The 288,358-nt window shown below is 37.7% G+C and overlaps 4 protein-coding genes across 21 annotated transcripts; 3 read left to right on the forward strand and 1 right to left on the reverse strand.

The window, feature by feature from the left end:
* Positions 1-682: 682 nt before the first annotated feature.
* Positions 683-15,118, forward strand: drc1 (dynein regulatory complex subunit 1 homolog (Chlamydomonas)). The gene is made up of 17 exons (XM_041253446.1): positions 683-974; positions 1,748-1,832; positions 3,646-3,758; positions 4,022-4,205; positions 8,451-8,588; positions 8,941-9,027; positions 9,661-9,783; positions 10,608-10,747; positions 11,335-11,469; positions 11,654-11,892; positions 12,360-12,541; positions 12,730-12,819; positions 13,243-13,329; positions 13,414-13,571; positions 13,955-14,095; positions 14,355-14,457; positions 14,823-15,118. The coding sequence occupies exons 1-17, from the start codon at positions 841-843 to the stop codon at positions 14,883-14,885; spliced, it is 2,202 nt and encodes a 733-aa protein (XP_041109380.1). The 5' UTR covers positions 683-840; the 3' UTR covers positions 14,886-15,118.
* Positions 15,119-16,761: 1,643 nt separating this feature from the next.
* LOC121317477 (otoferlin) lies at positions 16,762-147,562 on the reverse strand. Of its 17 annotated transcripts, none has more exons than XM_041253452.1 (48): positions 147,227-147,562; positions 135,188-135,246; positions 106,808-106,896; positions 82,575-82,674; positions 81,511-81,725; positions 61,625-61,698; positions 60,180-60,306; positions 58,851-58,905; positions 57,227-57,358; positions 56,650-56,712; positions 56,472-56,556; positions 55,886-56,045; positions 55,472-55,658; positions 51,669-51,855; positions 51,276-51,499; positions 50,647-50,755; positions 50,152-50,338; positions 49,644-49,764; positions 49,328-49,428; positions 48,052-48,142; positions 47,428-47,544; positions 46,919-47,071; positions 46,497-46,686; positions 45,966-46,090; positions 45,704-45,838; positions 40,616-40,777; positions 39,886-39,957; positions 39,012-39,131; positions 38,497-38,658; positions 37,808-37,970; positions 36,895-37,025; positions 34,925-34,954; positions 34,248-34,379; positions 33,974-34,049; positions 32,584-32,735; positions 31,876-32,010; positions 31,116-31,253; positions 30,880-31,007; positions 30,457-30,627; positions 29,895-30,055; positions 29,510-29,652; positions 28,567-28,655; positions 27,269-27,367; positions 22,633-22,874; positions 21,920-22,098; positions 21,468-21,568; positions 20,666-20,866; positions 19,618-19,703 (listed from the first exon to the last, which is right to left on the reverse strand). In XM_041253452.1, exons 1-47 carry the CDS (start codon positions 147,303-147,305, stop codon positions 20,686-20,688), a joined length of 6,132 nt encoding a protein of 2,043 aa, XP_041109386.1. In that variant the 5' UTR covers positions 147,306-147,562; the 3' UTR covers positions 19,618-19,703; positions 20,666-20,685. The 17 variants fall into 17 exon arrangements, with proteins under 17 accessions (XP_041109383.1, XP_041109388.1, XP_041109387.1 ...); XM_041253450.1 differs by lacking the exon at positions 27,269-27,367 and adding an exon at positions 27,485-27,583; XM_041253449.1 differs by lacking the exons at positions 19,618-19,703; positions 20,666-20,866; positions 27,269-27,367 and adding exons at positions 16,762-18,269; positions 27,485-27,583 and having other exon boundaries at positions 45,707-45,838.
* Positions 147,563-151,269: 3,707 nt separating this feature from the next.
* fam166c (family with sequence similarity 166 member C) lies at positions 151,270-158,996 on the forward strand. 2 transcript variants are annotated; one of them, XM_041251634.1, is made up of 4 exons: positions 151,270-151,479; positions 155,063-155,336; positions 155,855-155,967; positions 158,722-158,996. In XM_041251634.1, the coding sequence occupies exons 1-4, from the start codon at positions 151,406-151,408 to the stop codon at positions 158,855-158,857; spliced, it is 597 nt and encodes a 198-aa protein (XP_041107568.1). In that variant the 5' UTR covers positions 151,270-151,405; the 3' UTR covers positions 158,858-158,996. The 2 variants fall into 2 exon arrangements, with proteins under 2 accessions (XP_041107568.1, XP_041107569.1); XM_041251635.1 differs by lacking the exon at positions 158,722-158,996 and adding an exon at positions 156,248-156,375.
* A 46,750-nt stretch (positions 158,997-205,746) lies between these two features.
* On the forward strand, positions 205,747-246,345 carry LOC121317479 (potassium channel subfamily K member 3-like). Its single transcript, XM_041253465.1, has 2 exons — positions 205,747-206,193; positions 245,086-246,345. Exons 1-2 carry the CDS (start codon positions 205,911-205,913, stop codon positions 245,958-245,960), a joined length of 1,158 nt encoding a protein of 385 aa, XP_041109399.1. The 5' UTR covers positions 205,747-205,910; the 3' UTR covers positions 245,961-246,345.
* Positions 246,346-288,358: the final 42,013 nt, after the last annotated feature.

The raw sequence follows: 288,358 nt of genomic DNA on the forward strand, positions 1-288,358 counted from the left end.
GAAATTTAGGCATAAATGGGCATATGAATCAAAAACTGCCAATTTATAAAGAAATTACCCTAATTATATTATATGATAATTTTATATATATATATATTCATTACTAGACATATAAATATATATATATATATATATATATATATATATAATATATATAAATTATATATATATATATATATATATATATATTATATATATATATATATATATATATATATATATATATATAGAAATATATATATTTATATAAAAAACGCTATGATCATAAAGTAGAGTCACACCACCTAATATGTTCATCAATTATTTGCCCTGCTGGGTAGCAAATCTGTTTAAAAAAAAATCTTCTGAATGTGTGCGGCGACGATGATCACATCCTGATGAAAAATGAATACGTTTTGTAATGATCTTATATCTTATTTTAATCATGGTCTTTTAATTCAAATTATAAAGTCTGATTCTGCAAAACAACAATGCATTACAGGTTATAACCCTTTTGTACAAAAGCGTAGCTAGCTATACGCTTACTTTTGCCAAACCTGCACTCAAAACATGTAGGAATCCGGACGCACAAAAGTGGCACAAACCTCTTAACATGCACCTCACAAAAGCCTTGCTGTTTCCGTCACGTGTGCGTCTGTCTCTTGGCAACAGCTGTATCCTAGCAACCAAAATGTAACAAAAGTGGAGACTGCCTCCATTCACAGTCACATACCTTTTGTTATGTTCAAAGTCAGTGAAGGCTAAACGCTGGTTATTTCATTCTTGCATGAAGCTTTGATTGTGTGAATTTTCTATCGGTGGTTTTCAGTGGATTAGCATCAAAACTGTAATCTTGCTGACATGAACCCAGCCGAGAATGGAAGCAAAGAGCCCGAGCCTGTGGAGAGCGTCCCGTCAGTGGAGTCTGATATCCCGGAGGAGAGGATCGCCGCACGCCGCCTCCGGATAGCAGCCAGAATCGAGGCCAAAAAACGGTGATTAGAAAAGTAAAAAAAAATACTGACAGAAGTAGACAAAGAAAAAATGTGCTACCTTTTATTGGACTAACTACAGAATAATTCATCACAAGCTTTCAAGACCTCAAAGGTCTCTTCTTCAGGTGAATGCAGGAAAGAGAGATGATGTTTACCATTTCATATATTACCAGTAGAAATTCTTATACCAGTAAGAAACCCCCAAAAGACTGCTGCCAGTAGTTTAACAGCAGGGCCGAAGAAAGAGACACACTTTTTAGAACCAGCTGCCTTAGTGCCAGTACAAGTACTACTGGCAGTGGTAGTAAAACATCTGCCTTTTTTTCTTTAACTCGCTTGTTTTTATTTTAATTTGTGCATTGCAAGTGCTTTCATTGAAGCCCAACAGCAGGTGTATTATATTACGAACACGCCTGCTCAAAATGGGCTGTACCGTTTTTTAAAAGGGGTTTAAAGGGACTATTCTTAAATCTCAAACAATTGTAAAAGAACTGTAGGGATTATAGTATTTAACGGTATGTTTTTTTTTTTTTTTTCAAGAGCAATAACAATACATGTTTGTGAGTCATTCACTCATTCTAAATATAACGTCCACTTATTAAAAATGCACATAAAATCGACAGTAATCATATTGTGTATTAATAACTGTCTTTTATTTCTATCGCATGTTGTGATTACACTTTATCTTTGAGGGTATGCACCATTTTTGTTGTTGCCAGCTTCTGAAATACATTATTACCAGAATGCTAGATGTCTTTTTGTTTAATTCACAGTGAGGCACTGGGGGATGATCCCGATCCTAAGAAGGAAGTAAAGCAGGAGCTTAAAAGTGAAAAGCAGGTGGAGCAGAGCAGGCAGGTCTGTGCTACTTGTGGGGAGGGGATGGAATGGGTTACCTTGTCAGGGTTTGAGGCAGAATCACTCAGATACTTTAAGACCCAATTTGACAAACTTTTTAGATCAGTCAGTTTAGCTTCTAGGAACTGGATGAATTGCCTCCTCTCGTTCGCAGATTTTCTTGTGTTCTTATGTCCTTTTATCCCATTCACACCCACTCACACCCCATTCACACGTAGGAGATAGGAGGCTCAGTACAGGCACTACAGCTTTATCTTTGTATGTGTGAATTACCTATGCCCACTCTAAGCAGACATATTAGGTTCAATTGCAATGAACCAAATGTAGTCCGCTTGATGTGCCCAACTGGTGGATATAGTAAGTTTGATTCACTTGCTTGGATGTTAGGAAAGATGTTAGATGTTTGCAAATCCAAATTGCAGCATACCAAAGTTTCTAGACCACTGGGCACATCAGTTAAACTACATACAGTGTCGTACTGATTTCTGCATACTAAACCAGACCCCCTTGGTCACAAAAAATATCTATATTCAGTGTATTGTGTTAGTCCTGTGAAGTAAGAGACTCTGCTAGCCAGCTTGCTCTGATTTGTCTCCCTTTTCTGAACACTTGCTTGCAAAACTGTTTAATATGTGTTATACACATGAAAACTTTGTTCTTTACATTCCTCTTGTCTGTATTACACGTGTTATACACATGAAAACTTTGTTCTTTACATTCCTCGTGTCTGTATTACACCCCCCAGGAATAATGTATATTTTTAATAAACTTAATTGTTTTAAACTTCTAATACAATCATGCAGCCCTTATAAAAACTGTGTACATTTTACACTGTAAGATTACACTTTCAAATATTTTTCCAGTATTAATGTTGTGTATGCATAGTGTTTTTTTTCAATTATTATTACTGTTATACTTACTCTGCTTACCATAGCTCCTCTTACATTGTGATTTACAATAATTTCACTTATTGCATTGTGTTATGTTACATTTTTTTTCAACTTGAACTTTTATTTTTTCTCCTTGTGTTTCTCTTGGTTGACTGTGGAGGGAGTTTATTTTAAAGAATATGTATGTTGTTTCAGCTTTGTACCTTTATGATACAATACAGCTAACCTGTAACAATAATAATAAACCACATTGAGCCTATGAATATTAAGAACAGATTTCATAGTATATTTTATTATCGAAATTCCACATGCAAATTATGCATATCATCAAACTTCAGTTTGGATGGGATTTCTTGCATGTTAAAATACCAAACAAATGTGCTTTGAATATTGAAAGTATAAATACCAAACAGCCTTTATTAAGAAGGCTATATAAATCATTACATGCACGCAGACCACAATGATGGTGTGTACATTGTCCTGCAAATGTATGCTATTTTACAGCATACTGATTGTGTAGATTGATGGATTCCACTTACTTTTTATATGACAGAATATTAGTTTGTGTTCTGTCGATGTTAGAGGTGAATACAGGGAAAAGACGATGAGATAATGTAAACAATATATATTAAATTGGGGGGGGGGGGGATTTGGTCTAATTACATTTGCACTGCAGCACACAGAACATGTTTCTTCAAATCATCTAATATCCTGGTTTATATTTTCCATGATCAGTTTAACTTGGTCCACTTGACCAGATCAGCTTAACTAATTAACTGGATATTCTGATTAGTATGCTTCAATTGGAACAAAATGTGTTCAGTTAATGGGGATCAGTTAGTCCTGAAGTTAGTCTGCGTGAAGTGGACTAAACCACTGGTACACTGCAATTGACCCGTCTGTGATTTCTTAATTTATTTTAGAGATTGACTAAACTCAAGAGTGATGGGACAGAGTTGGTCACAAACATCCAGGTAGCGGCAGACTCAAGAGAGTCCCAGAGGAGAACTGATGAAGCAGAGGCAAGGAGGCAGAGGTAAGAGCACAAAGAGTATCTGATAAACATGTTTATAAAAAAAAAAAAAAAAAGATCCATACAATAACTTATTTACAAATTGATGTACAAAAATTCTGTTTTAGCTGCTTGCGAAGGTACACCAGAATCTCAAAAACTCTAAACTACTAGATCTTACTGGTTCTCAACATAATACTACAATATACAGTGTGCTAATGTGCTGTAGAAAATATATTGTCCTCAAGGTGCTGCAGTGCATACCTAACACCACCTGCTTTGTAAAGAACAGAGAGGCTGGAGAGTGAAGCCAAGATGAGCCTGGAAAAGTTTGAGGACATCACAAAAAAGTGGACAATGGCCAGGTCAAAGGAAGTCCCTCAGGACTTGTGGGAGATGCTCAACGTGCAGCAGCAGCAGTGCGCTCTCCTCATTGAGGACAAGAACAAGCTCATCAATGACTTGCAGCAGGTAATGGGGGTGCTTGGATTGTCAGTTAGCAGTGTGTCAGATATTTTTTTTTTGAATGAATTTATTTAATCTAGTGGCAAGCAGGTTTCAGGAGGGAAGGGTCATGCGTCTTTGTTGCTGAAACTTCATTTAGACAATAGTCGGTTATGTTCCTTGTTAATACTGTAAATTACTCAAATAAAATGAAGAAAACGTTACATCCACCATTTAGCAGTTTGTTCTTGTCTCTTGTCTTTCTTGAAGGGAATGCTATTTAAAAGTTTTTTTTTTTAGACGATTCTAGCAGTTGCAATCTGCAGCTTTGAATAGATACATTCGTGCACCTACATTCCACCTAGCTTTGATTAACTTAGTTATTGTGGTGAGATGAGCAAAATAAGTTTAACTCTAGGCAGCAATGTTTTATATCTTATAGGGCCATCTGTGGGAGTTGTTAGACAAGAATTGTAAAGCATAAAAGAGGTTTTTGAAGTTGCTCTTTTAAACTTCTTGGCACTAGGTCAGCTCTTTTTCTGCCACAAAGAAAAAACATTTCATATGGTTAAAGCATTACAGAACATTCTGTTTTATTTTTTAAATAATACAGTATTATTATTATTATTATTATTATTATTATTATGCTGACTATTACTACAAAACCTTAACAATAAAAATACCCACCAAGAAACGTTTTATATAAGATTGGGTTTATTATATTATAAAAGAAGCTGTACTGTAATATTTACATTGTATGCAGTATCCACTATTCAGAAACCAGTTTTCTTTTAAAATTGAAATACCATTTTTATTTATTTCTATATTGTAACTTAAAAGTCTGCTTATTGCGCTGTTCTGTGTCTCTCACTTTGATCCGCTTTCCTGTTCTGCACTTTTTCGCAAATCTGCGCCACACACCCCGCTCGGCCTCTGTGCGTCACTGCTATGACTGGCAGGTGGGTCAAGACAGGGCTATCTACTCCCCCCTGCAGGATCATGCATGTGCCCCATAGCCAGCACAGGTCTCCCCTGTTACATATTCTTCCCCCTCAGAGTGGCTCCACCGGTCCATTCGAAAATCCTACATCCCCATGCCTTCCCGAGACAGAAAATTTCCTGCTTGGAGGACTACCCTGAAGACATCTGGCTGCAGCGCCAAGTACCACCGTGTGACCCTGGCATTGTTGTCCTTCATACGGTGAAGCCATGCTAAGTGGGCATGATTTGTGATCAGAGTGAATTGTCACCCATGCAGGTAGTACCAGAGTGCCTCGACTGTCCATTTTATCACCAGTCACTCCTTCTCAATGGTGTTATAATGTTTTTGCGGGGAAGGAGCTTCCTGCTGATATACAGGACTGGGTGCCAGTATCCCTTCATTAAATCTGGTGTTGTCATAAAGTGAGCCGTGCCTAGACGCTTCAGCAACTCATTGACTCTCCTAAAATGCAAAACCGAGTTGACCCTTCTGGCTTATCCACTAACACAATTGGACTGCTCCAGTCACTTTGGGACTCCTCTGTTACCCCCAGCTTGAGCATTTCGTCAATCTCCACTTTTACTACGTGTTGTTTGCATTCAGCTATACGATACGGCCACTGGCAAACTCGCGCCTCCGGCTCAACTTCAATGTGATGGTGGGCTACTCGTCTGCTCCCGGACAGGAGAAAACATCCACAAACTCTGCCACCATGCCCGAGCCTGACATTTCTGTTTTGGTGTTAGATTGTCCCCAATCTACCGACCCCGTTTTTTCCAAAACAAAAAGATCAGATCCCAGGTCTGTGACGTCATCTGCTTGCTCCAATAACAACGCCTCTTGTTGCAACCAGGGCTTCAGGAAGTTTATGTGATCAATGTGATTTTCTCTCTGCCGCCTGACTAGCAGATCTCATAGTCCAACGTCCCAACCCAGCGCTAACCTCAAAAGGTGCTTGTCATTTTGGCAGAAGTTTTGACCCCATCCTGTGTAATAATAGAAGCACTTTATCCCCCAGCTGAAACGTGTGCAGCCAAGCCTCCCTATTATATTGTGTCTCCCGTCTGTGTTGAACCTGCTGCAAATTGTCGTGCACCCACCGATCCACAGGTCTAACACATACTGGACCGTATTGGTTGAATTATTGTGCTGTTCCTCCCACGTCTCTGACCAGATCGAGCACGCCCTGGGTTCTCCACCCATACAGTAGCTTGAATGGAGAAAAACAAGTAGAAGCCTGGGGAATCTCTGTGATAGCAAAGATAAGATATGGAAACAGCTGGTCCCAGTGACACATGCCGCTTTCAATTAATCTGTGCAACATGCTTTTTAGGGTTTTATTAAAACACTCCACAAGTCTATCGGTCTGGGGGTGGTAAACCAAGGTCTTAATCCCCAAAAGTTTACATATTTCGCGGACCAGCTGTGACATGAAATCGTTACCTTGTTCTGTCAGCATTTCCTGGGGAATCCCTACCCAGGAGAAAACCTTCACAAGCTCATTGGCGACAGACTTAGCAGACGCAGAGTGGCCTCTGCATAAATCAGAATGACCAATAGGTTAGTGTATCCCACCACACTCTAACAGTCCAACTATGTCTACCCAGATATGCTCAAAAGGAGCTTCCACCAGGGGCAATGGCACCAGTGGGGCTCATGGGATGGTTCTAGGGCCGGCATGTTGGCATGGATGAGGTCACATTCCATTGCTGGGCAATCCTGAGCAATGTGGCCCACCTCCTGGCATGTCCAACACTTAACCGAACCTGGTTCTCTCAATGAAGCTTCCTGTGGAGGCCTGAACACTGGAGCCATCAATGGGGCTCGATGGTAGGGTGGCCACGCAAGTCCAAGGTCCCCGCTTGGTAGCCCCTGGTTCTCGGGCCGCGAACGCCTGCCACCACGCTCCATGCAAATAGGTAGTTCCCTTTTCCCCCCAGTCCCTTCACCCTCCCTTGGGCAACTTGCTGGGGTGATGCTGGAAGACAGGGCTTTTTCAGCGGCCTGGTGGACGTTGGTTCTATGGCCCGGTGTCGTTCCGCCAACTGGACTGCACACTCCAGAATTTTTATCTCCTGGTGCTGAACCCACAGAAAAGGTCCCGAAGCCAGGTATTCCAGGAACCACTCCACCAGGATGACCTCCACCATCTGGTCCCTGGTCGTGCCAACCCATCTTGTAGTCCCGGAGTTGATGGGCGAACACCCAGGGATGTTCGTCATCAGCAAACACTCTCTGAATTTGTTTTATGAATCTCTCTGGCGTGGCCCCCACTGTATTTAGGATGGCAGCCTTAAGAGTGGGGCAGTCCATCATGGCTGTGGGGTACAGGGTTCTTGCTATAGCCTGTGCCTCATCTGTTAGCTGCAGCAGGAGGTAACTGGCCCACTGTGCTGCGGGCCATTGGCCTGCTATCGCCATGGCTTTGAACACATTTAGCTAGGCCGCTGCATTCTCCTATCCAGGCCCGCATCCCCCATTCCTCCCTGCACTGCCGCCGTCAAAGTTTGGCGTTAGAGGTTCATCATTGCGGCAAACTGGGTGGCATCCATGCTGCTCCCGATGTATCGCAATGCAGTGACTCCCACTTTTCTGCCACCACGTGTGAGTGGGTGTGTGGATTAGTCATTGATGGTATCCTCCAGAGGTACTGAGTGTGAAGAAATTATAATCCATAAGCAAAAGGAGAAAGCAAAACAGAAAACAAAACACTATAAACAAAACTGCAAAAGAAAGTGCTGCTATTAATCAGGGTCTCCCTGTCTCCACTAATCTGCAAGGCAGGAGAGTAACTTAACGTTCTCCTACTCCCTCATTACTTTCGTGGGGTTGCCCAGATCCCCCTGAGCTAAAACAGTGTAACGTCCCAGTTTCTGGGATGGACCCCCAGATCTGCCCCCAACCAATCACAGGTTTGAACGCCACACATCCCACTCACCCTCTGTTTGTCACTGCTATGGCTGGCAGACTGGTCAAGATGGGGCTTCCAACTCTCCCCTGCAGGATCATGCATGAGCCTGATAGCCAGCACAGATCTCCCCTGATACAGACTGTTTCTATGTAATGGTTTAATTGTTCATTGTGTGTGTGTGTGTGTGTGTGTGTAGCGCTTTGCGATAAAAGACTCTATAAAAATGTAAATTGTTGTTGATGTTGTTATTTAAATATACATGAAATGCATTATCTAAATATAAAAACGATATAGTAGAAATACCAGCTGCATTAGACTGTGTATTAATGTTATGGGTTATATATATATACAATGATCTTATGAAGTACTTTCTCAACAGGAGCTGAAAGCAAGTGATGATCGCTATGTAAAAGACTTGAAGAAGCAAGCCGAAGACATTGACCTGATGATTGAGAGAATGGAGGAGCAGATAAAGAACCTAATGAAATCCTACCGGGAAGAACTAAACCAGATTGAGGTACAGTACAACACACAGTGGTGGGGAGAATTACTGTATTACAATGGTGTCTGTTAAAAACTGTAAATACCAGTACTTCAAATAGGTTGGAAAAAAATATTGGAAAAAAAAAAATGTAGTGTTCATTTTCCCTGATAATTGTAAAAGGTACAGGATTGTCTTACTTGAGGAATATGGGTTAAGAATTTTTTTCTTTTTATAATTTTAACTTAGCATTTTTCTAAGAAACTCTTAAGTAGGTTCCTCTACTTCATTCATATAGATTTACTTGTGCTATCTTATGGTAAGGTTTATATATGTTAAACAGGACATTTTGAAATGTTGGATTTGATGTTGTTATATATTTTTGCAGAAATCCTTTGAGCTGGAGCGCAGGGAGTTGCTGGACAGTAACCATAATAAATGGGAGCAAATGATGCAATATCGCCGGGATAAGGAGGTGAAATGTCTTTTGATCACTGTTTTTTAAGTATAAAAAAAACATGTAAGGGACACTTGTTTAAGCTAGAGGTTCTAAGCTTGGTAAGGGATCTACTTAAAAAAATACCCAAATTAGGCTGCTGCATTTACTACCCCAATTAACCTGCTCCACTAAATGTAACATATATCAATAAATGTATATAAACAAATTCTACATCTGTTCTGAAGATTTGAATATTGCTTATTCTAAAATGAATTGCATTTAGGTATTTTTTTATATTGTCAGATGTTTTTATTGCATTGTATTAAGGGTAAGCAATAATGTGTTGAATTTAAGTGCCGTTAGTTAGGCATGATTGTATGTAGGAATTGTGTTATTGGAACGCCAGTTCAACAGTTTGAGTTGCTAATCCCGCTTAAAACATTTCTAATTCAACTGATAATCATTTGATATGTCCTTTCCAAATTCAAAAACACAATTTTTTGCCTGCCACGTCTTAGCGGTTTTAGTTGACTTTCAGATAGGAAAAGGAGAAGCTGGAAGTTTCTTTTCAGCTGAATTAACAAATTCAGAGATCATAAAGAGGACTTTATAAACTAATGTGTTGCCAGTATTTCTTGTATGCTATGTTTGGGTGCCTTGCTTGCTCAGCTGCAGTTCCTGATGATGAGGATGAAGCGAGTGGAAGAACAGGAGCGGCAGCTGCAGCAGCTGAGAGTGCAGGATGCAGAGGAATACAACATGATCAAGATCAAGCTGGAGACTGACGTGCAGGTGAGACTCAACTGCATTGAACTTACTGGATATTGCAGGAGAAGAAGACCATCATGATCGTACTGTAGTTTACTTGAATGATGAAAAATAAATAAATGCTGACCCTCATCGAGGATTAAAGTCAACCTATTCTATTTTTAACAATCAAACAATATGTTTTTTTTTGTTTTAAATGTATTTGAAAAGTACAGTTTTAAAGTCATGAAATGTGATGCAACTTTCAGGCATTCATTTCTGGCAACATTTTTCATGGAAATCAAGATTGCTTAGGTTTTGTTGCTTGATCTTTGCACATGGTGGAACATTTTAAAATGTCAACAAGAGTCAGGTGCCAGTTTCCTGAAAGTTAGCTAGTGTTTTTAGTATATTGGATGTGGGGGAACTCGTACTAATGGATGACAGAGTAGTATTCGGTTAGTAAATGATTGTTTGTAGAGCTCTGTTCATCATGGTAAATTGTATGCTTGTATAACATCCTATTTGCAGGTATATTCTTTAAGGCTACAGCATAGTATATTACCCATAACTATTAAACACTCAATAGTGGTGAATTAGAAATACCAAAAGAAACTAACATTTAATGACAAACATTTTGACTAGGAAGTGTTTTTCAGTATATTTAAACATTTGAAGACATTGGGGGGGAAAAACTTCCTGTTGAAACGTTTGTCACTGAATTTTAGTTTGTTTTAGTATTTCTTAAGAATACAGTATAGAAAAAATAAAGCATTTTCAAGACCATGGAAAAAACACGTGTGAATGTTGAGATCACTTGGCCACCAGGAGAATGCTTTAGGTGTCTGAAATAAAATGTATTTTCTCAGATTCTGGAGCAACAGCTACAACAGATGAAAGCTACCTATCAGCTGAACCAGGAGAAGCTGGAATATAACTTTCAGGTGCTGAAAAAACGAGATGAGGAGAACACTATCACCAAGTCCCAGCAGAAGAGAAAGATCACCAGGTACCAGGCAGAAACATGTCCTGCTTAGCTACTGCTGGGCATTAATAAATTGCAGTGCAGCATAACATCTCAAGTCAAATCATTTTTGGAACCTACATTACTTTGTAAAATTACTGAAAGTCATCGACACAGGTGATGACTTAAAATGTTCATAATGATTTTCTACTTTCTCGAGAATATCTAAACTACTCAAAGTGTTTAAATAGTGTTGTCCCATTTCAGGATTAATATGGTAGCATAAATAAATGCTAACAGCAGACAGCAGAGAACACCCTGCTGACCCTTGTGAAAAACTGCAGGGTTTAAAGCAAGACTGTAACAATCCGCTGCTAGGTTTATTATCCTGTTGACAACGGAGATATAGTTCAGGCGTTTATGAATCTCTTTAGAGCTTTACATACATTAAGAGAACCGCATAGCTAGTTGTCATGAGCCTTGATTTTTACTATGAAAATGTAGATCACCTTAGTATTGGTCATGGTGATCTACATATTCAAAATACTAGTGGCTCTAGTGTTGTATTTACAGCTGTGAAGGAGGATGTGTGTTGCTAACATACCTGGTCCTTCTCCATATACCCTTCACAGGCTGCAGGATATTTTAAATAATGTCCGGATTAAACTTACGAAGCAGGATAAGCAGTTCAGGGAGGAAAACCATGGACTAACTGAGGACTACAAGAGGATTATGGAGCAATACAAAGAGATGCAGAAGAAAATGAAGTGAGTGCTGTAAAATCTGTTCGATCACATTTTGTTCACCTCAAAATCCTAATTGTTTTTTTTAAACTCTGTTGCTTTATTATGAATCCTGCTGGCAGAGCAGCTGCCAGGTTACCTACATCCTCAGCCTGTCTCAGATCCTGGTGCTCGGATGCTGGTCTAATTGTTATTGTTTTATATTCAGGCATTTTGCTAATGTTGATGCTAAGAAGTTCCAGGAGATCTGGCTGATGAACGAGGAGGAGATAAAGGAGCTGGTTCAGAGAGCTTTGGAGACGGACCGCATCATTCATGAGCAGCAGCTGGGTCTGACTTGGGAGAAACCGCACCTCCCTTTCATGGAGCGCTCTGGACCCATCGTCCCAGAGCATAAGAAGAAGAAACTGGCACTGCAGCTTGCAGAGGAGGTGATCAGATCAAAAGGTGAGCGAATGAGTGATCATTTTATTTACCTCTTTAGCTCTGTAATCATTGTTCTAATACCTCTATGTGCATAAGATTGTATCCTTTATCCTATAAACCATAGTAATGTGTGCATATCATCATTTATGTCATTGTTTTTGGTTCTGAACAATGCTAATAGTAGACCTACACTGTAATGGGGTTTATTTTAGAGATCTAAATAGGTGGTTTACACAAAAAATGTACCATTTCACTGCCACGTTAACCTCTGGACATATCAGTGATACAGATCTTTTTCACATTTCTGTGTTGCAAACCATTCAATCTGTTATGATATACCCTTTTTTTTTGTATTGGGGATTATTTGTTTTTGTTTTGTCTTAATTCTTGAGCTGTTGCCATAATTTAGTGGATGAGTGGGTTTCACTGGGTACTGTGTTCATTAAAGGCACTGTAATAAATACCTTTCTTTTTTTTCTTTTTTGCAGGAAACACGGATGCAGCTGAAGAGTGGGAAGCAGTGTGTGCGCCGGGCACCCTAAGTGACTCGCTCCCTTTCCAGGAACAGGACAGATTGGACACTGGTGATACAGAGATCTCAGCTGATCAGTCCTTAAAGATCTCAGTGAAGACAATCAAAAGACTCTTGGAGATCCTGTGTGATGAAACAGTAAGTCAGGCTCGCTGCCTTTTCACTTAGTTTTAATGTGATTGCTCCTCTGGTCGAATCAGAAGGGCTTTAATCTTGATTCAGATCCAGCCACAGTTTCTAAGAATGCAATGTAATTTACACGGTGGTATATCAGTGTGTTTTTATTAGATTTTTGTAACAGCCTGAGCTTTTCTGTCCCCTCTCAGGGCTTCTTGATTGAAAGTAAGCTGCTTAAGTTGCTTTCCCCGCTGGAGAAAGATGAGCAGTCCCTCATGAAGCTGGATGCCATATTCATGGTAGGTAGGGTGAGAGTCATAGTCTGATAAGTTTTAGATTTAAAATTAATTTCATTTTGTGTGCAGTCCAAATGGATTTCAGTGTTATCTTTCTGTTATGTTTCACCCACTTTCTCCCAAATACAGCAGTGGTATAATTTAAGAAGGAACATGTACACATCTGTTACCAACTGTATAAAAACACACATAAGAGACCAAAACAAGAATGGATACTGTGACCTACATTCTGATACCCTGAAGAAGTTTTGCTAGGAAATACACATATGAAGTTTCACCAGAATTGCCCTCAACAGTTAGTGTGAATTCCTTTCAAACCTCTGAAAGGCTGGTTGCTGCCACTACACTGTATTCTGTAGCAAATAATAAATAAATGTTACGTTCATTAGAGTTAACGGAAAATATATATTTTGTTCTTCAATGAAGGCCCTGGGAATTGAGAATGAAGAGGATGTGCATAAGCTGGCTGATTTCTTTATCAGATATAGACAGCAGCAGACTGTAGACGGCAAGGTAAGATGTCTACTTAATATACTACCATTCTGTTTTGAAAGACTGGTATTTTGAGCCATGTTAACCATTTTAAAAAAAATGCAGGATGCAGATGAAGATGAGTCCCCAGGAAAGAGCGAGAGTCATGCTCAGAAAGAGATTGGAGATGGCTCCTCACACAGGTCCTCATCCTCTGATCTCATTCACCCCAACAATGTCCTGCAGGCCCTCCGAGATTTTACAAAAGAGCACTGCAAACCCAGGTGGGTGCTCTGGGCATTTGTTTACTTCAACACAGGCATTTCACTACAGTAGACAATGGTGTCAAAGTGGGCCTGTGGTAGGAAAATAATATTTTCCTTTTGTATAAGTGAATCCTTCTGTGGCCAGTTGCATAAATAAAAAAAAAAAAAGGTACATTGCCATTTATACTATCTCATGATGTGTTTCTTGAGTTTCTTGTCTTGAGGAATTGCTGTTACAGTACATGATAGAAGTTTGTGATATTCTTTTACCACAATAAATTGACAACATGTTTTCCGTTTATTACTTTGTTTTATATTATATTTTACATGGCATATTGTGTTTACAGTGTCTATAAAATAAAGAATAAAGCCTGGTTTTATGGGGTTTTTTTTGTATGCAGGGACAAATCTCAGAAGCTTTTTAACTTGAATGAAAGAGATGACTCAAAAGATGCTGCTTACTGGGAGGACATGGTCAATGTGATCCCGGAGTCCAAGCTAAAGGTGTGGGATGCCCTGTATAATGCTTTGGAGAAGTATCAGTAAGTATCTCAGCATTTACCTTTTTGATACAACAGTGTACATTAAAACCCCAAAGTTACAAGCACATTGGGAATGGAGAGATCATGTCTCAGAAACCTTTTATTTTCAACGATTTGATGTATCTGTATTCATTTCATGTCAAGGAAGTCATTGAAATAGACTTCATCAAAATATCTGACATGTTTATACATAGGCTCGAATTATTCCAGAGAAACTTTTGTTGTCAGTTTCAGCTTATTGTTTCCTTCTTTTTGACAGCCATGTACTGACTGAGAGGATGAAGCTTATCAATGAAACGGATGGCATGAAACAGCAGAACTCTGAACTCAGAATGTTACTGCATCAGTATGTGAACTCCAGGGTGAGTGCTAGTCTGAGATGCACAAGATCTGATTGTTCATCTTATTTGGGTAAATACTTTTTAATTAAGACCACCAGAGTACCTCTCACCAGGGACTTGCATTGTTCCATGTATCTGGAAACCACTTTTCTAGTTGTCATGAATCCTGGTATAAACATGTGCTATGTGTTGAGAGTATCAGATTATTTAGCCATCACGCTTATGTTGCTTGTGTCTGGAAACCACTTTTCCAGTTGTGATTATGCACTACATTGCTAATTCTTGTTCTATACTATGCATGTGTTTTCATGTCTTCATTTTCATGATTGTTTTAAATGTATTAGATGTGTTGAGTCTCTAATTGGTTTTTTGCTTTTCATTCACAGGTAAATGCTGAATTAGAGATTCCACCAACACAAGTCATGCAGATTGAGTCTTCTTGGAACTAGAAACTTGGCTAATTATAGAGACACTCTTCGTTATTTATTGAGAGTTCCTAACCCTTGGGAGGTGGGGGGACTCTGTGGTTTTATGTACATGAATGTCACATGTATCTCAAATGCATTTTATACCCCATTCATACATTTAATAAACTCTGTAAGGTTTGTTGCAAGTTTGTTGCAATTTGTTGCAAGTGCTTGAAGTAATCTCCACTAAAAGGCACTTTTACTGTTAAAAGTATGTTATTTTTTGTAAAATAGGATATTATTTGGCAGTTTTCTTACTGTTTTTTTTTTTTACAGTTAATTAAATATTTCATATTTGTCTCAATTTGATAATGAGATCATTTGTATTTATTGATTCATATCATGATTGGATTTGGCATATTGTGTCCAGTGATCAACTCTGTCTTAAAGAACACTTTGGCTATAGTCAAACCCGCTTATTATTATCATCATCAGACACAGTTATCCAGGACGACTTACAATTGTATAGTAATTAATAGCACTTCAAAGAGACTAAGCATAAATTGTGACAATAAGCAGAGTGACATTATCAGGAGTTTAGCAATAACTAGGGTTACCAGATTTCCAGAGTGAAAAACTGGGACGATTTTTCTTTTTCAATTTACTGACGCCTTAGCAAACCTGAAGCGATTAATAGCATATAATAACACATTCATAATTTAAAAAAAAATAAACATTGGATGTATTTATTACATATGATAACAATTAATTGTTTTCTTTCTATTTTCATCTAATTAAAACATGTTAGAGGTTACAAAAAGCCAGATTCAAAAAGATAGATCAGCTATACCATTTAAACATGTGATGTACACATAGTGTCCAGAAGATTGTTTATTTTATTTTTGAATGATGTTAACACAACCTAATAGATTACTCTGCTGTTCACCTTGTTGAACACACCGATAGCTTTGTGAATACAATAGCAAAACCTGGATAATTTAACAGTTTTACTGTTTCCGACTGATCTCCACGAGTCAAGCTCGGTGATCTTGTGACCACAAGGCTGTCGAGTACAGAATGTGTCAAAATACAGTATAGTGGATGCAGACATTTTGAAGTGATATTAAGTGGGGTGGAAATCACTGTGTGAGGGTGATATTATCAGGGGCTTGTTTCCATTGATTCCCATTATACATTTCAATTTGATGATAATAAGTGTGACATTAAGCAGGTTTGATTGTACGTGTAATTGGTATGTAAGCTTCAGAGTGATATCATCAACAAATCAGATGTGGCGCCTATACTCTCTATCTCCTGTGAGGGAGGATTGGGGGGGGGGGTTCTGTATCCCAAATGGCCTCTTGTGGTCGAATATATAGATTGATTGCGATTGAGATTCACATGAGCGCAACAGTAATCCGTCACATATCCACCCTAACCAATTATCCACCATGATCAACCAGCAACGTGTTTATTACTGAACAGAGAGATTGTAGATTCTACCAAAGTGTCCTCCGTGCGCCGCCATTGTTGGTAGTGTCACATGAACTGTTCAGTGTGTTGAACTTCACCCGATCTCCTGCCTGTCACTCAGCAGCAAATGCATGCAACCATGCGGCAGACGGCTAACCTGTCACAAGCTAATAAAAGCTGAATCTCAAAACAATAATTGTGAGAAATTAGCAACTGTTACAGCTGTGTATAATGGTTTTTAAAACAGGACTAATTCACCCGACTTTTTACATATCTGTCCTTACTCTGGTCCCACTGCAGACGGATATGCAACGGATTAGTGTACTTTAAAATGTTAAAGTGCAACATTGTTAACTAGTTTTGATTTTAGTTAGGTCTCGCCTCAAAAAAAAAAAAAAAAAAAAGACACTCAGCCAGCCCACACTAAGAACATTTCAACATTTTTATTACTATATATTGTAAACAACTGACAGATCATTCCAGACACTTTTACAGAACAAGCAGGTTTCATTCCAAAAATATATCCATCATCTTAACAATATACAAATGTCATTGTTAAACAATAATGGCCACACACCTTGATGGTCTCTACCTCCTAGCTTGGACCACACAGAACTGAAAGAGGGGGGTAGCATGCATAAAATTACAACGAGAAACATTGTTCAGATTAACCCTGCTGCTGTCAACACACTAAATTACATTTTTATTTGCATCTTTAGCAGATACAAGCAGAACTTCAGAATACGATCCAGTATCTATTAACTTAAGAAGGTGCAATAGATGATTGAAAGGCGTTACACAAATCAGAGTTTGTTTTTCTTGTACTACTTAACATAAAACGCAACCAAAATATTTCCGATCCTTTAGAAACCAGGGAAGTCAATGATGACTTTTATGTCCCCAGGAAATCATTCATAAGAGCCAGGCTGCACTACCCAATTGTATATGAGACACATATTTCGCAATATTGTGACTAAAGTCTGAATTCCATACACGCCATTCAAAATGAAGATTTGAATTAACAAAACAGATTTCAGCAAAGATACTATGAAGGTGCATTGAATTACACCAAATAACTGCAGATTGTACTTATTTTGTAAGTGCAACTGCGGCAAAATCTATACAGTTATGCTGTAGGTTCAACTGAAGTAAAATGTGTTTGGATGGTTTTAGACTACAATAAGATTCACAGATCAACACTTGCACTGGAAATGGCTGATAGATCCATTTGACATTTTTCTCTATATGTCAAGAACTATACACTGGTCTTATATTAGCATAAACACACCTTTCAGTATAGGAGCAAGCACTTATATCAATGATACTATGGTAAGAAATGGTTTTTCAGCAGCTGTTTCAGTGGTCATGAGAGTTTTACAACCAAAAAATGGGACATCTCATACATGAACTCAAATGCCAACCAACTGTTTGAGACTCCTTTTACCCACACTGTTCAGCGCTGTAATAATTACATTTGCAAACAATGGTAAAGGTAGTAGGACTTCAGTTCCTGAGTTGACATAACAATAAAGGCCTTTCTGTATGTTCTGCTGTAGTGGTCATCTACTTAATTTGTGCCTGAAAAAGCTTTCTGAATGGTGGATATGCCTTTTGTAGCTTTACTCTATACCACTGGTGTGTAAGTCTTCCACCAGTGTATTTGACCTTGTCAGAAAGTCTGACCAGTAGTAAAGGTTATTTAGTTGTATTGATACTATTGAGCTGGCATCCCAAGCTTTGCATACCCTTGAGTGAGGACCATTTGTTTACCTGCCAGCATTAAAGATTTTCTCACTGATTACCCCAGGCATGGAGTAAATCATCAGTACAATAAACAGAAGTAGTAGCAGGGCAGCCAGGAATCCCAATAAGGGCCACTTGTAGTTTCTCCAGACTAGAATACAGATGATTCGCAAGGGATTCAGCATCCAGGACAGACTGGTATTGGGGCGACTGGTGAGACAGGTCAAGCATTTATTTATCATGATATCATCATTTAACATAGACAAACAACAAACACAGAACACCAAATATTGCACGCTGTAAAACCGATAATTCTAAATACAGAAAAAAGTGCAAACCAATTATTTGAAGTAAACACAAATCCAATCAAATAAATAAATAAATAAATAAAAACAAAATAAAGGCTTAAAATACTAATCGTAGATAACTACAAACAACAGCACACTAAGGAACCGCACACTGCAAATCAAGACAGATTAACATGACATGGGAGTTTTACACTGCCGGTTTTCCTTACTCTGCCTGAAATGGTCATTAAGGTTTACCAAGATAATAAATGTTTTTTTTTTTTGTTTGATTTCTCCCGTTTTTGTGTATGCTTTAAAAACAAAAGATGATGACGCTTAGTGAACACAAGGTCATTGTAGAATGAATGCCGAAGTTCTACACTGCAATCGGGAGAACCGGATTTTTCCACTATGACTTTCTTTCCACAATAACTTCTGTCATGTTGTGTTTACATTCAGATGACAACTATGATGAGAAAGAAAACCCCAATCAAAATAATATTGTCTACAAGACAAGCAAAACTTAAAATACAGTAAGTGGCCTATCCATGATTAATCACGCTTGGTGTTGGGAGAAACACATTGGAAAGTATCACATTTCATCTAGTCATTTGTATTTAATTGTATGTTTGTTCATTAATGATAAGCACTGACCAAGTGAAATTATGTCTTAATATGTAAATAGCGACAATATCTTGAAATCAAAAGGACACCTTGCATTTAACATACTAAAATAGACCTTGTAAACAGGTTTTTTTTTTTAAGTGCATGACATTCTTTGAAACTTTTACCTTCATTTAAATATTTGTCCATATTTAAACATGCATAAGAACCCCACACCTCCACCCCAAGTACTATAAATGGTAAGCATGTCAAGTTGTGCAAGAGCTGAAGAGAGTAGGTTTGTGCAACAAGTCTGGGCTGCTTTCCGTGAAATGGTAGATAGGTCTGCGAAATGCATTTTGTAAAGCATATAGGAAGTTAATGCAGGGAAAGCAGTGTTAGTGCCTTGTATGAAATCTATTCAGGGCATAGGCGTTATATGTTTTTGGTTATGAAAATGAGAAAAACTAAAATTCCAGCCACAGGGAGTGTCCATGGTGAGCAAGACTGGACTGCAGGGACGGACACAGGGTGGTGAGAGGTGCCACCCAGCAAGCCATCGCTGCTGCCCGTTCACGCTCCCAGCAATTTCTTGACCATGTAGCCTGGCATGCTGTAGAGGAAGAGACCCAGCATAGCCAGCAGCAACAAAGCAAGCACTATCTTAATGATGAGCCACTTGTAGCGGGTGCAGATGAGGTACTTGATGGACTTAAGCGGGCTGAGGAACCAGATGAAAGAGGTGTCAGGTCGGCTGTCCAGTGAAGCAGTTAAAGGAAAAAGAAAAAAAAAATTGAGCAACTGTTATTGGTTACAAAACAGAAAATGCTTAGGGTTAGGGTTAGTATTGAAGGCCACATTTTATACCCCCTTCCTTTAGGCTTTTGAAAACCAGCTATACGATAGCTATGAGATTGGGGTTGTGTGGATGAGAAACTCTGCCACAAACTCACTTCCACACAACACTGACTGGTAAAACAATTCAAGAATGTAAGTGAAAAGCCTAATGTATGCACATTTTTGTGGTCACCTGACATATAATTTGGCCCAATAGACCTACTGTATTTAAGCTGTGCGAGAGCAGTGTGCAACTATTCAGCAACAAATGACATCAAGCAGAAAGATCCTCTTGACTTAAAGGGCATAAAAATGGGTGCAACCGGCTTGACCCTCAATGTAATGGCTGACCAACATCTCTGTTCCTGGAATGGCAATATTTGCAGAAAACCTCCTGGACAACTTCGGTTTTGAATAATCTCCCCCCCCCCCCACCCCCAATTATTATATGAAAACACGTAAACGCAAAACTGAGCAATTGGCCACTATAAAGAGCCACTAAATGCAAACAAAACTATAATGATAAAACAGGCCGCACAATGGAGTAACAGCAAATATCATTTTATCATTAAAAATGGGGCAGATTCACAAAGCTGTTTAAGGAAAGGAAAAAACACAAATAAGAAACAATTCAGCCTCTAAATTAAATGTTTGTATTGTTAGGTGTGTTTTTCTTTTCTGAAATTAATTTAAATAAACAACTTTGAGAATCCAGCTCCGTGTTCTATAATGCTTTCCCCTTTTCAATGTTTTTAAACTTTTGTGTTACTGCAAAAAACAAGCAAAAGCATGATACAGCAGGGTCAACAGAACCACAACACAGGGAGAGACACGTGAGAGACAAGAGATAAAGAGAGATCGAGGGGGAGAAAGGGCTACCCTTTGAATTTCTGCAAGATTCAGGCTCCGAGCAGCTTCTTGACCAGATAGCCAGGCATGGAGTAAAGGAAGAGGCCCACCATGAGAAGCAGGAGGACCAGGGCTAGGATTTTCAGGATAAGCCAGCGGTAGTTGTGCCAGATGAAGTACCGGATGGACTTCAGAGGGTTCATGAACCAGATGAAACTGGTATCCGGTCGACTTTTTTTTAAGGAGGAGAAGAAAGGAGAGACAGAAAGAAAGATGGAAGGGAGGGTGGAAGGGGTGAAATGGGAAACAGAAAGGAAAGGGGTTAAAATATACAAGGAAAGAAATGTGGAGGAAAAAGAATACCAAGAAGAAAATAAAATGATATTATTAATAATGAATGGAAATAAAAGTGAGGAATCTCGAACATCACAAGAAAACTATGACTGTACTTATCATGTGTCTATACATAAACCCTCAACAACTTGGAACTTGGGTGTTCAGTCGTATGCAATGTAGTTAACAGAGACGCTGGTCAAAGGCTTCCCATAGGGAAGCTATTGGACTGAGTTTTGGATGACTAGGGAAGTCAAACCTCCCTGCCATGAATTAATCTCTTCTTTCCTGGCAGAGAACATAATGGAAGTTCACATATTACAGGACCTAAATCCCAAAGTGACTCTTGATGAATGTCAAGGCAACCCCAAACTCCTTTCATTTGCAAACAGTATACCTTTCCACAATGGGTTTGTGGTAAGGCAAACATTAATTATCTACAATGTTGGAGGGAAAACCAAGTGGCTCAGAGCTGCAGTATAAATATAACATGACTTACTTTGGTTTCTCCAAGGGCTCTGGCTCGTTACGGGCTAGACCGGCGGGGCTCTTCTCAGCTTCTTCTGCAGTTAAGAGTTGCAGCTCTGCCTCCACTTTACCCTGAAATAACCACCCGCATTCATAGAGTATACTATAGGGAAAGGAGCCATTGTGCATAAAATGTTAAATTAGGAGGCAATGGTTATAAATGTGGATCCCAAGCTCAACTAAGGATGATGACAAAAGTCACTTTGCGATAATGTCCTGTTTACTGTTAGCGCTTAATCACCTTATTTAAAGTTGGGATTAACACTTAGGGAAGGAAACCTCTTCATTCACAATAGTAATAGACAGCAGAATTTGTATTTTTTGTCTCAGAATTTCTTGTTCAATTCTTTTGAGAAAAAGGCTAGATTACAACTTAGCTTGCATATCTATTCAGAGATTGAGAATTCCTATGTGTTCAATTACCGTGAGTTCCATTTCATCATTCTCATTCCGGGCTACAAAGGGCCACCAGCCCTTGACCCTTTTCTGTTTGAAGATGGAAATAGTAGGCAGTTCCTGCTCATTCAGCACCATGTCTATAGAGCACTGCTTTGCTGTTTTAGCCCCCCGAGGAAATCGGTTCAGGTCCAGTTCGATCGCCCCTGCAAGGAGAAAAGAGATCACTTAAAATAAGAAATACTATTATACAAGTATATTCTGGATAGACTGACTTTGCAAAAGCCAAACAGTATTCTCTTCATGAAGTCTCCCTCTTTCCTTTTCTTAAAAAGATTTATTTTGCTTCCTCATTTTACAGTATTGGGCCAGGCAGTGAAATATCATACCACCAATACAAACTCCCAACCTGCTTCGCCAGCTGAAACAAAATCTGTCTGCTATCCAGAGATGTAATCTTTGAAATCTCCAGCAGGTGGTGTATATACTTAGATAATTCTGGGTGACAAAAAAAGAAAGGACTATGCAGAGGCAAGCCTACTCTTGAATTATAATCTTAAAAAGCATTTACATCTTTCTTGGTTTGAAAATTACCTGCACAATTCCTAAATTAAACAGGGGAACTTTCTCCCTGCTATCTCTAGTCAAAGTGCCTGGTAACCTGGACTGTAAGCACCTTCCCTATGTTGTGAGATGAAGTCCCTCTAACATGTTACTTAACTAGAAGAGCCGAGTCGTACCTAGGAAGTCGTCAGCAGAGAAATGATCCGCGTCCCACACTTGCAGGGTGAGCCGGGCGGGAATCTTATACTCAGTCTCATCCCAGGAGAACATGGACTCTTTCTTGGAGATGACAATCTTCTCCTCAGCAAGCAGATAGTCAAAGGGAAAGATATAACGCCAGTTGAAGTTTCCTTCGCCGGTCAGTGAGTGATAGTGGACGTCAGTGTCCTGTTTGTCCTCCTGCTGTCCTTTCAACCAGCTGGGGGAGAGGATCGATAATAACAAACAAAATCAGGGCAGTTTTCCACAACAGTATTCATTGTAGGAAGGTGATGATACTCGTATTTTCCGAGTAATTGCCTTTAAGAAGATTTGCCGGCACGTTTTAAGTAAATCAAAACTTATTAACATGTTGATTTCATAACAAGAAAAGCTGCCCTTCCCTCACCTTTACAACTGAGTGCCAATCAATGGCCATTAATTTCCGCATTGAATGTTTTAAAAGCTGACTGAAAACAAATTTTCTGTTTTTACTGTCGTACTGCCATACTGAGGCCGTAAACAGACAATGAAAATATGTCGCAAAACTAGCACATGCAACTTTATCATGTAAACGTGACCCTTCCTTTCCTTAAACCACTCTGGAAACCGGGATATCATTTAATTAACCAACAACTTCAAATTTCTTAAAGGCAATTACTCAGAAAGTATGAGTATCATCACATCCCTAATTCATTGGCCTGGCTTATTGCAACCTGACATGGGTGTGAAGCAATATTTTTGGAAACTGTAGCATTTTTAAATGCAGGGTTCCATATGGCTGTATTTTTTTTAATGAGGCCAGTGAGGTATGTGAGCAGTATTGCTGGCTCTTATTTCATTATAGCATCCACTCTGGATATGCTGAGCATTTTTTTGGCATGTATTTAATTTTCTTTGGAAATGTTTTCATTTACATTGACCGACAGATGTTTTGTTGTTCTCTGACTTGGAATATGTATTGAACATGAATTGACTTACACAGACAGCTGACAAACTTCCTGTTATTCTGTTAAAGTAAAATTCACATGCAATAGAAATCAATGTTTATCCTCTTCAGTCCCTCACACAGTAAGCAATGCATTCCATAGGTACCCAAAGAAGTCCGAAGGATATTAGTTACTGTGTCCTTTGTCAATTAGTTACACTAGGCATATTTGCTGACCCATAAACTAAAGCATATAGGTACAGCAAAAAGCAGTTTACTCAAGCAGTTTACTGTACTTTAAACAATATGAACAAAAAAAAAATAGCATTCATCGTGGTTTGGTAAACTAAATATTTGCAGAAATAGTTATATGCAATTGCACTTTAATTATAATATGCATAAGCTTAAAGGGTTAATATCAATATCAAATCATGTTAAAAACAGTGGACAAAGAAAACCTGTGCAGTGGTATAACTTGCGTAGTAAAGTTTCTAAATTTCAACTAGTATTTTTTCTACCATGTTTAAATTGGCCAACTGTTGGTTATATGCCAATTAGACCACCACAAAACCAATACCCAATCTATATATATAATATATATACTATATATTATATATATATATATATATATATATATATATATATATACACACACACACACACACACATATATATATATATATATATATATATATATATATATATATATATATATATAAATAAATGCATATATATATATATGCATTTATATATATATATATATATATATATATATATATATATATATATATATATATATATATATATATATATATACAGTCGTATATTATATATAAAGGAAAAACATTGAGTGAAATAGCTCGCATCACCCGATTTTCAAGGTGTGATATCTGAAGCATAATCAACATAATCAAGTACAGAGAAACATCACCTGTAATTGACAAATCCAGGACTGGACAACCCAAAAAGCTGTCTACAAGGATGAGCAATACGTGAAGATAATATCCCTAAGGAATAGAAAGACGACAAGCATTGAACTGACAACACAACTGGCAGAAGGTACAGGTGTCATTATCCATCCATCAACAGTTCAAAGCACCTTTGACCATTGTTCCATAGTCCAATTTCTGTAATCTTGTGCATATTTTAGCCTTTTAATCTTGTTCCCCTTTCTAACAGAGGTATTCTTACTGCAACACATCCTTTAAGTCTTGATTTCAAGAGTGACCTTTGTACTGTTGATCTGATGGACAACGACACCTGTACCTTCTAGCAGTTGTGTTGTCAGTTCAACGCTTGTCGTCTTTCTATTCCTAAGGGATATTATCTTCACGTATTGCTCATCCTTGTTAGACAGCTTTTTGGGTTGTCCAGTCCTGGATTTGTCAATTACAGGTGATATTTCTCTGTACTTGATTATGTTGATTATGCTTCAGATATCACACCTTGAAAATCGGGTGATGCGAGCTATTTCACTCAATGTTTTTCCTTATATAATATATATATATGTATATATATATATATATATATATATATATATATATATATATATATATATATATATATATATATATATGTAATATGTTTCTATTATCAAGAAGTACAAGACTCATGGTACTGTCACAATGCTCCCTCAGTCTGGAAGAAAGGAGGTTCTTTCACCAAGAACAAGTAGTAGAATTGTGAGGAAGGGTAATAACAATCTGAAATTGACTGCCAAAGATATTCAAAGTGAAATGGTTGCAGTGGGACTGGGGTTTCCATTTCAACCATAGGTCGAGTACTGCATGATGAGGGAAACGTCACAAGGACAATCACTTAAAGTTCGCAAAATAGCAATGGTTCTGGTCAATGGTTTTGTGGAGTGATGGTAAAAAATCACCAAAAAATCATGCCAAAAGCTCATTGACAAATATCCTAATCATTAAAATAGGTTATTATTGCTAAAGGTGCATCAACTAGCTATTAATTTTTTTTTTCTTGTCAGGGTATGAATACTTTTGAATTAGCATTTTTGGAGTTTTGCAAAAAAAATAAAAATTGCTGAAATCAATAACTGACATCTATTTCCTCATCCACAATAGCAAAACTTTTGCTAAAAAAGATTTTTCCTATAATTATTTGTTTTTGAGGTTTCTAGAAATTATACATTTTCATTGGGGTATGCAAACTTTTGACTGCAACTGTATATATATTACACACACAAACACACACAACACACACACACAAGAATTCAATGCAAACAGGCCAAACATGCTGTTATTTTATGTTTTCGATGACTCTTAGTCACAGCCTTCATGAGAAGCTGGCTTTGAGTGGTGAAATTATTCAAAAATGGAAACTGCATATGCCTGTCAAAATGCATTTTCAGCTTTTAGGTTGGGAAAACTCTATGTAGGCAGTCAGAATGTTCCAGCAATTATCAGCTAACCAGTTTACTGGTTTGCTTTATACTTACATGTTTGCATGAATACTACTTCCAGGAATCAACAACCAACAAATAATAAAAATACAACCATATACACAGCATTTGTAAATACGTTTTCAAAGACTGAAATACATTTTAGAACAAACATTTTACTGTAACAGAATTTTATTAATGACTTAAGCAAAGTTTGACCAGAGCAGATGGCTGTATGATAATGCACAGTAAAACAAGAATGAGGTGCTCTTACTGTCACACTATTGCTAAAATTCACACAGATTAAAGCTAAGTAACTAAATGCATGTATGCTGGAATGTGTGTTCTGAATATGGAGCAAATAACCCAGTAAAACGACTGTACATGCTCTATAGGTGCCAGTTTGATTAATCATCTATAGTTTAATTAAAAGTACATGCAAAACATCCCTGCTTGTAGATTTTTCTATGTCAAGCAAGATGAATGACAAGCAAATAAGACCACACCCATTAAACCTATGCTGTTTCCTTCTCCAAGAAAACTATGTAGATGTATGGATCTTATATTAGTGCTGCACTATTGAGATGTACCTGTTCTGGCCCTGCAGGTACAAAGTGAATAAACTAAACAAAAAAATGAAAATGTAGTATATATTTTGTACATAAAACTGGTGCTGGTTTTTGGTTATTATGCTTGTAGTTGTTATAGTTATATAGTTGTTCCTATAGCTCTGTCATTCTATATTTTAGCTAAATTCAATTCTGGCTATGGAACCCTAACTGATTGGGAAAAAGCACTACAAATCCACAAAGGACAAAGTTCAAAATCAATCAATCTATCTATTTCTCTAATATCAAAATGATAACCTAATCAATTACCTTCCAGCTAAAATGTTAATTGAATATGTTGTTATGGGCCCTGCTAAAAAAGTGGAACATACAGTATTTAAAGATTACTTTGTTTAATTAAATACGGTTATTCATGAAGCCAACAATAATCTGTAAGGTTTTCATGAATACCAAACTTCATCAGTGAAAAGGACCCTACAGTACCTGTATAAACTTAACACAATATTTTTTTGGGGGGTGGAAATATCTACCATTTTTAGAATGGGGAGAACCTCATGTAGACTGCACATTTAATTGGCATGGCCTGAATTGTCTGGTGCAGCGTGCAGGTGACAGAGTGAAAGGGCGGGAATGCATGCTGCTGGTCCCTATGTCCCAGGATGTGAGGAACTAAAGGGGAGAAGGGAGAAAGAGCCATGCAATGGAGTCATCATTACCCCCTGACATAGATGTCAGACATCTTCTCTCCTGTCATGAAAGCATCATCTTCTAGTACTACTTCATCAGTGTTCCAAATAATAACACGCAGCTCATAACTAGACCACAGCACAGCAACAAAACAGAAAAAACAAAAACAAAAGGGAAAGAAAACAGGGTTATTCACACCGACACACACTTCAGGCACACCGAAGGGCTGCTGTGCCCGTACATACCCCCGTACAAAAATGTCACTGGATTTTTCTCCAGTGAAGTAATCATCGTCTTCGAGAATGACCTCGTCCGTATTCCAGATAATGACTCTGAGTTCATATCTGGCAAGGATGAAGGGACACAAGGTCAGAGCACAGGCCATCTCTCCAACATGAGGAATTACTTTGTTCCATATCTCAGGTATTCGTCACTAATTCAATAAGCCCTGTCATCAACATACACAGCATCTCAACAGAACAAAGCCCACATCTCTGATAAAATGTTAAATACATTTAAAGAACTGTTAGAAACTACACAGTACAATAACTTTACAAACATTTAACACTTACCAGCCAGGTGGAATTTTATAAAATTACATCTCTTTAGAATAATGGGTCCAACCTTACATATCAATAAATTATACCTACAAACAGGTTGAAGGTAACTTGCCCCCCCCCCCCATTCATAAGCTATCAACTTGAATGAGAATTTTGTAACTTAGCTGTGAAAGATGATTGGTAGAATTACACATTTCAGTTATTTAGTTATTTAACACAGTGAACTCATAAAAGGAAGAAAAAAGATCTGTTCTCAATTAATTCCAGACAAAACCAAGGGTTGCCAAGAAGACCAGTGAGCTGGCATCTCAAAGTATGTGCAGGGCGGTAGCGGGTCTCAGCTGTATATTGCCCTGTAAGGATTGTGCTCTTTGGTATTAGGGTCCAATGAGAATTTTAAATATTCTAAGAATATTGGGATGGACAAAGATTGGAAATCTGAAAAAATAGGTAACCAAGGTCACGCAGAAAAGGGAAGATTTGGGATAACAAAAACACTGCAAAATGTAGCATTTCCTGGATGAAATACTAGAGTGGCAAAAATGGTAAATCCTAGACTTTTAAAATACACAACATAGATCCTTAGTCATAAACCCTGTATATCCGCTGAGACATGGCTACAATGTTACATCTAGGAAGACAATACTGATTTCCCTGTGATCAAACGTCATATTTTTAATAAGATCTGAACACGTCCACCCTCCTGGGTACAATCCGGCAATCCTGCACCACCTCTATTCCTACTCCATTGCTTTCATGAAACCTACTTCTTTGGTTTCCTGGGTGAAATGTCAATGGCAGGCCCTGGTGCTGGCATATCCATGGGGAACATGTCCACCCACATCTCAACACGCCCCTGCGGAACAATCAGAAAAAACATTCAGATACTTCAGAGATTCAAATCAGCTCACGTAAGCTTTACATACACTAAGGGGAGAATCAATATTTTTTAGTATTCTGTTTAGGATTATTAAACGTAGACAGTTAACAATAGGACTGTCAGGATTCACATGTGGAAAATATATAAGAACACAAGAAAGTTTATGAATGAGAGGAGGCCATTTGGCCCACCTAAGCTATTCCGGTTGCTAGTAGCAGATTGTTCTCAAAACTTGGGTTTTAAAAACATGACTAGGCAACCCATTCCATACCCTCACCACTCTCTGTGTGAAGGTGTGTCTCCTTCCCTCTGTTTGTCTCTACTTAATTTCTAACTGTCTCCTCTGGTCCTGGTTTCTGTACTGCGCTTAAAGTATTGGTTAGGGTTAACTAGGTCAACTCCTTTTAAGATTTTAAATACTTGAATCATGTCCCCTTTAATTCTTCTTTGTTCTAGGCCAGTGTTCTTCACTAATTTTCAGAAGGGGTCCACTGAGACATCGGTGTGAGGGCCGCCACTCCGCCTTTTTCACATTTGTGTATTGTCGGGGGCCGCATGTCAGGGGCTGCACTAAAGTTCACCAGAAGCCGCCAGTGGCCCGCAGGCCTTGCAGTGAAGAACACTGTTCTAGGCTGAGCAGATGCAGTTCATTCAGCCTCTACCACATGTGCACTATGAACACCAGAAACACACACCTTGCCCCACCCTTTTTCGTTTATAAACCCACCTCAACTAAATGCTTCTTCACAATTAAATTTCAATGTGTTTTTTTACTCAGGAAGGTTCAGGAATGCAAACAGTCCTGATTCCTTAGGTTGAGGGTACTCCACCTGCTCGATCCCTGGCTTGTCAGGGTTGAGGAGAGGCCTGGTCTCCACATGCTCTGGAATGAGTTTACAGCCGACGCGAGGGATGTCCTCCCAGTGCTGGAGGGCAATCAGGGCCAGGTGCTCATCTGTGTGCTTCTTCAGCCCTGCAGAGATAGAATCGATACTGTGTGAGGAGGCACCAACAGTGTATCTACCTCATACTCTGATATGTGAAAGGCACAGTAATAAAAACAAATATTATTATTATTATTATTATTATTATTATTATTATTATTATTATTATTATTATTATTAACTTTCGTTTCCAGACTAAAAGAATTTTTTTAAATGTGCTCCTATAAGAAAAAAACAAAGTTAACTAAGGAGATTAAACTACATTTTGTACCGTTTTCATCTTCCAGCTCAGTTGGTCCCAGGAACACTCTGTTTGCCACTTTAACTCTCCCTCCTGGTCCAAAGTGAGGTCCGTCCACCTTGCCCTCTTTACAGAGCTTCGTCAGGATCTGGGTGGGCTTCATGGGGTCCCTCCAGGCATTGTATCCATGGCTAGGAACAAAACATGTAAGTGGGGACAATAGCAAAGGCTAACAGAACGTTTGCCCCAAACTCAGTTGAGCACTGCATGTTACATTGCCTTCTCAAAATTAGCAATTTACTGGCATACATATTTTTACAACAATTTACTGGCATACGTATCATTTTAACCTATTCGGGAAGCCAAACTGGTTATTATTTTTGGCTTCTCCACTTCAACAAGTCATTTTCTAGCAAACTGAAATGCATCACAAATTGATTTCACCACCAAGCCACCACCTAAGAGCTGTGAAAAATAATATACATTTTTTATGATGCTTTGCCACTAGGGATGCTCTGGAGTAAGAGGTTGAAAGCTGTCAGTATGGAAAGGCATGTGCACAAATAAAAGGTCTTTGTGACGCATCCCTCACATGGAATAACTCTGTGCGATGCCACAGGTTGCCCTTTGCTTGCTGTAGTATCGATTCTCCAGGTCAATTTTTGATTCCCCAATGAGATCGTCAGATCCAACTAAATCCCAGTCATAGATAGAGACTGTTAGCATGGACTCCATCGGGAAGGTGGCTTCAATATCAAAGGACCTAAAAGAGAAGAAAACAAAATGCAAGAACAAAAACAAGAAATAATTACATATGAAAGCTACTTAATTCATTTGATATTAAAGCATGCTGATACACACAGACTATTTATGGCTAGCCTTTGACCTAGGGTCTAAATTAGGTTCTTTAGTACTTTGAATCTTTCACCCCAGACCACTCAACAGAACCAAGACTTATCAAGTCCAGTAGTTGTACAGTTTTACCTCTTTCTGTATTTAGCTGAACAATACTTACTTTCCAAAAATGGGGTTTAGCTGTTTAGAAATGTAGTTTTCTTTGTCTTTGATTTCAGTTTTCCCTAGTTTGATAACAACATAGGGGTCAGCTTTTCCATTGATGTCAGCAGGGTGCAAATCTGTGGCCTGTAAATGAAAGTGGAAAGTATTAATTTTTTATTTAAATGTATTCTACCACACAGAGACATATTTTTACGCCTATATTTGTGTTAATAAAAAAAAAGTAGCACGTACCCTGACCACATACACTCTGACTAGTACGTTGACTGGATCGTTGTTTGGGATTCCTTGGAACATGCCAAAGTTGGGGTCAAAGCCAACCTCCTTGGTCACATCCTCTGGAAGCGGGACTTTATATACACACAGAGAGCCCTGCATTAAAGATACACCACAGGTCAATATTCAGTGGCTTTGCCTATTCCTAGCCATTCCTAGTTACCTGCTGAAGTAACACAAGTAAATGCCATTTGTTTAAAACGTTATGAATCCTTCATGTAAGCATTGGCTAAGTTCACTAAACAACTCAGAATACACTTTAACACTGATGCTGCGGTATCTAAACTGGTCTACAGGACGTACATAATGGGATCAAATTATTACTGGATTCTATTGGACCCTGGGTTGCAAGAGGATAGCACCCAAATTGAATGTTATGTTTTTTTATAGTGTTCTTGTTCGGTGATACAGGGTGAGGTCAATTATTTTGAATTTTATTCAAAGGATTTGAACCACTGGATGTGTCTTGCAACCAGTGCAGTATATAAGGCCTATACCATAGTTATGGGCAGAAACAGAATTTGAAAGGGGCACGACTGAGATCATGTCAGATCATCCACAGTACATCCAGGAAATCAAGGACCTCCGTGCCACGGCAAACCTCCTTAAGAACATCTGCTGATGAGTATTAAAGCAGTGCGAAGCACAGCATAGTGTAGTATAACGGTAATGGTAAATCACAGATCAGGTTTGGTAAAACAACGTAAATAAAACTTGCCTTGTATCTTCCAACAATCCTTTCCTCGTCTGTCACGTTGTCATCATCATCTCCGATCTTTCCTCTGTACAGGTTAAAAGCGTGCAGCCAGTCCTCAAAGTTATCACATTCATGTTCCAGTTCTTTGTTGTACACCTGGGACGATGCAGACACAAGCAAGTGGCTCTTACTCTTCTTATGAACTTCTATGATTCCGATAACCCATTAAATACCAAATACATTTTTCTTTGGAAAAATCAGAACACAAGCTGTATTCATTTGATGCATTCTAAATCAATACTTATTCACAAAAAAAAAAAAAACATTTAACAATCCTTTGGCTCAAACTGCTGCATCCTATTTTGAGGACAGTCAAGTTAGAGGCACCTGTAATCAGAACAGTGAAGCTCAACGCGTAGAAAATGGAGCTTTATTATCACTGTTGGTAAGAAAACACTTTCAGTCTTCAGTTGCTTATTTTATATTGATGCATATAAAACCATCTAAAGGACTACATTTGCAGAATTAACAGTTACATTTAGAAAACTATTGCGGTTAACAATATTAGAATAAGTTACTAGAACAATATACTGTAGGAAATGAGAAAATTAAAACAACTGGTAGATGTCAGTTAAAAATGCTCCAAAAAATAACAAAGTAGCCTGTCCTCAAATGACGATAATGGCACTTAATGGGTTTTTATCATAATTATGGCCTAAAAGTACTCACATGTAGCTCATCGATCTTCTGCTTGTTGCTCTTCTCCAACATATCACCATGTTGCTGCTTCTTCTTCTTGTCCTCCTTGGGGCCTTTGCCCTTATCCTTGCTCTTCTCCTTTCCCTTCGAGCCTTTCACATGAGATTCATCAGGTTTGATCTCTGAACACAAAGATGGGGGCAGGGGGCAGGCACAAAGCACTCAAAGCATGAATTCCACATGAAAGTTGACATCATGTATTCGGTCAACAAGCCAGAATTATACTGTACAAGTGAGGTATTACAATAGCTGCTGCATAACTTGGCACATTGTTTGCTTGTTTATTTTATTTGAAAGCATTTTATATGCTTTACAAGGACATGTGGTCTACTGAGATAGTAGAGAGTAAAATCTCTTTGTCCGTGAAACATGATGCTGAGTTTATATTTTTTTATACATATTTGACACATTACTAATTTAGATATAGCTTCAGCTTTGAATTGCTATGTTTTTCTGATGCTGAATGTTATTCCCAACAACGGCTCAGGAGAACTGAAAGTCAGTGGGTACCCCTGATCCCACGACTAAGCCAATTGTCTCTTTACTCTCAGGATGACAAAGGCCAACCCTGCAGGTGTCTAGTTGAGCTCACGGGGCACCTGACCAGCAGGGGGTCAGTCTAGCAAGGTGAGGAGAAACAGTCCCAGTTGATTCTACCTCCCACACATGTGGGAGAGTCATATCCAGTGTGACACCCCCCTGTAGAATCTCCAGAGATGATCATTTTGTAAATTTAGTGTTATCTTTATCCAGCACAAACTTTTGCTATTATTTCTCCTATTTTTAAATGTGCCGTTAAATTCCATCTTGGCATATACAATAGCTTTCTCGTTATCTTTTAATTGTAGTTACAGTTTTATAGAATAACATATAGAATAAAATGTTATTTGGCACCGTCAAATGTCTCTATTTTTAAATCTATATCCAAAAGTAACTTGTTTTTCAGCCAACTTTCATGGTAGTTAATAGCCATGCTAATTACATATGACATCAAGAAACAGAATGTACGAACAATAGCAATGCGTGCCCACCAACAAAAGCAACACATGCTCAGAGACAGCACTAGTCTTAAGCAGATGAAATGCAGACACATAGATGCTAAATAAACACTGCAACAGGCAGTCTTTTTAAAGGAGGTTGTGACAAGAGGTTTTGACATACATACTTATAACCATATCATTCCCATGCAGTAAAGTCTAATTAAACCACAGCCAGCAATAGATAGATAAGCTAGCAGCTTGACAGCCGTTGTTTCAGTCTCTTCCACCACTGCAAAATAACTCTCTTAAAAGTTGATTGTGAAGCTAAAAGAGCAGGGGGGGATGACTCTTCTTCTTCTTCTCTTTTTCAAATGAATTACCTGTGCCCTCTGCTGCTATCTCCATGTCTTCCTTCTCTTCTGCTTCAGCAGCAGCTGCTTCTTGTGCTCTCAGTTGCTGTAAAATATTTGAAATTGTAACAGATGTAATTAATGCGCTGGTACAGTGAACTGTTTACCTCCTGCTTCTCCTGGTGAGGTGATACTGTCCTGAAAATCTACTTTTCAGAAGTTTCTGTGGGATAGCTGAGCTTGAGAGAGACCTGTTTTTAGGAGCATTGGTACACTAGCAGCTGGTCTGAAGTAAAAGACTCACTTCTTTCAAGGTCTCAATGGAGGCAAAGTATTTGGACCACCAGTCCAGCATGCTGTCATCAGGCTCTTCCTCCTCAATCTCGTCGCCTTTCTTCTTCTTCTTTTTCTTTTCCTTCTCCTTGTCTTCTTCAGGCTAGAGGTAAAAACCGAAAGAAACAGTGGAAACGCAAGGCCGAGAACTAGTATGAGAGGCTATGGATACAATAAAATCACCAGAGCATATTCTATAAAAGCACACACATTTTATCTAAACTTTTTTTTTCCTTTTAAAGAGAGTAGCGACATTCCTGGTTATTCTTACTCCTGCTACACATCTCTCATTGTTTACGACTTTAATCGGTAAAGTCACCTGTCAATCTAATTTGGTAGACGTGGCACCATCAACCAGTAGCTTTTCATTGTTAAAACCCTGACAAATTTTTACACTTACAACTTAAAGCTTTGAAACAGTGTAAAAAGTTGTCAGGATTCTAACAATGAAAATAAATGACAGGTACGTTATTTAAACAGGTGTAGAAACATGTGGGGATGAGCAGCGCTATAAGAACCCCACTACTTTAAATGGAGATCAGTAAACCATATTTTTGCATCATTTGAGGCAGACATACTTGGTACTTTCAGTGGCAGTGAAATGGTTATACTTCATGATATTTAAATTTAAACCTGGTTAAAACTTACCACATCAACTTTAACAACAGCATCAGAGCTCTGAGGTTAGAAGCACACAAAAAACAAAATTAAATTCAATTAAGTGCTGCAAAATAATAATAATTACACAAACACAAATCACACAAGACATTGTAACATAAAAAATGTGTAAGAATATTGCATGCTTTTATAAATAAAGAAAGAAAACTGCACACACTATAGTTAGGGGTCTGCTTAAATCACGGTAAATTTAGGTATTTTTCGCGAGTAGGTTATGGAATAAAATTAGGGTTTTGCTGACATTTCGCAGACCTGTTTAAGCATTAAATAAACGAGTAGACAATATTTCAGAGCACTATAAAAGCCTAAAAATAGTGGTACTTGCTTCCTTACTAAAACACAGTGCTGTCATTTGTTAAAGGCAAGCATGCAACATCCCCCTGCAGTTGCTGCCTACATTCTCTGGGGTGAAGACTCGCCCATACATTGAGACTGCACGCCTGCATCCACTGAATTGGTTGGAAGTGTAAGGCAAAGTTTTTCCAAGTTTATACAGATGTGAAAATTGATTAGAAACAGTCCCAAACTCGGTTACTCGAGGGCATCTGGCATACTTTAATATATGCAGCATGTTTGTTGTCATGTTATTTGTACCATGCAATAATGAATTTTATTAGTACCGAGTCAAAACAAAGAAAAGGTGCCTATACAGGTCTAAAATTCTAACTGCGTTTAATAAGCAAGCAGCAGGTTGTTTGAAGCGAGGTGGCTGTGCTAGATTGTACCTGTAGTACTGATTTAACTTAGCTACAGCCGACAGCAATACTTTTTGTCTGCACTGACTTTCCAGTTTGCTTTCTGAAAACTGTTTGTTTTACGTTCTGTTTAGCAGCCTCTGTAGTACCCTTTAATTTAATGTGTGATTCTGGAGCGAAACAGCGATCCAAAGACACATTACAAGATGTGCAAAACAATTACCTCCATCTGCATGTAAAATTTCTTTGGGAAATATCTTGACACGATCATCAGCAGAAATATACTTAATTTTTTTTTGCTTTGTCGTCCATTTCTGGTATTTTACCTCCGATGCTCAAAACTAGATTTTAGCAACCTAAATCAAAACAATGCAGCACTGACTTTGTCCCACCCCCTACTGTACGGTACAGGTCACAGAAAAGCAGTACAGATGCACTGATAGGCTGATTAAAACACCATTGTCATTTGAACAATAAAGAAGAACGTCAATCGCTTTGGAGTATTTTGTAAATGTTATTTGTCTAAGGACTTTTTTTTTTTGCCTAATTGCAATGCACACAGGACGGTGAAGGAATAAAAAAAAAAGCCTATCTACCGAAGGAAGATATGTAGTTTGCATCGCTTCCATAGTGCAGTAGCTCATTTAAATGAGGTTTCTTTTTTTCTCTCTCTCTCCGTACTTGTTCGGTATTCATGGTGACCCCTCAATTTCCAGATTTCCCCAAATTGCGATTTAGGTCGACCCCTAATTATAGTAAATTATCTATATATATATATTATTATATATATATATTATATATATATATTAATCTATATATACATATATATATATATATATATATATACACACACACACTCACACAATACATTATTTCAAATTTTAAGAAATTAATCATTATAATTCATTCAGAGTTAAGTTTCATTATTTCCTATAGCTTGTCTCCAGCTAGTGTTCAGATAGATTTACTGCAACATTACTGTAAGTGAACCTTGATTTCTTGAAATTTAGCTGAAAACTGGTTACAGACAGTTATGAGTATAAACATATTTTATAAAGGCATATTTGAAGTGATGGATGAGGAAAAATGAATACGACTCAGTAGTGGAGCAACAGAATTCAGTACCACTCACAATGATTGCTAGCTTCCTAAGTAAATTAAACGTCACTTGAAACTATTTCCTGTTATTTTATGAAAAACAACAGAAGAAAAGCCACACTGTGAACCAAAGCTCTGAGGTCTTACAGAGTCCAGCTTGACACATGTTTCCATCTTCTTGATACGAGGCTCGGGTTCCATGTTCACTATTATTTCACCTGTGGGACGAGAGTATGGGCCCCCGTTTGTCAGTGCCAGGCAGCCACTCATCAGCTTAGCTTGATAAGCCAGGACAGGAGGCCACAAGGACAGGATAGTGGGAGGGGAGAGAGGAGAGAAGGGAAAAGGAACAGACAAGTCTGAACAGAACTGTCAAAGAGTGACGGAAAATCTGGACTGCACAAAAGTTAAAATTGAGCATTGAAATTTGGAACAATTTCCTATAGCTGTCTCACACGGACAGTATAAAAAAAAGAAGGATTACCTTTTCATAATTGAAAATAGTTGCACATTGTCAATTACTTTTTGCTTAGTTTGTTTTTAGTATTTCTGGTGCTGTACACTATATGATGGAGTGCATGGATGTTACAAGGAATGTCAACTCTCAAGACCCACCTGTTCTCCCTTGCTTTCATGCTCTTTAAGCCTGATATCTGCTATTAGCTGCTGTGACTACTATTTCACGTATTATGTTACCATCATGTATTGTGCACTTTGCACTGTATTTAATGTACTATTTCATGTATAATGCTATTATCATGTATTGTACACTTTCAATTGTATTTAATGTACTATTTCATGTATTATGCTACAAACATATATTCTGCACTTTCCAGTGTATTTAATGTATTATGCATTTATCAGTATTTGAAGTATTATAGATTTTCTTCTTGTTACTGCATCTTGTAAAGTGCTTTGTGATGGTGGTCCACTATGAAAGGCGCTATATCAAATAAAGACTGATTGATTGACTGATTGATTGATGTGTGTTAGGGACTCACAAAGCTACTCCAGAAAAGATGCCTCCTTCTGTACTGCACACATTGCTCTTAAAGCATACCTGCAGTGGACCAGTTGCTCGCCGTCTTGTCTGGAGGCCTGTAGATGAATTTGCGGAGTGAACTAACCGCGTGTGATCCCACCAAGGTGTACCTCCCAAAGGCACGGCAGTCCACCACTCGAATGTTCAGAGGAGGGTGAAGAAGCTCATTCTCTGGGAGGTCCTGTGTTGATTTAAACAGAAAGGGAGAATATGAATACAGAGCAGCACATCAGAGAGGAGCACTGGTCTGCAAGTCACGACACTGGTTACATTATTCACTTGCAGACAGGTGTGGAGTGTGACATGGAGTTGCCTATCACTTCTTTTGTACAGAGGGAACAGATATAATCATTATGACGAAGCTGGTTTCCAAAGTGCTTTGCACTATAAAAACTTAGTTACAAAGAATAGTTTTTTTGACTAAACCACTGCTAGAGATAACATTGACATTTCAGCATTCTGATTGATGCTCCAAAAGGTCTGGCACTCCATTACTGGAACATAAGGGGAGCTTTATAACTGGCACTATACTTCCTGGGTAGGGGTACATGTACAGTATACACTGGTGGCCATCCATTACTGCACAGTATATTTAATCTGGGACTAGATTTTATATACAGAGAACCCAGACTAGATTTTCTTCCCAGTACTCGTACTAGCTATGTTCACATGCTTAGGTTTTACACTAAGAAATTAAAGACACTCACAACTTCAAACCACTTGACAAGAGTGCTGAAGTTGGGGTTTTTCTTGTAGTTCTGGATGAGAGCTGACTGGACCCCTTTCCCTGCACACTCAATGTCCACTCGGGGTCTGTCCACCTGGGCCAGGTTCACTCTCTTCAGGTCTCTCAGACCCCAGAACAACACCTGTCGATAACAGAATGGTTTTAGTTAAGCTTCACCCATGGAACTCAATTTTTCCTTTCTTAATATAAAATCACCTCAGTGTTAAAACTACTCTCCAAATCTTATGTGTCCCTTATGAAAGACCATTTACGGTACAATTTGCCTTATGGAGTATTTATTCATTATTTTATAAAAAAAATAAATACTGAGAAGTATGTTAGTTATTAATATTGTTTTTGTCTTTTTTTATTATAATGTCTAACGACTGAAAACTGGACTCAATCTGGCTTTAGGTTCTTCTGCTAAAACATCTCGTGTGTAAATATAATTGCACAACCCATTCAGCGACGTAGTCGTTAAGAAACCATTCGCACCTCAATCCTGTACTTGCTCAGGACCGGCCGGATGCCCATAGGAACAGGAAGAATGGGACCTCTCTCCGAATCAGTGGGGCCGTCAATGGGAGGGAGGTCAGCCTTTCCAGCAGGCCCAATCTAAAAAAGTAATTGGAAAGTTTGTGATTGTCTTGTTTTTAGAGCTTATTTCTAAGTCTGCCAATCGTGATGTCGGCTCTAATGAGCAGATAGCTACGAATGAGCATCCTCAAAGAAAGAAACAAACCACAGTTCTAAAAAATAAATAACCAGAACTGATCCTCCTGTGAATCTACTGCATTTAATTTAAGGCTCTATCCACGTGTAATAGAAGAGAACGTTTGGAAGTGATAATAGCTGACTGAAATGTAATATAATATACCCTACAACATTCTTATGTACAGCTTGCACATTATCAGTTGCTTTGGTAGACACACCAAACGAAATCTCTGTTACACATGGAGACACTAGAAAAGTTGCATAGCTTTTCGTTTTAAGAGGAAAAAAGAAAAGGTTACATTTTAACCCTGAACCAAGGTTGTTATATACATTTTAATACAATTCACACTATAAAAGAGGATTCCTTTCTGATTTTTGTGACGTATTTGTGGTAGAGATTACACCTGTAGATTTGTTCATGGTTTCAATAGATTCTTATAGGAAACTATATTGTTGTTTTTTTTTAAAAAAAAGTGCCCAAGTGTGTGCTATATTCTAAGAATATGGTAAACGACAAATCTTTCAAGCCTATAGTAGCCCTGTTAAAGTCATGCAATCAAGCTAGGCGTCTCTGCATTAGAACAGAATCTCCCACAGTGCCCAGGTGAACTAGCTGTAGTGCAAAAACTAGAGTGACAGATGAAATGTAAAGCACCTTAATCTCTGGCACAGCAAAATCATTGACAGCCAGTAAAGCTCTTCTAATCTCCTCTTCATTATAAGGAACCTTTGAAGGTGATGAGATGTGCAAATGGGACACAAGAAAACAAGACAGAAATCACAGGAGAGGAGAAGCTTTGAGGAAGAATGTAGAAGCTGGAGACGAGAGAAGAAGAAAGATGAGCCTGCCTTTTCCTTCTAGTCATTAAACACAACCATCATGGCCAACAAAGTCCAAAAATATATATGAATACATTTCCCTATATAATTTACTAATATTAAACAAGGTTTGTTTAGTTTACACCAATGCAATCCCCCCCCCCCCCATTTTTCCTGCACAAAATGTTTAACCTTACAAAACTAGGTAACTACAGCTAGACTGATTCACAAACCTCTCATGTCTTCTACAGCTGCAGGCCTGGGTTTGAATCCAGCTCTGGTCACTAGTGAAATGCATCCAATGGACATTTTATTTGTCTTGGGAGAGGCCGAGGATTAAAAGACGCAGTAGGTCAGGATTGAAGTGCATTTGCACAGTATGAGGGGAGAACCTGTCCCTGACTAGCTAGTGCCCTCAAAAAAAAAAAGATATATTACAGAGAAAACACATACTGTAAGGATGGGTTGTTTCTTAATAGTTTCAAAACATTCTTGTTGAAATAGCAGCACATTGTACACTGAGATAAAAGCAGTGGGCCCGTGGTGCAGCATAGAGAGCGGGTTACCTGGAGGAGCTCGAATGCTGCTAGCAGGTCTCCAGCGATGCAGTTCCCCCGGTAGATCTGGTAGTATTCTAGCTGAGGGGGGAAGCGTGGAGGTCCGTAGTGCTCGTCAGACATCTTTGTGATGGGCTTGGCAAATGTTCTGCCAATGAATTCAGCTTTTCCCTAAAATAAGATACAGTGCAGTTGATAATTATGCTTAGCAGTACTGAAAAATAAAATGTCAAAATAAAATAAATAAATAATTCTGTACCAACTGGCAAGTCCATGGCAAGTGGCAATCCATTATATTTAGTTGATAAATATAATGAGACGGAGACATGGGATCATTAAGGGTAAGTATACCCTTTATATAAAGGATTACTTGAAATTATGAATTCAGAGGTGTTTGAAAATAAACCTGAAGAGTGTAATACTATCCTTCTACACTTTCACTTTCACAAATGAATGACGTTTCCCCATTCCACATCCAAAGTAAAAAAATTCAAATAAAGGCCACCAGGTAGCAGTGTGCAGCTCCGGGTTAAAATTAGACTGTAAACCAACCAGAACTAAGGAACTGTACTGTATATTGCCTTGAGGGCCAATTGATTTTCAAATACTAGGTAAAGAGCTACAAATGACAGTCTTCTGTTTTTGGAAAATAACACTGTGGTGGATTCTTTAACATTGGTTATAGATGTTTAATAAGAAAACAAACAAACTAGACTGTCAGCTTGGAGTTCTAGAACTAAACACTAAACTCTACTACTACCTCTATTCTATATTTAAAACACCCGTAAACAGGTTCAAATAAAAAAATCTTACCGGATGTTTACTTGACGCCACAAAATGGGTGTAAAATTCATGGTCAAAAAAATTAAAGCAGTTAGTGTAAATCTAGACTTTCATAAAGACATTATGCACAGCACTGCTGATTAAAAAGGAGACTGCAATGCTGGTTCAAGAGTTGATAATGCTGGATCAAGAAAGAACAATCAATTTAAAGCACAATTTGCTTTAAAATCCAAATTATAACTGGAAAGTAACCAATATCCAATAGATGCTATAAACATGTGCCCCCACTTAAAAAAAATCAAAGGTTAAAACAAGAGGAGAAGGTAAATGTAATCAAGCAGTCACATGTACTGCTTCTGAAGGCTCCAGGAAGCAGCACACATAGCTGCTTTAGATTTAAAACAATTAAAAACAAATGCAGTACATCAAATAAAACATGAAAATCAGATAAGCATGCTTTAAAAAATAATATTAAAAATAAAACAAAACTAGTAACAACTACGATACTTAAAAAAAGAGGTTTAACAACTTTACTGCATGAGTTTACTGTCTTTAATTTTGCTTTTTGATATGTGTTGCTTTATTTAATTGAAAACATGTTCCCAACAGTTTCATAGCTAATAATGTGGCTATAGAGGTTACTGCTTTGGCATGTACCTTTTGTCAACTATATTGAGATCTAGCAGCACTTTGTTGTGCAAATCTTTTAAGGTTGCCATGGCATATCTATTGATTATCACACTTGATGAGACTATTGGCGCCCAGTTGAAGATCTCCGAGCAAGGAAACATTGGCCCTGCTGTGGGCAAAATCAATACCATGAATGCTGATATGTGAAGACTCACCCTTTCAACTCCTTTTAAAAGGGTATTTCACACATAATTCCTGTATGTACAGGATGTCGACAGATGCTAATTGTGGTAGCAAGTTTTTTTTTTTTTTTTTTTTTAACACCTGGCTGCGAGTCACATGAAATAGTACTCCTTCGTAACTGCTTTAGTGAATGTAATTTCAGATAATGCCATGGCAGCTCTCACAATGGAAAGGCAGTTTTAGAATGGAGGGATAGTGAGATCAATCCTTTTCATTCTTTTTGGTTTTGGAATAAAATAGACTCTTGCACAAATCTTCACCAAGTCACCATGGTTCCTGAAGTACACACAGCTCCACATGGGTACTGTTGTACAGCCACTCCTGCAGTCAAGTGGTTATGCAAAGTAAAAGCAGAGCTAATGATCTACTAGCTAACACATCACAAAAGCAATATCAGCAACAGGGATGCAACAGCAATATGATGAGACAATTTCATTTACCTATACTCAGACGCACTGTATGATCTTTATTTTGACCCAAAAACTTGCTTTATTTTTTATTTTTTTAAAACAATCAGTGTAAAGTCGGGTTAGGACTGTATTTGGATGGAATTGGATTTCATACGAACTGTATACAACTCAGGTTACCTATACTAAGTATTTAAGATCTGGGTGTACGTAAATAGTTGAGTGCAATTATTCAGATTGTAATACAGTGAATTCTTTTATGATCACGCAAAGCGGTCGATTTAAAACAGTGGTACGTTTCAGACCTGGTTACTAAGGAATGGAATGATTGAAAATGTGTTTATATTAGCCACAGAGCTTGGGCCAGTGCTTATTATAACATGTAATTATGAAAGGGACTCTAAACGCTAATCCTGTAATGATAAGTAATATAACATGCCTTGAGCTGTCTGGTTAACCTGCAAGCCTACCACTCTACTTAGGTGATTATAAATTGTAAGACATTAACTGGCCAGACTCTATAATAATAACTTTTTTTAACAGGGTGTCCAGATTTGTAAACTTGGTTGCTTTTCTACAAGGAGAATCCGCCTCTAACCAGCACATCATCAGCAAGTGCATAAAGGCTCTGTGTGTTATTCTTTTATGTTGCTTCTTTTGTTTCGGCCACTCAGTCAAGCTGGGAAGCCAAAAGAGAGGCTGGGCTCTCTCCCTCGGGTCAGTTATGCTCCGGGGGATAGGCCGTGTCTCAGCTTTCATTTGCATACATTTTTCAATATTTCGGGGGTAGGTGGCATGCGCCACTGTGGGGTGAGTTAATCATTATTATTTTTCACTCATACTTTGGCACATGCTCGTCTTTTGGGGGGGGGGGGGGGGGGGGGGGGGTGGTGGCTCATAGCCACTTCCTAACTGTGGCACTGGGATGCATGTAACCGTTCATATTTTTCCAGCCGTCCTTATGCAGGTAGTCTTTGCCCACCCATGGATGAAGCCTCTGGCCAAATTTATTATTCACTTGAACCCTGAGCGCCCATCACAGTTCAAACCATCTACAACTGCAATCAATAAATCTCATCCATAGCGGATTCTCCGTGCTGAAACTGCAGTTTGCATGAAAGTAATTTTTTTATTTAGTAATTTAGTTACTTGTCCACATTCTAGATCCAGTTGCCACAGAGATGCAATAGATGCCACCCCGAGAGAGTGAACACTAAGGGAACTATTCATGTAAAGTGCTTGTGTTGGAAGAGTGGGCACTAACAGGCACCCTTGACAGGTGAGATTGTTCGATCTATCTATTTGTGAAGCATCTCTCTATATGTCTGCTGTAAAATTGTATTCAGAAGAACATGGTCAACTATCTTAGGTTATCTTATAATGCCATATGAATAACACAAATATGGTTTGTATAATAATTCAATGTGGGTTTAGAAAACAAACCAAATCATACAAATGAAATGTCAGTCTCAGCCATCATCTGTTGCATACCTTCTGTACTAAAAGCAACTGTCAGCACGACGAGACTACATCTAACTTAAAAGAATACACACTCTACTTAGCCCAATGCCAGTGACATCCAGAATTAGTGTGAATTTAAATAAGAATAAATATACAGTCAGAAAATACAAATGAACATTTTTTTTTTATTTCTATATAGATAAACTGAAATCACTGCATTGTTTAATGTGTATGGTTTTACATGGAAAGAAAATGAATACTACACATTTAGAACTATATTAATGTTTTGCTTAGAATTACAATTTAATTAAAACATGAATATGAGTCATTCTGCAGTAGAGAGACAATATGTTTAGTTTCCTTGTAACAATCAAAACTTTCCACATAGAAAAGACCACTTTCTAGCTTTTAAAAGCATAATCCTTCATTAGCTTAAGTTCTTCTCCCCCGGTCACTGTGGAGTAAGGCTGACAGTCGTATCGTTTGACAGCTATCGATAGTCAAGCCTGTGCATCGTTTTTGTGTAAAGGGTTTAAGCAAAGAAAAGCTTTTATTTTTTATTCAATTTGGAATCAGACATTATTTTTTTGCATTAAGCACAGAGCTTCTCTGCTCCTCTCAGGTCTGACTCACTGAATCTGCATGCGATTGAGCTCCCCTTTCCCCAAGAATCCCAAAATACATTTTAAAATAGTCCTTTAATCCTTTTTCAGTGGGATGCTCCCTCAGGACCAGTCATTTTTTGGCTGTAGTTGACTCTCTTCCTATAAAAATTCAGTAAAAATCTATTTATTTATAGAGCATCTTGCTAATCATTTCCTTTTTTCAGAACACTCGGGGGAACATTATAAAGTACTTCAGAAATCATGTTTGTTTGTTTTTTAAGTATTTTTTATTATGTATTCTGCTTAGAGATACATGGATAAAAACATGTTATTATATGACATGACGGACCTTACAAAAGTTCTGGTGAAAAATATTGATGTTTGGGCAGATTACAAGACATTGTTTCACTTGAGTGATTGCAATGACATAATACATGTTTATTCTCAGGGTCTTTACAAGCAATAATGGAAAATATTCTAGATTTATTTTTGACAAATAAATATTTATAAATAAAATAAGTTATTCATTTCATTATCATCAGTAATAAGGAGAACAAATATACACCTGATACATTTAGTTCATGAAATAGTATGTGCCTATACCCACTAATTTCTTGATATTTATAAATGTTGTAAAAACATGTTAACACAATCCCGTTCCTTAAAGGGTTAAGCTCTTGTCTGTTACACAAGGACCATATCACAACTTCATACTTCTCTATTTGCTCTCTGTGAAACTTGGAAACAATACAAAAATCTGTCACTTTACTGCAGAATGGCTAATATTCAAACATTGGGTGTTTTAGTCCCTAACTTTATCCTAAGCAACATAACCACCTTATTTTGAAATGCATAAATATTAAAGAAGCATCATTAAGATGTTTGAGCTATTCCTTGTAAATACTAAACAGTACTTTTGATTTTACTGAATGAAGACTATTTTGATTACTTGTCCCTTAAATACTTACCACAGTGTCCTGGTCATAGATCTCAATGACAATGATCGGAGGGTCATCTCTTAGTTCACAGGCCTCCCCGTACAGTTCTACATTATCGAACACCAGGAGCTGGTCCCAAGTGGGACATAGAGTCTCATTTAAGACCTGTCAAAATGAAAACAAAGTTGAACTAAACAACGATTTATTATTTGATTTAATACAGTAAGCCCTGTGTTGTTACACTACCACATTATCACCAGCATTGTATATAAAGCTCATGTTCCTCTCTTACCTCAGTGCACTGGCTGTGTGTGGAAAAGAAGACCCTGGCGAAGGGGTCCGACAGGCCACTGCTGTCTGCTGCAAAAAGGCTGCGGGCCTGGTACATGTGCACTCTTAGCTGGAACTCCTGCTTCACTGTGGAGCCAAAGACAATGTGAACACAAAGCCTGGAATGTCAATATACTGTACTGTATAGAAAATCTTCCCTAAAGGAGGTTCAGCAGTGTATTTACCTAAACTCTTAACAATCAACAAGCATGGATTATATTTAGAATTTATCTACACCCCCTTACATCAGAAATGCAGGGGGTGGAAACTTTTGAGATCAGATCTACACTGCCCTCCAACATGTTTTGAGACACGCAAGGTGCTAGTGCAGGCACATGCCATTATACAGGTTGGACTGTACTGCACAACACTTGGAGCATGTATTTGATTTCTAGGTGCACTGACACTGAATAATTAACACATTAGACAGTATCTTTACAATAAATGTCTGGTAGAAGCCTTTTGCTTGAGTTATTCAGGGAAACACACTTACTGATGTAGGTTAGGCTGATGGGTGGAAAAGACTGCAGACCAGGGCCCTTGACTGCTTTGTTCTCCTCGAAGCCATTAGGAAGGCCGCTCAGGAAATCCTTGCGCTGCTTGTTGAGGCCGAGCCAGAGGTACAGCTCTGTTTTAGCCTGCACCGTCCAGCCTGCAGGACCAAAGCCTTTCTTACCAGGCAACTGTAAAAGTTAGAAAAGTACAGATGAGATGAAAGAGAAAGCATGCAGTGTATAGCAGGAAAGCAGATAGGAAAGAGGACTGTTGCAGGGACATGCTATTAACACCCCAATCTACAGGCATTCCCAGACATCTGAAATCCCAATGCAGCTCAGAAAAGCAGCGTCATATAATGTTTTTGTATTGATAAACCAATGATGGCTGAAATATAATTTATTCACGTCAGTACAGCACCTTCAGAAAGACAGTCTTGACTTTTCCACAGTCCTTGCCACTTTCTTCATCCACAATGGAGTACAGGATGTCTTTGGATGGGACCCGAGCGTAGGCAATGCGCTTGTTGTTATTCATCATCCAGATGTAGACATCAGGGATGCTGTGTTGAGGCTGGAAGAATTAAGAAACAAAGTTAGCTCAACTCAGTTATAAAACATTTTTCTGATAAGCTAATCGGTCTTCTGAAAGGGTGCACTACTGGGGAACCCCATAATCAGCCTTATTCCAGTACAAAAACAGATCTGCAAAACAAACAGAAGCTACACATTAACAATAAGGTGACACACACACACATTTCAATCTCCTATGAGCCTAAGAAAGAACAGTCTCATTGGTCTCTATTATAGTTCTATTACAAGGCTTAAACAGGACATTGTGGTTCTACATGGGGAGTGGTTCAAAGTGATTTAAAGCCTACAATCAATACATTTTAAAATGCTGAGTTCAGAAGGAGTGTTCTCAGTCACCTCATCAGCGAGGAAGCGCAGCTTCTGCAGGAAGTTCTGGATCAGTTTCAGCTTGTCCTTCACTGTGTTCTTCTTCACTTGGGAACGGATGATCTTCGCCTGTGTGGACATGTTCTCCTACAAAAGGGAGAATATCATGTGGACTGGTAAAAACAAAAGAATTTAAATCAAATTGTATGTGTCCGTGGACATTTTTGCAGAAAACCCTCAACCAGGTCCTTATTTTCTGGTCCCTTGCACAGTCTATCACAAGCAATTTCTGAAATATGGCAAAACTTTTTTTTTTTTTTTTTAATCAATTATAAAAGCTGACCAAGAAAATAGAATACAGTTGTGTATATAACATGAAGACGACCATGTAATGTGACGAATCTCAAAATGCTTTTTACCAAATGTCCATAATATGTATTACATTTTGCTTAAGAAATGAGTTTCTTTAATAGGTTAAATATGAAATCACCATCTGAAATGGTTAATGAATTCTGAGCATTTGGAGAAGCCACATATGGTCCCTATGCAGCGATGATTAGTAAGCTGGCTTTTAATGTGACACATGTTTTGTATGGAAACACAAGGATCTTCGCCCTTTACTTCACTCTCAAGATTTAAAAGACAAACTCATACCAGCTCTCTCATGCAGGACTTAAGCCTCTCTCTGTCTAGCTTTGTCCTTCCAGTCTGGTTCTGGTCCTTGTTAGCAAGTGTCACAAAACGGCTAAAGAGAAACACAGGTACAGCTTATAAATGTTCACAGGTCAACTGCTTGCTTTAGTTTTTCATGTTCTGCTTTTTGCATTTACATAAACTAAAACATACATCAAAAACTCTTACAAATTATAGGTTCAATTTATATCAAAACCAGGATGATGTGTATCTTCTGTTCACCAGTAGTCAAAGAGCATACACTCATTCTAATTTCTGTACAAAATGTATTTCGGTAAAACGTGTTAAGTCTCAGGATAGAATGTAGGAAAGACACTAGATTTTAAAAACCACAAAAAACGACTGCCTGTAGAACCATAATATCGAAAGTTAACTGAACAACTTCTTCTTGTAAATTATGCGTGCATGTTGTGGCAAGGTGGTGGAATGGAGAGAAGTGTGTGTGTGTGTGTGTTTGTGTGTGTGTGTGCATGTACATAGATGTGAGTGGTGGTTGGCAGGAATAAAAAGAGATCCTGCCTTTGAGTCCTTGCCTGGAATGTGGCTGAGGCATAATTGGGGAATTGACAATCAATTAAGCCTCAGCCATATGGCATAAAAGCTGGTCTCAGTATGGGGTGGACTACCAGGGAGCTGTGTAAAGCGACAGGTGCTGTGTAAAGCGACCAGTGTAAAGCGACCAGTGGTAAGAAGGAAACCAGTAAAGGCTTTGCCCATCCTGGTTAAAATAAAAAGAGCAGGTTTTGTTTGGAAAATAGCTTAGCCGTCCCAACCCTTTAGTTTAGAGAAAACAAGTTTAGCTTAGCACTCCTGGAAGGAGTCAGGTGTTTTGTTTTTTTGTTTATTTTGTTTCGTTAATAATAAAATTACGCAGAAAAAAGCGCTAAAATACTGTTCTGTTTCTGGGTCACATATTTGAAGGGTACAAACCTAACCCTGGCCGAAGGCCTTTGCTACAATGTGTGTACATTATTGTTATGTAGTGAACTTCAGTTTCAAACATAGCCACTGAGATGTCCACAGCACCTGGATTGTGCTAAACACACAGAATAAACACAATGCTTTGAACCAACAGAGGATACAAAAAATGCAAGTATTGGATTCAATACTGAATTACAACAAGTTTTGCTTGAGTCTCAGTAGTACTATTGTCTTTAATACAGCCTAGTAAAAACTGTGAAGAAAGTAGGAAAAGTATGAGAAAGGCTTTATCATTAATACAATTTCCAATACTAACCTGCAGCCGTTTCCTAATTCCTCCAAAACACCCCGTAGTCTACGTTCTGGAAAGGCTTTCTCAGTTTTTATAATCTCCTGGACATCATTCAGCCCTTCCTCCTGTAACACTCAATGGAAGGATATTAATGAGTAAACATATATAGTATATTTAGATTTTAGTAACAGGTATACTTATAAAAGTTGACAGGCACTTTTGCATTGTCGTTTTCTTAACATGTCTTTACACTGTTTTTAATATGTTTTGGTTTCAAAACGCAATATTGTGTATTTTGTTCAATGTACACACACGCTAGTTTTCTGAAGAAATTACTAACCAGCTTGTCTGCGATTTTGTCCATTATATTGGCATTGTAGAGTCTTCTCCTTTGGTCCTGCCACCAACTCTTAATGTAGATACAGGGCTTATTTTCAAAATAAGGTAAATGGAAATAATTCCTAAAATTAAGAGATACTGGCATTATATATATATATATATATAAATGGATTTTTTTATTAAAAAAAAAAAAGTTAGCTTGACTTGGCATCAACCAGAAACTGAAAATGCAGAAAACTATTTCCATTATTAGGTCACCCAAAAATACCTGTGTCCAGACCGAAATACAAATACTGACTAAATACAAACGACAATGAAAAAAGGTCATCAGCAATACATAGCTTACAATGCGTCAAAACAAGAGAATGTATACACTCGGTTTGAGATCAACTCTTACTTTCGTATAGCGTACACAGTTTCGTGTGTAGCCTCATTTTCTACTGAATGAAGAAATTTTGTTCGATTACTTGTGTGTGTGTGTGTGTGTGTGTGTGTGCTAGATGACAGACCTGTCAGTGATAACAGGTTTCATTGGAGGAGTTGTGGAGACAGACACCAGGTCTCCATCATCTTCAGCCTCATCCTCACTGGAGTTCTGAAGGAGCTCAGACTCGTCCTCATCACCGTCTCCCCCATCTTTCTTCTTCCTGTGTATGGTCGGCTTGTTCACACCATCGATCTGATTTCCATAGTTACCTGCATAATGGCACAAACAATATTTCTTTTAGAGGGTAGTATTTTTTGTAGACCACAACCATCGAGTGTTCATGTTATTGGTTCTTTTTAAAACATTCAAACATCCAATTTTGAAGACGGAAACTTTTTCCAAAGATTTCAAATCAGATGTGCTGACTTATTTTGTGGCAGTGGTCCCATTGCTGGGGTGTGAAAACCTTACACAACCTTATATAATTGTCATGGATTTTTAATATTATACAGATTAGCTAAGACATCAGTTTATTACAGCAATATTACAGAAACACAAAGCTGTTTCTTAAATCTACCTATTGTAACTTCGAAACTGATCGGCTTATCTCCAATCTTTCTGTCAATCATGGTCGCTTCCAGGAAGGCTCCAAAGAGGAAGAACTCTTCAATTTTTCCGGTGACATACTAAAAACATCAACAGAAATGTTCAATTATTGTACTGGGAATAAGCAAGTACTGTAAAACGTGCAAGGCAAGGTTTAAAAAAATGGGCCCTAAAACACTCAACTATAAATAGTGGGGGCTATGAAAATGATTGTATTGAAAATCGTTTTTTTTTTTCAATTTTAAAATGGAACATTATAATGTATTCTATCATTTACGATAACTGCAGTATGGTTTTCATATATTTTGGGTTTCTGGTAGCTAATTAACTCAAATGTGAGTCAACAAATCACATCCAACTAATAATAAACATATTGTTATTTATGATTCATGACACTGGCCAGCCACAGAAACACCTTGTGTACAATAGGTCAAAGAACCAAGCTGCACTGTGCTTGCTCCAAGAATGCATTATTTGAACCAGACTGACACTTTCACAAATTAATGGTCCAAATTAGCTGTAATAAAGATATCTACCTCCCCCAGGTTTTCATTGTATACTGAGGTGCTAATGATTAAACTGTACATGTGTCAAACCCACCTCAGAGATGTTCTGGATCTGCTCCAGCTGGACCTCAGTGGTGCTCATGATCTCAGTGGAGGCGGTGTCTAGGATCTCCACAGCGATGCTGAGGAGCAGGCGGGCCCTGAAGGAGACGCCTTCCCCCAAGCCCTCGTTCAGGTCCTGGTGCTCGTCCATCAGAGTGTAGTTGCGGGTAGAACCATACATGTTCACCCAGGCTGGACCCAGTGTGGGAAGAAAACCTGCAACCGAAACACAGAAGACCACATTGCCAGATACCACCTCTACACAAAATATATATACCACTGACACATATGTGTGCATATATTATATTATATATATATATATATATATATATATATAAACAGATGGAATTCAGTTACTATATAGCATAATAATAAACCAATGTACCTTTATCTCCATCATTAGAAATCTTTCTCAGGTCAATAAAATGTGTTCCTATGGCTACATCGTTTACTTTGTCTGAATCTCGTATCTGAATTTTCATTCTCTTACAGAGAGGTGGAAACATTTCTGTAAATATGATTTGTTCATTCCATATTGGCTCATAACTGCTCTTCTGGACTGATGTCTTTCCCTGTGGAAAAAAAAAAAAAAAAAAAAACCCACAAAAAACATATATTATATATATATAGTAAATAAGCTACTCTTGAGAAAATAAGGACACATATTTCTTAAATATATTTCTTTAAATTTGGATATCATCTTTTCATAGACCTTTCTCACAGCTCTGAACAAAATCCAATGCATGACCTCATATCATTTCAATAACTTGAACCTGGTGGTCAGTGTATGGTTGTGCTCAATAAACTCTTGAAAACAAAAATGTGAAGCATCTAGAAGATATGAAATACAGTATTTATTGAGATTCATTTATACCTTGATTAACTCTGTTATTAATGTTAAATGCACATCACACTGCAGGATTCTTTGTGACATATATTGGCCCTTTTCGAAGTTCTATTTGCTTTCATCTTCTGCATACTTTCATTGCTAGTTTCTTGTAAAGACGCCAACATATCTGAATTTTGTTCATCACGGTTTCCTTTTGAAACCTCTACAATCACATGGAAAAAAAATGTTGTTTTCCTCATCGTGGTCTGACAAGTTTTCAAACTGTCTGGAAACAAGTAGCCATCACACTGATAAAGCAGTGAAATTGGCAGGGTATGGGATTTGTAGTTTTTAATGTGTGATTAACAGTGGGCAGTGGACACCAATAAACTACATTCCCAGAGTACATTACAATTCAGCTATGAGAGTTGAGATCTGAGAGATTTTTTAAAGTTTTTTAAATTAAAAAAACAAACAAACAAAAAAAAACATTCAACTATAAATAGTAGGGGCAATGAAAATGATTTTGAGGTAAATTCAGCTAAAGAAAATCATGTTAATTTTTTTTTACAGTCAACCTTTAGTAATTTCTAGTGGCACGCGCGCCTAAATTAAAATGTATGTTCACACAAGCAAATTTGTTGCATAGGCAACCAAATTAGTCGCATTGTAGAGCTCTATTGTTATGTTGTTTTGTTTCCGATTTACTAAGTAAGTTAACAGGTATTACTGTACTTGTTTTGCATGTTAAATTGGGGCTAATCTGTTGCCACGGAGATTCAATACACTGTGTCTATTGCTCTGCTTTTAAAAAGCCAATATTGAAGAAATGAGACACTGGCTATTTTGTACAGAGTTCCTGAGCCGGGAGAATGCACCTTTTTTTGTTCTTTGTGTCTCAAAACAAAGATGGTAGTCTGTATTCTTTTTTGATTATTTGTTTGTGTTTAAAGGGTGTCAGCCAACTAAGAACCTTTGCAGCAAGTCATAGTCTACATAGACAGTGAAGGTTATCAGGTTGTGTGTGATGCTGTGTAATTGACTGTACTAGTATGTAAAGTCTAGTGTTACCTCAAGTAAATTCTATCACTATTAAACATCTTACTATAAAAAAAAAAAAAAAAAAAAAAAAAAAATTAACAATAACTAAAACTTTCAGAATACTTCAGGGTCTATGTCTTGTTTTTACTGTGAACCTGAACAATAAACGCACAATTTGTTTGCAATCTGCCTCTGTTGTTTTGATACTTCCTATCAGTCACTGATGTTCTGCCCAGTTAAATACCTGTGTGGGAAATCATTAGAGGTCCCTCACCTTTACTGAGGGTGGCATAGTCGAAACATACAATTGATAATTGAACCTCTTGTTTGATTAATAACTAAATTCCAGTAACGCACATACAAGTAACAATCAAGCGATATTCTTCCAAATAAATTCACCGTCTGAATAAGGATGCTTGGCACAAGCTTTTCACAGGAGTGAAACTACTGCTATTAAACATTCAAATAAAAAAACCTGAAAATCTGCCACAAAAAAAAAAAACTGTCATGTGCTACTCTACCTTCAACAGACTACCACAAAGCACTGAAGAGAGAGAAGTGCAAATGTAAACAAGCTTTTTTTGTTTTTTTTTTACATTGTGAAGCCAATATAAATGAAGCACAAGACCAGCATTTCTGATCTGTTTGACTGAAGATGCTAAAACATCCGAACCGGTAACATCACTTTCATTTCTGTCCTCCATCTTCTGCATGTGTTTACATCAGTGGATGTGCTGGTGTGACGTCGCGCGCGCGCGCTCACCCGGGTAAAGGGCTCGAAGGTTTCTGAAAACAGTCTAACCACAAAGTTGCCTTTTTTCTACTTTATAAGTAACGAATGTCAATGAAACTTTGATGACATGTACAGAAAGTTTAGCTGCACTCAACAATGACTTTATGTCACTGCACCCCACCTTTAATGTAAAAGCTTGTTTTAACATTGTCTTTATTATGCTGGCCAGAGACCTGCTCTTACAACTGTATTGTCATATTAACTATATTTTATTTAAATTCTCAAATGAATAAATGGAAACTCGGGTACCCATCAGGTTTTAAATTAGGGTCCCTTTTTACTACCCGGGTTTCGATTTATTAACTTGAAAATTTAAAGAAAATGTAGAAACCTATCACCGGAACTGCACGGCCTGAAGTGGTTTATACTGCTTATAACGCCTGTCATTTGGGGGAAGATATAAAAAAATAAAAATAATTAAAGCATATTTTAAATTAAGACAAAACCTGAAACTTTTATTGTGTATACATCCGCAGTGTAATAGTCCCAAATTTAATTTAATGTAATTTATTGTTCACTTATTACAAATAAATTGCACAAGTCAGTTTATTGTGAATTTCTGTATCAAAAGTAGCATATCGAAACTAGATGACTGAACACAAGCTGATGATGGGCACAGTTTCAAATGACACTGAATAAGGCAGGGGAGCAGCTGCTATGGAAACTGAAGCCGGATCTTAAAGTGAGTTTGTGCAAGGCACAATTACTGAAGTCCTTTTTAATCCTTTCGGATCTCAAAAGATGTCAGGGGACAGTGCCTCAGTTTCCCGCAGATGCTTTAGATCCAGGCCGGTAATTCTGGGGGTCCTGTCTGGCCTTGTCGTTACCTGCTTTTCTAAGAGTTTTCCTGACTGACAGTTAAACATTATTGCTGGTTTTAAACTCGCTGTCAGCAGAGATGTTAAAACTTCTACTGTTAAAACATCTATTTAGTCCAGCTCAGAGTTATAAAACTGGAGACTGAATACTGAATACCCAGTTGAACATCTTGCATTGGAATAAAATTCCCTTAATGTTGTTGTATTTCCTTAAAATGTTTTTTTTTTCAATTTTTGCTTTCTTCTATTTCATTTAGCTGTTCCTCATCTACTGTTATTTGTCTGCTCTTCACAGTTGCTGGTGCACTTATTTTATATAAAAAAAATAATTCAGATAGACTGGTGTTTTCACTCGGAAAGTTAGTGTTGTACCAGCTATCTGGAGTTTCATCCCCAAGTATATTAAAGGAAATAGGTGGAATGTCACTTTTTTGGCTGTGGTTTTATAACAAATAACAAATAAAATGGCAGATTGTCATGGAATTTAGAATGTAGTGGTGTGTTGTGATTTAGTCAGTGTGAATCAGCTCATTAGTATGCAAGCCATGGTATATGCTATAGATACGCACGGTTATGGAATGCTGTTTAACCAATCAGAGGTTGCCACTTTTCAAAGCCGTGTTATAAATAGATATATACACTGGTATTTGTTTTCAGGTACTGTATTTAGATAATAACAACGTGGTTACGAGTGTGGTGAGAAATACCCTTTGTCCTGCAAACAGGACTTGCACGTATGGGTCCACCAGGTCTTTGTTTTCTCCTATAAAAGCTTTCTTCATATTAGCCATAATACTGGTGTTCATCTTTGGAAGCCCCTCAGCTCGGTAGATCTTGATGTAGTAGCGGGCCCATTGCCTCTCTGAGGGGACCCCTTCTGGCAGAAGGAGGTTCCTTTGGAGAAATGCAGACAGAAAGCTCAGATTAACACCACAGTTTAAACACTGCTTTAAACACAAAGACTGCACTTTCTAGTTAAAGAGATGTTACAGTTATTACAAAATGCTGTTCATGTATGCTTTACATTAATCAGGCATTATCCATCAGAAGATATGGAGTGTAAATATGGTTTACAGGATTCCTTTTTTTTGGGATTCCATTGGTAATTTATCTGTTCATACCCTTCTATATCATCCTCATCGGTCTCGTTGGCTTTGTGTGGGGTTTTAATGTTGTCTCCTTTTCCAACCACAGCAAGGTCACACTTTATGTAACCTTTCACCCCTGCAGTGATGTCATCAGGGTCAGAGAGGATTGCCCACTTATGGTAGAACTGGTGTTCTGTAAAAAGTAAATGATACAGAAAACAATACATCACAGTGAAGACTGGTGCATTGTGGGTACTACAGAACAGAGTTAAAGTCTACTGGATTGTCAACGAACGAGACCATTGCCTAGTCCCCCCCCCCCCCCCCCCCCCAAAAAATGTTTTCAAATATTTTCTTTGACATTACTGATGTTAATATGGGTTAATGTCAGTGTTAATGTCTTGCTCCGCTAGGTACTTCCAGTAGTTTTCAGTCTTGTACTGTATGTAATGTTTTACTGTGAGTTATCCAAACAATCTGTTTACCCCTCAACCCTATTAGACTGGTTACTTGACACTGTATGCTGTATGGTTTGTTAATTTCCACACTGACTAACATCAGGTTCAGAAGGGTCTGGTTAACAGAACCAGCTAGCCAACAGAATGAGAGCCCCTCATACCAGGCTGTGAGTAGACAGTGCCTATGTCAAGCTTGAATGTGCCAACCAAGGTACCGCTGCGCAGGAGGTTTTTGGAATGTATTACCTAAAAGAAAGAAAATGTCAAATTTATTTTATTTTACAGTAACATAAAGAATTGCTTCAATGCTTAAAACGTGATGTGACATTATATACTTACTGAGAGCTTTAGAATTTTGTCAAACATGACATCAGGAGGCACATGGAACTCAAAAACAAAGTACTGCAAATAAAAAAAAAGATACGCTGGTATTAAACACTGCAGCCCTACAGAACTTTCAATATGCAATAGCAATTGTCATTTTAAATTAAGAACATGGGTGTTATTTGCTGCCCATTATTGATTATAATTAGCTATTTAAAAGCATGGGCTAGTTCCACAGGGTTTTTGTCTATTGACACCTACGTGATCCTACATCAGATCCTTATATCTAAGAAGAATTAGATATTTCTGGATTTGGAACAGTGCAGTAAAAGTCATGCTAACAGTCACAATTGCCTTATCCAATCATGATGATGTTATCTTTGAAGGGGGCCAGCTTGAACATTAGAGTTCATTTGCTATAGATTCCAGGCACAGTTATAGAATCTGCCCATCCTTAATTCATATAAAACTTAGTGATAAGCCAGCTCTGCTTCCAACCTGCAGAAACCCTGACAACTACATACGGCACAGGAAGTGCTATGATTCTTCTTCATTTAGTAAAAAACACAAGTGACTGTAACTGATATCATACCTCATTGTAATAAGGGCAGCTTGTAGATTCCTTCATTGATGTGTATTTCTTGTCGTCACCAATCTCAACACAAACGACTGGATCCATATTCAAACCCACCAGCTGACGTGCCTCAATAATGGTAATACTAACCTAGAATGAAATTATGTCAAAACACACTTTATAGACAGACTTAAAGGGTACATCAGCACTACATGAAAAATAAAACAAACCATCCCACCTTGCTGTTTGTTTGGTCATTGTATAATAATCTGTTTGCGCCCAAACACCTGCATAATGCCACACTGCTAAATGTCCAAAATCACTGTTCTCGAGCATCTCTTCTGAGCCAAAAAACATGACTTCCGCATGTACCCTCACATGTGCTCTGAACATACTGGTGCATGCCTAATGAAGTGTTGACTGAGGTCAGTCTAATTTTCCATAAGTAAGGAACTTGTATCTGCTTTTGTTTTGTGTATTAGACATCTTTCCCACTGTACATGTTTCCTTCACATGTTGTATTTTGATGTATTATTATGATTAATGTTGTATTCAATAAAAAAAAAAAAAAAAAAATAAAAAAAACAGTCTGTGCTGTGTAAGTGGTTGCAGGGAAAGGAAACCAAGACGGAGTTGTTCTCATTTCCAGCTAATGAAGGGACCTACCCACAATTATAGCAGCACTGTGTTATTTCAATACATCCCCAAAGTCTTACATATCGCTCCAGATGATTCAGAATGCTTGCAGAATGGACACGAATCAAATAAACTAGTAAATGAGATTCGCAATATATAATCTACATACCTTAATCCAATCACCAATCTGAAAGACTAATCTTAAAACTAGTTAGGATCAATGGCTTCCACAATTTAAATATGCAGTAAAACTGAATCTGTTTGTAATCTATCATTTAGATACATTGAAAGACATGTAATAAATTCAACGATAATCGTTTAAACTAGAAGTTTTCCTCCACGTCTTCTAGTTGAAACATTTACGATTTAATTTATTAAGTATTTTATCATTTCTAAATTTAGTACTATCGAGTGTTTACTAGTTAGGACATACTTTATCATTGATACTAAAACACATTTTTTTTGGCTGGATTTTACAAAAAAAACAACAAAAAAAACAAACAAACAAACATAACATTAGAGTGTTCATGATTGTGCCTGAGAGGAGCCCCCCCCCCCCCCCCCCCCCCCCAGAAGAATTTTTGTAATCACTAATTTAAATCCTATGTCTTTGTGTATTCAAACAGGAAAATAAGTTAGCAGATTCCTCTGAATAATGCTAAATTGCAGAATAATAGAAAAAGGCTGATGCTGTGGGTTAATCACACTCCTCAGAGGAACATCAAAGGCTTGCAATCCTTGAAGTAAACTCTAATAAATAACAGCATTCTGAAGTATGGGGGAGGAATCCTTATGATGTAGATACAATTTAAAACAGACTACTGCCAATGATTTTTCAAAATAGGTCAACTTTTTAAAGCTATTTCACTATTTCTTTTAGGCAAAAATTAATTGAACATTGTATTGTCTGGTTTCACTTACTCAAAGCACCACAGGTCATGCAGTTCAGGAGTACTGTTACTCAGCCTCTGTCAAACCAGCTGTATATTATTTTAATGTTACTTACTTGGTAATCCATTGGTCTCCCAGCACTGGGCTCCATTTTAATATCAGGTTTGGATCTGAAAGTGTAAGAAAACATTGGAAATACGTGTCAGTCCCAAATTTAAATGGGAACCGTTTACAGTTAATATGTGTGTGACAGAGATTGAATGATTCTTGGTGATAGATCTTTTTCCCGACCTGTGAGGGTGCTGAGTAAAGGGAATAGAGTACCCTAGATTGGGTGGCCTGACAGTTCATTCCCAGGGTTAGGCGGAAGTTGGCCATCTAGAAGGGGGACTGAGCTACAGTACACTAAATCATTGACCCAGAAAGTTAATGGTTTGGCATCCGTGGACTGGAGGAGCGGGTGCGCTCGTTAACCAAGGGGTCATGGTTGACTGTATATAAAGGGGACGTATTGAGGTGATCTGTGAATGGTTACATTGCATGACCAAAAGGAGAATCTGCGTTGAGAATTGTGAGTGTTTTGTTTGTCTGTCATTAATAATACTGTTTGTTGTTACTGAGACAGCTAACACAATCCACAGCTGTCGTCAAAGGCCAGCACTAAACCCTGATCAACATCACACCACTTTGTTTGCACAAAAGAACTGTATTCACTACGCACACTAGAGCACGCACTGTGGACTGATGTGTTTGTATGTGTTTCATGTGGGTGAACTGAAACGGTACTGTTATTATTTTGGAGCCAACACGCGGATTACAAATAAGCAATACACGCCGCTGTATTGCTTCATTAACATTATTATTATTTACTGCTGTTTGCCATCAGGCCATTGGATGTAAAAGTTAAATCATCGTCACACCTGGATTATTATTGTCTGTCTGATTATTGATCTCCTGCACCTGCACACTGTTAACCACTTTGCCACAACGTGTAATAAAAAAAAGTAGTTTATATTGTAGATCATCAACAAATTACAGACACCTGAAGTATTACGAAAAGAAACAAAGTAAACATTTTAAATACACACATTACCATCGAGTGCTTTCCAGCTGCGGACGAATAACAGCCACCTGAACGTATCAGTATACCTACTCTGGCTAGGTAGTAATCCCCAATTAAAATCAATGACAGTATCTTCAATAAGCAGCCATCCATCTTAAACTCCCTCCAGTATTCTGACCCTTTGGTGACTGGTATATTCACATTTCACATTATTAAAATTAATTGATTAAACTGTCCTAATCTAAAACTTTTAGTTCAGACACGAGCCAGGCTTGCATCATTAATCAAATTTATTATACTTATCCATCATTGTGACAGCCTGGTTTTCATTTTTATTTTATACGAAAGCGTAAAAGCAGTGCTGGTTGTCCGAATGTTTACCTCTTATTGGAGACGTTGGTGGTGACTGCAGTGACGGAGGCCAGTGAAATGGTATCCGGATCCAGCCCTCCCCCCAAACGCATGGCCTTCCTGTCCAAGTCCTCCGTTTCCAAAATTGCGGCCTCATCTGCAAATCAGAAAATTCGGAAGCAAGTTAGTTCACAATAAAGGTTTATTCTAGGTTTAATTGTGAATTTCAATTCTAGTTAAGGTGTCAGGCTCCTTGAAGGCTTCCTACTGTAGTTAGGACAATGACAATAATGCTGTATATAATTGTAAATAAACCTAAACATTTAATTTACAAGGAGGGGGAAACGGGATTGAGATTTCAAAACAGTTTGAAACTCATTCTCTTTGACTATGAAAAACTTGTTAAGTTAACAAAATACCATTGGCTTGTGTTTACAACACAAAACAGTGGACCATACCCCGTAAAATAGTAGCCTATTATTCCTGAAAAAATCAACTTGTCCCTGTTCTTTTTAGGAGTGTACATCAAACGGTCTGCCACACTTATGGTGCCATTTTGTGGTAATTAAGCCGTGGTTGGCTTATATTTCAGTCGTCACTCATCTAAGAACCTTACCTTTTAAGTAATGTATCTGGATGAAAAAAAAGAGTAACAAGTAAAAACGTCACATTTTTCTTTGTGGCCGTCCAGGTTTACAGAGAATAATGGAGGTTTATAATTGTTATCTTTGCTATTTAATGTAATCCTTTTAAATGTTTCCATTAATATTCCCCCGCAGCACAAAAAAAAAAAAAATAATATTTAATGTAATGTCAGCTTCATTCAAGTTAAAACAAAATGTGTCTGGTAAAGGATATACGATTCTTAACTCCAAATCTATTCATTTTCAAAGAAAGGTTGTAACTACTATAATTTTTTATGGTTCATTAAAATACTTTCCAACAGTGGGACTCAATGCTATGATCTTCAGGCCTGAGGTGGTTTTATCAGCGACAGTCTGGAGGGGAGTATACCTTGACTTTATACTGTATTTACAAAAATGTACAGTACAAAACAGAGAAGCCTGTTGTGAAATAATGTACTTTTGACCATCAAGGGGAAGCACTGATGTAGCTCTGTGCTTCCCCAACACAGTGTATATATATATACACTGTGTTTCATTGGCACGGCATTATTTGTTCTGAAGTTGTAAACATTTCTTGACACAAGACTTACAACGGGATTACAGGAGATATGCAAGAGTACTTCTGTCTCAGTAAGACGATTCTTTAACTCATCTCTTGAATGTTCCGCATTTCCAAAATCTAGAAAACTATAGCGTGATGACAGTATGATAACATCAACTGTAGAAAAAAACGTTCCATTCTGGGTGCCAAACATCGCTGTAAACATAGCCATTGCTAGATCTATAATACTCACTGTACTAGTATAATGCCAATTTAATCTACACAGCAATAAACATTGCTACAATTACCTCTGTTTTTGTGGTCTTCTTTTGGTAAACGTGTCTTGCCCAGCTTCATGGCTGAAAACACTCCCTTACCTACTCTGTTTAAGAAAAAAAAAACACATTTAAATTGGTATTAGTAAAACTGAATACTTTTCCTGCCATTCCACACTGTGGACAAAGCAGCTTAATTCCATGATGATGAACCATGCTTTGGGTCTGAAGCATTTTCTATTGATTCCAAACCTCCATCAATGATTTGGGTCTAAAATAGTTGATAAACAAAATATATATATATATACTCCACCAATTGTTTTTATATATATATATATATATATATATATATATATATATATATATATATATATATATATATATATCTATATTACTAGGGGAGGGGCATTACATTTGTTAATGTATTTTACTGAAAAACATTCCTTTTTTTAAACCCATATCACTTAAAAACATAGACAAACAGAGCAACTAAATGTTATAAAATGAACACCCACTCCCCTTCACCCAGTTATACCCACTCTAAGTAATATATCTGAAAACCAATACACACAGACACAAAATGTTTGTTTAATAATTTAGGCCACTGGCATTATTAAATTAACCTTAAAATAACGTGTGTGTGAATATATAACAGTAGAATAGTATTCAAAACTTGTAATTTGCTATAAAGACCCTGTGTCTATTAAACTAAAGATGTATTTAAAATGATATCAAAGCTGTCAATATAACCACAAATGTTGTAATAATTCCTCATATTTTAAGTAATAACAAACACTTTCTTTTTTTTTCAAAGTACAAACATTAAAAGTAACAATTACCATTAAAAACATGTATTACACTATATATTGAAAACAACACACTCAAGCTTGTCAAATTTGAATTACATCACATTCTCTGCCAGTAATACTGAAACATTCCCAGGAGTTGTAATGGCAATATCCCTATAAGTGTTAGAAAGGACATCAAAGTTATAAAAAGAGCAAAAAATGAATCTTCAGTAATAAGGTAGCTTCACTCTATTATAAGAAATCCAAAATAACTACATGTAGTAAACAACCCATCTGCTTTAGATCAAAACAAAATAAGCAAAATAATATAAACAGACTAATTAGTGGGGACATGAGAAAAAACAAAACATACCCTGGTATACAGCAAAGCACTAGGTGCTGTATTTGCTACATACCATACAAGAAAATTGTCACGTTTTCTGGATCCAGTATTTCTTTCCAACCAGGCCCAAGAAAAGATCAGGTAAAAATGCACGAATTTAGCGAGCAAACCACCTACATTCCCATTTTTTGTGGTAATATCATAGAAACGGAAAGTCTACAAAAGCAAAGTTGCAAAAAAGCGCTGGTTTGGTCTGAGACTGGAATTGGGTGGAGATGTGATCTGATACACCAATGAATACTGCATGAAACAACACGAACCTGAGACACTGGTAACCATGGCTGGATCCCAGTGATACTGTCCTTTTTGAAACGTCACAATGGACAGAACAGGCTTCATTAATTTGAAAGCAAACATAATCTGGTTTTAAACTAAACATTTCCTTTCAATATAAAATGTATACATGCCCGTTTATATATAAAAGCCAATAACAGAATGCTAACAAACCAATTGGCTAAAACTTCAAATAACCTAGGTTATATGGATGGTTGCTTTTATGTTACCACATTACAAGGCACACATTAAATATGAACAACTTCAAGGTGACAGTTTTTTACATCCTTTCATATCCTTTCTCATACAGTACAGTGCTTGGAGAACATTCAGATCCTTTTAGATTTAGTCATTATAACATGTTTTATATTAAATAAATACAAAAGGCTTGACCACTTGGCAGTGTGCATGCAAACTGACAGACACAATGGTCAGTCTGAGTTACTACAAATGTTAAATATTAGAGGGGCATCCAGCTAAAGTGGCTGACAGATAAAACTAATTCTGCACAAATTCTAGGGAACATGAAGAAAATCTATTTTAAACATGAGGAATTACAACAGATACTGAGCTCGAATCCAAATCCAAATTCACATTGTTTCATTACAAATAAAAAATGTTATAATACCAAATTGATATAAATAACATTAAACTGGAAATGTACTATTTACTGTCATTTCTAAATGGTAACGTCTAAAATAAGCATAATTACTGGTTGTAAAAGTGATGATGAGAGATATTTAAGACCTTCAGTTGTTTCTAGCGATACATTAATAAAAGCAAAACAATAATACAATGTCAGTGTTTCATTTATTTCATGGATTGTAAAGAAAGACTGAAAGACGACATATCAGTTATGTATGTTTTACAACCAGGGAGTGAGGCAAAAGGCTTCTGTGTTTCCAGATGAGATCCCACACACTCATTATAAAGGATACCTACTTTTCCTTACTGCCTTTGTCTCCTTTGCTGTCCTTAGCTTCCTTTTCAGCTTTGTCCTTTCCTTTGCTGAGCAGGAGGGACACATGCAAGTGGCAAACCATTAACATCAAAAATATCTTAATTTTTAAATTTACAAGAACAGTTCTACAATGTAGAGCTTTCTCTAAATGTTGGTTGTTTACTAGTAGAAACAATGTGAAGTGTTCAAGGTTTGAATACAAATGTGCAACCCAGCATTCCATCAGTTCCAGTGAAGTATGCAAATAAAACCCAGGCAAGCAACTATAAGACAGTTACATTGGGGAATAAAGCAATAAACTCTGCTGAGTCCTTATGAAACAATTGGTGATATCTGAAAAGCTTTGGTAAATATACCAAGTCAAACAGTCTGACAGAAAGCGAATGAGATTCAGATTCTGTGCACTTGTATTTTCACACCTTATTACTTATTCACAGAAGTGGCAATTATACTAGTTATACTCAATAATGATTATATTCACACTCAGTTAGCATTCATTCACAGCAACACAATACACTTTCAAGAACTATTATTTGGACTTTTCTCATCTTGAGTCTGCACAGTACCTGAAGGCTATAATGCTATGTCTTTTCTCCTTATCCTTAGCTCTGAAATCACAAAATCATATCTTGGTTGAGATATGGTACACTCGATTATTATGAAAGAGAAGACATGTTTACACAGCAAAAATGCTCACACGAAGTCAACACAGATCAATAGGACACTGATAACCCTCATTGAAAGCGACAGGGTCAGGTTATGCAGCTTGGTATATAACTCACAATAGACACAAACACACAATGTCCATCTGGGAAGAATCACTCAATAATTTAAGAAACAGTTAGATTACTGAGTGAGACTGTAAAACAGTACTTGATGATTCCTCTTTAAGAAGACATAGACAAAAACTGAAATAGAAATGCATGTAAACATCAAGCTCAAATAACTATTATTAAACTACCAACTAGGACAGTATCAAGCCAGAATAAAGAAAGCACCTTTAATCAACAAGACTACATGTACACTTAAAATCATGTGATGCAAAGTAACTTGTGATGTCACATCTTCATTAAGATTATTTTTAACTATTTATACCTATTAAGAGAATGATTATAGGTGCTTCAATACTCCCAACTATTTACTGTGCAATCCAAAAGACTTTTGGTCACTGAAGTTCTAACATACCTGGGTTCCTCAGCCTCACTGCAGAAAAGAATATTAGACATGAGTTGGCACAATTTTCAATAGCACAATATAAGTATAGACCTATACAATATAAAAAGCTTGTGCTTTGTAATGAGTGTTACTATTTAAGATAGGCTTTATATATGGCAACCAAATCTTTATTATTTGTATCATCACAGATGCACATACAGTACACCTGTGTGGATGAAAAGTGCAAAATAAAGGTACTATCTATCTATCTATCTATCTATCTATCTATCTATCTATCTATCTATCTATCTATCTATCTATCTCTGTCTATCTATATATCTATCTATCAAACCAAAACACTGCACACAGAAAGTCTGCTGTACCTTGCAATTGCCTGGTATCCATCATTAAGTTTGTTCTTAATTTCAGAAAGCTTGCTGAATGGAAAATAAAAGACAGTATTTAACATTTTCTTTTAAACAAAGCTGCCTGTATATTTTCATACACAGTTGAAAATAGACATTTGACTCAGATTAAGCCCTGTGATGATTATGCATTTATGTGGGGTTTCTGCACAGCAAGCTTGAACATTATAATTGGAAAATTATTTCCTTCCAGTAAAAGACAGTATTTGGACAGTTAAAATAAGAAAACCCACAACGAAAGTGATTGCTATCATTTTTAATTGTTCTATTGAAAGATATACATTAACATAGAGATTCAGCTTTGTAATAAAGCAACAAAATATTACAAAACATGCATAGAATGACAAATAACATGCAAAAACTAAATTTTGTATGAAACTCACTCATTGCTAATTATTGACAATTATCATGAATGAAAACCAACACCTGATGATATTTATAGAATAAATAAATACACAATCACCAAGTGCTGAAAAATAAATTGGAAATTTGTGATTTAAAAAGGCAATACAAATGGTTAAAATTAAAGCGTAAAGCAACAATCTCAAAATGGCAGCGATACAACTGAATGAAAAAGGAGAAACTACTAGAAAAGCACTGTGTGGCTATTATTGACAAACACAGGAGAACAGGAACTACTTCAACTAGCTCCAGGTGTGGAAGACCAAGAAAGATTTTTGCAAAATCTGAAAGAAGAATCGTTTGACCAGCCCGGCAAAATCCTCAGATTACTACAAAAGATTTAACACAAGAATTGAGAGATGGCGGCCAAGAAATTCACAAGCAAAGAATTCAATGATAACTTAACAAGATGAATGTCCATGGATGAAAACCAAGATGCAAACCTTTGTTAAAAAGAATACACAAAAGAAAGTGATTGGAGTTTTCCAAAACCTGATGATTTCTTCAACCAAATTTTATGGTCAGACGAATCCAAAATATAACTTTTTTTTTCTCAGAGAAAGTAACAATATGTTTGGCAGAAGAGAAAAATTTAAAGAAAAGTTCATCATGCCCTGTGTTAAACATGATGGAAGTTGTGTGATCGCAGCAATGTCTAGTAATGTCTTTCTCATAAGAACATCTATATTAACCATGCTTTAAACCTCCTATTATGTTCAGAATTGAGGTACTGTTTTGTTTTGGGTCATACTGAGCCGATGCAATTTCAAACAACCTTAAATTGATTACATGTTTTTATTTGCAAAGGTTTTACTCTTTTATGCTCTTTTAGTCCAGGAGCTGTGATAAAACCTGTTTGACTGCCAACCTGGGAGCTCCTCATTTTGGAATGTCTTTACCAGTGAGATGCTCTTGCAATACTGACAGAGAAAATTAGCCTCTGCCTTGTAGTCATATATTGTTTTTTTTATTTATAAATTTCTCCAGACAGGTGCAGCCATTTCCAGAGGTAACAATACAAATATAATAACAATAATAATAAAATAACAAATTAAAGAAGTTTGTTTTATTCCTGCACACAAATCTACATAGATAAATGCCACGGGTCACAGTGACCCAAAATATCTTATTTGTATACATAACATGTTCTAAAAAAAACATCTCTAAGGTTCTGTTTTCTGTGTATAAGTTTATGACCCCAACTTCAAAAAATATTATACAGAAAATGAAAAGAAAAATAGCATTTAAGCTAACTGGAAACTAGAGATGGGTCAAATAGACCGAAACCTAATATGAGGGTTAAATTAAACTTATAACTCCAGAACGAATACATTGCAAACACACAGTACTTACTTTAATGTGCCTAAAGTAAAAAAATAAGTTACTGTTCATTGCAAACTAGAATGGAACATTTTTTTTATTCTCTGACTGCAAGTTCTGAGGGGGGTCTGGATTTATAGCTCTCACAGGGCGCCATTAAGGATCGGTACGGCTCTGTGTGATGGTATGGGCTTGTTTTTCTTCCTCAGGCATTGGCAATCTTTCTTCCCCTTTATATTCAACTCTTACCAATGCATTGTGACTAATACGACTAACCGAGATTCTTTAAGAGTAGTTGAGAAGAGAAGGTCACATTAAAATTAAAAAAGGCAGTCTCAATAATTCATATACTGGAGTTAAAGTTTAATTGTAATAGGCTATCGTATGGCATCACCTGGGAACCAATGATCTAGTATTGTCAGCCTATGATCAAAGCCAAGTCATTCAACTTTTACAATGGAGATGATAATCCCATTGTTCCAAATTTATTTGTGGTTTGAGGTGCCTGCAATGGAAACTATGACTTATAAATGGAGTTGGATGCTGTGTGTGACCATTATGACGTGTTTTTTTTTTTTTTGCCTGTACAGTTTATTATTATTTTATTATTCTGCAGCCCTCATGGTTTTATGCTTCTAAGACAAAGTTTATTTTTCTCATCTACAGGAAGGAACTAAAGTCATAAACAAAAACATGTCTGTTTAAGGTACCCTTTTTCTATAGTGCATGTACTGTTCCAGTAGGTTCTCTGTTTTCATTATGACACTACGCCTACAATTAGATATTTGTATTTTTGCATTTAACCTCTATTTTAAAAATCTGACAAACTGAATACTCCAAATGTTATTTATTCTTTGAAGGTCTTCCAGCTGCTGACATAGTTTGATCTCATCCCTAGTGTCTTTCTTCTATGCAACTTGCCTATTGAATCCTACTTTTTTGTGAATCGTGCTCCAGCATCTCATTATTAGAAAACCATATGAAGAATAATATTAAACTAGTACACTATATTTTTCCAATACAAATTTTATTTGATGTTGAATGCTTGGAAAAAAGGAATGCCTCTCTTGATAAACTACATGTATACATAAGTTATTGTGCTAAAGCAGTATAAATAATTGTACATTATATGTATCTACCTACTGCAGACTTCATTATACTGTATTAGTGAATTTTTTCTCTAATCATAGATAAACAGACTGGTACAAATGATAGTAAATGCTAACACTGCACTGCGCCTTTAAACTTTTTCTTAATGCAAAAACATGTCCTACCATTTGTATCAAACTTATACTCAAGGGCAAACTATAAGAACAGGTTAGCCCTTTATTGCCAGGAGAGAAACATTCATTTACTACAACTGGGTTACTTGAATGCAGTAAAAAAAAAGAAAAGAGAAATGCCATTATTTTAGGAAAATGACTATCCCTGGTCTTGGTTATAGCTCAAGCAAAATAGTTTCATTGAAATCATTGCCTAAGTTTTCTTACTAATGCAAATAAGGATTCAAACAGCAGCTTGCAGGTCGCCATGAAGTCTCTGTCGCATGTGTTAAGAACAGCAAAATGAACCTAATACCAAATCCCTTTACAACAGTTTTATTGGTCTGGCATGTGAGGAGAATTTCGGCTGTGACATTCAGTCAGTTTGGCTGCCGAGTTTTGTCAAAAAACAAAACAAACAACAAAAAAAGCTGACGCTCTCAATTTGATTAAAAATCTAAGAGCATCATCTAGCAGTATCTGATTTTCGCCACGCCATCACCATGACAACGGAACAAGAGTTAATTCTTTTGTTGGTCAGGGCTGGGTTCAGTTCTCACAGGACTGCACAAATAATTCACACCTTGCCCAGTTTGATCTTGATGGGGAATCATCGAAGCAGAGCAGGAGAGAGGGAGAGAGCTAGAGAGATCTAGAGAGACCAAGCTCGATGAATCACCATCTTCATCTCAAATAGTAACACAAGTAGGAGTATCACATTTATATATTTTAAAACTAAGCATTAGATACTTAACTCTGCTATTAAATTGTTGACTGACACTACAAACACTCTAAAAATATACACCAAAAAATTGCACCTCTCTAAAAATGATGTGGTAGTATTCCACCAATTTATTTTGAAACTCAAAAAAATGAAACTGTTGAAATGCTGCCATTAAAGTTTATCCCTTTGTTTCATATGATATTAAGTTCTCCCTCCCAATCCAAGAACAAAAAATAAATGAAACACAGAAAAGAATAATCTAGTAGCAGAGACTATGAAAAACACACATAGCTTTTACAAACTTCACACGGTATTTACCTAAGAGCACCCTCATCCTCTTCTTCATGCCCTCCTTCAAGGCTGTATCTTTAAACAGATGGAACAAATGCACATATAAATGAACAGACAATGTATTACACACTGCCACTGTCTTACACCAAAACAATGGGTTCACACACAGTTACAAAAGAGTATCAAAAAGGATCACTCAAAATACATAAAAGGAGGAACTACGGACATTAATTGGTGTCTGTGCGTGTGGAGAGGAGCACCTATCTTGTTTTATTCTTAAAATGGTTTTCAGTCTTGTTTACCCCCAAAAATATCCACAAGGACTGACTCAAACATTTTAGAAAATGGCCCCAATATATGAAAAATGGTTTACACCAACATGGTACACAACACAACTTTACATCTACATATGTAAGATGATATCAGTATTTATACTAACAGGTTTTAGAATGATTAGGTCAGCAGATTGGTCAGCAAGCCCCATGTGTTTGCTGATTATCAGTATGTGAATTCACATAAAGAGCCTGCTCAAAGAATAACCCTGTGCAACCCATGGCTAACCAGCAATGACTAACCCTCAGATTATTTTTTTTTAGATTTCGAGGTCATTGTAGCATTATCCATCAGTAACTTTTTGCAAATATGCTTCCTATGGCATACATGTATATAGTATATGGTAAGGTTGTAATGCCCATAGTTAGAGCTAAATATAGTGGACTCTCCCCACCATTGCACTGGTCCCCTGGTTCCCAGTCCTCTAACAGAGGATACTAAATCATATTTAGTCAGGTCCTTTGCAAAGTAACTCAATAATTTCAGCGTCTTTTATCATTATAAAAGAATATAATTATACTTCAGAGAATTCCTAGCATTACTTTGTAAGACTAAGATTGATCTCTTTACTACAGAACAAATATATTTTGCAATTGGTAACAACACTCAATCCAGGACACCTGAGACCCGATTACTGTACTGTATATTATCAGTCCTCCAACAGGAAACCGATGATTCTGGGTTATTACACTGATGCAGTTGGGTTATAAATGCTTACTGCAAAGATTTCAATCACCACAGTGACTCAACATAGGGTTCATTTACCGGTATATTGTCAAAGATTTTTGAAGTAATCTCTCTCCTTGAGAGATAAACAATAGGCAACTAACTGTGCCACTGCACTGGCCTTTGATTTAAAGGCAAAAACAAAACTTTTCAATTGGTCTGCCTTAGCCACATTTTAAATGGTAATTTACTGATATCACTGACTCAACACACAACCAAAACGTTGTTAGCAAAAAGAGGGTCAAAATCATTTGAAACAACCCCTTAGACATTCATCTAAAACAAAAGAACTTTTCTCATTAAGGGTCACCCGTTTATATCTACATCAAGGCAGGTCATCTTTTCTACTGTATACTGTAGTGTAGTGTACTGTAGCCTCCAAACTGTAATAAAAAAAAAAAAAAATGCATTACATTTTCTAGAATCTAAAAAGAAAGGGAATCAAACACCTAAATAAATATGATAAAATAAAAACAACATTGTTATATTTTGATAATAACTGCAGCTGAGTATATCATTTTGTTACGAGATTGCTAGAACACTTAAACATAATAACTGCACCCAAGAACATTCCCAAGATGTGACACGGTATAATTAAAGCTGTCGGATGTGTAGCATCCACATTTCTCTTTGCTCCCTTGCTCCTCTGGCATTAGACAGATAGGATTGCTGGCCTATCGCTTGGATTGCAGACAATAAACTGAAAATTAGACACATTTGTCAGTGTCACAATACACATCTGTCTAAATCTATTTCACCATCAATTAAAACCCTTCATTATACAGTCAACATGACAAAACAAAACTGGTTTGGGGTGCTATTTTTATAATAATAAGTTGGATGCAGCTAACATCTTAGAAAGATAACTCAAAGTTCTGTATTTATTACCCGTCTTTCCTTAATGACACCCTTTTTTGTTACTTGTTTATGAAAGAGATAATGGTATTGTAAACGTCATTAAACTTATTTCTGCACGCTTGAGGCAGAAATGTTTAATTGCAACTGCGGCATTAGCACAAAATCCCCAGCTGTTGTCCTGCAGACATGAGACTAACTTCATTTTTCATATACAGTATACATATTTTTAAACCTCTCTCTTAATTCCTAGATGGACTATTTGTAGCAGAATATTGTTTTTGGAACAGTGATATGCATGGCTAGTAACCAGACAAAAATAAAATCTCTTCAGCTTGAAAAAAAAAGGGAAAGTGGGGACTTGATTGAAGTCTTTAAAATCCTAAATGGTATAAAGTTAACCCAAGACACTGCTTCAAATTTAGCAGAGAGAAGAAGAGTAAAATAACGTTTACAGCAGTAGGTAGGAAGCACTTTTTTACACAGAGAGTTATAAAGGCATGGAATAGCCTACCAGGTGAAATAGTATGATCTAAAACACTGGGAACATTAAAAAAAACAAACAAAAAAAAAAAACTAGATTCTGTGCATTTAAATGAGTTCCCCCCAGTAGGGGAGAAAGATGTGCTAACAAGGGACGAGCACTGATAGGTTGAATGGCCTTTTCTCGTTCTCAAACTTTTCTTATGTTCTTTCTCTGCTCCATAATTAATTCAGTTGTTTAGGTGTCATACTGAGGGATAAATGATGCTGACAAAATGAAGAATATAATTATTTATCATCCAGTGCGTCACGTGACTGAGGACAATGCTGAGTACAGACTGGAGATACACGCTTTACCCAATTATAATAATAAGCTGGATGCAGCAACTAGGAGAAATTAAGGTCAGTGGGCATCCTCTGACCCTACAGCCAAGCCAACAGTGGATGTGGATCTAGTGGTGTCTGCTTGAGCTCACTAGGAATTAACCTCCCTATCGTGTCGGAGTGCCACCGCTAATGTGTGGAATCCCTGGCAAAGAACGGCAACTTTGCACAGCCAGGAAACAAATCTGTATGACTCGCCATGCATACCACACGGCTGTGCATCTAACAGGTGTAGCACTTAGGGAATCCTGGCGCTAACTCTTAGTTCATTAAGAATAATTAAACAGCATAGCTAATCTTAATGTGATGTATTTTTCACCTGATAAAGACACATATCAATAACAGGGTCTACTACTGTACATATTACATATACAGTGTAGTAACAGTAAAAGGAAACACAGTAGAACATACAGACAGACGTTTAAACATATTTTTCAGTGTCCTTACATGTTATACTAATGATATGACTTTACTCCTGTAAAATTATTTACTTTTTATTACAGCTTGAGTATATAATTATGTAAGTAGGTTTACATAAAACACAGGTGAAGTGCTGTATTCTTCTGGTCCAAAATTCAGACAAACCATGAAGATGTATGGATCAAACCACACACACACACACACACACACATATATATATATTTTTTTTAACACGGCAGGGAGGGGGTTAATATCCTCCCTGCCAAAAAAATGTCAGAATGCACATTTGTTGTTGAAGTGTTAATTGTTTAATTATTAGTTATCCCATGCACCCGGCTATCATTGTAAAGTAGAGCCAGGTGCAGGGGATTTAGAGGAAGGAGCCAGTGTGTTAAGGGCTGCTGTGTGAAGAGCCCGGTTGATGGTGCTTTCAACTGTAAGAAAAGGTAGTGTGTAAAAGCCTTTTTGTGTGTTATGTCGGGTAAACAGCTTAGCTGTCCTGCGCGTTAGTCAGGGTCCTGCAACGGTGTAGTTAGTGCTCGTAAGAGCTAGGTGTTTATTTGGTATTTGTTTATTTTGAGTGTTTATTAAAAATAGCATGCATGCGTTTTTGAAAACTTCCATTTCTATGTGCTGGGTCCTGTTTTATGCAGCTCGGTTACTATATATATATATATATATATACATATATATATACACACACACACACACACACACACACACACACACACACACACACACACATTAGATATTTCCCTGTCCAAGCCCCCCGTAACTTGTCTATTTGCTTGAAGCTTTCCTTGGTACTGCAGAATGATGTAATCAGAACTACCTGTCAAAACCCTAAAAACCAGTTCATCTTCCTCTTTTAATATTATGATTTTTAAAAAAAATATTTAGAATAATATTAGAAGTCATCACACTTTCCACCTGGGCCTTCAAAATATTGGTACGTGTCTAAAGAAATATAAATGCTAAATGTTAATACTTGATGCTGGCATTGGACGTGATGTTTGACAGTTTGATTATGCTGTGCCTCTTTGTATCTTTTGATCTTTGAAACCTCTCAAAACACTCCTGAAAATAGATATCTCGTATCCATAATACTTTCTCGACGATGTGATCCCACCTCCAGAAGAATGGTTGCAGTCCTGTACAGTATATTGCCCATCACTCTTAGTGCTGCATTCCCAGCTTCAGGGGAGCAATATACAAGTAATGCTTTGATGAAAACATCAAACAAACGGCAGGTCAACAAACCCCAAGCACCTGTTATGTTTTAATGAAAGTCTGATTAATTTCCTTATTCTTTCAAACCTTCAGCGGCTGGAATACTAATGGGAATTTAATGCAGTACAAATAGTTTCTTTAGGAGGCTGACATTTGCTAAATACATTTTTAGATAGAGAAACTTATTCCTCCAGTCACATTGTTTATAATTGTTCTGTTTTTCTGAGTTTTCTGTGCTATTCTGTGCATTCATATTATATATCTAATATATATTATATATATATATATATATATATATATATATATATATATATATATATATATATATATGATATCCATCATTTGTCCATTTTAATCAACCGCGGTCGCGATGCACAATCCACGTAGGACACTGCCCTCCTTTTTTTCTTGACATGGACTTGATATTGACAAAGAATTAGTGAAGCTTTAATCACTCGATCATTCATCCTTGACCATGACATGCTTGAGTGACAATGACTGAAGCATATGCACTTAATCACCTCAATAGTGAGACAGTTGATTGGACACTGGATATGGAGGGATTTCAGCTGTTGAATTGCAAGCTTGAATAAAAGCAATAAAGAAAATCACAGAAAAAAAACCAAAAACAAATATGCCTTAGTGCAATCGGCATGTTGGAGGCTGGACTAGGGCAGTGTACTGTGGCTCGCCATCTTGGGTGCTCACAGCCAGCAATTTCAAACCTGGTGAGACGGTATAACCAGACACACTCTGTCAATGACAGGCCACGAACTGGGAGACTAAGAGTCACAACACCTGCCCAAGATCGACAGATCATTTAGCAGCATCTCTGTGATGTCAATTGTTAATCAGCACAATAAAAAGTCACTGCACCTTCGCTAAAACTGAGATTGTCATTTTTTTTTTTTTTTATCACATCTAGTAAATTTTATCCAAATATAAGTGATAATACAGTGAATTGTCAGCAGAATCTACAGGCCAAGTGAATATACTGCATCAGACAAGGAGACATTGAAGAACATGGAGCATACTGATAGGGTTGGATCTTGGTTGATCAAAGAGGACCATCAGCATCTCTATGAGAGACTGGTGTGGTTGGCAACTTATCTTATAAGAAACATCCAATTCAAGTAGACAAGTGATTCAGCTAATAATTCTCATGTGTGTGTTAATCCTTCAGCGGTGGCAGTCTGAGGTTATGCCTGCAACTAACAATTTATTTTTACCCGCAGTTTGATACACTGCCTAAAACGTCTCTGTAATCTACTTGCACAATGTACATGCATTACCAAAGGGGTATCACTAATGCAGAAATCACCTAGCGAGTGCAGCCCATCACACATTTCTTTAATGTCTTCCAATTGCTAAATAATGATCATTTCACTCCTACAGGCATTTCATTACAAAGTGATTTCTTTTAATTTTAAAATGAAAGCTTAAATTTGAAATTCATTGAAAAGATAAAAATGATGCTTATACTATATCTATCTATCTATCTATCTATATATATATCTAGTATAGAAGCCATTCCCAATTTGAAACTCTTCAATCGATCAACTGCAAGGCTGCAATACTACCACATTCACTTAGGTGATGCTAAAGTTCCAAAATTAAATCTATGTCACAATCCAATATCACTTTGTGAATCTAACCCTATATAAAAAAAAAAAAAAAAAAAATGTAGGATTGAAAAAGGATTTCATGATTTATAGCATTTCTTTTAAAATTAGTTTTAAGAGACACATATTACTGTCCCTTCGTTAATGAGACAAGACTCCCATATATTTATGGCCTGGTTATAGCATGATAGCAATACGTTTGCTCCCCCCCACCGCCAGCTAGTATTTACCCTTAAGGAAGTACCCTATATGTCAAGCATTACCTTTTTTCAAACATTAAAGAGTCAAGCTGTAGATATGTGCAGAAAAAGCTGCTCTGACTTTCCATTAAGAGAAACACTGAATTCAAAGTTAAACAATAACACCTTAAATGGAAGGTCATTTTTTTCCTGCTGGGCTGTGGTTCAACTAAGCTTGTAATATACGGCCCAAACCGTCTCGTTTCGAGACCGGGAAATTTACAGGCAGTGATGGGGTTAACTTCCCCTACCTGCCTGGGTTTATTATGTTCAGGTGGCTGGGGTTGATTAGTTGATTAGGTTGATTAACGATCAATCAGCGCCCAGCCACCTGACATAAAAGGAGGCCTCTGCTTCTCATTTGGGGAGAAGGGAGCTGAGGAAGCAGGTTGGTGTTTGGTTTTGTGGTTTTTTGAATTTTCTAAATCCAGTGAAGGCATTGCCCAGCCTGGAAACTTTATTTTTGTGAGTTTTGTTTTTGCTTTATTTGTGTTTAAATATCTTTATATTTTGCCCTTGTGCACTTTTATTTTTGTTTATTTATAATAAAATTGGTATTTTTTTGAACTGCAGACTGTCTCTGGGCCTCTATCCACTCGCCAGCCTGCCACATTTGGTGTCAGAAGTGGGATAGCGCCCCCTAGAGGCTGATCTCCGAGTCTCGCATTTTTTTTTTTTTTTGGGATAATTTTTTTTTTTTTTTTTGAAAAAAAAAAAAAAATGGGAAAGAGAGCAGACAGTGGAAAAGGCAGGACAAGCAGCAGCAGCTGAAGAAATGTAAGCTGCTGCAGCCACCGCTGGAGGACCCGGCCAGCCTCTTCCCTTGGTGTTCCTGGTGTGGGAAGGAGGACCACCGTTGGAGGTCCTGCCCAGAAGTGCCACCGGCAAACTGGTGTGGCCGTTGTGAGGAGGACGGCCACAACTGGGCAGGATGCCCCTACAACCAGGCCCAGGAAGAGGTGCAGTGTTCACCCCGGGCATCAGGGGCCACCCCACTACCTCCAGCACCACCACCTTCACCACCATCCCAGGAGATCTGGGACTGGTTGATGCACCCTGAGGCAGACCTCGTCCACGATCTCCCCATAGTTATCAACACGCTGTGGCGTCGAGATGGGGAGAGGTGGGAACAGTGGGAGGAACAGCACCACCCGGCCTCCTTCCCAGAGGTTGCCCTCATGGTGGTTAATTACCTGGCGGTAGACATGGGAGATCCACCGGTCACTCCAATAAAGAGAGGTGAGCCGCCTTCCCGAGAGCCAGAGAGGGGTGAGGAGCTGCCGCCGCGTCCCCGAGAGCCAGAGAGGGGTGAGGATCTGCCGTCTCTCCCAGAGCCAGAGAGGGAGGAGAATCTGCCGTCGCTCCCAGAGCCAGAGAGGGGTGAGGAGCTGCCGTCGCTCCCAGAGCCAGAGAGGGAGGAGGAATTGCCGTCGCTCCCAGAGCCAGAGAGGGATGAGGATCTGCCGTCGCTCCCAGAGCCAGAGAGGGGTGAGGATCTGCCGTCGCTCCCAGAGCCAGAGAGGGGTGAGGAGCTGCCGTCGCTCCCAGAGCCAGAGAGGGAGGAGGAGCCTGCCGTCGCTCCCAGAGCGCGAGAGGGAGTGAGGAGCTGCCGTCGGGCCCAGAGCCAGAGAGGGAGGAGGATCTGCCGTCGCTCCCAGAGCCAGAGAGGGAGGAGGATCTGCCGTCGCTCCCAGAGCCAGAGAGGGAGGAGGATCTGCTGTCGTTCCCAGAGCCAGAGAGGGAGGAGGATCTGCTGTCGCTCCCAGAGCCAGAGAGGGAGAGGAGCTGCCGTCGCTCCCAGAGCCAGAGAGGGAGGAGGAGCTGCCGTCGCTCCCAGAGCCAGAGAGGGAGGATCATCTGCCGTCGCTCCCAGAGCCAGAGAGGGAGGGGCCGCCGCCGTCGCCTCCAGAGCCAGAGAGGGAGGAGGATCCGCCGTCGCTCCCAGAGCCAGAGAGGGAGCCGGGATCCGCCGTCGCCCCCAGAGCCAGAGAGGGAGTGAGGAGCCGCCGTCGCCTCCGCAGCCCGAGCCACCAGAGGGAGCCGGAGCCGCCGCCGCCTCCGCCACCGGAGGAGCCGGGCAGGCGGGGGCGAAGCTCCGCACAGAGGGACCGGGGCCGCCGCCGCCTCCGCCACCAGAGGGAGCCGGGCCGCCGTCGCCGCCTCCGCCACCAGAGGGAGCCGGGCCGCCGCCTCCGCCTCCGCCGCCAGAGGGAGCGGGGCCGCAGTCGCCGCCTCTGCCACCAGAGGGAGCCGGGCCTGTGTGGCAGAGCGCCTCCGCCACCAGAGGGAGCCGGGCTGTCGGATGGGCCTCCGCCACCAGAGGGAGCCGGGCCGCCGTCGTTCAGGTGGCCACCAGAGGGAGTTGATTAGCCGTCGCCGCCTCGCCACCAGAGGGAGCCGGGCCGCCGTCGCCACCTCCGCCACCAGAGGGAGCCGGCCGCCGCCACCAGAGGGAGCTCATTTGCAGTCGCCGACTCCGCCAGCAGAGGAAGCAGGGCTGGTGTTTTGGGAGTACCCTATATGTCAAGCATTACCTTTTTTCAAACATTAAAGAGTCAAGCTGTAGATATGTGCAGAAAAAGCTGCTCTGACTTTCCATTAAGAGAAACACTGAATTCAAAGTTAAACAATAACACCTTAAATGGAAGGTCATTTTTTTCCTGCTGGGCTGTGGTTCAACTAAGCTTGTAATATACGGCCCATATACAGAAAGAACAGCATATGTACGTCACACAAGACGCAGGCTAGAGGCCTTTCCCTTCTACCTTGAGTTCAGACTGTTATTGTCACCTTCCTCTTCATTGTTGTAATATTCTCCCTCTTTAGGCCTGAGACTTGTAAGTAAGCCAAACAAATTAGTGCTCAAAAAATGGTACCAGTTTATTATATTCAGTCAAGGAAAGACAGAAACACAGCACTGCCAAGAAGTATTTCAGAAACAGTACTTGTACCTCATTATCCAGTAGCCAATTACTACTACTACAAAAAAAACTGTTTGCTTGTATTGACTCAATGAAGATGGCTGTGTAACATACTGAAGTACTCTAGAAAGTATAGGAATTACTGCAGTACATGTAGATTGCTACTGTACACTTAAATGCATTGTTAGCGAAAGTGACTGCAAACTATCAATAAAATGCATAAAGCTATGTCATTTAGAAATGCATTATATAAGGGCCATTTAGATGTGAAAAATAGAAGTTTGGAACACTTAAGACATGCACATCTAAGAACGGTCGTCAATCAGGGGAAAAAACATCTTAATTCTTAATTCAGCCTATACCAGACAGAAAATGTAATTCCCTGTGTCCATCGAATGCCTAGACTTGACTGCCTTCAAAGTTTCCCTGTGTCCGTTGGGATGGATTGTGTGCTGTCTTCTGTGATGAGTCTTAGTGACTACTAAAGGTTAAAAATAACCCAGATTGAAACACAGCATTCTTATTTATATTAGTATCTCAACTACCTACATATTCAACAATTGTTGGGTGACATTTCCTGGTAGTTACAAATCAATAAGGTGGGGCTTCATTAGTTTTACATCCTTTAACAGATCTGTGTCTTTTAGATTTGGTCTAAACTGCAAATCCCAGAATTACATGCCCCTATGTATAGTATATTTGTGCTGAAAGAGTTAATGTTGATTACAATTCAGTGCCATGCACAATATATGGGTCATTGTCAGTAGTTCCTAATTAACATGAGTAGACTTCTCAGCTTGGATATAACAGGTTAGTGTTAAAAGCCTCCCTAGGCACTAGACTGTTAATTAAAAAATGTTAGGATGCAAATGCTCAGCAGTAAGAGCCAGATAACTTGTCTACGCTTCCCTAAGGTGACTTCCAATGTTATTGTGTTGACCTAGAGATGGACTGGCAAACACCCATGAATAATAAGATAAGCTTACTTTTTGGGATAAGAATCGTGGTTGTGTGGCTAGAATGTAGAAAATCAAAGAAAGTCTCCCTATACATTCTGACTTCTCACATTCCGTTTTTGCCTTTTGGCAATCCTTTGATATTAAGGAAACCTGAAGTACTGAATTTCTTTCTTTTTTTTTTTTTTAATGAATAGCCTACTGTATTTAGATTGGACTACCTATGAATCGACCAATTGGAAAGAAAGCAGTATTCCTATGCTGGTAACCACTTGTAGAAGCCCTCATTTTCTCTAAGGCAATAGTGACACCTGTCCTTAGACCTTGCATAGGAACATTTCACTGTTAACATCCCCTCATTGTCAGGACAATAAAGAAACCTCTGGGAAAAGAGAATTTAAATGCCAGATGGATTGTATTCAAGGCTACCTCTGAAGATTGTAACCAGATAAAGGTAATGATTCTTTGTTCCTGGGAATCATCATTAGTAACTGAAGCAGTCTTACGCTAAGGAACCACAATCTGTACATTTTTTTACATCTTGTTTTCTTTAGTGTTTTGGACCTTAAGTGTCAGTGTGATATGGTAATACTGACTGGGCTAACCTTTTATTTTAGCTGGTACAAAACAAGATATATGTGGTTAAAGCATGTGGTTAAAAAAGAGATTGACACTTCACAAACCCATCTGAAAATGAAATGCAGAAAACACACTGAGAAAATCACTATTATTTTAACTGAGATTAGGTACAGCGTGGTTTTCTATCTATCCATAGAGATTATCCATGCTTCCCCTCTACATGCAGCAATAACCTTCCTTGTTATACCTCCTTTGAAATCTGGGTTTCAAAAAAATGACTGACCCATAAGGTACATGTGGCCTGCACTCAGTTGAGTCTTGATTGATTCTTAAAACATAGAAAAAACACATTACAAACTAATATTCTTCACCCAGGTTCATAACATGCACCCTGTCAAAACTGAGAAATTGAAAACATGGTTTACAAGCAGGTTGATACCAGTTGAAAGATAATGTGATAAATTCTTAAGTTTATTTATTGACTAATGTGAGGGTTGTCATATTATATTTGGGTCCACAGTATAAAATAACATTTAATGTGAAACCCTTATTCTAAGGGAATGAGAAATTAGTAATCTTCTGTTTCCCCTCTGAGGCACACCGATTCAGTTAGTGTACATTGCAGCAGCAAACTATTATTAGTGATATTAGAATTAACTCATTATCTCAGAAGAGAGCTCTGATGCACAAACCAATATTAACACATTGTTTGCATGCACATTTTTTTCAAAAGAAATGTCAGTAAAGCCAACCAACTGAGCAATTAACACGTCCATACTGAGATACTGCTAGGACCTCAATAAATAAGAACTATTATGGCAGCTAATACATTTTCAGAGAAATTACCTTTGTTTTAATCTTCATTATGAAAATCCTGTATGCTAAATAACATAGTTGATTCTACACAGTATAATTAACTACCACCTTCCAAGAAACTGTTGGTCTCTTACAAATTAATGTTGGTATCTGGTGTTTCCCCTTCATTTCCTATGTACTGCTCTATGTTTTTGTAATATACAGTTAACTAGTTCCCAAAAATTTCAAATCCTCAAATGTGGCTTGTGATGAATTTGTTGAAAAAATACAGGTACCGGACAACTTTCCATGATTTACTATTTTAATGTGAATGAGTACTTTTTTTTGTAAAAACAGCAGCAATTGACTCACTTTCTGAAAGACCTCTCTCCTGAGTGAAGGCTCAGGTGGGAGCGCCCTGGAGACACTGCAGAGCCCTGGCTGTGTCCTGACAACAGGCTGTCCGTCTCAAACTGAAAGGCCCCGTCGTTTTCTGATCGATTGGGATCGTCCAGGAACTCGCTGTCGTTCCAGGCAGCCACGGTACCATCCATAGTCTGGTATTTGATCTCTATGGTAACACATGTCTAGATAAAAATTTAAGGATACAGAATAAGGCATGTTATTATAGATTGAGGAAGATTCTTGGGCAGTTCTGTATCACATATTATTTTTATTTTACCATTGACTATAAACAGTTTCCTGAATGATAAAATGATAGGTGTGAATGCATGATGGACATTTAATATAACAGTTCATCCATTAATGGGCCCTATTAATTTGATTTGGCAAAGGTGGCACTATCAACATTGAGATTAGACCGCTTTAATTCTTCACTCTGTCAATTGTTTTTTAGTGCTCTTAATAGTGACGACACTAAGTCATGTCTTTTCATCGTGTTCAATCTATTTTAGGGATTTACTATATTTACAGTACACTGGTGCAAATTAATGAATTGTCAACTAAGTTTTTTTTTTTTGTTTGTTTGTTTGCATAATGGCCATTAATAATCATTTTATCTTATTACACATCATATATAGTATTGTGATGCACATCATATCCTGGCCTGCATATCATGGCTTAACTATAGTGTTACAGCCACTAATATGGGGCCATCTGTTCTCAAATTATACATTTGATAGAATGTACATCACAAAACAAGGAGAATGTTATACAGACTTCATCACATTAGAAGGGCAAACAAATACATGGAAAATGTTCTCAAAGTTCTGTTGAGTGGTTAGGGTCTGTTTTACCAAAGAATAAATCCCTTAGTATAGCCCTTCCTTTATTAAACACAAATCAAAATGAGGTAAGGACACAAGGGATCACACTGTTGAATTCCTATTCTCATTAGAGAAGCTCTGAGAGACAGGGCTGTTTTTTAGATTTATATTGTAAGCCTCTTGCCTGGCAGGCAATAGAGACACACTCACCCGAATGGGGGTGTTGTTGTCATCTATTAATGTGTCTGACACTTCTAGCTGTGCTTCTTCCACCACCTTCTGCAACACCATCCGGAACGTCCCAATGAGCCTGCGACAACAATAGAAAGAATAAACATGCATTTTAAAGAACGACATTAAAAACATACAGAACTTTGCTCCTGCATCACCAAAATGTATTAACAATGCGATACATTCATAATTCTAACTCATATTTGGTCTATTTTTTAAATGAAGCAGCATTGGAAAAAAAAAAAAAAAAACATTACGGTTTCCTGACATTTTGGCAATCCCCCCCCCCCCCCCCCCCCCCCCCCCCCCCCAAAAAAAATAATATAAAACTCAGAGGTACAAAAGTAACATTAAATGGTACTCTTCTATATTAAATTGTGAATTCCAAACTGCTCTCTAAATTACAGGTGAAGGCACTGGCTTGGGTTTATATTATAAACAGCCAGAACAGGCGAGTTAAAGAAACTGATTCAAAGAATATGACATGGCATGGATTGCACCATTTAACTATATTCCAAATGAACTGAACTGATCAAAATCCCGGAGCAACATTAAAAAATGCTTGATTACTGTTGTATTAATCTTTCCATTATACAGGAAATAATGAACTACAAAACACTGTAGCCCTGTAGTTCAATCCGATTTCATGGTTTATGACAGCAGTTTTGAAGCAACCCACACATTTGTTATTTGTCATGAATGAAGAACATTATGCTGCTTACCAGTTGCTGATACACAGGTTAATATTAGATTAACATCAAGGGATGATGTAAAGGGCAAGGATTCTGTTTTCTGTACTTCTATTCATTTTGGCAATACAGTTGACTTGATGTTATGATAAGACTTTCCTGGTCATGGAGCAGAATATAAAAACAAGATCACTACAATGGTGATCCCACGCCTAACACCACTGTAGCGAATCTCGGCTAACGCAGGCAGGCGCATCACACAGGACGAGGCAATCCACACACAGGCGGGGGGTAGGTGTGAACCCAGTACCTCTCGCACTAAAGCATAGCGCCGATACCGCTGTACAAAAGGGCCGGTTCCTTTGCAAGGAGCGTATATCAGGCTTACGTCTCTGTGTGCGATTACGTCACCTACCAGCCCTGCTGCTGCCTTGCCCCGTGCACACTACATTACTCTAAATACACTTGCCATAGATGCAAACACAAAAATGAGATCACAGTGAGAATAAATCCATTCATGTTGTTTTAACAGCATTTAATTTTATAATGTCATTTTATAATTAAAGATATTATTCATTTAAAGACCTGAAACAAAATTCACATGCTACAAGTCTGTAGTTTCACTTGGTGTTTACCAGATCTCCCCTGCTAGTGAACTATGTTAGTGGTAAGTGAATGAGGCCCCTGAAAACCTAATCAACCCAGACCATTTTAAAAGGGTGGTTATTATAGGTACGCAGTCTGAGCGCTGCTATTATATACATTAATTCAGGCATCACGTCGGAAGCCATGCATGCTCAGGAAAGTATTTTAGTATCGGTAAAAAATAACATTACTTTCAAGCTCCACTGATCTGGAATAAAGTAAGTGGAACTTGACCAAATATGAAAAAATGCATTGCTGCTTTCAAATGTTTTGACTGCAGTGTCAGACCTTTAACCCTTTCCTTGTCATAACATATTCCAGAAATAATTTTTTTACAATGAATATTCAGTGGTAGTGCTACAGTAAATAGCTGAGGGGACACTAGTCTACATGTTGCTAGAAAAATGTAGAAAGGGATACTTTTTTTGTGGAAAGTGAGGTGCAAGCGACAAGTTTCAGGCAACTTTGTTGCAAGCAACTGTATCAAAGGACTATTGATTTTGTAGAAGCAACATTACATCATAAAATAAATCAGCCAATGAAAGTGATGTAAAAAGTCACTTCGCTGGTGAATAAAACAAGTCTGAGAAAATGAGTGCATAGCCAGTGTATTGCGAGGGAGATTCTCCTTATCGATTTTTTTTCGGGGTGATTTTTTATTTTTAATTTTTTCATAGGTGGTATAGGCAAGTAAACAAGTGTTAATTGGTCCATTGCTGGTAGTTCATGACCAATTTGTCAGTTAATACCACGAGATGTAGTGCAGCGGCATTAAAGTCGATAATTATTAATATTATATTCCTTGAACAAAACAATTTACTATTATGAACTCTTTTAAACATAATGTTGTGTTGACATTATAGTCTAATATTGGAAATTACAAAAAAAAAACGTGGTGTGGTACGGATGCTGAAGCATTACAGCGTCATTTTAAACTGGAACGGTGTGGCAACGGTATGTTAATGGTGTGTTAACTGTGTGTTAATGGTGTGTTAACGACAAATTAAGTTCCCAGGTTGTGTGGTAATTTTGTCTCAAATAAAGGCTTTCATTTGATACAACTTAACAGTAATGAATAAAGTGAGTCATACTTTTTGTTTAAAGCCGTTTGAACAGTGCAGTTCAGCAGATACAACATGCAAATATTGTCACACAGCTACACAGATTTGTAGAAGAAAAAAATTACAATTAAATAAACAAATGTTTATTTACAAAAATAAAACAGAAAAAAACATTCAAGCCAAAAATAACACTGTGTGATAATACAATCCTATATATACCTATTTAAGAATACGGTTTATTTTATTATAAAAATTTGAAGCAACAATGTAGAAGCAACAGAATGTATTCTACATTTCCTAGCAGCATGTAGATTAGTGTCTCCTTGGCTTTAGACATTAATACTAAGGGACAGAGGATAGTGGACACACTATGCTATTGCACAAATTCTGTAGAATCATTCCCACATTTTTTCGATTTCCTTTTTTTTAATTTGCTGATCTAACCCAATGTTTTTTTTGGGGGGGGAAATATATTAGGTTGTGAAAATCTGTCCTTTTTTGCATCCACACAAAACAAGAGACTCTACTACTGTACATGATTGTCTAACAAAAACCTGTAGCCAGCCACTGTTGCCCAACCGAGGGATTGTGTCTCCCGGCTTGAACAAGAATATATGAGTCTCAATGTAATGGAATAGTCCATTCTGATGAAAGAATCAGCTTTTGTTGTGGGTCTGGTTTATGGAAACATGTGGAGGCACAGCTGTTGAAAGCAATGCTATTACAAATGGGAGTGACACCAGCTTGGCAAGTAAATAAGGGGATTATATTACTGCTTAAGCCTTTTGTTTCTTTTTCAATTTGGGGTTGAAATTTAGTTGGACATCCTATGGGAAGATTTGCATATATGCATGTATGATGCTGGCTTTGCTTACTGTGTGATCAGTGTTGAGTACTGTGTTGTACTGCCATGCTGACTTAAAAAGCCAGCCAGAAGGTTTAATGTGATCGATAGTTTTGAAAGGCACTGAGGTGCTCAATGCAACAAGGCCCCAACAAACACACATTTAATCAATTTTAGCATAGTTGTTGCGTATAATTGCTTTCATTAGTGTTTGAGTCTGTTAAATAAAAAAAAAAAAAAAAAAAAAAAAACTTAAAACTTTACTTTTCACTCCTTATACATCTAGGTATAATAAAATGTTTACTGTTTCAATTATAAACAAAGGGTTCTTTGTTATTGTGAAAGCTGTCTTGCTAAAAGCCGGTAACAATCTAAAAGATTGATTCTTTAATTACGTGATTATTTTTCAGTAGTTACAAGTGCCTTTGCTTATTTATTTTTCTGCCGCACACTCATTATCTACTCGGTTGCTCTCTACCACTGTACCTCACTCGCTGACACTAGCTTAACCTTGGCCCCCAGTTATCCACCAAGACCCTTTCAGCAATCTATAATAATTGGGCTAGTTCAAGAAATTCAATTTTCTGCAAAAAAATGCCAAATCTTTAAGTTTAAAAGATTATAAATATCCTTTGATGCAATTACCTTTCCAAGTGCTTTGATAACACTGTGTAACACAATTTTTGTTCCTGGGTAGTAAGTGTTATTTCCTAATTGCTTATGCCTCAAAAGTATAGAAAATGGCTATTATTCCCCACAAACTTTGCTTTTGTAACCAGGACAGTGATATTTCAAAATATCACTATTTCCAATGGGAAAACGGGCAAATGTGTGTCTTTTCGTTCACCTAAAGTCAGAAAAAAAACAACATATGAATCCAAATTAACATTTATTTATACTAAAGTAATACAAAAATGACTACAAAAGATTTAGAAGTGAGTAGTTTTTCGAGATTTACAATTATACTGTATTTACAGTATAATCGTAAATCTCGAAAAACTACTCACTTCTAAATTTTAAGTTTTACAGGTGTTGTCTGAATAGGTAAGTCTTGAGGAGGCACTGGAAGGTGGTCAGGGAAATATATCAGTGAATATTTATTTTCATAAATAAGAAACTGCCTAAGGGGTTAGGAGGTTGAGTTAAGGTTGTCAATAAATTGCAGACATTTTTCACAATGGCTTTCATATATCCTATAGACATGTTATATATATATATATATATATATATATATATATATAAGAGCCAGCTGCCCAACGTTTCAATATGTTGTACATATCTTTCTCTATCTCAAGGGAGCATTATATATATATATATATATATATATATATATATATATATATATATATATATATATATATATATATATATATACATACAGTGCAGTGAAAAAGTATTTGCTCCCTGTCTGATTTTCTGCATTTTTGCATATTTCTGACACTGAATGTTATCAGATCTTCAACCAAAATCTAATATTAGATAAAAAGGACCTTGAGTGAACAAATAACACAACATTTTGACAATTATTTTATTTATTTATTAAAGAAAGTTATGCAACACCCAATTCCCCTGTGTGAAAAAGTAATCGCCCCCTTAGACTCAATAACTGGTTATGCTTCCTGTAGTTATTGATCAGTATCTTACAGCACCTTGGAGGAATTTTGGCCCACTCCTTCATGCAGAACTGCTTCAACTCAGTGACATTTGTGCTGCGCTTCAGCTTCAGCTCACGGATGGATGGCCTGACATTCTCCTGTAGAATTCTCTGATACAGAGCAGAATTCATGGTTCAATAATGGCAAGTCATCCAGGTCCTGATGCAGCAAAGCATTCCCAAATCATGACACTACCACCACCATGCTTGACCGTTGGTATGAGGTTCTTATTGTGGAATGCAGTGTTTGGTTTTCGCCAGACATAACGGGGCCCATGTTGGCCAAAAAGTTCCACTTTTGACTCACCTGTCCATAGAACATAGTTCCAGAACTCTTGAGGATTTTCCAGGTGATTTTTGGCAAACTTGAAATGAGCATTCATGTTCTTCTTAGTGAGCAGTGGTTTCTGCCTTGCTACTCTGCCATGAATCCCATTTTTGCCCAGTGTCTTTCTGATGGTGGAGTCATGAACACTGACCTTAGCCAAGGTGAGAGAGGCCTGCAGATCCCTTGATGTTGTTCTAGGGTTCTTTGTGACTTCCTGGATGATTTTACACTTTGCTCTTGGAGAAATTTTGGCAGGACGGCCACTCCTGGGAAGATTCAGTACCTTCCCAAACTTTCTCCATTTGGACAATATGGCTCTGACTGTGGTTTGGTGGAGCCTCAGAGCCTTAGAAATGTCTTTTTAACCCTTTCTAGACTGATAGGCATAAACTTTTTTTTCTGGAGGTCTTCAGGATTTTCTTTTACTCGTGGCATGATGTGCCTCTAGAACGTGTGTGCTGACAACTTCAATCTGATGGTAAGGGCCAAAGTTAGTCAGATTTATATTGGGCAGGGCTTGCCCAAATCAGGTCTTATTGTTAACCAAAGTATTCAAACAGTTGACCCTAATTATCCCTTTATTTGGGTTGAGTTAACTGGGTGTGGCAATAACTTTTTCACACATGAAGATTGCATGTTTGATTACCTTGCACACCAAACAAATGAAAGAAGCACCAAACTTTGGTGTCATTATTTCTCTCAGAAACCCTCTATATACTACTATAACACACACACACACACATACTTTTTCCTCCAAGATGAGTTTGGTACTGAGGCATACAAAAGAAACACTTTATTCACTTATTCTGAGAATACTTCTGGCATGGTAATGTAGGAGTACCAATTACTTCCAATTCACTGTCAACCTGCCCAGCTTGACAAGCTTCTCTTCATTTATACAGTCTGACTGGGTGATGTGGAGCAGCTCAACACTTTGGGGATTGGAATCTTACTTCTCAGCCTTGTTTTCTGCCTTCACAATGAACCAGTGCTACTGTAGATACAGTAGCAAGTATTTATTGGCAGGTATTAAAGAAATCAAACACACATATTCATTAACGTGTTTATTTCAAAACAAAAGGTGCCCTTCCCTCTCAAGTGAGTACCAATCAATGGCAAATAATGTTAACATTGAGGCCCAAATTTATAAAGGGAAAAAACTGACCGCAAAAAGACACGTAATGTGCATGTTCAGTATGGTCACACTCAGCATCAAAATAACGACCTATTTTATAAAACTAATTAGGTAAAGCAGGCAATTCCGCAATCAAACAATTTAAATACCCCTCACTGCAATTAGTGGTGGAGAATTACAGACCTCTCACAATTAATAATAGGTTTGGGTCAACCTTGCGTGTGCAGGCTACACATTCCAAAAGAATGGCACACAAAGACCTCATCCTGGTACTAGCCATGGTGATGAGGATGCTCAGAAGCGAAAACTGAAATTTACCAATATGGAACTGGAGATTTTGGTACAAGCAGTACTTCAACACATGAAGATGTTTTACAAGCTCAGAATACATCACCAGGACAAATGAATAAAATATGAAATGTGTGGTGGCTTCTTAATAAACAAATGCAATTTCAGAGTTAATAATAGGTTGCTTATACATTACGACGCATCATCCAGTTACTGTGCTTCGCATATTAGTTCAACTTCTTATTTCGTATAGAATAATTCCAGGCATATAGACTTTTCAAACTTCAGAAAAAAAAGTTTTATTTACTTACATCCATGGCAGTCAAACAGGTGGATAATCCTTCCATTTTTGTACAGCAATATGTTCAGCAACAATGCAGCTGCATACGAACAGTCTTCAGCAGTTACAACTCTCCTATTTCTTATATTTGTCTGTATTTTTTACTCTGTGTATGATTTTAAAGCATATCTGTATGGTACATATGGTCAAAAAACTGTACTTGCTCTAACTACAAACTAACTTTGTCACCTGTCCCTCTAAACTTTTTTTACCGTTTTCTTTCCAACTTGAATTTAAAAGACTGCCTGAACCAGTATTGTTAAATACCAGAATGCCATTTACAAAAAATAAATTCTGTAGGAATAACTAAAATAACGGTGGCGAATAAACCATCATTGTATATGAGACTTTTTCTGTCGTGCACCTCAGAATATCGTTCCATCTTTTTTTAATCTCCTCCACCGTTCTTTTAATAATGCCCACACTCTAAGAGGTAAAGCCTCTCGTTAGAACCTTGCTTTGCCACTGTGGGAGACCTTTTTAGGTGCTTCTAAGAACCTTTTTTAAAATGGATTCTATATTCTCTATTTGCAGACTTTTCGTTTATCATGTAAGCTATGAAACATGTATTGAACATTGGAGTTTGCAAAACAATACAATACCGGTATTATAGACTGTAATTTACAAACTGACTTGATAAGAAGGGTTAAAGAATGAGCTCTTTGCAAAAAGTTCCTTCCTTTGTCCTCGACAATGTCTTCTTCTTGCTGCCGACAAGTCTCCCACATCACCTTGCCTTTTATATAGCCTAATGTCTGACTGCGGCAAAGTAACGCCTGCTTTTCAGAGTTCTTAAAATAATCAAGCAAATACGAGGCCCGCAATTACCGACAGCTTTAATAAATTAGACAAAACATTTAATAGACCTAATTTGCAAAATCCCCTCACAATTTTAGCAGTTTCACTCAGAAACGCCCCAGAATTACATATGCATATCCATAATTACATAGGCACCAAGCGCTAAAGCGCACAGAGATGTTGCCCCCACAAATCATGTGTTAATTGCATGTTTATGCCATTGTGTGTGTTTAAGCACCGATTGAAAACAAATGTTCCTCTTATCTGGGCTGCTGGCATTATTACAGCTGTACTGCCATACCTAGGCCAATGAAAATATCTTGCAAAACTACAAAATGCAAACGAGTCATACGTAAACTTTCGTTAAACCTAACTTGAGCTACCACTGAGTAAACTGGGATATGTATTTATTTATCAAGTTTAATCAGAGATAACACTTTGCCAGGACTAAAAACCCACAATTCGCTGCAGAGATGATGCATTTCTAAGTAAGGAAACAGACAAAGAAAAAAAAAATCATATCAAAAGGATAAAAGAAAAGCAAGACAAATAATCGCTTAGAAAATATTAATTAATTTTAGTTTGAACAGGACAGGCTCTATATTAAGTAACACTGTCAGACTGTTATTATTTGACACTGCATTGTGTTGTGTTGAGCACATTTTATTCCCTTTAATTAATACCTAACAACTTCAAATGTCTTAAAGTTACAGTAAATATGAATTTCAGCACACAAACCTAGTACATACTTACTTTATACACTATAGAATATGTGGGCACAATGTAGTACACTGAATAAACTGATCTAAGAGATGCACTCAATCACACTGACAGTCCTCACACAAGTCATCCCATTAAATGCCATGGGCAGAGGAGCTAAGGAAGACAAAATCTCTTTTGCATTAGTAACAACACAGCTGGATGTCTTTTATAGAGGAAGTTGTTAAATAGCAACACAAATGAGACGAGACTTGGTAACCATGGGAACAAATAAGAATATTTTGGGTGCTAAAAGGGTATATAGCCCTGAGACAGTCACAAACACTACCTTATATATATATATATATATATATATATATATATATATATATATATATATATATATATATATATATATATATATATATATTGGTTCCCTTAGAACACATTATTACAAATGACACTTAGATGCCAGTCATACCTAAAGGGCTAAGTATCTGTGTGGCAGTACATTAATGAGGTAAATGTTTTGGCTATGTTAGTGCTAATGCATGTTGTTTCTGGTGTATTGTATTTTTTTTTGTCTCAGTTCTTTTAGTTCCTCTTTGTAGACTAATCAAGTCAGTTATTGTTTACCATTCTTTCCATTCTTGATACAATCTAACAGACAATTTTCCCTAAAGAAATAATTTACTAAAAAAAAAAAAACAAACAAACATTGTGTTGCAATTATTTTTAGGCCCTTGTCCAGAAACAATGCAATCTTTAAAAAACAAACAAACAAACAAACAAAAAAACATGCCTTGGAAAAACTTATCTTCCCTTCTCAGCTTCCTTATCCCACTTTAAATGTCATAATCTTGGCACACAAACAGCTCTATTAAATCAGGAAAACAGGCCCTGAAGGTTTGATTCACTAGCTTCTCTTGGGAGTGATTTAAAGGGTAAAACCGCTAAAGGCTCTGCTTCCAAGAATCTATCTGTAAATGGCTGGGACAATTTAAAGGTCAATAAAGATCCTAGAATATGCCCCGGCACATACAGGGGCAAATTAAATCTAGATGGATACCACTGGGGCCTGGTCATGTTAAAACTCTTGAAATCTCCTCTTTGTAGAACCAGTAGCCAGTTACAGATTGATAAAATTGGGAATTGCACGTTCACAAAAAAAGCTGGCAATATTCATTGTTTCATTTGAGTGTTACCATATGTGAGTTTCTGGGATCACAGGTCAACTTTCTGGCAGATTCTCATTTTTTTCCCCCTCAAAGGTGTGTTTTTTTTTAAAACACTTGAAGGTGGTGGTTTTCCCTTGAAGTATAATTTTTTTTGATTTTTTAAACTATAACACAAGTTATTACAACCACAACGTAGACAACTCATATCTTTTGACTACTGGCTCCTTATTTCAGTATTATCGATTTGTACAGAACACATGATTCTGCTAAACCATATGCATCTTTTGGAACCCATATGAAAGTTCTACCATATTTTCTACTGAAAGTTCTAATATATTTTCCATTGAGCACAGAATGGTTAATGCAAATGTGTGCAGGTTTAATGATTTACACTTAACATGTGTGTACCTTATGATCTTAAATATCAGCACTTCACATTAGCCTACATTCATAGACCATTTTCAGCCTTCGAATCAGAAGACTTAAAGCAGTATAATTTTCTTTAAATGAAGAATAATGTCACTTTGTGACTATGCAGTAAGTTTATATTGCTTAAATCTAAAGGCTCAGCCAGCAGACAGTTTGCTGCACACATTTCAGACGGACTATTCATCTATCACCATTTCAAACATACCAAAGAGTTTAAATTAGACCTTCTATTTTTATTCTACTACCCATTGTTTGCCTGCAGTATGCTGTCTTTTTTTCTTTTTTGACACAATTGGTTTAATTACACTTTTGTCTCCCTTGCAGTCAAATAAAATAGACTCCCTTACTGTCCATGGGATACAGTTATGAGTCAACCAATAAATATTACTATGATTACACCGTATAATTTACAGTATAATCGTAAATCTCGAAAAACTACTCACTTCTAAATCTTTTGTAGTCATTTTTGTATTACTTTAGTATAAATACATGTTAATTTGGATTCATATGTTGTTTTTTTCTGACTTTATGTGAACGAAAAGACACACATTTGCCCGTTTTCCCATTGGAAATAGTGATATTTTGAAATATCACTGTCCTGGTCACAAAAGCAAAGTTTGTGGGGAATAATAGCCATTTTCTATACTTTTGAGGCATAAGCAATTAGGAAATAACACTTACTACCCAGGAACAAAAATTGTGTTACATAGTGTTATACAACTGGAAAAGGGATTTGAGTGCTGCTTAGGGTATACAAATCAGATTTCTTTTTTAAATATAGACAGGTGATCCCCTCACTGAGCTGTGGAAATATGTTCAACGTCAGATGAGTTTTCTACTACACTCAATGAACGAACCCCCAAGGGTTCTGGTACAAATTGCTCTCAAGAGGCTTGAGAGAGAGGACCTAAAGTAAACAACAATATAACTGGAGCGATAAGAGCAATCTGCACAGACTCAAGCCAACATGTCGAGTCCCAGGCGGGGGAACAGTCACAGTCTAACAATGCAATCTTACAAGGCTCTCTGGCTTGTAGACAACACAGCCCAACTGCAAAAGTAAGAAAAACCATACAGAGCCGTTTGCCCTGTTTTTTCACCTTAAACAAGGGTGTAACAAACACATTAGCTTCTGATTACTAAGTAATAATCATGGTGGTGGTAAACCAACATTTATATCACTCTACTGGAAGACCCTCCTGGTCAACAATGACAAACTAAATAAGAGCTAATGAATTTAAAGAACATGGTACAAGTAGTAATTTATCCAATTCAAAGTCACTTTACATTTGCCATTTCCACCCATCTTGTTAATACAAAGTGAACCATGTCACGGTCAACATTGTCTGTCTGAAGAAGTTGGCAGCACTCTGCAGCTCCATATTTGCACTGTAGAAGAATATCTCTTGCCACCATAGTTGCAATTTTCCTTCTTGTTTTGTATCAGTGTGTTTTATGTCTGAATAGCTGCTATCCCACAGGTGACTGGCTACATTTGTAATTACGCTGTGCATACAAAGTCATTACAAGCGAGTACGTTGGCATGACAGGGTACTACTGCAAAATTACCAAACCCCTATGTATTAAATACATAGATCATTTACATTTATTGAGAAGATGTACTGTGTATAGACTTTGCAGCATCCATGAACAGGTTCATTTTGGATGCCATTTTTTGTAACTTTTTTGCCAACTGCGACGGTAGTTTTGTGGTGTGGGCTAATGGTTTTAAAACCTACTGGTTACACTGTTAGAAGGGAAGATGGTAGTACAGTACAGATTATGTTACGAATGCACCAGGCAGTGCACAACTGATTAATCCATTTCAGCACCAGTTTCTTTATGTCATTCCGATAACTACCATAAAACATGATAACATGCTTTGAATTGTTTTTGCTTTTGGTTCAGATGAACATTTTGTAATTGTTCTGCATAATGAGTCACATTTCAATGACTGGAATGTTTTGTTTACCAGTGTACTTCTCCAAAAAAAACCTCCAGAACACTGAAGATGAATGTGTGCTCCTCAAACTTGCTTTTATTGCACAAATTGCCAGCATGCTCTTCGCATAGCTTTTATTTTGCTATCATTAGCATTATTCCTCCCACAGCCAGAAGGAGAATAACGATTAAGTCAATGTGCTGTTAGTTGGATGCAAGGACCACACTGTTTTCTTGTTTCTTGCTGTTTTGAGTATTGAGCATTGCGTTTTCACTGAAGTGACTGAAGTGTGTATATAATGTAAAAACATGTTTTTTTTTTTCACACAGTTGTAATGGGTTATTTTTTACCCAAGTGACTTGTTCTTTACACTTTGCTTTTTTTCTATAAGAATTATAGTGTTGTGTTTGTAATAATAGTGTTTACTTGTCATTTTCTTTTGAAGCAATTTATGAAAGTCTGTTCTACTCAGTGGTCCTAAAGTATATTGTACACAGAACACACACTGGGGATTACTTTCTTTCTGGTTTTTATGGAAGGCGATTCAGGTCAAAAACAAGTTGTTTTTCCACTATTTCACACATGAAGTAACACTTACAGAAATCCTGCTAATACAAACCTCTTCAGCTCAGTGAAATTTACCCAGAGGCAAGTATAATACTCCCTATTACGAGTTCAAGAGCATTCTCATCTATTAAGAAATCCCACAGATTTTCTGTGTTGTAAATCGCTTTTCGGTAATCAAAGCACCCCACTGGGCAGGAATGTCTATGGCCACCGTTCACGATTTTTTTAAATGGATAGCTAATGTATGTGCGTCCACGCTTTCTGATTACCAAATGCCTTCTTGTTTTATTTTCGTCAACTTGTTCTTTCCTAACAGACACTAACCACACACACACACACACACACACACACACACACACACACAGACACACACACACCCTGTGTTATCTCTTTTTTAAGACATTCCAAATTAAAATGTTATGACTGCAGTGTTATGCACACATTTCCTCAGGAAACCACTAACTAAGACCTTCACTAACTTTTCAAAAAAAATCATAAATAAACACATCTTTCAGCATCAGGAGAGGCAATATGAAAATGACATCGAGAGGACGTAGAGGAAAATGAGGGGGCATCACCACCTGTCCTTCCAAACACATCTGCTGGCTCATAATAGAGGCAAAGCACTGGCATCAATGAAACAGTGAGGAGACCAAATCCCTCAAACTGTATTTGAATTTTACAATTTATATTTAAATAATAACTTTCAGTTAGGACTCATTGTTGGACGAGTTATGTCGTTATAATACAAAGCATAGCGTTAATTCAATACAATTCTCTGTTGGTATTATTGGTATCAAACAAAACTAAACTACAGATGTAGCAACCTGCCACAGGAAAATGCAGATGAATGAGTGGCCATGGGATACAGGTCCTCTAGACATTGTGACTAAAATGTTCCGTTCTTAATGTGCTGCCCTCTGTCCAGGTTGCCTGCCATTCCTTTATACAATTTTACAGTAACTAGCATTACCTTAGCATTTGAATAATTTAAAGGATGAGTATCACGTTGTGGCTTGTGATCAGGCTCTGAAAGGCCTGCATTCATTATTAATCACCTGTCAGCAAACCAATTTACTCTGAAGTGGTTCATAGATCTCCCTGTTCCAGTTAATCTTTCCAGATTATTATGATACAGTACGGTATTTCTCATATTCAAACAGCTTCTTATTTCAATGTAAAACAAAGTGATATGCTACAATATATATTTTTTATTTTTTAATTAATCTTGTACTATGATGGCATAAAATACGGTTGAAAGATGACACACATATAAACTTCCCCTTTTTAGATGTGTTCCACAGTGAGAGGTTCTTTGTTGTTTGTGTTAAATAATAAATAATACACACCTGCTCTAATGTTACCGCCTCTATTTTGGTTTCTATTTCTTTTAACGCTGGTCACACCTCAAAAGCCACAGGTTCATATCCCACTGCACTGCAGCTGCAACATCTGAAAAGACTTTCATTCAGTCACTCAGTCATCATTTATTCAGTTAAATTCAAAACCCAGATCTGTGGATTGAAAAGCCTTGAGTGTCTAAACTCTAGATGTCAGTAATAATAAAGCTACTGCACAGAGGACTCCAACAAGCCTTTGGTTCTGCAATTGATCGTTCATGTTCATTGCTTCATCTGGGTGATAGATGTGTTTGTGATGTAGGTTTGCAGAAAGAAAAGTATATGTTTGTCTATAAAAATAAACCAAATGTTTTTTTAATGCTTGTAAAATTTTCATACAACACTAAGCTGATGGGAGTGTGTGGCCAAGGTACACACACATTAAAATAAGCACTAATGTACAGTTATTTCCAGTACTAGTAATAGAAAGCTGATACCTACCTGCATAGTGAACATATTTATCTAAAAGACAACTGGTCACACAAAATCAAAAGTCTTAAAGCATATACGTGCTTTGAGAGCCCGTAGAAACTCAGTGGTTCCTAACCTCGTTGAAAAATTAAGCAGGCATTGGAAATGCATCTGAGTTTCTACACAGCTAACTGATTGCAGGAATATTCATATAGAAAATAAAGTTGAGAACAGGGGAGGGAAGAATAGCAATATCCTGGTGCCTTAACGAAGTACTGCACAATGCTCCAACCTTATTATACACAGAAAAAAATATCAACGGTACTAAATTAGAGTAGGGTCCTTTCTTACAGCTATACAAGAGAACCCTTTACAACAACGTTGATTTAATTTATTAGAAAGAACAAATGTTCATTAGGTTTAGTCGCTTTCCCCTACATAGCGATTCTGTTCAAGGTCTGTGTTAATAAGAAAGAGATTGTGTGTTTTGTTAATGCTTGCATTCTTCAATTATAAAAGAAGCTGAACATGTTGTGAGGTAAAACTATAAGGCAAGTAGACAAATGATTCAGCCAGTTCCTTTACCTGTGTTAGTACCAGAACTGGACATTTCTGTTGCTATTGCTACAGTATGTAGTCAATCCCACTCTCAAGTTCCACATCATCAAACACTATCCCAGAAGTTACTGCAATGCAGAGATATATTAAAACCACTGTAAACACATGGGAGTATGCTTTAGAAGCTACTGGCTGTGTTTTACTCTTTTCTTACTGTGATACAATACAGAAAGACTCCATTAACAACAGTGAAAGCATTGATAGGACGGGAAATTATGGAAAAGGAATTATTATATTTCTCAATTTTACATTCTTATTTATTTACATTTTTATAGCGCCCTTAACCAAAGCGCTTTACAAATTTAAACAAAATGATACAATCAAGAATACTGGTGAATAAAGAATGTACGTTTATTGGGCTAGGGTGGGGAGATACAGATATAGTTGCTTAAATGAAAGCAGAGGGCCAGAGGCTAGGTCAGGGTCAGGGAAGCAGGGTCATAACATGAGGTCAGGGGCCAGAAGTATCAGTTGGATGGGCAGGGAGAAGAGATGCATTTTGAGGCAGGAGTAGAAACTACGCAGTGTGGGTGACTGCTTCATGATAAGTGGGAGTCTATTCCAATGAAGGGAAGCAAGAAGGGAAAAGGAACGGAAACGGTGTTGGGCACAGGGCGAGAGTGGGACAGAGAGGAACAATAGTGACTTGGGAGTGTAAGGAACGTGGCAGAACATAGTAGGTGATCAGTGCAGGGAGGGATAGAATATAAATGTAGTGGCTATTATAAGGGTCAGCATTACATCTAGTTATCAGTGAAAGAACATGTATATCCCAATAATATATAATAATAATAATAATAATAATAATAATAATAATAATAATAATAATAATGGTTGTAATGTATGCATGACATCTGAGTAACAGTATGGCCCTTTTGGAACTAGATTTCAGTCCATTTCTCACTACTATAAGCCATGTTATTCTGCGCCTAATGTGCATACATTTTAAATAATTTTGATCATCATTGCCTGTGGAAGTCTTTAGAAAACGTATTTGGTATGTTACTTGCCAGAAGGTCAGCTAAGTGAGTTTATGGATTTGATTATATTCTATGATCCTAGTGCTTTCTGTAACCTTCAGTGGGCGGCTATAGAGACAGAATCCCTATAATGTGGTGGCAGTTAAGCAATTGAAAATGTTAAGATAGGAGTCTCTTTGGGTCCCCTGGTAACTCACTGTTGTCTGCAAGAAAAGCCAAAAGACTAAAATAATGAATGGTCTGAGTCTAACAGCTATATAGTACACTGCACCATTAATGCTCATGGTGGCATTGTATTATATACTGAGCTCTTAGATTCGATTATGCTGTTCTTGTTAGCTTTATCAATAGTTCTGGTAAAGTTTCTATCAAAGTAATTCAAATAAGCCATTCCCAATGTGGTGCTTGAAAGAAAAAAAACAGTTTTATTCGGTTTCCTTGCACAAACTTTCTTGGCTGCTTAATGCAGACAGGTTTTCTAAAGACCAGAATATAAAATACAAATAATGGTGTGTGTATGGTTAATCCTGCTGTAAAATTTCTTCCTTGGGCCACTGGGAATGTTTAAGGGGTTGCTGCAGAAGCTGCACCAGGCTCGAGTTTCTTCACTCCTGCAGCACTCTTAGAGCGAGCAGTTTAATTTTGAATCACCAAACAGGGCTTTTGTAGGCCGGTATATACCGAACTAAAAGCACCAGTAATTCTCAAAATTGGTGAGAATTACATTGCTGAGGTGCTATAATATAAATTATATGCAATTATATACAATGACACATTTGGATTCTTTCTTATGTTACAAAAAGTAACATAAGAAAGCAGAAAAAGCAGATATTTTGGGTCTGTATGATTGTCTTAAACTGTGACAATTCTACACATTCTCTACATGGCAGGAAAGAATAAATCACTGAGGCTCTCTTCCTGCAGTCTGGCACCCAGCGGGTGGTGCCTGCTTGTCTCAAAGTGACAAGATAAGAAACTGGTTCTTTTATGATTGAAAAGAGTAGTTATAAAAAAAACTATTGAACGTTTATTCTTTCTAATAAATTACATCAACATTGCTGTAAAGGGTTATTTTGTATTCCACAATAACTTTTAGTTTGTGTCTGGAGTTTTAAATCTAACTCAGATAGTCGGAAAGTATAAATTTCGATATTTTAGAAGTAAATCTAAATGCACAGACACTGAGCCAGTTTAGAGAAACGCATACGTTGCACCTGAGACTACTCAGGAGAACCAACCAATGGAAAGCACTTCCTGTGAGAGCAAGCTCGCAGAACTGTCTTAGACTGTACGACATCTTAACATTAGAACTGTAAACAAGTTATTGAGGAAAAGGCCACCTGGTATTTCTGTCCTACTACTGCATATTAGTTTTGTCATCCAAGCAAAGGTTGAAGGAAGTCTTAGTTGTTTTGTGAGGAAACGGCCTTTATATAGTAAGGTCATGGCAGCCTTGACTTTTAGAGCGTGACATTAAATGAAACTTGTTATTTTTTTAAAAGCATTTAATGTGTATTTAATGTACATATCTTTCAGGATCTGTTTATTAACAGTACATTTTGCCTACATGGTAATAGCTGTTTCTGCCCTCACTTGGTATGAGCCTGCTGAAAGTTTGTGACAGTACAGCATGTGAAAAAGATGTAGAAAACTAAGGAAATATCAACAGTGACTCGGGCTCAATCAAAAAAGGAGGAGCGTACTATAGGGTAAGCAAACCCGATTAAAAGTTTACCACAGTTAAAACATAATAAAGTATATCTACAGCCCAGAGAATGGCAAAGCATATAAAAAATACACATTGCAAACCAGGGTAAACGATGGTAAAAACGAAGTATAACCATGAGAAAAATCACAGGAAATCACAGAAACAATAATGCTGCTGTACTACAGCAGATTAAAAAAAAAATCTGTTTGTAAGCCTTATTGTCATGTTTCCTTTTACTTCACATGGGAAATTAGTCTCACCCCTTAATCACATTCCTTTCTGTCATTAACCAAGCAGCTGCTTCCTCTTATGAAACTACTATGGCAGAAAATACCATGTTTTTGACCCTATGAAATATAATGACAAAAAACTCATAAAATGCAATTATCTACAAGGTGCTAGAAATTTCAAAATGATAAATGCAGAACGTTAGGTTACTTACCGTAACCCTGGTTCCCTGAAAGATGACCACCAAAACATACTTTATATCAGAGCTGCCGATAGGCCCTTCCTGGGGTGACATCCTCTGTCCCACCTACAGAGGGATTAAACAGTCAGCCCACGGAAACCATGGTCTCTTTTGCATTGAACCCGTGAGGGCGACCAATGCGACCTTTCTGGTTGGTGGTCGTCTTCTTTTTCAGGGAACCAGGGTTATGGTAAGTAAACTAACGTTCCCTTTCAATTCAAAGATGACCACCAAAACATACTTATGGGAAAGTATACCGGAGCCATCGTGAGGGAGAAGGAACGGCAGCAGATGAGGGATGCATCAGAACTGCATAACTCAAAGTTAGCTGTATGAGCGTGCAACCTCAAGGACCCTCGTGCCTAACGAAGGCAAGGACGGATCTATCACATTAAGGCAATAAAATATGGAGAAAGTATGCGGCGTGGCCCAGTTAACCACAGTACAAATATCGGACAGCGAGGCCCCGCTGAAGAGCGCCCAAGATGTAGCCAACCCTCTGGTAGAGTGCGTGGCTACCCGCCTAGGTGTTGAGACTGTGTCCGCAATCCAATGCGACAGTCGCTGCTTTGAGAGGTGCTGTCCTAGGGTCTGTATACCATGACAGACAAAGAGCTTGTCAGTATTATGCAGAGCTCTTGTCCTTTCCATGTAACACCTCAATGTCCGCACCGGACAGAGGAAGTTCAATATCCTATCCTCCACCTAAGAAAACGAAGGTGGATGGAAAGACTCGAGTTCCACAGACTGGTTCATGTGGAAGGCTGAGATCACCTTAGGGAGGGAAGCAGGGTTTGTACGCAGTGACACCCTGCTGCCTTTGTCCCAAATACACATACAGGAGCTGTGCCCTGACAACACCTGTAGCTCACTGAACCGTTTTGCGGAGGGGATAGCCAAGAGGAAGGCTGTCAGAGACAGCTCATAGACAGATACTTCAAATCTATGGAGTGTATGGGCTCAATATGGGGCCTTCGTCAGAGCCTCCAGTACAATATTAAGGCTCTATTTGGGGGAGAACCACCAGGCGTAATCGCAGAGCACCCTTGAGAAAACGGGTTGACAAGAAATGCGCACCTGGAGATACGGAATCAATGGGGACATGGCACACAGACATGGCTGCCAAATACACCTTCAGTGCAGAAGGTGACCTATCGGCATCGAGCAGTTCTTGCAGAAGCGGCAAGATAACTGGCATAGGGCAACAGACTGGGTCATAACCCTTAGTCAGACACCAGTTCTGAAAATATCTCCACTTGTAGGTGTATAACGACTAGTGGAGCCTGCCCTAGCATTCTGCAACGTGCCCACGACCGCGTTAGATAGCCCTAAGGCTGACCAAATGTCCTGTTCAGGGGCCAGACCCATACTTGGCATCTGCCTGGTTCTGGATGCTAGAGAGTGCCTTTTGTCTGACTGAGGAGATCCAGGCAAAGTGGGATCTCCCAGGGCTGGCCTTGTAAGAGCTGGCACAGGGTCGAAAAGCAGATTCTCCTGGGCCACCGGGGTGCCACTAGGAGAACTGTCGCCTTTTCTAACTGGACCTTCTCTAGGAAGGCCGGGAGCAGCGGTACTGGTGGAAGCACGTAAAGGAACATCCTGGGCCAATCGAGTGCTACGGCATCGACGCCGCGTGGACCACCTAAGCAATAGAGGGAGTACCACGGGGCAGCGTGTCGTCTCTGCTGAGGCAAAGAGATCGACCTGCGCCTTCCCAAACCATTCCCAAACGCACTCCACCACCTGAGGGTGGAGCCGCCACTCCAACAGATGTGTACCCTCCCTCAAGAGGAGGTCCGCCGCCCAATTCACCATTCCAGGAAGATGCGTCACTCTTAGGGACAGCAGGTTCCTTTGAGCCCAAATCAAGAGCCGGAAGGCAATGAGATGCAACCCTGGGGACCAAAGGCCACTCTGGTGGTTGACATACACCAAAGATGTGTTGTCCATCCGTTCCTTGTAGCACCGGGAGAAGATGCTGGAGGTTAAGGAGCGCTGGCTCCTCTCCTTCCTCCATCTCAGTGGGGAAGAAGACCTCACGCCAGGAGGCCACTATCGATAGTGCTTCCCCCTCTTGCCATCGGTGATGAAACTTCCAGCTCACCCTGATCTCCCCTGCGGGAGAAAGGGGCTTGTCCTGGGGCAGGCGAAGGAGGAGCCGAGGCTGCGGCCAGAGCCACAGGTGACTGCTGCCTTGTCAAGAGCTCCAGGGCCTGAGCCATCTGTGCCTTGAGGTCCACTATGTCCCTCACCTGTTTTGAGTGCATAACCGGTCTCACTTGCGGAGATGGGGAGCAGCTATGAGGGGTCGACACCTGAGCATGTGCACAGAGAATACGCTGCATGGGGCTCTGGGACAATCGGAGGATGGGGGGGCCTGGTGCCCCAAGGGCCGCTAACGGCTAGGCCACAGGGGATGGAGCCTCCATCCCCATGGCCCTAGCCAGCCTATTGCGTAACACCCGGGGCTGAAAAGCTGCACAGATGTCTCAAAAAGCCTCATCCCCGAGAGCCAAAGTGGCGTGCTGGACTCTCAAGCATCCCGCACACAGGGTGTGCCCATCCTCCCGAGGTATGTCCAATTTTGCTGACAGAATGTTGTGAAGGAGAACCAGCGAGTTGTGTAGGAGAGGGTAGAAGGAGTGAGGGTGGCTGCTACGTATTCTTGAGCTGATGAGAGGAGACTGAGGAGGGATGAATTCAGTTGAAAATCTGGTTGCTGAATTGAGGAACAGGCAGGGGGGATAGATGAGCCATGGGAACCAACTGGCTGAATCTGGGAATCTGTAGGTGAGAAAGAGCATCGGCGGCATTATTGTTGATACCTGGGAGGTGCCGAGCTTGCAGAATGAAGTTGTTGGTAACAGATATCCATTCAAGTCGGTGGAGGAGTTGCATGATCATGTGCAAAGGCCTTCATTAAGAATGTGAACAGTGGCTTGATTGTCACAGAAGAACAAGATGGATTTTTTTTCTGCCAGTAGGAGGCCCAGAGGGAGACTGCGATGACAATAGGAAATAGCTTGAGGAGGCCTATGGATTTAGACTGAGGGGAGATTTTTTGGATTGTCTGAGGAAATGCACTGTAGAACCATCAATTCTGAAAATACCGCCAAAGCCGATGGAGGAAGCGCCAGTATGTAAAGAGAAATTGTTGGGGGCAGATGTGAAATCATCATAGAACACAGAAAGGCCATTCCAGTGCTGCAGGAGGGAAGTCCACATCTTGGTGTCTTTCCTTGCTTCCGAAGAAATATTAATGTTGGAGTTGAGATTTTTTGCTGCTGTAGAAAGAGCAAGAAGACATGGAATAAAAGTCCTCCCTCTGAAGAATGAGGGAGTCAACGATTTATGGTTCCTTTTGTGCAGATTGTAGATTTTTACATTGAAAGGAGGATGATGGAATGTACTTTAGTCCAATAGAGAATCCATTGGAAAATCCAAAGATGAGGTAGGAAATTAAATTGCAATCAGGGAGATTTTTTAGCGCCTGGGTCAAGACGGGGATGTTGATGGGAGTGGAAGCGATGAGAAGGGATGATTGCCATTTGAAGGAAAGCATGCAGATGGAAAGGGAGTGCGCGTCATTGCAGAAGCTGCATATGTGCAGGAACCGGCATGGTGGAAGTACATATGCTACTGGAGTTTGCTCTAAAGCCACTAAAAAATCTATTGAAGAGATGTAGATTGGGTCGAGACCAGTCTATGAGAACATTATCCAATGCTAGACAGGATGCTGCTTTGGCCGAGAATGCTTTGATAAAAAAAAAAAAAGTGTTCCTCCGTATCTGACTGTCGGGTCTTACAACATTTAACATGTAAGAGTCCAGTTCTTGCCGGCAGTTCTTGTAACAGACAGATCACCGCATTCAACAAAACGATGATCTAGAAATTCTGATGATGCAGTTAGAATTAGCTGATGATGCAATTAGCTGACACAAGTGTGAAGATTGGCAGGTGAACTTCGGAGGAGAGCACTGCTGGATGTGCACAGCAGTCATGGCGGATGCTTGGAGGAGGGGAGCTGATGGTTCCAGTTGAGAAATCCTGTTCTCTAGCTTATTCAGCCAGTTCGTTATGGTGGCTCCTGGGCATATTAATATACTGGTGCTATAATGTTACTCAGGTAGTGTTTTTACATTTTTCTTTATGAAGGAAGTGCCTCTTGTATACAATAGGGTGTGTGTTCAGCAGGTGTCAGTCTTGTTACATAAAGAGAATATCCTTGGATAAAATAATAGCTCACCGCTCTGTATTGTGCCGACTGCAACTTGTCACCAAACACAAAGCGGATCAGTTGCAGACCTAATTCATGTCTAAGTGATAAGACTCCTTGATAAAAAGCAGATGACACATGCAGCCCAGCTGCAGTCCTAGTTTAATTATTGACACGTTGTTAAATCTGATACAGAGTGCATTATAGAGCCATGTCTACAGTAGCTTTGAGGCCATGTGTTTTATTAATAAGCACCTCCAATATGTCTTCTACTCTATGCCAGAACACAAAACACAAAGCTGTGGACTGTGTTGTCAGGTAGAGGAGAAATCTACAGTTGTGCAGCCGGAAATGTTTTTGCATTAATTTTGGAAAGCAATGTATTAGTGTGATCTTTTTAGCTTACCTGACAATATCTGCTCAGGGTAAATCCCCAGGTACATCCTTTCTATGTATTTCATTACATTGTATTTGTTTGATCAAGATCAAAAAGATAAGTCCAGCACTAACCAATGCAGTAGTTTTTTTTTTTTTTTTTTTTTTTTCATGAAAGCACTGAAGCATTGTTACTAATTTTGTGCTCTACTGTGTTAAAAAGCTAAATGCATTTCTATTGCAATTAAATTGAAAATACACAATATCCCTTAGAACATTCCTCCATAATTATAAACAGGACCTGAACCGATGGTTCAGCAAAAAATCCTTAATGAAAATCTGGCTGGAATTCCTAGGGTTAATAACTGTGGGAGATAGAGAGCCATTAGCAATACAATCTGTAATCCACCTCCTAGAGCACATGCCAGCTGTTCTAAATGTGTTTGTTCTTCTCTACTTGCTGGCCCGCTATGTTCTTGCCCACAAACTGAGGTCCTCCGACTTATCCCCAAGCAAAAGTGAGAACGCTCGTTTAGCTTCATGGCTCCGACTCTTTGGAACTCTCTCCCAGCTTTGGTGTGTGATGCTCCCACTGTCGCTCACTTTAAATCATCTCTCAAGACCCACTTGTTCACTCTTGCTTTCCATACTCTTTAAGCATGATGTCTGTTATTAGCTGCTGTGTTGCTGCTACTATTTCACAGATTATGTCACTATCGTGTATTATGCACTTTACACTTTACTTAATGCAGTAGGCATTGTTTTCTTTAATTTTTTTTACTGTATCATGTATTATGCATTTCTCTGTATTTAAAGTATTGTGGACTTTTTTTGTTGTTACTGCATCTTGGAAAGTACTTTGTCTTTAAAGTCCTTTAATTAAAAAAAAAAAAAGACATTTGGGAGACTGAACCTAAGCATGTTCATACATCAGTAATCATAGCCAAATATTTGCATTGCTTGCCTTGCGTGATACTCCAATGAGAAGTATCTCTGAGTGGGCAGCCATGAAACTTATTAAACCTGCAGGCAGATTTCATGCTGCAGTTCTGGTACAATTAATCTAGTTCAGCCAAAATGTGTGTTATATCACAGTGCACTACAATACAGTATATTGGTTTATATATACAAATACAATAACTTTTGATAGATGATGAAGATCTGATTTCATTGTGTAGCATAATGTGCAATGTTTAAACACAAACATGATAGTTAATTGCTGCAGATTTCAACTGAAAATGTTTTATGCATAACTACAGTTACAAAAGGGTGCTATTTGTAAATTGTACCCTAAAGCCCTCTCTTTCTGATCATGTACATTTTATTGCATTCTTCCATTTGCAGTAATGGTTTGCCAAGACAGCAACGGATGGCACAAATGTTTTAAGGGGACACAAAGACAATATTGTACAGTGTATTCTCTAAAGATCAAACGTACCTATTTGTAAAAACTTTGCTGTAGTTGAACACGTGGATTTCAAGCATCTCATTCCCATCAATGTTACTGGCAACGGGCCATCGGAAAGTCTGTAACAACAAAAAGAAAAAACCCATATTGAATACAACGTTTATAACTTCTCCAGCTGCTTGGTGAACTAAAACAGCGACACCTATTTCAGTTATCTTAAAACAGTCTTTACAAAGTACATTCAAATAGCCTTCATTGAAGCATTTCAACGGTTTCTTAATTAAAGAAGTCATGTATGGTGAAGTCTACTGAATCTTCCTATGGGCTATAATCTCAGTTTAAATTTTTTTTTTGCTGTTCATTTTAGTACAGTACTGATTTCATTTATTAATTTGACCGTTCCTTTGTAATTTGTAGTAGTGTGCATTTGATAATGAGGACAAACATGTTTTAAGTAACCGCCATAGCACCTAACCAAATTGAGAAAGTAAACCCAGTCAGAGCCCAGAGGTGCCACGGTGCCAACTGACACTATGCAGGACAGTGACACACAGAGGCTCATCAGACAATTGCAGCAAGAAAACAATTAATGCTGCAGTTTTAAAAAAATGCATAGAATTGATTAAGAACTGTAGTACAGTATGCAACAGTTCTGACTGTATGTATTTTTTTCAGCTTATCAAAAACATGAAAAAAGATTGAACAGCATTGCTGGGTATTATTTGACATCACTGGGTAGCTTGGGCTGAGGACGCTCAATAGTTATGAATATTGAGCAAGAGTTTCTACACCAGCTTTTGTTTTTACTGAAATAGCATAATATGTACCCTGGTTTCGACGTAAGCGTAACCAAATAAAGACTTCTGCCACGTCCCCTATAATCCTTGTTTGTTCTAGGCTAAATAGATTCAGTTCTTTCAGCCTTCACACCTCCTTCCTTTTAGCCCTGGGATTAGTCTGGCTGCTCTTCATTGCACTTTCTCCCGGACACAATGTCCTTTTGTTACCGTGGTGACCAAAACTGGACATTGTACCCTAAGTGCGTTCTCATCAGTGCTTTATGCAACCTCCACATAACTTCCTTGGTTTTGTACTCTTCACATTTGGTTGATAACCTAGCATTGTTTTCCTTTTTGGTTGCTTCCTGCCTTCCATTTTGTTTGTTTGTTCTTAATTTATACTCACCGTAATTGGTGTTATAGCATTTCTCTATTTGCAGAAAACTGAAATGTTTCCATTAAAAAGCACTATAATTAGATTAGTGCAATGTTTTATATGTATTGTATGCAGTACTGACTCTGCTCCCTTTGCAATGTTCTTTTTTTTTTACCATCTGGTCACATGCAAACCTTCAGATTCATTCATCATCTTCATGGAAAATCAAACACTCATGTAAAATAGCTGTTGAACTGTATGTGGATGTTCTTAATTCTTGCTTCAGGGCACACTATATCACAGAGAATAGTATTGCATTAGACCCAGCAGAGCCATTCTAACACATTCCTAAGAGTGATATGATATGATATGACCTGGATCTGCTTACAGTACTAAAAGCGTTGTTGTGTGTGAAAAGAGCAAAGGCCTTTAAAGAAAAAAAAAAATAACCTAGATTTTTTCAGCATGTAAATTTAAAATATTGCCAAATAAAAAAGTGAATGGTTTCTTAAATTGAAACCCAGCTGGTTTAGGTATATCCCAATCACCTAAAACATTATGAACAGGACCCCTCCTCTAGGGCTTTATTACCTGATGATATGATTCCCCCAGTTTTGTTAAGCATAGTTCCCATGCCAAATAAAGGTTTTTTTTGGCTAGCTACAGTTTATTTGGTTTATCCCATTACAAACTGTACTACATTATTCATGCACAAATATTACTTTTTGTAACTATACTATGATAAATACACAAACTGCAAAGTATTTGTTTTTAGTTCAGAACAATGTTGTATCCAAATTCCAAGCTACAGTACTTTATATTTTGGGACTCATTATACACTCTCAGCAAAAATAGTTCCTATGCGTTCTATGTAGAGATATATGGTTCCTTTGGTCTTTTAGTAGTAGTTGTGTTTAGGTTCTATAGAAGCACTCTGGATCCATATATATATAGACCACCCAGGAACCCTCTTTTTGTAGCCAGATGCAGCAAGAATTCTATCTGTTATAGGATGACAACAACAAAGTACATGTTTTATATAAACACTGATTAAGTGTCCTGTCGCTGGCTTTTTAGACACGGATATACCTGCAGGAAGAGTAGGACGTTCCTTGTAAGGCGAACCGGCCAGCCATTTAGAGAATATTATCCAGGGTTGGCTGGCTACAGCTCTGTAACAGGCTGGTGTTCCTAGTCTGAATCAGCAGGTTCAATACAAACAGTCTTGGACGGAGAAAAGGGGAAACAGCTCCACAGTCAGATATGTTGCTTGGGGTCTTACCACTGCTGGTATTCCTGCTGGTGAGTAACAGCTCAGTAGTGGCACCTGGTAGTACAGCCAACTCCTGCAGTTGTGCATATATTGCTGAGAAATAAATCTGCTCGCCTGTGTGGCGTTTGTAACTGCATGAACCACCTCTCTCTTTTATTAGCAGACCACCCACCCCTTTTACAGACACAATTTCTTTTTAATATGAAAAAGAATGATGCTTTGAACAGTGTGCTTTGCTGTTGCATCATAAGATTGCACTTTGTATTTGGCAATTAACTCTGGACAAAAGGACAAATACAAGCACTTTCAACTTGGCTTCAGCAGTCCCTAACACCAAGGTATTAATCCAGGCAGGTCAATGTCTCAGTCCTGTCAAGATAACAAACAAAGCAAGCAGCTAGCTATTTTTCGGGCTATAACAGCCAGCTACATAGTTTCCAAACACATAAAAAATGTAGTCTGACTGAATGGTGGTCAATACAGCCAACCCTAAACTAAAGCCAAGACTGTAGTCACCCCCCCTCCCCCCCCATAGAGAGGCTTTCATTCCTGTAACAGTTGGCACTTCCAGACAATAACATCTTTTAAAACAGATTTTGTTAGTCCAAATATTTGTTCTTTAACTCCAAAGATGAAAGCTTGGGGAATCTTGTTTGTTTTCGCAAGTGTGAGAGAGCTGCTTGTGCAGTGAATGTCAACTTTGGAATTTCCTTAATACTGTACAGTACATGCACTTTTGGACTGACACATGCAAGCAACCCGATCCTCAGACACAGCAACTATATAATTTCTACCAAAACGTAATAGTTAATTAATCTAAAGAGTTTTCTAAATACTGCACTGAACAGTAAGGTGCAAGTAAAAAATTCTATATTAGCCATGTTTGTGTCATGTTCTATATAAACACTTGGTTTTAGATTGCTTTTCTATGGCACTGCAGTTTTTATAATAGAAAATAAATGAAAGCACCACCAGCCTCCTCTAAGCCATCTATGCATGCAACCCCCTTATCTCTATGTTTATTAGATTCAGTGGCCTGGGAGTTGCATTATAAGATGACAATGATATAACCTGACTGACAATGTTGAGCTGTGCATGTTTTGAACAATCAAATTGGCCCCTTACACCTTTTCTGCAGAGTGGAAGGAATATTGCATTCTCTGAGACACCCACACTATAAATTAAATTAAATCTGTTTCAAAATATAACAGTGTGACTAATGTAGTCCATGCAATAGGTATCGCATCTTAATCCTCATTTGCTTCAAGTACTTGAATATTTATACAGCCATGTTGTTTTTCAAATAAAGGAGTTCATGCTTGGTCCAGTACTGAATAAATTGCTTCACTCAGAAGGTCAAAGATCTGAAAAGCACGAAATGGAAAGAGATAGAAGAACCAAGAATACATTTACATGTACATTTCATGTAACTCCAAACAAACCGAACCGCACTTCACTCCGCATCAAACGGTCAAATGAACTAGGTGTGAAAGCACCCTAAGAGCAGCAATACCTTCAAGTAAACTCCCTGAGATTTTACATGGGCACTTCATGTCCATTTAAAACTTGTTTTGAATACATAAATAATAAATATTTTTAGAGAAGAATACTGTTCAAGTTATGTATTTCTTTTTTACTGATGCTCGGCCCCCAGTATTAGGTCCTCTGCTATTCCTAATCTACATTAATGACATAGATTCTGGTATAGTAAGCAAACTTGTTAAATTTGCAGATGATACAAAAATAGGAGGAGTGGCAAACACTGTGCAGCAGCAAAGGTCATCAAAATGATCTAGACAAGATTCAGAACTGGGCAGACACATGGCAAATGACATTTAATAGAGAAACATGTAAGGTACTGCACGGAGGCAATAAAAATGTGCATTATAAATATCATATGGGAGATACTGAAATTGAAGAAGGAATTATGAAAAAGACCTAGGAGTTTATGTTGACTCAGAAGTGTCTTCATCTAGACAATGTGGCAAAGCTATAAAAAAGGCCAACAAGATGTTGATATTTGTGAAAAGTGTTGAATTTAAATCAAGGGAAGTAATGTTAAAACTGTACAATGCATTAATAAGACCTCATCTAGAATATTGTGTTCAGTTCTGGTCACCTCGCTACAAAAAGGATATTGCTGCTCTAGAAAGAGTGCAAAGAAGAACAACCAGAATTATTTCAGGCTTAAAAAGGCATGTCATAAGCAGACAGGCAAAAAAAATTTAATCTATTCATTCTTGAACAAAGACTACGCGGCGACCTGATTCAAACATTCAAAATTCTAAAAGGTACTGACAATGTCGACCCAGGGGATTTTTTCGACCTGAAAAAAAAGAAACAAAAAGGACCAGGGGTCACAAATGGAGATTAGACAAAGGGGCATTCAGAACAGAAAATAGGAGGCACTTCTTTTACACAGAGAATTGTGAGGGTCTGAAACCAACTCCCCAGTAATATTGTTGAAGCTGACACCCTGGGATCCTTCTAGAAACTGTGTGATGAAATTCTGGGATCAATAAGCTACTAACGACTAAACGAGCAAGATGGGCCAAATGGCCTCCTCTCGTTTGTAAACTTTCTTATATTCTTATTTGCTTTTACACTATTTTATAAATAATTTCAATGTTTCATTTAAGGTAATGCCAAATTAGCATTTTCTGCACTTGCCAGTATGACTGGCAAAACGGTATGTCACTGAAGTTAAACATTTGTAGATGGGTTATGAGAATGTGGGAGTTACAGCAGGTTTTAAACAAAAATGTTTTTTTCTTAAACACTTTTCAAAGGGTATTGGGCCACCATAGGCAGTGATTATCAGATGTGATCAGCTTGCAAGGCATTTTTAAATTCTTCTGTATTGATACATGACTATGAAATATCAGTACTGTGTAAAGACTCGCATCCTGAAGTACATGCCAGCTGTGGCATCCATTAGCCCTCTTTTAAACCTGTCACATTCGCTGCCTTCTCTCCTGGGCTTAAACTGACTTCCAACATACATGATCAGTGAACACATTTCTATGTATTTATTTGGCATTTTTGATGATTGATGAAATGCTAAAATAAATGCAAGTAACATGACAGTTACTTAACAAATCTATTAAAGTAAAATGAGAGTTAAAAAAAAGGAATGCAGACTAAGGAAAAGGGGTGTGTGCGTGTGGGGGGGGGCAGTTTACTCCAGATATGTAATTACGTATGTGTGATTCACTTTTTGTAAGTTGTTGTATATGTATCACTGCAGCCCCATTATAGGAAAACAGCCTCAGAGGTGGTTCTGCTGTATGCACCACTGTATTCTCTGAACTGTGTGTGGGTGTTGGGGCAACAGATTACATTTTGTTTTTACCATAAATTTTACAGGAAGGATTACCGTAATATGAAGTATTATGATACAGTTTGTTATTACATTATTGGCAACCCACCTTTTTTTACCATAAAAATAACAGTTTTTGTTTTACAGTCTATAGCACCTTTCATCACAAGGATCCCAAAGTGCTTCACACAAACACAAAATTAATAAACCATTACATTAAAAACAGTAATACAGAATTAGACAAAACAAATCTAAAAAGAGATACAAAATTTGGTTTTAATTGTATATCATTTTAGTTTGTAGAAATAAAACAATTACGAGTCTAAAACAAAAACAATTAGAAAATTAGAAACAAAAAAGGTTTTGATTGCAAAATAGGTAAACTAATATAGAAAAGAGCACTCCATAATTTAGGAGCTTTAAATAAAAGGCCCTTCCTCCAGTATTAATTTTATTAACCCAAGGATTAACCAGCAGCCCCACATCCTGCGATCGAAGCATTGTCAGATGCTGAAAGATTTTGCTTATGTTTTTAAGATTCCATATCTGAAAACATGGCTACTGCCCCCAGTAAGCTGCCAGCTAATGGTCTAATAAAAGCAGAGTGACAGCAATCTTTCTTTTAATTGCCCAGGGTCTTGTTAAACCACAGTGAAGCAGCACAACACAGTTTAATAGCTAAGGTGGATTTAAAATTCTCCCCAGACATTTGTGTTTTCGGTGTTAGTGATTACATGTAGCAAGAGCCTGGACAACTAATCCCAGAGTTTAGAAACACATTTGGGAATGAAAACACTGACCATTTAAAAAGATGTAGTAACACTCATCTACTATATAGCTACAGCTCGTCTACCCAGCCTGCCTTGAAATAATAAAAGGAACAGCAATTCTGTACCCAATATTAGTCATTTAGAAACTAAGCTCCAATTTTCGAATGATTCTTTCAGCTGCATTTCTTTACTATTGGCCTTGGTCTCAGTTCAGTTCCTCCTACATGGCACAAGGCAGCCCCAGCTCAACAGAGGAAGCAGGTAGTCAATGAGGTGCAAAGCTGATGAAGAGGATAAGGTGTGTAAAGGCTGTTTCCCAGGACAAGCAGGGAGAATGAACGAGATGGGAGAGTGTGGAACAATGCAAGACCAGCTGACGAGATCTTTGGGCAATTGAACAGAGCAGGATCAGTTTCCTTATCAGTTCAACATATGATGTTCTTGCAACACCACAGAACCTTAATATATTGGTAGAAGAGGATCTGTGGTGTCCTTTGTGTTCATCACCAGCATCATTAAAACACAGTTTGACAGGATGTAAAATGGGTCTTAGCCAAGGACGGCTTACTTGGCATCATATCCAGGTGCTGCGATGTTTGGCCTAAGCATTGGAAGACAAATTCCAGCATTATATGACACACGAAGAACAATATTTCTCCATCCAAGGGAGCAACCACCAAGAAAAGGTATTAAAACCAAAACTTGTTTAGGACAACTGGAACTGTTGTGCAATGGCTAATTTTCCCACCTGAGATTGCCACCACTAACCTTCGACCTGATATTGTCTTGTGGTCTGGATCTGCACGCTTTGTTCACCTGGTAGAGTTAACAGTGTCATGGGATGATGCTGTGGATGAGACGTATGAAACGAAGAAACCTCGGTACGCTCAATTAGCTGCTGAAGTGGAAAAGTGAGGATGGAGAGTCCAGGTTTACCCAGTGGAAGTGGGCTGTCGAGGATTTGTGGAACACTCCACAACCCGGTTTCTCAGAGACATCTGATTCAGTGGTTAAGAGTTGCGACACATAGTGAAGAACCTACCAGAAGAAGCAACTGGCTCTGGTTGAGACAAAAAGATTCTGGTTGGGGACCTCAAGCACAGTAGAAAGAAAGCAACGGCGACGGAAAGGAAGGCAAATAAGCTGAGCTTAGCCGAGTGGGGGCGGAGGAGGGTGATGCTGGGACACCAGAAAAACTGTCAATGAAACACCAAGGATGGAAGGTACCCACTTGAAGACCTCAGAGAAGTACAATACTCAGCTCAGTCCAGACGGCTGTCATGCTGACGCGCTAGGGAGGCCACACTGTGGTTGATCCCTGGAGCCAGCATTGCAGCCATTGTGTATGTTGATGCACCAGGGAGGCAAAATAAGATACACTTCAGTCATCAACACCAGGCAGAAGGATATCTACATCAGATGGAAGGAAACGCAGATGGATCACGTTAGTTTACAGTAAAAGAAGCTATGTCTTAGTTGGTGCTTATCTTGGTAAGAACCGAGTCCAAAAGCAGCATGAAGTTTTAACACCTACTCTCATGTAATGGAAATCTTAAGACAAACTGGCTAACACAGTAGCATGTCAAATGAAAATAAAAATCATATTAAATCTATGTAATGTTTAAGACCACAGCACCTTTACTTGGATTAATTAGCTTTGATCCTAAAAAATCTTAATTGCACGTTATTTTTGATTAGCTGCTAATCATTTCTTTACTGAATATGAATTGTAGTCCATAATAGATCTTGTGTTCTTTAAGAACTTGAAATCATTTTATTATAAAGACACAAATTGATGTTACGAACTGTTGCCTGCTGTCCTCCAAGGCAAATAAGATCCTGCATCTCAATCTAATGAGTGAGTTTTAGACAATCCAAAAATGTTACCGTTATTAAAAATCTATGAAAGATTAAACTGCATTTACATTTGTCCGGGTGCCTGGGTTTGCTAGTTCTCTACTAAATACAAATAGAGTGTTAACTGTGTAATAATGCACGTATACATACGGCAAATAATCACTTGTAGACATGCATGCTTGAGCCACAATAAAAATACTGTAGCTTGTGTTGAATGTACAAATACTGTAGCATATTGTGTTGATTTTAACCCCATATGTTCCTAGACACAGGATGCCAGGTTACTTACTATTTCCAAAATTCAGAAAAAGACACAGGTGCTAAAGCATTCAGCTATAAAGCCCCTAAATTATTAAATGACCTGCCTAGCCCTGTAAAGAAAGCTCCCCACTGTTGCTGCCTTTAAAACTTGATTAAAACCACATTTTTAAAATCTAGATTATATATTTTAAAATGTTTTCTTACTCTTTCTTGCTTGTTTTACTGTTTTGTTTTTATTCTATTCAATTGTGCTGCTTATTGTTACTTTTTGTAATATTTATTAATGCTTACATCCTTGTTTGCGGCGATCTATCGTGAAAGGAGCTATATATTAAAAAAAAAAAGATTGATGGATTAGCCTATATTTGTTAATGGTGCTATTTCAGGTTTAAATAGCAGCAAATAGGACCAAAGCAGTCCCAAGAAGAAAGCTAGCAGACCATACAAAGGTATTTCAGTGCATCAGGCCGGTACACTTCTGTGCAGTTTGTTTCATTTTTAGCAGGGGATAGAATCCAGTATGGGTTAGCAGGAGTTTTTCAATGTCTATAAGACTGCAATTTACTGTATTTTGATTTGACTGTTTCACCCAAAGTGATAGGACTTCCTACAGTGGATTCTCTTTTAACCTAGTCTTGTTTCTGAGTAAAACATTTACTACAAAAATAAAAAAAAAGCTTCTGTAAAGCTACAGACAAAACAGGATGTTTCTTAAGTACTGCCATTAACTGCCAACAACAGAAAGGGACCACATTGTGAAAAACCACCAAGGTATAGTGTATATACAGTAAGTCATGTCCCCATTAGAGCTACACATAATTTGGCCGGAAATGGCATTTTACACTCAGAATGTCACAACACAGTTCAGCTGCTCATCAGAATTCCAAAGAAAAAATGGAGCCCATAAACTTCCACAAGGGTTCAAATAACTCTCAAAACTCAACTCTGTAATGTAACCAGTTTCATTCTGCTTATGAATCAGTTAATTTCCTCCTGTTGACTATGAAAATATATATATATATATATATATATATATATATATATATATATATATTTCATATGAGCTTAACACACAGCCTACAGCACTCAGTATTCCCAGGTGGTCTCCCATCCAAGTACTAACCAAGCCCAACATTGCTTTGCTTAAGCATTGCATGGTAAGTTCAATTTGAAGAGCTCTTTGCCATCAGAGACGTCGCCCAAGGGTCACTACAAGGAAGTAGCTCTTCTTGACCCCCCCTCCTGTTGACTGAACAATGTCAACAGAAGAGATGTTAATTTGAATAGAAAATGTTCCTGTTCACATGCAGGCCTGACACAAGAAAGAGTGCAAATAATTCATTATTCAGAAAACCACTTATTGTACAGGGACTGTAGGAATTCAAGCATTTCTAAATTATATCTTGGCTAACCACACAGCAGATACTCAAAAATGTATATCTTGAAAATTAATAATCTGATCCTTTATCACTTTGACCAATAAAAACGGGTCAAGTGGAATACTAAATAAAAAAAAAAATAAAAAAAAAAGACCTTTGTGTTATTCTTCTCAAGAGGAAAGATAATTTCATTTTGTTACAATACGTACATGTGCAAAGCAACACATTATGCTTTTAAATCACTGAACTGCCTTCAAATATACAAGTTAAAAAAATAAAACAACCCTGTGTTTAATTTCTTCACAGCTGTAGGGCTTTTGTCCAAAAATTCCTGAAATTAATGATTTGTTAACCATTTAAACCTTGTGTACATAAAAAAAAAGTTACATTGCAGTTACACCTCCACAAACGCACACATTATTATTATTATTATCATTAATATTATATTAATTATTATTATTATTGGTTATTATTATTATTATTGGTTTATTTAGCAGATGCCTTTATCCAAGGCGACTTAAACAGACACATGTAATATTGCAGTTAGTTGTTACTGTTATATTCTACCGCCAGATAAAAGTAGCTTTGATTTGGTATTAAACATGTTTAACAGATAAGATGCTAAGTGGTGCTGTGATTTTGTTTAGATTTATGGACTGAGCACAATACAGTTTCAGGGTTGAATAGCAAGGGGTGTAAGATACTATTGGTGTTAGATGTTGATAAGGATCTTCAAAAGGTTTAAAAAGACAGCATTGCAACGATGCAACCTCATTCCACTTATACATTTCCCCAAACCCTACCAGGCCAAATTAATATAATGGGTTATGCAATGGAAACACTGGTGTAGTGGGATGTAAACAAGTGTGTGAACTCCAGTTTGGTGCTCCAGGCCAGACAGCGGCATGGTAGGAACCTGGGTCAGACCATGGTTTACGTTTTTTTAACTGGGTTTTCATGACACTTTTTAAAAACATTGTCTGACTATACACTTGTCATCCATTCAGCGCCTTCCCATTAATTACCAAACCAAAGAATTAACATTGCACTGAGTCACACACAGTATTATCTACGGTAAAATGAAGAGAAACGTAGCAAGCACACATGTTTGCAGTTAATCAAAAAGTCTGTACTACTATATACTCTAACTTGTCCAAGATACTAAAGGCATTTTTTTTTTTTTTTACTTTACATAGTATTGTAAAGATTATGCCGTCTCTACAAGTTTTAAGACAGCAAGGTCAATTGTGTTGTAGGAATTTATGTTTTATGTACTAAAAAATTGACACATTTCCATTTATTTTTTATTAAAAAGTTCCCTTGATCCCGTTTAATTTTGCAACGGTATCTGTCTAGCTTTTCTTTGGGTTTACCAACATACAGTCAGCATTAATAACAAAAGATTTGCAAACGCCATCTTCTCATCATAATCAGTGGACGGGCACTGGATGTCTTAAAACACACTTGATTGGCTATTGCTAGTTACCTATTTACTTCTCTTAACCAATAGGATTTCCCTGCCGTCCAAACTGATGAGTGTTGTGCATGTGATTTTATGAAGTGAGTGAACAGCAACATAAGACACATCGCTGGTCACAGCAAAAGTATAGGTCTTGTCTGTCCTTTAAAGAGGAGAGGGTAAATACTATATCACCCAAATTAGAAGTAGGTAAATGCCGTTTATCTGTGTATACCCTCGACTACACCACAGATGTGAAATCACACTATAGAAACAAGGCATTGGTTTTAATATACTATAATCTAGAACAGCGTGGCAATAAAATGATATGAGACCATGCATTACACAATTAAATTGCATCCAGATGCACACCTGCTAAATAAAAATACATCTCTGTGAATAAAAACACTCCCCAGGGTAAGCAAATGGCTTGATTGAATATCTCGTTTGTCAGCACCAATGGGTTTCTCCTTTTAAGTTCTCTGTAATGGTCCTGACCATTGTTACCAGCACAGCCTTGGTGCCAATAGCATCAAATCATAACAGCATCACAGTTACAGCTTACCAGCAGATTTAAAGCACACTGTACCTGCTTGTCATCTTCATCAATTGCAAAATCATATGTATTATTGTTTGAGAGTTGTACCAATTGTATTGTCACCCAAGATGTAAGGATCACCTATGGTAATAGGTCAACTGAACAACCAAAAATCAATAAATGCAGGTTTATTGCATGGTGTGTAATACTACCCCAGGGGGATTTAAGTGTCCCCCCCCCCCCCCAACTCACTCCAGTGAACAAAATTGCACTAATAATGTATTTCCTATTTTTCATTTCCCAAAGCAGTATTACAAATCTGATAGTAAAAACAGGAGGTTGGTCAAATGTGAACATACTGTAATTCTCACTCATGGCTGGCACATGATTCTCTTTACTTTAGTCCACTGTGAAGGATTTCACCATTTTTAAGGTTTGTTCTGCCCCTTTTACACAGACCCAGACACAGAAATTTAACTTGTTAAAGCTCTTTCAAGCCGTTTTATTAATGAAAGTAACAAAAATATAAGAAAAAATCAGAACAAAAACATAGCTCCCACATGGAGTACTAACTAAACTTTTTACTTCATGGTTCTAAATAAAATCGGACAACTAGCCTGCTTACTGATTTAAAAAAAACAAAACAAAATAAAAAACTTTTACAAGCACACAGAAAAACATTTACACACTACCTTTTTCTTAAGACCCCACACTGTATCCACAATGACTGCCTCTTGCCTCTTGCCTCTTGCCTCTTGCCTCAGACTGCTGACTGCTCTGAACAAACTTTTATTCCTGTTTAAATACCTGCCTGCTTATTACAGGCAGGTAACACCAATTAAACTATAAAACTATTGAACATGTAATCAAATTAAACTAAATAATTACACCTATAGCTGTGCAAACACAGCCACTTCCCCACATTTAACTGGCCAGGGACAGAAATTAACTCTATCCATGCCAACCCCAATTAACTCTATCCATGCCAACCCCAACACATTTCTTTCAGGCAAGTATCCACCCTGCCACACCACATAAATAAATCTGTTTATTAACCTGTATACACTAGTGGAGACTTCCCTAGGGGTGAACTGAAATGTTACTTTGCTGAATGAGAAACTAAATTGTCACTTCCATGTTAAAGACCTGTTACAATAGATGCCTTATTCAGTGTACAGTAGGTTTCCTGTAAAATGTAAGATTTAAATTTTGAGATATATCCGGCTTATACTCCAAAATTCATATGAGCAGTCATCTTCCAGATTCCTAGAATATGTATACCTTTGTCAGTCACGATTAAAGAACATCTTTAGTCAGGTTATTGCTATGTAAGTACTTCAGTATTCCATTCATTTTATAACAATATTCAGAGACCCTGGTGAACGTAAATGAATTCTAAGCTCTCATACTCTCCTGACTCCGTACATTTTACAAGGATCTAGCAGCTTCTTAATTACATCTCCTTTTGGTTCTTTGTTGAGCAATAAGCTGCTCTGTGTTACCAGGACCTGACCAACTCGACAGCTTGAAATGGGACTTTAACTGGCTTGTAAATGTTCTTTCTGCTACTCTGCAGTACAGGATGTCAGCATTGGCACAGCTGATAATATTGATTGTCTTTTCTTTCGGGTGTGAAATATCTTTAAGCAAAGAGAAACAAATTCAAATAATTCTGTTGCGTGGAGCAGCTAGTCAACGGGCTGTGGCAGCCCAAATTAACAGAGAACATTATAAATGGGCATAATAGATAATATAGCCTATGATGACTGCAGGAACACCCTGTATTGGTTTGGCAATAGCTGAGAGGTTGATTAAAAAAACAGGGCAAACAAACAGGGAATAGTTTTTATTTGTGTTAGAAAGAATTACTTTAATTCAAAATTCAGTTAAAATAATTTATATAAAAAAATACAATAAACCATATTGTAAACACCATAGATCTGCTGAACCATGCTTTTCCTTGTGAAAAAAAAAACAAAACAGATTTGACATTTGATAATACCAAACATGGTAAATAACAATCCAACAATATAATTAACAACACATCAGCAAAAGCAATATGCAACTCCATACTGTGAAAGCAAATTAGAGCAACTGCAATTAATCAAACACATTTGAAAAATGAGTCAAGGAACTGTACAACACCAGTACCACATTAGGAGCTTTACATAAAATGTTATCAGTGTAACAAAAATAACATTTGAAAAATAGGAGTTCAACGCATGAGCAGTAATAGTATTCTACCTGTGTCTCTGGCACAATGCCTGTCTGGAGATTTGGCTCATTAAGGAGAAAATAAATTGCTACTACACAAAAGGCAAATGCCCTAACTATTGCAAGAGAACAATAATACACCTTCTGTTTAAATCAGTTTTATATGCAGCTGACCTAATTTAGATTCAATGTGATGTTTACATAATCAATAAACATAAGCTAGAAACTGAATTTTGCTTATTTTCCCATAATAAAGAAATCATATTTATCTTGCATCGTTTATCCCAGAAAATCTTAACCCAAAAGGACACACTGAATACTTCCATATTTTATTCTGGTTCACTTTTTAGATATTTCAGTAAACTAGCCAGAGAAGAGGCCATATACTGTAGCCCAGTGAGAGTTGTTTTGACCTGTCTTGAAACTTATTCAAGGGGGAAATGATGAGTGTAGTAAAGCATAGCACAGCACTGGCAATGAAAGAAGCAACGTTGATATGGCCATTGTTTACCATGATTAACTGTTGTTCATCTCATACAAATGCACACATTACTGACCCATGAACAATGGGTGACAATGAAACAACTCTGAACAACCTCGCTATCCCAGTTCACTGCTGCAACCCCCCAGCCACCCGGGGAACGGAGTCTGAAACATGCGTCCTCTGAATTTTTCCACTGCAGATCCACATCGAAGCCACCAGACCTATAGTGCCGGAGGACAACACAGATCTGAATGGCTCCATTGCAGACCCGCAGGCGCCCTATCAGCCACAGGGGTCGCTGGTGCGCAGTGAACCGTGGATTTCCCTGCAGAACTAAGACCTCCCTACCCGGGCGGCACTCAGCCAATTGTGCGCCGTCCCCTAGGAACCCCCAGGTCATGGTTGGCAGTGACACAGCCTGGACAAACCTGCGATCTCCAGGCTATCGGGCGGAAAAGCTATATTTGATGCTAGATACCTCAAAGCTTTATACAATTAATTGTAGATTATAAAAACTACCCAATTCTTCAACTTTGTACTACATATAATTGAATACAAAGCAGTTGATATTCAGACAACACATGTCTGTGTAAATGCACAGCTTATTATTTGGTATCCTTAACACGATTTTGTATCGGATTTGATAAAAATTAAGAATTTAATATATTTCCTTGCAAAACTATGTGACAAATTGATGCATACTTCTGACATAAGCAAGTGTACTTGAATAACTGCAGTGATGAAACCAGTTGGTGAATGATTGAATGGGATGTGTCTGATCTAAGTTAACTATCAATAGGACATGGAATCAGATTACAGCTCTGTCAACCTTATGTCAGTGTCACTGGACAAGACGAGAACTATATAACGAAGCAGAGCACAAACTGGATATAACAAACATGTTCCGAGCTACTGTCCAGGTAAACAATCAGATACAGCACTGTGCTGCAAGTGACTAACCTGTTTTCATTCAAACTATTCAAGTAAAAACATACAAGCTTTGATAAAAATTAAAAAAAAAAAATAGGTAAACAGTTAGAGTTAAACAAATTCGGTCTGGTATGTTCCTTACAAATGGTAATCAATTCTGCTTTACACTTGGGTATCATTTTCTTCAAACTATAGAATACCAGGAACTCCCTGAGAAGGCACATTCTTCTCAATGCAAACTTGCAGTTCATCAGACCCCTGATAGTCAGTTAAAACAGCATGATTATGAAAACAAATAATTCTGAAACAAATCATCTTTTAACACTCACCCATTACCTCAGTTCAGTTTTGTTAACACCAGTGTAATTGGGTTAATTTTTCTTCCTTTCACAGATTACAGTGATTACTTTCTAGTTACTTAACCTTATAACTGACCGTCTCGTCTTCCTGTGCTAGTGCCAAATAATCACTTAGATATAGATAGATATGACTGCGACACACAAAACAAATAGCTTGCGAGTTGATCGGACTACATTTGCTAATACACAGTAGTACTCCTCAGGTTGAAACAGACCAAATCAGTTCTAAGAAGAAAGCAACAGATACCTAGCAAGTTATATATATATATATATATATATATATATATATATATATATATATATATATATATATATATATATATATATATATATATACACTGCCTTCTTTTTTTCAAGAGCTTCCTGAAAGATCTCAGAAAGAATAAGATCGAGTATTAAGCAAAGTGAAAGGAAATCAAAACATGATTATCATTATTATTAGAACCCTAAATGCCATGCTCCCAGTCCCTCAGCCCTTGCCTTTGGTGCTTCTTAAATACTTGTTCGGTATGACAGATCAGGAAAGTCTTCAAATGATTTTACTTCTCTGCAGATCACACATTGAGCACAATCTCTGGCTAACAGGCAGCAATCAAGGCAAAGCACACTTGATAAATGTGAAATGCCTGAGCTGTAACAGCAGACATCAGTGCCAATCAATATTCCAAAGCAACAACCAGAGTAGAACTGATCCAGAGCAGCATTTGTCATCAAATAAGACCCACTCCTGTGAGACTTGGCTCCAGAACTAACATCTGAAATAATGATTGAGAGATGACCCTTTTATTACATTTCATTATTGTTTTCAAATCTGTCACTCCTGTTGTAGAATGATGTGTACATTCAGAACCTAGTTATAAAGACATCTTGTGGAATGGGTTGTCTAAATGTATTACTGTGGGATTCTCACTGCAGTCGACTTGAACAGTTTAACCCTTTAGCTCCTTTTTAATTCATTAAATCTGTGATGACACACACACACAGATGTGTCAGATGTACTTATTTGTGCTCTCATCAGGTGGCAGTATCAATAAATAGGGCTCTCTTTGAAGCACTAAGCGGTTGACTTGATCAATCTGTAAGAATGAGAGACATACGATTGCAAAGAAGAACATACACCGTCTTCTTTTCTTACCTCTCACCTGAATTACTACAGCTGTGGGTTTTTTTTTTATTTTTATATTGAATATGGTGCAGCCATAATTTTGCTTTAATCCAGCAGACCTAGAACAACTTTCACACAATTTCCTTGTCATTTTGCCATCTTGTTTTGCAGCCTTTACTTTTCAGGTGAACCCTATTCATCCTGCCATCACACTATAAGTTTGTTTCCTGTATTAAAGGTATCCGTATATTTCAAGTGGAGTGGTGGCGCAAACTGGCTTCAGCCAAATCAAATGTTTTGAAGATGCTTTTTAAAGCATTCCTATTCTGTTTCTTACTAGATCTTGTATTGTATAATTCCTGTAATAGCATGTGAGTCACTCCTTTCTTCTAACCTAATGCACTCACATTATATCAGTAAAGAATAATCTGATTTCCAAACTGTATAATTCCGTGACTTATAAAGTTAGTGCAGAGAAGTTCATGTTGTTAAATGCATTATTCATTTGTATAGCTAGACTTACTAGTTTTTATTGGATTTGAATTTCAGTAACCCATTTTGTGCCTGCACTTTATACTGAACCTCTCCTACAAAAAGTACAATCTTTTACAGCCTTATTCCAAGCAGCAATACTCATAAATGAGAAAGTGAGTCAAGAAGCTCTTTCCTGCTGCAGTTTTAGAAAAATGTGACCTGGAATCATAAAAAGCTCTCAAAAACAGGCATACAAATTGCAGTGCTTTGCAACAAATCATTTTTAAGATAACAGACTGAGTCTATAAAAAAATGAAAACAATAAAAACCTAAATAACGGCAAAGCATAAAAACAGCAAGTGACATTTTATTTGAGGTAGTTTGGCAGAAGCAGTATCAGCCTTACTTCATTTCATGCTCCAATGTCTTTTTTTATGTAAAACTATGTTCTTCGGGGCATAATGTTATGAGATGGATTTTATATTGTTGTAAGCATCTGTCACGAAATAATTCAGTGTGGTGAGTCATGAGATACTGCAGCTAAAATGATACAAAATCACACAAGCTAATACAACCATTGAGCATGATTTAAACAAGGCCCTGTTTTCCGGGTTTTACAAAAGCTGTGTTTGTTTTTACTGCAGCTTTTACCAATTTTCACCCGAAATGCCAACTCAAGCATGTGAAAATACTCATTTACAACAATAACTTATCCGAAAGGAGATACTCACCATTAGAATGAAAATGAACAATTTATTAAATTGACATATGAACATGCCCATAAATGATTACATTGTATTTTAATTTGGCCTCTGGCCTTGTCCATTGCAGAATGTTAGCCGTCCCTATGGCTGCAAAAATATGATGAAGAAAGTACATTAAATAAATGAATAACTAATGCCAACGGGCAGGACAAGTGTAACCTGAGGCCACTTACCCTCTAGACAAGGCACACTGTAAGGTGGAGGCAGGGGAGGAGGAGGACCAGACAAAGAAACAACGAGGGGCTATATATCGGGTTTGATGATTACATATTTGATCAACGGCCGGATTCTCCTTTCAGAAACACCGCAGAGTTTCCAATTCTTTTAATAAATAATACAAACAATGTTTCAGTACGATACGAGAATGTCAGTTTAAATAAAGCTACAGTATTCACTTGCTGGAGTAGGTTCTTCATGCGGGTGATCTTCAGCGTTATGTCGTCATTCAGACAGCTGTTAGCATTCACAGTGAATAGAGGCAATAAAGATGTTTTTTAACATCTACACAAGTTAAAATTGGTTTTAAATGTGTCGCTTTTAACCTCCCAAAAAACAGAGAAATGTATTATCTGTTTAATTATTATTATTAAAAAAAAACAAAAAAAAAAACACTGATGAATTCCCAGGTTGTGTTTAAAGAAACAAACATCAAAGATAAATATAATAAATTTAACAGATATTACATCATCCTCAGACCTTGATGAGAACTACAATGCATAACCAAAATACTATTTAACATCAAAAACTCACAAAGGTATATACAGCGGTAAGATAAGGCCATATACCTGGAAAGGAAAAAAAAACAAACAAACGTATTTTTCACACAGAAGCCACCCAAAACCTGTACTATTTAAATGCCACCTTTTAATTTTAACTAACTGCTTTACAGCATATTTTCTTAAGATTATTAAGATTATACATTCTTCAAGCAAGAATCAATTATTGATAACGGTAATATTTCAATCCTCCCTATGTGAAGTCATTATTAAATACATGTTTTTTGACTTGCACTTACGGCTCTTCTCTTTTCTTTTCTAGTGTGTTTTATGTTTTTTTCAAATATTGCATTTTACAGGCAGCCATGTTTAATTTTGACGATAACGGGTAATAACGTGTAAATTACCTGCAGCAAACGCAACAGCACCATTAAAACGATAACATTCTGGTATATACAATTAATAAAAACAAAATGTTACCTTTCAACTGAATAGTAAACACTACTTCACGTTTACAATACAATGTTTTTGTACTGCAGAAAAAAAAAGAAACATAAGGAAATGTGTTTCAGTGGGCGAGTACAGCGCATGTACAAAACCTCATGGTTAATTATTGTAAAGCAAGATCTAAAGCACACACTAACTGCCAAGTTTCACTTTAATCAAACATTCAAATCTAAATGTAACTTACATAATAATTAGTCATTTAGAAAGTGCTTCTATGCAAAGAGACTAGGGGGTGAACTATGCATCACAACTGCTGCTGCAGAGTCACTTACAATAGGACCTTGGTTTTACATCTCACTCGAAGGAAGGAGCACAGGGAGGGTTAAGTGACTCTCTCAGGGTCACACACAGCGAGTCAGTGGCTGAGCTGGGATTGAACTGGGAACCTCCTTTCTCTAACTACTGGACCACCGAGCCTTAAAATAAAAATAAACTCAAAAAATTACTTTGGCAATCATATTAGAGGTCAGTCATTTGAAACAACAACTCGTAATTGAACTTCACTTTCCTATTTCCTATACCATCTCCCATTTCACATAGAGAGGAAAAGTATTTTAAAATGTTGACGCTACATTATGATAAAGCAGTAAGGCAATAAAGCATAAAGCAGTAAGGTAAGTCTGGTCAGGTGCACTGTGGACTCTAGTTTCAAGCACATGTGCTGGAAAGAAAAATACATTAACAGCCAGGTTGTTTAATAAGGAATCAGAATATCACTCAATCACAGTGCGATTGCAACGTATATCAAAAAATACATCCGTGATAAAGGATAGAGACGTCTGCTGCTTAATGTTGTTTTATAATTCATTGATTTTCTAAAGGTTTATTGCTGGTAAACTAAAAGTGTGAACGGTTTTACTTGGTTAGTTCTTGTTTTCATTTTTTTTTTCCAGCTTAACGGAAGATGTTTTCTGTGTTTGAAGTATCACCCAAAACAAAAATGCAGCTTAAATTTTGTTCTTCGTTAAATGCCACAGCCTGAATGCGTCACACGCTGCAAGTCACCATTTCAAGTTAGTTATCAGGAGCTGTCCCTTTGACACTGTTCTCCCTGTGGAAATAAACAGCCATGCTACTCAATAATTAACAAAACTCAAGAGGACTGGTAAGTTCGAATGAGTGCATAATAATCCAGAGCATTTGATCACTGAATAATTTCAAAGTGCTATTGAACGACTGACAAACTACAAGTCAGACCAATAGAACAGACAATGTTTTAGAAAAAAACAATTCTGAAGTGTATGCAATACAATTACAGGTAAGCAGTGTAAAAGAGTGTAAAAGTTATATAATTTGACTTTGGAATGCAAAAGTAGTCATATGGAAATCATAAAAATCCTATAATAACATCTAATAAGTTAAATTCTGGTATAGTTTTGTATACCGGCCCAGTGTATTGTTATAATGTAGTTAATAGTACGCAAATCTAAAAAAAGGACAAACATCGACATTGTCATCCCTGTCAGCAATTCCTACATTTGTCTTTCTATTTCTTGGATACAAGTAGGAAATTATAATTAGGTATCGCTGCAATTGAGATTGTTGTAAAATATAAAATAGCAAAAAACAAAGTGAGAGTGATGTTTCCATTTCTGTTCAGTTTATTTTTCCAGAATTATTAATAAAAGTTGGGGTCTGTGTTAAAAGTTGGGGTCTGTGTTAAAAGTTGGGGTCTGTGTTAAAAGTTGGGGACTGTGTTAAAAGTTGGGGACTGTGTTAAAAGTTGGGGTTTGTGTTAAAAGTTGGGGTCTGTGTTAAAAGTTGTGGTTTCCAACAAATTCATGGCCTGCGATTTTCTTACAGCCTTAGTTATAAGCCTATCCCTTACACTCAGCTCTAATCTCTGTGCTACAACAAATGGACACTGTTCTCCTTGAGCTTGGCCGTTATTACTCAGTAATGGAACAGCAAATAAAGCACAGCTGAGAGATGACAATGATTAATGAAACATTCTAAAACCACTGCAGTAAGCAGTGGACTACAAAGATTATTTCAGACATACAAAAGGTAAATATTTAAATAACTTGAAAAATTAGTAGTATACTGTACTAGTGATAATGGCATTACTGTGGCATGTTTTGGATAATAATGGGCTTTGTTGACTGAGGAGTTCCATTATTAACTTGTAAAACGCCACAGTAATGCCAATATCCCATAACCATAATCATTATATAAACATAAATTATATTTTCCATGTTAGGTGTGGAGGGTACTTCAAGAGGTCATTTATCAACTGAGAATATTAATGTCTCTGCAGAGAATATTAATGCTATTGCATGAGGATTTATTCTTACTGTATCTCTTACAATGATTAATACTTATATCACTATTAATGAGAGTTTCAAAATTCTGAAGTCCTGTTAGCATTTAGAAGGCATCTAACTGAGGGATACTGAACGCTGTACCCGATCAGCTGAGACTACACACGAGGTTTTTTTAAAAACATTACATCTTATTCACTCTTTTATCCTGTTCATTATTTCCATGTTTTGTTTTACATTTTATATTTATAGACATGGAAAGGTAAGAATTTCAGATATGAAACGCATACACAAATGGTTTGGAAAAAATGACAGAACACCAGATTTAACTGCACACTGGGAGTACATTTACTACTTTTTCATTAAGAGCAATGGTAAACTAGACAGGGAGTGAATTACCAGTTTGTTTCCTTTTTACATTCATATTGTCCTTCTAGATTTCCATAAGAAACTAGTACTAGTAACTATGCACACCTGCTAAATGAACAGAAGGTTATGAAAACAAATACAAACTTCCCCCTAAAAAATTCCTTTTACAAAAGCTAATATCACTTTTGTTAAAATCTGAAGTGTTGTGAGAACAACTATGATTTAATTAGTTGTTCATTCCTTTAACTATCTTTCAGTATATCATCAAGTCAATTTGCCAGAGTAATAAAAAACGAATCCCGAAAAAAACAACAAAAAAAAAAAAACAGCGATAAACACTTCACTTGTTAAATTTTGCATTATAAGCTGTTTACCTATTCAACATTAATTCTGTGTATATTAAAAGACACTGTTACATAGTATAAAAAACGAATTTGATCTATACATAGTATGTATACTAGATCACATTTTGTACCATGCTTGACCACACCATATTTATTTAATACTACGCCCCAGCAAATCTGTGAAAGGCATTGCAAACTATTACACATTTTCAGTGCTGAACCAACTGCTGTTTTAATTTCTAACTGATCTGAAACATGTATCAGTAAATATCAGTTTAGAAACAGCAAATGGTTTTTGAAAACAAAGGGTTTTAATCAGTAGTGATATATGAATGTAATCAATTGAGCCAGCTTCCCAACATTTCTGTGGTACGCATAATTAAACATACTATTAGCTTGGGTTTTCTGGGACAGCATGATATAGCAATTATGGTACTACATTATTTTAAAAACATTTTTGTATAATCCTAAAATGTTATTTGCCTTCTCGGCATACATCAAACCTGTTAAATATAAAAAGATAAAAACAGGTACAAAGGCTATGTTTACAACAGCTTTTGGCACCAGAATCAAACATTATTTTTCTAGAATCATTATGTCATCATAGCGTCATTGTCCTATATTCTTTACAGATTTTGGTATGTGCCACTGTGGTCTGGTTGAAATTGAAGAATCCTCATCTTGCTGAGACAAAAATATACTTCCTGATCTTCTGTAATTCTGTTACAAATCTCATGTTAAGACACATTGCATTTTGGGTAAACAAATTAATAAATCTGCCCTGTGTCAGAGGGTGCACCTCAGCCAATACCAATGGAGTCAAAGTGCTCAATAACTGTAAATTATTACTGGCAATAACGATTGTTACGACCCAGACATCTGCATACTGGTACTTGTAACCAGGTCATAGATCTTATTTAATTACAGTTTAGCTCTTTCTAGTTGCACATACAGTAGAGCTTTCACAAACAGATTTCTCAATAGTAATACAAAGTCAAGACAGAGTGTATGTTAGCATACTGCTATGATTCTGCTCCCATCATCTGTAGTGAGTGCATGCAGTGCATCTGAATAGGCAGATAATGCACACTTGTATGGAAATGAAATGCAACTTGTGTGTATGTTACCTCTGGTATCTCAAAACAAGCACTTACATCGAAACAGGGTATCAAATAATCACATGCATTTGCATTTAGAAGCTTTAAAAGTAGTCCATCCAATTCAGAATTATTTTTACTACATTTACTTTAAACCATCAAACAGGTTAAACTGCACCTGTTTAAATTCATAACATTCTTCCTCCAGACAAAAAAAAACCCAATATATGCTAACTAGTTAGTATCTTGACTAGTTGCTCTGACTTACACGTTTCGGAAAAACTACAGTACAGAAAAGTAATTGCAATAATGGCTGTTTGAGTTACCGTCATATTGGGCTTTGATATTACTGACTTCCAGTATATTTATTTTGCTGAAAGGGATAAGAATAGTCTAACTAATCTAACCTGTAAAATATTTTTTTAAATGTCTTTATTACTCGTCCCTTGTTTCTTTCTCATATAAAAAACTACTAAAGCACATCTCAGAAATATGAACAAAAAAAACAAATAATGCTGCACATTGTTTTAACGTAGGCGAAGCAAGGGCCTAGTGCACAGACACTGATAAGAGAGAAAATAACGTGCATAGAAAAAATACAATTATGTAATGTTGCAGTGGCAGAGCAGAGCTTTTTAATTTTGACTGTAGGCGAGACTGAAATATTAAAATGATTAATACCAAACCAGCCAACAGGGTTGTGTGCACAGACAGCATACCATTTTAAAACTACTAGTCTAAACTTATTGTGACAAGACAGCTACCATCTCTGTGCCTGGTTAACTGAAATATCCTCATCAAATTTCCATTGCAAGGGAATACTGGTATATTAGAAAAACAAGCTTCAACGTTTTCACCAGTTTTTATTGAAGTTCTCTTGCAGTGGTGGTATTTTGGAATGTTACATCTTGCAAAAGTGGTATGGGCTGCACTTTTATAACATTCTAACTAATACTGTTGCAATGTGGTCAGCTGTTCAAATTGACAATAACTAAATGTAATAATGTATGTATATACTTCCTTTACTGAGTCAGTACTAGAGTGCTCCATACATTAAATCATCCATACTGTTGTGTTAGGTGGCTGAGAATTCCATTAAGCAATTTGAGGAGGCTGCGTGGTCCAGTGGTTAAAGAAACAGGCTTGTAATCAGTCCTGTTCACTGCCACTGAATCATTGTATGACACTTAGCAAGTCACTTAACTTAGCAAATTGAATTTTGGTGAAAGGACCTGTTATCTTATAAGCTTTGACTGTTGCTGCTTCTAGCTTGAATTTATTTTAAACACAATTGCATTGTTGAGCTATTCATTCTACCCAGGGTCAGGCAGTAATTGATGCTTGCAAGGGGTAAATTACTTTGTGTGTGAGGTCATATTGTCTTTTGACTCCTGTGTGCTCCATCTGCCCAAATTAATAACCTTTATTTTGTTCTGGTAACAAGGAACAGATTTAAATCAAAGCAATGTGAAAAATAAAGAGATGCCGTGGAGAATACAAAAGTAAACAATAATACAAAGAGTAAACAAGCAATGCAGTCCAACACAGCAACATCATTACTCTCTGAAGTCTAGCTGTTTGTCATTGTAACAAACTAGGTCAGAGGTATAGTACAGCCAGCGCTCCAGATAAGGTTTTAGGTCATTGAATAATTTACTCTCCAATTTAGATTACTATGTGAGTAAAATGTATTTTGGGCAAGTAAAATACAACATTAACTTGAACTCATGAGTACTTTCAATCGATTCTGTTTAATTTTTACTTAAGGGGTATGCATTAACTACAGCTTTATGTTTTACTGAAATGTTACTTTGAACAACAGCTTCATTTACAATCGTTCTAATTGAAAACTTTGACTTATTGAACAAGTGTTTCTTGTAATTCCCAGGCAGGCTACAATTAGCTGTCCTGGCATTTCTTTGATTCATTCTCTAGCTACCGCATATATTCACAATTGACCATTGAGATGCTGGGAACCAAAGTACAAGAAGCTTGATAACATGACAACTCTAGCTGTGCAGCACAATTGCTATGTCTATTCTTCATGCATTAAATTTAAATATCATACTGAATTCATACATTTTCAATGCATAAAACACCCAGTCCACCGCTTACCTGGAGTGCTGGGTACAGCAGAAAACTAAGACTCCAAAAAATTCTGAATAATACCGCCAAAGCAGTTAAAACTCTGTGAAAACTATTTCAGCTTTTAAAGAAAATAAATCACCTGAGGCTTTGACCCCTGGAGGTCTGATAATCTATTATCACTTTTTAACAAGTCTATCTGTCAAAAGCATGAACAGTGTTGTCATCTTTAAATGGTGTGTCATGCCCTCTAACCAATTAAAATTGCTAAGTGACAGACTGTTTTTAGGAGAAAACCTTCATAAATTTAATAACCTTCAAAATACATGTATCTCTACTTGTATTTCAAACACTACCAAGTCGATTTAGCTTAAAGAACAAAGGTTTTATCACCACACTTGGGGTTTACAATAAAATGGGCACTATTTCATCATATATCATTTTTAATTTAAAGGAAGTTCAAAACAGTATCAATTAAAATCTGATTAACTATCCACTGTATATAATTGCTGTCAAGTAGCTTTTAGCCTTGGTGTAAACAGGCTGGCTGGTGGTGACGTCAGGCCAGGAAATGAATGGATAGCAACAGCAGAATGGGGTATGAAATGCACTGATGCGTGTATTTATTAAATAAAATACGCGCATCAATGTTTTAAACAGAACAAAAGACTTTCAGAAAACACAAAACAAAATGGCGTGTTGGCCAAAATAAATAGACAAACAAAACACTGACCCAAACAAGTACTGGGCTGAGGTGGTTTAGCACCAGTAGCAATTGTTATTATTTTTTATCTCCTCTCTACTCCTGTTCTCCACTCACCGAACACCCAACCCATTGCAGCCAAAGCAGCAGGTTCTTATAGTGGTGACCAAGAGATTAACTAGCTATCAATGATCTTGTTAGACCCTCGGTCACATTTTGCATGGGTTTACTAAAGATGCGTGACTGTCAGCTAATTCAATAATTACTAGCCGACAGTCACAGTCTCAAAAAGTATTTTAAAATACAAAAAAATAACAGGACACTTCAGTGGGCCCATAAGCAGTGCTCCAGGCCACGTGAGAGCAACAGATAGTCTCCCTCTATCACTGTGGACTGTTACAGCTCTCCCTCGGACGTGGGGGACTGGTGCGGCTCTCCTTCGCCCCCAGGGGACTGGTGAGGCTCTCCTTTGGTCGCTGGAGTAGGCATGGCCTTTCACGCTGGAGACAGCAGGGCTTCTCCCTCTTGTGCTGGAGACAGCAAGTCTTCTCCCTCTCGTGCTGGAGACAGTGAGGCTTCTCCCTCTCGTGCTGGAGACAGTGAGGCTTCTCCCTCTCGCGCTGGAGACAGTGGGGCTTCTCCCTCTCCTGCTGGAGACAGCAGGCCTTCTCCCTCTCGCGCTGGAGACACTGGTACTTGGGCTGCTGTTCTCTCCATGTCTGCCTCTAGGTAGCAGAGGTCCAGCTATACAACTTGTGGAAGGGTGGTGGGCAATTCACTGACACACACGGGAGACAGAAGGTTTCGTTGCAACACCGCACTGGTGCCCAGTTTTATTATTTTCTTTGTTTTTCTCTGTAGCCCTCAGAGGGCGCTGCTGTCTGTGGCCTGAGGACCGACAATGGTAGTCAGCTCCACAATAATACCAATGCTGGTACAGTTCAATATATTCGCACTCACAGGTGCTCAAAAGAATAATGAAAACAAAAGGTGAAAGAAAAAGGCAAAATAAAACACAGTAATAAAACTACAAAACAAAAGTGCGGCTTACGCAGTTCCCCCACTGCCGCTATGCCCTTCAACTCGGGTCTCTGTCCTACGTTTCACTGGGGTGGCCAAGGTTCCCCTATCACTATACACGTTCCCTCGGGTAGGTAACCATATAGGTAAATAATCGGTTTATTTAAGGCTGGATGTCTTCCTCAGCTGTGCTTGTCTGATTCCGGTCACTCATTCCAACCACTGGCATTCCTGCCTGTTTACATCGGCCTTCTTGGCCAGCGTCTCTGTGTATTCTCAATCACGGCCACCCGAATGCATAACCAAGCGCAGTACTTATGGGCCGAGCAATCCCCCAAGGCCTGCCACTCAGAGAGAGGGAAAGCCCACACACCCTCTTCTCAACCTCTTGGTGTCATCGCCATTACTGACAGGCGGAACTTATGGGATGCCGCCCTCGTCCTGCAGTACCACGCCCTTGACCTACAGTACCACGCATGCGCCAGATAGTCAGCACAGACCTCCCCTGTTACTGCTAGGCCTTCCATTGGTCGCCATCCCAATGCCACAGGGCATTAATTACCATGGGCATGGAGTAACATAGCTGGCCTGACTTTAGCTCCATATACACATCCCTCTCCATCTTTATTTTATTTTAATATTTTTTCCAAAAAACACTTTTCTTGAAAAAGACAATTGCAACAGATGTACGAAAGGGAAATGGCCAGTGCATCTTGAAAAATGTGCATGCGCAAATTCGTAAGGGAAACTGTACACCTCCACAGCAAGATGCTCCGGGGACTATGCAGATTGGTCACTTGGCCTGATTATTTATGCAGAGCAGATGCACCTGTGCATAATGATATGTACGAAAGTGAGCATGTAATCGCTCCATTAAAATAAATGTGTTTAATTAAACAAATGCTAGGAATAAAAAGGGTTAAAATGATATTCTGGTGATACTGGTTAACAAAAAACAAATACTAACCTCGTCAAATCTTGCTTCATCTTCACAGTTTTCCAGAACCCGTGTATAAAATGAGAGCCCTTGGAAAAGAAGAAAAAAAGCTTTTACTAAGCAAGTAGTCTATTTTGTATACAACTAACTTTATCCTATATACTGTATAACAGAGACATGTGTGCCAATGACACCTGTACATTTCCAAATCCCCCAGCTAAAAAGTTAATTAAATTAATTAAATTAAGCGTTTGTCTCCAGCATATTGCTGAAATCAATTACTGCCATATGCCCCTTGGACCCCTGGCCAATAAATCTTGTCCGTCCCTGTGCCTCTGACCTTGCTCCTTCCATTATGCCCACTCTCAACCTGTCCCTGGACTCAGGCTTGGTTCCTGCTGCCCTCAAGATTGCCCAAGTAATGCCAGTGCTCAAAAAACCCTCCCTCGACTGGGCTGTTTTATCTCATTTTCGTCCCATATCCAATCCTCCTTTTCTCGACAAAACTCTTGAAAGGGTTATAGCCAGCCAGCTGACTAAACATCTCACAGATAACAATCTGCTTGAATCTCTGCAGTCTGGCTTCCGACCGCATCACAGTTCTGAAACTGCTCTACTCTGGATTGTAAATGATCTCCTGCTTAATGCTGATGCTGCTGCTCCCTCTGTCCTTGTCCTCCTGGACCTAACTGCTGCTTTTGACACCATAGATCATAACATTCTTCTTGACCACCTTCAGAAGTATGCTGAGATCTCTGGTCTCTCCTGGCTGTCCTCTTACCTATCTGGATGCATACAGTCTGTTTTCTATGATGGAAACAGTGCTGATGCAACCCCGGTCATTTGTGGTGTCCCTCAAAGGTCTGTTCTTGGGCCTCTTCTCTTCAACATCTACATGCTTTACTATGAAAGGCACTACGTAAAATAACTGACTGAAAATTGACTGATTAATTAACTTAACCAGCTGAGCAAGGAATAATGAAGCGTGTTAGATCTAAAAGTGGACCCTTTCTTTAATCCTGTGAGTTGTGTGAGCCTTTCTTTATAAATTGTAACATTGAAAGCTATCCACTCAGTGACCCCACGAAGGGTCGAGAAGGATTTATATATTCTACCATGTAGACACTGAACCTGCAGGAAGCAAGATATTGACCATGCTGGCATTGGAATACACTGCAGAGTGCTGACAGAAACAAATAGGCACAAATATTAGGCAAATATATAATATACGACAACATGCAAATTCCCATGGCCAGCATGTTAGCAAGCGTGTAGCTTGGACAACCAGATTGTATTACTGTAACTCTGTGTAAGAAATGATAATACAAAATGAGCCTTCACTAGTCCAACCAACCAACCAAATGACAAAACTCATAGGTAGGATGCATACGTAGGCCACCATTTCTTAGATTCTGTTAAACACAATTGCATGGGAGATGAAACCTCCATTACAACTTCATCACCCTGTTTCAGTTTGTAACACCGGAGCTGCTTTACTGGTTTAGCGCCTTGAAAAATATTCTGCACAGTGGACCGAATATTACACCGTTCCAGAGTATCAGAAGAAAACAGCAGCAGGAGGACTGCTGATGATAAATTAGTGGGGGAATATCCTGTTTGGTTTCCAAGAAACAGAGGCAAGTGCATACAGACCGTTTAATAGGTTTGTCTCTGTTCTGATTCACTCGGCTTCACTCAAAGGTTGGAACCTATTATGAGTTTATTATAGCTGAAACCTAAGCAGTTAAAGAACATTATAGTAGTAGAGTGAAGACGTGAAGACTCCTATCAACTTGCAATACAATTTAGCATTACACACCCATTAGAGAACCCTGTAATACTGTAGCACTTCCAGGTGATCAAATGACAGGGAAATATAAAAGATGCACCAATAATTTGAGGTGACAGTTTACACCCAAACAAATATACATCAGACAACACTCACAGTACAATCAATACAATACCTTGCATATACTGTAGATAGGGTTGCCACAGGGCCCCATAATTCCGGAACACTTTGAGACGGGACAGCGTTTTTAAGCTGCCCTTAAACTGAAAGAAATAAATATGTGAACTGAGCACTGAGCACTTGCTTAATTAATACTGCTTCTTAATTATCTGAGTCATTATGATTAACCCCCCCCCCCAAAAAAACGCACCTTGAATTAACCTATGTGTAGGTTTATTCAAGATATTTTTATTTTTATTTCGTACAATTAGTATTTCAGTTCTCAGTATTTAAAAGTTGCTATTTATAGCCTGTTAATTAGTAATGTATAGCCCTAATTTACACTGAATCTCCCAATTAAATAACAACACTGATCCAGTGTTCACACTGTCTGGTGTCAGGAATAGTGAACAGCTGGTCAGTATTAATGATTTGAGTGGGAGAAGATGATATACTATTACTAACTATAAAGGAACTTTAATATAAATATTTTAAAAACTATTAATAAAATAAATAAATATTGATGATGGTACTTTTTTTTATTTATTTAATTTGTTAAAAGCTAGTGTTGTATTGTCAATTTAGCAAAGGTTTAGCACTTAATTCATGGGTTGATTTTCTTCAGTTTAATGCAACTTCAAAATCCTGTTCTGTCTCAGTGTTCTGGAATTACGGGGTCAGGTGCCAACCCTAACTGTAGACCACAATAACTATGTTTAAACTACAGTTGTTGGTATCTGTACTTTATTAAAAACACATGTCCATCACTACAACTACATAACCCCTGTTTTAGTGTTATTCTCTGTGATAACTACATAGGGAAATTAATCCTACTTTTGTTTTACTTGCTATTTGTATTACCCATTGCGGCAGGGCCCTGTCTGTACATAGTGCATTGTTTGGTTTGTGTTGGTGGTGGTGGTTGGCAGGGATGGGGTTAATTCCTATCCCTGCCAAAAACATGTGAGAATGTAGCTGGAGCCTAACAATTGATGATTAATTAAGCTCCAGCCACATGGGATATAATGGAGAGAAATGGGTTGTTTCGGGCAGTGTTTGGAAGGAGGTATGTGAGCGACTGGGAAAAGCACGAAAAGAAAAGAAAAGAAAAAGTGAGTCTAAAAATGAAAGTTGAATTAGGGTTAGAGAATCTTTGAAGGCAACTGCCCAGCCTGACCTCAATATTATTTTTCTTCTATGTGGAGCTATGCTGCTTTTGTTTCAGCTTTTATTTGGCTGTGAGCAGTGTTTTTTTTTTTTTTTTTTGTTACAATATTATTTATTTTTGTTGATAAAAAATGGCACAAGAACGCGCCTTTCACCCGAGTTCCTGCCTGTGTTGTTTCTGTCAGCTATCTGGTCTAGGGACCTCGAACTGCGATCACCCTGTTACACCCATCTTTACACCAGAGCCTGGTGGGGCGTGTGTGCTCAATCTAGCTCAGCACTTTAGCTAGTCAACAACTAATCTCCTGGAGTTTACCTTGATTGCCACATCAGGAGGGTCGAGAGAGAATCTTCCAGTTTTTAGGGTAAAATAGTATAGTTTTCCTCCCTCTTTGTGGGGGTGAAGAGCTATTTCAATAGGAATTGGATTTTTGTATGGTAAAGTAGAATACTATTTTGAATAATAGGTACACATTGAGGATAGTATAACTTCTTGTAGTAGCAGTTGAAAAATATTTTTATTATAATATTTCTACAATAGTGTCTCTCCATGCACCTGGATTGGCCTTAATTTTATACTGTTGTGCTAAACAAACCAAGCTCCATCAGCAGAACATGCTTTCTCCATTACTAGACTCTGTCAAGTAATGTCAAGAGTCCATTGGAGAAGTAAATTAACAACTAGACACTGAAGAAAAACAAAGCATTCCCTGAGGCAGTGTGTAGAGGAATAGAACCTCTGATATCACAATATGAGAGAGAAACAGTTCATTTTCACTGGACAACACACCACAAATGCATGTTTAAAAAAGCAGATATAACAAACATGATCATTTTATTCAATATTTAAAAAAATAGAGGCTTATAAAATGTGTGCTTTGGGGTGGTATGAAACAAGATTGGGTTTAATTGGTACCTCCTACTGTAGTAAACCAGACAATCAATACATAATGCAGTGTAACTAGATAGAATAACAAAGCTATAAGACCAAATGCTAATCTCCATTTATTCAAACCCAGAGTGCCACAGTTCATTAATATTGTTTTAATATGACTTTGTTACATGTTCACTAAGTGGGCAAAGCTATGGTTAGGAGGAAGAAATTTAATGGGCATGTAGTGTACCTGTAAAATTATGAAAAATCCCAAAATATTTGACATGTTAAAATATTTGTAACCAATGTTTATGATACCTTTGTATTTATATAATTTAGTGGGGATATTCTGGGTCAATTGCAAAGAACAAAAGAAGTGTACTAGCTAGCTTGTACCAAATAAAATAATCACCCCTGTCTATAAAATTCACTTTATTGTACTGCTGGTTACTGCTAATCATCAGTGTTCATCTCAATTTGCATCCCAAGGTGCTCTAATTTAGCCTGAAAATATTTTTCTATAACCATGCAAGCTCTCTGCTTTAATTTTATCAGTTGCATCTTTTCATTATGCAGTTCTTGGTCTTGTGCTTCCTGGTTTTGTAGTAATCTTACTTTTAATTCGTGTTCTCTTTCTGATAATTCTAGTATTTTTTGTTCAAATGCAGGAAGCTCTCGCTGACATACAGCTCGACCCATGTGCCTTGGCTCCCAACCTGACTACGGCCTAAACCTGAGCTAGCCCTTTCCCCCGCCATCTCCCGGTCTTCAGATCCCAAGCCTAATGGTCCCTCTGCACCTGACGATTGGGCTGCCCACTCAGGAGAAGAGTCACTGTCAACATGTGATCAGTTTGTAATCTGGTCACTATTTGATTGTGTTGATACGGCACTGTTTTGTGTAATATGGGCAGTATGGGTGTCGGTAATGGCATTATCTGTATTACAAATATGAAAACTCTTCCTAAAAGGTACATTTGTTGGTTCTGAAAGTCTGTTTTGTGATGCAGATGAAGTTGACTCAGTAGATGAATGGCAGACAGATGAAAGATTTACATGAGACTGGACAGAACAGTCCCTCCCCCCCACACCCCCCACATGCGTCAGTAATTCCTGTAATAAAGCACCTTGTTTACAGTTGACATTGTCCTCATGTTATTTTTATAAGATGTACCAAGCATTAAATGGGGTCTATGTGAATTAATATTCATAACTGCTTTTAAACATAATCATTCATTCCACGCTGCCTCAGCAGAGTGGGACTTCATGGTAAAGGAATAGTGCAGCTACCAATCTCTGCTCTAACCAAGGAGTTTAAGTGCGCCAAAATCCGACTGGAAATGACATTAGTAGATTCACGTGACAAATGCGTAAGGGAGGCAGCACCGGTGCTGAAATCTGGAAGATAATGGACGGCAAAGAAGATGCTAAGGCAGTGAAAGATGCTAAGGCTGTGCTTCAAATCGGAGATATTATGGTGCAAGTTCAGCATGGAAAAGGATGTTTTGGTCTCAGTTCAGCTCCTCCTACATGGCACAAGGCAACCCAGCTCAACGGAGGAAGCTGGGAGTCAATGAGGTGCAAAAGCAGGAGGAGAGGATCAGGTGTGTAAAGGCTATTTCCCAGGCCAAGTAGGGAGAATGGATGAGATGGGAGAGTGTGGAACAATGCAAGATCGGTTGGCATGACCTATGGACAGTGGAACACAGCAGGATCAGTTTCCTCATCAGATCAACATATGATGTTCTCCCATCATTACAGAACCTAAACCTCTGGGTGGGTGAGGATCCCTCATGTTCTTTGTGTTCATCACCTGCAACATTAAGGCACATTTTGACAGGATGTAAGGTGGGTCTTAGACAAGGACGGTTTACTTGGTGCCATGACCAGGTGCTGTGATGTTTGGCCTTAGCATTGGAAGACAAGCGTAACCTGACCAATAAGTTGCCACCAGTTCCATCAAAGCATTACACGCAAAAGACAATATTTCTCCATCCAAGAGAGCAACCACCAAGAAAAGGTGTTAAAACCAAACCTCGCCCTGGAAAACTGGAAGATGCTGGCAGATGTTGGTCAACAGTTTATTTTTCCAACAGATTGCCACCACTAACCTTCGACCAGACAGAGTTAACAGTGCCATGGGAAGATGCTGTGGATGAGGCGTATGAGAGGAAGAAACTTCGGTATGCTCAACTAGCTGCTGAAGCTGAACAGCGAGGATGGAGAGTCCTGAGTTTAGCCAGTGGAGAAGGGATGTCAAGAATTTGTGGCACCCGGTTTCTCAGAGATGTCGGGTTCAGTGACCAAGAGTTGCGTCGCAGTGAAGAACTTATCTGAAGCAGCAGAAAGGAGCTGCAACTGGCTGTGGTTGAGACTGAAAGATTCTGGATGGGGATCTCAAGCACAATAGAAAGAAATCAATGCTGATGTACAGGTAAGTAAGCTGGGCTGAGCTGAGTGGGGGATGGAGGGGGGTGGTGCTGGGATGCCAGAATCACTGTTGAGCCCTCTTGAGGTGTCGTGGGCTGGTCAGCGAAACACCAAGGATGGAAGTTGCCCACTTGAAGACCCCAGAGATGTACCCTACTTAGCTCAATCCAGATATTTGTGATGCTGATGCGCTGGGAAGACCGCACTGGGTTGATCCCCGGAGCCAGCATCGCAGCCGATGTGTGTGCTGATGCGCTGTGGAGGCAAAATGAGCTGATCCCTGGAGCCAGCATTACACTTCAGCAATCAACACCTGACACAAAGCTACATCATCAAATGTAAAACAACGCAAATGGATGGAGATGCAGATGGATCACATTAGTTTACTGCAAAGCTACGTCTTGGTTGGTGCTTATGTTGGTGAGAGCCGAGTTCAGATCTCAAAGTCTTCAAAAGTTCAACATCTACTCTCAAAAATCTTCAAAAGTTCAACATCTACTCTCATGTAATGGAAATCAGTACTGAACTGCAAACACATATTCAACTATAACTTGTGCATACAAATTCCCAAATAAATATCAAAAGGTTACATTGTAGTTGTGGCTGGGTGTTTCCTCTTCTCCCCCGTGTGCCTTCCAGTACCTGTGAAGAATAGCCTGTTAATTGGGCAAATGCAACTTGCGTTTTGTGTGTGTGTATGTATGCCTGTAACATAAAATATACAGTAGCATATACCAAGTGCAGTGCATTTAATATTATTACCTGATGTTCCTGGGACAGATTCTTGCTTATTCACCCCAGTGTTGTCACTGTCAATGACTCCTTCAATGGGGGAAAGTGTATTGGGCACCATGGATTTTATTATACAATATAACTGGGGCAAAGGATGGTTTCATGCTCCACTCAGCTGCTGCTGTTGTTGCTTGACAAAGCACTTATGGTCTCCTATTTCAGCCTTTTCCACAGAGTTTTTAAAGCTGCCGCTGTTCCCAGTCGCCTTTCAGGAAATGCAGCATTAAATTTTGTTGCAAATTCACGGCAAGCATTTCAGCACTGTAACACCACAGTAGTATGTTTTCTACCACCTTCCACTGTTTTTAATGTAATTTTTTACACATTCAACTACATTTTTTTGTTCAGTTGAGTAATTTTGTGTACGACCTCCAGCCATGGTTTCTTTTGTTGTTGATTAATCCTAATTTGTACACCTTTTATATGTTTTGATGTCTTGTTTTGCATTTTTCATTGCATTTGCACATCATTATGATTTAATGATTTGTTAATGTAATTATTTGGAATGCAAGCTATGGTTTGCATAGACTTTATTCAAATTAATTTCAGTAATTATTATTATTGGAAAGTAAGAGCTATTATAGTTGTAATAGTTTATTGGAATGGTACTTTGTATTAATAGTACTTTGATTTAGTCCTATATTGTTTAAAATATTACTGTGTATTAATCCTAACTGATTAAAAAAAAAAGCTTCATCACATACATATTTAGAAATGTAACAAGTGGATTTCTCAGCGCCTTCTATGCTTAAGGTCAATGAATGCTTCCATGGTAACTATTTTTTCTTTGTAATCTTCCAAGCAAACAACAACACCATTAATTAACAGAAGTGTCAAGGATCAATTTGTTTTGCAATTTAGTAATGTCCAATTATTTTTAGGCTCAGCCCACCACTACCATCCCACTCTGGAGGGGCGAAGATGAACACATGATGTCCTCCGAAGCACGAGCTGTCAGCCATCCGCTTCTGTACACACTGCAAACTCACCATGCAGTCACCCAGAGCTACAGCGCTGGAGGAAAACGCAGCCCTGAGCAGCTTACAGGCAAGCCTGCAGGCGCCCGGCCAGACCACAGGGATCGCTGGTGCACGGTGACCCGAGGACACCCTGGCCGACGTAGCCCTCCCTCCCCCCGGGCGTCGCTCGGCCAAATCCCTTTGTTTTTGAAAGACTGTAGTCTTTGTCGGACTCAGGCGTCTCAAGCAGTTGAGTCAGCGATAGACAGCCCAATCAGAAAAGCCAGCATCCAGACAAATGCAGTGGTGATATCGTTCACTGAATATGGAGGAAGGGATACCATTCCAAATACCTCTATTCCCCTAAGAACCAACATATCTTTAATCGGTATGGAATCCTGCAGTTCCTGTCAGACATACCATACAGGCACGCACGTGGTAATTTCTTTCTCCTCTAGGAATCCTGCTTACATATCCAAATTGCCGAAATTGGCACTTTAATGACCAGGAATTGAAAGCCATAAATAACAGGGATGCAGACTGCTTTACTGCAATATACTACATTCAAGTATGTGTACAAATGGGTGCCATTTATATTCCAGGACACTGAAACAAAAAGCCAGGTTCCTTCAGCATGTACTGTAACATCAGGATCCTGTATTTGTTTTTAATAGTGGACCTGCTTGCAACCCAAGTAAATACACGGTAGAGATGTAATAGTTTACATTACACTGCTATGAATTGAAATTTCAAAGGTGATTGCTTATCTGGAATATAACAGCACTTGGGCCTAAACTGAAAACATGGAAAAATGGTTCTAGAAGTAACCTTTATTAGCTAGCTATACCAGAGACACTTGCAACAAAGAGCTCTGGATGAAACTGAGACTTTGTGCCCAGTGTGTGTAATGCACAATAGCCATACCATGGAGTAAATATCTTCTACTTGGCTGTTACTGTGGACCTGACATCTAATTCTCTTATCTTAAGATGACAGAGCTACCAAAGGCTTGTAATACTACTGCATTTATAGTATCCAGTGTTCAGTTGCAGCAAGAAGCACATAATACATTAGAGCTGTCAGCAAGTGCTAACAGATTTTCTTTATTGATTTACAACAAAATACATCCTAGCACTAATGATTTCTGAAGTATCATTTGCTGCATTATTTCCAGCTTTCACCTTTTATCGTGCTGACCTAAACCATATATATTTATATATTAGTGAATAAAAATGTTATATGTGTGTGTGTGTGTGTGTGTGTGTGTGTGTGTGTGTGTTTATATATTATATGTATATATATATATATATATATATATATATATATATATATATATATATATATATATAATATATCTTAACATATCTAGTTATAATAATAGTTAGTCAACAATTTTTTTACGACTGTTTTTTTTTTTTTTTGGATAGTAATAATAATAATACAACGACAACACAATACAAATTTCACGTATATAGCGCTGTTCATGCAAGCACGTTCAAAAATTAAATAAAAAAAACGGACCTTAAACAGAAATTACACTTCAAACTAGCATACTTCATGCAAGCATTCCTGGGCACTTTACAAAATTAAATATAAAAAAGCATGTGCCTAAAATGTAATCCAGCTACAAATAAACAGACCCAAACAAATACACTTTCAAACAGGATTTAAAAGATTAAATTGTGCTAGCACTCCTGATATGAATTGGGAGCAAGTTCCAAAGACGAGCGGCACTATAACTAAATGCCCTGGTTTCGACAGAGTTCAAATGAATTTTAGGAACTATCAGAAGATTAACATTTTCCGATATATAGGAACAACCAAGGACATATGTGGTCAGCAGATCACGAGTGCCAATTTTTGGTTCAATTGGATTACTGGTTTCAGAGACTAAGGTTTTTGTAAGCCAGTTTGGTATGTTGATGATGTCATCCAACGTGGCCACCATGTTTTTTTATTGTAGCAACTTCCCTTGACCAAATCTTAAAGAAAACCATACTAGGATTATACGTGCCAATCTTTGGTTCAATCGGACTAGCAGTTTGGGAGAAGATCTTTGTAGTTTGTGATTATGATGTCTGTACCGTGTGATTATGATGTCATGCAGCATGGCCGCCATACAACACAACCTATCAGCTTCTTACGAACACCAGTTAATCTTGGACTATCCTCTCACTAAGTATACCACTTACTGCACTCTGCAATAAGTGGTTTTCGAAAGACGAATTTTTACATTTATGCAAAATGTTTTTTTATCCAAAATGGCGACCAAACCATGTGACCTACGACATATGTTCAATTAACATTTACCAACTTCCCATAAGAATCTACCATCCTACCGAATTTAATCAGTTTTCGAGCAACTTTTGGCAGGAAGAAGAAGAGTCATCATCATCATCATCCCAGCAATAACAATAGGTTTCCCAGCATCAGCAATAAAACAAACGAATAAGATGGATGCAGTAACTGTATCAATTAAAAATGCAATGAAAACTAAGATTAACATTTTTTATTGTTTGGTAGGGTAATTAGATCTAAGTTGTTTATTTTACCCCTGAGGTATATCTATTTAATACAGTGCTATTTACATATATATTTTTTATAGCTGTTTGAAGCTAATTTCAAATTAAAAGATCTTCAAATACTTAATCATCAGAAATGATAAACCAAGTGTACCCCCTCCTCCTTATCTAGGACCTAATCTAGCTGGTGCTTTGGGATAATGTTGTTTTACAAGACACTGAACTGTGTTTCCTGTATCTTAAAAGGCAGGATATCCTTACTCTGATGGAGAAGGTTTTCATGTCATTCCAAGCAGGGTTTGAATATTGGCTGGAGAAACTACCATGAATCCATGCATATTGTATACGACCAGACTTTAACTAGCTGAATGTCATTCAACTGAAGTTTCTGTACACAGTATTTATTTTTGCTTTGGTGGAATTAGAAACGTCACCCTTACTTGTACTGTACATAGGGCAACACCTGTCAGGCAGAGCAAGCAGTACTGAAAACACTGACTTCTCACTGACAGCAAACAAATAGGTACCTGAGATGAAGTGAATCCCAAACATAAGCGGACACTGTAAGGTGGCCCACACAGGGCAGCTAGTTTCAGAACACACTTTCAGAAAGGTGTTGAATATTTTTTTTTGTTCATGGAAGAATATAAACTTAACATGTATTGAAGTGATATCCCCACCTATACCTGTAAATTAAAAATGATAGCTATCAGTAACATGAAAAAGGGATATCAACATGACCTACATACAAGGTACGCTCATGTAATGTTAATTAGACATCTAGACAGCGAGACAGGTGCCTCCATGTACTGATTAATAGCTTTTGCTAAAGTATGTCCAGAACTCCAGACCAGTTTCATCACAGCTGAATAACTGCTTCTCTACTGTTGATGGATGTAAATAAATTGACAATGAGAGGGACACAGCTACTGTACAAAATGTCCTTAGCAAGTTTCATCACAATGGGATAAGTGGTTACCTAGATACATGTACAGATGTGAAATATACAGACAGTCAGACAGACAGATTCCAATCAATCTCCACATACCTCCACATTATGATACACTGAGTTTGTGCTTTAAGAAGGTCCTTGGCAGGCTTCATCACAAATGGGAAAATAGGTTATCTAGATAGCCTCTACTATATTGCCCAAAGGGGATATACATCACCAGCATAGGATTTTTAACCACTGTATCATAATCATTTCAGCAACTGTTCAAAATGTCCTGTGCATGAACCAGTAAATTAAACCTCATCAAGCGACAAAGATTTTTTTTTTTTTTTTTTGCCTGCTTAACAATTTAAAAAAAGAAAAGAAAAAAAAACTTTCAAAGCCATTTTAATACACAGCGTATCAAAATGAAACGATCATATTTACCTCTAAATGCCACCTTGGCGATCTTGTCCCCCTTAGCTCTGAGATCTGTCACCGATTTGAGGTGGACAATCAGAGCCATGATGAGTTGTAGATGTAGGTCCAACACTTCAGAAAGACGAGGTGCAATAACGCGTAGCCTCTCCGTTTGACAGAGACTGTGCCATTACACTGAGCATTTGAGAGCAGCTTTTTAACACCGAAAGAATGTCCACTCCCATCCTGTTTTATTATTATTTATTTATTTATTTTTGCTGACAGAGAACACTTAAATTATTTAACAGCTTTCATTGTATCCCACTGGATGCTGCGCTGTTTGGTTTCACGTGCCCTGTTCCGTTTCTCTAAGCACTACAGCAGCTTCAGTACACAATGGAATGAGCAGGAGTAACTAGAGTTTGTGCCGCAGGAGGCGTCAGCTGCTGTACAGGAGATAACCAGTCAAAAAAGTGTTTAGTGTTGATGCGTGGATTCGCTCAATGTTGACATTGTGCAGTACAATAAACGGTTAATATTTTGTAAATCCTCTGCACTAGTAGTTTTAGCGTGTGTTATATCCATGCTAAAAGCGCGCTACGTTTATTTTTTTGGTACCAGCAGAGTTGTTAAGGTTTTCAAGGATATAACAAAAGTTTACAACGATCATTTCTAGCAAAAGACAGATGGCGCTTGGCTTAACACATGTAAACAGAGTAATTGCATAAAACAAAACAACAATAAGAAGAATAAGATAAAGTTAAAGCTACACATCTGTAATTCAATTAATTGCTTTTTTGTTGTCGTTGTAGTTGAATAGTTGTACAGGTAGTGGTAATAGTAGTACAGCTCTGGCCAAGAGTGTTGCATCACCCTATAGAATTAATTAATTTTGCTTCATAAAGTTGAATGCATTCTGCTGAATAATGTTGGGCCTACAATGAATTATTACATACCACTTAGTTGTTTTCCATATACTTAACGAAAAACTATAAAAAATTGAAAAATTTGACATATTTAAATCTAGCATGAAATACTGTGCTACTATTATGGCAAACGCTGCTGTGCCAAATAGTGTCATCAGAAGAATAGAATAGTCACATGCGCAGTCAAACGAATTCATCTTGGCATGCACAGAATTTTTTTTTTTTCCATCTTTGTCAAAAAACTGCCACATTACCTTTTGAATCAGTACATGGAAATGGAAGAACTGGTTTTAAAAAAATAATAATATATATTTTTTAAGTGAGGATAAATACCTTAATTGTTGCAAAAATCAACAAAGATAAGAAAATATGCCTACAAGTTCTCTTTGGAAGATAGCAAAGTACAGTTTTGAAAACTTTGCTACAGAACCAAAATCAGATTAGTCTGCAGATTAGTCTTCAGTTTTTCTTGTAACGGTTTCACATCTTAATAAAAAGTTATGCTTACCATCTTTCATACGTAGAGAATTGGTAATACTTATTAGAATAATATTATTCCATATATGATCTGCTCCTCAACATACATGTAATTATAGTGTCTGCTGTGCTATAGGTTGTCTCAGGTAATAACAGCAAAGTTCATAATTGAATTACACTATAAACAAACTAAAAGTAGTTATCTAAATTTCACCAGTGTACAAAAATATATTTTTTAAAAATCCTAAAAAACAAGGTTTAAAAAACCCAAAGTTTAATTGGAAGTGATACTGAATAGATATCGTCGACTGGGAAACCCTTTTAATTAAGAGGAATAATTTCAGAGACTATACTTCATTTTCAATTCTATTGAAAAAAACGATAGAAAAAGAATATCCGTGTAGGGCCAAAGTGGTACATCGTCAGAATGAGGTATTCCTCTAGACCAGCGGTTTTCAAACTGAGGTACATGCACCCCTTTGGGCACTTGTGCGCTCCTCATGGGGGTATACGCGAGATGTATTTTTTTTTAAAATCGACAATGTATTTTAATTAATTAATTTATTTTTACCACAATATAGTACTTTTCGACTTAGCAATCGAATTAACAATGTTGAATCTCATTTCAAATAAAACCACAGCCGTACTGGTGTACGTTTCCTTTCTGTTGGGCGAGGTTAACTATAAAGACCCAACTGGCTGCTGACAGTGAGTGAGTGTTGAGCGCACACATGGCTAAATTACATATTTAAATATAATGGCGGTGGTCTGCAGTCTGTAGGCTAAAAAGAAGAAGAAAAAAAAAACATTGCATGATGTTGCTTCTTTTAAAAATGTGTACTATTTACAAGGCACTTTGCTTTCTGTGCCGCCATACTTAGACCGTGAAATCACTATATTGTGGAGCTCCAGTTTAAATGTTCAGTGTTTGCAGTTTAGTTTAATCAGTTCAGTGTGTTTTATCTAAGTTTATGTTTTTAAATAACAGTATTATTGAATTTAGCAGGCAGCTGTGCCGCCCTACTTAGACAGTGAAATCACTGCGCTGGAGCTGGAACTTACACGTCTTTGTTATCTTTACTTTATGTGTTTTTTGACTAAGTAGTTGAATAACTCCTTTGTCGGGTAATTGCATTAGCCTATGCATGTACGCCGCAAATTATTAGGATAATAAAAGCAAAAACACTGTATTATTATTATTATTATTATTACAAAAATGGAATCGGGGATTTAAAAATAAATAAATAAATAAATAAATAAATAATCCTAACTTCTGAATTGGGAAGTGTCTGAAATTGGATTCCCTACTCCAGACCTATTGAGTGTGTTCATATTGTAATGGCGGATGTCACCCACCACTTCTAGCAGGGACTTTCCAGGATCTCTGGGCTGGGGAGTTTCCCATCGCCATCTGCATGTACTTTCCCTCACCAACTGTCAGGCAGGGTATTTCCAGCCATGTGTGGATTGGCTGGGGCGGGCACTGCCTCCTCCAGCTCCCCTATTAAAGGGGTTGTGTGCAGGACCTCTGGGTTAGCCTGGAGAAGAAGGACCTGTTACAATAAACTGGTTATTTGTTTGATTTATTTGTGTGAGAATAAACCAAGTGTTTACTTTAAGCAAGTCTGTTTTGTGTCCTTCTTGACATCATTACAATATCATATAGTGAGTGCCCATCAACAAGCTGTCTGGCAGCTGATTAACATGAACAGACGACTGCACTAAATACTAACATGTAAGCATTTTGCTACAAGTCATTTTTGACTGCATGATATAAATGTCACCTTTCTACGTTATCAAATTTACTTTTTGGAAATATTCACTTCAAAACAATGTGCTTACTCTGGCTGGATTCAATACTGCACAAGACACACACATAGCATTTTAAATGTGCAGCTCAAGTGTTAAACCATAACATTCGAGTTAAATAAATAAAAAAATGAAATGTAAAAAGAACACACATATTTAATGTGTTATTCAATATTCACATAGTTATTATACCAGAGGTCTTGTCCATGTAATTCTAAGGTTATACACAAGCAGATATGTCATATGCAGACAGGCTAAAATAATTGTATCTATTCAGTCTTAAACAAAGAAGACTACACAGCGACCTGATTCAAGCATTCAGAATTCTAAAAGGTACTGGCAATGTCGACCTAAGGGACTTTTTTCACCTGGCATTCAGAACAGAAAATAGAAGGTACTTTTTTACACAGAGAATTGTAAGGGTTTGGAACCAACTCCCCAAAGTAATGTTGTTGAAGCTGACACCCTGGGATCCTTCAAGATGCTGCTTGATGACAGTCTGGGATCAATAAGCTACTAACAAACAAAAAAGCAAGATGGGCCCAATGGCCTCCTCTCGTTTGTAAACTTTCATATGAGGGCTGAATTAAAAAAAACAAAACAAAAAACTATTTACCAAATCATACAGTACTATTACCCAGATGACTGGAACAACCAAAACGTATTCTCAGACTACAGACAAAAGTCTGCTCGAGATTAAGGATAAACAAAATTATAGTATATATTCGGAAACGTCAAGGCCTCAATCCCAAAGAAACTTTCATGCATGTATGTCAGTCACTCAAGAAGCGCGTGTCTGCCAAAGCGTGAATGGTAGTTGCCTGGCAACTGTTTGTTACACTTGTTTGTTTAGCTGTGCTGTGAGTCCAGTGTGCGTCTGCAACACCGATAGATACAGAAGGCCTACAACATTCATTTTAAAAAACTGTCAGTAACTAAGGTATATATATATATATATTTTAAGTTTTTTTTTTTTTTCAGACAAAGGCAAGGTATGGCCTCTAGAAGCGCAGGGACTCTTATTACACACAACAATGCAACCTATAAACCACCTGCTCTCATGCCCGGGTAAGCAAAAAGGTTTTGTGTAATAATAGTGTGTAATAATAATAGTTGTATAATTGATCAACAAAGTGAAACTACGCAGCATGCACATCTATCAATTTTATTTCACTAGGCTGCGTCTCGGAATTCCTACTTACTAACGCACAAGTTATGTATTTGTCATTTTTACAGATTAGCCCAATCACGTAATATAAACAATTGAAAAACTGTTTATTATTATCAAATAAGATTATCCGATTATTCTTTTGAAGGTGTATGCATGGACTAGTAATACAAATGGCAATGTCGCAAACTTTTTATGTCAGGCATTCGTCATTATTTTTTTTAAAAGTTATTATAAACTTTAACCATGCAGTATGAGAACGAAATAAAAAATAAATAATATTTAGAATATAGTCAGTCTAAAGACATAAAGACGGAATTTGGATTATGATCTCACAATAGTAACGTACCGTGTGTGATAATATGATTATCTCCCATTTTAGTACACAAGGATTACAGCAAGTTTACATGCCAGTATACAACTCCATTTTTTATTCAGATTAACACCATTGTTTATTTTAAGATTTTGAAGAAAAAACCCTCCTCTATAGAGACAGTCAAAATGATTTTTGAATACCAGTCCATATTGAATAACTTCAAAAAGTATTTTTAAAAAGCTGTGTTGAAATATAGAACAGGTTTTACTATAGGTTTTAGCATCACAGTATTGTGTAACCATATTTTTCTATTAGATACTAAATTAATTAAATTCAAATATGGGATAAAATAAGTCATAACTGTAGATATGAGATGACAGCAGGACCTGTGCCGACTCCCAAAATGTTGTCCACCCCCTTTCATCATTTTACCCAGTAACACACACAACACTCCTTCTCTACATATTCCATATAGCATATGCTGAGCTAGACACAATACTGCCTTCAGCTTGTGACCTTTGAGGTCTTTTTTATTGACTAAATGGAATGCTTAGAAAAAAAACACTGTAAAAAAATCTATCAATTTCATTATTTTCGTTTGCGATACAAAATTGGTACTCCAAAGAAATATAGTAAAACAAACAAAAAAAAAGTGTTCACACTGCAGACTGTAAGGAGAACCCTTGTTCAAAACAAATGTTTACAGACATTTAATTAATTAATTTAAACGATGAGTACATTTGTACAATATAATTTGAGAATGGAAAAAATATTTGTTTCGTAATGTGTATGTTCTTTACATGCAAAGTGTAATAGATTGATTTCAAAGACCTTGCGTTTAGTGATCTTATTGATCATACTGAAGTCGCATAAGCATTGGGTAAATTATTTTGTAGTCATAGTAACCCGTAATTACCACCTCAGCTCTGACACCTGTGAAATGTACAGTTAAGTCTACTGACAGCTTTTGACAACCTACAGAAAGGCTTTTGTGCTATTATTGTTACTGTGGCTATATATAACAAGGTAGGAACTTTTAAAGCACAGAATGTTAAATGTATTTCCAAAACAATTGTACTTACCTATGGTAGGTTAGATTGTCCAAGGTTACTGCTAATTAGGAAATTTGAAAGCAGCTGAATGTTGTTCACTGATTAAACAAAGACATTTTATATAGGCCTATATATTTGTGTTATTAATTTCACTGCTTTATAGACAGTCATTACTGACTTAAATACCAGCATTTATTTGAGACAGTGTGGTCCAGTGGTTAAAGTACAGGGCTTGTAACCAGAAGCATCACTGGTTCAAATCCTACCTCTGCCAGTGATGGTCACTGATTCAAATGCCACCACTGCCACTCTGACTGACTCACTGTGTGACCCCGAGCAAGTCAGTTAACCTCCTTGTGCTCCATCCTATGGATGAAATGGTAAATCAGTGTCCTATTATAAGTGACTCCGCACATAATGCACAGTTCACAGCCTACCTCTGTAAAGTGCTTTGTGATTGTGGTCCACTATGAAAGGCGCTATGTAAAGATATTATATTATTATGCAAATGCAAAACACAGATCAAAAACACTGACACACAAAACAACAATTTACAAAAGTCCACAGTCCCATGGCCATGCCCCTTGCCACTCCGTTACAATATGCAATACCAATAATGATTAATAGATGTTAAATGCAATGTAATAAATCTGACCTGTTTCAGCAGGACTGTTCCTTTACATGGGGTTTAACGCATCCTCTGTTCATGGATATCCATTCATTAATTTAAAAATTATTACCCAATGTTGCATTTCATGAATCATTTCAATGTAATTTTCATTGATTCAGTGTTTAGAGTATTATTTAACAGAAACATACACAAATGAATTGAAATAAATACATACAATTAATAAAAAAATATATACCATCTGGACCACCTTACTGATTGTCGAGCCTGGTCAGCCCTCTTGCCCGATTGACTAGCTATGTGCTAGAGTGACACGTACAAATTGTGTTGTGTGCTGCCCTTACTCTTGACATTTTTTCAACAAATTTTAGGCCAATTAGTGATACTGCACTGAGCTACAGTATGTAGAAAACTTGCTGTCTGATTTGCCTTAAGATATATAAATGTTCCAGATTCCTCTCCGGAATTTGTTTTCAGACAATTACCATCAACAGCTGACATAGAACATAATACTTCTTGGTAATGATAATATAACAGACATCCATCTGACGCATAATTGCCTTTAAGAGTTAATTGCTGTACTTTTCTTGAAGTACCTAATGTATTATGATGCACAAAAGAGATAGTTTTTTTTACATTATATGTCAAATATGTAATGTAATGTACATTTTAATGAATAAAAAAAAAATCGCCAGACTGATTTCAGCCTGCCTGATAGGTTGAAGGCACTTTCCCAGGGAATAGAGCATTGCCTTCAAAGCGTAATTTGAACTGAAGGAGAAAAAAAAAAAAAGCCTTCAATGCTAGACAAAAAAAAACTAAACAATAATATAAAGCTCATATAATAGAAATACAGCAGTAAAAGCTTTGAAATAGACTTTTCTCCCTTCTGTTCCATATACATCATTGTTGTTTTTGTTGCTCCAAATCCAAAATGTAATGCTTTATTATTATTGTTGGGTTTTATTTGGATTTGTCTGAAGTAGTTTTCATTCTGCATCAGTCTACATGTCTCGTGATGAGCTTCAACACCAATGCATTGCCACTCCAAATAGACAGACTTACATCAGGATTTGTCAGTCACAAAACAAAGTCCAGTGTGCTGCTAGAGATTGCTGCGATTTTAGAGGATGAAAGGGATAATGTAGCTACCCCCCAGTAAGGAATCGCAGATGATGCCAAAGGGATATCCCACAGGTTTGGACCTTCCAGAAGAGCAAGGGCTACGAAGGTCATGCATTGCCAGTGTCACTCACAACCTTGTCATTCTTTTTCCTAGTTCTAGCAATATTTCCATCCACTGTGTTAAATCCTAAAAGTTAAATCTTGTAGTTGGTATAATACAGGTCTTATAAGATCCTTCACTGCTAAGATAATTTGAAAATATCACTGGGAAGCAAAACTGTTACGATATTCAGTCTTGCAGAAACCCATTTTTTAACCTATTAAGAACAAAACTATAAAGTCTCCTACTTTGTTTTCTTCAGATACCGAGGCTATGTGCCAATTGCAAAGTTTACGTATGGTGACACATATGGAAACACCACTCTGAAGAGCTTTCAGGATTTTCGTTCTCAGGCTTTGAATACAAGCCAGAGTCCGTACAGCACTGGAGGCCACTACCCAACAATGTACTCTCATGACCCCTCACTGGTGATCGCCAGCAGATCCCGGGACAGAGACAGGATGCTTCTTGCCCCATATATGTCCAAAAACAGTATGGATTCCGACAGGCAGCAGGAGCTTACACAGTTTGAAAAGGTAAAGAATTAAAAAAAAAAAAAAAGTTCTTGCAGTTTATTATTAACTTAAGAAAAAGAGTCATGCATTAATCCATGAATCACTAAAAAGTAATCTTGATGATTTGTGAAGTGGAATAAATAGCAGAGTTATAATGTTACCCATTTGTACATTGCAATTGAACCTCTACTGTCATCCTGTGCACTGGATTTTGAGATTCGCATTCAGCTCATGTCTACAGTACAGCCAGTAACAAGCAGCTTCCAGGTACTGTACCGATGTTAGGCAGCACCCATCACATATACATGTTTACCTGTTTTTAAAATAAAAAATCTCAAAACATGCCCAATTCAAGCACTGAAAAATGTATCATAGGGACATCACATATGTTTTCCTTCCTTGAACAGTACAGTATGCATGGCCATGACAGTGACATAATTTAAAGAGGGACGTTTCCAGTTCAAAACAATATACAGTATAATTACACTATTTGTGATGATTGCAATTTTGTCTTCAATATTGCTGTATTTTCAAAACAGATGGCTCAGAAACACAGGGTCAGCTACAATGACAAAACTGGAACAGTGCAGCCGGTGAAGTACTTCATTCTGCCCACCAGTGAGGGAGAAGGGTTCCCACAGCGTCAAGATATGTAAGTACTTTCATAGCAAGAGAGCATTTAGAATAACACTCTGTCACAGCTTTTTGTCTTTAGTCAAAAAAACACAGGTGATACTAAAATACACATTGTAATATGGTACATAAATACTAAAATTAGTTTAAAATCTGTTTCATAAAATGTATTCTTAATTGTTAAACACTTTATTATGTTGAAGCAATCAGTTAAAACAGTAGTTACAATGTCACCACTGTTTTAATAATAGTTGAAAATATTTTACTAACTCCTTTTGAACTTTAACAATCTGCTGCAGGTATCTTGGTTCTCAATAATTTCTGAAAATAAGAATCAAAAACGAGATGGAGTGGTGTATATCGTCAAAATATCGTCAAAAAGAAAAAATGCTGAAAATTGCTGTTGAAAGCCACAGCAAAAAAATAAAAAAAAATTCTCTTACATGTATAAAAGGAACTGACAAAACACTTTTCAATTACAATTACTAAAAGAAACTTAGGCTACATTCTATGACAAACATTTCGACTAGAAGTCATTTTATATATGCTTCCAGTCAAAACATTTGTTCTGAGAAAAGATCCTGATATTGCATATAAAATTACATAAAAAATAAGCAGACATGACAGAAAATTTACATTTAATTTCCACTTTCATCTTTGTGAAAATGTCAAACTCACGTGTTTTTGTGTAACATCATTACTGTATAACATCATGGTATACACCATACCTGTACCAGTGTTTTATGCAATTTCCATTGCTGTTTATGAAAAAATCCAGAATTCATGATTTTTTGTAACTCATGTTCTTGTTTTCAAAAATGCCTCACAGCCACAAGTTAAAAAAAAAAAAAAAAGATCTTACAAATGAAGATCTTAAACTCAAATGATGTTCTTACATGCGATGAAAGTGTGATTTTATTTCTACAGAATATTGAACAATTGTTTGGACAAGTGTGACTGCAGCTTGGTCACATTTGCTTCTCTGCTGTGTTTTGTTGTACTGTATATTGACACTATTGTCAAGATTCTGTAACTGATTCCATTGCTACAGGTTTTTTCAATCTAATAGTAACCAGTTCTGGTTATGTTTCAGTCGTCAATACCGAATTAAAATTCTAAATTTTGTAAATTGTATAGCAAAGATGGCCATCATTTTGGAGAAAAGGCATACATATATACTATTTAACTGTATTGAAAATTGTGTGTAATAGTTTATCTTAAGTGTGACAGCAGCATTATAAAGGTGGAGCACTACAATGTATTGTATGTATATGGGAAAATATTTTAGTTGTTTGGGTATGCCATATAATAACGATAAGTTTTTGAAAATCATAGATTTTATGCTAATATCAAATTTGTTCCTCAATAAAAATTATGTATAACACAGTAACGTTCTGTTTTGATAAATGATTGAACTTGGATTGTTGGGCTTGGGGCAGGGGGGGGGGGGGGGGGGTACATTGTGTTGACAATAAATGGTTTTCGTAATGCATTGTTGAAAATATTCTACAAATAATTGTATAGACCATACTGTTCATTACTGCTATTCAGTCATTTGAAAGAGCTGTTTGCTGTGTTGTTAACTGAAGATTGTGATCAAATAGATTATAACAGTATTTAACATTTGTTGATAAACCTCTACAATTACATTCCAGTACACCCTACTTTGCCATATAATCCTTTATTCTATTTAAATTAATCCTAAAATTTCTTAATTTACGTAGCCACACTGTGATGTATGTGTCTACCTGGTCAGCTAAAGCCTTGTACATGACAGTTAAGATGTAAGAGGTTTTTGTTTGTGATATTTGCATTTGGAATGAAGAAGTGCATTGTAATCAGTTATGGATTCATCAGTCATTTACAGCATCATAGTTAGCTATCAAATCACAACTTATACTTTGATAACAGTGGCAAAATACAGATTATACTTCTGTATTCCACCTAGATGCATATATTAATATTGAAGATTTTCCACCCAGGTGCATATATTAATATTTATTTTAAAAAGTTTTTTCTTGTGGTAAATGTTCGCAATGCTATAACATATTGTCATTATTATAAAGCGTGCTTATACAATGATCTTGCAGTGCACAGTAGATGTTTTTATACTGCCATCTAGTGCAGTAACATATTAGTTCAAGCATAATTACAAAGTGCAGATACACTTCAAAATACATGTATATTAACCGCATTTATACAACAACCAGCTGGTATGCTCCCAATGTTTTCTGTGGTGCTCAGCCGTTCTTTTATGGCACAATAACGGTACGGCAAATAAAGCACAGCTGAGAAGACACTCATAACTGTATTAATAACACCTGCTCTAAAACCACTAATTACTGATGAAACACTTCACACCCGAATCCTGCTTGAAAAAAAAAAAAAAAAAAAAAAAAAACTTAAACAATGTGTAGTATAATAATAATAATAATAATAATAATAATAATAATAATAATAATAATAATAATAATAATAATAAATGTGTAACATAATACATTCTCTCATTACTACATGAATAAAAAAGAATAAAACCTGCATAATGTAAAGATCTGTTTTAAATATGTTATATATAAAGGGATTAATTACCTCTATGCATGAAAATGTGTTTTTTTTTTTTTTTTTTTTACAATTAATCCTTTTACGATGTGTTATTGTTTTTTTTTTTTTTTTACTCCCTAACACATTGTCTGTGCTTTTGCTTTCACCCTTGTTCTTCTCAATTACCTTTTGCAAGTGGTATAAACCAGGTTAACAGTGTTGTTTCTGCTAGCTGCCTGACAACTGTGAAGAAGAATAAGATGGCATCTTTGCCTCTTGGAGTGCACAGATACCAGACCTTCGCTTCGGGGTTGAGAACTGCGTTGGGTGACAGGACATGCAGGGATGTATTCTTTGAGAGCCGTTAACCTCAACTTTAATAATAAAAGTGTGCTGATGCTTAAAAACTGCAAAAAAAGCATTTACTTATTTAAAATAATTGTGCCCATTTATAAATCATATACACTCTGGTAAACGCACTAATGTCAAATGCAAAAACAGATGCACTAACACTTTATGAATATGAACACATATTAATTTTGTAAGTCAAATCTAATTTCTATTTACTGTTTGGGTTTATTTGACAATTAACTAGATTAGATCTAGTTTTTGCTAGTTATTAGCTATTAGCTGATCAGTGTCATGTAGTACCACATGTAACCTTCTTGCCCTACAATAATCCTATACTGAATCACTGGAACGGCAAGACCAAGTCAATCACGTTCAAACGCCTGAGAGTACAAGTATAAATAAGGTGCATCTAACAGTAATTTAAAGTTGCATACATGTATTGATAGTCTCCACTGAAATTGTTGTGTAATAAGAGTTGATTGTGGTAATATAAAAAAAAGAGATGTTGCTGACTTTCAGTTGATACAAGTTTTGCCAACATAACCTCATAGCTACATTGCTTTTAGAGCTGAATTACAAAAGGAATGTATTAATCACAATAACCTTACTGAGATTAAAATCCTATTTCCAAAATGGATTCTACCCATTTTGATGTTATATTGAGAGATCCCATAGCCTGAGTTGTGGTCTCAGACCTCTTCTTGCATTATTTAGATTCAATTGGCTGGCCAGCTGTGCATCTGGAATTACATCAGCTCTCTCTCTAAATGATATTTCCTATAAGTGATAATGTCTGGGATTAAACCAGGTTCATTTATGATAAACTGGGAGAAGGTGCTTATATACTGTACCATATCAATCATTGACAGCCACTATGTGTAGAGTCACATTATCCACTACAATATACTCGCATTACCCATTCATCTACCACTGTTCCCATTGCACCAGCAGTGACTGGTGTGCTTTTATTTATTTCTGACCCATATCATTTTTGTTTTTACGTGTTCCAGCCCTGACCACCAACATAAATATCAGCTCCTTAAAGTAAAGGCTGTGGTCATTTTATTAGGACATAAAGTAGGCAATGTCACAAGGTGAGGCATTACAAGGTTCTGAAATACATGATGAGTCACATGACTGTATGTGTATATGGTCTAGTGGAGAAGTTAGCTCTTAGTTGACTGTAAAATCGGTAGAAGCAAAGATTTATCTGTGTTTGAAAGAAAGAAAGAAAAAGAACAGTTGGATTAACTACCATTAATAAAAACAAAAACACCAACAATAACACCAACAATAATAATAATAATAATAATGATAATAATAACTTAGATTTTAGATTTCACATCAGATAACGCTTACTACTGTTGTATTTATTGATACTTTAGAATGTTAATAATGTCACAACTTCATTAGGACAAACCAATACTTGTTCAGTTTTGGGATCTGTTCTGAGAAGTTTACAATGAAAAAACAAAACAAAACAAAACAAAAAAACAGGTGCAAGGTGTCAGGTGTTAATGAATAGGGGATGACATGAAAATGTAATGAACTTGAATAGTGTAACCCAAAGAAAGAATTGTACAATAATTGAATGCAACCCTCTGATCAGGACCATGTTACAAGTAATGTGATGTTTATTCTGAACTAGACAGCATATTGTATGCTCTCCCTCTTCATATTATACACATGTACCCCACCCTGATCCACCCCGGATCAGGAGCAGAATTGCCAACTTCCCAATTCATGCTATGCATACTCTGGCATCAACCTTAAGCATGCATCCTGCAATGGAAATTAATATATTGGACTAACTACTGTACATTTGAAAAGTTTACAAAAAAGCTTACTACCAGCATAAAGTTAATATGTCTGTGATCACTGATCCTGGACTACCTTACCTAAATTAACATTAAGATGTCAAAGACATGGAATTCAATACCATGGTTTGTTTACCTTTGCCATTTTTATACCACATGTATAATGAGCTGATCTGAGCTTAGTGCTTTTAATAGTTTTCATGTATGCGACTGGTCCCTTTTATTTAACTTGGCTATTTCTGTACATTTAAAATGTTTTGGTTAGATATATTGTATACTGTTTTGGACTAATAATACTCATGCTTCACAACATTATTGTAAGGGTTACCAACAACAGTGAGGAGACTATGGCTGTAACATAATCTTTGGCTGTGGAAACCTAAACCACTCAAGCTTTAATAGTTGCTCCAATTACACACGGGGGTTGGAGAGAATATTAGAAACATCTACTGCTTGTCAATTTGGTGTAAGGCCACATTAGCCAGCAGGAGTGGCATTTGTTCAACATGACAAGTCAGAAATGTGTATGAATTGTGCAGCAGGGAGCTTTTATATATATTGCAAAATACATGTCATGCTGATAATAAACATGCATTGTCTTGAGTCATAGACCAGTTCAGCAGTTTTTAGGCAACTGTAGTTCAGATGTTGTGGGTTCCTCATTGGCAGGTTCCTCAGATCTTACTAGGAACAGTCTGCTCAGTGTAAGCCTGGGAAACTAGAGGATGAGGTTAGGTGGGGTTTATATTCTATTTACACAACATTCCTATTTGTATTATCCCTATTTTAAACCACAGGCTTATAATAAGTGTAAATGTGTAAGTGTATATATATATAACAGGTGAATGTTTGTGATGTGATGGTAATTATTTGAATGTATAGAGAAGTTAATGATAATGGCTTTGTCATGGAACTTGAAATGAATGATTTATACGATGTCTTTATTGAAAATAAAATTATAAGGCTGTAGAGTTATTTTTGTACCTTTAGTGCCTCTAGGGCCGGGAACCCGCTTCACTTTAACCAAGCAAAGTTTATGTATAAAGTATATACTGTATGTATATATTACATTAATTTCAGGAAATGGTAGTATATAGTTCCTTTCATTGTTGTATTCTGCTTTGTTTGTTTTAGTTTATTGCAAAATTGTTTTCAAAAAACAGAACAAAGACTTCTCTTACAGAATTTTGGTATTTGATGTAAAACAAAAAGAATAAGAATGTTATAAATAAGTATTGTTTCCTTGAGATTTTATGAGTTTCATTTTATGTTTATATATATATATATATATATATATATATATATATATATATATATATATATATTGCACAAAACAGCTTATGCAGCAGAGGAAACAAAACTAAGCCACACAGTGCAGAGTTAGGTGACCTCTGAGTGGTGTTTCCGATACTGGTGTGCCTGGCTCTCTCGAACATTTATTCTACAAGGATTTATTTTTAAATGCTACCACTAGATGTCAGTATAAGGTAGTCGGTGCTTTCTTTCAGTTTCTTGCTCATGTTCATGTTATTTATATTAACCACATCCATTTTTTGCAGAACATTGTTTAATGAGCAATATGTTCTTCTGTATTTATATTTTAAGGGGAAAAAAACATAACATTAGAAAAAACAAGCTGAAAACAACTACCCCAATAACTCACCTGACACATCTACACCACATACTGTGTGTAAACATTGCTTGAAACTTCATGGGGAACTTTTACACTGTCCTGTATTTTTTGTAAATTATACAGCTAGATCACTGTAGCGTAGAATTGGTAATATTCATAGAAGAATTTTGACTGGATTTAGAATTTTCTTATTTATCCCAAATTCAAACTAGTCTAAAGCCATTGTAAGCCAGGAAAACACCAACAATTTTCGTGATTATGATGATGACCTGGGGCTTTTTTCCATCTAACAAACCAATGAATTTATAGGATTACATTTACCATGGCACGAGTTATCATAAAATGATACATGCATAATAAATAGCATGATCCTTACCTGTTCCATTACCCACAAATGTTATAATAAGTCTAGTGTGCTGTACAGCTATGGCCAAAAGTTTTGCACCACCTAGAATTTTAGGATTGAGACATAATACAAATAAAAAATAAAAAATAAACTCGATGAACATAATGTAGATCTTGTAATCAAAGATAGTAGAAAATGATGTGGCAACAGTAGTACAGTATTTCATGGTAGATTTCAAAATGTCACATTTTTCAATTTTGCCAGTTTGTCATTAAGTATATGGAAAACTACAAAGTGGTAGGTAATTAAATAATTCAACTTAAGGTTATTTCAACATTATTCAGCAGGATTCATTCGACTTTATGAAGCAAAATTAGTTAGTTCTATAGGGTGATGCAACACTTTTGGCCATAGCTGTATACAATTTGTGTATATAGCGTTTTGTGGTGGTGGTCCACTATGAAAGATGCTATATAAAATAAAGATTAATTGATACTGTAGCATTAATGTGAAATAATCATACCAAGGGATTTTGCTTGTGAGTCGGTTATGTGTGAAAGGTGAGCTATAATTTAATTTCCCTGTGATGGTGCCATATAGAAGTCACTGAGTTGTGTCAATTAACATTTAATTGTCTTTAATAGCTTTACGATGTACTTGTATTCAGCTTGCTGGTGATATAACAAAACTCCTAACATAATGAATTATTTATTAATAAAAATAAATAAATAAATAAAGAGGACACAAGGAGTGTGCTTGGATCAACAAGTATTTATTTTTTTAAGAAAACACGTGACAGGCTGTTACTGTAATTCAAATGAACAACTTGTCTCTATTCCGTTAATACGACGCATAGGAATTTGATACTTTGACACAAGACACTTCAGAATTTTAATGACTAAAAGTTATAAGTAAAAAAAAATAAATTTAAAAAAACTGCTCCAAAACGCCACATTTGTGTTCATTATAACACTTGAAAAAATATTTTGCAGTTGTTTTGTATAAGTTCAATGTAGGTAGATTCCTGCTGAACCACAAGTCAATGATGTCTTTGTTATTGTTATTAGTTGGTGGTGCTTTTATGCAGTGGCAGTATACATTAACATTTCAAATTAAAAAGGTTAAGAACATACATTGCTACAAAGCTAATATTAGTATGAATAAAGTAAAAGGATTTAAACCATACACAATTATAACTTAATGCATGGCATTAATTATTATAGAGTTCGATTAATAAATTATCAATTCACAAAGTATTAAACCTCAACAAAGAGCCTGAGTATAATTTGTTATTACTACTCTGTTGTGCCTTAGTACTTGTTTTTCTCGATGTAAAAGCTATTTTCGATAAATAGCTATATATATTATATATATATATATATATATATATATATATATATATATATATATATATATATATATTTACAGTCGCTAAGTTTTTAGTCGTGTTTTAATGTTATTTAAGCCATTTTGGCTAGTTATCCCCTGTCGCGGCCTAGCACACTGTAAAGCCTGCAACTAAATTTCACCCTTCCCACCTGGTCTAGCATGCTTTCGGCTGCATGTACTCTCATTTTAACTAGCTTCAGGCATTTTAAAGTAAGTAGCTGGACAGGGCTACAGTTAAATGTTTTTATTCGGCTAGGATAAAATAGTATTCTATTATTGTATTTATTGTTGGAAATGTTGAAAAACTCCAGTTTAACTGTGTCTGATGGACTATTTTTTCTCCAAAGCAGAAGAATACACAATAAAATTGTTGGTTTTATATATATATATATATATATATATATATATATATATATATATATATATATATATATATATAAACTAGTTTTGGGATAACACACTCCGGGGCTTGTAGGCTGTGTTTCATTAACATATGGCTTTGTTGATATAAAGGAAGGCTCTCCACTCAGCTTTGCTTCATGCCTCCAACCACAGCCGTATGTTAATGCAACACAACCCACGCCCTGTCGTGTGTTATCCCTTAAGTATTATACAATAGTGGATAAGCTACAGCTTTTCTGTGTTATCATTTTCCTCTGTGATTGTGTTTTTGTAAGTTTTTGTCATCTCGTCTTTGTGATTGTGAAAAGGTGTTGTGCAGTGTTCTTTTAGTAGGTCAGTGTTGGCTATCTTCAGTTTACCTCTATACAGTAGGTTTCTTTTTCTGCTTGCATTATAGTGTCAGCTTCAGCTGTCATATGATCTTTGAACGGTATATTACCTACAAATCCTACATAATTAGGTTTACTGCATTTTGTTCCATTCTTTGTCAAATTCAAGCAGGAATAATGTGATTTTTTTTCTTTTCTTTTCTTTTTGTTTGGATTAGTAGTGGTACTGGATTATTTTGTAGCTCTTTCTTTTTTCTTTTTTTTCTTCCACCGCTACAAATGAATCTGACAGCTGTGACAGATTACCTATCACAAGAAGCTAATTAAGTTTAGTGCTGGACATGGATCAAAAAGTTTTCTGCAACAGGCAATGCATTTTTTCATCCTTTGTTAAGACCTTTTGGCAACCACGTATCCCTCTGGTCCCATTGCAACCAGAAAGCAAAAAGCTGAGTTGTATTAATATGCAAAATTACAAATTAATATATGGTTTCTAAAAACTGAAAGTTATCCTCCATAGGCCCTGTAGAATTTGCATGGTGAGAAAAATTACTGTACAGTTTATTACAAAAGGCAGCAGTAGCAGGTGAAGTTACTGTACTGTATATTTACCTCATACCCTGGAGAAATTACAAGTGTGCATATTGCAAAGCATGTATTGTACCATTGTAAAAGTATAAAGAAGGAAAGTAAGAGCATTGTAAAAATCAGTGTCTTTGAAAAAGGCTTCTTATGGAAATGCCTGTCATTGAATTTATTATGTTTCTTTTAGTATTTCTAAGTGTAGCAGTATTGATTGCTGAAAGAGAGTAATAAAAGAACCGTGAGTGTTTAGTGTTTGTTTGTTTTGTCATGTCTGATTGTACTCATTTGTTCTTGTTAGATGGATAACACATACCAGGTGCTGTTGCTAAAGGCCAGCACCAACCCAGACAGCACTGCACTACTGTTCACTGTTGACTTTGCCACTTGCATGTTAGCACTCACTCTGGACTTGTGATCGTGTTTGTGTTGTGTGTGTGTTTATACTGTGTTTATTATTTCGGGACCCCATGGTTTAAACTGTGCAGTACACATTGCTGTGTATTACCTGGGATTATTATTTGCGGTCGCCAAAACTACCAGGATTACAATTAAAACAAATAAAGAATTGTTTGGACTGTGAACTTTTTTTGTTTGTCATCTGTTTACGCATTGCATTACCTGTAGACCTGCACAGTGCAAACCACTTTCCTACAGATGTTCATTCCCTTCAGTGGTTAAAGTGAAAAAGTAAGTTCCTGTGAGTCAGGTAAAAATAAAAAATGGATCCAAATTTTCTCAGTTTATAGTGAAATGCTTTTTTACAAATAAAAGTTAATTGAATAGGCTCTGTGACAGGATAGCTTGGGTGGATGACGTCAGACTAGAAATGAAATCATACCAGGCAAGTACTGCGGTACGAGACGTCATAGGCCCTAAGCGCTAGTTTCCATTTTAAAATTCAGATGAGAAACTTGGTAACTGGCAGTGAGTATTTATATTAAAATAATAAAATCCTGAATAGATAAATTCTCATAATCTAGTTTTATTCCTGTGGAATAGCCATTATTGGCCCAGCTATGCTATTATAATCCCTCAATAGTGGTTGATAATGGGTGGTAATGCCAGAGCAAAATAATGTTTATGTTATATTTTTTAAATAAGAGATGCAATTTACAAACCACAAGTCTTGGATATAAATTGCTCTGGTGAAATCATGCACTTAATAAACTATATCAATATTTCATGACACTATGAATTATGTATGTGAATGGCTTGCCTGCAATGCACAATAAAAAGGCTACAGTGCAGTACACTTTAATGAGGAGATTATCACAAAGTTTCCAGGCCTCTCAGCCATTCTCTACTGTGCAAGAAGATGATTGCGTCCATTTTTTTGCAGTTTTTGCTGCTGGAACTCGATCAGCAGCACACACCGCGTGGGTAATTTGCAGGCTTATACTGCATTGGTGACCCCTGAACACATAATTAGATTGGTCAATGTCTGCAGTACTTCAAAGTTCAACTTACACTTTGTTCTGTTCTTAAACCAGCAAAGATAATTGATTTTACTGGGAATTATTCATAGATTTCTGTGGCAAAGTGGTTGATTGTGTACAGGTGCAGGAGTGATGCAGTGCGCAGTGAACAGACAGAGATTTGTAATCCAGTTGGAAAAGGGGTTTTATTTATTATAATCCTGGTCTGGTGACCAAACAATAATTCCAGGCAATACACAACAATATGTAATGCAGTGCAAACAAACAAACGGGTTGCAGTCCCAAATAATAAACACGTATCTTTCCCGAAATGTACAAACACGGGGTAAGATAGTGTGGTCAAGTGGCTGATGTTGTGCATGAAGCAGACAGGAGAAGTAATAAAATGCAAATATTTATTGTAGAACTTCAATCAGAAGATAATTTAAAAAAAAGCAAAAAACAATGCAAACAAAACCATATATTAAACTCAACCCAACTATTTATAAATATTCATTTTTTTTTTTTTTTAGTATTGAATGAATACTCAGCTACTCTCCAGAATCCCAAAAACTAGAGCCTGGCACCTCTCTCCCTCAATCATCTCATCTCTCTATATATACTTTCCTCCAGCTAGCCACTCAACTGGACTAGCCCAAGATCTAGTTAGTTTTTCGAGATTTATGATTATACTGTAAATACAGTAAAATTGTAAATCTCGAAAAACTACTCGCTTCTAAATCTTTTGTAGTCATTTTTGTATTACTTTAATATAAATACATGTGAATTTGGATTCATATGTTGCTTTTTTGTGACTTTATGTGAATGAAAAGACACACATTTGCCCGTTTTCCCATTGGAAATAGTGATATTTTGAAATATCACTGTCCTGGTCACAAAAGCAAAGTTTGTGGGGAATAATAGCCATTTTCTATACTTTTGAGGCATAAGCAATTAGGAAATAACACTTATTACCCAGGAACAAAAATTGTGTACATAGTGTAATCAATCATTCAGTTGGAGTCTTGGTACAACTGCACGTAAATTAATAAAGTGCAATTCCCCGTGCTCACATATTATTACTTTTTACCTGCACGTGAAGTGCTGTGCAATCCTCGTGCCTAAATACAAATATACATTTTAAACACTTGTGTTACACAGATCCGTTTATATCCCATGTACCAATGACTATACACCAACATTAACACACAACACAAAATTCACACCGGGGCGGGCACTTTGCCACAATCACAAACTCCAATTACAATCCCTAGACAATTTGTAGGCCATCATAACATCTGTAAATTTAGACTAATGGTTTGAATCACTAAGCAAAATGAAGAAAAAAACAGCTTACCAAATGGAAGATTGATTGTACACAGAATAATCACTTTATTAAAATGAATTGTCAATAAGTACTTATAATAACAGTTTTGCAAAACAAGCTGTAACTGTTACAATGTGGGTATCTGCTGAGAAGAGTAAGAGACACAGAGGGATTGTATTTGAAACGCTGCTCAGGCGTCCAGGTTTTATTTATTTCAGCAGTTGCAGTGCTGGTGGCCACCATTAGGGTACCAGCAGTGGTAGCCCTAGGGCTGAAGGACATGTACATGAATAACCCTCATGAGGTGACGGCAGCAACGGACCCTTGGGCTGCAAAGCCAGGAGAGGAGCCCTCGACCAAGAAGGTGGCAGCAGGAGTTCCACTTCTCCTCTTGGTGATGGAGGTGGGAGCAACATGCAGTCTCCCTCCAGCAGTGAAGGCGGGAGTGGCAGGCATTCCTCCCATGGCGGTGGAGGCAGGAGGAGCAAGTAATCTTCCTCCTGCGCCGGAGACAGCGGGGCTTCTCCCTCTCGCGCTAGAGCTGGCTTTGAAGGCAGCAGTGGCCCCTCCCTGATGTTAAGGCGGCAGTGGCCCCTCCCCTTCTGGCTGCGGAGGTGGCAGTTTCCCCTCCCCTTCTGGCTGCAAAGGTGGCAGTGGCCCCTTTCTGGCTGCAAAGGTGGCAATGGTCCCTCCCCTTCTGGCTGCAATGGTGGCAATGGCCCCTCCCCTTCTCTCAGCAGCACTTTTGTGGCTGTTGAGGGTCATTCACTACTTGCCTTCATCCCCCCAAAAAAATTTCCTCCAGCAGGGGATCGTCTTCCGCTGTAAATTGCCGTGGAAAGTGGATGCAACAGCCTGGGCCAACTGCCACTGCTCCACCTCCCACTGCTCTCTATGGATCCGGATGACCACCCGGCCCATGCTGTCCAAAGCCCCTTTTAGTGCAGGATAGTACAGATCCCCTTGAGCTGGGCTTCTGAGGTTAGGTGGACGAAATCCACCAGGTATTTCCTCCCCTCTGTTTCCAGCCACAGGGGAGTCCTGGGACCTAGAATCCAGGCCAAGGGGATGTCCATGTCTCTCTCTCGTGGATGGTCTTGCCTTGCCTTGGCAAGACTCAGCTGATCCCACTCTGACACCAAGTGTAACAGGGGTGTACTGTTACGGTGTGGGTATCTGATGAGAAACGTGAGAGACACAGAGGGTACATGCTCAGGTATCCAGGTTTTATTTATTTAAGCAATTGCAGTGTTGGTGGCCACCACTAGGGTACCAGCAATGGTAGCCCTAGGGCCGTATATATACTTGGCAGTACATAAATAACAAAAAGGAAAAACAAAACACCGTTCAAAAATAGCTAAGAAATAAAAGGTGGCCAAGCTCAGGCCATGTGCTACTCTTGCTACACAGGGAGGTCCCGCACCAGGAACCTTCTTCCTAACAAACTAAATGAAATGTGGTAGGATTAAAAATCCCCTAAAATATTCCCTACCATAAAGTCCACGATCCTAGTTAAGATTACCCTGATTCTCACAAGAACAGCAGAGAAGAAAGAAACTGGCTTGTCATCCTCTTTTTAAAGGCAGGTGAGCAGGGTTAACTGCTTGTCAATTGTTCAATTCCCCCTGACCACCTGCTACACATTCCTTTTAATTAGGCAAACAGGGAGGTCCAAACTCTCAGCCCTGCCATCCAATTAAACAAATTAAACCCATTATTATTTACAACCCAACCCAAAACTTTATTTTATTTAGAGACCCCAAAGCAAACCATACCATTTAAAGTGGCAGGTCTCCTTGGAATGTAAATTAGTAAAGTGCACTTCTCAAGCACCTATTGTATGTTAGTAAAAATAATAAGCAATAAAACAAATGATATACACTTTCTTTCAATTTTAGCAATACTGCAGGATAGCTGGGTTATGACTGGCTTGCAGTATAAATATTTGTTTGCCATTTTTCATGTGCAGATTAATGTATTCTATATAAAATTTATATGTGGGATTTGGAGAAAAGTAGATTTACACATGCCACTCTGCAATGACATTTTCAAATCTGTTTTTTATTGTTTATACATTCCTAATATGTATATATTGACCAATCCAAAGCTTTTTATTTTGCTTTAAAATGTGTCTATTAAAATGTGTAACTATGGTTACTGCCTTTATGACTAAAAGGATAACCTTTTTTATGTAATAGGCCAATTAGCCCCATGCTGCCACTGCATATACTGCTCAATGTAATGGAAAGCAACCTCAGTCTGACAAAATCCAATATCATGTTTTTTTTTTTAAATTCTTTTAATGAAAACAGATCCTTGAAAAAAAAAGACAATAGAACAATTAATTCAACTTGTAAAACAAAAAGATAAAATTCAGATGAGGGTGAATATGAATGTTTACAACACCAAGTGTATGTTATTATTTTAATATAGTAATTGTTTACCAATTATTGGTACTAGTATTAAAAACAAAACAAAACAAAACATGTATTCGCTGTCTACATCTATTGCATCAAGAAACACATCATTAACTGTCTTTAATATGATCCTAAATAGTCAAGCAGATTAGCATTCTAGGAACCAAGGGAATTGTCTTTAGAATTAAGAATACCCAATTATTGACCATCTCTGCTTTCTGCGTGTCTTCCTGGAAGGCTGGAACCACCTGAGGATCATAAGAACATAAGAACATAAGAAAGTTTACAAACGAGAGGAGGCCATTTGGCCCATCTTGCTCGTTTGGTTGTTAGTAGCTTATTGATCCCAAAATCTCATCAAGCAGCTTCTTGAAGGATCCCAGGGTGTCAGCTTCAACAGCATTACTGGGGAGTTGATTCCTCCACAATTCTCTGTGTAAAAAAGTGCCTCCTATTTTCTGTTCTGAATGCCCCTTTGTCTAATCTCCATTTGTGACCCCTGGTCCTTGTTTCTTTTTTCAGGCTGAAAAAGTCCCTTGGGTCGACACTGTCAATACCTTTTAGAATTTTGAATGCTTGAATTAGGTCGCCACGTAGTCTTCTTTGTTCAAGACTGAACAGATTCAATTCTTTTAGCCTGTCTGCATATGACATGCCTTTTAAGCCCGGAATAATTCTGGTCGCTCTTCTTTGCACTCTTTCTAGAGCAGCAATATCTTTTTTATAGCGAGGTGACCAGAACTGCACACAATATTCAAGATGAGGTCTTACTAGCGCATTGTACAGTTTTAACATTACTTCCCTTGATTTAAATTCAACACTTTTCACAATGTATCCGAGCATCTTGTTAGCCTTTTTTATAGCTTCCCCACATTGTCTAGATGAAGACATTTCTGAGTCAACAAAAACTCCTAGGTCTTTTTCATAGATTCCTTCTCCAATTTCAGTATCATGATATTTATAATGTAGATTTTTATTTCCTGCGTGCAGTACCTTACACTTTTCTCTATTAAATGTCATTTGCCATGTGTCTGCCCAGTTCTGAATCTTGTCTAGATCATTTTGAATGACCTTTGCTGCTGCAACAGTGTTTGCCACTCCTCCTACTTTTGTGTCGTCTGCAAATTTAACAAGTTTGCTTACTATACCAGAATCTAAATCATTAATGTAGATTAGGAATAGCAGAGGACCTAATACTGATCCCTGTGGTACACCACTGGTTACCACATTCCATTCTGAGGTTTTTCCTCTAATCAGTACTTTCTGTTTTCTACATGTTAACCACTCCCTAATCCATGTACATGTGTTTCCTTGAATCCCAACTGCGTTCAGTTTGAGAATTAATCTTTTGTGCGGGACTTTGTCAAAAACTTTCTGGAAATCTAAATAAACCATGTCATATGCTTTGCAATTATCCATTATCGATGTTGCATCCTCAAAAAAATCAAGCAAGTTAGTTAGACACGATCTCCCTTTCCTAAAACCATGTTGACTGTCTCCCAGGACCCTGTTACCATATAGGTAATTTTCCATTTTGGATCTTATTATAGTTTCCATAAGTTTGCATATAATAGAAGTCAGGCTTACTGGTCTGTAGTTACCTGGTTCAATTTTGTTTCCCTTTTTGTGGATCGGTATTACGTTTGCAATTTTCCAGTCTGTCGGTACCACCCCTGTGTCAAGAGATTGCTGCATGATCTTGGTTAGTGGTTTGTAAATTACTTCTTTCATTTCTTTGAGTACTACTGGGAGGATCTCATCCGGCCCAGGGGATTTGTTTATTTTAAGAGCTCCTAGTCCCTTTAACACTTCTGCCTCAGTTATGCTAAAGTTATTTAAAACTGGATAGGAACTGGACGACATGTGGGGCATGTTGTCAGTATCTTCCTTTGTAAAAACCTACTTTGTAATCCTCACCAACATGGTCCATCACCAGCATGTTGGGTCCTGCTGTCCTCTTGATGCACGTTCCTGCAGCAGCCTCCCCTCACCTCTCTCTGACTAAGCTTCTTCTGCAGATACTCAATTTTACATCTGTGGCTCATCCAGCTCGCTCGCTCCCAAGCTCACCTCTTGCTGGTAAGACCAGAAAATGAGGAAATGGTGTTGACAACAGCAAAATTATCTGTGGTAAGTGCATTCAGGTTTGTGTTATCTTGTTGAAATACTAGTACTGGTGCATACTGATTTGAAAACAGTACAGCGCATCATCATTTTGCTCTCCCCTGCCAGCTATGCATGCCTGGAAAACAACCGAGAACCATATATTCAGTGACTGCATGGGGCATTTCCAGATACATGCCTTCTCTCCTCAAGTGACCCCAATTATAGTTGAATTAATGCATTTCTCAAGGCTAGGTATCATATTGAGTAGTTTGCTAATTATGGTCAAACTGGTATTAACAATGTGGACCCAAGGGACTTTTTTGACCTGAAAAAAGAAAAGGACCAGGGGTCACAAATGGAGATTAGACAAAGGGGAAAATAGGAAGCACTTTTTTAGACAGAGAATTGTGAGGATCTGGAACCAACTCCCCAGTAATGTTGTTGAAGCTGACACCCTGGGATCCTCCAAGAAGCTGCTTGATGAGATTCTGGGATCAATAAGCTACTAACAACCAAACAAGCAATGGATTCTTCTCCTTTGTAAACTTTCTTATGTTCTTATGTAACGCCTTGGTGGAATAAGAAGAAAACTAAAATGCTGATACAAGGTAAGACATCATTACAATTATAAAGTTCAGCAAGTATATACAGTATAGGCTACATGTCAACTGTATGCTTTCTCAGCGGTAATAAAATGTTCATGGCGGTTGACCATTCAGAAAGTCGAAAGGTCATTTTTTCATGTGAGGTATATTGATTTTATTGTATTTGTGCTGCCTCATTTACTATGGACATATTGGCAAACATTTTCTCAACATAGCAGCCTTAAACCCCTAATACAGAATGAGAAAAATAGGAATGCATTTGTGAACAGCAAAGTATTTATTTATTTAGGTCTCTTTGGGGACAAGGATAAGGTAGTGCTGACGTTTTCATCTCTGTTGGAAGCTGTGGAGAGGACTGTTAAGGAGGTTCAGCTGACACACACCTACACCTTTTCCCTAGCTTTTTCCTGCAGATGGACACCTGCACCCGAGAGGTAAGTGATGGTATGTTGACCCTGTTACAGAAGCCAAAAAGGCATTCAATCCAATAGGTCGAAGTGTATTACTAGTCATCATATTAAATATGTACAATCAAAATGTTTTATTAAAACATCTTAAGTGAAACTTTAATCTATACAGACCTAAGGGGAAAATTTGTATTCATCTTTTTTTTTTAAAACCAGTCTTGAAGATTGAGGTGCAAACTATAGCTATAATCTGGCATGTTGTAGATTGTTGTTATTTAAGCGTCCCAGCAAGACTTACTGTAAATTCTGGTTCACAACTGTCCTTCAGTACTTGAAGTCATTCAGTCAGCGACTTCCATTCAAGTTGTGCTAAATTATGCCAGCTTTGGGGTGTGGACATGTACAGCCCAACGAGCCATGTTTAAACCTTGGCCTCTGAGGTAAGACGTTAACCCACTGTGCTCCCTGCATTAAAGTATGTTAGTGAATGAGGATATTTTGGTGAATTGCTAATCAATACAGCAAGCTCTGCTGCATCCAAGGGAGATCTTTAATAAGTCTCATTCTCTATCATTATATGTTTGCATTCCATTAACATTTAATTATTTCTCCCCACCAGAGCCCCACTAGTTTGTTTATGGTTTAACTATATAATGAAAAAAGCCACCTCTTGGGACTGGGTTGTTATTTTTGTCCTCATACATAGTAAATTAGAAGCTAGCAAATCTAATTTAGGTAGCAGCACACCCAAACATGAGAAAAATATGTCTTTTTAAACACACACTGATTAAACAGCACACCTTTCTGTTTTCACTGGTCCCCAGGTGACTTTGTTTACAGGTAAAGGGTTGTTTTAATGGCTTCTTTTTAATGCAGATATTAATTAAGCTTCACCCTGCTGGCATTTATTGACAGTCCTAGTTTTCTTTAACGTGTACTGTACAGTATTTGCATTTGCAGCTAGAGAGAACATCCATGCTGCCATGTTTTCAAAGAGTTCATTCATGGCATTGAATTAATGAAGAGCTGCATAAACATAAAACCCAGCTCTGGAACAAGGCGCTATTGGATGTGATTAGTGCTGAACACGGATTGCAGGTGACCACCAAGGAAAGCTAGCTGTTATGTTTGTTGCTCATTATGTGTTCTCCCCTAGGAGGGTAAAGAATAATCCACCATGGTGGGTGAAGTCTGTTGCAGTGTACTGTTCCAGTGCTCTCTTTTGGTGCCATTTTTAATAGACCAGCAATTGTGGCCAGGCTAAATTGGTTAAATCCTGTGAAGACTAATCCAGAACCCTTCATCCTCCAGCCACACTAAATTATCTACAATTGTTTGTAAGAGAGGCTATGCAATTTTAAGTAGGAGAAACCATTCATGGATTTCACTTTATTGTCTAGTTGTGATCTCCTAGGAATTATCTTTTATTGATAAACTGCATTTTAGCTTTTTAAAGCATCAGGATATGAGCAGTGATATTGTGTATGATACAATCAGATTACTGGCTTTTAAAAAAAAAAATGTGTCAATCCCAGAAGACCTTTCTACTCATTCTTGTGAAATGCACTCAATTGACTGCCTATTGAGGTATATGATAATGATAATGTTTTGATGATAGTTATTTTCGGACTTTCTCAGTTTATGTTGCGATATAACGATGGGGTTAGTGTTATATCTGAATACAGACTTTCTCACTTACATCAAGCGGTTGGTTAAGAGGTCACTTTCAATCAATACTGATGAAAAATGATGCCTTGCTTGCTGTATATATTAGCTGAACTGATCTCAATTTATGTGCAGTGTTCTCATTTTTTAGTTCAGAGCATGCACACATTTATCAGTAAGCTACTTAGAAATCTTATAATATGATATGACACATTCACGCTTGATTGAGCAAGTAATACAAAAACATATGTCTCCCATATACAAGCCTGTTATATGTCTAGAAGTTATTTATCCATGCATTCATTTTCAAAGTATTATTACCATTTGCTTCCTGCCCTGAAACAGTGAAAATAAATGAATAGAATATGTAAGGTGAATGTGTATACAATCATATTCACCTGTTAACATATCTTAATAAAATAAATTAACTTCAACTGAAAAGAACAACATAATGGCAGCATAATATAAGGCAATATAATACAGTAAAAGCAATAGCTCTTAAAAACAAGAAAAGAGAGCGAAATGACTTATTTTTTAAATAAAGCATAACACTGAATTAAAATATCTAAAATGTCTCCGGACTTTAAGAATATAACTTTTATCAAAAGGTTAACAAATGTTTGTTACACTTCTTCAAATGTGGCATGAATAACAAATTGTGATATTTTCAAATGCCATTTATATGTAAATCTTATCAGTTTTCATATAAATACCGGTAACGCTTCGTTAAATCAAGTGTCATCATACAATGAGCTGTGTCTCGACACTGCAGCAATCCATCTACCTTGGGTATGGGATAAGTGTCAAATTTAAATTTTTCATTAATTCACCTGAAGTCAATGCAAAACCGAGTTGACCCGTCTGGCTTATCGACTGAAACAATTGGACCGTTCCAGTCACTTGGGAACTCCTCTATTACACCCAGTCTGAGCACTACGTCAATTTCCGCCTTTATTACCTGCTGTCACGGGAACAAGCTAAAAAATCAGCTCCCATGGCTTCTAGCTCAGGATCGGGTCGGTCCTGAGCAGAGGCAGCTGAGCCAGATCGCTGCGCTGGCTCCGTAGCCTCCCCTCCAGACTCTTCACCAATCCCCCCCACCTGAAACTTCTTGGACTCCCTCCATTACCAGCCCTGTTTAGTTTTTCGGAGTTTAAATCTATGGCAATACCATGCCGGGTCACGAAAGGGGAAGACTCTCCAATTACTTCCTCTTTCTTAGCCAATAGGGAGGATGGGGGTGTCACAGCAGCCAACCAATCTTTGAACTGCTCTCAGTCCGCCCCAGAACTACAGGCACTGGCAATTGAGAACAGAAACCCAACTGTACTTGCGTCATCTGGTGGCCAATTTTCACATACATCTTGGGATAAGTGCACACATCTCCATGAATACATGTTATATGCACCTGTACCATTATTTGCTTATACCCAGGTGAGATTAAGCTCTCTTGTATTAGGAACTGACTACACCTTGAATCTAAGAGAGCCTGGGTTTGTGTATAACCACTGACACAGGAATAACAAAACCCATCTGCTGGAGTGACTGATGGAATGGAACAGTCTTACCTGGTCAGATGAGGTCACATCCCATAGCGGGGCAATCCTGGTCGATGTGGCTCACCTCCCAGCTTGTTCCACGCATCGGTGGACTGGTTTCTCACCATGAAGCTTCAGCAGGAGGTTGAAACACAGGAGCTGTCAAAGGGGCTCGACATTAGAGTGGCCGTGTGAGATCCCGGTCCAACACCGCAGCAGCCCGTGGGTGACCCAGTTCTCGGGCCGGGAGCTCCCGCTGCCACACTCCATCCAAAGACTATCCTGGCTACCCCTCCCCCAGTCCCTTCACCCTCCCTGAAGTTCTCTCTTCAACCTCTGGTGTTCCTGCCTGGTCTTGCCTCCTCAACCCCCCAAGTCCCACCTCTCAACCATGAGAGGGAAAGCCAACACACCTCCTCCCAACCTGTCTGTGTCATTGCCATGATTGACAGGCAGATCTTATAAGGCTGCTGCCCTCTTTCTGCAGAACCGTGTGCCAGACAGTCAGCACAGATTTCCCCTGTTACAGTCAGACACAGAGCATTGGGCATTGACACGCCGCACAGGCGCACAGATTTAATTACAACACAGGTGCTGCCACTAGGGTACCAGCAATGATAGCACTTGTGTCAGATTTAATAAAAGAAAACAAAGCTCAAAATAAAATTTCGAGGGGTGATAGAAGAGAGAGTGTGCCGATGTCACACTCCAGGTGAAATATTGCCACCCTGTCTGGACTAAATTTTATACATTGAAAATAAATATTTAGCTTTGCAGGACAAATGATATTTTAAGCATGCCTATTGTAAAAAAAATAGTAATACAAAATAAAGTACAAGGAGATATTTGTGTTTAAAACATAAAAAAAGAAATAGAATGATGGTTAACTGGTGTTGATATATTAATGTTAAATGTAATAGGCATTTTGAAATACAGAATTATCACAATCAAACAGCTGTGCTCCAAACCCTAAAGAGCAAAACAACTGCACACTCAATATTTCCAGCTAAAAAAAATCTTTATTGAGTCACAGTAAAAATCCCAACAGCAGGAACATGGATATGTTCTTGCAATATCACAACTGTAAAATATTAAAGCATATATTTATAGTCTTAACATGAACGACAACAACAAACAACAATATTTTTTGCCTTCTTAAAGAAGTCATTCCATGTCTCTCGTGTACAAAAAATTGAATAAAAGTGGTAGCATGATATTTACAGAAAAAAACAATGATGGAAGCACCGTCTTTGAAATATTACATTGCAAGATTTTCACAAATTATTTGTAACATGTACAAAGGAAAGGTTAACCACTCAGCTTCACATTTAAAATTGGTCTGAAATATCTAGGTGACATGGTTGCGAATATCAAATGAATATCAAACTTCAAACCAGCAACCACGCCATGTTGTTGATTTGTTTGCAACCAGCTTCGTGGTTGTTAAGCCCATTGTTAAGCAAATGATACATTGACTTTCCTTGCGTATTCAAATGGGGTTTGGGCAATGTTGGATTTCATTTTACTTACTATAACAATGATTCTAAAAGGTCTGGCAATAATCCTAAAAGGATGTTTCTAATACAGAATAATCTAAACATTTTGGCGATTTTATGTCTCTTAAATTCTCCGATGTCCTGGAAATCGCTAGATTTGTAGCTAGTTGCTTTTGACAAAAATTGTCATCGTCAGCCCTTAAAATCGCTAGATTTAGTGACAGATTTGCTAAGTTGGCAACACTGCATGGCAGTGCATTCACCTCGAGCTGTGGCGCAGACTCTTTTTGAGCTGATTGCCACCTCCCTGGGCACGCCCCCCAGCCAATCTGGACCTCTCAGCTGCACACATCCGCGCAAGAACCAGTGCCGGGTGAGCCTACATGCTCAATTGGTTGCTTAGCAACTTGTCTCCTGTTATGCATCACAGCTGCACACATCCATGCAAGAACCAGCGACAGGGTCCTCCTTGTTACACCCCATTCAAAGATATTTGTAAACAAAAACATCTGCCTGGGATTTAAAATGAAATGCGACTACTAAGGAAGTTTTAAATCAATAACTACATTTTAAACATTTGAATTTGAACATGATCTTGGATGACCTTGTTGAGGGCATTGGTTGATTTGACTTAAAGAAGATTAAGAACTCTGATTATTTTGACAAACTTTTTTTAATGGAGGTCAGAAAAAACTGCTTTAAAAGAAGCTGACACGTTCACACGGGACATTGCAAAGATATTATGCCTTCTCATGAAAACTGTTTAAGTTTTGTTCCTGCTCATGTCTCTTTACATCATCCCACAAGTCTGAAACAGACTAAAAATTACCTTTCCTCAGTCAATTTCCCACGGTTTTGCATGAGTGTGGTTCGCTTTGAGTTAAGTGTACTTTCACACAGCAAATCTGGGCAACCCAAGTTTCAACATCGTCCCCAGATGAGGGCTCAGTTAAAAACACTCCCCAATGTGATAAGGGTGTAAAAGGGTTTTAAACAGAAATGCAACTGACATGCAAGGCCTAATAATGGTTTCTTTCTTTTATTTGTATTATATTTGTATACATTGTACAGGGATATAATAAATATAGTAATGATATTCACTAACACCAAAAAAGAAACTCACACAACATTCAACCATGTATATTCTTATAACTGGCACACAACAAACTGAGGCTGTCTCACCGAAGGTGGATTTGATCAACATGCACCCTGTTAGGATAACCCACAGCAAGACCTGAATAAGCCATTGTACATCACAAAGAAATGACCCTGCATTGCACCACATACCTGTCTGTTATGACAGGATTTCCCATAAAAACACAGTGTTGTTGCAACACAGTGATATTCCCCAGTGCTGTAAAATACCTAAAACCCAGCTGTTGCTTATTTCAGTGGGGTATGAGTTAAATAAATTGACCTGTAAGTCTGTTTTTCAGTCAGGTCCTGGGAAAAGTTCCAAGGTCAAGTTTTGAATATGATGCAAATTAATCACATAAAAACAGAACCCAGATGGTAAAATAAGTACTTATTGGCAGTTACTAATCATTGCTAAAGACCATTCAGGTTTTAAACAACACAAGCTAGAGGTTAGTCTGATTTTGGCGTAAGTCAACTAAAGAACAGGATTCTACGCTGAGAACTTCTGCATGGTGGAGATGGGGAGGGGAGTGCATTGAAATTAAATTACAGGTTGTGCTGTGTTTACTGTGATCATTGTGGGCGTTTATAGGACGATTCAATCAGACAAGAAATGTGGTTGAAAAGTGGTTAAAGAATATCAGCAAATATTCTAACAACATACTGCCTGAGTTTCTTGTTCAAAAGAAAAACCATAAACTAGACTTATTGCATAATATAATTGAGAAGCTCTCTTTGAAGTGCATGTCTTTCCATATAATGTCTTGTAAAGAATTTACAGTTGTAATGAAGCACATTGTAAAGGGACTAAGAAAAAGGCTTTTGTAAAGGCTGGTTGGTTTCATGATTTAAACTGAGATGCCTGGCAGGATGGAAGTGTAACACCTCCCCTGGTACAGGAGTGTACAGAAACAGACAGGACACATGCCTTCAGTTCCAAAATAGCAGAATGTAGAGGGACTACACCACTTCAGTGCGAGAAGGCACAGAACAAATTATAGGATACCTTTAGGTTCTTTTTATTCAGAAAACAGATTAAATAACAGGAACATGGTCGCCAAGAAAATCACCTAAATACATTTTAAAAGATGTTTGTTTTTTGTAAAAATCCTAAAATAGCAACACATTGTTTACAAGGTACTTGGTTAAAACAATCATTCCATTCACCTCTAAATGGGTAGATAGCTTGTGAATGGTTAAACCAGGATCACATTAATAAGAAGCTTTATTTTGTAAAGTGCAAATATAACATCCTTGCTACCCAGTGATAGAGGGGATACATATTTTTACAGATAACAGTAACAGCATTAATAAAAACAAAATAATGTGGTCTAAAAGTCTAAACACACACACAAACACACAGAATGTCCGTACAGCGGAGAGAACACAGAGAGAGAGAGAGAGAGAGAGAGAGAGAGAGAGAGAGAGAAACCAGCATCACAATATAGCTTATTCTATTTCACGTCCTAAATTCCAGTCGACTACAGGCTCTCGAGCCGCTAATGTTCATGATTCAACACCGGCACACAATCAGCCCAGTTCTTAGTCGGGATGCTCCATTTACTGGTCCATTTCACTCCCTCTTACTCATTGTTCCAAACTCCAAATGTTGTGTTCCCACTCCTACACAGACAGACACAAACCCAAGGATGGCCATCCCATTTGTAAAACCATGGGCTTAATATTCAGGTGCGAAAATAGATCAATAATTCAATTAGTCGGTGCCCAATAAGGCAAATAAAGGGAAACAAGTGGAGAAGCCAACATAATGTGATGCAAACCAATAATCAAATCAATGATTAAAACTATAAAATTACAAGTGCAAAATAAAAGTGAACAGGGCCTTCTTGACCCTATTATAGAAGTATTGAGTTTCAGTGTAGGTGGCAATCATCTAAGAATGATAACTAGTTAACAGGTGGTTCAGTATGCTGTTGTTTGGATTTTTTTTTTTTTTACAGTTCTGTGGATTCAGTGAAAGAGAGCAGCTTTTCTGACACAGATAATTGAGACAAAATAGTGACTGTAATCTCCCTTTTTAAAGCAAAGATCTTTTTTTTTATCTCTTCAGAAAAGTGTATTTTAGCCATTGTCTGTTGCTCAGATTGCTTCATTGAACAGATTTCAAATATGTTGTTGATTTCTCTTTTGCTTCCTGATCAATAATGTGAAGATGTGTTTTATATCCTCTTAGTATTGTAACCATGGAGGTGGTTCAGGGAGCAGGAGGCATCCAGTACACAAGCACAACCCAATCTTTACCCGCTCAGACACTGCTCCTGTCAAGTCAACGACAAGTAAAAGCAGCAGCTTGTCTTTTTGGATCGCAGATTGACAGTGACTACCTTTTGGTAATGCATGTAAAGCAGATTATTAACAATGGTTGTGATGAAAAAGTGTGCTCTCACATCATACTTAGTAAGAATTAGTAGACACCAAGTGGTTTATTTTACTGGTAAACAGAACGTTACTGTGAGACTTTGCTTTAAAGGTTTATAGAACCCTACAATGTCTTTTTATTTTGTATTTATTCACATCTTTTAAATGTATTTTTAATACATAAATCATATTTCTGTATCTAAATAAAAGCTCTCTTCAACAATATACCTGCTTTTCTCTATTTCCACAATATTCATTGAATCAATCACTATATGTAGATACAATGCAAGTAACGCATATGGTATTAACACTACAAGATACTCTATAACCCATAAAATATTAAATAAATAATTGATAAAAATAATGAAATGCCTTTTTGGTAGGCTTCCAATACGTGTACTGTATTCTTGTATCAGTGGAAATTATGTGGAGAGAGGCATGACATGCTAAAAATAAACCACTAGGGTCAAAAGTTAACTTCTATGATCTTTACAGGAGTGAAACAGTTGCTGTTCTATACACTATCACTGATGAAACTCGTCTGTCGTGTTTCTTTGCAGTACTCAAAAAACAATGACATTTAGTTCCCTTTTTAATGATTTTTTTAAATTACTCAGCCGTTCCCTTTCAATTTGAAGACGACCAACAATCAATACTTTTGGGATATGTCTGCCAAAGGTGAGGTATTTACTGAGCATTTTATGTCAGAGCTGCCGATAGGCCCCTCCATAGAGTGACGTCCTCGGTCCTGCCTACCGAGGGAATAAGTAGTCACTCCGTGGAGCTCACTTTCTCTTTTGCTTCTCACTCAGCTTGGTAAAGGCAGGTATAACTAACCTGTTCAGTTGCTGTGATTGAGTCTGTGTGAAAGAGCTCTCACAACACGTTTTCTGGAGTTCCCCTGAAATTTTATTGCTGGAAGTCGGCTCGCCACTTCTGTGGAATCAGAAACTCAGCTTCTGTGAACTTAGCTATAAATGCTGTGCAACTGAGCTGCGTTTAATCATTTTCTTTTCAACAACACTCATTGTATTGCAATTGTAGCCTGCTTTCTAACCTTACAGTGCTTGCTGCTTTGTGTTTTTTCCTCTGCTACGTGCAGCTAAAAATAAATAAAAAAAGAGACGCAAGGTTCCTCCACCGGGCCCCGCCTCTGCGATGCCCCGCTGTTGAGCTGACTCCACTGGATTGTCTCTGCCCGCCCTCTCAGTGCACTCAGCCAAAAATCTTACAGCAACTCACCTTGTGCAGTGACTGTTATAGCCTCACAGCTTTCCTGATGTGTGTGTGTGTGTGTTTTTTCTTGTACTGTTTTGCAGTTTCAACAATAACAAAAAAAAGAGATGGGTCAGCCTCAGCAGCCTGAGGGCCCCTGAAGGCTTGCGGCTAAGGTGCTCTTGCACTTGGGTGATCGCCACCATGCACACTGGTTAGGCACACCGTCACATTCACCAGTCTGTCCAACTTGGCGAAGAAGGGGCAGTGGCCCACACGGCAATAGTGACAGAGCATCTGTCGAGGCTGGTTCTCACCTTCAGCGATGCCAAAAGCCAATTAATTCCGGTGCAAAGTATGGTTTACCTGGGACTCTGGCTGGACTTTCTTACAATATGAGAGAGTGGCTGCCATTCAAAATTTCCTATCCCTGTTTTAAACAGGGGGCGATAGTACCTTTAGTGTTGTGTCAGAAGTTACTGGGTCTGATGGCCGTGGTTTCATCAGCCCTCCAGCTGGGGTTACTCCATATGTGCCCTCTTCATGCGTGGCTCAATGCCTTCTGGCTACACCCTAAACTCGACAGATACCGTTGGCTGACCGTGTCTTGCGTATACTGGGAAGCCCTGAACTGGTGGAGACGAGCCTCTCACAAACACGAAAGTGTAAGGATGTGGGTAATCCACAGCCTTCAGGTAGTGATGACAACTCAGGTTGGGGTGCAGTCTGGGGGTCTGTGGGTCTGTGGGTCCTGGACGTGCTGTTGGACATCCCTGCATATAAATGCGCTGGAGTTGCAAGAAATCCAACCTATTCCCACCAGTACCATTGCTTCTGGCCTTCCTAGAGAAAATCCGGAGAGAAAAGGTAATAGTTCCACTGGTGGCTCCCAGATGGCCTGACCTGTGGCAGGCATATTCCAAAAGCATTGGTTGCTGGTCATCTTCTCTCATCCCATGGATATGTATTCATAATTATACAGCATACAATATCCTGTCAGAATAACTCACCACCTTTATTAATGTCACACTAAATGTTTGAGGAGATCAACCTTAGTCATTTGTTGACTGTAGGTTTTTTAATTTTTTTTTTTACTTTGTATTATTTTGATCATTTGAATTATTTTGCTTTTCTTGTTTTGGTAATGGTAATACTATGCACTATACATGTCTTCAAACATTTCCTCAGTACACAGACCTCACTCATAGGCCCTCACCTTTTGTGGGATAAATCCACCCACGTACATTTAGGATGTCCTCCAGCAAGTATTTCAAACTGTAACCTGGTTCACAGACAAGGAGCTGTATCTTGAGCACTCTCCCTTTAACCAAGGCTATAAAAAAGACTCATTTTTGTAAAGCCCAGATGTGATAAAATGAATGTGACCTGAGAGAAAACAAAGTTGAGCTGCACTTGCCCAGGACCAGCAGAGAAGCTTTATTTAATTTGACCCAGGAAGTGCAACACCCTACAAGCATGACCTTAACCTAGGGTAGTACCAGATATCATGCATAAGACATGATACATATTCGTGTCAGGATGTGCTGGAATAGAAAATTCATGGAATTATTTTGCTAGCAGCAATTACTTCAGTAATTGATTTCCACTACAAATCCAAATATATATGGCATTTTATATTCTAACTTGAACTTGATAGATGACAACTGCATGATTATGTTTGGGGATTGAATGAAGAAAAGTATGGGCAACAGCAAACAGAATTAGCATATGACAGAATAAATATAAAACACGTATTTTAAAAAAAAAAAATTTCAGACACCGTCCATAGCATACATTAGAAACATTTAAGCATTTACGTGCCTATAGAAAATATACCCCCTTGAACTTTTTTCACATTTTGTTGTGTCAGTGCCTCAGAGTTTCATGCATTTAAATGAAAATTTTTCCATGTATCTACACACTATACTCCACACTGTTAAGGGGAAAAAAGTTTTTATTGCGAAAAAAATTATATATTAAAAATACAAAATTGAAAGATCATAATTGGATAAGTCTCCACCCCTGAGTTAATACTTGGTGGAAGCACCTTTGGGAGCAATTACAGCTGTGAGTCTGTTGGGATAGGTCTCTACCAATTTTGCACACCTAGATTTGACAATATTTGACCATTCTTCTTTACAAAACTGTTCAAGCTCTGTCAAGTTCCTTGGAGACCGCTGATGGACAGCAATCTTCAAGTCATGCCACACATTTTCGATTGGATTTAGGTCAGGGCTCTGACTGGGCCACTCAAGGACATTTACCTTTTTGTTCCTTAGCCACTCCAGTGTAGCTTTGGCTGTGTGCTTTGGGTCATTGTTATGCTGAAAGGTGAACTTCCGTCCCAGTTTCAGCTTTCTTGCAGAGGGCTGCAGGTTTTCCTCAAGGACTTCTCTGTACTTTGCTCCATTAATTTTCCCTTCTATCCTGACAAGTGCCTCAGTCCCTGCCTATGAGAAACATTTCCATAATATGATGCTGCCACCACCACGCTTCACAGTAGGGATGGTGTTCTTTCGGTGATGCGCTGTGTCGAGTTTGCGCCAAACATAATGCTTTGTATTTAGGCCAAAAAGTTCCATTTTAGTTTTATCAGACCACAAAACTTTTTGCCACATGGTTACAGAATCTCCTGAGTGTTTTTTTGGTACACTTCAAATGGGATTCAAGGTGGACTTTCTTGAGTAATGGCTTCCTTCTTGCCACCCTACCATACAGGCCAGATTTGTGGAATACTTGGGATATTGTTGTCACATGCACACTTTGACCAGTCTTGGCCATAAAAGCCTGTAGCTCTTGCAAAGTTGCCATTGGCCTCTTGGTAGCCTCTCTGATCAGTCTCCTTCTTGTTCAGTCATCCAGTTTGGAGGGAGGGCCTGATTTAGGCAGGGTCTTGGTGGTGCCATACACCTTCCACTTCTTAATAATCGTCTTGACTGTGCTCCAAGGGATATTCAAGGCCTTTGATGTTTTTTTTATACCCATCCCCTGATCTATGCCTTTTAACACCTTTGTCCCAGAGTTCTTTTGAAAGCTCCTTGGTGCTCATGGTTGAGTCTTTGCTTTGTAATAGACTACCCAGCAGAGGGAACCTACAGCAACTGCTAAATTTATCCTGAAATCATGTGAATCACTACAATTTAGCACAGGTGGAGGCCACTTGTTGTGTGATTTTGAAGATGATTGGTTATACCTGAGATAATTTAAAATTGCTATTACAAGGGGGATGGACATTTATCCAATCAAGCTATTTCAGTTTTTATTTTTAATTAATATTCCACAAATTTCTAGAATATTTTTTTCACTTGGAAGTTGTGGGGTAGGACGTGTAGATAAATGAAAAAGAAAATCTATTTTAATGCGTTTTAATTCCAGGCTATAAGGCAACAAAAGGTAAAAAATTTAAAAGGGGGTGTAGACTTTCTATAGGCACTGTATGTATAAAAACCAACCATTGGAACAACCATATGCACAGTACACATTGTATATAAAATAAATGTATATCTTTTAAGGAGAGAGATTAAATATAAAGATGCAGCAGGAGAAGATTAATTTACCAGGACAAAAAGCATAGCTTTTTTTTTTTTTTTTTTTTTTTACCACAAACTAATGATATATTTTTCTTAACACGGGAAGAAATGTTCTTAACAAAGCAGGTGTGATGCCAGTGCCTGCATAAACACGCAGAGAAGACTGACCTCTGCTTTGAGTCTTTTTGTCTGGTTTGCCTTTATTTATCTTGCCAGACTATTGGACCTTTAAACCCGCTTTACTAATTAAACCGAGATAAGACAGAAGTCATATTAATAGGTGCTCAGAAACAGATAGTTGACAAAAATAGATTTGGGTAACCTGACTTCAAATTTGAAATCCAAGGTGAGAAACATGGGGGTTATATTTATTTCTGAGCTAAGCTTTGAATCTCATATTAAACAAATTACTAAAGTGTCTTTATCATCTGAGAAATATTGCTAAAATTAGATCATTACTTTCCTTGCCTGATGCCGAGAAAGTAGTTCATGTCTTTATTTCATCTAGATTGGACTAATGCAGTGCTGTTTTCTGGTCTTACAAGTCATGCTCTGTCATGTGTACAGCTTGTGCAGAATGCAGCTGCTAGGGTTCTAACTAAAACAAAGAAAAGGGCACATATTACTCCTGTGTTTGCATCACTGTACTGGCTTCCAGTTCGTTATAGGATTGATTTTAAAATTCTATTGCTATCATTTAAAACACATAATGACCAGGCACTGGACTATTTAATTGAGATGTTAATTCCATATCAGCCTGTGTGTACATTGAGGTCAGCTGACAGTGACTTACTTGTATTCTGAGGGTAAAGCGTTAAAGGAGAGGTTGCTTTCTGTTATAATGCTCCCAGACTGTGGAGATGCACCCTCAATGACAATTTCTAAAACAAGACACATTTTTACAACACAGCCTTTTAAAATTGAATTTACTTTTAATGTGTTTTGTTTCTGCTGCCTGTAATCGTTAAAATTAATGTTTTCTTTTAGCTTGTATTACATTTTTTTTGTATCACTTTTGTACTAATTCTTATTAAAATTCTCTCCTTTTAGTATACATGTTTAATTTCTCTATATTTTAAATGCATTTTCTTTGTAAAGAGCTTAGAGCTGATTTTAGCATGAAAGGCACTATATAAATAAAGATTATTTATATTAAATAAAATAGATTATAATTTTAATTCAATTAAATATATTATATTAAAGGTGAACCTGTAAGCCAAATAGGCAAGCCCATTTTTTCTGCTATAAATATTGTGAATCTGTAAATGTTAAATATCTGCTGTAGAATTAATAAAAAGGAAAAACACAATGAAAGATTGCTTGGTTTGTCGTTGTTAATAATGTGTATTTCACAGTGTAATTGCTGTATGGAATACTTCACCCTTATGTCTTTGGTAGCCTGGGCGTGTTGTTGCACATTATATGCTGTATCTGTAGTCTGTGAAGTATGAATTGTAGGCATGCTTTAAGCATCAGAGGTCCTAAGAACTGATAAAAAATAATAAACCGACATCTTGCTGCAATAGATACAATGGTTCTCACAGATAGAAACTTCTCTGAGATTTGTAAAATGAGCTAATAATTGATTGATAGCACCAATATTGCCGTTTTATTCCCTAAGCTGGGAATGAAAGTAATCCCAGTCTTAAAATGTTTATGATTCATTCATTATCTGAAGTAGCAGCATACACTTTTCAGAAGTAATATTCTAAATTTGTCCCCAAGATTAAATATGACAAAGAATGCATTTGCTATAAATCAAACTCAGCACCAATGAAGTAATGATCCAGACAATGCTTGCATTTTACAGTTTTCCAGTAAGGTGCAGTTCAAGCATGTATCAGGAAACTTATTATTTAGATATTATTTCTTATGATAAATGGAAAGCTTACAAAATCAAGCTGCTAAGGGAATATACAATACAAACATTTACTATATACGACACCTTATTTAGTTAAAATGTTGCTGAAAAGATAGATCATTGAAGTCACTGAAGTTTCTTGTTAAGTTTACAATTTAGGTTCTGGAGGGGGAGCAAACCCCCACACATGTATCACTTCATCTAATTGAATCATGTCATCTAACTGAATCCAAATAGAATAATTACCGCTAACATAAATAACCTGTTTACTCACCCTTTGTTCTTTCACAAACCACTACCCACCCAGAAATCCTACTTTTAATTCTCAGTACAGTTCTATGGGGGTCTCCTGCCTCGTCCAATGGCCAGGTAGGGGATTGTTGATTCAAGTAGGTGTTATGCCAAATTGTTTGTTCTATGTACATTTGCTTCGCTTTCCTCATCAATAAAGTTTGGTTTATCTAACCATTGTGTCGTGGGGTTTGTCCTGAACTGCTGAGTCTCCTGATTATGAATACATTCCATTGCTGTGCTCTTCAATGGTAATGCTATGACACTATGATGGAAATAGAAGAAGGACTGCTTACACAATGCTCTTGCAAAATATCACGCTACGTCACTTACTTCAGGAGAAACAACCAATACTGCAAACGTTCAAGAGATAACATACTGTATGCAGTGACTGTATTTACCAGCCATCCTGTGAAAACACTATACCAGGCAATGTCATCATGTTATATATACCAGTGATATGATCACATACGGCCTAAATTGGTTGCTGAAATACTATCAACATGCATGGCATACATGGTTTTATTGCTTTTTTCATCCAGTTCACACTGATCCACAGAGTTTCAGTTTAAATGGTCTTGAATGCTCAAATTAACACACACGAGCCAAAATAATGGTTCAAACAAAACAATACAGAGACAAACACTACAGTTTAGGGTGGCATTCACCTTCACATTCACCTTCACTAACAGGGCACAAACTGACCCTAAAGTCCCCCACCAAACAAAGGCTTTCTCCTTGATTTTATACCTTGTGGCTTGGTCATGATTTATGATCAATTATTCACAGTGGCAAACTTGCCAGTTGTGATAACTGGCCCAAAAAAAAAAAAAAAAAAAATCAACTGAAAGCAGATCTTGATAAGGATGGGAAATGGGAAATGACAACTTATGTAATCTACCAAGGGAATGCAAAAATTGTCTGCAATTTAGCCTGCAGACCTGTTGTCTGGTTTAATGGTTCGATGTGTGCGGTTATGAAGTTTCCTGTTCAAGGAAATACTTTGAAAGTTTTAGGAAGATTATTACAATGCACCACAGTAAAGAACTTTCAGTGACTTGTTGGTTTTTTACATACACTACTGTATATCAAAAAGAACTACTTGTAGTACAAACAATATTGCATTTGTGGTTATTTCCTATCAATATTTTGCAGGTGATGCCCATAGCCTCCTTCTGTTGCAGTTAGCAGTAGCAGCATGGCTATTAATTCACAATTCAAAACTTGTGGCAAGAGGGCTATTTATCATTTGTAATTTTCCTTTTTGTTGGGGCACTGTGGAAGGGTATGGCTATTCACTGACACGAGAGACAGAAAGATGTAATTGGAAACACCACATAGGTGCCCAGTTTTATTGTAATCCCTTTTTAATTTTCACTTTAGCCCACAGAGGGCGCTGTTGTCTGTGGCTTGAGTACCGGCGACGGTAAACAAGACCACGGTTATACCAGTCCAGGTACACAGTCCAATGCAGGTGCACTTGCAGGTGCTCTGGAAATAATAATCACAAAGGACAAAAGGCAACAGAAAAAGGGAAAATAAAACACAGTAATAAAACTACAAAACAAAGGTGCTGCACTCTACAGCGTGTACCCTGACCGTCGCTACTAGTACGGCCCGGGTCTCTGTCCTACGCTCATGCGTTCCCTCACTACCCTAAACAATAATCGGGATCTGCCCAAGGTTTTTCCCCCACTGCAAAAAATAATCTTTTCTTTCTTTTTCTCATTTTGTTGGGGTTTTCTCCAGCCGTGCTTGGTCCATTCTTGGCGCTTCCACTGGATCGTATTTGTCTAGAGGGGTAACCTGAGGGAACACAGAAAAAATCTTTATAGGGTCAGCAATCCCCAAGGCCTGCCTCTCAGCCGCTCAGAGAGAGGGAAAGCCACACACCCTTTCCCTACCTCTCCGTGTCACTGCCCTGCTTCAAAGGTAGATCTATGAGACTATTGCCCCCTACCCTGCAGTACCATGCATGCGCCAAACAGTCAATACAGGTCTCCCCTGCTACAAGCACTAATACCTAAAAATACAATACAAATGGAAACAGTTTTGGCAATAAATTGCAATCTGCAGCATTTTTTGTGAAAGGGAAATCAAACTTAATTTTACATAACTTATAATAAACATGAGGTACAGTATTACACATTTTAATCCTCTATCCAGTCTTTTGAGTTGACTGTAGCTAGATTTGTTATTCCTTATTATTATTCCTAAAAATTGGTGCAAATTATTCTTTGGAATAAACAAGTTCAGACATGATTTGACCTATTGTAACTTGTTTTTAAATACATTTTTACACCCCTCATAAATACTATCTATATAGGTTTCTTTTAGGCTCCTTCATAGTCTTACAAATCCCACCATAATTTGAAACGTGAATCAGAAGTCATTGCTGATCATCTTACATGTTAGATAATCTTCATAACACAAATGCATACATCATTTAATGGATTCTAAACCACTGTCACTGTAAGAACACAAACAAATCACTGATAAAAAAATAAATTGATATCAAGGTGTCACCTATGGGAATTTGATGTCTAAACACTGTAGAAACTGCACTAGGAAACAACATACATTTTCTTCTTAAAAATACTGCCTAATATGAAAAAGCATGTCTGTTTCAGTCTAAATTCTCACATCTGAAGCCACATCAATGGAATAAAAAACAAAAAAAACTATTGGATAGAGACTGAGGTATTGTACATTCAAATGACATGCATCGCAAAGATATACCACCAAATATGAAGACATTTTAAATGCTGCTTTTCATGAAGAAATAACCATTGTTTCAGAACAAAAAATATTGTTAAGAGTTCTTGTGTTGAATAGTTTTTCATATTCAACACTGCTGAATGTTTTTTTAAATTTTTTTTTTTTTTTTTTTTACAAGATCTAATTTTAGAATCTATTAAAAATGCATTCAGATGCAACGACAGAAAGAATGGGGGAGTCTGGCTGTTCCTAATATGTCGGAGTTGCTAAGCAGATGTGGAGTTCGATCTAATTAAAGTAATTTGTGGTACTGAGGTGTGTAATTTAGGTTTAAACATACTTTCTTTTGCGTGCATTGTATTCGGTAAATGAAAAGAATACTCCATTCAGGGGCTCATCTGTTAGTCTGGCACCATCATTTATGAAATAGCTATAGTACTCCATGAACGTTTTAGAGCATCTGCTAGTTATTATCAGGTCACTTTAACCTTACCTTTTTCCAATATCAACTGCTATAAGGTTTTGTTTGGAGCGCCACAAAAAAAAAAAAAAAGTAAATGCAGGCACTCCCATGTCTTGATTTTGAAACAGTCACAGCACAAAAAGTAGGTGCATTCATGGGTGCAACAATTTCATGTAAATAATTCAAAATAAAATAACACTAGGGCCTACTCTTAAATTCCATGGTTTGAAAATGTCCTTACAGTTTTTATCAAATAAGACAATTTTGACACAGTATAGTATTCTGAAAAGAAAAAGAATGTGTTCTAAGTTGACTGGGTCAGAAATACTGTATGCCAAATTCGTCTCTGTTTATTAGCCTGAGTTAGTTTAAAAAAAAAAAAAATTCTACTTTGAAATAATCAAAAACATGTATTTAAACATGAATTAGAAAAATAATAAATTACATTTTTATTTTAGAGTACTTAATCTAACATTTGACCATATGGTCATGCTAGGCAAATATGTAATGAAATGATCAGATGATCATTTTCCATAGCTCTCTGCTGAATGTGGAATGGAGTGAAGCAATCATGGCACAGCCCAACTCTGCATTTGCTGCACTCTGTATGCCCACACACTTCTCTTTTTTTCAGTGGGTGGGACAAGGTGTTCCTGCCTGTCAAATTGAATCCATGAGTGGGCCCATCTCCTTGAGTCATAAGATATTCAGAATACAAGTGATGAGTTCTGAAACGATCTTCAAAATATATATTTCCTCAGTAATCGAAATTGCATTTTAAGTGGTCACTAGTGTAGGTATACTGTAGCTGAATAGTCCATAGTCCAAGGTGAAATCTTGTCTAAGTTGCAAACTGCTTCTATGGCTGGCCAGGAAATCCTCATCAAAAACTGAGTGTACACACAGCCTAAAATACCAGTTTGTGAACCTCAATCCACAAATGCAACAGTGAGGATGAATTGTGTGTAACAGACAGTAACTTCACTGCAGTTGTAAGTTGAAGTGATGCAGCCTTTGAAGACTTGCTCTTTATAATTTACCAGAATTTTAGGGTTACATTTTACCAAAAAGTACAAAAAGGTTGAGAAGAGTGTTAGAGCTACATTATATAGGGCATGTTTAAAGCTTCATTATATCATTAGAATAATCTACAGTGCTACAAGGAATCCAGTGTGGAATTATCTTTTCCCTTGAATTGAATGAAAGAAAAAACTAACAAACTATCAAAAATAAAAGGAAAGTAAAACAAAAAAGAAAAAAACAGGTACTGTAATAACTGCATTTATTTTCTTTTTATGGTACCCTTCACAATTAGTTTTATAAAACAATCAAGGCTAATGATTCATTTCTTTAAAGTGTATTATTAACAGGTAATTAATAGTAGTACCTCTTAAATCAATGGCCTGAAATACCTTTAAACTGTCTACATTAATGTAAAAACAGATTTGTTTTTAAAAACAATTGCCATTTACAGTAAATTGCACAGCCTTGGTTAATATGGCAATACCTCCCTTGTGTTAACTTTTTTTTTTACTGCTAATGTGACATTGAATACTGTATACATGCTTATGAATTTGTAATACAAAAGATTCATATTATATATGTGTAATAGCACAAATAACGAAAGATATTGGAACAGATCACAGAAAACAAACTATATAAATTATAAACAAGAGATGCAAAAAGTTACAGAAATATGTATTTCAGTGTACTTGCTTCATGGTTTGTTCAGACCATGTTTGTTGTCCTTTATTTCTTTTTTAGTTACTGACCATTTTGTTTTGGCTTACTCACTTGAAACAGAAAATAATGCACATTTTTAGCTCATGTTGGGCTTCATCACCATTTATCACCATTCATCACTCTGCCCGGTACACTCAGAGCCAACTGTTTTATCCACTCCAAGCGCTTCACATTGATCTTACTGGAACTGCTCTATATATATATATATATATATATATATATACACACACACACACACACACACTACCGTTCAAAAGTTTGGGGTCACTTAGAAATGTCCTTGTTTTCGAAAGGAAAGCAATTTTTTTGTCCATTAAAATAACATCAAATTGATCAGAAATACAGTGTAGACATTGTTAATGTTATAAATTACTATTGTAGCTGGAAATGGCTGATTTGTAATGGAATATCTACATAGGCGTACAGAGGCCCATTATCAGCAACCATCAGTCCTGTGTTCCAATGGCACATTGTGTTTGCTAATCCAAGTTTATCATTTTAAAAGGCTAATTGATCATTAGAAAACCCTTTTGCAATTATGTTAGCACAGCTGAAAACTGTTGTGCTGATTAAAGAAGCAATAAAACTGACCTTCTTCACACTAGTTGAGTATCTGGAGCATCAGCAATTATGGGTTCAATTACAGGCTCAAAATGGCCAGAAACAAAGAACTTTCTTCTGAAACTCATCAGTCTATTCTTGTTCTGAGAAATGAGGGCTATTCCATGCGAGAAATTGCCAAGAAACTGAAGATCTTGTACAATGCTGTGTACTACTCCCTTCACAGAACAGCACAAACTGGCTCTAACCAGAATAGAAAGAGGAGTGGGATGCCCCAGTGCACAACTGAGCAGGAGGACAAATACATTAGAGTGTCTAGTTTGAGAAACAGACGCCTCACAGGTCCTCAACTGGCAGCTTCATTAAATAGTACCAGCAAAACACCAGTCTCAACGTCAACAGTGAAGAGGCGACTCCGGGATGCTGGCCTTCTAGGCAGAGTTGCAAAGAAAAAGCCATATCTCAGACTGGCCAATAAAAAGAAAAGATTAAGATGGGCAAAAGAACACAGACACTGGACAGAGGAAGATTGGAAAAAAGTGTTATGGACAGACGAACCTTTGAGGTGTTAGGATCACAAAGAAGAACATTCGTGAGACGCAGACCAAATGAAAAGATGCTGGAGGAGTGGTTGACGCCATCTGTCAAGCATGGTGGAGGCAATGGAATGGTCTGGGGGTGCTTTGGTGGTGGTAAAGTGGGAGATTTGTACAGGGTAAAAGGGATCTTGAAGAAGGAAAGCTATCACTCCATTTTGCAACGCCATGCCATACCCTGTGGACGGCGCTTGATTGGAGCCAATTTCCTCCTACAACAGGACAATGACCCAAAGCACAGCTACAAACTATGCAAGAACTATTTAGGGAAGAAGCAGTCAGCTGGTATTCTGTGTATAATGGAGTGGCCAGCACAGTCACCAGATCTCAACCCTATTGAGCTGATTTGGGAGCAGCTTGACCGTGTGGTACGTAAGAAGTGCCCATCAAGCCAATCCAACTTGTGGGAGGTGCTTCAGGAAGCATGGGGTGAAATCTTTTCAGATTACCTCAACAAATTGACAACTAGAATGCCAAAGGTCTGCAAGGCTGTAATTGCTGCAAATGGAGGATTCTTTGATGAAAGCAAAGTTTGAAGGACACATTTATTATTTCAATTAAAAATCATTATTTCTAACCATGTCAATGACTATATTTCCTATTCTTTTTGCTATATTTCCTATTCAAACTCATTTCATGCATGTTTTCATGGAAAACAAGGAAATTTCTAAGTGACCCCAAACTTTTGAATGGTACTGTTCATATATATATATATATATATATATATATATATATATATATATATATATATATATATATATATATATATATATATATGTTCAGAATTCACACTTCTTTATTGCTCTGAAAACATTTTTAAACTCCCCTCTGTGAACTTAAGGAGTCTCTACAAAATTTTGAGAACAGTTCACCAAAAACAAACACGTGACCCGTGACGATTATACCAGGTCTGTTTTGCAAAATTATTAGTTCTTTTAGGATGGTCTGAGTAATTAAACATTATATTTTAATTTAAAGTTTTAACGAATCGGAACAGTAGTAGTGCTCTTTTGTTTTACTAAATGCTTTAAAAAATGGATTGGTTGGTTGCGCAGACCACCATAAATCCCAAGTAATAAAAAATCTGGGCGATCCAGTGCCTTTACAGGTTTAATAGCATTAGTACTTCAATACAGTATTACATGCTTAACCTTTAGGCTAGCCATGTAGAAAGCTAGAGCACCCACAGCTATGTTCTAAAACATTCAATATCAATCATCAATCAATCTTTATTTTATATAGCGCCTTTTATAGTGGACCTCATCACAAAGCACTTTACAAAATAGTGAGGAATAATGCTTAATACAGTGAAATACAGGGCATTGTACATCAAATACAACATTAAATAAACAATGCAAATACATTATGCATAGGCATAATACATTAAATAAAAGGCTAGGATGTGAATTCTAAACATTGTGGATGGTTTGTGTCAATCAGAATCATGCAAATAAGATGGAGTGAAAAACCTGAAATAGCAATTTAGCTAATAAGATACCAGGCTTAGAGAGCATTAAAAGCAAGAGGGAAAAAGTGGGTCTGGAGAGTTGATTTGAAGTGAGTGATTGTGGGAGCTGCATGCACTAAATCTGGGAGAGAGTTTCACTAATTTGGTTTGTAAGCTGGGCAACTGTGTCGATGATCTGAGTAAGGGTGGTGTTGTAGAAGAACCCGCAACATCAACGAAGACAGGAGAGTAACAGTCAGAGGGGAAGAAGAGACACATTCCGATTATATTTTAGGATTTAGCAGATTTTTGGGACAATACGTTTTTAGCTTCCAAGAACCCAGCTCACCAATTAATACACTTTAAACTTATCCATAAAGCATATGCTACTCCATACATCCTTTTTATAATGAAAATGTCCCCTAGTCTGCTCTGTGCAGTTTGTCAGGCTGGTGCAGAGGGCACATACCTACACATGTTTTGGGAATGTCCGATTGTGGCTGCATTCTGGGACAGTCTAGCTCAAACTATTACTGAGCTGATGGAGGTTCGGAGCATAAAAAATGTGGTTGTATTTCTATTGAATGATGACTCCTCCCTGGGCCTTTCTCTACACCAGAGTAGGATACTTCTGGCAGGGTTAACTGCAGCCAAGAAATCCATTTTACAGCTTTGGATAGACCCTATTCCTCCTATGATTGCTACCTGGCTCTCGGACTTTAGAAGCATTATTTTTTTAGAATGCTCCACAGCCAGGAATAATAAGACACGTGTGACAACTATACAGGCATGGAGTGCAACTGCTGGCGATTTGGCTGCGAGGATGTTTAAATGACATGGGCTTCCTTTCCATTACCTTCATAATAGCTTCTATTTTTGGTATGTAATTTTATTTTTAGATAACAATATTGTAGTAACTTTTTCATAGTTACTTTATTCTTATTTTAATGTGCAAGCATTGGCAATGTTGTAAATAGTTTATTTAATTTTTTTTTTGTATGGTTTGTTTCTGTTATTACAAATAAAAAAACAATTGATCACAACCCCAACCCCCCCCCCCCCCCCCCCCCGGAAATTAATGGTGAAAATAGGGTTGGGCAATCATTAAAACCGAGGCATTGACTTGGTAGAATCCGATATATATATATATATATATATAGACACACACACACACACACATATATATAATACTATGTATTACTAAAAAAAGTTATTTCACATTTCCCAAGATGGCTGACTTGAGAACTTCCTGTCGTGCAATTGCATTGTGTATATAAGTGAGAAGGTTGGGAAAGTGCTGTCCCAGTGCACCATCTGGCCTACTTCAAAGCTGTTTAGGACACAGTCTGCAATTTACTAATTTCTTCAGCAGAATGTTTATTTATTTATTTTTTACATGGGAAAAGGTTTCATGTGATAGAAAACAAATAACCTCAAGTAACCTCAAACATGCCCAATGCCTCTGTTGAAAACTTGATTTAGTTTGGACTATGCTTTCAGCTTTCATTCTCCACTTTAAAGTAACCCAGGATAGATTTTGGAATATTTTAAAAGTCCAAAGAGTGCACAGCTTTCACATCCACATATCCAAAGCTGCTTTACAAGGGCTCAGAATAATGCCAAGTAGAGATGTGGACTTGGGGCTCCCCAAACTTGATGTGTGAAAAGTGATCCCGCAGAGAACAATTGCCAGGAAAATCCAGAAAGAGAAGTAAATATAAAGCAAAATCATTTCCAATTGTAATGTGATTTGTAAGGCATGCATGACACACTAAAAAGGCTGGCTAATTATAACACTTTAATAGTTCTTTCCAGGATCGATTGTGTGTCACAAGGTTGAACCAGCTTCACTTGCCTTGATGACCTGGAAGGGAATGAAGCTGTAACACTTTAAAGTCTGTGGGTCAGAATAATAAAATGTATTGAGCATCTTACCAAGGTTTTAGTGGTCAATAACATTCCAATATATTGCAGATCTACTCAGTGCAATGTTGCTCCACAGTGTTTGGAATTCTGATGACACGTTAATTTGCCATGCTTCTAGAACTCTATGAATGCTCCTTACTAGGAACAGCACCCAATTTTTAGAAGATTAAGATTCCCTTAGCTGATCCTTCACATCCCTTTACTTACTTATACCCTAGGCCAGGGGCTTCCAACCTTTCTTTTGAAACTGTACCCCTTCTGTCGGGAGGGTTCAGCCTTTACAATTTCCGATCTCACTGAATGGTACCACAGTTGCAATGAAAGGCAAAATAATGTGATTAACACATTGCTCTCCCCCCCGTCCCCCTCCCCGTTTATTTAATATATAACTTTTTCAAAACAGTCTGAGACTTACAAATTGCTGAGACAGAAAACCAAACAGTAGGCTTTACTCTTAAAACTTAATTACATGTCTTTGGATGCAAATAATTAAAAGGCAGTATTTAGGAATCTTTGGAAACATTCGTATCTGCTTTCTATTGGGCAAAGTCATTACAAATAATACAAAATAGACTACACTGTAATTGTTTATCATGTTACTATTTACTTCTCACATCAGCATAATTATGAGTGCCATTTAAAGTGTTTACAGTATCAAAAACATTAACCTCAAGATAAAACTATAATAAATTACTAACAATAATTCACTTTTTTTGTATTAAAGCCAGAAATAAAATGATCCAAAGGGGCTCTATATCTCTGTCACTTTGCATTTTCTGACTCTTGTGTTTTCCTTCATTTTTCTTTTGCAAGTAAGAAATGTATCAAACACTGAAAACATATTCAACAAGCCGTTATTGCTGTTAATAAAATGCAGCTGCAGTAATAAACAAAACCTGTCAAATATGAGTATTGTGATGACTATTTATATTTAACAGAGCATTTATACTTCTAAAATGCAGAAACACTGTGCTTCACTGATACGACAAGTTGAAAACAGCAAAGATCATGAGCAGCACAGAGCGCTCTCCAGGCACAATTGCCTGCTTCACCTATACAGTGCCTACAGAAAGTCTACACCCCTTTTCAAATTTTTCACCTTTTGTTGCCTTATCGCCTGGAATTAAAAGTTTTTTTTTTCATTTATCTATACATCCTACCCCACTACTTCCAAGTGAAAAAATATTCTAGAAAGTTAAAATTAATTAAAAATAAAAACTGAAATAGCTTGGTTGGATAAGTGTCCACCCTCCTTGTAATAGCAATCCTAAATTAGCTCAGGTGTAACCAATCGTCTTCAAAATCACACACCAAGTTAAGTGGCCTCCACCTGTGTTAAATTGTAGTGACTCACATGATTTCAGGATAAATTTAGCAGTTCTTGTAGGTTCCCTCTACTGGCTAGTGCATTTCAAAGCAAAGACTCAACCATGAACACCAAGGTGCTTTCAAAAGAACTCTGGGACAAAGTTGTTGAAAGGCACAGATCAGGGGATGGGTATAAAAAAAAATGTTAAAGGCCTTGAATATCCCTTGGAGCACAGTCAAGACGATTATTAAGTGGAACATGTATGGCACCACCAAGACCCTGCCTCGATCAGGCCGTCCCTCCAAACTGGATGACCGAACAAGAAGGAGACTGATCAGAGAGGCTACCAAGAGGCCAATGGCAACTTTGCAAGAGCTACAGGCTTATGGCCAAGATTGGTCAAACTGTGCATGTGACAACAATATCCCAAGCACTCCAGAAATCTGTCCTGTACTGTACTGTATGGTAGGGTGGCAAGAAGGAAGACATTACTCAAGAAAGCCAGCCTTGAATCCTATTTGAAGTATGCAAAAGAACACTCAGGAGATTCTGTAGCCATGTGGCAAAAACTTTTGTGGTCTAACGAAACTAAACTTTTGGTCTACATGCAAAACGTTACGTTTGGCGCAAAACCAACACAGTGCATCACCCAAAGAACACCATCCCTACTGTGAAGCATGGTGGTGGCAGCATCATGTTATGGGGATGTTTCTCAACTGCAGGCACTGGGGCACTTGTCAGGATAGAAGGGAAAATAAGTGGAGCAAAGTACAAAGAAGTCCTTGAGGAAAACCTGCTGCCCTCTGGAAGTAAACTGAAACTGGGACAGAAGTTCACCTTTCAGCATGACAATGACCCATAGCACACAGACAAAGCTACACTGGAGTGGCTAAGGAACAAAAAGGTAAATGTCCTTGAGTGGCACAGTCAGATCCCTGACCTAAATCCAATCGAAAGTTGGTGGCATGACTTGAAGATTGGTGTCCATCAATGCTCCCCAAGGAACTTGACAGAGCCTAAACAGTTTTATAAAGAAGAATGGTCAAATATTGCCAAATCTAGGTGTGCAAAGTTGGTAGAGACCTATCCCAACAGACTCACAGCTGTAATTGCTGCCAAAGGTGCTTCCACCAAGTATTAACTCAGGGAGGTGGAAACTTATCCAATTATGATCTTTCAGTTTATATTATATATATATATATATATATATATATATATATATATATATATATATATATATATATATATATATATATATATTTTTTTTTTTCTCAATAATTTTTTTTTCCACTTAACAGTGTGGAGTATGGTGTGTAGATAAGTGGAAAAAAAAACTCATTTAAATGCATGAAACTCTGAGGCATGGACACAACAAAATGTGAAAAAAGTTCAAGGGGGTGCAGACTTTCTATAGGCACTGTATATCAGAGTGGAAATCCTCGCAACTGCAATCACGCATGGGTACAGGTGGAAAATGTGTGGAAAACATGTCTGTGGTTTTTTTTGTTTGTTTATTTTTTTCCATTAGCGGTTCACTTTGAGCTGCAAAACAAATACTAAATAAGTATATACCGTGGTTTAGAGAATATAAAAAAATTCATTCATTCATTTTATTTGTGCATTTCTGAGTCGTCCTGCGTACCCCCTATGACCCTCACAAGTACCCCCATCGGTACGCGTACCCACGGTTGAGCTCAAAAACAGATCACTGTAGGGCTGGCCTTGGTCTTGAAGAGGTCGGTAGCTCATTGACATGTGCACTGAAGTTCCTGGGTGAAAAAGGAAACTGGATTGGTTGTGGGATCGGAGGATGCCCACTGAACCGTTGGGTTTCCTGAGCCATGTGGAGAAATGCTGCAGTGAGGGGAAAAGCGATAGGGCATTCCAAATTGGGAGAAAATTGTTTGTGCGTATAATACAAATGACTCTGTATATAAAATACCCATGTGTATTAATCCCCTATTAAATAAAACTAGAGTGAAACTGTATTACATGGTTGATATACAGGTCAACCACACAGATAATGCAGTTAGATCTCTCTAGTGTTGTCAAACTACAGTTGAATTGCAGTCATGTTGTCATTTGTAGCAATTTGTTCAATTTTTAAAGCAGTAAAACAGTACTTGTTTTTCACAGCAGCATAAAAACTGAAACAAAATACTGTGGCATTTTGACCCTTACCTAATAACTGTCCTCATAATTGACCTTTCACTCAAAGTATGGCCTCTCCACTATTTACTGTATGGATTTAGACATTTTAGAATTTCCTTTTAACTGGAAAAGGCTTTTGAACTAAAACAGCTGTCTGTGTATGCAACAATTTAATAAAAGTTCCAGCTGTCCAGAACTCCACTATGGCCAGGCTGAACTATACAGTTGCACAAAAACTATTCACACACTACCTGGACATACATTAAAATACACTGTACTTGATTGATCAAGTCAGTCACAGCCCTGTGTTAAACTAACTGGAGTACGTTCAGGGCAAGTCCACACTGGTCATGGACGTATGCTAGTAATGGTGAATATCAAGACTAAATGTTCCGAATTACCCCCCCACCTGTGCAATCAACCTGGAAACTTCTACCATAATCTATCGCCTGGTCTTCTGTTTTACTGCAAGGATCAACAAATTAAGAACTAGTTGATAATAAATGAATATCTTCTGTAAACCAGTGAATGGCAGCAACCTTGCAAGGCAGCTTTTACCAGGTCACCAATTAACAAGTGTTTATTTCTGTCCTAGAACCCAGATGGCATTATGTTTTCTCCTTTTGGACCACCCCAGACACATGATAAAATAGCTGTTATGTCACCTGGTTTAACAGATATATAAATCTGTGTATCATCTGCATTGCTATGAAAATTCACCCCATGTTTATGAATAATCTCCCCAAGTGGAATCATGTATAAAGAGAATAACATGGGACCAAGAATGGAGCCCTGCAGGATACAACATGTAATATTGGCTAATCTAGTTGAAGACTCTCCTATTGCAATAAAATATTGTCTATTTGGGAAATATGACTTGAACCAATTTAGAACAGTACCTGAAAGGCCCACCCATTCTCTAAGATGATGAATTAAAATCTCATGGTCGACGGTGTTAAAGCAGCACTCCGGTCTAAAAGGATCAGTACAGATAAACAGTTTGAGTCTACACTGATACGTAGATCATTCACCACTCTGACCAGTGCAGTCTCAGTGTTATGACATCCTGATTGAAATTTCTCAAAGATGTTACTATTATTAAGAAAACTATTCATGTGTTTAAAAACTACCTTTTTAAGTACCTTAGCTAAAAAGGAAAGCTTGAAATTGGTCTAAAATTACTTAGAACTGAGCTATCCAGATTCGATTTCTTGAGTAAACTACTTGTTAAGTATAATTAAAAAAACAAAATAAATAAATTGCTTTTAGTTATCAATTTTAATGTGAATCCTGCTGACAAGAGGCAGAAAAGATTAGAAAGAAATGTATGCCAAGAACTGTTTTGTTTAACGGGCAGCTGAGCAGCACACAGTAATAATTGTTGTACTTTTATGTGACTACTTTTTTCACATACACATGCAAATGTTTTGGATGCAAAGAAAAAGAAGATAATGCAACTACCAGAACTAAACTGAATAATGAAGAAAAACTGCTTGCCAGAAGGAGAGTCACATTACTGACAAACTGAACGGCTAAATAATATACAGAATCAACAACATTCTGCACACAAATAAAAATGCTTAATTAAAAAAGCCTTACGGATTATTTTTGTTTTATTGGTAATAAATCATTAGAAGAACGCTGTACTGTGTTTAAATATTGCTTATTACTAACCATTCTACTAATACCGTATGTTTGACTAGTATTAAATGCAGCTGCTCTACTGTAAACAGCGTAGTACTGTAACACATATTAATATAGTACTACTATAAGAACCATAGTACTACTATAGTACAGTGCTATAGTACTACTGTATAATACAGAACCATAGTACTACTATAGTATAGTGCTATAGGACTACTGTATAATGCAGAACCATAGTACTACTATAGTACAGTGCTATAGTACTACTGTATAATACAGAACCATAGTACTACTATAGTATAGTGCTATAGGACTACTGTATAATGCAGAACCATAGTACTACTATAGTACAGTGCTATAGGACTACTGTATAATACAGAACCATAGTACTACTATAGTACAGTGCTATAGGACTACTGTATAATACTGAACCATAGTACTACTATAGTATAGTGCTATAGTACTACTGTGTAATACAGAACCATAGTACTTCTATAGTATAGTGCTATAGGACTACTGTATACTACTGAACCATAGTACTACTATAGTATAGTGCTATAGTACTACTGTATAATACAGAACCATAGTACTACTATAGTACAGTGCTATAGGACTACTGTATAATACAGAACCATAGTACTACTATAGTATAGTGCTATAATACTACTGTATAATACAGAACCATAGTACTACTATAGTACAGTGCTATAGTACTACTGTATAATACAGAACCATTGTACTACTATAGTATAGTGCTATAGTACTACTGTATAATACAGAACCATAGTACTACTATAGTACAGTGCTATAGGACTACTGTATAATACTGAACCATAGTACTACTATAGTATAGTGCTATAGTACTACTGTATAATACTGAACCATAGTACTACTATAGTATAGTGCTATAGTACTACTGTGTAATACAGAACCATAGTACTTCTATAGTATAGTGCTATAGGACTACTGTATAATACTGAACCATAGTACTACTATAGTATAGTGCTATAGTACTACTGTATAATACAGAACCATAGTACTACTATAGTACAGTGCTATAGGACTACTGTATAATACAGAACCATAGTACTACTATAGTATAGTGCTATAGTACTACTGTATAATACAGAACCATAGTACTACTATAGTACAGTGCTATAGGACTACTGTATAATACAGAACCATAGTACTACTATAGTATAGTGCTATAGTACTACTGTATAATACAGAACCATAGCACTACTATAGTACAGTGCTATAGGACTACTGTATAATACTGAACCATAGTACTACTATAGGATAGTGCTATAGTACTACTGTGTAATACAGAACCATAGTACTACTATAGTACAGTGCTATAGGACTACTGTATAATACTGAACCATAGTACTACTATAGTATAGTGCTATAGTACTACTGTATAATACAGAACCATAGTACTACTATAGTACAGTGCTATAGGACTACTGTATAATACTGAACCATAGTACTAACATAGTAGAGTGCTATAGTACTATTGTGTAATACAGAACCATAATACTACTATAGTATAGTGCTATAGTACTACTGTATAATACAGAACCATAGTACTACTATAGTACAGTGCTATAGGACTACTGTATAATACTGAACCATAGTACTAACATAATAGAGTGCTATAGTACTATTGTGTAATACAGAACCATAATACTACTATAGTATAGTGCTATAGTACTATTGTATAATACAGAACCATAGTACTGCTATAGTACAGTACTATCGTACTACTGTATAATACAGAACCACAGTACTATTATAGTACAGTACTGTAGTAATGCTGTGGTTTAGTACCATAATACTGTAGTACAGCTATATAGTAATATTATAATATTGTATGTAGTATACTAAGTAGTACTATATATAGAACAGTACTATAGTATTCTCATTTTACTATAGTACAGCACTATAGTGTTTTATAATGATACTATAGTAGTTTTTTTGTAAGGGTTATCTGGCACGTAGACTACTTCTTAATGTTTGAATTCTTAATAAAAAGGTTACTATTTGTGTCTGGATGGATGTGAACCTACACCCTTTCTTCTGTGGAGAAATCTGGCTTTAGAGGTATTAACACTTGAAAAAATACACTTCTGTTATTCAGATCAATGTTCAGAATTTTCTAGTCTCTGGCATACTGTAACAGACTGGAGATCACGAACATGTTATAATACTTCTTTATTTAGGTCACATAGTTATAATTACGGAATTACATAGCTCTATTTAATATGATTTATGTAGTTATTTATTTATTGATGTATTGTTGTGGGCGTTGAATGTTTTGAAAAGTCAGTACAACATAATTCTGAAAAAAAGTAGCAATACGCATTAATTGCATTCAAACCTTGAGCCTATATCCATATAAGGCGCTCGCATATTCTCCTTATTATGTAGGTGCTCTGAGGTTGGGGGTGGTGCTGAAAGAACAGCTCCCAGTAAAGCAGTGCTTCAGTAAATAAAGCCATCAAAGCCATCCCGTCTTAGCACAGAGCTCTCCGCGAGGCATAGCGTAGCCATGAACCAGCCGAGCTCTCCGTCTTCAAGCTCAACATTCCAACTTTTAGCACCCGTCCGCTCACCTAGACCATGAAGAGACAAAACGTGAGGACCCTCGCCCTCATCATCTGCACCTTTACCTATCTGCTGGTTGGAGCAGCTGTTTTCGATGCACTGGAATCTAAGCAAGAGACCTCCCAGAAGAAAAAACTGGACGATAGAAAAGATGAATTAATGAATAAATATAACCTGACTAAAGACAACTTTGATGAACTTGAAGGGGTGGTATTGCAACTGAAACCACACAAGGCTGCAGTGCAGTGGAGATTCGCAGGATCTTTTTATTTTGCTATCACTGTGATCACAACGATAGGTAAGAGACGTTAGTTTTTTTATTTGACTGATATCGTTTACCTTGAATGAAAACAAATTAAAGTATGTATTTCATGACAACATGTTTTGTCGTCATATTAGTGTTTTTTTTTTTTTGTATTTGCAAAGGCGGCATACAGAACATATTAGTGTACAAAACCAGTATATTGCTTTTTGATTAAAATCAAAGTCGAATTAGGACGGCGTTTGATTTATAATGCAAGCGCCGGATTGAATATTGGGACGATCATTTTCGTACAGTACTATCATTTTTTTTTTCTCTGGGTGACCATGTAGACGAAGTGTTGGAAAAAGGTGTTAGTTGTACCATATTGATTGCCATGCTCGCTGCATTTTAATTCAATTGCTCCAGAAAAAGTACCTGGATTATTTGTATATGTTTTAACAGCTTATCTGTGCTTGGGTGAAAAAGGCTATTGTTTACGTCCAAGGCCATGCATTTATAGTTTTAATCGGGGGATCACCTCCAAATACAGACATTGCGCTCAAACAGTAAATCATATTGCCACCTACTGAAACTAAAATAATAAATCATTAGTGCAAGTTCACCACGGTACATCAAAACATGACGATTCCAGTGCAATGTTAATGTTATGTGTTACCCAGTGGGAACGTATCTATTTTATCTAGTAGTGATAGGGTTACAACTCTCTACCTAATCGGTTATTTAAATTTCGTTGTAATATATGGACACTTCTACACTTCTATAATATACACGCAGATGGTCTTGCATTAATCCCATAGATAGAGATAACAGACATGATGGTTCTGACCGTGGTGGGCTCTGTGTTGGTGTAGTGGGGGGCAGTGGTGGGGTTCTTCCTTAAATGTTTCCATTTATTGAACAAAACGCCATAAATACAATCAAATAAAACAATGGGGCATACTTTCAAAGAGTTTATCTAAGTTACTTATTTTTTTATACAGAGGTATAATCTAATCAATTTCACCTTAAGATGCATGGCAATGTTCTGTGTGGCTGGACAAAGCTGCAAAATGCAGGGTTGGGTTTTCATGGTCTTGCAGTTTACCAACAGCATGTAATACAAAAGACCTCTAGTGTGCCAGTAAAACACATTAAAAGGAAAAATGCAACCATAAAATTATGTAAAAACTTGAACATTTAAATTAGGAGTTTGTGTTTTCTTTATTTGTTTCTTTTCCTTTTGAATTGTATTTTTTGTCTTCCTTTCAGACCACAAATATGAGCTAATGACCACTTGGGGTAAATAGCATGGATAATTATAGCCACTATCTTGTATTTATTTATTTATTTATTTATTTTTGCTGTGCTGTCACATATATAAGATTGACAACTATACCTAGAAAGGGTTCATTTTATTGATCATATAATTACAAAGTGCGTTTGTGGGTAAGGCCTGCAACGAAGACAGCATTCCGAAAATAAGCCATGGAAATCAATTTGACTCTCAGATAAGAATGCATGTGACAGTATTTGATAGAAACTGGTTTGGTGAGGTACGGTAGCTTGATTTTTACCTAACACACTTTCTGTGAAGGTTTTCCTAATAGAATTTACCAACTGTTTTACAGATCAAAATATGCAGATAATAACAGTATAAAAAAGCACTAATAGTTTCAACATCATCTTATGTACTGTAGTGCCAATTGAAAATGTCTAACGTTTGTTGTCATAATCTGAACAAACATAGAATAAGGCTCAGCATTCACATTCATGCTCATCTCTAACTATTCACATAGGCTGCAAAGATATTACAAATGATGTCTCCTGCATTTCAGAGTCACATAATTGATGCAAACTGTTATTAATGTGCACAAAATATAAATGTATACATACAGATCTCTGCTGGGATATCTCTAGGACATTACATTGGCAAAAATACGTGCACATACATGGCCCTTTCTGTATCAAGCAAATGCAGCATTTTTTTTTATTTATTTCAGAAACAAATGCCCAACAGCTACTATATTAAGCATCAAAGTCTGATCAGGTACAAAAGTGCACTGCCATGGAAAATAATTGCTGCTTACAAATCTATTTGATCCCTCTGGCTTTGCAAGAACACAATTCAAAAAACCTTGAGTTAAAAGATGAGAAATCTCTCCTGACACAATTTGTTAGGAAGGAAATGAAAAGCATTATCCCAGATCTCTAAAAGTAACAAATAGACATCGGGCAGCTTTTACTGAGAGCAAGAGGCAGCTTTGCCAAGAACTCAGATGCTCTAGGGCAGGTAGTCATTTATTCAGAAAATGTAATATTATTAGTATGTTCTTGAGTGTTTTAAGTAAGACATTTTCTGTATTCTACCTATTCAGTTTAATGTAATACATTATGAGAACCAAGAGCTCAATGCTAGCAATGTTGCAAACGGTCGCAATCAATCTAGGCATGTATGTCTGCAGGAAGTCTTGCTAAAGAACACGTTCCAGTCTGAAACAGCTGCATCAGTGTTGTTGTTCTTGTTTTATGCCCAGGGAGGGAGCAGAGGAAATAGGACTGGATGACTGACAGAAAGCATTTCAATCTGGGGCCCTTTTATAAGCAAAGCTAAAGACACATTTTCAGAGGAACTCTAATGTGTAAAACTAATAAGGAAGAAACTATGCCTTTGCCATTCCACTTGCTCCAAAATACAGTTTTTAGTGTTGATCTGTCCTCTCAAGCAACACGGCCATTCAAAATGTTAGGCACACAAGACTTTAAAAGCATTGTTTGAAACTTTTGTTTAATGTATTTTTAGTTTCACAGACTAGTGGAGCAACCTAGGAATTAAAACCCCACTTAACAGAAGAAAAGAGCCCACAAACATCCTAAAACGGAGGAAGCGAACAACCTGAAGTTCATCATCACATGAACTGGTCTGTTTTTGGATTATGCACTTCAAAATGCATTACTTTATATAATTCAGTGCTAAAAAAAAAAGAAAAAAAAAAATACATGTACCCAAAAGAATCACTTCATTAAGAATGCCTTCTATAGGTTATTTGGCAGCCACTGTGCCGTCTTTGAAACGTTTTAATGAGTTTGTAAAATACCCTTTCACACAGCATGAAATTGCGCAATCTAGGCCAGTGTAATACTGTCATAACCCTTTCACACAGCCAAAGCGATCGCGGGAGTACAACTTTCAAACCTGTCAATCAACAGAGTGTTCTCATGGCAACAACAGACTGTTCTCGTGCAATCTGAAACTGACAAGACCTAACACATGCACACAGTGCTTAATTTATAGAGAAAAAGGTGCCGGGGTGCAAGCAATGACAATGATACCGACCCTAAGAAGCGCATATTCAAAATCATAACACATTTATTTGAAACAGTATTGTATGTACTGTACTTGTTAGATGTTTAATATCACGCATTATATATCATATACAAAGTAGTGTACATGCAGAGAAATTAATTAAAGGTAACTGCAGGACAAATAATTAAAAATAATAGAAAAAAAGTCTGTATACATGTTTTGTTATGGTTTTGCATTTAAATGGTTTAAAAAACAAAACACGCACCCCAACAACATTGGTTTGACCCACGGTCTGCACTATTATCAACAATGTGTATGTAACAGAAGCCGCTGGTAGATTCCAAAAATGATTACTTAAATTTAGGCTAGGTAGTTGTTCACTTATTATGTTTTTATTATCTGTTAGTTAAATCAATTCATTGAAAAAGGCAAGAGAGAACCAGATTGTTATGATTTTTATTCTTTTGGTTTAATGTAATATAGCAGGCTAATGTTCCTATTGAAGTAGGCTACAATTTCTTTTTTCATTAAAAAGTTGCCGTTGTTCTTTGTTGAGATTAATGCTCAGCTTTCGTATTTTGTTGTGTACTACTCATTTAATCAAACCAAGTAGTGTAAGAAGTTCCTTGTATCGTTCATGATGTTTTTCAAATCAAGTAAGCTTATTTGTGTGTAAAAAAACGACATTAGAGTTACAGCCAGTGTCATCTTACTTAAAGGCACTCAAGGTGAAATCGTAAAGTAATTTAAAGTAGGCTACAAACGTGGCAGCGGACTGTCTCTCTTTAGTGCGCACCAAGAACTTGCAGACTTGATACAACTGAAAGCATTATGAGATTTTTAACTCAAAGTACAGGCGCTATAACTCTGCACGCCCAGAGGTTCCTTGGCTGTGCCTCAGCACTCCATGCACGCCCCTTACCTAACTACACTTTAGTGATGTAGAATGTTTCGACTTTGAAACCACACCCACTATAGCGCTTCAGTGGCGGTATAGCCTTTCACACAGGCATTTATGACGGTTCAGTGCCGTCTGAACCACAGCATAAAATGTGATAGTTCTGTGGCGGTATAGGCAATTCACTCAGATCTATAAGCCGCTTCAGTGGCAGTTCTAAACCGTCATAACTCCTGTGTGAAAGGCTATACTGCCACTGAAGCGCTATAGTGGGTGTGGTTTCAAAGTTCCTAGCATCCTCTGGAACTCCTCTTCAAATATCTGTGCATTCTTTGAGTGACATGATTATGAGACTTCCCCTTTGATGGATGAAGAGATCTAATTCCCAGCAGCCTTTGAAATTCCCTTCAATCACTGTGTCTGAGATCTTATAAATTACCAGTATGACTTCCATGATTCCTTGTGTGTTATGTTGCGTGTGGTGTGTTGATATTGGTATATACTTTATGTATTGGTGCACCGGATATAATTGGGCTATGTAGCACGAGTGATTTAAATGATATAGTTGTATTAAGGTACAAGCATTTTGCACAATCACATCACGTGCAGATAAAATGTGTATTAATATGTGAGCATGGGGAGTGCACAGATTAGTTCACGTGCTGGGATTCAAGTGAACAATTAATTAGTAATTGAATCCCGGTACAATTATATAGATGCATGAAGCACTCACTTGGGTTTGTGTGTTCGGGAGTGGAGAACGGGAGAGAGGAGAAAATAATTCAAAACTAAAAGCAAAAACAAATGCTATTCGTATGAGAGGACTCGCATGGCACTTGTTTTGGGGTTCGTCCGCTGTTTATCGGTCTGTTTTTGATTTGCTCATTGCACCGTTAGTTTCGTTCAGTTTATTTTCTGTTTTGCAATAAACCGGCGCAACAGCACAATTCACTCCCGACTCTGTTTGTTTGGGTCTGATGTCACCACTACAGCCAGCCTATACACATTCTTATAACTGGGAAATCAAATAAAAGTCAGAAATCAAGACTTGTCAATTTATATTCTGTCCACATAAGGACACCGTCTAAAATATTTCAGATATCTTTTAACGTAACATTAATCCCAGAAATGCAGTCTAAACTTTTATTGTGCATCTCTTATGACCAGAGATTGGGAGACCCACCCTTAACTTTTCTACGATATTATATATATATATATATATATATATATATATATATATATATATATATATATATATATATATATATATACAAGTCCAAGTTGAGAGAAGGTTTGGCTGCTCAGTACCTTATATATATTTTGCTGATGAGGAGATGGGCACCCCTGCCAGTAGGCTATAATCTGAATAACGTTATGAAGTTTAGTGAAGGACTGGAAAACATCCTGTGGCTTTGCATGGCACAGAAAAAAATTTGATTTTATAATCTAAAACTCAGTGAATTATCTTAATTCTTTGTTTTGGCTAGGGTAACTACTTTCATTTTACAGGGTGCTATCTATCATCTTGAGTAATTTTTCTGTCTTTTTTATTTCTTAGAAAACCCACTGTCCACAAAATAGTAAATTAACTATGGATGTAATGATGTAAACCACAATGTAATGATAGCAATGTAACCATGGTGGTATATGGGTCGTGATAAATTAAATTAAAGTCAGTAATCATAACGTCGTGTTTAAGGTTCTGTACACAACCCTGACAATATATTTTACGATGAAAATGATAACGAAAATAAACAATAATTACATGAACCAATCAATTAGTCTTACAAGTTTGGAATATAAAAAGGTTGATCAATTAATTTGTCATGTTTATTAGTCAAAATTCAGATTGCAGATGCTGACATACAGTCAAGGGAGATGGAACTAGGGGTTCTGGGGGTGCAGCAGCTGGCTTTGCATGGCTTCCATCAGTGCCGTTTCTAGGCATAAGCGACATAAGCAGCTGCTTAAGGCCCCCAGTCTCTAGAGGGGCCCCTAGCAAAAAAAATAAAAATAAATAAATATATTTTCTTTTAAATTGATTTTCATAAATGATCACAGTGATCAGTTTTCAAAGAATTTACAGATTTTGTCTGTGAATGAGTCATGCCCAGGGTGATCATGGAATCATGCATCATTCATGCATGCGCTAGGCACCTGCCCCCTGCGGCTGCATTGCGTTGGGTTTGCCTGCTAACGTTTGGATGTGGGGGAAAAAAAAAGATCAGCCTCCAGTAGCTTCTTTGAGGATTGCGACCAAATTACGTCTTGAAAAAGATCAAGAATGTACCAATCTGGCACGAAGAGCGTAAAAAGAGAAAAACTGAAGAAGGAAAACAACAAGATTATTATTATTTTTAATTTCTTCAAATTACTGTGATCTTGGGGTGTACAGACACTGGGGTATGTCAAATTCACATCACAAAGACGTTTCTCATTGGTCAGTTTCCCAAGTTACTCTGTCCTCTGGTTTACAGTGCAGCACTAACATGAAACAGAGAAAAAACCAACCAATTACACATTTCTTTCTGAAGAAGCCAACTCTTGGTAAGAATCAATGTTAAGTGAATTTATCATTTATATTGTTGTTTTTCCCCTGCACAAGGTGATGTTTAGCTGCAATACGTTTTGATAAATCTTTTTTTTTTCATGTAGAATGTTTTGACGCCAGCCCAGCAAAAATCCAAGTACCTGTTTTTATGATGACATTAAATGTGTAGCTAAACCAGGATAGCTGGCTGTATGTTTTTATTTATTTATTTTTCTCGTCACTTTAAATGGATAGTCAGCTCGTCCTAGTATCACCCTACCTGCCATAGCATAACATATCCTGCTTAGGACCCCCAAAAGGCCAGAAACAGCCCTGGCTTCCATCATATACAGGGGTTACAGTTTTGTTCAATGGCCTTCAGCACCCTCACTTTAAAAATTGTTTTAGTGCTACTGCATACAGTAATATTGTGTACGTTTAAAACTTAAAGCTATATACTTAAGCATTCAATATTACCTTAGAATCCATGGCTAGTGTTTTTGAAGTAATATATAAAATACAATGAAAGCATTCATGTTCATGCTCCTCCACCCCCCCAAGGCCCAGTATATTTTCAGTTGAGCAATTCTATTTATTTTATCTGTGCGCGCAAGCATAATTACAGCTGTTTTCCAAAGCTCTATAAAACGCAACATCAGTCTTATTTACAGGGAATGATGCCTTTGAACATGTTAGCTCTCGTTAAGTCAAATTAAAAAAAAAAAAAAAAAAATGTAACAATTAAAAACACCATGTTCCAGCTCTTTTACAGATTGCAAAAGGTTACAGTCTATATTCTGCATACCAGTGTGCACGGAATCCTAAAGACATGTTGAATAGTATACCAAAAAAAGAAAAAGAAAAAAAAAAACTGCATTTAAAGGCATTTATTTAATGCGTTGTACTTTTCAAAAGAGATTTATTTCATAAGAAGAATTGTGAGGCATGGTTGTTGTAGAAAATGACTACAAACCTAATGAGCTGGGTAAAACTAATTATACATAGGATGGCTGATAGACAGATTTTTGAAAGCCTGTGCTTTCATTAAAAACGTTTCTTCAAATATTTTGCCTTGCTAATTAAGCTTGTTGACCTATTAAGATAATAGGGCTATCTTAACCAATACACACATCAAAACAACAGGAGATAAACTTCAATAGCTTTTTATTTGATATCCATGTTTTTTGCAGCTCAATTTTCAAACACCAGTTCTGGGTTATTGTCATTTTTTTAAGCCCACACATAAACTAGCCTCAAAATAAGTTCTGAAGGGATGTGCAACAAATAAAACAAAATTTATAAAGATTAGATGATAGACTATATAACCCTGGTCTAGTTATAGATATGATACTACATTTTCCAGTGTATTCTTGTTGCACACATAGCATAATAGCCACAATTGATGAAGTCTCAAAGACCATGAGTATGGTCTTGGATTGCTTTTGCAGTGTAAAGCAATAGTCATGGCTGAACATCTTGGGAGTATTAGGGCCTCCAGGGATAGCTGTAGAGAACATCTGTACTAAATTCATAATGATTTTGACAGGTGCTGAGGCTGCAAAATTCTGTAGGACTCATTCACTAATTACAAGAATTACCCTCTGGCAGGGGGAAGCCATACTGCGGGCAGAAATGAACCAGCGGTCGCTCTATTCACTAAGCTAATTATATGCACAAATAAAGTGCACTAAATGATTAATTTGCAAGTTGTCACAAAGTGCAGAATTTTGCATGAGGTTTACACACACTGTATTATATATATATATATAAGGGTGCTCAAAAGAAAAGGTAAGTACAGTTCTGAATTTGTCACAATGACAGCGACCAAGGAGGACAGAGTGAAGAATCTAAAGTTTACAGGCCAGGAGCTAAATGTATTAGCAGAAGAAGTGGTGGGGAATTATGAAAGGCTTTTTTTTTAAGCGAGAACATTAACTTCAGTGAATCATAAATGACAAAGTATACATACGTTCCGTAGAAGGGCGGGGGTCTTGTCCCAAATCACAGCGTCCTGCGAGACAGTCAAAGCAGAGACAGTCATTGTTAATGGAACAGTTATGTTTAACTTTGCAAATCAAATACATATTTGTTTGTTCAACTTGATCTCCTTCTGATTTATTTTGTAATATTAATCAAAAGTCAGCAAAGCACTCGCGCAGTCAATTAAGAATGGCAGTATTGTAATCACATTTTTTATATATATCAAAAATACAATTCTTGACATCAAAAAAAACATTCTTAATTGACTAAGCGAGTGCTTTGATGACTTTTGATATCAAAATTGCATGCTAATGAGCATCCGTTTTGAAAACTTGATATCAGAAATGCATACTAAGTAGGTGATGAATTACACCCGGTCTGTATGTTTGTTTTTGTGTTTGGCAGAATGTCTGTGAATTCTCATGACAGGGGCAATGTTTTACGAACAATTCATAGAAATTGTAGTGTACTTTTAGGCAGGATTGGCAGGGTTCGACATTAACCATGGCTCTGTGACCGGGGCCGGTAGAGAGCACAGTTTGGCCGGTAGTTATGAAGCACCACAGGCCCGACTGGCCGGTTACAAACCATTTTTTAAAAACATAACTACGAACTAATCCTAACTTTCCCGACGCGCATCATATTTGTGGTACACCGAAGTGCTGTGTTGGTACTCGTTCCCGCTGCACATCTTTTATAAATCGGGTTTTCTACAACTAAGCAACCAATAAGCCAAAAGGAAAGCACTGAAATCAATAAATCATAAAGAATGTAATTATGAAAAAAAATGAAGACAAACATTTAGAGTGGAGGCTTCATTATGAAGAGAGAGAGAGAGAGAGAGAAAAAAAAAAAAAACGTTTCCCAGTTTCCACAGCAGCTTTATTTGTTGTGAATTCAACATTTATTTTACATCATATCAAGTCTCACAGTAAGATGTCTCGATCGATAACCAGGTACGCGATCGAATTGTTTTTGATTTGGGATCCGATGTGTTCAGGTCGAAAATGCCATTCACAATCTTTCCAGGACTCGCTGGTATCACTCAGCAAGATTGGCGCTGACTTGGGAGAGGCTACACAAGCGACAACGCTCTATACAGGATTGCTATTATTTTGTATTATGAATATCGTTTTAATAATGTTTATTAGGGATGGGAATTTCGAATTGTTTCCTATGTGAATACACAGGGTGCTGCCTTTTTGTGTATTCAATTACCCGAACTCTGGTCCCTTAAACTGCCAAGAGTAAAAGGCAAATGCGTGTGCACAAGCAGACAGCATCACAGTGTAAGCCGGTAAAGTTTAGCCGAGAGCACAAAATGTTCAATGTCCAAGACGAGATTTCTTCGTTCTGTACCCTATTTCCTTAGGCACGAGTTTTTTTTTTTTTTTAATTTTGTTTACTGAATTAAAATACACAGAACTCAATTAGCAGTAACGTCACAGCACGTATTTCTTCCAATTAAAGCAACAGTAGCATAATGTTGCGCAAACCACCAAATAATAATTTTTGCTGTAGTGTATTCAGATAAAATAATACCTATCATACAGCAACCTAAATATTCTACATATGTTTAAATTATAACAAATAATACTTATAACATAATATTAGTTTAAATATTGTAACCTGGCCAAAATAGAAAATACATTCCAACATTGCAATAGTTTAACATTACTAATTACAACTAGCCATCAAGTACTGACATCAGATGAATCTAAGTCAAGTTATTTTGTTTATTCAATAACCTGTAAATAACTCAAAACAAGGATACTTGGTTGTACTTTTAATGATCAGTGCAAATGTTGCCGTTAGTCCATCCATTCACAGAAAGTCAACAGTGGATGTTTTACATTGAACTACAGTCCAGAGTTAAAAAAATGACTCCACTTCTGAGTACCTTGCCTTTTCTTATAGTTACTGCATTATTGTGCTTAACATTTAGTCTGGCTTTATATTCATCATAACATTAAACTATCTTTCTAATTTCAATGTTAACCAAGTTTGTATTACCGTACTTCTTTTAGCACTAGCTATGTACATGTTAAATGGCTGAAGTAACATATATTGAAAGGCTTTGTTTAGCCACATTCTTTTGAGACGTGGACTCCCTTTGGTTACCATACACAGAAACATACTGAAAATAAAAACCATCATGAAAAAATATATAAATATATTGGTCCAGATAAAATTGCATCCGGGCCAGTAAAAACACTAGCTCAGTAGTTAAAAATCTAAACGTAGAGCCCTGATTGGAACTCACAAGGCTTATATAGTTTCAAATAATTAAGACAGAAGTAGTAATGTTCAGCTGAGACAAAAAGTTTTTTGTTTTTTGTTTTTAATATATAGGTTATACAGTGTGTTATGACCATACAATAAACTGTTCAATCTTAAAATCGCTGTTCAATGTTAAAATCACTAACACTGATGCTTCGTTATTGTTAGACATGTCAGTTGTGGCCCGTTCTACAGATGAAAAAAACGTGCCTTAATGCAGCAGAAGCATTATCAACACTATCTGGATGAATGAACTGGATGTTCATTAGCATGCTTTTTTGATATCGGAAATATAATTGTTGATATAAAAAATGCCATTCTTGATAATAATAATAATAATAATAATAATAATAATAATAAAATAATAAAAAGCATTGTATATGACTAAGCATAGACGTAAACAGCGAGTGTTTTTCTCTCTGTTACATTATCTATTATTACAAAAGCAGACACACAACTGAAATCAATGCCATTCTTCATCCTGACCTACTACTGTTTAAAAGGTTATTGATATCGGTTTCCAATGGGGAGCTATCAAAACACTGCATTTTTAATACTGCAAGGCTTTACCAAGGTGTGATGGGTTACAAATTGCTTTCATATTTTTTTGCATCGGCCTGAAAAAGTAGCATTCATGTCACAAACCAGCCAAATGTCAAAGTTAATTTGACAGTGAGTTGGGGGTTTGTATTCTGAACATGAGACTGAGCTGCTAAGCCAAGACCAAAGACATGATCCTTTAACTGTGGACACAAGATGGAATAACAAGAATAAGGGATGCTACTCATACAAAAACCAGGAGGAAATGGCCAGGCTAGAATTGCAGTGATACAAAGGATAAAGCCCCTGCTGTTCTTTGAAAGTGGATAAGTAATTGCAACAACATTATCATATTGTGGTGGTGTCAAGAAGGAGGCAAGACAAGGTTTCAAGGCTAAACTTTTTATTTGTTTTAGCTTTAATAATCACTTTAACAAAGCTGCTGTCAGCCACAGCTCACACTTCTGTCGGCTTTCTCTTGAGCTGTTTTTCTCTCTAGCTGTTTCAAACCACCGATAGTAAGAGGCCAATCCCAGGAAGGCCCTCACTTGTAGTTGGTTAGCAGAGGTAGGCCAGTCCTGCACAGTGCTGATCTTGTCCGACTCGGTGCTGATGCCTTGACCGCCCACCCGGTGACCCGAAGAAGGTGACCTCCTACCAACACTTATCCGGGTTCAGCATCAGACCCGCTGCCTCCAGGCATTGCAGCACCTGTTGGAAAGATGTGAGGGCCCCTTCAAAGCAGGGTCCATTTACCAGTCCAAACAACATCATCTGGAAGTGCCGTAGACCCTGCCCAGTGGAAAAGGCTTTGGTCGAGCTACAGGAGCGAGGGCTACCTGCCAGTAGCCACTCCTTAGGTCCAAGGACGTGAACCAAGAGGAACCAGCCACCAAGTCCAGGGATTCTTCTATGCGGGGAAGCAGGTAAGAGTACTTTCTAGTGACCTCATTGAACAGCCCTGCAGAACCTCTATCCTCCATTCTTTAGGAACCATGACTACCGGAGCCATCCAGGGACTTCTAGAAGGCTCCACCAGACCCCGCAAGAATTTCTCCACCTCGTCTGATGAGTCAGTGGAACATGGCGGGGGTCTCAGTTTAATCGATACAGTGTCCCCCGTGTCAATTTTGTACTGGACCAAGTGTGTCTGGCCCGCTTCCTCTGCCTTAGCAGCGAAGCTTCCTCAGCTGGCCTTGTTGCTCTTTGTTGAACACCTACGACATCCCACTACTAACACCAATGTGGCGGTGTCAAGAAGGACGCAAGACAAGGTTTCAAGACTAAACTTTTTATTTGTTTTAGCCTTAGTAATCGCTTTAACAAAGCTGCTGTCAGCCAGAGCTTATGTTTCTGCAAGTCTGCTTTCTCATCTCTTTAGCTCTTTCTCTCTCTAGCTTGCTTTCTCTAGCTCTTTCTTTTCTCTTTAGCTCTTTCTCTTTTCACTGACCCTTGGATCCAGCTCTCAGATCCTTTTATAGGAGAGCTGGAGGGAGGCGGTGCCCATTCCAGCCAATCCAGAACGGACACCTCCCCCTACTGGAATGTTCCAGAATAACAGCTGTATGGAAATCCCCCCAGCCCAGGTGTCTCACTCTGGGGATCTGAACACTCTAGATGAAAGGGGGCAGGCCCCAGCCTGACTGCGGATAACCTAGCTGGATGGAAAAGTACAGGCTGAGTTCTCCCATTCACTCCAGCCCGCTGACCACGCCCCGACCTGTGGGGTGCGCTCTTCCGGGTTGTTAACAAGCAGTTAGTTCCCCAGCTCCGCCCATCTCACCAGCCTGCCTCGGGACCCGCCGTTACAATATTATACCATTTTACCATACGAAATACGGTATATTATATCATATTGCTGCCTGTTTTTTTAATTCAATATATTTATATACAGTGCACTGTGCTCTTTGACTAGATGCAGAATGTTTTCTGGTTGTATCATTTGCCGATAATAGATCCTGCATTCACCCTTAAACAATCTTATAACCAACACAAATAGAACAAGGAGGCAAATCAGGTATGAAAAGAGCAGATGTCCCTTTTTTCCCCCTCTTGTTTTCACATTCAACATAAGGCAAGCCACTGGCAATAAATCAGTGAAGCAGAATAAAGGCATCTCAAGCAGCCAGTAATTCAGTGTTTAGACCATCTTTTACATTTTAACTCTTGGTTATCTTGGTCAGCCCAGACTGCACTTGTGTGTCATTTAAAAACAAGGTCAGCAGCCTTGGAGTAATCATCATTCTGTTATTAGAGTATTATATTTCCTGTTTTAATTAGTGTTCTGCAGTAGTTTTCTACTGAGCGTACAGTACTTTTACAACCAGTTATTTTCAGTTAGTATTTTAGAAATGTAGAAGCATTTTTTTTGTATGCGTGCAAGAGCAAACAGCATTGAAGGTGGCAAAATTACAGGTCATGATTGGAATATTCACAAAGCAGAGTTTGTACATGTAAGCGTACAGCAAAATATAGATACGTAATTACCAGATGTTGGAAAACCCAACCTTCATTAACCTTGATACTGTATATTTCCAGTGTTCGTGAATTAAGGGATAATAAAAGGTGAGATAAATGATGCAAGTTTCCTGACAATGCAGTATCTAAACAACCAGCTTCCCTCATTGGTCCCCGCCCATTCAGATTCATGTGGTAGATACATTCCAACAGTGAACAAAGTCAAAACTGTACAATGATATATGTGCAACAGACAGCAACTGGCATCTGCCAGTGTGTATATTTATCCCCTCTAGCAGTTCATTATGAGATAATCTGACTGCCTATCTGAATGATGATTTTACAATATCCGGAGTATGGGAGATCTGTTAAAGTAATACTGGGCTTTATTCACATAAAATATTTTACTAAGGACTGAGAGATATTAGGAAATGTTCTTTAGATAAATAAAAAGTTAAATTTGTGTGAATTAATTAGTTCTTTATTTGACAGCGTTGTTCATAATTTATATAACTTTAATTTGTGCAACGCAAGTTCAGTATAATAAATCAGTCGTTATTATCTTAATGTTGTATCAGCCATGCATTAGTATGCGCAAGGGATCTATGCTGTGTATCTTTTGTGCCAAGCACAAGCTGCATCATAAGGGAGTGTTTTTGCAGAACATCTAGGGGTGTTCCTCTGATGTAGCCTGCAGCTAAGTGTCTTATATCTACCAGACTGGAGAATCCACCCACATGAGATGGTTCTAGTTTTCTTAAAATTGGCAACAAACTCTACAATTGAGGTATTTTTTGGGATACTGTGACCCCTCCTTGACTTTCAGTCACCTTGATCTTGTCTTCACTTCCAGGTGATTTTACATGTGTATCTATTGAATATTGCATTGAACCTGGCATACAGTACTATGTAATTTATATATATATATAATATATATATATATATATATATATATATATATATATATATATATATATATAGTACCAGTCAAAAGTTTGAGTACACTTCCTGGAATTGACAATGTTTTTGGAATTTTTCATAATCGACAATGTTTTACGTCGTATACGTTTCTGTAAATACTGGAAAATGAAAGCACATGTTACAATATACAAAACAACACATAAGGAGTATCAAAGCAATGTTCAAGAAAATTGAAAATTGTCTCTAAATCTTGGATTCCTCAAAATAGCCACCCTTTTCCTTAATAACAGCCTCACAAACACTCACATTCGGTTAACAAGTTTCAGCATGAAATCACCCGACATGTTTTCCCAGCTCTTCTGCAGCAATTCCCAGAGATGTAGGGCACTTGTGGGTAGCTTTGCTTTGACTCTTAAGAACATAAGAACATAAGAAAGTTTACAAACGAGAGGAAGCCATTCGGCCCATCTTGCTCGTTTGGTTGTTAGTAGCTTATTGATCCCAGAATCTCATCAAGCAGCTTCTTGAAGGATCCCAGGGTGTCAGTTTCAACAACATTACTGGGGAGTTGATTCCAGACCCTCACAATTCTCTGTGTAAAAAAGTGCCTCCTATTTTCTGTTCTGAATGCCCTTTTGTCTAATCTCCATTTGTGACCCCTGGTCCTTGTTTCTTTTTTCAGGTCAAAAAAGTCCCTTGGGTCAACATTGTCAATACCTTTTAGAATTTTGAATGCTTGAATTAGGTCGCTGCGTAGTCTTCTTTGTTCAAGACTGAACAGATTCAATTCTTTTAGCCTGTCTGCCTTTTAAGCCCGGAATAATTCTGGTCGCTCTTCTTTGCACTCTTTCTAGAGCAGCAATATCTTTTTTATAGCCAGGTGACCAGAACTGAACACAATATTCAAGATGAGGTCTTACTAGTGCATTGTACAGTTTTAACATTACTTCCCTTGATTTAAATTCATCACTTTTCACAATGTATCCGAGCATCTTGTTAGCCTTTTTTATAGCTTCCCCACATTGTCTAGATGAAGACATTTCTGAGTCAATAAAAACTCCTAGGTCTTTTTCATAGATTCCTTCTCCAATTTCAATATCTCCCATATGATATTTATAATGTACATTTTTATTTCCATTATTTCTTCTGTCCATCTGGGATTGATGTCTGAAGACTAGGCAGGCCAGGTCTTTAGATTGAGTTGTCCTTCACTTTCCTTCTTCACCAGATAGTTCTTGCACAACTTTGAGGTGTGTTTCAGGTCATTATCTTGCTGAAGAATGAAGGACTGCCCAACTAGCTGTAATCCTGATGGAATGGAATGCCTCTGAAGTATGTTATGATAGTCATGCTGGTTGAGCTTGCCATGGACTTGGTAAAGATCACCAACTCTGCCACCAGCAAAGCAACCCTAGACCATGACACTGCCACCTCCATGCTTCACAGTGGGAACCACACATGCAGAACTCATGCACTCAACCTCTCTGCGTCTTACAAATACTCAGCGGTTGGACCCAGATATTTCAAATTTTGACTCATCGGTCCATAGGACTCAAACGTCCAGTTTCTGAGTTTTTTGGCCCAGACAAGTCTCTTTCTCTTATTCTGCACTCTTAACAATGGTTTCTTTGCAGCAATTCTTCCAGTAAGGCCAGCTTCACTCAATCTCCTCTGAACAGTTGATGTTGAAACATCTGTACTTCTAGTAGCATTTAGCTGAGCTTGTATTTCAGGGGTAGTTAATCGCCGGTTTCGCAGACTTTGACTCGAATGAACTTGTTCTCTGATTCTGAAATCACTCTTGGCCTGCCTGACCTTGTTCGGTCCCCATGAGTGCCAGTTTCTTCAAATCGTTTGATTGTCTTGGCCACAGCAGTTACAGACACTTGTACAGTTCTTGCGATTTGTCTTAAAGATTGACCTTCATTTCTTAAAGTAATTACAGACTAACAATCTTTTTTCTTTGCTTAACTGAGCGTATTTTGCCATTTTCTGCTCCCTTCCATTCAGGAATGACAAACTTGTGCCAATACTACCTATATTTATAGTAATCATGGACCCTCACCTGTTAACAATCATTGGTGACAAAAAGTTAATTAGGTAACATGCTAGTTAACTCAGAGAACGTCTAACAAAGACACTTTTATACTGTGTTCTAACACCGTTTAATACACATTTCAGACTTTTAACTGACTCGGGCTTCAGACTGAAATCCCCTTGCTTTGGGTGACCATTTCATTGAAATTGACAAGATTTACATTTTCATTTAAAAATAATTTTTTTTAATGCAATTCACTTATGATTATCAGCTTATATAAGTACATGTATCATATAATGAAATATTAAGTGTTTATAGACAAGTTTATACAGTTAAAAGCATAGATATGCATGAAAAACCTGGTTTCAAGCAGGTGTACTCAAACTTTTGACTGGTACTGACTATACTGTATATATAATAAATATAAATATAAATAAATATAAATATATAAATAAATAAAGGTAAAAAAACCCACTTTATTTAAGGAGGCTGCTTAATTTGTTTTGTTCTAGACTGGTAACATACTGGTGCATGTTTCCCATTTCACAGAAAAACAACATCTTGGATAAATAGGCATGCTATGCATGATTCTTATTTGGATAGCTGCGTTATCCCAGCCTATATGTGTGACCATCGTACTAAGAATGAATGTGATTAGCACGACAGCAGAGTCCCCCACAGTGTGGCTGAAGCACTTGGAGGGGAAGTACTGCAAAGCAATCCAAATGGATGATCATGAATAAGTTATATGGGTGATATTAAATCAATGTAACATTCAGCTGTTATAACACGATAAAACACTTACTGTAAAAGTTTATGGAATTTTAAAACGAGGCAAGTACTGTGCAGTGCCTTTTGGGATATGGAAAAATATGAAAAGGAATCGATTTGAAATATTTATGTGGTACTGAAAAAAACGTGGTACTGAAAAATAAATCTTGTGACAGATCGTGTGTTGTAAGTATAAAATGACATGAATAGGAAACTTTATGTTATGGATTGCCATATTTTTATATCATAGCAGGCTAGATTATGTGACAAATACCTAAAGAGTTAGGGGCTGAATTATCTTGTGAATCTGTTTGTATAGTTATCATGTGCTCATATAACTGATTAACTGTTTAAAACAATGGATAGGTTAGGTGACAGAGTACAGCTATGGCCAAAAGTTTTGCACCACATAGAAATTTAGGAGACATAATTAAAAAAAAACAAAAAACAAAACAAAAAAAAAAACACTATATGAACATATTTTATTTAGCATCATGTAATCAAATTAACTACAAAATCATATAATAGTAGTAAAGTTTTTGATGTTATATTTCGAAATGTCACATTTTGAATATATGGAAAACTACAAAGCGGTATGTAGTTCAATATGTTAACGTAGCATTATTTAACAGGTTGTATTCGTGTTTATGAAGCAAAATTTGTTAGTTCTATGGGGTGATGCAAAACCTTTGGCCATAGTTGATGGCCAATGTATCTTTTGATAAAAGTATGTTCTTCAAAGTACTGACTGTACAGCTGCATGCATTTCAGTTGCTGGGGCACAGACACAACTCATGACACATTAGTTTGCTTAAGAAATATAGATTGTGGAAGCTGTGGTGCAGTGAATCAATATACAGACATGACTAAGGGAGGAAGTGCTCACACATAAACCAAAACTGTAGTTCTCAGCCTCCAAGTATTTACACTATGAAAGAAAAGGATTAGGAATTAATTATAAAATAAATTATATTCATGGATAAAAATAATAGTAATAATAAGAAGAAAGTGATTAGCAGTTATTGCCATTAACACAAAAGTTTGAAACATTTTGATTACCAGTACTGTAGATGTGATTCCAGTCAGTAAAGATAAGCATATTTATATTTTTAGCTGTGGTGTGCCCTGAGATACACAAAGCCTGGCTGTTGCTTCATTGTAAATGTTGGTTTATAATTAATAATTAAAAGTAATTACTATTCTCATAAAGTGCTATCACATAAGCAGCGGGCCAGATAAGCTGTGTTACGCATTAAAAAAACCCAATTACACACTAAATTTAAATTGAATGTGTAGAAATACGCAGACCACAGCTTGTCTGCCTCCCCTGAAACTTCCACTAACAACTACATCCCTTGACTTTATATTATATTATTATTATATGATGGATAAAACCAAATATACATAATGAAAAAGATTAATTAACCAAGTTTGTTATACGACGAATACAAACAATTGTACACAATGAAATAGCCGGTATCGAGCTATAATTTCATCCTCAGGGAGATCAGAAAGGGTCATGAAGACCCTAAATACTCTCCCTTCTCAGTACCTTCCCTCTGTTCCTGGGTTTGTTCAGGAAAGATAGGAGCCTGCACTCTCCGTCGTAAGAAATAGGGATGCCATTGGGTTAAAATACGAGTAGTGCAGAATGAAACAGGCAAACACAATCAGACTTTATGGTTGTTTAAAATCAACGTCATGCACTTAAATTTAAAAATAGACTTTCTCCTTTATAATGTTGATTATTTAGGAAAGCTTGAGATTTTAATTTTGTGTGATCAAATGTACACTACTCTGGTTTTTTACTCTTAAAGTGCACTTTAAGTGCTGTTTGTTATTTCAATGAAGCTTGCAATTCACAAAACCCCTTTCAGCTGATTGGAGAGCGTTTATTGGTTTATAAATTATTTTGTTTTCCAAATCACTGTTTATCCTAAGACAATGCTTATATACAGCACCCCCTTCAAGGAACAGTCCTTAAAAACAGGTTGTTAATTGAATTTAAAATAGGTTTTGAAGTGCCACTTTATCTCAGCAATCTGTGTTGAATTAAACAGATTCTCCTTTAAATTGCATTATAATACAGTATATTATTTTCACTTGTGCAAAAAAATACTGTATGGTTTACAAATATATATATATATATATATATATATATATATATATATATATATATATATATATATATATATATCACCACTTATGATAGCTATTACTACTATTATGATTCATCTTGACAGGTTTAGATGAAATGGGTCCTAGAGGATGGAAAGGCTGCTATTTTTATCCAGCTGTTAATCCAGTCAGCTCTTAAATTAGTGGGGCATCAATTAGACTACAGAAAAGTATGAAAACACTACCAAGTGCTGGACAGTACTGGGTTGCAGGGATGAGCATTTAGAATACTTCTACCAAAAAAACAAAAAAACAAAAAAACAAAAAAAAAAAAAACGGTACACATTCTTTTTAACTTGTGATTTTCTAAATCTTAAGAGACCTCTGTAATTTTATACAAGTATTGGGGCAGTTAGACAACTTTTCTGAGTGCTTGGTCCCTAATTATCTACTGTTGTTTTTGAAGGAGAAAACTAGTAGCGAGGAACAAAATAATGCTGTACAATTAAAGACCTCTTAAGCACTCTCAAGTTGTTCATTAAAGATGGTAAACGTTTAGTAAATATGGTCAAAGGTATCGAACAATATGTGGGTTTTTTTATATATATAAAAAGAGAGACATTGACAAGTTTACATTAATAGAAACCAGAGGAAAAAAAAAATCCCATCCTGAGAAACAGTTAGCGTGTCTACTTTTCTAGGATTACATTGGCATTTTTTTTGTGTCACAAACATTATAAAAAAAGAAATAAAATTTAATTACATTAAAAAGTTACCCTGTTCACCAAGTAGAGTGTGACAGAGCGACACAATCAGTATATGAGATTCGATAATGAGGACCCAAAAAATGGTCTCTCACATTTATCCACATGTGGCTACAGCGGAACTAGACATTCCTTTGCCATTGCTTTTAAACTGTGATCTTGTGAATACGTTTATATTTTTTGCATAGTCAGTTATTGGGTCTTATAGAGGCAAGGCTGAAAATAAGTATCACTGTGAGACAGGTGGTAAAACTGATTAATAGTGACTTTGTTCAATGAGGTTAAAGGCTAGAATATTTTGGAACACTAGGAAACTGAAGGCTAGATAACTTTAGCTTCAGTAGAAATGCTGTCTTTCTTACATGTAAGTAGATAGTATAAGAGAAAGTCGTTTCTTTGCTAACTATAGAATATAGCACATACATGCTCACAGAACTGCAATTAAATTAATACTACTGACATCCTGCAGCATGAAGGCTTCTGATGATAAGGAATTCAGCCAGTTACACTGTGCATGGACTTTAGCATGGATGCTTTCTCCCACCAGAACAGGACAGAGGAAGCCATATATGTTTTTTTTTTCCCTTTTTTGAGAGAGGGGCAAGCAGAGAATTCCTAAACGCCTCAATATAATTCGCTCTGCTTTGAAGTATGTTAAAAGCAGTCATATAATTCAAGTCTTAATTATTGTGAGTGATTCAGCTGCAAGTCTTTTTGCCAAATATGGAAAGAAGGGTTTTCAAATTGCGACTGCAGATAAGATGAAATATGCAGACATAACACTGTAACTCGCCCCAATGACTAACATTATTTTTCACTGAGGCGTCGATATCAATACAAACATCCCCACCACAGCTGTACATACAACAACAGAACTGTCAGTAAAATAAAAATGCAGAGCACCGTGACCTACATGCACTGTTTGCACCTGTATGGTAAAGTGTGACATGCAGACAAATAAAAAGACTGTAAATAGACACAGCGCAACTAGAACCAAACAGGCATGTTTTTACTGCTGTTTGTAAAAGGAAATGATTAAAAATTATTCAGAAAACATATTATAAACACAGGTTTATGGTAACAACCTTCAGAAATGTGTAATAATAATAATAATAATAATAATAATAATATAGTCCATTAGTTTTTTTGTTCAGTGGCGCTTCCTGCTGGCCAAATATTGCTTTTGTTTTAAATGTTTGTTCTTTTTAAATTAGATTTTAAACAGGTTTTCACTTGTAACACCAGTAATACATGGTCCATGCTTTTAAACATGCTATTGTGATGCTGCCCTGCAGTGTTACCCTGATAAACACAAGCATAACTAGTAGCAGCAATGGCACAGTGGATTTGGTAAAACGTATTGTACAGCAGTCTTGATATGGTAGCACATAGATACTGATAGTACTGCAGTGAAACACCTGTGTATTTACCGTTGTCATCAAGCCCATTGCACTGTAGCTGCTTTGTGCAACCATTGTCCTTTAGAACAAAATATTGGAGTGCTAGTTCATAGCCATGGGAAATCAATCATCCATCTAGTATTGTATGGCAATGTGTCTAATTTGACTGTTTTTCAGAAAAACGAGTGATTGTTCTTTTAGCCTAAATTACTGCTTCATTTGAATCTGATAGAGCAGAGGGGTAGCATAGCAACAGTAGTACATGTACCTCAGGGTAATTTAATCATTCCGAAATGAAGATTGGGGAGGATAGGAACTGGCTGGTGGCTTTAGAAGCCCTAGTCAAAGTACGAAGCATGAAGTAAGTAAGCCACAAAGTAACCACGTTAGAAGGACGCTTTGTGTAAAGTAACCCCTTAACTACAGTGTCTTTTAATTGTGTTTGGACTGATACAGCATTCCCTGTGCATTGTGGTTTAACCACCAGTATTTCACAGACTGTAAAGTAAGTGTCTGGTTAATAGCTTTTTAAAGGAATACATCACAATTATTGTCCATCTGAACCAGCCCAGCTACCATTCTCTGTAGACTGCAATCAAGCAACTGAAAACTCATTTACCTCCCTACAGTTTAATCATTCTCAAAGGAAAGATAATCTTTTTTATCAAAGGTCAGAGTCTGTTATGGCTCTGGATTAAATTTAAGCTTTTTTTTTTTTTTGGTTTTGTAATACAGAGAGAATTAAGTAAAAGGTCATGGGGCTAATGTTTTTTTTTTTTTTTTGCACCCAACACCAATAACCATAGAAAACAATAACAAGCACAAGCACATTTTAACACTGTAGATTACAGTTAGATTGTTCTTTAATACTGTGCAATAAATTCTGTGGAGCCTAAGCTACAGTAATATATTAAGAATGGGTTAGATTATTATTATTATTATTATTATTATTATTATTATTATATTATTATTATTATTATTATTAATAATAATGATATTTTTCTTCCTATGGCACGAGTCTTGCACATTCTCACTCTCTGAAAAGCACAGTGTAAATCACATTTGCTTTCATCTGATGATTGCTGAGCTTTGCAATATCAAATAGGAAGTTAGCTTTTTCTTGTAAATAGTTATCCCTTTGATCTGCTTGTTAACTTGGATACAACAAACAAACAAGTCATAAATTGGTTGCTCTTTTACTTACACTTTGGTCAAATTAGGATGAAAATGTTCTCTGACACTTGAGAGCAATTTGGTTTAGAAACAGTGCAGTAGCATGAATGCTTCAGTCAGATAAGACTAACATGGGAGAATTTAAATGTCATGGAAAATCGTGCTACTAGGTAGATAGTATTTAGCTTATATTTGCATGATGAATAATTTGCACAATGAACATGTAGTCGAAATAGTAACGACTTGGGAACTCCAGCACATGGGATAATGTATGTGAGATATTCCAAGGGGAGCGCTTGTTTCACAGAAGTCATATTAAAAACAATATCAATAGTAAACATGCATACTTTACAATGGATAACACAGCATCATAACTGTAACTCATGCCCTGTTTTATTTAAAACATGTATAATTACAAAGCTTGATTTAAAACATCCTCAAATATTAATTGAGCTAGAATCAGTGTCCCTGCAAGGAACACAAACAGTAGAATATGTGGTCATACTTCAACATTCTCCACCAGACAATTCTTCCTGGGCATTTTAACCCTGAATTTCATCAGCTACAGTTTATTTTTACTCTTGTATAAATATTTATTTCTGGTCTCATAGAGGACTGCACATGTCCAGTCCATGGGAAGGTCCTCTTCTAATACAAACCTATGTAAATAAAACCCAATATTTATGCAGATTAATTTAAAACAAAAAAAAGGGATGGGGGGAAAAAGCTATTTACTTTTTAAGCAGTGTGTCAGTGGATTCTGTCTAATAGTGTGCCTCCAAAGACAATTTAAAGAGCTGAGAAGCAATTCCCATGTCTATTACAATAAGATTGAATCATGAATAGGGATGTGCACCTTTGTAATGAGGAATTGATTGCTTGTTGACTCACTATACCGAGTTCCTTTGCAGCCAGTGTCATGCTGTCTCCTTGCTGGGCTGAAGAGTGTCACTTCCAGAAATGGACTCATACTACATGGGGGAAACGTGCCTGCTTTCTGGAATGATAATATAGTAATGATAATACAGAAAGATCTTGGTTTGACATCCACTTTATGATTAATGAGTTTGCTTTTCACACGGTCAGATTAACATCACACATAACCCTTTCTTCACCTACTGTTGCCCTTTTTTGTTGACATGGGTAGCAAGTCATTAAGACACTCCTGACAGTCTACAAATCAGCTCAGACTGGAGAGTTAATGCATTAGCCTTTCACCTTGTCTTATAGGGTTGCCACCTTATCCACATACCAAACCCAGACATATTTCTCAGTCAGCCTAGCTCTATCAAAACCAGATCACCAGATCTCGGTACAAATCAATAATCATGCATATTTCTAGCAATCGAACTTGCAAGCCAGAAAAATAGTAGCTATATCATGATAGGTTAGAAACTAATCTTATGTGAGACAAGTAGCTGTGGTGATGAGTAACGCTGTGGCAAATCTATGTGCTCTTTTTAAAAAGAAAATTTACAAATAATTTGTGAGCCTGAAAAGCCCATTTGTGATGGTCAGAATTCTTTTACAGCCATTGTGTCTTGACAAATTTTGCCCCCATGGTAGTGCACACTTGGGGACAGGTCCAGTCTATTGAAGGCAAGGATGTTGAAGGTGCTGGGGAGCTAGTATACCCGCTCTTAATTATTAAGGGGCAACTATTGTATTGGGTAAACCTTACCATGGGCACAGGACAGCCTGTAACACAATTGATGGTTCCTCCATCTTGTTGGCTCGAGGTCACGAGGCTGGCGCATGATGTCCCTTTTGCTGGGCACCTCGGAGCTGATAAAACAAAGGAACGCATATTGGCTCGATTTTATTGGGTAGGACTTCATAATGAACTATTGAAATATGTAACCACATGCCCAGCCTGGCAGAGAGTAGCGCCGGGTCGAGTGCGCCCCGCCCCTTTGTTCCCACTGCCAATTATTTCCACTCCGTTTGAGCGTGTTGCAATGGCTATAATGGGCCCTTTGCTACCTTCTGACTCTGGGTATATGCATATATTAGTGGTGGTAGGTTATACGACGCAATACCCTGAAGCAGTTCCATTGAGGTCCACTAGTGCAGCTGCAATAGACATGGTACTAGTGCAGATTATGTCGAGAGTAGGGATCCCCAAAGAGATATTGACTGATCATGGAACTAACTTTATGCCTAACACATTACAGCAAGAATACAAAACATAAAAAATCAAGATATCTGTTTATCATCCACAGACAGATGTTTTGGTGGAACGCTTTAATCAGACCCTAAAGCAGATGCTGAGACAATTTGTGAACCAAGAGCAAAAACATTGGGCATCGCTTCTCCCCGACCTACTTTTTGGAGTGAGTGAGGTGCCACAGAGTTCAACAGGGTTCTCCCCCTTTGAGCACTTGTACGGCAGACAGCCTCACGCCATCCTTGATCTGTTGAGAGACGGGTGGGACGATGTGACAAAATGCCCTCCCCTGTGTATATTATCTGTTATATGTTGCGTGTTATGTGTTAAATGTTGGTGTATAGTCATTGGTACACGGGATATAAACGGGTTTGTGTAACACGAGTGTTTAAAACGTATATTTGTATTTAGGCACGAGGATTGCACAGCACTTCACGTGCAAATAAAAAGTAATAATATGTGAGCATGGGGAATTGCACATTATTAATTCACGTGCAGTTGTACCGAGACTCCAATTGAATAATTGATTAGCAATTGAGTCTTGGTACAGCTGCATAAAAGCAGCATGTTTTCACCCACTCGGGGTTGGGTGTTCGGTGAGTGGAGAACGGGAGAGAGAGTAGGAGAGTTATAATTTCAATTGCTATTGCGTGCTGGTGGGACCAGCACGATACTTGTTTATTTAACTCACCGTGTTTGTTTGTCGATCTGCTCACCATTTGTAAAGTGTTAGTCCGTTTTTGTTTGTCTTTTTATTTTGGCATAGAGTGTCGTGTCCTGTTGTTTCTTTTTGTTCAACTGTTTTATTTACAATAAACCGGCGCAAGCAAGCGCCATCATCATTTCATTTCATCCGTCCTGTGTTTGTGTATTTTATTTCCTGGTCTGACGCCTCCCACTTCGGCCGTCTCTGTGACAGACGAGCACAAAGGCTCATCCAAAAATGTAGTGCAGCATGCACTCCTACTCAGAGATCACCTGGATTTGGTTGTCTGTTTGGCCCAGAACAATCTTAAATCAGCTCAGCACCAGCAACAGCAGCATTGCAATAAAAATGCATGGATTCAGACCTTTCGACCAGGGGACAAAGTAATGCTGCTTCTTCCCTTGTCAGAATCAAAGCTGTGTGCTAAATGGCAGGGGCCATATGAAGTGATTCGGGTTATAGGAAAGGTAAATTCTGAAACTAGACAGCTCGATCACCATGTGAAATTTACAAACAATGCACAATAGGGGCTAAAATACCCCTCATATTTATTATGTAACAGGCACTATGACTACTAACTAACTACATTTTAATCTCCGTAGTATTCTCAGCAATCATCCGCATGACCTACAACATGACCTGGCCATGCTACAATAACAGCCTTGGATTAGAACATATATCCCTGTTTCTTTTATTTATTTTGTATGTATTACTTAACTTAAAATAATATGTTCCGTCTGCTTCTCTGTTGTGTTTCTTTGTAGATTAATTACCATGATCTATTCCAGAAAGAAGATTTTTCAGGCTGAAACAGTATAAAAGTAGACTTTTTTATTTTATCCCTGGTATTGTGGTTTCTGCACAAAAAACAAAGTGGCAAAAGACACATTTTCATAAAGTAATATCATTAGTGTGGTTTACTGCTGCCTTTTTTTTTTTTTTTTTTTTTAGATGTTCACGCAAGTGAAAACTCACATTTAACTCAAATAAAATACTAGGATCACAACAAAACAAAATGTTGATCACTATGCTTAACATGTACCTTATAAGTTGGGCCAGTGTTTGAAAATGGTGAAGCACACCTCCATCTGTATCCCGATTCTGACCAACTTACATACTCTGAAGCTGCACTTTGAGCAGAATTTCACCCCTGGAGCTCTGTCAACATAAAACTACTCAAACATAATAAAACATTTTAAGACAGACAAAAAGTTGTATTAAAAAATACATTTATTTTGCAATTGATGATTACTGGGATAATCTTACATTGATTTAAAAACTGCTGCATTCACGATTCAGACACACTGTCCACTGCCCAGCGCTACCTACTTTACATTTGTATAGACAGAGAGCAGGCAGGGATAGCAGAGTTGAAAGGTTGTATTGTCACATGATTTGAATCTAGTAAGGAAGGCTGTTTTGCAAAGGCTAGTTATCATCTTTATTTTTACACACAAATTGGATGAATTCCCTGCACTGCGCTTGAGCAAGTTTTATAGCTTAGCAAAGTACATGTAACTAATACCTTCCTGTCAGACAATTTATTCAACCTCATTTGCTTTATTTTTTTATCAGAGCTATAACTCAATGGACTTATCTTTTTAAAATGAATTTCTTATAATCACTGTGAAATGATCTAAGGCCTGCTGTGCACCAACATTCATTTCAATTATATGCCATTTCCGACATACATTATTAACTATAATTATTCATAATAAATGATAGTTTCTCTTGCCTTCTCTATGTATTTTTATAGACTGCACACTTACATGTGTCGAGATGCTCACACTTTTCTACTGTATATGTTTTCTTTATATCAGATGGTTACTCAAGAACACCGTTGCTGAAAAAGAGATACAATCAATCAATGGGCCATCAGTCTCATTGCTCAAATGTCTTTCATGTCTAAACAGTGTATCTCCTACAAAACCCTGGGTTATAATGGGATAAACAAAACCAAGCTCTAGGAAACTGAATCTTGCTGAAACTAATGGGCACTCCAAATTAGTAATGACGATAAACACAGTATCTGTTAATATAACATACCTCCTAGTGAAATGTGGTGAAGTTATACGAGAGCACAAAGTAATACAGTATACAGCTATGGCGAAAAGTTTTGCATCTGAAGAATTTTAGGATTGAGACATATATTTTTTAAAACGATATTAACATCATTTAGATGTATTATTTAACATCATGCAATTAAAGAAACTACAAAATGATATTGGTACAAAGTCTACAAAATGAGTTAATTCTATAGGATGATGCAAAACTTTTGTCATTGCTGTACACTAAGTGTAAATATACAAAATAAACAACACAGAAAAGTGTAGTAAATCATAATAAAAATAAGGGGAAAAATACTATAAGTCATGGTCAACATTCAATGCATAGTTTAGTATCAACTGTTCAAATGTGACATGGTAAAGTGAACTATTTGCATTGTTTTCGATATCCAGATGAGGTGTCTGGAGATCGAAGATATGGAAGATGCATTTTACTTTACACATTTCCTGTTCACTGCTGCACATCTAATACTTTTTTTGGACCAGTTCAAATGGCTTTTTACATAATAACATTTATATTATGTTTTATAACATTACTAACATTGCTGTATTATTATTAACATTATAAAACAAAAAATCAAAAGTCAAGCCAGAAACAAAATTTGAAAAAATGGTTCTGATATTTCTGTTACAATTTGATTGCATGACAATGATGTTACAAGAAATGAATGGACCCTGTTTACGTAAATATTTTACAATAAAGATGCAAAGCTGGAAAAACTACAATAAAATGAGCAAAATGACCCTACTCTTCCGGATACACATGAAAAGAAATAAGAATGTGCCAAAAGGTCATGTCTGTAAACATACCAATTTTAGTTCTATATGGTGAATCAACTTCCATAGTACATCTTTTTTTCTGTCACTTGTAGGCAAAAATACCCATTTTTAAACCCTTGTCCTTTTCACACCAGCAATTTCACAACAGCATGAACTAATACCCACTGTGTTAATCAACAGTAGTGTGCTACCATAATGACCATATTTGTTCCGGTTCAATTGCGTTTCTCTGCTGGTAACACTGTGTTCTTCTAATGATTCTGCAAATGTTTGTTCAGGGTTATTCACCAGTGTTGTCATGATGTCCATTGGTGGTTCTCTGTTAGGTAACGGGATGTGAAAAAAGAGGAACATTATTATCAGACTGATGATATAACTGTATAACATGGCACCCAGATTTTAAATACTGGTCTTGACGGATGACTATTTTCACTTAAAGTGACTGCACATGTTAAAAAAAAAAAGTCCTTATAGTTCAATTATGGCTGTTTGTAAACATGATTTTAAAGAAGGGCATGTTTTCCTCTCACTTCAGCTTATGCAGCTGCTTGACATTTCCTTTGCATGTGAATGTACATTTAATCAATATTTAGTAGAGGCTGTCGTTAGGTCCACCGTGTTTAACTGCTTTAATGTTGGAAAGAACATCACAAGTAGGAATATGTACATTCTAAAACTATTACCTTCTTCTCATGGCAGCGTCAATGTTTTTGTTCCTGTAAGTATTTGCAAAAAACAAGTACTTGATGTGTGACAGTAAAAAAAAAATACACATAGTATTGATCTCTATACCCCTTTTTTGTCTTTCATCATATGTTGTTGTGGCAGATCAAAGCTCTGCCGTTTAGAAATTGGCAGGGATGGGGCTAATTTCCCCTACCTGCCTGGGTTTATTATGTTCAGGTGGCTGGGCTTGATTAGTTGATTAAATGATTAACTTAATTAAAGATCAATCACCGCCTCTACTTCTCCATTGGGAGGAGGGAGCTGAGGAAGCAGGTTGGTGGTTTTTGGTTGTTTGTATTTTTGAAATTTTGAATCCAGTGATGGCATTGCCCAGCCTGGAAACCTTTTTTTTTTGTTTGTTTTTTTGTAAATTTTGCTTTTTGGTCTTGCTTTATTTGTGTTTGAACGTTTTTGTTTTGCCCTTGTGCACTTTATTTTGTGTTCATTTATAATAAAAGTATATATATTTTTTTTTTGAACTGCAGTCTGTCTCTGGGCCTCTATCCATTCGCCAGCCTGTCACAGTTGTTGACAAGTACCCCACAGTTTATTACTGCAGAGCAGCGGGTTATTGCCAGCAATTTATGCTTCAGCTTTTTAAGACTCTGGACTTGGCTCTCTTTCTTTAGTGATAAAAATAGAATAATTACATAATGACATAAGTGGATTTTTTGTTTGTTACCGTCCAGTGCCCTATATCAGATATGCAGTTCTTTGGCCAGGACCACAGGATGCATCACAAGAAAAAGGGGGGTGATTTTCATAGAACTGATACTAAAAGTTACAAAAGACATATCTGTAGCAGATAATTATTTATTTATTTAGTTTTATGAACTGCTTGAATAGAACTGAGTTTCCTTACATATGTTATACCCCCCCTGCTTTGGCATTACTTGCTCTGTAAGCGGCATTAAAATGTAGACAGGTTGTAGGTTTATTCTGTAGTTGTGGACTATCCAAGCTGTAATGTCTTCTGAAATATTTCCCATTAAACCAGGGATGGAGGCACGTAAAGGCCAGTTTTGGCCAACTCCTGAATTGTTCCAGTTGGAAGAGTAGTCAGAAAAGTGAACAAATAAATTTTGTTTAATATCATTATTGAACAGTAAATTATTTTAACCATGGAGACCTAATTTTCTCTCATTTACTGAACTGATAGTTTACATATACTGTTGACAGTATTGCAATGTCATTTTCATCAGATACAAGCCGTGTGAAATAAATCATCTGATACAGCCATCAATTCTGAAATCACACTGTTATCGACAATCTGTTGACCTTTTTGATTTTTTTTCTTTTCGGAACCAGCATAACAATCTATGGAATCAGCATCTCCTGAATCGGCACAGCCATTTGAAAACTACCAGCTCTCATCATCAGAATGATGCTGGTACCAGACAGCTGACATGCAAACAAGTGACCAAATGTGTGAAACAAGCAGCACGCCTACTGTAAAAGGAGTGCTGTTAATATCCATAGTATGCAGATGGTAAATCAAATTTAAAATAAAAATAAAACATGACTACAAATAACAAAGGCTTTAAAGAATATATGATTGTCTTATATGGTCTGTTTTCTAATGTGTTTGAATGTGCTTCATAAAGACATCAAGTCGGAAGGTTGGCTTTTAGTCGAGTGTTACTCTATGTATGACATAAAAACAGTGACATTAAAAATAATTTTGATTCAGTTTCAAATAGCCGATATGTAAAGATTTTTATAAATATATAGCTGAGAAACTTGTTTCCAAAACGTAAAAGAAAGAACAGTATGAACGAATACCTTATGTGTTAATCAGTACCAGTATTTTTTATTGTTTTTTTTTGTCTGTTTTATATTGGCAACTTCAAACTGAATATGCATTATATTAACCTATAATTAAGTTAAGTTAAAATATGGTGCTGTAGAGTGATTATCTGAAAGCCTTGTGTGCTGTACTGTTACAATTCAGGTCAACACCGCTGCCGTTTTAAAACCTGTAACAAAAAGACAGGACTAGTATAACTGGAGTACCCAAAAATAATGTGAATTGTTCAGTGATTAGGATGATTTGAAACAGAAACAGTGCTTTTTTTTCTTAATGTGTATTGTAAATAATGGAGAACTTTTTCTTTTACATCTTTACACATACACTTCTGTCTGATGATAATACAGCCTCTTACAGGAGGCTCACTAAAATGAAACAGCACCACTTGTAATAAACATCATCTAACAAAAAAGAGTGGTGCGTTTGTACTGATGCAAAATTCATTTCATTTACTACCGTGTTGGGAAATGAGAGTTTAGTTGCACATCGATTTACTGTGAAAAAAAAGAACCATGCAATTAAAAATAACACTTAGGAGCAATGTTATTTATTGTTTTTGTTTGCCAGACAGTATATTGTCTCTTGAGTGAACCTAGGTAAATCACAAAGTGTCATTGCTGCTGAGAAATTGGGTTTTGTATTGATAGAGTATTTCAGGTCTTCATTTGGGAATTGCTATCAATTGGAGTCATTGAAACTGTTTGGGGATTCCATTTCTTGCTCAAACTAGATGATATTCTGGCCACTCTAAATCCTAGTGATAGCATTTATAAAATAAAAACATAGCAGATAATTATTTTTAGATCTTGCTGATAACAGTTGTTACTATGGTTTTTAAAGTTTACTGCAGATGCACCAACATACATACAGACCTGTCAACTCTCCCATATTCACCAGGAGTCTCCCATATTTTGGATCCTACTCCTGGACATCTCCCCGGACAGATTTTCTCCTGTATTCTCCTGTTAAACCCCCTTATGTCAGCAAACCTTTAATATCTACAAAATTCATGGCCGGTGTGTGATTACTGCAATTCCCTCTGTACATAGCAGGGTTTGGACCCAGGAGAGTCCTGTGGCAGACACAATTTTGTATTTTCAAAAGTTGACAGGTCTAAGATTTCAGTTTACAAAAACTCCTGCATTTTGAAAACTCAGTGTTGACAGGTATGTAGCTAGTGAATGGAGCAAAAACATTAATTAGAAGAAAAACGAATTCAGCATGATGGCAGATGCATTGATTATGGTGACGAAGTGTCAATTGGTTTTACAGTGTTGAAAACTTAAAGTACAATACAAAGTCAAGTCTTTAGATGCCAAAATCAAAAATATGGCCATTTTACATTTTTTTGCAGATCAGATGTGAGATTCACTGTTGGAAAATGGTGAAGAGGAAAGGCTGCTGATGTTATGTGTTGCTTTAAGAAGCTGTAATATTTTACACTTGTTCCATCCACCCACACATGGGGTTTGTAATACTGTAGTAAATTCAACTTTTTTTTTGCTTTTAAAATTTTTCTTTTAAGCAACTACAGTATTTACAGTATCCTACCGACCATCCATAACTATAAAGTAATCATTAGTGGTACATTTAGAAATCACATTTTTAAAGAAACTGTAAAATTCAATGACATAATATAGACACTGGGGCTGATATAAGGATTATGTAGTGCAGACAATTGCGGCTGCAAAATCCAAATTGTCCAGCGGCCAGGCAATTATTTTGCACTGTGGCCTATGTAAGCTAAGATCAATGCAAGGTACTTAACACACATAAATAATGAGCTGCAGTCATGATAATGAGGGTAGTAATGAGCGCTGCCTGTGCACTGGGCTAGTCCACACTTACAGCTCAGAATGAGGTGAGTTAGGGGTACAGAGTATGTTGTCGGTGTTACCAGGAGGACAGTCAGCCAGGTGATGAAAAAGTGAAATTCAACCGACAGCCCAAACAAAGTGATCCTGGGTTTGAATATGCAGGGTCTTCTTCGTCTTGCCCTTCTCCTCCAAAAGTTTTCCTGCCTCTCCTCAACAAGAGCCAAGCGCCTCTGCATCAGGAAGTGAACCACAGCAGCCATCCTGAGGCCAGGGACAGGTCTCTGCAGGTGTGTGCTTTTATACAGCTCTTAATTACTCGCTTCTATATGAGTTTGCACCTTGTAAGAGGAGGTGCAAAGTTATTGAAGGGTCAGAAATTGCCCAAGTGCAAGGCAAAATCCTCAACTCATTATCCTCGCCCATTTAGTATTCCAGATCCCCACCCAATTCCATGACTTTTTCTTCAACTGTATCATTTAAATGTATTAATGATGGCAAACTGCTAATTTGATAATGGGTGCAGAACGCCAGGGGAAAAACATTCTTTACATACACAGCATTTTTAGTGATTGCTAAAGTCCCACTTTAGGGCTGGTAAACATGGTTTGCATATGCAAAATGCTGATTTTGGCCACAATATGGATGTTTTGCACGTATCCTTACATCAGCCACTATAACTCTTTTTCTAAAAGGTTCTTACTTACATTTTTGTTGCTAAATTTTACAAAATTTATTTTACATATCCTACCATTGAGTTTATTATAGCATGTTGTAAAGCTAGGATTTTATTTCTGTATCTACCTTCCCTATCTGACTACACTGGAAGCGTTCAGATGCATACCAGCTTAGGGATCTTATTAAGTGTGTTTGACTGCTAGAATCATAAAAGTTCTTTAAGGGTAACTCACACAGGGAGATGCGAGAGAGGGCACATGGCTTCATTCACTTCAGTTATCCTTTCTTTCCATTGCAGTTGTGTGCTTCATATTTCCTTTCTATTTCTATCTGGAACCAGAGAGACGTTACAGCCTCTGAAATGCTTAGGGTTAGGGTTTTATCACAGGCAAAAGAAAAGCATAGGTTGTATTCATACAAATCCAAGTAGTTTTAAATGCACAGAAAGTACATGATTTTGCATGTCAATATAGTGTCTAGTTAGCCTGCAGTTTCGCTTCTGGGGATCTTTGATATGGTAGAAGCCTTACTGTAGGTACTGTATTTCAGATGTCAGGTAGCACATTACATCCCTTACTCACCAATAAAAGAATGTTTTGACGCTTTATAATTCATTACCGTAGTTTTGTTAACATTATGATTGACCCCCATTTATTCTGCTGTAATTATTTAGATTCTTTGAGGATATGGAAATATTTAAAGTACAAGGCTGAAGATAAATTGCTACATCCGACTATTGAAGTGGTACTAAAAAGCAGCAGTACATTTTCATCTATAGTATTGCATAATTTAAATACTATCCAAAATCACTTTAAGATCAGGGCATGCAGCTTTCTTTCAAGAATTGAATTTTTGTTTTTTAAATCTCCAAGATGGTGCCTCCTGGATACATCATCATCAAGTATTATGCAGTTGCTTCTCTGCATAATAGTTGATAACATCTGACACACAACAACCACAAGAGCAAAACATAATCATTAGTACTGTGTCAGGGTCCTTAGGAAGAATCAATATAAATGCGTTGTGCATGCTGAGTTTCAAATAACTCCGCAGAAGTTCGTACAAACAATCAATGCCAAAATAAATAATCCAGTGATGCATAGCTGTTGCTGCTGCGTCATGGCACAAATACACATGGAGGCAATGTGAGTAGGTAGCTGCATACTGTTTCTTTCATTAATAGAAAAAAAAACATAATTACCTGTCTGTACCTGTGAAATTGTTGCTCGTCAAAGCATTTTTTCATTCCAGGCTGTTCACAGGCGCTTTTTGTTTGTGATGCTGTCAGTATAAAAGGGATGATGGCAACAGTAAGACATGGTTTGCCATGTCAGTATTCATCTGTACATGCGTAAATGGTTATCGGTGGTTATAACTGGATGTTTTATAGTACAAATGACGGCCTATTAAGTCATACACTGGTGTCATATAAAGAACATTTACTATAATGAACATTATCGTATTCATCATAATAAAGTTCAGGAACACTTTTAAAATTTGAAACTCATTGTCTAGAGCTTGGTGTTATTTACATTATCGTCGATACACTGCGGTCTGAGGGTCAAGCTACATCTGCATATTGTAAGTGGATGAAGTTGAAATAATTTTTTTAAAACTCCCTTTTCTTATACCAATACAGTACAAGCATAATTTTAATAGAAAAATGTTATTGATCTTCAGTATTTAAATTCTGCAGCAAACTCAATGTTTCTAGAAATATATTTCAAGGGCAATTCTAATCCCTCTCATTAAATCTGCATTATGCCATGCTTGTTCTAGTGCTTAATGCTGCCTCAGGGGCTGGTTGTACTAAAGGGATTTGATCCTGGGTCCAGGCAGTGCTCAGCCAATTGTGCGCCACCCCCTGGAAACTTCTGTCCATGGTCAGCAATAGAATAGCCTGGACTTGAACCAGCGATCTCCAGGCTATTGAGTGCATCCTGGACTCCATGCAGAGTGCCTTTATCGGATGTGCCACTCGGGAGCCTGGTATTTGGATATTTTGCAGCATTTAAAATAATTAGTTATATACAGCCAGGTTTTTCCCTTTGACAATAGCATTTACAGATATTAAAATAGTTCATTGAATACCTTTACTGTATAATTAGTTCTAGCTTGCAAATATCATTTAAGACACAGACCAAATTTCCCACCCTTAATTTGAGGAAAAAATAAAACATCAAATAAGTATGCATATACAAAAATACAGCCTCAATTACACATATGGAGTCAGTTTGCAGCCGTCTACTATCGCACAGAGCATTACAGTTAGGTGCTGCTTCTCATCACTCACACTTGTTTTTCTTCCCATTTGTGAACAGTGGTATTGCTGGCATGTTGAATGAATATGGGTGTCTGACCAGCATTTCCAATCTGTCCAACGGTACTGTTTGTTAGAAACACTGAAATTGCAAAATCTGCTCTTTGAATCCCTAATGAAGCTAATGACGCTTCTTTGAAAATGTCTGCCTGTATGTCGTGGATGATTCGAGATCAGGCAGTAACATTTTGGTTAATCTTTTCTCAGCAGTCAGTCACTTTGCTGTTTGTGTACCTGGACAGTCACGTCTTTTTTTGGCGATTTCAAAACACACATCACTATACTGTACTCGAATTTAAGTTGCAGGCTGTTTTTGAGAAGCAAAAAATTGTTCAAAAAGTGCGTCTTAAATTTGAAGGAATACGGTAATTGTAGCACACAACCGAGGACTGTGTTACACCATTATTTCTGGGTCCTTATAAGGGATATACGAAACCATGACAACAGCTCAAGGTACTGTTACCCCAGTCCAGAGGCAAGGATATTAACCATTGAGGTTTGCCATTAAAATACAGAATAGGGTGATCATGCAAAAGATCAGAGACTCAATTGTTTCTTAGGAGAACTGAAGCTTTTGGAAAGCACTGGCTTTTCTCTACAGTACAGAGTGTTTCAAACTTGATCTGATAATTCTCAGTTACACTAGATCACAATATAACAATTTTCTCAGGGAAAAAAACATAATTATTTTCCTGTCGTTTGAATAACAATTAAATAATTAACTATTTGCCAAGAACAAAAAAAATAAAAGCTAAATTCATACACAGGAAGCAATATGGCGATGTTTATTATTATTTGTTGGCTTTTGAAAAAAAAAAAAAAAACTGTTGTGAAATGGCTGATATAAATAAGCACTTCCTCTTTTGACAGCTTGAGTAGTTGAACATATCTCTTATGTTAGTGAATTCTTGAAGACTGGAGGGTAACTGCCAGCTTGTTTCCAAGCTGCAAGAGTAAGAACCTCATCCTGAGATTTACAAATTGTCAGTGCTGGATTCTGTGTTGCTTTGAACACGCATCTAAAAAATAAAAAGAAATGGGATATGCACAGAACTAGTCTACACTAGTGTTGGAAAAACAAACATGTTTTTGTATTTATGATTGGAGCCATACACATGAGGTGAATTAACTTATTAATGCTATTACAAATTATGTTGCATGCTGTAAGTTTTATTTATTTATTTATTTATTTATTTATTTTTCAAAATGTTAGGGTTGCTGTCTCACTTTTATTTCAATAGCAAAAAATAATTACATTTCTTTGTTTCTAGATTGTAAAATAAGCCTTTCTTATAGCACATTATTAATTTAATTTAATAAAAAATAACCACAACTGATATAGGCGGTCACAACTTCCGCAGTTTTGATCTATTGTAATAAATGTGGTGTAAGGGTTAATGCATGATAACCTAGCTAAAATAGGAATGGGAACTAACCTTTAATGTGCCCCATTGCTGCAAACCTTCCTCAAATTAATAACTATTATGCTGCATGAAGACATATCGATGTTGACATTGCATTATCATAAACTTTTGATACATTTTGTTTGATATTCTATACAGAGTCCAATACCTAGGATTTGTTAACTCAAAGTTATCTAGGGAGCTTATTGGACAGGGCGCAATTGTACTGACATAGACAGCTGTGCTGGGAAAACCATAGTCCCAGCTGAAGAAGCTGTACGACTGCAGAGGTGTTGCAATGCTAAATCTACAACCAAAAGCTATGTAATATATGTTTACCCTGGAACTATAGGATAGGGTCCCTATTCTGTAAATGAAAATGTTATCTTAACACTTTGACAGCTGGAATACATTTTAAATGGTGTTGTTTTTTTTGTTTTTTTTATACTTTCCATATACATTTGTATGATGTTTCGAGTCATTCTGAGTAGTTCTGAATTATCTTGTTTCAAATCTTGTCTTTCTATAAATACATTGTTTTGAGCTTGCTGGAACGGGCCTAGTTGATTGGCCATTGCTTTTGCTTCCTGGTTACAATGCAAGTTTTCTGCACAGTTTATTTCATATGGACAGCATTTTGCTTTCAGCTCTGTCAGAAAAATGCATCCATTAGTGCAGTATGATATTAGGAACATGAATACTGATTTGTACACAGAAATGGGGTATGATGTATAGCACAGTAAAGGACAGGTATTCTGTGTGCTCTTTTCCTACCCTGAGGGTCTGAACTGGGCTGAACTAACACAACAATTCCAGTAAATCCGGTCTACTCTAATGTATTGTATTTCCATCACCCATGACATTTCCTTATGAAAGACACACACATTATACATTGGATTTCATAATGGGATGTATTTTTTCATATTAGTTATAAGAGAAATTGTCCAATTACTTCTTAGTGTTCACGCAGAAACGTTTAAAAAACACAAGTCACAGGAAAAGCAATGGGTGATTACTGAGGAGCCAAAGCATGGAAGAGTGTCAATGGCTTCTCAATGGCTTCCTTGTCCTAGTTAATTAAACACAACTTCTCAAACTCCTAGTAATGGAGACCGGTTATGCCTGGAGATGTGTCTCAGTAGATTTATACTGCGTTAACACCATTGAATAAATTATTCATGTTTTACCTCGCAGACACAGAGGCAAGCTGAATATATAATGTTTGTAGTATTGTATGGGTTCTATTGTAAGTTGTATGCTTTTACATCATTGTTAAATGGTCTGTGTTTCCTCTTCTTTTCCCAGGGTATGGACATGCAGCCCCCAGCACAAATGGAGGGAAGGTGTTCTGCATGTTCTATGCCCTCCTGGGGATCCCCCTCACCCTGGTGATGTTCCAGAGCCTGGGCGAGAGGATCAATACCTTTGTCAAGTACCTCCTGCACCGCATCAAGAAGTGCCTTAAGATGCAGCGGACGGATGTATCCATGGCTAATATGGTGACCATTGGCTTCTTCTCCTGCATTAGCACACTGTGCATCGGGGCAGCAGCCTTTTCCCACTACGAGGACTGGAGCTTCTTTCAAGCCTACTACTACTGCTTTATCACGCTCACCACCATTGGCTTTGGGGACTATGTGGCCCTGCAGAAGGACCACGCACTGCAGAACAACCCCCAGTACGTGGCTTTCAGCTTCATCTACATCCTCACTGGCCTGACAGTCATTGGGGCCTTCCTGAACCTGGTTGTGCTCCGCTTCATGACAATGAATGCAGAGGATGAGAAACGTGATGCTGAGCACCGCGCCTTGTTTACCCGCAACAGACAGGCCAGCAGCATGTGCAGCCCTGTCGACACCCCAGCCTCGGCAGCTTCCGCCGGTCGAGGCTTCCGCAACGTCTACGCTGAGGTGCTGCACTTCCAGTCCATGTGCTCCTGCCTCTGGTACAAGAGCCGGGAGAAGCTGCAGTACTCAATACCCATGATCATCCCCAGAGATATTTCCACCTCAGACAGCTGCGTGGATCAGAGCGACGGCTCCCCAGGCAGGTTGCCCGAACTGCGCTCGAACGGCTGTGTCTGCAACATGCAGCAACGCTCTGCTATCAGCTCTGTGTCTACCGGCCTTCCCAGCCTCTCCGCTTTCAGGGGACTCATGAAAAGGAGGATCTCGGTATAGCCAATGCAATACTTTATTTTATTACAATTTTCCACAAAGGACAATGAGAAAAGCTTTATTATTTTAGCAACATTTAAAAAAATGCTTAGAAAGCTTTCTAGAATTTCAAGAACCACCTATGTCTTTTGAGAGGCGGGTTTGAAAAAGAAGATGACATTTTCCACAATGAAGTGAACCTTCTGGTCAAGTACATCAGCGTTTCTGTTTGATGGCCTGAATATAGACATGGACGTACATTATGGTTAAAGAGTAAGTAGTGGTTTTCCGAAAAATATAGCGTTATACAGCTCCACATGGTGCCACAGCTGTTTCAATAACGTACCTGTCATTTTTCTTTTCATCGTTAACATCCTGTGACAAAGACGGCTGTAGTGGGGACGCCAGACCAGAAGAAACATACAGTACTGCGAGATGAAATGATGAATGAATGCGCTGCTGCGTGGTTTATTATTATAAAATAAAACAGTACACAAAAAACAGGACATGGCACTGGCAGCCAAAACAAATAGACAAACAAAACAGACTAATACTTAAACAAACAGTGCACTAACAGACAAACACGGTGAGTCAAATCAACAGTAATATATTTACGATTAGTTATCGTTTTAAATTCTCTCCTCTCCACACCCATTCTCCACTCACCGAACACACAACCCCGAGTGAGTGAAAACATGCTGCTTTTATGCAGCTGTACTGAGACTCGATTGCTAATCAGTCATTCAATTGGAGTCTCGGTACAACTGCACGTGAATTAATAAAGTGCAATTCCCCATGCTCGCATATTATTACATTTTACCTGCATGTGAAGTGCTGTGCAATCCTCTTGCCTAAATACAAATATACATTTTAAACACTTGTGTTACACAGACCCATTTATATCCTGTGTACCAATGACTATATTCCAACATTAACACACTACACGTAACATACAACACAAATAAATAGCCCAGGGGCGGGGCACTTTGCCACACATCCTAACAACTTTTTACACTTAGAACTTTAAAGTCTTTCAAAGCTCATTTCAAAATGTCCACTGTAGCGTACTGGGGTTTGAGATCTGTCCTCTAAATCACTGCAGGAAGAGCTATTAAAAAAAAAAAAAAACATAACAAGTGCTCTGGCTTTTCTGTTCCGTACCACATGATGGATCGTTATTGCTGTGTTTCCTGTTTGACAATGTGGGCAATAATCCTTACACTATCAGTGCACTAGAGCTGCCATTTTCAAAACAGACTTAAACAGACTTTAAAGTTATAAGTGTAAAAAGTTGTCAGGATGTTACCAATCAAAAAAAAAAATTGACAGGTACGTTAAACAGTTGGACGTGTAATGCTTCTGAACCCCGCTACTTACTTTTTAAGACCAGCTATCTAACAAATTTATTTGTTCAGTGCTCTTTACGACACACTAGGCAACCAGTATACACCTCCTAACATTAACATTGTTTAACAAACATTAAACAATACACACACTGATGTATTTGACAACATTTTCATTCTAGGTAGCGTAGCATGTTTTCTTTTCTATTAAAGCCATGTGTTTAAACTACTGATTACCAGAACAGCTTTGTATATACTGTATTTATAGGAATAAAAATCTTTATTATTTTCAGAAATGAATAGGATAATTTAGGAGAGGGCCTATTTTTACACTTAGTAAGTTTAACCCAGTTTTGTCATGTTACTTGTGTGGTGGCCGGTCCAACTTTACAGTGGACAGATTTTCTCTGCTTGGGTGATTTACGATCCAATTCACACTGAATGTTAAATGCTACTAAGATAATTTTGCATATGCACCTTAATATTCTGTTGATTCATTGTATAGTTGGCCATGATGTATTTTAATTCACTTTTTTTAGTGTAGGAATATTTTACATCACTACAGCACTTTGGGATGCCAGACCTCCTTTAGGCATTGATTCTACTTAGAATTCAGGAATCAAATTACAGTACTGTATAATAAAACAATGGAATAGTGGCATTTTATCAAACAATATAATCTATTACTTAACAAATATTGTGTGTTAAAATATAAACTAAACTATTTTACAGATGTATAATTGATATATTTTGAGGATTAAACTGACAACAGGTATTCACCCACAGTTCGGAACCTGATCTAGACCTGGACACTTTAAGCAAGGGAAAAACAATGCCATTATAGATGATTTCAATTCCTTTATCTGTTTATGTCATGTCTATGGAAATACTCATTATGTTACTTGGTTGAAGCAATATGTCACAGAGTTCCATTCCAATCTGCTTTAATTTCGCTCTTCTGCTGAAACTGAAAATAATAAAACACTTTAAGTTTAAAAATTTAAATTTGCACCATTCTGCATTGGTCATAATGCCCTTTTCTATGAATTATCGAGTTATTTCTTGATTCGCTCATCTATCGCTTTGTCCCATTATATGTGTCACTCTGTGATCATACATGACTACACGTGTTTAATGTGGATTGAATGTTTGATTCAATTGCCAATAATTATTAACATTCGCTTCAGCCAAATTACCTAGTATTATTAAATTTAGACAAATATGTAGACTTTTATATGAATTAGTTTTTTGTTACACCACTTTCTGTTTGTTGAACGGCCATTTGACTTCTTTCACATTCTACACCACATTCTTATAATATATACTAATACTGTATATCTATGTCATTATTGTCAACTCTCGCAAATTCATCAATTTCTAAGTTAAATTCAGACCTGCTGTTGATCTCGCGACAGTACTGTGGGATCTCTGTATTTTTCGCTTTTCAAAAGGTATACATTAGTCATGACGGAAAACTCAAAGAAATGCAAACGCTATAGGTGCAAATTCAACTCAGCAGCTTTTCTGCGCAGCAGTAACAGGTATGGTAGTAGATAATGTTGTTTGTAATGTTGAATGGTGATCTGGATTGTCTGATTTTGTAATGCATTTTGAGAAGCACTAATAGAGGTTTGTAAGAAATTTGAGGTGTTATAGACACAATATAAGCTGTTGTTAACAAGGTTTAAAAACCAACTCAAAATATTGGTTTATGTTTTGAAAAATAAAATCTTGCGAATTGATCGCCAAATCTCTTGATTTCTAGAGTTTGTCTCATGATTTCTGCAGTGGTGGGGTTGGCAATGTTGCTATGTTTATGTTTTGTATAAGTACAACTTAAAGTTATTTAATGCTAATGCTTACAGTATACTAACAACAAGATAATGTATTCACAAAGCAGTATGAACAAGGTTCCCTTTCAAGTATGAAATGTAACTATTACCTGATGGGATATAACCTCTGTTAGCCTGAATTACTGAGCCCTCATATCAAAGCTGCTCCTAAGAGTCCCATATGCGTCCGACATCGTCTCCGCCCACAAGAGATAAATACGAGTGACGCATAAGGCTAAGTGCCATCTTCTCTTTTAACTTTAGCCTGAGGAAGGAGTGAGCTCTGACTTTAGATCATAACTATGGAGATAAGTTGATTCATTCACTTTCTCTCATTTCGTTTTTCCTGCACTAAAACAGGAGGTGATTAGGGAGGAGTCAGCTGACTAAGCAGTGTTCTCGGTTTGTGTTGCCGCTGGTTTGGTACGTCGCAGGATCCTTTTATCACGTCTGCTTGGTGATATAAAACATGCCTGTGGACGAGGTGAAACAAAAGATGTGAAAACAAAAGAAAACATGTAGTGGATAATAGTTTGAGAGGTAAATCAGAAGTGTGGGAATTCTTTTGGAATCATACAGAATGAAAATAACGAGCATGTGACTGGATTGGCTGCTTGTAAAACCTGTCATTATGTTTTTGTGTACGACATCATCTTTGCGAAAGCACAGGTGTAGCTCCCTTTCAACTGGTGGCACGAAAGGAATAGACAGGTATCTTATAGTAAAGTAGATAGTTAATATGTTACAATGTTAAAATATATCCAGATTACTAGAGAAAGCTACCGTGCTGTATAGCCTATTGTATAAACTCAATCTGTGGAGAATGGTAGATGTATCTGTGTGTGAATGTGAGAGCGTGAGAGTCAGTCGAAGCAGGAAGTAGGTAAAGGACAAACACTTGCGGGTTTAAATATGGACACTTAGTAAATATGGGCTGGAGAGGAGGGTTATAGTGGAAAACTATTGATCACTTGTTACCGACAGGGGGCTAAACGAGGCAGTCTTCCCAGCGACAGTTAAACGAGGCAGTCTTCCCAGCGACAGCGAGTGGAAGCGACAGCGAGTGGGAGAAGTACAGCGTGGAAAAGTACAGAGCAGTTTCGAAGCAGATTGAAAGCAGGTTGACGGCTGCAGAAGAAACTAAACTTCAAAAAAAAAAAAAAAAACCCTCAACATGGTCTTCAAGCCAGTAATCTGTGACACCTGCTTGATGTGGGAAATCCGAGAAAACCCAGCGGAGCTAAACCAAGTGTGCGTAAAGTGCCGCGCGATCCAGGATTTGCATAAACTAGTAAGCATGCTAGAAATGGAGCTGGAAGAAGTGAGACAGCAACAAGATCTTGAGGAACTGGCACACCCACAATTCATGGAAGTCTGCATCACCCCTAACAGACTGAAAGCCACCAGGGAGATAGAAGGTCAGAACAGCTGGGTTCAGGTAGGCAGAAGCAGGGAAAAAAAGAAACTTCGTCAAACGCAACCACCAGAAATCAAAACAACCAACAGATTTGAGTCACTTCAGAATTGTGATGAGCAGAACCAACAACAAGAGAATGAAAGGAACAACATCCAGGACCCCATTGACAGTGGTGACCAGACAGCAAAAAGAAGGGAGGTCATGATTGTTGGGGACTCCATATTGAGAAACACAGCAAGTTCAGTTCGCAGTTTGGACCCCCTTACTACAACAGTGTGCTGCCTTCCGGGAGCCTCGGTCAAGCACATCACTGAGAACGTGGACAGGCTCCTAGAACGAACAGGAGACGACCCGGTAGTAGTCGTCCACATCGGTACAAACAACATTGGAAGAGACAGACCAAAATCCCTGCAAAACAAATTCAGAGAGCTAGGAAGGAAATTAAAAGAGAAAACCAAAACTGTGGTATTTTCTGGTATACTACCCGCACCTTGCAAAGGACCATATGGACAGCTGGAAATAATTAATCAAAACCAATGGTTGAAGACGTGGTGCACACGGGAAGGCTTCACCTATCTTGATCATTGGACCACTTTCTACAACGAGGACTATCTGTATAGACGGGATGGACTGCATTTAAATAACAAGGGAACTAGTCTACTTGGAGAAAAGATCCTCGAGCAGGTTCGGAAGCATTTAAACTAGAAAGGAAGGGGGGAGAAATCAACAAAAAAACAGAAGGGAGACCGCATCAAAACAAGAACAACAACTCAGGTAAGACAACCATTAAATGTATTTATCTAAATGCTAGAAGTATCAGAAACAAAATTCTAGAACTTGAAGCTACTGCACTAACAGGTAACTATGATGTGATAGGTGTTACAGAAACGTGGTTATCTGAGAGTGATGGGGACGAATATAATATTTGTGGGTATACACTGTATAGGAAAGACAGGCAGGACAGAAGAGGAGGAGGGGTAGCGCTATACATAAGAAACAGTCTTGAAGCCCAGGTGTTAAACCTGGACAAAGAAAATAAAACCGAATCAATATGGGTCAGAATAACAGACAAAAATTCAAAAGGCATAATAATAGGAGCATGCTATAGACCGCCAGATTCAGACGGTGAGCACAATAATCTGTTATACAATGACATTAGAAATGTGTGTAGCAAAGGAGAAGCCATACTAATGGGGGATTTCAACTTCCCCCAAATAAAATGGGAAAACCCGGTGGGTAGCGCGAAGGATGAAATAGAAATGGTGGAAATGACAAATGACTGCTTCCTAACACAATTTGTGAAGGCACCCACTAGAGGGGAGGCATGCCTTGATTTAGTCTTTTCAAATAACGAAGATAGAATAACTAAAACAGAGGTCAGAGAACCACTGGCAAACTCAGACCACAACATGGTCTCATTTGAAGTGTTTTTTAAATCCTCAAAAGTAAAGACTAAAGCTAAGGTTTACAATTTTAGAAAAGCAAACTATGAAGGCATGAAACAGAGACTAACAGAAGTAGATTGGAGTAAAATAGAGAAAACACCCACAGAAGAAGGATGGTTGTTCTTCAAAAATGTAGTACTAGAGGCGCAAAACAATTATATCCCTAAAGTAGACAAATCTAAATGTAAAACTAAATTGCCAAAATGGTTTAATAGATCAATTAAAAAAAATATTCAGCGAAAAAAGGCACTTTACAGAGCATTAAAAAAGGACCAAAAAGAAAGTACACAGAAAGAGTACACAGAACTGCAAATGCAAGTCAAAAAGGAAGTTAGAAAGGCCAAGAGAGAAATAGAAATGAACATTGCTAAGGGAGCTAAAACCAATTCCAAAATGTTTTTCCAATATTACAACAGCAAGAGAACATTCAAAGAGGAGATTAAATGTTTAAGAGATACAAATGGCAAAATCGTAGAGGAAGAAAAAAAAATAGCAAATATGTTAAATGATTACTTTTCACAAGTTTTTACAAAGGAAGATACTGACAACATGCCCCACATGTCATCCAGTTCCTATCCAGTTTTAAATAACTTTAGCATAACTGAGGCAGAAGTGTTAAAGGGACTAGGAGCTCTTAAAATAAACAAATCCCCTGGGCCGGATGAGATCCTCCCAGTAGTACTCAAAGAAATGAAAGAAGTAATTTACAAACCGCTAACCAAGATCATGCAGCAGTCTCTTGACACAGGGGTGGTACCGACAGACTGGAAAATTGCAAACGTAATACCGATCCACAAAAAGGGAAACAAAACTGAACCAGGTAACTACAGACCAGTAAGCCTGACTTCTATTATATGCAAACTTATGGAAACTATAATAAGATCCAAAATGGAAAATTACCTATATGGTAACAGAGTACTGGGAGACAGTCAACATGGTTTTAGGAAAGGGAGATCGTGCCTAACTAACTTGCTTGATTTTTTTGAGGATGCAACATCGATAATGGATAATTGCAAAGCATATGACATGGTTTATTTAGATTTCCAGAAAGCTTTTGACAAAGTCCCGCACAAAAGATTAATTCTCAAACTGAACGCAGTTGGGATTCAAGGAAACACATGTACATGGATTAGGGAGTGGTTAACATGTAGAAAACAGAAAGTACTGATTAGAGGAAAAACCTCAGAATGGAGTGTGGTAACCAGCGGTGTACCACAGGGATCAGTATTAGGTCCTCTGCTATTCCTAATCTACATTAATGATTTAGATTCTGGTATAGTAAGCAAACTTGTTAAATTTGCAGACGACACAAAAGTAGGAGGAGTGGCAAACACTGTTGCAGCAGCAAAGGTCATTCAAAATGATCTAGACAAGATTCAGAACTGGGCAGATACATGGCAAATGACATTTAATAGAGAAAAGTGTAAGGTACTGCACGCAGGAAATAAAAATGTACATTATAAATATCATATGGGAGATATTGAAATTGGAGAAGGAATCTATGAAAAAGACCTAGGAGTTTTTGTTGACTCAGAAATGTCTTCATCTAGGCAATGTGGGGAAGCTATAAAAAAGGCTAACAAGATACTCGGATACATTGTGAAAAGTGTTGAATTTAAATCAAGGGAAGTAATGTTAAAACTGTACAATGCACTTGTAAGACCTCATCTTGAATATTGTGTGCAGTTCTGGTCACCTCGCTATAAAAAAGATATTGCTGCTCTAGAAAGAGTGCAAAGAAGAGCGACCAGAATTATTCCGGGCTTAAAAGGCATGTCATATGCAGACAGGCTAAAAGAATTGAATCTGTTCAGTCTTGAACAAAGAAGACTACGTGGCGACCTAATTCAAGCATTCAAAATTCTAAAAGGTATTGACAGTGTGGACGCAAGGGACTTTTTCAGCCTGAAAAAAGAAACAAGGACCAGGGGTCACAAATGGAGTTTAGAAAAAGGGGCATTCAGAACAGAAAATAGGAGACACTTTTTTACACAGAGAATTGTGAGGGTCTGGAATCAACTCCCCAGTAATGTTGTTGAAGCTGACACCCTGGGATCCTTCAAGAAGCTGCTTGATGAGATTTTGGGATCAATAAGCTACTAACAACCAAACGAGCAAGATGGGCCGAATGGCCTCCTCTCGTTTGTAAACTTTCTTATGTTCTTATGTTCTTATGTTCTAAATGCCCGAAGCCTCAGTTTTTCCGAGGGGCATTTAGTTTTCCACTATGAGATGAGTCTGCAGTACATATTTAATGTATGAATCAGTCAAGAAAATAAGTGAGGCAAGGTTGGATAGTAAATATGACTTTATATATTTTGTTTAAATATAGCTGATACAGCATAAGTAAATAAATAAATAATATACATTAAATACTGAGAGGCAGCCAGGTACAGTAGCAAATGTAAAAATCAGTGGAAGAGGATGAAAGTAGAGACACTGGAAAGTCGGACTGGAATTATTATTATTATTATTATTATTATTATTATTATTATTATTATTATTATTATTATTATTATTATTATTTATAAAATAGGCTAAATAAGTAAGGATGAAACTGCTTTTGTTGCAAACGTTTTGACACATGTTTTATTTATTTTTATCCAGATGATTTTAAATCATTTTATATAATGTTTGGTTATGAATAGTTCACAGGATCATCCCCAGTTTGTACACTGCTTTTAATTTGTTGCAATTGACCCTCTAAGGTAAGTTTTAATTTAAAAGAGAATATACCAAAATTAATACAACTCTTGTGAGGTTTTCATGCAGGAAATCTATAGTATCATTAATACAAGTGCCTAACCCATTTCATTGGTCAATCTACAAGCCAATTACTAGCAAGGTCCTATCAACCTATAAGATATATAATCCTACTTTGCAAACACAGTCCTGCCGGGCTTTCAAATTAATTAAATTATTGTTTATCTGGCTACATATCCCTGCCAGTCGTATTGATGTGGTCCCTTATCTTTGCATTATGGATTAGACTCTTCCAATCGTAGACCCAGTTCCAGGATTCGATAAGAAAACCAGACAGGAATCGTCCAAAACCAAATCCATTTTACAAACGTTGCAAATTTCCATCTGCAATCCTTCATTGCAGTTACTCTATTGCAGAATGTTCCTTGTTTCATTAACTTCATGCTCATAATTCACAAAGGTAGGAGTGTTAGTTCTTGAGATGCATGACATCAAATTCAGGACTGTGACGTCTTGCTCATGCAAAAATGTAATTTTTCAGATTTGTTAGCTCTTGGACACAGCCCCAGGACTCATTCCTTCCTACCTGGGCAACACCTGGCCAGTTGTGCACCCCCCCCTAGGCAATGACATAACCTGGATTTGAACCAGCAATCTCCAGGCTATAGGAAGCATCCTGCACGCTATGCAGAAGGCCTTTACTGGATGAGCCACTTGGGAGCCTCTGTGCAAAGCCAGTTCATCGTATCATGAGCAATAAAAAGGCAATCTTGTTTTGGTCGTCCTTGTTGAAGGTGGTCCAATTTAGACTTTGGATGACCTTTATTCTTCTTTGTTATTCAGATTTTTTCCACAAGGGAAAGCGACGAACATGACGTATGAATTAAAACAATCTACAACTTACTGTATGGAAATCGAAATTTAAGGTTTAAGTAGCCACATATGACCCTTAACCTTCCTGGCAACAAACACGTCAAGATTAAGTTTAATTATGAGTGGTAGAGGCTAGACATAAATTTGCATCATGTAGCCAATACAAATACACTAAAACTTGACAGACAGAGAGTGATTGTAGGTTGAAGACTCACAGAATCTTAGCCATTTTGAGGCTACACTAGCCAATAGCAATACAGTAGACCTAGGAAAGGATGACATATGGTAAGCTTTTTTTTTACTTTTGCAAATTTACACGTAGGCTTAGCCTCCATAGCCTCTTATGACAAGCCGCCACTGCCATAGGCATAGCCAAATGCAAGAGCAATCACACACAACAGAAACATTATCGTAAAACAGGATCACAACATAACATTCATACTTTACAAGTCAGTCTTTCCAAACGCCTCATTGCACTGCCATGTTTTGCTAGCTCAGTCTGTATCAAACTTATCTTGCCAGTCTCTACCACCTTCCATCCTATCTCAGAGCGCCGGACATGGATGGAACCACACAAACATGCTGGATGTTTTGGGACACCGTGGAGCAGACATAACGAATGTGGGATGATCTAGCATCGATTTCGGGACTGCTGCTTGGCGAAGCGTGCTCTGTATGAACTTACCAGAAGGAAATTACAAAGAAATATTATGATGAGACTGGGTTCAAAATGTTCCGAGCAGGATCTTAAAAGAACATAAGAACATAAGAAAGGTTACAAACGAGAGGAGGCCATTCGGCCCATCTTGCTTGTTTGGTTGTTAGTAGCTTATTGATCCCAGAATCTCATCAAGCAGCTTCTTGAAGGATCCCAGGGTGTCAGCTTCAAAACATTACTGGGGAGTTGATTATACCCTGTGGTACATCAGTTTAAGTTAGAATGAAATGTTTTTATAAAAGCTGCTTGCCTCCTTAGAATCTACTATGCTTGCTTTCTCTAAATTGTTGTTTCAAAACCCTGATCAGTCACTTACCAATCCTCTAGATCAATTAACCATAACGGATCCAATAGAAAATCGATTCTAATTCGCAGTATGCTTTATACACAGATGTAGGAGCAGCCCTTAATTTCATTCCCTTAAAGCTTGTGCTGGATTCAGGATCATTTATCCAGTGTCAATAATTAATGGCAATTGCTATCGGATTCCATACTCAATCAAACTTTGTCGGGTTGCATACTGAAAATCTTATTGTAGAATTCTACTTTTGCTTTACTCAATGCAATTAATGTCTCTTTTCATACATTATTTGTAGTGGTACAATTGGCAGCCTAACTTCATATTCGATTATCATATAGACATTTGTCAACGAGAATTGATGCATTGACGTTTTATTTTTCAAAATAAAGAACATTAGTTTTTTTAACAGACGATACAGTAACTAAAAACACAGCTGTGCATAATTGTTAAACAAAAAGAATAGATAGATTTAATAGATTTAAAAATAAATAAATAAATAAAAACCTATTGCCTTAATTTTTAAATCAAGAAAACGTGAATACAATAGGCCTACTTCTGATTTGGCTTGTCCAACTTGAATGTAGAGGCCTAAAGTGTGTATCCTAGCAACGTGCTAGTCTACTGTACTAGCACTAAAAGAAACGTACTCTCACACACCTGTTGCCGGTTTTAATGCAAACCGACAACATAACAGGAGACTTCAAACTGAGCTGATATTTTTTGTTCACTGGGATGAACACGTCGCTAAGATCTTATTGTTTGTTTTTCAGCAGGCAGCACCTGGATGCTCTGAAGGATGAGGCTGTGCTCCAACTATTTTTGCTCTTCTTATTTTTCTTCAACCAATGTTTGAGTTTAATGTTTTTGGAATTCAGTAAGATTTTGTATTATAATAAAGGTGGTTATTTAATGCAAGATTGTCCTGACTGAATGCTTAGTTTAGAACACAATGCATTTGCTTATCCTTTTATGTTTTAGTTCAGTTTTCCCACTTAGTACAAATATAATAATGTTAGGTTATTAACATAACCCTGGTTCCCTGGAAAGAGAATGACAACCATTACCGAATGGGAAGAGCCTCTCTGACCATCAGTCTCTGAGCAAATATACAAAAGCTGCCCTATCAGGGCCCTGCTGTAAGGGGGAAATCCCTCCCACCTCCTGCTGAAGAGGGACGTCCTCACAGTAGCACGTTGCCATTTTCTTTCGAAAACAGAGGTCAGCTGGGGACATGACCTCAAAAGGTAATAGTTGTCATTCTCTTTTCATGGAACCAGGGTTATGGTAATAACTTAACGTTCCCTTTCAATTCGAATGACAACCATTACCGAATGGGAAAGCTGTACCAGAGCTGTCGTGGCTCCAGATTAGCGACAGTACAGCCCCATGGCGATAGCAACAGAGCCCACATGACGCCTAAGGGCATGCTGCCTGCAAAACTCTAGAACCCAGAGAGGGTCTCGTTCGGTTTGTCATATCAAGGCGGTAAAAACGCACAAATGTCTGACTACCTGTCCATGTAGCAGCATTGCATAACTCATCTAAGGAGGCGCCATGAAGGTAAGCCCACGAAGTTGCCTGGCCCCTGGTAGAATGGGCCGTAATGTCCCCCGGTAACAGGAAGTCTGTCTGTTCATACGCCAAGCGTATAGCATCTGTCACCCAGTGCGCTAGACGTTGCTTCGATAGGGCCTGACCTCTACAGCGGGACCCGTAGAGGAAAAACAGCTGGTTGGACTATCTCCAGGACGCTGTCCTATCCAAATAGCAGCGCAGAGCCCGAACTGGGCATAGTGTATGTTGTCTACGGTCCTCCTCTGACTCGTGCGGGGAGGTCTGAAAGTTTCCATAACCATTTATTGGTTAATAAGAAATGAGAATACCACCTTTGGCAAAAAGGATGGATTTGTTCTTAATGTTACCTGCGAGTCACTTCCAGTGAAAACCATACATATGTCATCGATGGACAGGGCATAAAGCTCACTTACTTGTCTGGCAGAAGTATTGGCTATTGAAAATGCTACTTTTAATGAAACAGGGCGCAGTTCTGCTGACGCCATGGGCTCAAATGGGGGACCCATAAGGGCCCGCAGTACCAGTTCTAGATCCCACTTGGGGATCATACTTTTCATGGGAGGACGAAGCCTCCGGTCCCCTTTAAAAAATTGCACTGACAGGAAATGCACCCCAGGGGACACCGAGTCAATTTGGTCATGGAACACTGATATTGCCGCCAGGTATACCTTCAAAGTGGACGCTGATTTTCCTGCATCAAACATGTGTTGTAAGAAGGTTACTATCATCTCAATCTGGCAAGTCACCGGATCGTGACCTTCGGCAAAGCACCAGTCTTGGAAAACTTTCAATTTGTATGAGTATTGGGCTCTAGTGCTCGGCGCCCTAGCAGACTGTAGTGTTTCTACTGCATTGAGCAAACCTTGTCTGAATAGATGGCTCCATTCAATGGCCAGACCCAGAGTTGGAGCTGGGCTGGGTTCGGGTGCCATAATAGCCCTTCCGCTTGGCTCAGGAGGTCCTTGCGCAGCTGGAGCTGCCACTGCTGATCCGACAACATGTTAGAAAGGAGAGCAAACCAGGGGCGTCTCCGCCATCTGGGTGGAACTGGCAAAACCTGTGCTGTCTCCACCCTGAGCCTTTCTAATGTCAGGGGTAGTAATGGTAGCGTAGGGACTGCATACAATAACCCCTGTGACCAGGGGTGAGCTAGCGAGTCTACTCCTAGGGGGCCCCTGTCTATCTTCATGGAGAACCATAGGGGGCAATGTGTGGACTCTGTTGCCTTGTTGCCCACACTGGGGAGGTGAACTGCCCTGATGGAACGCAAGTTTCTGTGTGTCCAGGACAGGAGTCTGTGCGCTGCATGGTGAAGGCCCGGTGAGCGCAGGCCTCCTTGGTGATTTATGTAGGCTACCACTGTGGTGTTGTCTGCCCGGACCAGCACATGTTTGTGTGGTAATTTCTGGCGAAAATGTGATAACGCCAGGCTCACTGCTTGCAGCTCTTGCACATTTATGTGTGCTTGCTGCCAATGTCCCTTCCACTGACCTCTTATTCCTCTCCCGTTCCAGACCGCTCCCCAGCCCAGACTGGAGGCATCAGTAGTGATCACTAAGGGAATCCGAGGGGAGAGCCGAGGTGCAGTGCTGGGACGGATCCACCACTCCAGTGTCTTCTGGCATTGTCTGGACACTCGCACCAACCGGTACCGATCTCGGACCAGGTGCACCTTGAGCGTATTCACCCAGGTTTGAAGCTGGTGCATTCTCAGCAGCCCTAGTGGAACGATTCTCGAGGCGGCTGCCATCAGCCCCAACAACCTTTGATATAGTTTGACCTTTAGGAGAGCGTCCTCTCTGAATAGGGAGAGTGTGGTCTCCAACGACCGAATCCTGTCTTCTGACAGTGAGGCAAACATGCTCACAGAGTTCAGTTTGATCCCCAGGAAATCTGTGGACTGAGATGGTACGAAGTTGCTCTTCTGTTGATGTATTGAGAGCCCTAACTTCGCCACATGATCTATGACCTGTTTTGTGTGCGCCTCTGTGTGTGCTTTTGACTGCGCACAAACCAACCAATCGTCCAGATAGTTTAGGATCCAAATACCCCGCAGTCTGAGTGGAGCCAGTGCTGCATCCATGCACTTTGAAAATGTGCTGGGTGCCAGCGAGAGGCCAAATGGCAGCACGCAGAATTCATACATGTTGCCTTGAAAGGTGAAGTGCAGATATTTTCTGTGCGCGGTACGGATTGGGACGTGAAAGTAGACGTCTTGCAGGTCGATCGATGTGAACCAGTTGCCCGGTTGGACAGACTGGAGGATACTTTGCACAGTCAACATATTGAATTTCCTCTGTTTGAGGAACAAGTTGAGGACCCTGAGGTCCATAATTGGTCTGAAACCACCTTCCCTTTTGGGCACCAAGAAGTACCTGGAGTAAAAGTCACTGAGGGCATTGCTTGGACTTACCAAGTGTACAGTGTTCTTCCTTCGATGATTGGCAATCTCCTGCTGAAAGGGTATCGCCCTCGCTGGTACGACGGTGGTGAGGAGCACACCCTTGAAGGGTGGCAGACCTATGCGGAATTGTAGAGCATATCCGTGTCTCATAGTCAATAGCACCCAGGAGTCCTGGGTGCAGCCTTGCCATGGGTCATTGCCGTTGGTCAGTCCGGTTGTGGGGGGGTTTGGTGGCTGTGTCCCTTGGGCTTGGGAGGGGGCTGGTCTTTCTGAGGCCCCGGCCTCGGTCTCCAGCTGGAGAACCGGTTACCCCTGGCCTGCGGTGGTCCTCTGCCAGTGGCCATGTCTCTGCCTCTGCCTGCTTGCCTACTCTGGGGTGGAAGGCATTGTTCAGACCCTTTTACCCCAGCAGGCAGTGCATGCCATCTTGGGCGGTGACTGCAAGCCGGAAGGCGCAAGAACTTTGAGGCGACCTCCATGGCCTTGTGGGACCTTTCAAGGCTCACATCAATGGTTGCTCCAAAAGTCTGCCCTGGTATAAGACTCTCTATGACCTTGGCTTGCGTCAGCCACAAATGCCAGCGAGCAGCCACCATCGCCGCCAGCGACCTCCCTGATGCCTGACCTAACTCTTCCCTATTAGGTCAGTCATCGCCTTAGCCACTGCCTGGAGCTCCTCTGTGTCTGCCTCCGTGGTTGGGTCTTTATCCCCCTTGGTGAAGGTGGAACCTTGCACCAACACCGTGACCGTGTCCCTGATAGTGGGAATTATCTTTTTTATAGCGAGGTGACCAGACCTGAACACAATATTCAAGATGAGGTCTTACTAGTGCATTGTACAGTTTTAACATTACTTCCCTTGATTTAAATTCAACACTTTTCACAATGTATCCGAGCATCTTGTTAGCCTTTTTTATAGCTTCCCCACATTGTCTAGATGAAGATATTTCTGAGTCAACAAAAACTCCTAGGTCTTTTTCATAAATTCCTTCTCCAATTTCAGTATCTCCCATATTTATAATGTACATTTTTATTTCCTGAGTGTAGACGCTGGGTTGCCACAGGAGGAGCGCACCAAAATCCAGGAAGTCCTGTCATAAGAGTAGGTAGTGCTGTGGGTGCCCTCTCTGCTGGAGGAAGCGGTTCCCCTTTCTCTCCAGTTCAGCCGGCCATGGGATGACCATGGCTGCAGCTGCATTAGCGCCTGGAACTCCTCCCTCTGTGCCACGTGTGGTAAGGGCGGCAGGGTGCTCCCCACTGTGGCCTGCCTGTGAGACTGTGGGGGCTGGGGCTGCCCAGTGGTAGGAGGCAGCCTGCCCTGAGATTTTAATACAGTCTCCTGCATGGTCTGCTGGACATTTACAGTCTCCACCAGCTCCGCAAAGAGCCACTCGGCCAAGCTTGGGCGCCTTCGAGTCGACCGAGATGGTGAACGTCTGCGCCTGCGTGGGGAAGGGGAGTGATGCCTGCGTGGTGACCTCCTGTCCCCTTGGGAATGGGAGTGGTGCCTGTGCAGCGACCGTCCCCCCCCTGGTGAGTGACCCTCGAGTGGTCCTGCCTTGGTGCTGACCATCTCGCCTCCCCTGAGAGGTGTCTGTGCCTCTGTACCGGTGGTGGGTAAGGGGAGGATGACCCAGTTGTGTGGGAGAGTTTCCTGGTCACTGTAGCGGGGGAGTCGTCCTGTCTGGGCAATTTTGCTACACACCGGTCACACTGGTGAAAACCAGCGGAAGACCCAATAGACTGGACCAACATGCTTTGCAGTTTTTTTTTGTTTTTTTTAACTGCTGTGCTCAATGAGCAGCCTGTAGACGCGTTTTTTAAAACAATTCAGCGGTGCTGAATCAGTTTGTGCCGGAATGGGCGTCGAGGCGAGCGCTGTCGGTGCAGAGGTTGGGTTGAGATGTGGACGGTCGGTGCCGAGAGGTTGGTGCCGAGTCGATCGGCTCCGCGGTCGATGTCAACGTTTAACGCGGTCGGTGCCGGGCTGTAGATGGCCTTGAAGCTATTCCCCTGTGCCAAATCAATCGGTACCGGGATCAACGTCGAAAAGAGCGTGGTCAGTGCCGAGTCAATCGGAGCCGAGGTCAATGCCGACGTGTAGCGTGGTCAGTGCTGGGCTGTAGACTCGAAGAGGTTCATTGGTGCCGAATCAATCGGTGTTGTGAACGACGCAGAGAAAAGCGCTGTTAATGCCGAGACAGTCAGTGCCGAGTGGACCTGTTCCAAGGTCATTGCCGATGGTAGGCACAGTCGTGGCCGAGCTGTAGGTGGCGCAGAAGATGTTTACACCGGTGCCAAGTCAATCAGGACCGGATAGGCGCTGTTTCTTCAACCTTGCGTTCGGCGGGAAAAACCATGGTCGATGCTGGGGTATGCAGCCGATTCAATCGGCATGGTTGCCGAGGGCAAGCGCTGCCGTGCTAGGAAAGCCCAAGGATTGAAAAAGGGTGCTAGGCCCGAGCTGTTTTTTTTTTGTTTTTTTTTGGGTCGTTGTGACTGATTAAATCGGTGTGGAGGATGATGCACCCACGCCTTACAGCACCACAACAGCTCTCACACGGTATATCAACTACTCGAAGCCTCGTGTAGTGAGAGAGTAATGGCTGCTCGCTAATCCCTTAAGGGGGGGTCGAAACCAGCTATAGCCAGAAAACTGATGCGAGAATATAGTGAGAGCCAACTTACCAACGCCCGAGAGTGTGATTACCGTGGTTTTAATTTTTTTGGATAACCGAACAAATCAGCCAAATTCGGTACGCGAAAGCAAAAGCTATCTATGACCTGTCTCCAAGAGATGACAGAGAAAATGGCTATGTGAGGACATCCCTCTTCAACAGGCAGTGGGAGGGATTTCCCCCTCATAGCAGGGCCCTGATAGGGCAGCTTTTGTGTATTTGCTCAGAGATTGATGGTCAGAGAAGCTCTTCCCATTCGGTAATGGTTGTCATTCGAATTGAAATGGAATTTTTTTTTTTTTTTGTGATGTATTATGATCTTTCGTAAGTAAGGGTCAGAAGAAATAAAACATAATTATGCCATGTTTAATATTTCCTTGCACTGATGATGTACACAAACATTGTTTGTTGTTATTATGACAATTATAGCAAATTTAGCAAAATAATAGTTTCATCAAAGTTTGTTTGTGAACAGCGTATTCTTTTAACACAACCTTGTAACAATCTTCATTTTAAGAACAACATTCAAGTGGTAGTTTATGTATTTTCCCAAGTACCTCCTTTACAAATTGTGGTACAATAAAATGGTCCCAGACGTTGGTCCCCCAAGCTGCATTTGAAAAGGAAAAAAAAGTAATTGCAGATTTCTAAACAGAATGTGATGTTTCTGCTGCTGTTTTACATACAGTACTGCAGATGGATTAAAAAAAGGACAATGTGCATTTTGTAATTTCTAGGAGGTATGGAAATATAAGAGTGTAATAATGATATATGTGTAGTGCCCTAGCCTAGAATTATTCTGTCAGTGGTAACAGTAGATGACAATTGTACAAAGTACAGGAATAAAAGTACCGTGACCCAGTTTAGTGAATTAGCTCTTACATTTAATAAACCAGGTTGCTTCATCTGGTTTGAATGTATTGTATTTCCATTAATACTAAAAATAGCACAATTTAATTGCAACAGAACCAGGTAACTGCTGTTTTCACTGGGAAAAGTCAATTATTTGACAAGATGCCATATAGTAGAGTTGTTGCCTGGTACGTGTGGATACATGGCTCAGAGGCAGCTGCACTTTGATTTAGGGATGTACTTGCTGGGATCATGGAGGGAGATTTATTAGGAAAAGAGGTAATTTTTCTTGTGCCAATTAAATACTCCATTACAGCAAAATGGAGGGGAACAAACAGTTTCAAAAGGTACAGGTTTCGTGAGGAAACTGACTGATTTGTATTTCTTAGTTCCATGATTATTCAAAGAGAGAAGTATGCTATCAAGAAGGGGGGGGGTGTTCACACCACCCCCCCACCTCCCCCCGGCGGCCCCCAAGACCTGACAGTCTAAATGGTCAGCAAGGCTGACCCCACAAAACCGGCAGTCTCAAGTCTTTTAGGTTTTTCAGTTATAATGAAACGATTTAAGATCTTAAAGCAGATTGAATTGAGGGTAAATGTGGAATAAAGACCAAGTAAACCAGGATGATTGCGTACCCGCAATGAGCTACGTCATTTACAATAAAATATATAAATAAATAAAAATGAAAACCATTTCTGAAATATTGTGTGCAGTGAGGTTCTATAACAAGGGTAAAGATATGACATGATCAGGCTAATACTATATGTGGTACCAGCTTGGCCAGTATAACGGATATGAACCCAGGATATCCCCTAGTTCCTTTCTAGGTCTCCTTTTTTAAGTCCATTTTTTTAAGTCCATAAACCATACTGTGAATAAGGCAGTCAAGGACACTAATAAAACAACACCCTCAAGTTTTAAAAAAAATGTATGCAGACAATAAAGATACTCTTGAGTAGAATATTTCTCCAATGTTGAGGCTCTGTAAAATATCTCAGGCCAATAGTTTTTTTCTCCTTCTTAACAAGTGTGATGTCAATCCAATAAATTGGACCAAAAAAAAAACAGGATTGATTCATCATATTCTGTGAACTGTATTATCACATTCAAGCACTTCTTTAATCAGGGGAGGCAAACAGGAGGACAAATCGATTGTATAAACTCCTACAGTGTGTTGTTCATGTACTGGCTTACAGATTTTCACATACGCAGACAACAGTTAATCAGGAGTAATCATAGATTATTCAAAATATATTTACTCCTTTGGTTTATTAACGCTTAAATGCATCAAGTGATCACAGATCTACTTCGAATCCTTGCCCATGGACAATCCAGGCAGTCTGGTGTCTTTGCAAAGCAACAGCATTAATAATATATAAAGTAACATGGTTACATTATGTACCTCAGGCAGTCTAAAGCACCCAATTATACTAATGCATACAGTATAACAACCTCTCTAAAGCTAATAATATAACTATCTTATAACATCATGCTTCAATATAGGTGAGATATAAATTCAACATGATGCTTACCCTCCACAGAGAAGTATGTCTTAAAATATAAAACAGAACAAAGAAAGGACAGTCATCCAAACAAGAGGATCTAAATACAACACCAGCAATTAGCTTCTCAAAAAGGTCTTGAAAAGATGGACCAGTTAAGTCTGTGTTAACAAACTCAACTAACTGTAATTTTGCTCCCATATTTATATGACTTTTTCTCTCCCTTCATGCACCAGAAGGCTTAATTAAATCTAAACTTCTGGTTTGTTAGACAGCCTTTATCTCTAAAATGAATAATATACTTTCTGGTACCAGGCTACTCCTTAAAACGAATACTGGGCAGTACCAGGCTTTCTCCCACGTGTCTAAAATAAGGATATATGAGTTTTTCTCTAAAACTAATAATATATGTTCTTGTACCATAAAACATATAAAAGCGAGGGGCTCTTGAGTAGAATACCTGGTCTGTCAGCGAGTTTCGTCTTGGTTGTTAAAACATATTTTTATTTTACTATGAAAATCCTAATACTTCCACAAGATAAGAATTAAAAGCGAGAGGACCCCTTTCTTAAGTTGCAACTGCTGATAATAAACTTAGCTACATGCACATTGCAACAAGAAGACCCATCAAGGTTATTGAATTATGTCAGTGTTTTAAAGTTCACAGAGTCTCTCATGTAGGCTAATAACATTTCTGCATGTAGCTTTTTAACATTTTCTAAACCAGTACAGAGTTTTACAATAATATTATTCCTCTTAACAGTTACTTTTATTCCAATGGTCTTTTGAACACAGTATCCAGTTTGCCTCCAGGATATCAGCGCACTCCCTGCAGGATTGGAAATCCTTGTCCGGCTCTGCCCTCAGAGGTACCTTAAAAGCCACCACAAGGTCTGGGATCCAGCGCTGAGCATCACAAGTGTGTGTAACAGTCTCAGCTACCTGATACCTGCAGGATAGCTGAACTGTGCTAGCAGGTTTCCCATCTTTGCATTCTAGTTTTCCTAAGTGAGCCCACTTAACTGGATGAGTTACATTGCATTCCATATACTCAATTCTCCTTACCTTGTCTGATTTAACATTTAAATGAAAAAAGGATAATCCTTGTGGATCTTTACATTCAAACATTGTTCAACAATGCTTTAGCATATGGGAACATGCAAGGCACGAATTTGGTTCTGCTATGGCAGCCTAGTTCTACATCTTTGACATCCACACATTAGTCTGGGAGTATGTAAGTAGGTTCCTTTCTTCAGAGATTAATGGCTCTGGACTGATAACTATTTTGTTTATACATTTCAATTTGATCACAAAGGGCTCTTTTGTTACTTATTCCTTCCAAAATATATGAGTTGGCTAGAATTCACTATGTTTCAGAGGGTTCCCAAGCCTCATTATTATCCCCATTATGAGTGAGGAACCCCCTCCTAAAAATGAAGTTGGTTTGATCGAAGGACCCATTACATGGGCTGCAAAGGCCTTCCATTCAAAATGAATCAATGCCTTATACAAGACAGAAGGGACTTGAGGGGCACCTGTGACAGTATCACTGTAGGCCTTCAAGCTACGTAGTATGCATGCATATTTGTCCTTATACTAGATGTTTAGAAGTTGAAATGATTTGTTTATCCCTTTGAAATGTGTATTGAAAAGGGTATGTGGAATCCCTTTTGGAAAATTGAACTTCACTGTATTTTCTGGAAAATCTTGTAAATCAAAAGAAAGGATGCACTCAGGTGCTTAAATGCATCAATATTTGTTATTATTCCCTACAGTTTATTTTAAATGAGGATGTTGACAAGCATAGTGTAGACAATAACAGGATAAATAAAAGTGTCCTTTTTTTTTTTGTAAGTGATGGTGTGTGCCATATATCTGAAAATAAAAGGCTTATTTAATCAAAATGAAAAGTAGTCCTTGAAATGCACAGCTATGGCCAAAAGTTTTGTATCACTTAAAATTTTAGGATTGATACGTAATTAAACATAGTGTAATAAAAGAAACTACAAAATTATATTACAAAAGTCTACCGGAAGCCATATTAGAAGTACAGCGTTTTATGTTAGATTTCAAAATCTCACTTTTTTTAATTTTTGTCAGTTTTTCGTAAAGTATATGTAAAACTACAAAGCGGTATGTAATTCAATATGTTAACATAACATTATTCAGCTGGTTTCATTCGACTTTGTGAAGCAAGATGTGTTAATTCTATAGGGTGATGCAAAACCTTTGGCCATAGCTGTACTCCAGTTCTCTAATCAGTGGCATTAAGGACAAGCAGATCATTAATGATGGCTGAGTCCAGAAAGACATTTCCGATGTTTTTAATTAACTGCTTTTACATTCATAATTAGTAGGTGCCAAGCTCAGACACTTTTTGCCAGGATTTTGGCATTTATTAACAACCCCAGGACACCAGTGTAATGTCCTGATATTAAAGTTGCTTCTGTGTGACTGGTAAGAAAGACTGTCAGTCTTATTGAGCTGGTTGCTGTTGTTTATTGCTTTGTATCTTTCAGTGCAGTTTATAATTACAGGTCAGTATCAATCAGAATGCATTTGAAATGTGCTCTTTTCTAAAATAAATTTCACAAAGCTAAAAAAAAAAAAAAACAACATAAAGATTACCTTCACCCATTCTGTTTTGCAAGGTTTTGGATCAGTTTGCAACCCTTGGCATAACTGTCAATAATACCAGACAGGTTCAATAAAAAACAACTCTGACTCCTCTGAAGCGGCACACAACAGGCTACTCCCCCCAGTTCTTTAAACTAAAGTAAACTCCCAGGTGTCACCAACTCCTCCTTTACTTTAAACAAACTTTAAACAAACCTTCAGCTAAAGGGGACTGGGACCCCACAGCCAAGGTGGTTCTTCAAGAGATCTTTGATGTCCACATTATGTATTGTAGTCATCAATGGTCAAGTGGAACAATCTGTTGACAAACCACCATGCCCCATATCTGCATTATAAATGTCAAATACTGTGTTTCTAAAGTGCTTAGCCAAGACAAGATCTAGGAACTTAGAACACTTGCCTTGGGTGTAACTGAGGCATCAAATCAATAAGCCATAGCTTCACTGCCCAGGGCTGTTATTTAAAAGCCCTTGCGTAGTATGTGTCACTTAATAAGTCACTGCCGTCATGAACCTGAGCAAGCCATGGAAATACATTTTCCCCTTTTTTAATTCAAATAACAGTGTTACAGTAACCAAAACATGCAATAGATCTCAATGTTTGTGGCAACCATACCAACAGACTAAAGAAAACATTCAATTGTTTGTCTGAAAATTCTAACATGTATTAACAGATTTGATTTTATAAACTGGCTTACATTGGAGTATAATGATACCGTATCAGTACCAGTGTGCCACTGTGTCAGGCACATTGTTCACACAAAATACCATCTCAGAAATGTTTTAATCCACTACTAAATGACAGCTCGATATCACGCACTAAGCTTTTTTAAATAGCACTGGGTTATTTAAAGTATTGGTATTGGTATAAAGCTGCATAAAGGGGTAAAGTGCTTTGAAATGGTTTACATCTTTCAATGAATTTGCTGATGTAATAAAACTTTGATAAATTCCAGCCTCTATATTTTTGTTAAATGCTTTCTTTGATGCAATTACTATTTCATTATTAAACATATTCATCATGAAATAGAAATGGAATAAAATTGATATACTATTTAAGAAGTGGAATGTGATATTTACTAAGAGAAACCTATCTGGGATATTAGGATATGTAATCTGATGGTGCAAACGTCCTTTCGTGTGCTGCCTGCTACCACATTATTATCTTCTGGATTCACCCACAGCCTATAGTTCCAGATTTTGTGTAGTTTTGCCTGGCAACTGGGACTTGTATATTTAAACTCCTTTTTCCAGTTTCTTTCTTTATTTTTTGCTATTTCAATTGGCACAATGGCCTTGCCAAAATTAACAACTTGGAACTAATGAGATTTTAACCAGCATTTTAAAAGAAATACGATTATTGGAATTGAAGGGACAAAAACAAGATTTGATCAGAACATTTTAAATGTATGTCCAGATAAAGCATTATATAATTAAAAAAACATTTTTAAAAACTTGCATAAAACTAAATTTGGTCTACAAAATGCAGCCTGTTTATATATAATATATATATATATTTATATTATATAACCATAGCTTATAAGATATAATATATATGATATATATATATAATATTACAACATAATGTTGTGTAAATATAACACAGTGAGATATGTCCTTGCTTACTTTACATTTACCATTTTAATGATCTGTCTACTTCATGACTCAATGTTTATAATATTTGTTAACCCTTTGGCGTACAGGTGCTCTTTTTCAAACACCGCTTCAGGTTTCCATCTCTGTAGGAAAGAGAAGTTACATTTGTGTCAAGATTCTTGTGGACAATATTAGGGCTTTTTAATTTTACATCCACAAAGCAGACAATAACTCTGAAGGAACACATTTATATTACTAGCTAATTAATATGAGTCTGCAAAGATCATATGTAGCACACTGTTTAATTATTACCCTGGACCTTGAAGAACCTTATGAAATAATTTCATTCAACCTTAATCATCTACTGTGCAAGAGCTCTCTATACATTATCTGAGATTTGGGGATAGCAAAAGAAATTGAAGGTATCGTCATCATCCCTCTTGCTATCCTCAAACCTTTGTTAATGTACACCCGAGTACAGAGCATAGAGGAACCTATGGAAGAAAAAATCAACACAGAGACAACATGCTACTGCAAAGTTACAAATACTCATTTATAAGATTTTAAAAACCTTGCAGTGAGCGAACACTTTCAAGGAAAGGCTGTTACTGATCAATGGATGAACTGCAAACATTGAAAGTAATCTTTCATTGACTACAAAGATTATATTGAGACCTTTATGTACATGATGCAGTATATTTAAGAATATTACTTAGTCCATTTAGTTTCTAAAGATAGTAGACTTAGACTGACAAATAAATAAATAAATAAATATAACACTATTTAAAATACTTTATTGCAGAAGCCCCCATTATTACTGTCTTTAAGCAGTGAACATGATTTGTATTAAAATGCACTTAGGAGACTCATCATCATGCCTCTATGCTCGACACATTTGACCAGATGACCTTGGGAAATCAAAGGAAATCTCATCCTTGCCAGCTTGTCCAAGAAAAGGAATATTAGCTACACTACCTGCATATTTATGTGACTCTGGAAATACACATTATTTGCATATTAATTGAGATCTGAGAATGACTTGAATCTCTAGTACTAACACAACAGTTTTGCCATTATGTTAAAGATTGCACATACAGTGCAGGGATGTGGCCTTTTTGAATTAGTCAAGGTAGGGTGCAGGGTTGTTACTCTCCAAGAAGAGTTGATTATCTAGTATAGTCCAGTACCGTATCCAGCAGGGGCAGTCTTGGTTGTAGCAATTTAGCCTCAGAACAGACTGTTGTTAAGGTTATGGGTTCTTAGAAATGTTCATGAAATGCCTGTGAATTTTGAATTTTGCTTGAAAATGCCACTTTATATATATATATATATATATATATATATATATATATATATATATATATATATATATAAAGTATGTGGTAGATTCCGACTGACTAGATCAAGGGGACAATTCCACTGAAAAAACTTGTAGTGCCTTATAGGCGTCATGGCCGAAGTGGCTGAGGAAACTACATTTCCCAGAAGCCTTTAGGGCTGGTGGTAATTAGCCAAAAAAGGAAAACACACCTGTCTAATTGGGTAGATAGGGTGTTAATTGATTGAGTGTTTGCAATTATCTGTCCTATATAAACTGTCCTTTTGGTCTTAGGGATGTGGCAGGAGTGTTGAGTGTGGAGACTGTAAGTATGGAGGGATTAAATTGATAAACTGGATTTGAAACAGGAAAACAGCTTAGCTGTCCTGTGTGAGTTAGGGACTGCAATACAGTGAAGTTAATATATAAGTGAAGACAGGGTTTTGGTTTGTTCAGTTTGTAAAAGGGTTTATAGTATTTTGGTTCAACTATTTACTTTGTTCCTGTCTTTGTTTTGTTTTGTGAGAATAAAAGTGCGCCAAGGCGCTGAACGATAACTCTGTCTGTGGGTGTTTGCTGTCTCTGCCGCTAGTCAGCCTTGGCTTCCCCACATATATATAATATATATATATATATATATATATATATATATATATATATATATATATATTAGCATTTTAAGATAACAAGCTTATTGTAATAGAGGTAAAATTGATTGCTGATTTCCATGGCAACCATTTTCGTTTCCTGTGCTATTGTACATGACTGCCCACCTATGCTATGTGAGACATGCATATTCTATCATCTTGACATAACTGTCATGGGCTTTCTAATTTTAATCTGTCTGAATTGCAATTGTTTAACTAGTCATAGCTCTGTCTGAATTGCAATCGTTTAACTAGTCATAGCTCTGTCTGAATTGCAATCTTTTAACTAGTCATAGCTCTGTCTGAATTGCAATCATTTAACTAGTCATAGCTTTATTTAAAAAAAAGAAAAGTTGCACTGTAGATAATTATTTTCATTTAAATGCTGAAAAGGTTTTTCTAATTGCAAGCTCAAACTAAATCACCTTTCATTCAGGTGTAATGATATTGTGTTGTGGTTTTAACTACATATGGATTTGATTGTGATACTGGTTTTCATTTCAGATCAATATTATTCAGCAATCAAAAAATAATAATTTTCACTGTGATTAGTTTCTTCTTCACTCAATGCTATGTGACTGCAGCTCTGTCACGTCAGAGGGAGATGCCTAAGCCAAATCATACATTACTTCTTGCTGCCCTGATCCCCATGCTACCTTGGTCTTGTGCTTCTCCGGTCATTGCCCAGTCATTGAAACAGAGCATTTCTGACTCTGTTACAACATGCGCAATGTAGTGTTGATTTAAATTGATTTGTTCATTGAGACAGATGAAACAGTGTTACTCAGGCAAGATGTTTGGGTGCAGATTTTCTTCATACAAGTGCTGTATTAGCATATAACATTTTGTACTCATGGTACTCTATATAGGCTAGCACAACTATTTTAGGGTGGTTGAGGAAGTTCACGGTCAGTTGCAGCAATTCTCCATGAATATGCTCATACACAGTATGTACAGGGAAAACTTTAAGTTATGCTGAATACTGCATAACAATTTTTGTTGTTTTTATTTGGAAGCAACTGAATTATTGATAGTTATGAAATAAAACCTCCTTGAGTATATGACGTGAGGATTTCTGCTGCCTGTCATGAACTTTATTGGATGGATTTTAGAAACAATAAGAAAAAAATTGTCAATGTAAAATACAGGTGGGGTAAAGTTAAAATCAAAGCAACTATACATTTATGCTACCAATCAAATAAACCTTCTTGTGTTGGTGTTGACTGGCTGTTCCACACTTGAATTGGTTAATCTTTCTGTCATATCTTCAGTGATCTTTCTAGATTCCGCACACAACTCAAACATACACACAAATGAGTCAATACGATGCCATGGCTATAGAAAATGGCAGACAAATGAACCAGCCTTTACGAGTTACATCTGCCTGCAGAACAAGCCATTGCTGTAATGGAATTGCTTTCTCATATAGCTGCTGTAGAATGATTCAAGTGGGCTTTATCAAGACTGCCCATATGTAAGGTTATTTTAAAGAGACCAGAGACCAGCCTAACTATGAATTAAACACATGTGTGAATTGCAGAATTTGTTAATACTCTCAAAGGGAGCACTGTACTCAGGACTTCCTGTGGTGGTCTCTGTTATTTATATATATTGTACCTGTACACACTGTGTATATAAAATTAAGTGGCCCCATTATTGCAGACCATTGGATTACAATGAGGAAATTATTAAGAAACAGGGAAGAAAACGTCTTTAAATGTTAATGTATTGAATTTTCCTTTCTTGAAATGAGGATCTTGGCACTTACACAAAACTAGAATTTGTTTTCTGTAACACCTCAAATTGCCTGTTCAAATGATGGATGAAGAAGATGTTATGGTGATATTAGAAAGGAAGAGTCCTGTACGTTGAAAGCTCCTTTACTGAAATGTTTTGAAATGTTGTTGGTTTAAAAAATGTCCATAATAAATATATCTGATATAGAATGATGCTTCAGTTCAGGTGACTGTGACCGTAGAGCTTTTAAATAATTTTTCAGCTAATAATATCCCTTCAAGAGGGACATTTTCTTCATACAGCAAAGGTAGTATTACTAATAGGCCTCAGTAATGAAACTGCTCTCTACAGCTTTTGATTGCTGGTATTATATTGCAGAGAATGGCCAGATTTTTATGATTATTATAAAGAAGATCTATTCTGCACAAACTGGTAGATGAGATCTGTGTCTGTTTTTTTTTTTGTTTGTTAAACAACAGGAAGCTGTATCCTAAAAGGTTATTTTGCCTTTTATGTGAATTGTGTACTTTAGTAAAAAAAAAACATGTTTTTTTTTTTCTTGTGAATTCATAAAAGTGCGTGAAGACTGCAGTTTCTGACTCAGGGTTCAAGAAGCTCTGAACTGCAGTTTCTGACTCTGGGTTCAAGAAGCTCTGAACTGCAGTTTCTGACTCTGGGTTCAAGAAGCTCTGAACTGCAGTTTCTGACTCTGGGTTCAAGAAGCGCTGAACTGCAGTTTCTGACTCTGGGTTCAAGAAGCGCTGAACTGCAGTTTCTGACTCTGGGTTCAAGAAGTGCTGAACTGCAATTTCTGACTCTGGGTTCAAGAAGCGCTGAACTGCAGAGCACTGTGTCACAACAAATTAACTGGAGTAGGGAACAGCCCACTGTGATGTGACACTGTCACAAAGAGGGCTGTAGTGGGTGATGTCAGATCAGAAACAGGGACCAACACAGAACAAACATGAAGCTGAGCACTTGGTTGCGCTCAGCATTTAATAATTAACAGACAGAAAATAAAAGGTCTGAAAGACAAACAAAACACAGGACATGGCACTAGCAGCCAAATAAATAGACAAACAAAACATACAAACAGACAAAACAAGTGGACGAACGCTAAACACACAAGTAGAATGCTGGCCCTCCAGCACTCGTAGCAATTGGCTTTATTTTAAATTCTTTCTCCTCTCTCTCACCCGTTCTCCACTTCCTGAACACACAACCCTGAGTGAGAGACAACATGCTGCTTTTATGCAGCTGTACCAAGACTCGATTGCTAATCAATCATTCAATTGGAGTCTTGGTACAACTGCACGTGAATTTATTTAGTGCAATTCCCCATGCTCACATATTATTACATTTTACCTGCATGTGAAGTGCTGTGCAATCCTTGTCCCTAAATACAAATATACATTTTAAACACTTGTGCTCGTAACCCATATTATATCCTGTGTACCAAGTACAATACACCAACATTATCACAATACATACAACATATAACACAAAAATATGCACAGGGGCAGAGCACACTGCCACATACCTCCCCCCTTGTGCGCAGCACACCTGGCCTCAACGGCCATCTCCCCCTTAAGTCTCAAAGTCTCGGTCATTTGTCTGGCCCAGAAACAGGGGCAGCAATGATCCATGGTGCCGACCATGGTGGGTGGTCCCCCCCCCCCCCTCTTCTTGGTTGGCAGCTCCCTCTTCCGGGGCTCCAGCCATACTGTATCCATCAGTGAAAGTGCTGTGGAAGGAGCTGGTATCCTGACCTCCCACCCTCCCTCGTGGCAAGCAGCTCCCTCTTCTGGGGCTCCGGCCACAGTATGTCCAGCAGCTCCCTCTTCTGGGGCTCCGGCCACAGTATTTCCAGCAGCTCCCTCTTCTGGGGCTCTGGCCACAGTATTTCCAGCAGCGAAAGTGCTGCGGCTGGACTTAACGCCTCGAGTGATGACAGGCAGGCAACCCCAGGCGGCAGTGAACTCACAGCCCCAGGTGAAGCAAAGTCGGCAGTGACCCCAGGCGAAGCAGAGTTTCTGAAAGAAAAAGGCGGGGCTGATGCGTGGCTTGCAAGTGGAGCTGCAAATGGACCCGCTTTCCTGTCCCTGAAGCGGAGCGGAGTGGAAGGGGCCAATCTGTGGGAGGTTGATACTAAGGCTGTCTTAGGGCACAAAGAAGTGTAATGTGCTGTAGAAGTGCAGACTGCAAATGCATTTGCCCTTACCCCCTTTAGACTCTATTGAACAGATTGGGATTGGAGGAATGATGATGTTGTCTGATGCTAATATGGAAGCTGCTTTTGCTGCAAAAACTTTGTGATATTCGTAAAACATTGTGCCTCCATATCTTACTGCTAAATCTGCAATATAAAATAGATATTGATCAAGCTCCAAGCGGCAATGAGAGCCAGAATGAATTCCCCCAGGGTAAGAGTTTTGAGCACCCGGGGATCGCTGGACTTGTGTGTGACAGTGAGTTTCCCGCAGTTGACTGTACGGTGATCTAGCAATGAGAATTGAAACTAGATTTATGTTCTTGCCTTCAATGATCTGACGCCTGAGATGAGGAGCCAGGGTGTGATTTCTGACAAGAGCTTGCTATGGAATGTTGAGGGCTGCTGTTGCCAGGATGTAGTTGGGGATGTCAGCTGCGGGACCTGGAAGTTCTGGATAAGGAAGTCAGGGTGGAGAAGAATGCTGGGCATGGAGGAATGATGACTGCTGCAGAGTTGACAGCAACTCATTTGTCCATGACATTGAGCTGTGCATTTATTGCATTCATTGAAGTAGTGATGGGGGGAATGAGGAATTTCATGTCCTAGAAAATGCTGTTGTGAAGCTGAAGGATTGGATCTGTTTTGATTGTGTCGCCGCAATGCTGAACTGCTGTGCTGGGAGAGGAGACGGCGTCCATTACTGGAGCGGGAGGGCGGTGGCGGCTGTCTGGTCTGGGACTCTGAGTGGGCTGGGCTGTAAGAATGATGCCTGCGAGAAGGAGGGAAAATGGATGTAGCAGATATGAAGGTACTATAAATATTGAACAGCGCCATGTGATCGCTTCCGGGCGGGATGTTGATATTGTTGTCATGCAGAAGTTTGGCAAGTGGCCAATCCTTGTAAAATAGTTGCTCTGAAGACTGATCCTGCTGGTGGTGACATTTTGATCTCCATAGTGCTATAGAATAAAATCAAGAAATAGATCAATTCTTTGTTTTTAGTACTTTCAGTGTAATTTTTATATTGTTATTTGTCTTAAAAAAATGTTTGGCTCTTGAAATGTTGTTCAGTTTCTCTAGTGTTAGGGTGTTGCATTACACAGACCAGTGGCTGGAGTATGAGCAGCAGTCCCCTCAGTCGATTGCTGGGGGGCAATAAAGGAAACAAAATAAAGAAAACAAATAAAAGCATTTACGGACAAAAAATAAATAAAAAGACCATGAAGAGATTTTAAAATGAGCCAGATTGTATTATTTTTTCAAAAAAATAGTTGGGTGGAGAACCTTGTTAACTTGTCTGAATAGATAGGCTATTTGGAAAAAATCAGGTTGGAAAACATAAAAATCAGGTTTGTAGCCTATTCATTGTCTAAGTGGAGAAAATGGCAGGCTTCAGTGTGTTTGTGTGGGCTGCACATCAATATATATTGGAAGACGATCCTCCCAGAAGGACCCCACAGATGTGAACTTCGATTTGACCCCTCCAGGTTATTCTGATGATGTCAGCAGGAATCAGCTTAACAGGAGCACAGTGACTCACCTTTGGGGAGAATGAGAACACCAACTAGTTTGAACTGCTAGAAACAAGGCTATTCCTATATTTTTCATTGGCAGCTCAAGTCATTTTAAAGTAAATTATATTTTGTAAGTCTCCTAACACGTATATGTGTTTACTAATTACAGATCTGGCCAAAAGTGTTTCATCACCCTTTAGAATAAACTCATTTTGCTTCATAAAGTCAAATTAAACCTGCTGAATAATGTTACGTTAACATTGAATTACATACTGCTTTGTAGTTTTCCATATGCTTAACGAAAAACTGCCAAAAATGGAAAAATGTGACATTTCAAAATCTATCATTAAATACTGTACTGTGGCTTCTGGTAGGCTTTTGTAATATTGTAGTTTATTTGATTGAGTCTCAATCCTAGAATTCTAGGTGGTGCAAAATGTTTGGCAATAGCTGCTGAAAAATTCATATTCGTGTCAAACGGAATTAGTTCAAGAAATTGTATTTTAGTAACTATACAGACACAGAAGGAGATGTGATACCTTTTATTGCTAACTAAATAATAATTATTCACAAGCTTTCAAGACCTCAAAGGTCTCTTCTTCAGGTGAAAGTAGGAAAGAGAGATTAATGTAACTATACATAAATTCTATGCCAATTCTGTTATGAAACCGAGTTGTATTGTGTGACAGGCAGAATTTTTCAATCTAGCTGTATTTATTTATTTTAATATAAAAGAAGCTATTGTATTGTAAAATGTACTGTAGCACTGTAAAACCAAATGTTTAAGAATTAAACATGAAATTAAACACTTACAAGAAAGAGATAATAAACATGTCTTGGTGTTTACTTTGACTTCTCTACTCATTGTTAGTGTACAGCAGGTTCCTTTGACATGCAACCCCTACACTAATTTTTATTGTACGGCAGGCAGCTCAGATCCTTGCTACTGCCTCCTCTCCCTCCTTTTTTGTTGTATTTTTTTTTTAGTTACACGACAGAAAATTACAATACAACCCTGTATATCAGACATTATCTTGGTAAGTGACCTTATCTGTCTGGTAGCGACCATGACAACTACTAGTTTGTAATGTCCTCTGAGCACAGTTCCCTTGGCTAATTGAATACACTGCAATGTTTTAGAGAAGAGGGCGCACTCAATTTTTTGTTTAATGGGACAGGCACAAAACTAAAGCAGTAAACCTCAATTGTCCAAAACAATGAATGTCAGAAGTACAGTTATTGAATATATCCCAAACAAACATGTAACTGCTGTCTTACACGATGCATTGCAGTTAATGGGTACACAAAGGTGACTTATGAGTCTAGGCTTACAATGTAGCTGTCACAGTGTATCAATGCCTGTCAGAGATAATTCTCTTTATTAGTGGTTGTGCATCCTTGCAGAAAAGTTAGGAAAACTGAGGTAATCCAGTTTCAGGTTAATAGAGTGGGTTATTTTACAGTGGCTCTCAAAAGTATTCACCCCTCTTGGACTTTCACATTTTATTGTGTTACAACATGGAATTAAAATGAATTTAATTAGGAGTTTTTGCCACTAATCAACACAAAAAAAGTCCATAATGTCAAAGTGAAAAATAAAATCTACAAATTGTTCTAAATTAATTACAAATACAAAACACAAAATTGATTGCATAAGTATTCACCCCCTTTGAGTCAATATTTGATAGCGGAACCTTTGGCAGCAATTATAGCCACGAGTCTATTTGGATAAGTCGCTACCAGCTTTGCACATCTGGACATTGCAATTTTTGCCCATTCTTCTTTGCAAAATTGCTCAAGCTCCGTTAAGTTGCTGTACACCTTTGGTGAACAGCAGTTTTCAACTCTTTCCACATATTCTCAATTGGATTGAGGTCCGGGCTTTGACTGGGTCACTCCAGGACATTGACCTTTTTGTTTTTAAGGTACTCCAGTGTGGTTTTGGCTGTATGTTTGGGGTCATTGTCCTGCTGGAAGATGAATCTTCTCCCAAGTCCCAGGTTTCTTGCAGACTTCAGCAGGTTTTCCTCCAGGATTTCTCTGTATTTTGCTGCATCCATTTTGCCCTCTGTCTTCACAAGCTTTCCAGGCCTTCCCAGGATGCAGAAAAGCATCCCCATAGCATAATGCTGCCACCACCATGCTTCACGGTACAGATGGTGTTCTCAGGATGATATGTGGTGTTAGGCTTGCGCCAATCATAGCGCTTAGCGTTGAAGCCAAAAAGCTCTATTTTGGTTTCATCATACCATAGAATCTTCTTCCACTTGGTCTCAAAGTCTCCTATCTGAACTATGAGCTCCTTACTGTAGTCTGCCCAACAGCTAGTGCTATTTTATTATTGGATGATTTTAATCTACATGTTGATTCCCCTGACTGCTGATTTTTTTGGCAACCATTGATAGTCTTGGCTTCACACAGCACACTAACTTCTCAACACATAGCCATGGCCATACCCTTGATTTGGTTTGCACATATGGTTTGAGGATTTCTGAATTAGAAGGCATTGATCTGGGCCTCTCTGATCACAAGGCTATACTACTAAATACGAGTATTCCACTACCTCCTCGTAATAGCAAACTTATTATAACATTTCACAATCTTAACTCTGTTACCCCAGCTAGTCTGTCTGAGGCACTTACAAAAATGGATCTTTGCATTGAACAGCATAATTTACTTGGTGATTTAGTCAACTGTTACAATGCCAAGTTACAGTCTCCTTTTCTCATTCATTCCCCTGGTATACTGTAGAACTTCGCACTATGATAGCAGCAGTCCGCCGGCTTGAACAACTGAGGAGGAGGACTGGGCTTACTGTTCATGCACAGGCATATGAACAACATCTACTGGCATACAGGGATGCTCTCAAGGTTGCTAGATCCACCTACTATGATAATCTAATTGAGGGTGGCAGAAGTAATTCTAGAATCTTGTTTTCCACCATTAATAAATTACTTGATCCAACAAAAAACTGTTCTGTCATCTACTGAACAGTGTAATGAATTCTTACTCTTCTTTCAGGAACAAATTTGTAAAATTAACAACCAGCTTCTAGCTTTCCCTGTTTGACTGCTGCTGCACTTAGAGTGGGCAGTCTAGCTACTGTTGCTGTGTCTTCTACTGCTTCCATGGTGACCAGGTTTTCTCACTTCCTCACTACTGATAGTGTTTATCTGTCTCAACTGATAGCTAAAATGAGAACTACTACTTCTCCCCTGGATCCTATCCCTATCACTCTTGTTAAGGCTTGCTTCCCTGTCATCTGCCCTTTTATTCTTAATCTTATCAATGAGTGTCTAACATTTGGAAGTGAGCCCTCTGCCTTAAAGGTTGTTGCTATCACTCCTGTGTTAACGAAGCCTGGGCTGGATCCTGATGTTTTAAACAATTATAGACCTATATCCAACTTGCCTTTTCTGGTAAAAATTCTGGAACAGGTGGTCACATCACAATTATGGAGCTATATGACATCTAATGAGCTGTTTGAACCTTTCCAGTCTGGGTTTAGAGCCAAGCACAGTACTGAAACAGTCCTTGTGAAGGTAACACATTATTTATTGGTGGCTGCTAATTCAGGGTCTCTCAGTATTCTTCTTTTGCTGGATTTAAGTGCAGCTTTTGATACTGTTACTTGTGTTATTTTGCTGGCGTGCATGGAAAATGTTTTGGGTATCACTGGCACATCTCTTTGCTGGTTCAGGTCATATCTTTCTAATAGGATGCAATTTGTTATTAGAGTCATCTATAAATTTGATACTGCCCCACTTACACAAGGTGTCCCCCGGGGCTCTGTTCTAGGACCATTATTATTTAGTATATACATGCGTCCACTTGGCCAGATTATTCAACGTCATGGTCTTTGGCTTTAATTTTTATGCCGATGGCACCCAGATCTACCTACACAATAAAACCAACACATCTCTACTCAGTTGTCTGTCTGATATCAAGCACTGGATGCAGCGTAATTTGTTAAAATGAAATTGTGACAAGACTAAGGTTATGTTAATTGGCCCCCCCAACAGCTGCTGCGCAAGGTCATTGATTTTAGTTTGGCTGTGGAAGGCATTGACATTAGAGCTTCATCTCAAGAGCGAAACTTGGGTATTTATTTTTGATTCCACCTTATTGTTTGAAGCCCATGTTAGAAATATAACTAAAGTGTCATCCTTTCATCTGCGTAACATTGCCTGGTTAAGATAATTTTTGCCCTCATCTTCTGCTGAGAAATTGATTCATGCATTCATCTCCTCAAGATTGGACAGCTGCAATGCTCTTTTCCTTGGGTTTCTGCTAAAGTACTACATAGGCTTCAGTATGTGCAGAATTCTGCAGCCCAGGTTTTAAGGCAAACCTCTTTTTGTGAGCACATAACACCTGTACTGTATAAACTGCACTGGCTCCCTGTGTGTTATCGGGCTGACTACAAAATACTGCTTTTTTCTGCTTTTCTCCTGCCTTAACAACTTTGTTTAGAAAATATCGTATGCAAAGTATGTCAGTGACGTGGTCTTGGAATCTAAATGCTGTATACAGTGCCTTTTTAATAATAACAGTATCTTTATTTTTATAAAGCATCTTTCATACTGGACCACCATCACAAAGCACAAATAAATCAATATCCCTGCTATTGGATTGTTATGTGCAATTTACAGAGTTTAAGAATTGATTGTTGAGTACGTAACCTGCCTTTCAAGTTGGCTGTTGTCAAAAGATTATAATTATAATTACTGCCATGGAAATAGTAAAGTGCCTCATGCACTTTGCAGCATTTCACATTTTCAAACCATCATGAGTCACTAATTAGCCTTTAAAAAAGCAAACACTACAAAATAAAGCACTGTAATTTACTTTATATATCTTTACGATTAATTTGGGCCCTATTTAGCAATGGGCACAATGTGCAAATGACAGTATTCAGTTTAACATATTTAAAAAGCTCCAGGTTTATGGAAAATACATGTCATGATTCCAGGAAGTAATTTTCCAAAGCCTGGATGTGTTTCTGGTCAGCTAGGTTCCCTTTTATTTCTCACCTACTGTCTGGTACTTCACTTCATTTGTATGTTTTAGTGCTAAAGTTTGTGATCATGTACCATTCAGTCCTAGGGACTCTCAATGCCAGTTTTATATGTACTGAACTGTGAGTTGGTTTTCTTGTGGACTAACAACAACTGGGGGTTGAGAACACCAAACCCATTTGTTGAAGTTGGGAGGCCTCATCAGTTTGTCCTACTTTGTTTCCAGCACAGTAAATCCTACTCCTTTTACTGCATCTTAGAAGTGGCCTTGCATCTATGTTAATGTAACTAAAATAAAGTCCTAAATCTATTTATTTATCTAAAATGTTGACATAAGACAACATTGTCCATTAGCATACATCCTGTGTAAAGTGGCATCTGTCGAAAGGAAATGAATAGCTGAGTAAAGCACATACATTTATCAAATTGAAATTCAATGTCCTTGTGGCAGAGCAAAGCTCTGCCCTTTTAAATTGGCAGGGATGGGGTTAACTTCCCCTGCCTGCCTGGGTTTATTATGTTCAGGTGGCTGGGGTTGATTAGTTGATTAGGTTGATTAACGATCAATCAGCGCCCAGCCACCTGATATAAAAGGAGGCCTCAGCTTCTCATTTGTGAGGAGGGAGCTGAGGAAGCAGGTTGGTGTTTGTTTTGTGGTTTTTGAATTTTCTAAATCCAGTGAAGGCATTGCCCAGCCTGGAAACTTTATTTTTGTGAGTTTTGTTTTTGCTTTATTTGTGTTTGAGTATCTGTTATTTTGCCCTTGTGCACTTTATTTTTGTTTATTTATAATAAAATTGTTATTTTTTTGAACTGCAGACTGTCTCTGGGCCTCTATCCACTCGCCAGCTTGCCACAGTCCTAAATATATATTGTAATCATGTCATTTGTAATGAATAGGTGTCTCAGCCCATTGAATTGGATGGAAAGGCAAGGCCTGGACAAAGACGATGGTCTTACTATTGAACTAAAGAGTAAACTCTGTAGTCGAGAGGCAAGTACAATGTCATATTCTGATGTTAATATTAGAAATCATCATCCACTAGGATTTGATGATCACTAACCTACACATTAGAAACCAGTTTTATAGTAGTTAAGGAACGCAATACAATACTGTACAAATAAGGTACAATGAAAACTTCAAACATATTGTATAACCTGCATATCCTGTATCAAGTTATTTATAACTAAGCTCATGCATGGTGGTAGAATCCATGGATTCATAAATATTGTCGTTGTAGCGCTGACAGCTGTCACTACTGTTTGTAACCAGAGTGATGGTTGTACATAGATTTGTGACTATGTAAAAAAAAAAAAAAAAAATAGTAAAAAAAATTAAAATAATAATAATAATAATATGGTGTACAATAATTTGTGTGTTCTATGGCAAACCAAATAATCATTTAGAGATATCTTGAATACATTTCAAGATGTCTTAAATTGAATTGCTGATATCTCTAATTTACTCGACTTAAGATATCTCAAACTCATTTTGAGATCTCAAGTTCAATTAGAGATATCGCAAATTGACTACTTTGATATCTTTAAATGGGCCAGAAGTCCATTCAAAACATAGAGCATTTTCACAGGAAGCCAATTTGTAATCTCAAATTCAATTTGAGATAAGTCAAACAGGACAGGAAGTCAATTTGAGATATCTCAAATTGAATTTGAGATCTCAAAATGAGTTTGAGATATCTTGAAAATTGAGTTAGGGATATCTGCAGTTCAATTTAAGATATCTTGAAATGCATTTTAAGATATCTCTAAATGACTGTTTGACTTGCCATATGATAACATATTAAAACTGCTGAAAATACAGTAGCTGTCTGTCCACCAACACACAAGCGTACCATGTGTGAAAATGATATGAGAGTGAGGAGACGTGCAAGAGAAGCACTGGGTTTGAAAGTGTAATTTGTTGTATTGGTAAAAAGAGAACTTTGCAAAATTTGCATTAGATGCAACCTCAGCTATTCCTGTGGAATTCAACAATGTCACTGTTAAAAATAAATAGTTGGAAGCGGCAAAATCAAACAGCAATTACAAATTCAAAAAATAGACTCAAAGGATATTATGTAGGCTAAAAACATTCTGAAACATCGGTTCACATTCAAGTTCTCTGTTGTTGAAAGCAAAACAAAAAAATCTCTGAATAAAATGTTGCTGAAAACACCACCAAGGTAAGAAATGTCAAATCTTATCTGCCGGTATTTGTTTATCTTCTGTAGCTACATATCACAACCTGTTTATCGATACATGTGTATGTGCTACTGTAAGTCGCTGTTATATATAATTGGCATAATAAAGAAATATTTGTTAACAGGATTGTATCCTGGAGGGCGTTACTAGCAGGGTCCTGTCGCTGCAACCTGAAAAACAGTTCACGGAGACAAAGTGAAAAAGCCCCCACTGCCTCCCCAGGCTCCTGACTACAGATATAGAAGCTAGCCCATAACTGTGCTAACAGAAGGCAGTCCCTATACAGCCACTCTGACACTGCAAAGATCTGACTGGGAGCCATACGTTCCCTTAATGGGAGCATAATTTCTCGTTTGGCCATTCCATCTCATGCCTGTAAGATCATATCAGTCTGTTGCACTTCCATAAGGGATTGAAATATGAGCATGGCCACAATTTGCAATATTTATGCCCCATAGCTTCTCTCCCCTGGTACCATCAAATTTTAGAGCCCATGTATAAGTGGACAGGTTAAGGCTGCTACAGCTGGGTGAACTACTGTTGGCCCTCCACTAGGGTACAGCCAATGGTGCCAGTCCATTCTCCACTACGGGGTCCAAAGCAAAAACTGAACATAGTAAGTAATATAAATTAAAACAACCAAATAATCACAGCAAAATTATAACAAACGGTGCAAATCAATCAATCAATGCAAAATGAAAAAGTGCATTGCTCAATATGGTCACTTATACTTCATTGGTTTCTGTATTCCAGTCTCCGTCAGCCAAATATAAACTAAAAGGGTTATTTTGACAGTTGTATAGAATTTATTCTTTGAATATTGTAATTTGAATAACATACTGTATGTCCATCTGTTGCTATCTGCTCCGTTAAGGCAGCATTTCGGGAAACAAGATGACCTCATTAAAGTTACTTGTATATGTTTTGAAAATAAAACATACTGGCCCATAACTTGTGAATGTCTTGAAACTATTTAAAATATTAAATTACAGAATTTAAGTAAACCTGGAATGAACTGGTCAGTAACGTTTTTGTGTGAATAGCCTTTACACCCACCATAATTAGAATATGTATTAGCCACGCTATAAAGCCACTGCTCTATATATCACTATGTCTGTAACGTCTTGTTTGTAGGTGTTTGCAATGAATGCACAGTATTTGGAATAAAATTCAAAGTCAATGTGAAAGTATTACAGTGGAATCACACTATTTTAATGTTCATAATGACTGGAGTTAATAGCAGTTTTGTAATGGACAGAAGTAGAAATAAGGTCCAATATATCTGTTTTTATCAATACCGGGGCATATGCAAGGGGATTATTGGATGATGGAAAACATGCAAGGGCCAAACAAGGAATCTGCCTACCACTGGAAACATTAAAAAGATTCTGTAGGAACAAGGGCCCACAAGGACACAGCTGATTAAACTGCAAATATACAAACTCCTTGGACAGGTTTGTTTTGCAAGACACACGTGTACAGTGCCAATAGTAAGTATTCAAACCCCTAAAAATCTTGATGGATTTAAAAGGCACTGTATGTTGTTTAGGAAGGTATGATTAGCTCTGTGCAGCTGTGATGCCAGAGGTGGCGGGGAGGCTGTGGACCAAGCCACATAAACAAAAAAAAGAAAGAAGGCATATCCTGGGGTTTAAATAGGAAGACTGATGAGGGATTAAAATGGGTCCACTTCACCAAGGTCAACCATTGCAGGAAATAAGATGAATAATGATACTATAAATATATTTCCAATTTGACTTCATGAGGCAGAAACGAAAAAAACAAACAAACAGTATTATAATTAGCATTTCACAAACAAAATAAATTCATCTTTGAAAACTTGTTTTTCATGTTTGTTCAGCATTAGTTCACTGTTGTTATCGATTTTATTGTGGAACATTTGCTTTACAGATAACTGTTATTTAAACAGGGAACTCAGTATCAGCCACAGAATACTCAGTTCTACACCATCTGTACATAGTTACAGTACCTTTTGATGATGTACCTGAAAATATCAAGAACTGAATTAAACAAAGAGCGGATTTTAATGTACAGACTGTCGGCTGAGGATTAAGCGAACTGTTAAAGTAGATACCAGGATAACATTTTAAAAATCTAGCATCCTGATGGCTTGACATCACTCCAAAGCTGTTGCCCAGATACTGAAAAGTGACCTTTAAAGAAAGGCTGGTGATGTAGAGTAAATTAGTTTTCTTTTCTTTTCTTTTTTTTAGACAAGCCAATTAGCATTAGCCTGTATTTTTTTTTTGATCGTTTGCTTGTTTTATATCAAAAGAGACTTTGAAGGTTGTGAAAGCTAGAGTGTAGCTATTTAATTAAACAAGATATTTATTCTCAGAATTATCATTGCATTAATGCATGCATTGCAATTTCATTCATACATAACTTCTAGTCCATTTTCGAAGAATTAAATCAAAGAACCATATTTTATATGTGCACACCAAAGATATTTTTAGATTGAATTCACTCATAATGCTGCTGTGCTGAATTGCTTCATAATTATCTTCATTTACATTATTGACCCAAATCCGATTTGAGCTTAGGAACCACGTCTATAGTGGAAATCACAGCTAAACAGCATCATGTAAGCAAAATTTAAATGTAAGCTGGAATATAGCTGCCAAATCTACTATATATATATATATATATATATATATATATATATATATATATATAAATGAGTGCCAAAGTTTTTAAAAAAAAGTGAACTTGGAACTGTGTCAAAATGCCCCTGTGTTCTTTTAAATGTACAGGAGGTCTTTAATGTAATTAAGCTTAGCTGGCAACAGACTGCTGTTATGGTTTTAAAGGTTGACACAGATTTTGTTTCCCTTTCATTTGCCTCGTACCAGACCTCTTCTTCAATTAAATCACTGTCGCAAACCTTTTCATTAAAAGGGCATCTGCTTCTCTGCTTCAACTCCAGAGGGATTAAGGTTAGAAGAAAGTATTGAACTGGAAAAACAAAGATGCAAAGGGGACTGCACTGGGCAAAAAGAACAAGTCAGGTTTTTTGCTACACAAAACTTTATTACATATTACAGAGCAATGGGATTTGTACGCAATATTTTTGCAGCTTTCCCCATGGTTGTACTATGTATTTACCATAGTTTACTCTGGTTTGCCATGTTTATTAATCTGCTTTACAATGCTTATCTATGCTTTACCATGCTTTCACTATGCTTCATTACACTTTGCTATGCTGTTACTCTGGTAAACTTTTATAAGGGAAGTTTTACTTGTTTATTTACAGCTGATATTCTTAACTTCATTATTTTGCTGCAGTATTGTCTGCATGGTTTGTTATTTCTAGTACACCTGCCTTTCTATTACAGTAAAGAGGCCAAACAAGCATAAGACCAGAAGAATATTTATAAAAAATAAACCCTGGCATAAACAAATCACACTAGCTGTAGTTAAACAAACACTACTCTTTGTGAGAAGAAGATAATTTAAACAATGCAACTCAGTCAACCTTGGCAACATCTGTGTCTAACTTACACCAATAACTGAGGGTGTGATGCAAGTGATAAAATCTGGCGGGTGTTATTGTGCTTATAAAATGGCACACCCCACCCCATGCCACTTATAACATTTGATGCACCATGCAGGCTAACTGAAACGATAGGAAAAATGGTGACTGCATTGACAGCTGTTGGAAAACAATCATCATGCCTTGCTTTGTTCTCTCAGGAACAACATACGGTGCTGTCCTTTGTAAATGTATTTTGTCTGTGAGGCAGATCTGCCTCCAAGGCAACCTTTGTACCAGGAAAGTTCTGCCTGTGGGCCACCGGTTTGATGACAGTGCGAATGTATGACACAGTGGAGCTCTTCCTCCAAGGCAACCCTTGTACCAGGATGATGTTGTCTCT

This window comes from Polyodon spathula, chromosome 6, assembly GCF_017654505.1.
Source record: "Polyodon spathula isolate WHYD16114869_AA chromosome 6, ASM1765450v1, whole genome shotgun sequence".
Classification (NCBI taxonomy): Eukaryota; Metazoa; Chordata; class Actinopteri; order Acipenseriformes; family Polyodontidae; genus Polyodon; species Polyodon spathula.

Coding starts and splice junctions, on each gene's coding strand:
- drc1 (XM_041253446.1), top strand. CDS start 841: ATGAACCCAGCCGAGAATGGAAGCAAAGAGCCCGAGCCTGTGGAGAGC. Junction 11,470..11,653: donor GAGATGCAGAAGAAAATGAA/GTGAGTGCTGTA, acceptor TTTTATATTCAG/GCATTTTGCTAATGTTGATG. Junction 13,572..13,954: donor AAAGAGCACTGCAAACCCAG/GTGGGTGCTCTG, acceptor TTTTGTATGCAG/GGACAAATCTCAGAAGCTTT.
- LOC121317477 (XM_041253448.1), bottom strand. CDS start 147,305: ATGGCTCTGATTGTCCACCTCAAATCGGTGACAGATCTCAGAGCTAAG. Junction 51,856..55,471: donor TCCTGTTTGCAGGACAAAGG/GTATTTCTCACC, acceptor TTTTTTCCACAG/GGAAAGACATCAGTCCAGAA. Junction 18,270..21,467: donor GAGCCCTTGGAGAAACCAAA/GTAAGTCATGTT, acceptor CTGTCTCACCAG/TCGCCCCAATACCAGTCTGT.
- fam166c (XM_041251634.1), top strand. CDS start 151,406: ATGGCCTCTAGAAGCGCAGGGACTCTTATTACACACAACAATGCAACC. Junction 151,480..155,062: donor CCACCTGCTCTCATGCCCGG/GTAAGCAAAAAG, acceptor TGTTTTCTTCAG/ATACCGAGGCTATGTGCCAA. Junction 155,968..158,721: donor TTCCCACAGCGTCAAGATAT/GTAAGTACTTTC, acceptor TGTTTCTGCTAG/CTGCCTGACAACTGTGAAGA.
- LOC121317479 (XM_041253465.1), top strand. CDS start 205,911: ATGAAGAGACAAAACGTGAGGACCCTCGCCCTCATCATCTGCACCTTT. Junction 206,194..245,085: donor CACTGTGATCACAACGATAG/GTAAGAGACGTT, acceptor TTCTTTTCCCAG/GGTATGGACATGCAGCCCCC.